This window comes from Phyllostomus discolor, chromosome 4 (assembly GCF_004126475.2).
Source record: "Phyllostomus discolor isolate MPI-MPIP mPhyDis1 chromosome 4, mPhyDis1.pri.v3, whole genome shotgun sequence".
Lineage (NCBI taxonomy): Eukaryota > Metazoa > Chordata > Mammalia > Chiroptera > Phyllostomidae > Phyllostomus > Phyllostomus discolor.
The window spans coordinates 109,262,040-109,512,419 of record NC_040906.2 but is presented as its reverse complement, the minus strand read 5'-3'; the positions used below and the strand labels follow the sequence as shown (position 1 = coordinate 109,512,419).

General features: G+C 39.7%; 3 protein-coding genes and 3 pseudogenes across 5 annotated transcripts; 2 read left to right on the top strand and 4 right to left on the bottom strand.

Moving 5' to 3' along the window:
• Positions 1-10,335: 10,335 nt before the first annotated feature.
• Positions 10,336-74,403, bottom strand: MAPK14 (mitogen-activated protein kinase 14). 3 transcript variants are annotated; one of them, XM_028508632.2, is made up of 12 exons: positions 74,265-74,403; positions 49,507-49,636; positions 43,041-43,099; positions 35,514-35,625; positions 34,763-34,792; positions 34,369-34,416; positions 33,266-33,380; positions 32,613-32,684; positions 23,557-23,636; positions 17,050-17,128; positions 13,446-13,619; positions 10,336-12,704 (listed from the first exon to the last, which is right to left on the bottom strand). In XM_028508632.2, exons 1-12 carry the CDS (start codon positions 74,378-74,380, stop codon positions 12,637-12,639), a joined length of 1,083 nt encoding a protein of 360 aa, XP_028364433.1. In that variant the 5' UTR covers positions 74,381-74,403; the 3' UTR covers positions 10,336-12,636. The 3 variants fall into 3 exon arrangements, with proteins under 3 accessions (XP_028364433.1, XP_028364434.1, XP_035879912.1); XM_028508633.2 differs by lacking the exon at positions 23,557-23,636 and adding an exon at positions 19,439-19,518; XM_036024019.1 differs by lacking the exons at positions 10,336-12,704; positions 17,050-17,128 and having other exon boundaries at positions 13,458-13,619.
• Positions 74,404-82,302: 7,899 nt separating this feature from the next.
• Positions 82,303-153,206, top strand: SLC26A8 (solute carrier family 26 member 8). Its single transcript, XM_028510335.2, has 19 exons — positions 82,303-82,487; positions 94,207-94,346; positions 102,509-102,625; positions 104,080-104,261; positions 112,463-112,627; positions 113,271-113,420; positions 117,779-117,861; positions 129,718-129,865; positions 130,777-130,890; positions 135,376-135,453; positions 139,603-139,698; positions 140,790-140,896; positions 140,977-141,046; positions 141,478-141,570; positions 141,685-141,816; positions 145,386-145,757; positions 148,298-148,352; positions 148,451-148,635; positions 151,278-153,206. The coding sequence occupies exons 1-19, from the start codon at positions 82,303-82,305 to the stop codon at positions 151,689-151,691; spliced, it is 2,886 nt and encodes a 961-aa protein (XP_028366136.1). The 3' UTR covers positions 151,692-153,206.
• On the bottom strand, positions 104,322-104,988 carry LOC114494041 (annotated as a pseudogene).
• Positions 153,207-161,928: 8,722 nt separating the features above from the next.
• LOC114495229 lies at positions 161,929-162,805 on the bottom strand (annotated as a pseudogene).
• A 3,860-nt stretch (positions 162,806-166,665) lies between these two features.
• On the bottom strand, positions 166,666-168,935 carry LOC114495606 (annotated as a pseudogene).
• An 8,802-nt stretch (positions 168,936-177,737) lies between these two features.
• Positions 177,738-249,960, top strand: SRPK1 (SRSF protein kinase 1). The gene is given in 15 exon segments (XM_028508724.2): positions 177,738-178,425; positions 209,795-209,913; positions 211,047-211,155; positions 212,398-212,485; positions 213,616-213,703; positions 223,204-223,310; positions 224,178-224,343; positions 226,722-226,747; positions 227,176-227,389; positions 227,769-228,188; positions 228,554-228,654; positions 237,712-237,819; positions 242,964-243,033; positions 246,691-246,783; positions 248,108-249,960. Coding segments are annotated over 15 exon segments (2,496 nt in total). The 5' UTR covers positions 177,738-177,823; the 3' UTR covers positions 248,293-249,960.
• Positions 249,961-250,380: the final 420 nt, after the last annotated feature.

Below are 250,380 nucleotides of genomic sequence, written 5' to 3'. Positions count from 1 at the left end.
AGGGATTGTGTTGAATCTACAGATTGCTTTGGATATAATGGACATGTTAATGATGTTAATTCTTGCAATCCATGAATGCAGTATATGTTTCCATTTATTTATAGCTTCCTAAATTTCTTTCTTCAGTGTTCTGGAGTTTTCCGAGTATAGGTCTTTCACCTCCTTGGTTATGTTTACTCCTAGGCACTTTGTTTTTCTTGTTGCTATAGTAAATGGGATTTTTTTTTCCTAGTTTCTCTTTCTGTTATTTCATGGTCGGTGTACAGAAATGCCTTTGATTTCTGAACATTGACTTTGTATCCTGCTATTTTGCCAAATTCACTTATTAGGTTGAGTAGTTTTTTGGTGGAGCTTATAGAGCTTTCTAGGTACACTGTCTGCAAATAATGACAGTTTTACTTCCCCCTTTACAATTTAGATGCCTTTTATTTCTTTTTCTTGTCTGATCACTGTGGCTAGGACTTCCAATAAAATGTTGAACAGAAGTGGTGAAAGTGGACACCCTTGTCGTGTTCCTGATCTAGGAGGAAAGCTTTTAGTTTTTGCCCATTGAGTATGATGTTGCTGTAGGTCTTTCATATGTGGCCTTTATTACATTGAGGTATGCTCCCTCTATTCCCACTTCGCTGAGGGTTATCATAAATGGGTGCTGTACCTTATCAAATGCTTTTTCTGCACCTACTCATATGATCATGTGATTTTTGTCCTTCAATTTGTTTATGGGGTATATTACATTTATTGATTTGCAAATACTATACCACCCTTGCATTCCTGGGATGAATCCCACTTGATCCTGGTGTATGATCTTTTTAATGTATTGCTGGATCCAGTTTGCCAATATTTTGATGAGGATTTTAGCATCAATGTTCATCAGTGATATTGGTCTGTAGTTTTCTTTCTCTGTTGTGTCTTTACCTGGCTTTGGAATTAGGGTAATACCGGCTTTGTAGAACAAGTTTGGGAGTCTTCCCTGTTCTTGAATTTTTTGGAATAGTTTGAAAAGGATAGGAATTAGCTCTTTCCTAAATGTTTGGTGTAATTTACCTGTGAAGCCATCCAGTCCAGGGCTTTTGTGCACCAGGAGTTTTTTTTTTATTACTGTTTCAATTTCACTAGTTGTTATCGATCTATTAAGGCTTTCTATTTCTTCTTGGTCCAGTTCTGGAAGACTATAGGTTTCCAGAAGTTTGTCTAGTTTGCCCAGGTTGTCAAATTTCTTGGCCTATAGTTGTTTGTAGTAATTTCTTACAATCCTTTGTATTTCTCTCATATCGGTTGTAATTTTTCCTCTTTTGTTTCTGATTTTATTTATTTGGGTCCCTCTCTTTTTTTCTTGATGAGTCTGGTTAAGGCTTGTTGATTTTGTTTATCTTTTCAAAGTACCAGCTCCTAGATTCATTGACTCTTTGAATTGTTCTTTTAGTCTCTATGTCATTTAACTCTGCGCTGATCTTGATTATTTCCTTCCTTCTACTTGCTCTGGGCTTTGTTTGTTGTTGTTCCTCTAGTTCTTGTAGATGTAGGTTTAGATCGTTTATTTGAAATGTTTCTGTCTTTTTTGGGGTAGGCCTGTATCACTATAAACATCCCTCTCAGGACTGCCTTTGCTGTGTCCCATAAGTTTTGGATTGTAGTGTGTTCATTTTCATTTGTTTCCAGAAAATTTTTGAGTTCTTCCTTGACTTTATTGTTAACCCATTCATTATTTAATAGCATGTTATTCAGTCTCCATGAATTTTTTAATGTTTTTGAGGTTTTTTTCCTTGAGGTTGGTTTCTAGTTATAAGCCATTATGATCTGAGAGATGCATGATATGATTTCAATTTTTTTAAAGATTTCATTTATCTATTTTTAGAAAGGGGAGGAGAAGGAGAAAGAGAGAGAAAAACATCAGTGTCTGGTTGCCTCTTACGTGCCCACTACTGAAGACCTGGCCTACAACCCAGGCATGTGCCCTGACTGGGAACCAAACCAGTGACCCTTTGGTTCGCAGGCCCATGCTCATCAGTGGTGTAGTTCCACTGAACTACACCAGTCATGACTGATTTCAATTTTCTTGAATTGTTAAGACTTGCTTTTGTCCTACCATATGGTCTATCTTTGATAATGCTCCAAGTGCATTTGAAAAGAAGGTATATTTTGTTTCTTTGGGGTGAAAGTTTCTCTATGTATCAATTAAGTACATTTGATGTAGAGAATCATTCAATGCCACAATATCCTTGTTGATTCTTTGCTTGGAAGGTCCATCCACTGTTGACCATGAGGTGTTAAAATCCCTTCCTAAGAGTGTATCCCTTGCTGTAAGTATCTTTCTTGAAGTCCTCCAAGATTTTCCTTGTATACTTGGGTGCTCCTATATTGGATGCATATATATTTACAAGGGTTATGTCTTCTTCATGGATTATTCCCTTAAGTATTATGAAGTGTCCTCTTTTTTTTTTTTGGTCTCTTTTTATGGTCTTTGTTCTGAAATCTATTTTGTCTGATATAAGTATTTCTACCTCAGCTTTTTTTTTTTCATGTCCATTTGCTTGGAATATTTTTTTTCATTTTTCCATCCCTTTTTTCAGTCTATGTAGACCTTTGGTTCTGAGGTGGGTGTTTTATAGACAGCATATGTTCAGGTCCTGTTTTGTTTGTTTGTTTGTTTGTTTTTTCCCATTCAGCTACCCTATGTCTTTTGATTGGAGCATTTAATCCATTTACATTAACGTTGTTGTTTTTAAGTACTTATTCATTGCCATTTTTGTCCTTTGTACCTGTGTCCCTCTCTCTTTCTCTTCACTCTTAAAGCAGTCACTTTAGCATCTCTTACAGTGCTGGTCTGGTGGAGATGTATTCTTTTATCCCCCTGTCCCCCTTTTTTTTTTGGTCTGGGAAACTCCTTATTTCACCTTCCATTTTAAATGAGAGCCTTGCTGGGTAGAGTAGTCTTGGCTGCAGACCTTTGCTTTTCATTACTTGGAATATTTCTTGCCATTCCCTTTTGGCTTCTAGTGTTTCCACTGAGAGGTCTGCTGATAACCTTACCGGAGATATCTTTTATGTTACTAGTTGTTTCTCCTTCACTGACTTTAAGACTCTCTCTTTGTCTTTTAATTTTGTCATTTTAATTATCATGTGCCTTGGAGTAGGCCTCTTTGGGGTCATCTCGATTGAGACCCTCTGTGCTTCCTGAAGTTGTGTGACTTTTTCTCTCATCAAGTTAGGGAATTTTTCTGTCACAACTTTTTCAAATAGGTTTTCTATCCCTTGCTCCTTTTCTTCTCCTTCTGGTAACCCTGTGATGCAGATATTATTACATTTCATGTTGTTCCGCAGTTTCCTTAACCCTTCTTTGTTCTTTCTTGAGTCTTTTTTATTTTGTTGCTCTGTCTGGGATTTTTTCCTATTTTTGTCCTCAAGCTCACTGATTTGATCCTCTGCTTCATCTAGCCTGCTTTTAAATTCCTTCTACTGTGTTCTTCATTTCAGAAATTGTATTCTTAATTTTTTCCTGGCTTTCATTGATAATTTCTATGCCCTTTTACATGCTAGTGTAGTTTGCAACAAGGTCTTTATAGCTTGTCTGGAGTTCTTTGTAGTTCTCACTGAGCTCTTTGAGCAGCCTTATAACCATTATTTTGAACTCAGTATCTGATAGTTTACTTGCCTATATTTCACTTAGCAGTCTTTCTGGGGATTTCTCCTTTCCTTTCAATTGGTTTTTTTTCCCCCCTTATCTCTCCATTGTAGGTGACTCTTCTTGTTTGTTTCTGCTTCTTAGATTGATCTGCTTTCACTCCCTGTCTTCGTGGTGTGATTTCTGTGGTAGGAGACCTGTGGGATCTATTGGTACAGTCTCCTTGATCTCCTGAACTTTATGCTCTTGGGATGCCCTTTATGCCGTTTATGTGGTCTGTCTTGTTGTAATTGGGTTTTGGTTCTTGTTGGGTCATTCTTTGGTGGGTCCTTCCCTCTGGCTGGCTGAGAGTCGATCGCCTTCCACATCTTGTATACTGTTGTACAGGTGCTACCAGAACAAAATCATACAGCCCAGGAAACAAACCCACATATGCAAAATTAACTCCCACCCACAATCACACTATCAACAGCAAATGAGCCAATATTAATAAAGGCGTAAAGAAATTAAGACTATTATAAGAAAGGAAAAATGAATATATGAGTAACTGAAAGAAAAATGATTTTGAGAGGGTAGAGGGAAAAGCAATAGTAAGAGCAGTGAATAGGAACAAGGCAAAGAAAGAAAGAACTTACATTGTAAATAAAAAAGGGAGGGGAGAGGGCACAATGGAGTAAGAGAAGGGAATTGTATAGTATTAGATTTAAACAGAACAACTTTTTTAAAAAGTAGTGAGTAGAAAAAAATAGGAACCAAATTGGGGAAAAGGTCCAGCACAGTGCTATCAACAAAAATGAGCAAAGATGAACATAGCTGGGAGGGGAATAATAGGGGGGAAAAAAAAGAAAGCTTAAGAGATGTCTAGAGGAAAGAGAAGTGATTTTGAGATGACAGAGGGAGAAGGAATACTAAGAGGGAGGAATGAAAGCCAAGCAAAAACAGGGAAAAAATAAAATTTAAAATGAAAAAAGGAAGGGCAGGAGGAAGGCAAAATGGAGCAGGAGAGGGCAGCAGTAAAACTTGAGATTTGAAATACAAAAACAGTGAAGATCTAGAAATAAAGTTGGAGAAATGCAACCACAGCCACCATATCCACAACTGACGAGTGAAGGTAGAGGGAGAATAAGGGTATTAAGAAGAGAAAAAAGAATGTGAGATGACTAATGACAAGAAAAGTGGTTTTGAGAGGCTGGAATGGGGAAAAATAGTAGGAGTGTGGAATGGAAACAAGTCATAACAAGAGAGAAAATAAAATTTAAAATGAAAATAAGGAGAGGAAAAAAGAAGGTAAAATGGAGGAAGAGAAGAGAGGAACAAAACATGAGACTTGAAATAAACTGTAATATAAAAACTAGTGACTTAAAATGCATAAACTTGAAGGACAAGAGATGAATGTTAAAAAGTTATGCAGGAAAGAAAATAATGCAAATCATGAAGAAGACCATGGTGGAATTCATCTCATTGTGTTCTCCTTCTGGATCCACCCCTAGTGATGTGAGATGGGGTCTCAGTCTGGCCCTAGACAGCCTGTTCTAGGCTACCAGTGATCCCATATCTGTGGCTATCTCCTTCCGTTGTTAATCTAATCCATCTGTAATCAGCAGTCAGGATTAAGCACCACTGGGTGGGGCAGAATAATTCCTGTGGGCGGAGCTGTTGCTTCCCCTCAGACTGATGCCACTTGTGTTCTCAGGAGTGTTCTGCCTGAGAAAGGTGGCCTCCACAGTATGGGGAACGACTCTGCACAGGGATCCTGTTGGATGCTCCCTCATTTCTCTCCCTAAAACCTCCATCCTGACTCTCCTCCAGCATCCGTAGCCCACTCAGTCCCCCTTTGCCAGAGCCCAGGATAATTGGCTGCAAATAAAATTATGTGTTGGTTCTTTAAAAGGTTCTCTGTGACTCCAGCCATCTCTTCCTGGCAGGCAGGAACCCTGCTGCTTTTCACAGCTGGATATTATCTGGGTTCCTTTCCCAGCGCTGGTGCTGTAGGCTGGGGAGCCCAGCTTGGGGTTTAGGTCTCACACTTCTCAGGGGGACCCCTCTGGCCACTGAATTACCCTCTGGCACTTCAGCTGCTGCCTGTGGGGGCCCAGCCAGCCCTCTCATGTCTCCACCACATTCTGTATGGTCGCATTATGGTGAAGCTATTTCTTTTATCTGTCTGTGGTTATAAGGCTTCTTTCCAGCTATTGTTCCATTGTTTACTCTGGATGATTTATCTACAACTTAGTTGTAATTACAAATTGGTCCCAGGAGGGTAGCGTAGCTTCCACTTACTTCTCTGCCATCTTGAATCTCTGCATATGTATTCCCCCCCTCAAATGACACTCAAAAGGTGGTGGTGGTGTGTGTGTAGGTAGATATATCTCTCTATATAGATATAGACATATAACAAAATTGGACTTAAGGTTACTTCCTCACTTAACTGCTTAGTGACTTCTAAACAAAGCACATTCTTTAAGCTGAATTAATCAAATTGCTTGCAGTCTCACACTATCACACGGGCTGTGGGTACTCACTCAGACTGCAGCCTCTGGCTTCAATAATGGCAGTTTTCTGGAAATTGCACTGGAGCTAGCCCCTGGCCCATCTCATCTCCAGGAGCTCTCCTCCAAATTGGTTTTAGGAACTCACACAGTTCCAGAGGCAGAACACTCCCGTACTCTAACAGGACAGCCTCGATGCCCAAGGTCATCTGAAGTGAGATGCAAACCAGCATCTTGTATCCGTATCAGACACATTGAGGCTTGTTATTTCCTTTTATTTTACAATCACTTGAATAGAAACTGTTACCCCAGGGTCACATAGCTGACAGTATCTTGAGCCAGAACTTGAACCCAGGCCTTTGTGACTTCAAAACCCAGTATTCTTCCCACTGTAACCTATCACCTGCCTACCTAAGAAAATCTTGCAGTCATCCTCAGTTTAATCACTAGATATTCTGCTTGTGGATAATGGCCAAAGAGCTTCTGAAAGAAAGAATAACTTTATTCGCTCAACACTCTTTTTTTTTTTTGAGAAATGGAATAGCCTTAATCCACTATTGAATATACTTCTTTCTGAACTTCCTAATATTCCCCCCCCCAAACAGAAATACTCGTCTTTAAAAAGGCTTTTAATATTTGTACTTCCCAATGAGGTATCAGACCACTTCTTTGGGTGCTAACAGGTTAATAGGTGTTAACCTTCAATTATTTCCAGAAAAGAGGCTTTGGTGTTCTGCAGGACTGAGCTGTCACAAGCTTTAGACCGGTGGATCTCAGCCAGGAATGCCTTTGCTCCCCGGAGGACCCGGGCACTGTTTGCAGAAGTGTTTGGCTGTCGTAACTGGGAGAGGGGGTGCTGCTGTCATGTTGAGTAGAGGACAGGGCTGCCACCAAACCCCCTACAATGCACAGGACAGCCCCCGCAACAAAGGACCACCTGGCCCAAGATGTCAGTAGTTCCAAAGTTGAAATATCCTGTTTCAGATCCTTAAAATATACTCTTTCCTACTGGGAAACAACTACCAAGCCCTCCCAGCAGGAGAATCCTGCTTCAAAGTTGGGGGGGGGGGGCGTTGCCCAAAAGCAGGGGCAATGCTTGCAGCCAGTGTTTCGCCTTGCAGAGCTGGGCTCTGGCCCTGGCAGAACTGAACTGGGGAATGGTTCCCAGGTCAGGTCACACAGACTTTAAAAGTCTTTCTCATCAAAACAAATTTTTGATGAAAAAATTACTTTTGCCACCTATAATCGCACTACCCAGAGGTGATTGCTGAGTTTGGTTTGTGTTCCCCTGGGGTTTTTCCTAGCTGAACATTTTCACTGTCAATACAAAAAGGCTGACGGTATGCTCCAGTGCGCCACTTCATTTTTCTCACTCGTAATCCCTCTTGCACCTGCCCACACCTGGCAGTGTGGAGTCCCACCGTGCAGACGGGCATCGTATTCCGTCGAGGCCTTATTGACAGATATGTGGGTTGCTCCCAATGTTTTGCTATCACAAAGAACATAACGCTGAATAACCTTTTACTTTTTCCTGTGTACATGTATGAGGTCTCTAAGTTCTGAGAAGTGTAAATGCTAAGTTTTAAAGGGTATGTGTATTAAAACACCTGTATTATAAAAAAAAGGGGGGGGGGGGTCTTCGCTATTTACATATTCATCAGCCAAGTCCTGGTAAAAGCATCACACAAAAACACTCACTACTGAAGCGACCCCTTATATAATCAGTCCCTCCTGGCTTCCTAAGTATCTGAACCAGCGTCTATCCACTGACTCTGGTCTGGTCTTGTTAGCATCCAACCACATTGCAAGTGTGTGGCAAATGACACAAAGAGGGAGGGGCTAGTCAAAAGGCTCATTTGTTTGTTTTTGTTTTTTTTCCTGTAAGATGGCTCTAGTAGCACTTAGTTTGTCTTTAACTTCATTCAAAACAATTGTTACATTGTATTATGACTACTGTCATATCAGCTTGCATTTAAAAAAATCAAAATTGGTGAATTTTTGTGCAGGTGTTTTAATTTTGAAGGTAAACACACAACCGAAATGCAAAAGATTTGCGCAGTATATGGAGGTGACTGATTGAATGTGCCAGAAGTGGTCTGTGGTTTCATGCTGGAGATGTCTTGCCAGATGATGCTCCATGGTCGGGTTGACCAGCTGAAGTTGATAGCATCAAACCAAGACATTAACTGAGAACAAGCACCGTTCACCATGTGGGAGACAGCTGACACGCTCAAAACATCCAAATCAATCAAGCTATTGGTGAAAATGAAAAATGTGTCTTTATATTTTATGAAAAAAACTAAATGAACTTTTTGGCCAACCCAATATAATGAAAATTAATTGCAATAACTGCAAATCTTGTAAAAGACAGTGGATTTGATGAACTTTATAAACAATACTAGAAAACTGCTCAAATCTTAAGCAAAGCCATTGAAAATGTGGACTGGCAGACTCAGTCCAGTTAACAAATAAAAGGTAAGATGATGAAATTATCAACAACTAATACTCACAAAAAAGAAAGATGTTACATCAAAAGATTGGGGTCCTTAGAAAACAGGAAGCCCCTCAAATATTTTTGCAAAAATTACCCAAGATTATGCTATAAAAACCAAATGGGAAGGATATTGTAGGAAACTAACTATGGTTTCACTTTAAAACCAAACACTTGATTCATTCTTTGTACATTGTAAGAATCTATTTGAAATTGAGTATACCTTTGTAATTCTATTGTTTCCATGATAAAAGTCCCAATCAGCTTCCTCTCTCCCTCAGTCTCCACCACATACTATGAAACTCTGGTCCCTAAGTTATGTGGGGTCACTCTAGGTGAGCATTTTCTGGTGCCAACTCTCTCCTGGAGCTGAACAGCTCTCCATTCTCAGAAGCCTAGGCAGGTTGTGTGCTCATGCCTAGTGTGTGAAGGCAAAATATTTCCTGCAGTGGTACGGTCCTTATAGGGACTGACACATCACATGTGACAACTGGGTGTCTTCTAGCCCTTTCAGTCACTGAGAGCAGCATAAAGAGGAGAGCCTGTGCTCAGCTTGCCTCCCACCACCACCACCGTTCCCACTGCCGGCCAGGGACCAGACGGCACAGGACAAAAGCCTGCCACACCAGCCACCCTGTGTCAGCTGTCCACATCCCCGGGTCACTGAGAAAGGAAGCACACCAGCACAGACCCTAAAAACAGCTGTGGCCTCTCGTGACACACACACACACACACACACACACACACACACACATACACAGTTACTGACTCGAGAGAGACAAACAGATTTGTTGTCCCACTAATTTACTCATCTGGTGGATGACTCTTGTATGCGCCCTGACCGGGGACTGACCCTGCAACCTTGGCTATCAGGATGGTCTACCAACAGAGTCACCCAGACAGGGCTCTCGTGGCCCTTTAACTCCTGTGATACAATCCAGCAGTTGTGAAGAATACCGTCAACGGCCACAGACAAGAGTCATAAACGACATTTGCTTAAAAGTCTATAAACAATGGACACACCCAACCTTCTCTCTGGAAACTTAAAAATAAAAATATGCTTTCTGCAGATCATCTTGGAATGTCAAAGCTGAACAGAACCCAAACATCTACTTTAAAAAACTTGGTTTTACAAACGAGGATTTGGAAATCTAAGCCAGGGGTCAGCAAATGTCTTCTGTGAAAAAGTAAGTAGTTTAGGCTCTGTGGGCCACATGGTCTCGGCTGCAGGCACGCAGTTCTGTCCCTGGAGCCCAGAGGCAGCCACAGACAACACATCAACATGGGTGTGACTGTGTTCTTTACTTGTGGGCACTAATATTTGAATTTTACAGTTATTTTTCACATGCTGTAGAAATATTGTTCTTATTCCAACCACTTAAAAACGTAAAAACCATCTTTAGTGGCTGTAAAAACAGGTGGCAGACTGGCTGTTGCCCATGGGCGGAGGTCTGCTGACCCCCGTCCCAGGCCACTCTGACGCCCAGGGTCACAGCGCAGGGCCTGCCGCGCTCTGTCGTGCCCGTTTGCCCGTTAGCTGCAAAGACTCAGGCCTGTTTCACCATAAAGTGCACAACCGAGGAGTTCTGTAAGTGTTTTCTAAATTTAGGAGTAATACTATGATCTGTTAGAAACATATGCCAGGCCACAGTTGAAAGAACACTGATATAAAGCCATATTGAATATTAAATTAAAATGACCAAAAGAAAAATATAATAAAATTGAGAAACTCATTAAATTTGAAAAATAGCCTTTATTTTGACCAGTGGTATTGTATGACATCCTATATGGCATAACTGATTACAGCCAAGTTCATGAATACAAATAAAATAGCAGTTTCCTTCATTCTCTCTTATGCTTTCTGTTCAGAGAAATCAGGAGACGGGAGCATGATTCTCAGAAACCAAGGAGCACTTCCTCAGGTGCCAGCTGAGTCCAGGCTCCCAGGAGCATTCAGCCTCCTAACACATGGATGGTCACAACTGCAAAGACCTTTGGGAAAACATACTCAGAGCAGCTCCGCAGGAAATCACACTAGAACCCACAACCCAGCATGGCTCACGAAATTCATCTTGCAGCGGACTGTGAGGATGTGAACTGTGCATCAAGGAGATGAGGCCTCTGCACCCATTTTCCTCTAAAGAGAGGAGAACCCCAGGTGAGGCGCGATCACCACTAGCCTGCCTCCTTTCTTCTTGCTCCAGGTGACCTGGTCCTATCCTGTCCCTCTGGAGTGCACGGAGCACTGCACTGTGCCAGAGAAATGGAAACACCTTGGCCGAAATACTGGACACTGTCACATGGCCAACACTGGAAGTGGCTTTCCACTTTCTTATTTCACAAAAGGTTTAAATATATGGGTCCTTATGTAGCACAAGATGCCTGAAATTCAGAAAATTATGAAAACAACTCTTCTCCACCCCTGAGGATATTTCATCTTTATAAAGTTGAAAATACAAAATATTAAAATAATTTGCCCTTTCTCCCCATCAAAAGGAATCACATTCTCAAAGGATTCCTGCAATATACAAAATTCATTTCTCCCTAAACCAAGACCAAGAAGTCAATGTTAAGCTGCCAAGAAGACCCTTTTCCAAAGAAGGGTGGAAAAGACACCTCATTACTTTAAAAAAAATATAACCATCTTTAGATAAAAACAGCAAAAGGAGTTTCTGGCCTCATGAGCTTTTGAATTTTTCACTTTGACTTTCGACATTTCTTAGCATTGGTTGTCGGGAGTGAAGAGAACAACTTGTCACCCAAAGTCTGAGATATTCCTGGGAAAAGCCCTGACTTTCCCACGATGGCTCCCAAAAAGTTTGTTAAAAACCAGATGGCAAGAAAGAAAATGCTATACATCCATCTGTTCCATTTCTTCATAATTTTCACATCAAAAGCACCTGGATTATCAATTGTGTTCAACACAAAACAGCACTGGGGGCTGAGAGAAGACGATGTCACCCGCCCACAGCAGCAGCCAAGGTGACGTGGGTTCTGAACTACCCAAGAAGTCTTCACTAGCAAACCTGCCTGGCACCAGGGCTTCCCTAAAAAAAAAAAAAAAAAAAAACAGGACAAGCAGCTGTGCATGCTCAAACAGCAAGACGTGCAAAACACATCGTCACTCTGCTAGCAAGGAGGAGCACACAGGAAGTTCATGGACAGCAAGAACCGGCTTCTGGCTACTGGGGTCCAACACTCAAGAAACCTCTGCACCGAAGGTGGGGTAATACTGCAGAGAAATGGCAACGACACCTGGGGGAGTGGGGGGAGAGAGAGAAGCAGTACACGCATGCTCACACATGCACACATGGTGCCTCTGAAGGCTCCCTGCTTCACACGTGGCCATCCAACAGGCTGACTACGTGCGTGGCTCAAAACTTCATCTGCTGCGCTTTCTTACTATCTACACTCTCTTCTCTTCTTTTAAGGCACAAACATATTAAGTTTCAGATATACCTGCTGAGTTCTGAGACTCGTACAAAGCAAATTCATCTTAGACTAGTGCACAGAAGCCAGTTGGTCCTTTTTCGCTGTAGGCATCGTTGAGGAACGACTTCGGGTCTGAAGCAGCGAGAGGTGTGAGCCTTCTCTGTGCTACCAAGGTCAAGGCGACCCTCCACCAAGGTGGGGCTATAGGAGAGGCCAAAACGGTAACTGCATGACTGGGACCGAGGATGTTTACTGTTTTTTTTTACTTTGCATTTAACAAACCCTAACACGACGGCAGCTCTTGCCGGCCTGGGCTGACTCTCACAAAGAAGCGCAAGCAGAGGCTGTCACAGAACATCTGTAACCCACATAAAGTCACTGTGATCATAGTTTTATCTCGTATTATCTTTCCCTCCCACAAAGACAGACAGACAGACACACACGCCCTAACACACATGCGTGCACACGCGCACACACACCCCCCTCTTCCACCACGGGGGAGATCTTTGCAACAAGAGGCACTTGAATGAGATTTGGAGAGTTCCCGAGAAAAGGCCTTCCCCTCACAGTGAAGTGGGAGCAACAGAACAGAAGCCAGGGGGTCAGGACTCCATCTCTTCTTGGTCAAGGGGTGGAGGCACAAAGCTGATGACTTCATCGTAGGTCAGGCCTAGAAATTGGGAAGGGAAAGCAGGAAGTGAGAGTTTGGATTATCCTCTTTGCTGACAAGCACTGTACCTTCTAAGCTCGAGATCCTTCCTCCCGGTCCATGCTACTGCTTTAATGAGCTACTTCAGGTACCTATTGTGTGTGATATCCTAATGGACCATGTGTTACATAGAAGGTCAAGGATACATATAGAAAAACCATTTTTTTCTTGTTTCTTTCATCACTCAGAGCCTCCTCTTTAAAGCTCAGAAATAACAGAACACTCCCTCAAGCTATAGCAACAGATAATCCTGGTTTTGGGGATTTATCTGGAGTTCTGAATTTGTTTTTTATGGAAAGATAAGAAACTGAACATAGGCAACATAGGTTCCATTTTTGGCTGTGTCCCTAAGATACCAGGTAAGATATAAATTCTTGGCCCCACTGTATCAACTGTAAAACTGTAAAAATGCCTTTTCTCCTACTCATCTTAGAGCTGTGAAGAAGGTTCTAAGAACCTCGAGGAGCCAGGCAGATGTGAGGGGCCATGTGCAAAACCGGATGAGACAGGAGCATCACCAGCTACAAGTTTCCATCTGAGCAGCACGTTCACTCGGCACGAGAGACCCTGACTACAAGTTTTACCAAGTTGGCTATAGCTAGAAATTTTACCTTTCCCACAGTGTTTGTTGGCGGCTCACCTGGGAAAGACTTTCAAACCTAAGTTCTCAAGCTGGACGGTAACGCTGCCTTTATGACTTACTTTTCCATTCATCTATAAGGAGATCCCTGCTCTCAAAGGACTGATCGTAAGGATCGGCCACGGGCTCATCGTCGGGGTCGTGGTACTGAGCGAAGTAGGCGTGCGCGAGGGCTTGGGCTGCTGTGATTCTCTTGTCCGAGTCCAACACCAGCATCTTCTCCAGCAAGTCGACAGCTATTAGTACCGCAGATTGGAAGGAAAGGATAAGAGTTTTCATTTTTAACACGTTACCAGAAAATATGCCATATTAAACAGACACACAGGTTTGACCCTTCAAACCTAAACAAAGAATCCTCCAAAGCATCAGCTCTAGGACATACTATCCTTCTCCCCCGTGTGTGTGAGTGTGGATGTATTTTGTATTATTTTTAAAGAATACATTACTGAAGAATTTTTTTAAATAACTGGGATTCTGTTTGAACAATCTTTTGTGGAACGTCCATGTCAGGTTGTTACCCCTGTAGTCAAACTGTGTACACATGAGAGCCTAGAACCACAGTGTTCCAGAAGAGGTAAGCAGGGCTCGTCTTTAATTTTTCAGTTTGTCCTCTTTCATGTGTTTCCTTACTAACATAAGGTAAATGAATATTCATCAAATGGGTCTTCAAACAGACAAACTGAGGTTTTCACATGGTATTTGCATGAAATTTTCACTATGAAAAATGTCAATATAAAAAACAATCCAGTGGATACTCATATACTGACCACCCATATCCAACAATTAAAATTCAGTGTTTCTCTATTTTTTGTTAAACCATTTTAAAATGATAGATGTGATACATTATCCTTAAATATTTCAGCATAAAGACACCTTCCTGTACAATTACAAAACTGTTATCACATCTGACAATAATTCCCAAATATCACCTAAAATCCAGTTCAAGTTAAAATTTCTCCATTTATCACAAGGTTGTCATTTACACCTTTTTTTGTTTAAACCAAGATCCAATGAAGGGTCACACATTGCATTTGATTGGGTTTCTTCAGTTTCTCTGAATCTGGAATAATCCTCCCCCCCTTTCCTATTCTGGCCTCAAAAGACATTCAGTCTGGTTGTCTTAGACTACCCATCATGCATCTTTCCCGTTTTCCTCTATCCCTTGTATTTCCTGAAAACCACATTAGATCCAAAAATTTGTTAAAATGGGTTCAAACATTTTTGGCACGAACATTTCACAGGACTCTGTGTATCTGGTGGGGCACCTGTGCCATTATGAATGATGCTGCATTTGATCACAGAGTTGTATCTTTGTTGCCCTAAGCAAAGAAACCACATGATACTTTGAAACCACACGAATATCCTTTCACTTAAGAGAAATCTACTGATTTTTCTTCACAGCAATTATTTCATTAGGGGTCACAAAATGGTGATTTTTTTACTTCTTTAAAATGAAGAGTGTTTTGAGTTTCAGATCAGTGCAGGACAAACAAGGCCATGACCACAGGAAGCACTTGATGAAACAAGGCTTTTTTGGGGTTAAGATTTTATTTATTTATTTATTTATTTGGGAAGGGGGAGAGAGAGGGAGGGAAAGAAATACCAGTCTGTGGTTGCCTCTCACACACTCCCTACTGGGGATCTGGCCCACAACCCAGGCATGTGCCCTGACTGGGAATCAAACCGGCAACCCTTTGGTTCGCAGGCCAGCACTCAATGTATTGAGCCACTCCAGCCAGGGCTGAAACAAGCCTTTTGAGGCTTTGCAAATCACTGATGCTTCCTTAACTGCAAAGGGGACGGGCAGGGAACTGAAGAAGAGGACATGTTCCCTTGCAGACCTACTGCAGTACACACAGGAGGGCCTACAAGACCTCTGCCTGCAGCCTGCATTCCAGAGTGATCCAAAGAAACGTGGTTCTCAAAGGGACACAGAAACAAGGTGCAGTGTTGCATGTCAATTCAAGTTTGCAAGTTTACACTTTACAGCCCTGGGAGAAATGCCCATATATGTATTCTTCTCTTCTTGAATAAGGTCAGGGGTAAGAAAAAGATCCCTCTAAGATCTTGACTGATACAAATACACATACTTCATGAAGGGGTGATCTGAGTTTCGATTCCTGTTTTGAGAGTAATGTGAAACACAGCCAGTGACTGACAGATGCCAATATTCACACTGGTGTGGTCCTCTCCAGTTAACACACTGGGCATGACGCCTGCAGTCAGAAGTCTGCAGGTCTACACGGCTCCGCCGGCAGGGTGCTGGGCCTGTTTCAACTCTGAGAGCTGTGGTGCTGAGCCAGAAGGTCTAAAGCCTCCACTCAACTCCCCTGCAGCCTGTGTTGCTGAGTGGTATCCAGTTCTTTTGAATGTTTCAATGTCATAATTCCAGAGAAGGGGACACCTATCAGGATGGACGTGACCTAAATGAGCTGCTGGGATGCACACATCCCCCAGACTAAGAAAAAGGGATGAGCAAATCCGGCGAGCTAACAGGAAGTCCAACAGGGAGGACCGCCACGTCTAAGTCACGAGCTGATCTGATGAAAAGAATTCAGACCAGAGTGGCAGACAAGAAAACTACCAGCACACATCATCACCTCCCAAATTCTTGGAGTACTTATGACTCAGAGAGCTTCACGCAGATCCTTGGGTTAGGTAATACTGCTCCAATAAATCACACGTGGCCAGTGAGAACACAGCAGGGCAGATGCAAAGCTAAACAAACCCAGAAGAATTCTGTGCGCCCGTGACGAGCTCATGCGTTCATTCTTGGAAGTGAGATGTGACAAATCCTCCGTCTCCAGGGCTGACAGGAACTCACCCGTGGCTGCCGACACTTCACAGAGCGCGAGCATCTGCGCTATTACAAGAATTATCACAGTGACACTGACACCCCTGTCAACAATCACGATGGATGAAATGCTCAGAGGTGACACCACTTAGCCTTCACTCCACTTCTGAAGAGGTCCTCGCGGCTGTCAGCTCCGAAAGGTTACACTGAGCCTGAAGCACAGCTGCCGGGACCCCTGAACAGATGGGTGGCCCACTTATACAATTCCAGGCAAGTGAGGAGGCCCAGTGCACTGTCATCATAGCCTCCCACTGCGCCCCTCCTGGCAGACGGAGGCCTTGGCCTTGATTTTTCTGTGTCTGCCACTAGTCACTGTGCCCTCCAGAGTCAGGGCGTTAGAGCCTCAGACAGTGACACTTTCGGGGGACAGCTGAAACACACATCAGCCCCCAGCGTTAAGGAAGAAAGCAGCTCCTTCTCTAGCCAAGGCAGTACACAGGCTGCAGGTGCTGTGCCACGTCCCTTTGCCAAGAATCCTGGAGGTGATGGCAGCAGGGATGTGCCTGAGGTGGCAAACTGGCTCCACCAGCTGGACGGGTCCCGTCTCAGAGGGACAGAGGGAGGACAGGGGCAGGGAAAGTACACACACAGCACACAGGATGACGGGTCCTGTGGCCCCCGGAAACGACAGGCAGAGCAGGGCCCACTGCAGGAGCTCCCGGCAGTCCGCTAACACCAGCTGTGCTTCCCCTGCTCCTATCCTCGGCCTGGGTAGGAAACGACAGCCGCTGTGAGCAAGTCACAGGCTTTAAACCCCTAACTTACATCATAGCCAATTTAATATCCATGACACGAGGTCACAGGCAACTTACCCAAGGGATTGGCACCAATAAAAACATTTGCAAAGTTCATCTTCGGCATCTGGGTCAAAGACTGAATGTAGTTTCTAGCCTGTGAAAACAAAGGGTTTTCAAAGTGGTTTTTTGTTCAGTAATGTTACTGCCCTCAAAGCATCCCGGTCCTGTCAAGGAACAAGTGTGAACTGACAGTCCGCTGGCCTCAGTGTTTACGACCGCCTTTGATATTCATTACAGACTTTTCTCTCACTGCCATCCTAGCTTCCTTATTTACAGTCATTATCTTTATTTATATTCCTGCTATAGTTCAGTTATATTTCAAGGGGATGAGAATGCTAACCAGTTAAGCTCCCTTCCATTAGCTTTCTGATCTCAGGATCCGAAGTTTAAAAATTGAGGCCAAGGTATCTAGGAAATAGCCCTCTCTGAGACAGGACTTCCTAAAAGCTAGAATTGGCGTAGGAATTGGTATTCCTAAGGAAGGCTAGGACTGGCGGTCTTTCAGTGGTGCTAATCTCAGCGGGTGCTCTCAGTACCTCTAAAGGATCAATATTAAACCTGCTAACAAAGTAATCTTGGTGAGAAGAAAGTAAACATAAGCTTAGTATTTTATCCTGAGAGGTTCAAACATATGTTAAAAATACTAAACCAATAAGTGAATTTTAAGTTACATGGCCCAGGCAGAAATCCTTCTCCACCACTTAAAAACTATACCTCTACACCTCAGGCAAGTCTCAAGTAACTTATCAATAACCTCATCCACAAAACATTAGCATTAGTATTTGGCTTGCCTATACCTCACGGTGGTTGTGCTATTCACACAAGATGAAAGTCATTAAAGAGCTTCAAACTAAAATTCTGACACAAACAACAGTTATATTCTATATTACCAATAGAGCTGTTCTAAGTTTGGTCCCTGGGGTGGGACAGGCTTGAATTTGAATCTTGACTTTAATACTTTGGGCCAGTTACTTATCATCTTTCAGTCTCGAGTTTCTCCTCTGTGGAGGGCACTAGGGCCAGCGCCCACGTGGCAGCGCTGAGCGAGGATTCGCGGTAACAGACCAGCCTGCCCTTGGTCCTGGTGGGAGCTCACCGAACCTTAGCTGCTACCACTGACTGCGGCCATTGGAAGGAAATCTGTTCTCAATTCCTCAGGATATTCCAACTTCCCAATTTCTGAGCTTCTTTCAAGGACTGACAGCTCTAATCAAGGCAAAACCAAAAAATTGGTCTTGAGAATAATCGCATAAACACAAATGTAACTCATAAGTGTGTTTCTCAGATATTAGGTATTAAACTATATGGATGACCTCCCTTGTTTCAATGAAGAAGTCCCACTGTCAGTCCATCTGAGGAGTTGAGATACAACTACTCTGAATCTACCTTAACCACCCCCTTACGATTCCTCAGCAGGAAAGGCAATCATGTACATGTACACACACTCACACACCCACATACGAGGTGAGAAAAAGTTCTGGTTGCTAGGGCAACTTCACCTTCTTCTCATTATGCTTGCAGCGAGCAGGCAAGACCCGCTTTCAAAAGCAGCTGAGAATCTTTCCTTGGAAAACAAAGTTCTAGGAATTGAACATCTACATGGCTGTACTCCCTTCCTGCCTGAGCAGACAGATAAAAGGCTGAAGGTGGAGATAAAAACAGAGGTGGAGAGAGACCTGGCGTGCAGAGAACAGCCACCCCTCTCACAAGGCAAACAAAGACAGGCAGGAAGACGGAGCATGGCTGCAGGGGGGGTGGAGCTGCAGGGCAGGGCAGGCTGCAGCAACCACAGCCTGGTACCCAGACCGAAGGCCCCTCAGAAAAACTGCCCAGTCATCTCTGACGATAAAACCAGAGTTTGATTACACAGTTAAGAACTGGTTTAAAAAAAAGAATGGTAAAAAACCCTACGCAGGTATTCACAGTTATTCTTTATTATTTATATATTCTTTTAAATATAGCACTTATTTGCAGTTGGATAGTTGAGGTTCTTTCCATTGAATAATCCTCTTTTGCTCATTAACAAAAAGCGACAAGCAGAAAGTGTGCTAATTAATGCCTTCAGTTGGCGGCACCTCCGGCTGGAAGCCATCAGATGGGAGCGCAGCCTGACCGCGGGCATGGGGCCTGGGAAAACACAGCCAGCCTCCTGAACACTAAATTCATAAAACCCAAATATAAAAGTAACATCATTTCTATGGACCAGTCTGTAACCTGTACTCTCAGTCCACAGGACCGGACGGTATTTTATCCCAAATATCGACATTTTGCAACAGCGACAGGCAGCCGTCAAGGCACATGCAGGCACTCAGTGACACTAAACACTGGGCGGTCACACGGTGGCAATCAAATGCGAACGTGGCCTTCTGGGTTACATGTCCCTGTGCAGTCTACTCGTGCTCACCTCATGGCTTGGCATCCTGTTAATGAGATAAGCAGGGGGTGTCCCCGTCAGACGCATAATCTGCTGAAGCTGGTTAATATCTTAGATGCCTAGTCAAGGGCATTGTTAAACATACAGTGCAAAAAAATAACTTTTAACTCAAGTTTTAAAAGGCCAAAAGCCACCCCAAACAAATAACAAACCTACTCCCCACCCGTCCCGCCCACTCCAGGCAGAGCCCAAGGCTGCACAGTAAAGCATGCTTCTGTGAATGCCAGAAGAATTATTAGGCATGTAGCCAGTGCCTAGCCGTGCAGATAAGTTTTCTGTGGTTTCAGCATTATCTTTAACATAAATGTTTCAGGCTTCTTGGAAAAAGACTGCCCCTCGATCCAGGATGCCAGCCGGAGAACTGTTTTCAAGTACTGATGGCCAGAACCTGCTTGCTTGTAGGTAAATGGAGTTCATTCAGAAAATACTGACTCAACTCAGGAAAAAAGAATATATGCAATATATCCATTTAAGGAAGAGGTTAATTTCTGTGGCATAGGTTCTGGTGATTCTCCAAGGCATCACCGCCCCTCCAGATATCGGTGGGTGTGTGGGCTGATAAGCAATGTCAAGTTTCAAAGACATTAGTAGCGGTACATCTCAAATACATGCCACAAACATACAAGTAAGTGAAGAAAGGGAACATGGGGGGAAAGTTAGAAGCTAATGGCAAACACAAAATAGAAGTCATGGGCTGCATGCCACAATGTTTCTTCCAGTCTCTCTCACAGGCGACCACACTGACTTCACCTATCAAACAGCTGGGACAAAGTCTGCAAAACAGTGCAATTTCTTGACAGAGGCAGAACCATGAGGTCTTCCATACAGACAAGCACGTATCTAAGCTGTACTCCAAACTTCTAGCTGTGCCATCGGTTTTAACACAATTCCCCTTCCTTCAAAATATTATGAGAAATGTTAGTTTATCATGTGTTTCTATTAAAGCAGAAGTGATGGGATTTTAAAATTCTTCAATACAAGTCAATAAAAACCTTGTTATATTCCCTTTCCTGTTAGCTATTGACGCCCTCCTCTGGTTGCAGCATGGTCTTCAACAAGCACCCTGGTCAAGTGATCTCACTGCTTTGCGGCTTCCCTGAGTAATTTTCCCACTTGAGCTCACTGCCTGAACTCAGAGTCCCCGCGGCCAGATTCCTGCAGGCACACGTGTGAGGCCAGCCACCGGGGCAGAGCTGGTCGGCCCTGCCTCTTGTGCTCCCCATGCGCAAGGCCAGCATATTCAAAAGGTGACATGAAGTTCTTTTCGCATTCTCACAACAACGTTTAGATTTACCTATAAACAAATGACATAACAAACAGTCCTTTGCATGCCAAGAGAAATAACAAAGGGCGTCAGTAAAGTGAACCAGCACAGAACACCAGCTGGGTTCTATAAAGTCAGAACCCTGCCACCTCTGTCTCCTCTCCCGTGAATAACACAGGGTGGGGCAGAAGTAAGTTTACGGTTGCTCATCTGAAAAATAGTAGTCATTAATAAGTAATAATAATAAATAGTGTCTCACATACTCATAGCTGTATCCCTCCATTAGCCCCGCCCTGCACTTGGCCTGTCCATTTTCTGTGTTTGTCTGCTTCAGTGGGACAGGTTATGACATCACCTTCTTGTTGGGGGTTACAAAAAATAAATTTCTAGAGAAAGATGTCAGAGTGATTTGGTAAAAGGGCTCCCCCCCCCCCTTAATATGATTTTTTAATTCTTTCACTAATTACTATAGGCACAGGGTCACCAACCAAAACACTCCTATTCCCTTATCCACTGATCACAACCCCCGCACCCCCTTCTCACGGCAAGTCTTAGCGTGCTCTCCATCGGCCCCCGCACTGCAGTCTCTTCACCAGATCATGCCGCTCTGTGCTCGCTGAGTTTCCTCACTATTTCACTTCTCTTCAGGAGTAACAAAAATAGCTATTGTTGTTCCATTCACTACATTCCTTCCATAATAAATTTTTCTTTTAGTTTTTAAAATATTTAAACAATTTTACTCACCTGGTTGTGTTATTTACATATCATGTGTTCTGAGTACCATGTGCTTTTAAAATAAACTGCTACTTGGGCAGCATTACTGACATCAACTTAATATTGCCTACCTTCCTGAATGTTTACATTACTTATATGCACTTGCCGTAACTATGTAGGAAAAAACCAAGCAAACCTCTCTTATTCCTATACTCAGTACAATACTGTCTGAGCGAGTTCTAAATTCCGGTACTCAATTTTATCAGGCCCAGCTTTACACCAGAGCTTTGTAATACATAATGTGCCCTATTTCACACAAAAAATTAAGACATCTCAATCTTAGGTCAGGCACTTGGTGTTGTTTCTTTCTGAAAAACAAATGGTGGATTAATGACAGGTAAATACTATTTTACCCTTATCTTTCCTTTTAGGAATTCTTGCAACTAACAGCACACGTGTCCAGGGCAGACGGCTGGGAGTGGGGGAGGGAGCTGAGGAGACGCTGGTAGCCGTCCCCAGAGAGGGGACGAATCTGCTTTCTTAGTCTCGTTAGCACTGTTCATTAACGAACCCACTTCTCAACCCTACTCTCCTGCCCTCATGTCCTATTAGCCAATCTTTCCAAGCAAAGGCATTTAAAACAAAAAGCACTATCTTCTCTAAGCATCTTCTCATGGCTTCTTTTGATTCACCCCAATGCAGTTTCTACTGCATTTCATAAAGCAAAAGCCAACCCTCCTTCAGGCTGCTGTTGTGGCCTGACAATGATTTTCAAAACAGTGCACAATCACTTGAGATTAAGGCTTAGCTAAGTTATCAGGACATCTGGGATGACACTCAGCTCTGCCAAGTGACTCAGGGCATGACTCAGGCAAGCCACAGCCTTTCTGTGTCTTTGCTTCCTCATCCTAAATAAGTAAATAAAACAAAATAAAATAGGGCCAGTACGTTCCCTTATATCCTCAGAGTGGAAATTCATAAATTCCCTGGGCTTTGTGGTCCTTTTAAGGAATGTACCAGACACGTACCAGATGCAATTCTTCTTCTTCTTTTTTTTTTTTTTACAGGGAGATGAGGAACCATTCAAACTCACCTGCTCAAGCCTGCCTCAAGCTACCCAGCAGTCTTCCCAACTGGGTGGGTAAAGGGACCCGTCAGTCAGAAATGCTGGGAGGAGAATCCGGGAAGACACCACTGATGCTTGGCTCCACAGCTCTTTTTCCCTTTCATCCAACTGCCTGGCAGCAGACAGAGGGGAAAAGGGAGAAAGGCTGGGCTTTCATGATTTCTCTTACATCTCCTGCCCAAGAAAATGACCACCAGCAGGAAATCATAGCCAAAGGAAGTCCAAGTCGCATTCCCACGGCTTCTCTATAAATGCCTGCGTAGAGGCAGGAAAGCATTAGCCCAAGCTTTTTCTTGGGTTATTAAAACTTGTAGTTGTCGGCTGACTGTGGGAGGAAGGATTTAGAACCCTCCTCCTGTGGCTCTCAGGAGTGGGATGTAACCTCCGCTGGTCTGGGGACGGGGCAGAGAGGAGCCCTGTTTGAACACTCTACACGAGCTGTGCAGGCGGTCTATTCTACAACAACAGAAAGCAAGGCGCTTCTGGCAAGGGGCAACAGTGTGCAGACAATGCACATTTCATTCTTTTAGTGATGAACTAGACTACTGCATGGTGAGCCTCATGCTCTGAGAACAAACACTGACCAAACAGTGAAAAGAGCCCTTGAGTACATGTGAAACTTTTGAAAAAGATGAAGTCAGGGCTGGAGAACACAGGACTAAATTTTCCATTAACCTCTTGGAATGAATGAGACTCTCAAATCTCATTTACTACTAGGATACTACAGCCCAATACAGGCTCCCATGATCTAAGTACATACCCAGGCAGGGAGGGGACACACTCACGCAGGTGACTGGGCAAGTGTGTGTGCACATGTGCAAGTGTACAACATGCACGCACACACACACACACACATATTCATCCTGGAAGTCAGCACACCAAGGGCACGTGTGCTTAAAAACACGCTGGTCACACTGCAGCAGGTGGAAGGCAAGTGTCAGGCTCCCAACAGGGCAGAAAATTACAATCAAAGCATCAACTCACAGACTCTGAGGAGATTTTCTTCAAAAGATCAGCCCCTGGGGTTCCAACGAGTCTTAAAATGAGCTTCAACTGATCAATATCTAATGGTGGACTATAAAGGAAAATGTTGGGACAAAATAAAAATGAAAAACAACAAATAAAACAAAACAAAAACAAACAAACAAAATACCCCAATAACAAAAATTAAAAACCCAAACTAAACCAAAATGGTGACTTCCCCTAGGCAAGGCTTCTGTAGGTCATGACGGGCCGACATGCTCCTCCTGTATGAAGGTTCAAAATGCTGCTGCACACACACCAATCTCACATTCGTTTCGTGCACCTGTCAAAATCCCCTATTAGTAAAGTGAAGCAACTTTAGCTGGATACTCAGCTGTCAAAGATAGCAGGGAAAACCCAAGAGCTTACTCAGTCCACACCTACTTCCTCACCTTCCACCAAAGCATCAGCCGCCAGGTAAACCAAGAGGAGTGGGAAGCAGAGTGTACAGGTAAGAAAGCAGCAGCAGAGCACAGAGGCCAGGGACATACAAACCTACCTGTAAATATTCCGGTGAGGAAGCCTGACCTACGGAGCTTGGAATATGGTAGGGGCCCATGTGGGTCCCTGAGCCTAACCACTGAGCTTCCTCTAGAATACCTCTCCTCTGCACTGGCCACAGTAGGCAGAGAACTGTGAGTGACAAGCCAGCAGAGGGCCCCACACCCCACTGCATCTGATCTTCAGGAGTGCCATAATGAAGCCAGACACAGGAGGTTCCCCCCTTATAAATGCATTAACAAACCTCGAACATCCCAAAGGCTCTAAAGAACAGACCACAACGCCCAAACCTTCATTCTGGTACCCAAGTCTTCCAAGCACACCCAGAAAATATGTGCATGTATTAACAAGAAGACAAAAACTTCCATTTGTCCTTACTGCTTTTGGCCTTGCCTAAAAAGAAAGTTAAAAAAAAGGAGGGAAAAACCTTATAAAATAGCTTTTAATAATCTCTGTGAAAATTTGAATAGTTTACCCACATCAACACTGACATTCGAGGGAAAAGGAGGGGAGGATGACTGCCTCCTGACCCCCGTTGGGTTTGCTGCATGATTAGGTTCTCCACTTCCGGTCTCAGCTTAAACTTCACCTCCCCAGGCAGGCTTCCCCCAACTCTCTCTGTATAAAGAAGCCCCCGCTTCTGCCATTCTGCCTCAGCACAAGACCTGAAAATACCACAGTGCTCATCACAATCTACGACTAATTTTTTGCTTACTGTCTGCCACCTCTAGCGCTCTGGAGCTCTCTGAGGGAAGGGGCCACTCTGCCAGTTCACCCCTTACCTATCTCCAGTGCTCAGCGCGGCACCTGCCTCATGGTGGGTACTCAGAATGTTTGGGGAGAAGACAGAGCAGGATGGAGAGGAAGGTAGAAGAAATTATCCCTTCTCATGGTTATACATACAAAGGCATTACAGTGGAACTTAAAAATAATGGCCTCTGTAAGTCACAGCTGCCTAAGTCACAGGAATTACTTATGCAGTATCATCACCGGCATCTTGCCCCGTTCTTCTGTTTCTTCCCCAGATATGAAATTGGCTTAAGTGGAAGAGAATTCTAGACAGGAGTCAGCAAATCCCAACCTGTTTTGAAAATAATGTTTTGTTGGAATACAGCCATGTCTATTCATCTACGTACTGTCTACAACTGCCTTCACCCGACACAGTGGAGCTGAGCCATCACAACAGACACTACAGGGTCCCCGGAGCCTCAACTATTTGCTACCTGGCCCTTTAAGAAAAGGTTTGTAGAACCCCATCCTAGACCAAAACAACTTGAGTTCTAGAAATTATGAACAAGTCCACCCACACAAGTTATTTCTGAATTAAGAATAGAGAATGTGGTCATCTGCAAACAGCAAACAAAACTCAAGATGTGCTGGAGGTTCACATTTCAATATTTATTTCTTATCTTACTTGATGGTGTTGATGAGAAAAAAATTTAAAGCATACAATAATGGGAACATAGCAGAGAGGAGGATAGAGGCCACATTGCTTTAAAATAATCTAATTATATTACAATGAAATTTAATACAGAATCCTTTTTGTTCATTTAAAATAACTCAGTTTATAAACATTTAGTTCACTCACATTCTTCGGAAATAAATTTAACTAGGCAACTATACCACAAGCTAAACTATATTGTATATAAAATATGCATACGAAAATCTAGTCTACCTCAGCTCTCCAACAGGTAGTTTTATAAACTCATCTCTAGAAATGACGTTGAGACTGGTAGTCTTGTTTAAGAGATGTCTGACTACTAAAAATGTGAGTCAGGTTTCATGCTCCGGGATGAGGACAGAAGACTGGATTGTGAGTTTCTCAACTGCCCTCACTTCACCCAACAACATACCTGAAGAGCAGGCCATGCCCACCAGTCCTAGTAGCTCACAGCCACAATGAGGTGGGGACCCTACGACTTTTCCCCACCTCTGCCAGGATGGACAATCTCAGGCCTGAAGAATAAAGCCCCCGTTCCTGGCCCTTCGGGACTTGGCAGCAGGGTTCTCTTCTGACTCTGCCTCAACCTATTATTCCTCAATGCACACAAGGCTTAAATTCACAACAAACATTCCAGGCACTTCTAAGCTTCCAACTTTTTATTTATCCAAGTCAGAAACAGGCATACTCTCCGTTTTCCCCTCCTAGCAAGGCCTTTCTTTTCTTATTTACTCTTCAAAGCCCTGCTCAAATCACAACTCTGCCATAAAGTATTCCTGGTTGTCCTGAGTTTGAATTAGTCACTGTTTCTCCTCAGTAACTCATTTAAACCTCCATTATAGTATTTTTTGTCACTCTGTCTTGTTTTATAATCAGAGTGGAAATTTGTTCAAGGAACTCCTGTAACTCACCTTCCCCTGAGAATGATCATTCTGGTTCGGGGGACAGGCACTACCTTATCCCCAGCATCTTCCACAGAGTAGCTCACTAAATACTGATTCACTTGCAAAAACTTTCCATAATATGCTTTCAAACTCAGCTCCACCCCTCTGCCTTGCCCTCAAAATCTAGAAAAACCAGACTTGCTGAAAAGCCTATATATAAAAGAGTAGTCAAGAAAAATTGTACCATTTAATGTTGCAAGTTCTCCAACACTTCATCTGAGGTGTTTACACCATGCAGAGTATACAAATATTATGCCATCAGTGTGTGAGGGCTGGGGATAAAGGGAGCTGGTAGAGTGTGACAGCCAATATGAGGAGCTTAGTCAACACACAATGCCAAATAAAAATCGACTCAGTAGCTAAAAGCACTTGCACAAAGGAAGTGAAAGCATGCAAACCTCAGAAGACATCACCACAGGTTCTCCAAAAGCTGGCAAATCCACTGAAACACAGGTCAGTCTTCCCACAGTGCCAGCTACTGTAGGGCCACTACAATTTGTTCAGGCAGTTAAGGCCAGAAGGAGCTTCAAGTAGCTATATAAGCAAAGCAAAGCAAAATTTACCACATATAACAATTAGTTATTTTCACAGCAAGCCATCCTTCATAATAGGTTTAACCCCTTTTCCCCCTAGATTGGTGTTATTTTTATTGTTAAAAGTGTTTTAATTATAATGATCACAATGTCAAAATTCAAATCATAAATCTGGCGACACTTCCTAAAACAATGACTTCAGCCTACAATTCCTCTTTAGATTAGGTCCTCAGAACGTAACCCAAGTAAAAGGAGGCCAGAAGGAGTAGGTGAGGGAAAAACCTTGGGGTAGTAGGGAAACAGGAGGGAAGTAAGAGGGATATTCTAGTCATCTCCAAGTGTTCTAGGCATCTTCTAGAAAGCTCCACAGTTGGAAAATTGAAGATGACTAAAAGGACTAGTTGCAGGGCCTACCTGCAACTACTACTGCTTGTGGGCAGCAGTTTTCAATTTAAAAAATATATATACATATATCCGTATGGGGCAAAGCCAGAACACCACTCTTTGGAGGGCAGGAAATCCTCCTGGGGTCAAAAAGCCTGGACCAGAATGAGACTTAGCCTACTTGCTTATCTTCTTGGTCATCAGAATAGTCATTTTCACTGTCATGCAAAGAAAATTTCTTAAAGTCCTCTAGGTTTGTGAACAAACCTGAGAATTCTGGCTTTTTCTGGAAAAATACATTTTTAAATTAGAGAAGGGAGGGCAAATACCACGTAACAAATACAGTGAAATCTTGGTTCTCAAAGATCTCCCATCTTAAACAATTTGGTTATCAACCAAGGTGTTCATGGAAAAAAAAAGTCTTACTCATTGAACAAAACTTTGGTTCTCAACTGACAATCCTGTCGTGCTGATGCCTGTCTGATCAGCCACGCGTCTCTCAGGTAACAAAGGAGATTCGGTTTTTGAACAAATCTCTTTTCCAACAGGCTTCCAGAACAAATTAAGTTAAAGAACCACAGTTCCACTGTATTATTCTTCTTCAACATTCATTAAGACACTTGGCTTTTAGTGTCTGAAGTACAACTGCTTTTTAAAAAATGAGAGCAAAGCCCTGACTGGTGTGGCTCCGTGGGTTGCGCACTGTCCCGCAAACAGAAAGGTTGCCGGTTTGATTCTTGGTCAGGGCACACGGCACATGCCTGGGTTGTGGGCCAGGGGCCCAGTTGTGGGCAGGTGAAAAGCAACCGATCCATGTTTCTCTCCCTCTCTTCCCTTCTCTCTAAAAATAAATAAAATCTTAAAAATGAGAGCAAGTATTTGAAATCGATGTCTGGAAGCGAGGGGCAGATGTGACAGGAGGAGACACACCAGCAGTTTCAGCTCCATGGAAAATGTTTTATCTCACAATCTGTGTCACATGAACATAGGTGTTCATTTATTATTCTTTGTCTTTTCTATGTCCTAAGTATTTCATGAAATATCTGAAAAAATCAAAGGAGGTAACAATTAAGCAGAATTAAGAAGTAAATTTAATATACTATGAAAATTCATGGAGCAGGACAGCAAGCTGATGGCAGATGGGTTTTAACTCGACAGCCCCATTATCCTCCAGTTAATGTCTTAGGAGTACCATTTCTATTAAAATACAAGGAGAAAAGATTTTACACATGAAGGACAGTCATTTGATTACCTAGGAAAGGAAAGTAAGCAAAGGCTGTGACCTCTGGGAGAGAAAGCAGTATTTGATGTTTAACAGGCTACAACACTTGTTTTCTCTCTTCCTTAGGCTGCAGACTATTAAATGTCAGTAATAACACTTTCTAACTGGCCCACTCTTTTCACAGCCAGGGCTATTTACAGTAAGTCAGCACTGTACTTGAGGAGACGACCTGGATCCTCACTCTCTTCTAAAGTTCTGTCTGCTGTGTGCACTTGCCACGCCCAGTCAACCAGGCTTACAGGGAAGGGCTTCATTCTTTAAGAAATTTACAACTCTATTTTGAGTTCATTGGAAGGGTTCTGCCCAATCACAAATGAGAAAACTTTCTAGCCTAACTATATATATAATTAACCTCAAGACAAAAATTAGTATTACTTATATCTTCAGGGGAACTCCAGGAATTATTAACAACCAGTACCAAAGGAATCTCTACAGAAAAAAACTAATCACACACAAAAAATGAAAAGGTAAAATAGAAAGACTTGTAGAGAACTAAAACTGCATAGTAATATCAATGTGATTAAATGTAAATGCAATCTAAATCATGTCTAAGGAACTTGAAGATTCAGATCAAAGTATATAAAACTATGACCAGAAGGGAGCTTTCTTGACACCATAAAAAGTATTTAAGAAAAATGCACAGATAAAATCAGTGGTGAAAGACTAAAAGTTTTCCCTCTAAGATAAAAGCAGGACAAGGATGCCCACTTTCACCACTGTGAGTCAGCACTGTACTTGGGAGTTCTAGCCAGAGCAATTAGATGAGAGGCAGAAAAGCATATAAATTGGAACTGAAGAAGTAAAACTATCTCTTCACAGATGACATGATCCTATATGTAGAAAATATCAACATGCACAGCAAAGCTACTGGAGCTAGTAAACAAACTGAATGAAGCTGCAGGGTACAAGAGCAACAAACAAAAATCAGTTGTGTTTTTACACATCAACAATGAACAAAGCACAAAGTAAATAGAGAAAACATTCCATGTACAATAGCATCTCAAATAATAAAATACCTATGAATAAATTTAACCAAGGAGGTAAAAGACTTGTCAACTGAAAATTATAAAACATCACTGAAAGAAATTAAAGAAGACCTAAATAAATGGTAAGACAGCTCCTGTTCCTGGATAAGAACACTTAATGTTGCTAAGATGTCAATATTACCCGAGGTGGTCTAAAAATGCAATGCAATCTCTATCAAAATTCCAATAGTTTTTTTGCAGAAATGGAAAAGCACATCCTCAAACTCATATGGAATTACAAGGGAGCCTAAAGAACCAACCAACCAACCAAACAAACAAAAAATTTAAAAAAACAAAAACAAAAAAAGAAAGAAAGAAATCTTGAAAATGAGAACAAGATAGGGCTCACACTTCTTGATTTTAAAACTTACCATAGAACTATAGCACTGAAAGCGGCGTGGTTCTACTATAAGGACAGATACATAGACCAACGGACTGGAACAGATCACTGACAGGAGGGCCAAACCCATTCAATGGGACAAGTGAATTTCCATGCGCAAAAGATAAAATTGGACCCCCAACCTCACGTCACAAAAAAAATTAACACAAAATGCCCTGGCTGATGTGGCTCAGTGGACTGAGTGCTGGCCTGTGGACCAGGGGGTCACTGGCTCAATTCCCAATCAGGGCACATGCCTGGGTTGCAGGCTGGGTTCCCAGTTAGGGACGTGTGGGAGGCAACCACACATTGATGTTTCTCTCCCTCTCTTTCTCCCTCTCTTCCCCTAGCTCTAAAAATAAATACATGAAATCTTTAAAAGAAAATTAACTCAAAATGGATCAGATCTACGTATAACAGATAAACCCATAAAACTCTACTAAGGAAACAGTAAATCTTCATGACCTTAAATTTGGTAATACATCCTGTGAGAATTTGATTTTTATGATCCTGGAGAATATCTGCCTCAGAAAGAGCCAAGTAGGAAATAGCATATTACTAAAATAAGAACTTTGAAATGAATTCCCATGTATTAAAAAAGAATTGCCTACTAAAAATTGTAGATGCAGGGTTTCTATCTAAAGCTACAGAAGGAAAAGAAGTATGCACAGGAGGGAAGGTGTCTCACAGGTTGCAATTTAGCATCTAAAAGGCCGAGCCACCAGGGAGGGAGCGGGCAGCTGTCTCTGAGGCGGGCCCACGGGGCACAACTGTTTCGAAACCTACCAGCAGCCTCCCAAGCAGATCCATCCTTTACTGCCTGTCACAAAATTTAAATAAAACAGAAAGTTATGCTTTAATGAATCATAGTAGACAACAGAGTGTGAAGATGAAGGGAGAAAATGCTTCCCAAATAAGATGGCTAACATTTCCTGGCAGGCTCTGTTCTAGCCACTTTCCAGATGTCATCTCACTGAATTCTCACACCACCTTGTGAGTTATGTAATATTATCAGCATTCTACAGTTCAGGAAATCCAGACACAGAGCTGAGAACACTCGCTCAAAGCCACACAGCTGGGAGTAAAAGAGCTCACAGTCTAAACCTGGAGTCTGACCCACAGCCTGTGCTCCGTGTGTCTGCAGGGGAGAGTGCCTCAGACTAACTGAAGGGCGACGGGGAGACAGACATAAAGAGGAGGGAGAGAGGCAAACAGAGGACAGCATTAGTGTGCTCAGGAGGACAGACCCTGAGACATGCACCCAAGGAAAAGGAGGAATACAAATTTCCCCCACTTCTCTTAGCTTTGACCATAATGTTTATACAAAATTTCTAAGGAACAGATATAAGGTGAACGAAGCAAAAGGCAAAGGAGGAATGCAAATGATTAAACTAACTCCAAATCTGGAGATGAGGAGCAATAAGGAGAGCTAAATATAAGGAGACGGAACCCTATCAACCCAGTAACATTCAGAGGAAAATAAACAGCTTTACCCAGAAGAAGGGGCCTTCTCGGTTGACTAGGAAAGTACATTTTCTCTGGAAGTCTTAAGAGAATAAGAATATGTGGATAGAGACCCCGAACACCACAGTCACCACAGAAGCATGTCCCAGACTGTGGCTAGCGAACTGACGTTCAGCTCACACCTGCAAAGCTTGCTCTGCTGAGGGACCGAGGCTGCCTCCAGGTCTCTAAGCACGATGGGACCTGGCGCCTGTGGCTCCTCTGAAGGCCCAGCCTACCCCACAGAAGGCTAGTCGAATGAATTTTACAAAAATCCTCAAACCTAATTCTAGAAATATTATTTCAACATTCTTTCTCATGTAAACATCTTCACCAAGTAGAACCCAGGGGAGTTTCATCAAAGCCTATTTTGATATTCTTACTAAGACGTACAATAGGCATGCAGCAGATAGGAAAAGTGTTAATACAAAGAGGCCAAGATAAACCATAAACTAGACAACAAATCTGGAAGTAAATTAAAGTTTGGCTACTATCTGGGGTAAAAACTAAGTTGTACTTGAAAAAAAAAGAAAAAAAAAGGAGCACAGCAGGACGGCCTTGTCCCTTCTTGCTTAAATAAACATAATGAGGGTCAGCAGGTGTGTCATTACATTACAGAGACCAAACATAGCTTTTAATATGTAAACCAAACATAAAAAAGATACTCCTGACTTACAAATTGGGTATTTCTGCTCATTAAGTGTTTGTACAAGCAGGTTTAACCAGTCATTGAAACCTAGAGCTTCTCCTGAATACACTCAGGTTGCAGAATATAAACAAGAAACTCACTGCAAAAAAGGATTTCCCAGCTTATGAGGAACTTATTCTAACTCATAGAAGTAAAACGAAGCCTCCTTCTTGTCAAGGCAAGATACTACTCAGCAAGAGGGCAGGTCTCATATGTATATGGACTCTAAAGGCAAGTAATTGAGAACCTTCCTGAGAGACAGGCAAAAGGTAATATATTTCCATAGACACTGAAACACAGTAAAAAAAAATAAACATCCAAAACTTTTAAAGGATACGGTCTGTACCAGGAAACAACGTTCTTCCAGTCAACAGCTCGGCCATTATGCATCCCACCGACCAAATGTCAACTGGCAAAATTAAACAGAAATAAAGTGTATACAATGTCACTATTATCATATTTGGCCACAAATGAAACTGTAACTAGGGGCAAAACACTCAACTGAATATCTAAGACATCTGAGGTTAAACAATCATACTAATTTTTATAGAAATAAGTAAGCTTATTAAGACCCTTACTGCACTAATGGGCTTCATAGGTAGGATAAGTCAAAACATAATTAAGGCGAGAGAAATAAACTGTTTACAAAGGGACAAAAGTTCCTTCTTGGTAGAAATGGTGGATTCTCCCAACGAATATTGAGAGGTTAAGATTATGAATCCACTGCCTTCAGGCAGAAATAGTCAAGAGAATATGTTAAAAATCTAAATAAATAGAAACCCAATTGCTAAATCAGAAAATGTTTGAAAGCTGTGTATTAAAACTTCACCTTCTCTATCTGAGCAACTGATATATTTTCTATCTGTGAACTTTAACAGGATCACTGAAGGAAGAAAAGATGTTTCCTTCTATTCCCACCACCTCTACTGAGAATCCCTAATACACCCAAGCTGGCATTAATAGGCCCTAAATAACCAACATAAGCAATACCTGTCTGGTTGTAATGCATCCAGTTCAGCATGATTTCAGGGGCTCTGTACCACCTGGTGGCCACATAGCCTGTCATTTCATCATCTGTATGTCGAGCCAGTCCAAAATCCAAGATCTGAGGGAAAGGAAAGAAATCAGACACTGAGAGTCAAACTCCTAAAACTTGTAAAGCAGGAGGGAAAAAATCCTAGTGTATTTAAAAAAGGGAGAACCATAAAGCATTTTCACAGATATACTTCCTGGTCTATGCTCAGAATGCACGGTAAACACAGCAAGTACTGTGAAAGATGAAATTACAAAAAGCAAAGCAAGAATACCCCTCCTAGGTATTTACCCAAAAGCAATGGAAACAAAGATCCACACAAAGACTTGCACATGAATACTCATAGCAGCCTCACACGACCCCAAACTCGAACTGAAGCAAATGTCTATCAGTAGATGGACACATACACAAATTGTGGTATATTCATGAAATGGACACTACTCAGCAATAAAAAAAGGAATGAACTATTGAAACACACAATACAGATGAATCTCGAAAATGTTATACCAAGCAAAAGTCTCTCTCACACACACATAAGCACTGTATGACTCATTTGCATGAAACTCCAGAAAAAATAAATCTGTCCCCTAGTGCCAAAAAGCAGATCACTGGCTGCAGCAAGGACTAGGGGTAGAGGGGTGGGGACTGGCTAGGACGGGACCCAGGGGAAGTTTCCGAGGTGATGGAAATGTTCTTTATCATAATTGAGTTGGTGGTTACATGGATATATAAACTTGTCAAATGTACACTTAAAATCTCTTCAGGATTGCTTACTTGATATTCAGACTATAATTTTCCTTTATTTAAAATGTTAAATTTCAAATTTAACTTTTGGAATGAAAACAAGATACCTGATACCACCTTTAATGCCACTTAAAACTAAAGCTTACTAAATCTATGAGTCAAATTTCAAAGTTTGATATTCTTAAGGACAATGTGAATTTACGAATTTTCAGATAAAAAGTTACAACTTATAAACCATTCCCGACATACATCTGCCTGGTTAATCAAACCTGACCACAAGGTGAAATGCGTACTTCCCGAGGTCTCTTCCCCTTACCTTCAGCTCACAGTCTTCGTTCACAGCCAGGTTGCTGGGTTTCAGGTCCTGGGACACAAGCACAGAGAGGAGAGGGTCAACACCGTGACGCGTGGAGAATTCTCTCCTTCGCAGCAATGATGAAGATCCAAACATAAACTTAAGACTTCACCCAGCTACGAACAGACCATCTTCATTTTGCATCACTCTCTAGTCCTAATTAGTGTTAAATAGGTAAAAACTACACATCTTCTGTCTCTAATCAGTTTAAACCTAGAGTGAAGCTGCAGTGCATCAATACTCCAACGGCTGAAGTAAGCCTGGGTTAGGATCTCGGCTAAATGACAGTCTCTCCGAGCCACCGCACCCTCCCACCTAGTCCCCCAAAGTAATTCAATAAAAACACAAGACATACCCTGTGGATTATGTCGGCTGAGTGTATATACTGTGAAACAGAAAAAAGTCAGTTAAATGAAATGTCATTATCTCCAACCTCCTACTGCCACATTATATGATTATTAGAAGTATATTCTCATAAATCAATAAGAATTGCTAGTATTAACAATGGGATTAGAAACCAGAACAAGTAATTATTAGTGGTCTACATTTATCATAACTATGATTTCCAGACCATCAACTTTACTCAGGGCTAAAGCATGTGTAAAATAAAGTTTTCAATCTCATTTTCTAGTTGGTTCTCTGGAGCTCAATAAGGACTCAAAACTGCTAAATATCAAAAATGGTTTAATTTTAAAACAGTTTATCTACCCCTCCCACAAACAAATTAGCCTCCTTGAGGATGTTTTTAAAGTTCCAACAAAATATCAGATTGTACCAAGAACTGATCAGCACTGTGCAGCTGTAACAACGAAGAGTGCTCCATGCCCGCACATGCACACTGCAGTGCCGACAGGCGGGCTGAGCTGCTGTCTAGACTCGCTTCACAGTAATCCAGGGCTCGGGGACACAAAAGAAACAGAAGTGGCCATCTGCTGGTGACTGTGGCCACTGAGTAAACACAAGAGTTCATTAAACTAGGATTGTTACTAGTGATTTTGTAAGGGCTCGAAATTTTCCCTAAGTTTTTTTTTCTTCTTAAGCCCTAAGTAGAGGAGAGAAAAGGAAAGAATTTCATGTCTCAAAATCATTACTAATACTGCCTGTACCTTGAGACCTCGAAGAATCTGGTAGATGAGGAACTGAACGTGGTCGTCCGTGAGCTTCTGACACTTCACGATGTTGTTCAGATCTGCCCCCATGAGATGGGTCACCAGGTACCTAGAAATTAAGGGAGAGTTACACAGTCATCCAGAAATCCTAAGAAAGTTCTTATCTTTTAAAGAAAAGGCCGCCCAGTAAGTACCAGAGTGCCAGCTAAAAGCTTAGTAACCTCTCACAGGGGTTCATCTTCAACACCACTATTCTAACTTTATCACCTGTCATCTATTTTTCTAAAAATTTTATACTCGCTCCTACATATCTTTTCCTAGGTTCTCTAAAGAAAAAGTAAACAGCAAAAATGGATAATAGAATGACATGTGTTAACATTTTCTTTAAAATAGTTAGTGCTTGAGAAATAAACAGGATAACTAAATGATAAAGCATCTTGTATTTTCAATCCATCGTTCTGTTTTCACCACATTATAACCCCTCCACGTTGTAGGTTCTAAAATAGGAGTATCTTTAAAATTTCAAATTATAATTCTTTTTCTGGAATGACTAGTAAAAGGACATTATTCACTGACAACATTCCTGCACTTACTTTAAAAAAAAAGGAGGAACACATTTTACCTGCAAGCAGGATGAGGCAGTCTAGAACTTCTCACAGGTGTGGTGCTGGCAATTAATCCTATTTTTACATGGTAAGATTAGGGAATGATTACATTCAAGCCCAACAGGTTCACCAGAGATATTCTAGATGTAATGCCTTACCAACTCATTACTGTATTATGCAGGGAAGGGACCATAAAAACCACATCAGTACCAAAGAGGCTGATTTTTTTAAAATTAGGCTAGGTTTTATCTAGCGTATAAGAATCATTACGCATTCCTGAGGCTGAATAATAATGTATATTAGTTCAGCTTAAATGAACGCTGATTTCACTTCATTTCTGTTTCTTTTTTATAATAAATTTAGAGGAAAAGAAACCAGGCCAGTAAATTTAAATCTACTACAATGTGTTATATGAATAAATAAGTGTATGACCTCTCTTTACATATACACACAACCATTACAGTTACTCATTTCTTTCCTCAAAGAAGAACTGAATTTTTTTCCTGTTTTCGATTTTCCATGTTGGGCTACTATGATCAGTTTCCAGTTCCACTAAGATCAAAAGGATTTAGCCTAGATATGACCTTAAGGTAAGATTTTTAGCATTTCATATTTTTAAAATGTGCATGTTTTTATTGCCTCGAGGAGAGGATGGACTCTAAATGTTATCTGAAGTATACACTGGACTTTTTGAAATGTTTTCATAAAGGTAGTTCTTATTTAAGAGATGTTCTAAGCTCAACATAGCATAACCAAAGCCAGTGAGTGCTTACTCTGGGCCAAGCACTGTTTACTAGGCCCGTGTCTCAGGCACTGTCTCAACAGCTCTGTGAGGGGAGTCCCGTTAGCACTCCTGCTTCACTGATGAGGAAGGAGGGGCAGAACAAGAATATAAACTTGCTCAAGGTTAAAAGGTTGGTAACGTCAGGGGTTGCATCCAAAACTGATCTCAAGAGTCTGTGATCTTCACCTCAGCACATATTGCCTCCAAATTCTCCCAGCTGACATAAAATTTGAGTCAAGAGAATGATTTTCTAAAAATATGTTTTATAAATGTCACAAAAACTAGGGAAGTAATTTTCTTATCAATTCCCAATATTTACTGTCAAAGTTAAACTTTAATGAAAAAGAAAGCTGGCAGAAAAACAGCAATGAGTACTCCATTCTAATCAGTCACTGTATTTTTTAACCCTAAATTGACACATAATCTGACAAGTGAGAAAACTGTGAATAACTGATTCATATTTTGAAATCAGAACTGCCCTCAGAAAACCAGCTAATGGCTGCCACATCCGTGACACCAACTACGACAAGGCTCAGGTTGGGGAAGAGAGAATCCAGTTTCTTTCTTACAAGATCATTCTCTCAAACTTGAAAAACAATTTGAAGGAGGAAAGGTAAGCAATGGAAGCATTGCTTTGGATGATTCTACCTAGAATCTGTCTTAATTTATCTTGAAATAAAATCTAAAAAATCTTAACCCTCTATCACAGCGATTTTCAACAGGTGTGCTGCAAGAATCTTTAAAACACACAGTACCTGACTCTGTAGTCAGGGGCACTGACCTCTTTTCCCTTAGCTGTCAAATAAAAAATGACAACAGCCAACACAACATTAGCCATCTGGTGTGAATGGATCAAAATTACCTGTTTTTGTCAGATCGGCAAAAAATATATTTTTTGGTGTGCCACAGAATTTTAGTAATTAAAATGAGATGAAAAGGTTGCAAACTGCTGCTGTGCCATGTCTGTGCGAGTTCACAAAGGTGCTGAGCAGCATTACCAAGGCAGCCACAGTAATTTCAAGTGTAACTACTGAATTTCCATGGTTACCAGTGACAAGAAATCCCGTACAGTCAGGAGGCCACTGACCACACAGCTTGAGAGTGAGAGAGAACATACTTTTAGTTAGAATATTCTACCACTGTGTAATTCCCCTCAAGACCCCTCCCCATAAGAGGCCACATCCATTTTATCACTAAAACTTCCAGATGGAAGGTGAGACTGTCTAAACATTATGTAAGTATGTAAGATTTACCAGTCTATCCAGTAATAACCCTCAAGCACTGCTGCTAGGCTACAATCAAATCAACTGAAAAGCATTATTCTCTTGGCAGAAGTATCTTGCAGAAACTACCAAAATCACTGTATGCTGTTTCCATGAAGCTCCGAGACCAATCCATGACAACTCATCACATATAGAAAGGTTTCCAAAATAAACCTTGCAACCGTGGACAAAAGCAAGCATCATGCAAAGTTTCTCAATGCTTATGAAAGACATCCCAATAGGGAAAGACATGCCTGCTGCTGTCAGCGTTTGTAACACCTCAAGTAAATTAATGAAGGTTTGACTTGAGACAGCTGGACAGCTATTGGTAATTGTGTTTTGCACTTTTCTTGTGAAGATGGTCTCCTTTAAATTTAATCAAACTATAAAGAGCATAAACCACCATTTCTCAAAGTGACTCATAACTAAAGTGTACCGTACCGGCAAAAAGGCGGAAGTCTAAGTAAGTGGTTTTCAGTTCTGTACACAGTGCCCTCTCCTAGATCTTTATTTAGTAAGCACTTTTTGGATAACACCCAATTGTCAAGACTCCTACCGTACCATATTGATTGATTGATTGATTGATTGACTGATTATTTTATTTTTACAGAGGGTAAGGAAGGGAGGTACAGAAACATCGGTGTGAGAGGAAAACATGAATCAGCTGCCTCTTGCATGCTTCCCGACCAGGGATCAAACCTGCAACCCAGGTATGTGCCCTGACGGAGAACAGAACCTGCAAGCTTTCACTTTGCAGGATGATATCCAACCAACTGAGCCACACCGGTCAGGGCCCATCTTTATTTTTAAAGCATAATGTAGTCAGAAAGAACCTATGTAGGAAAAAAAAACCTCTTTTATATCTATAGATTGACATCTCTACTACTGTCAGCCCTATTTGATAAAGCAATTATAAAAAGGCAAAAAAGACGTTCATATTTAAAGAAACTACTTAAACTAATCACAGAGACTGACAACTTGTAACAACAGGCCTCTGAAATATATACATTCAAGGATCCTTGGAACGAATTACAGTCTATTCTCAACAGAGCAGACAGTGATTTTTTTAAACTAAAAATTACATCATGTCACTGCTCTTATCAAAAGGCAAAAATCCCTTCAACTGCAGATAAAACCCTACAGGATGCAGTGCCCTGCCCCAGTTATCACTCTCAGGTCGTCGTTTACTTCTCTTGCCTGCTCTCGCTCACTCCACACTGGCCTTGCCACACAGGCCCCGCTGCTGCAATCCCAAACATCACACAGCCCTCTGCCGCAGGACCTTCGCACTGGCTGTTCCTTCTGCCTGAAATGCTCTCCCACAGGCATCCATGAGTCTAATTCTTCCGCTCCTTCAAATTTCTACTTCAAAATTTACCTTCTCAATGAGTCATGGCTTTACTGCCTCATTTAAAATTGCATCTCTCCCCCTGCCCTTGCACTCCTAATTTCCCTTCCTTTCCTTTTTGTCCGTAGCATTACTGCCTGCTACCGTCTTGTCTAATTTCTTCTTTTATTTGCACATTGTTATCATTATTTCTCTGTACAATGTTCAACAAGGACGGTTCTTTTTCTGTTTCTGGTGGTATCTAACGTACCTAGAACAGTGTCTGGCAGATCGTATGTGCTCAATTGCTACCAAATTGGATTGAATGACCCACAACAACTTACACAGCATTACTGTAAGAGCAGACAAGAACACATGTTATAGAAATACTCATGCCAAAGATCTTTCTGGTAAGCACACCAGACTGTTGTAAGGTAAGGGGTAAAAACGCCATTCAGCCAGGCAGGCGGCTTAGCCCACTTATTTCACAACAAACTATTTTCATTTGAAGCGGAGACCACTGAAACGTGTCCCCTGCCGTACATGCATCAGCCAAACCAGACCCAGGCAGTATTCTACCAGACAGCCTACATCACAGGATAAAAACAAAAAAGCTAGTCAAAAGAATGCTCTGGGCATGCTATCAGCGCCAGTTATAAACAAGATAGCACAAGGTTCACTCAACCTTGTTGGTGTGGTTCACTCAATCACCCCATCAACAATCGAGCACAGGGGACGCAACAGTGGAAAAAGACACTGTTGAGACGAGAGGAAGGCATATGTAAAAATACAACCATAACAGAACACGATTAGAGCTAAAAAAGGGAACATCCAGGTGCTAGAGAACACCCAGGAGAGGTCCTCACCCAGACGCAGGAAGGAGTTAACTAGGAAAAGATTCCTTGAAGGACTCAAACTATATAAGCTAGGCCTTGATGTTTCTTAACCTTTTCATTGCCAGCTGATTGAGAAAACGAGGCATCTTATTGATGATCTGAGACAAAAACTAAATGGCATTTTCTTAAAGGATGTGTAATTCATTTACATTTGAAATGTGAATCAATGAAGACGTTTACAAAGAGTTTCACCAACTCTCCACCTCTATCTCAGTGGACCTCTCTGATAAGGAAGTCAATTGCAAATTTAACTTAATACAGTTAACTCATTCATTTTTCTCCCAGACCATTTCTATTCCTGTATTACCTATCTTGAGCACTCTGCCAATTTTCAAGGAATAAAGGTACTGTATCCAATAAGAAGGGTTAATAGACTTCAAATAATAATCATAGTTCTAGATCAAGAAAACTGTGATTAGAAAAAGATTTAGAGCCAAAAGAATTGGGATGCCTGCAATTTTGTATGTGGTATTATACAATCCAGACCCTCTCTCAGTTTAGGTATATTAAATTTGCAAACCTTGCAGTTGTAGGTGGTGATACTTGTTCTCTTATGCAAATTCTAATGACTTTGGAAAACACTGAAATAACCACAATCCTGGACAAGACTAATTTTTTTTAGTGATATAAGCACATCATAAAGAGTAAACAACAAAACATTTTTCTAAATGCAACCTGAGATTCATCACTCTATTTTCAGATTCTCTGGGACTGAAAACACTTCAGAAGTCAACCACCTCAATTTTCATCATCTTATGGGGAAGTCAACTGGGGCTCAGAGAGGCAAAGTGACTTGTCCAAGGTCACACAGCCAATTGGTAACTTACAAAAGTATTCTGAATTTATTTCTCCTACCAAGATTTTGATTTCATTAGGGCAAAGGCTAGCGTTTTGATTATCTGGAGCAAGTTCCAACACTCCACTCAGCATGCATTCAACAAGTAGTACTGAGGTTTGCTTCTAAGAGACAAACAGTTCTTGTTTATAAATAGGAACCCAACTTGCACAAGGTTGTGTGTCAACTACATCTCAGTAAAGCTGGAAGGAAGGAAGGAAGGAAGGAAGGAAGGAAGGAAGGAAGGAAGGAAGGAAGGAAGGAAGGAAGGAAGTAAGTTACAGTTAGGAAGAAAGAACAGATTCCTGCTCAGCAGCCATAGTATTTGTTGAATGAATGGAGAAATTAATGCAACATTAGTTCAGTGAGTGTGCTTGAAGTAGGCAGGTGTTAAAATGGATAAAGGAGCCAAAGGCACTACAATGGATAAAACTTAGCCTTTCAACTAGACACTAGCCTTACATAAGGTCTTTTCACATAGGAAAAACAGGTTCATAATCCAGTTCCATAATGCCTGATTAAGACAAACTACAGCATTTGCCTAGGTCAGGAAATCACTAATCTTGTTAAATAAATCCATCCTCACTGTACCTAAAACTTTGGGCTGTAGCTCAGACCTGATTCAAATGTTTTTCAAAGGAGTTCACAAACATATTACTTCAGCATTTCTTTCACTTTTAGGCAGCATATCAAAACCATCATTCCAAGGACAGTGAAAACACACTGCATGATATCATAATGATACATTGTTATTTGCACAAATCCATAGACTGTACAATAGCAAGAGTGACTCCTGAGGTAAACTATGGACCTCGAGTGATTTTGATGTGTCGATGTAGGTTCAACCTTGGTAAAAAAAAAAATGTGTCACTCTGAGAGGAAGATCTGCTCGTTCCATACTGTGAAAGCTACAGTGCAGCACTCATACACACACAGAAACGCCTGCTGGGATCTATCTTGCACTCAAATGAATGCACTCATGTGTCCTACACTCACACATGTGTAGCCTGGGCATGCAAGGGCCCATGGAGTAACCCTTGCCAAAAGGGGTCAGAAGCCAGTGGGTAAATGCTCGTCATCTGAGGTATACTCTATGGCTTCCTAGAGGATCCTGGCAGTTTTTACCTCAGCTGCCCACAATGGTGACCAACTTAATAACACATGCTGGTAGCAGCTTTCTCTCCTTCCCTGCTTCATTTTCCCTACCGCTCCCCCCACCCCTTGACCCCCGCCACTACTGGTTCCTAAGGCTCCCAACTCTGCTTTCCAGGGGACTCCCAGGCTAACATAACAGGGATGGCCACAAAACTGGGAAGTGTGGCACTACTCATCAGCTTTTCAACACGTGAGGCCCACCCCTTGTTCCAGCACAGAAATACAACACTTCAAGGATCAGCATGCAGTTTTAGCACCATTTCCCACATACAAGTCAAAAAAAAAGGGGAAGGAAGAACCTATACGGGACCAGGGCTCCATTATATTTCTTGATTTAACGTAATAATGTAAAGGTCTCCCTTTAAAAGCTGGGGCAGGCAATTTGAAAACAAAAATCATAGTCCAAACTCCCTATACTTTCCTCCACTGAACTCTTGCAAGGACTCATTGCAGACTCTCTGAACACAGTACAATACACCTGAAATGATGTAAATACACTCACCACCCCTATTATGTATCCATCCCATCCCCCAAAAGAACTGGATGATAGAAATAAAAAAAAAATTGAAGTCTGTATACTGTTAAATGGTTCAGGAAGAGAAATGGGCTGCTGATCTTCATCTCCCCACTGAGGAGGATGAGTGCAAAAGATTTACTTACACATCATTGAATTCCTCCAGAGACCTTGCAGGTGTAAAAACATCCAACAGACCAATCACCTGTAAGAAAACATAAAAATCAAACAGTAAATAAATACTGAAATTACTATATAGGACCCATCGGGTCTTTGATTATGAACTAATTCCAAATCCCACTGAGTTCAGTAATGTCACAAAATCATACACATACTTCATAATTTATTTTCTAACCAAATTATACTTTTGTTTTTTACTCATTAACATTACCTCTCATAAAAATCTAGCTTACTATTAAAAATATTTAACTCCTTAGGATTTGGTAACATATAGCTGTTAGTTTATAAGGAAGCAAAAAGGTTTAAGGCTTTTGACTTAACATATGCACTAATAATAGTCTGATTAAGAAACAGAAAAAAGTCACATTTCTACAGCTGTTATTATAGATATCATTTTCTTTTTTAAATGTACTATTATTAGATGTATAGTTATTATTCCATAAAAAATTTTCTTGTTACTATACAATCTTCAAAACTAACATTTAAAAAAACCCCAAATACTCTTTGAGTATATTCTTGATATAATATCCTTAATATTATAATATCCTTATAATATCCTTAATATTAAGATAATTTTCTTAATCATTACCAAGTACTTAGATAAGACTATTTAAAAAAGAAAAAAGCTATCTTTATACATGGATAAAGCAAAGAGCTACTTAATACTCAGTAATCCAAGGTGTTTGAGCAATTTTTCTGGTCTAGGAATTATACTGATTAGTTCACATATACTCCCCTCCTTTCCTGCTAAAACCCAGACCACTTGTTTCCACAAACACTGAGGAGGCAAACAAGAACTAGAATACATTTCTGATATCCCAGCCAGATTTGAGGGTATTTGGAAATGAAACAAATGAAAGCCAAATGGCCCTTATTAAAAATGACCCCTGACTGTGGCCGAGTCAGCACGCTGTGCCAACCAAGCAACACTAAACAAAGGGCTCTGAGGGTGAAATATGCCAGCACTCAAAACACTGTCATGAAAAAGCATTTCTGGTGAGAGTGTCACTCCACTCACCCAAATACCAGGCTTTGAAAGCAATTTCAGGTAGCCTGAACTCAAAAGGAAAACAATATGAAGGGGGGGAAAAAAACCCTTGGAATTCAAGGAGAAGAGTTTTTCAACTGTTTGCATCTTACACAAAGGAAAGGTGCAGGTACTGTCAGATCCTTGCTACATAACTGTATACATGAAAACCAAAATCACTTATAATTGTACTACCCACAATAATCATGAACACTTTGACATATTTCCTTTGATTTTCCTGATGTACATAAATTAAACTGGGGTTATACTATGCATATACTTTTATACACTGCCTTGTCACTTAATACATGACTAGTCTCACATCCTCAAATAATTTTCAATAATATATTCTATCATTCATATATATGTATCATAATTTACCCAATTTCCTATCTTTAGACATTTAAGGAACACTGCCAGTGCGTGCATGCGTGCGTGTCTGCTGCACATCTTATATTTTCTTCCAGAGAACAAATGTTAAGAAATAGGTTTGCATTATCAAAGGACACCAGTATATTGAAGGATCTGAATCTCATCAAACTGTCCTCTGTGAGGATGAGGCTAACTTACCTTCCCACCAACAGTGCATCCACCCATGACCTTATTAATGGCTCTAAATGATGCTTTAAATTTAAGTGAAATAATTTCTTTTTCCTTCTCCACAACTGTTTTCCTTGAGTTTGATACACTGCTGCTTTAAAATCTCTGGTCTTTTGATTACTTTCTCCCCTATACTCACTTGTACTTTAAGGTAGCTGAGCTCTAAAAGCCAATTTTATCCACCTGTTCTGACATTTTCTAACCACTGATTCTTTTTATGAGTTGCCCATCTCCTCAATACAAGAGAAATTTAAAACAATTTATATTGTTTCACACTGTATCCGTTGTGATTGGTGAAAAATTACTCTCAGGTCAACGTAAAATTAAAGCACCAGAGGTCAGCTTTACCCTGGATTACTCATGCAATAGTTACCTCAAGAACGGTAAAACAAAACAAGTCTGAAAGATTTTCAAAGAAAAGTTCCAACTCCCCATTGACAGCACAACAGTCATCCGGAACCAAACAGCTGTGAGTCTGCATCCCACAGCCAGTCTGTGGTCTCTCCAAGCCACCAGCTTGTGTCTTTCATTCTGAGAACCCCAGCACCCAGAACAGCGCCTGGTGCACAGGGCAGCACCTGACGCACAGTAGTCCAGTGAACGTTTGTTAAGGAAACGAAAGCACAGCAATCCAGTGAACGTTTGTTAAGGAAACGAAAGAAAGGTATCTCCAGCTGAGACAGTGGTAACCACACCCTTAGAGTTTTGTAAAGAATTACAAAATACAAATCACAGAAACAAACTTTTTGAAGCAGCTACTTCCAGTAACAAAATCTGAGATATAAAGATGAAGTAAATTATTCAAATAACTTAAAAACATGGCTGCAAGAAGTATAATTAATTTATTTGGAAAAATAGAGCAGAGCATATTAGTGAATGCCCTATCAAATTTTAATTTTCTTAAATGGCACACACTCCATGAGATTAAAACCACCTGTGTTACATCAAAATATTTTAAATTTTTTGTGGGTTTTTATAAAATATCCCTTCTCTACTAATCATATTTATGAAGTGTTAATCATAAGACAAATTCTGTAGAAAGGTGTTTCCCAGAATTAAAATAGATCTAGCAACATTTTAGGAATATTCCATAATCTACTCATTTCTTAAATGAAATTTTCCTTTTAATTCAAGTCACATGTTAGCTTATTTTCTTACTCATTCTGACATATGTGACACCTCAAAGTAGCCCAGGAATCACATTTTTAGAGAAGACATTTCAAAACATGCAGACCTCTGACTCCTTGACTGGGCAGTGCTTGTACTGGAGCACCTGCCCAGACAGCCGAGGATGCGGCTTTTATCTTTTTCCCTTTTATCTTCCCTTAGAGCAGGTATGAAGGAGATCGAGATTGCAAGTTCAATCAAGAATGAGGCAGCTAACTTTGCTCAGAGTAACTCTTACAGTCACAGAAAACCTCACCTAGCTCTTGTTACCCATCTGACAAATGCATACCCGTCACTCATTACCATGAAAGAAGTAACATGAACAATGAATTGTGGGTCAGAGACATTTTGTGTGAAAGAGCACATGTGCATTCTGGCATCTAAACAATCTCTGTCACCAATATTTACTTAAAAATTTGAAAAGTTTTAAGCTGTTGCTACTGCTGTTGCTTTTGGAGGCCAGATGGCTACCTAAAAATTAGATGGTGGCCCAAAAAGAGTCACTTTTAAAAAAAAGAAAAGAAAGAGGAAGAAGAGGGTAAAAGAGAAGAATTCCTTTTAAAATCCTCAGATAAGCTGACTTAGCAGTTTTGGTTCTTTACCAGGTAAAACTGTTGTACACAGTAAGCACCTACCAATTGTTTGCAGACTAGATTGAAATGCAGGAATTTTTCTATATTGTACCAAAGTCTTTTGGTCCCTTCCTATTCGCCCTTCAAACATCTACCAAGACAACAGATAACTATGAAACATTCAGCCATGCACCTCCTTCTTCTGTTCACACAACAAATCGCCAATGTCCAAATACAGGTGACCCTCTGCATTGATACTGCTAAAAATCCAAACATCTTAATATAATATAAAGATGATGGACTGCTATTAAGTTGCTTATGAAACAATTTATGTAAAATTAAAACCATTTTTCTAATACTGTCAGCCCTCTTTTTAAAAGTCTTGTAACCTTTCCTAAATTAGAAAAATTATATCCATCACTATGGCCTCCTCATTTCTACAAATACAAAACAGCCCAAATGTAACCAGCCCAAGATCACACAAGTTACACTTGAAATTATCCCATTATGGAAAAGTAAAGCATACAAACCAAGTAAGGTTGTTACTTACGATCATTGGAAAGCCAATGCATGGACTCCAATAACCCAAAATAATGTGTGCCCTAAACAGTGGCTTAATTTGTCTATAAAGAAAAGCAAAACATGCCCTGGCTGGCGTAGCTCAGTGGATTGAGCCCGGGCTGCGAACCAAAGTGTCGCAGGTTCGATTCCCAGTCAGGGCACATGCCTGGGTTGCAGGCCACGGCCCCCAGCAACCGCACATTGATGTCTCTCTCTCTCTCTCTCTCTCTCTCTCTCTCTCTCTCTCTCTCTCTCTCTGTCTCTCTCCCCCCACCCCTTTCTCTCTCCCTTCCCGCTCTAAAAATAATTAAATAAAATCTTAAAAAAAAAAGAAAAGCAAAACAATAAAGTATAGCGCTGGTAAACCAGATGTTCTTAAATTAGCATAGGCAACATCAGTGGGATCCCAGGGCCTCCTGGAGGTCTCTTGGGGTTCTGTGTTTAGCTTGCAATCCATTTTCAAAGTATGCTTTTTTTAAATAAAGATTTCATTTATTTATTTTTAGAGAGAGGGGAAGGAAGGGAAAAAGAGAGGGAGAGAAATCGATGTGTGGTTGTGTCTCATGCACCCCCTACTGGGGACCTGGCCTGCAACCCATGCATGTGCCTTGACTGGGAATCGAACCAGCGACCCTTTGATTAGCGGGGTGGCACTCAATGTACTAAGCCACACCAGCCAGGGTCAAAGTATTCTTTATATTTAAAAAGCTATGACAATGTTTCTGTCACAGTTATTAATGTGTGATGACAATCAGCATACACATTCAACTGTGATGAAAACCAAATGTAAATTTATCATTTAAGCTACCAGGCCACCTTGATTTTATGCAGACATTGGAAGAAAGCTTCTCTTGGCAGCTTTTCCCACAATCTCAATTTCTGGTAAACATGTCACTGATTAGAAAGCCTGCAGCTCTGCAATGACATTTAAAAAACTCAGTTTGCATGTGGATGCTCATATAAAATTATACCTAGGAATAGGATTACCTGAAGAAAACAGGATTTTCTCAATAGTTTGCATTTAAAATAAAACATGAAAATAAATAGGAAGCTGCAGCTGTGATTATAACAGAATTGGATTATAATCCAATTCCAAATTTAAGTCTGAATGCTCTCAATTTAGAATTTATACTTTATGAAACAAATGTATATTAATAAAATATCCCTTAACTGCTATTTTTCTGTTACTATGGACAAAAAAATTTCAATTAATAAAACAGAAAAAGTCTGAATAGACAAGTAATAAATTTAGATTTTGAATTTTTTTCTACACACTAACAATCAATAGGGTCAAATGACTCTAAAATTCCTGATTGGCCCTAGCCAGGTAGCTCAGTTGGTTAGAGCATCATCCTGATATGCCAAGTTTGCAGGTTTGATCCCCAATCAGGGCACATACAAACTACAACCAATGAATGCATAAATAAATGAAATAACCGATCCCTCTCTCAAATCAAATAAAAAAAACTTTTGAAAGATTTTATTCATTTATTTTTAGAGAGAGTGGAAGGGAGGGAGAAAGAGGAGGAGAGAAACATTGTTCAGCTGCCTTTTGCAAGCTCCCAACCTGGGACCTGGCCTGCAACCCAGGCATGCGCCCTGACCAGAACTGAACCAGCGACCTTTTGGTTTGCAAACTGATGCTCGATCCACTGGGCCACACCAGCCAGGGCTCCAATAAATTTTTTTTTAAAAATCTCTATGATCATTGTTTCTACAATGCTACAAAACTTACAGTTTCTTTCATATAGTAATCACATAAATTCTTTTTAACTTGATTTTGAAATTCAGGAAAATAATCAGTCAACTGTTTTTTTCAATGTCAGTTAATATTCCAATTGGATCCATTTATTTACTGTGTTTGAACTGTTCAGCACCCCTTTGAAGGGTGGCATTGTTCTCAAAGTTCTCAAATTTCCAAATTAATAGAAAAGAAAAAGTTATTTAGCTTAAACAATATCTTTGCCACATTTATTAAAATATCCAAATTTGGTAAAGGTGTTTTTTTCAGATTAAAAAGGAAAATTATAATATTAAATTGTACATAAAGTAATAGCCATCTCTGATAAAACTATCAGTAAGCCCAAGGCACTCTTCCTCAAACTTCTCCACTGAAATAACCGTAACACAGAAGAGCCACAGACTCTCATATGCTGGGAAGACAGTCTTAGGTAAATCAGGTAAAGAATACGAAATTTCTTTGTAATATTTTCTCTTAAAATCCTTATACCTCATAATATATCCTTTCTTATTAACATTTTAAATTCTTTCCCTCTAAAAATCTTTGAGTAAAACTCAAAGTCCAGGAAGATGCACCAATTTCATCCCAAGGCTTTTTGAGTAGCTACCTTACATACTGCAGCGGCCACTAACACCCCAGCATAAGAAGCACGGCCCAAAGTCTGATACGCTCTAATGTATTTCCACTGCAGTAGTTGAAACAATTTTTCTATTGTTTAGTCTATTCAAGAGCAGGATTTATTCTTCCTTGAATGAGGAACTTACATTTTCGTGTTTCATATGTTTAAGTAAGCGCAGTTCTCTGTAGGTCCTTTTGGCATGGATAATGGACTGAAAGGGTCTGGAGAGCTTCTTCACGGCCACACGTAACCCAGTTTTTGTGTCAAAAGCAGCACTAAGGGGAAAAAACACCCATCATTAAACGTGCTCTAAATACTTCAAAATTGGCATTTACGAGGCTACTTCATTTCCACATTAAATGGGTCTGTAACAAAATACAAAAAAGATAAAAACTAAAATGACCTATAATCCCATTACCCAAACAAATCTTCTGTTATTATTTTTGGTGTTTCCTTCTAGTCTTTTTTTTCTATGCATCTAAATCAGAAGTCAGTGAACTCTTCTGTGAAGGGCCAGACGGCAAATATTTTAGACTCTGTGAGGCTTAGGGCCTCTGTCACAACTACTCACCTCTGTGGCTGTAGCTGAAAAGCAGCCACATTTAAAAAGGAATGTGGCCGTGTCCCTACAGCACAAGAGGAGGCCACCCGCTCTAGATGAGCCAACACACTGACAGACAAGGAGCTAGATTCCATCTGCCTAAGTCTCACGGTCACTTTGCCACCATATGTTGCCTGATCAAAGTAGAGGCCTTGGAAATCACCCTGTTTTCAGGCCAGTTTGGTACAAAAACTTCTTGGGCACTTATAAAGTATCTGACATGTTTTAGAAGCCAAGATACAGTAGGGACCAGTTCAGGGGAAGGGGGGAGAGGGGAAGAGCAGGATAATAAAATAATTCCAAATAGTGATGAATGATACAACTAAATAATACAGTATAATGGGCTAAGGAAAACAAAACAAAACCCAACAGTGTCATGCTCCCTTTGCTAGGATGTCTGAGGAAGTACATTTGAGCTGAGGTAACTCAATGATGAGAAAGCAGCAGGCATGTAAAGAAATAGGGAAAAAGAGCTTCAAGTATTAGTAAAATACATTAACACTTGATTCTATGCACAGGAGGAACTATTCTAAACTTTTTACATTGATTTAAAAAATTAACTATTTTAATTCCCAACATCCCTATGAAGTAAGTACTGTTACCATTCCCCTATTACAAATGAGGAAACTGAAGCACAGAGAGGTTAATGAACTTGCCCACCATCACAAAGCTACAAGGTAGCAGAGCAGCAGTCTGGATCCAGAGCTCATGACGCTACCTCTCAGAAGAGCGCATGCAAAGGGGAAAAGAAACAGGTAAAACACTTTGGCATGCTGGAGTAGCAGAGAGAGAGAGAGAGAGAGAGAGAGAGAGAGAGAGAGTTGGTGTGTGCGTGGAACGGGACAGTAGAGCTCGGAGAATGAGGCCAGAGATGCAGGCAGAGGTTGACCGTGTAGGACACCTTCCTCAGCAAACTTAATGTGCATGTTACTGTATCATTTTTAGAGACTCAGCTAATCCCATCATGCCTCCTTTTCATAGAAATGACATCCGTAGAAATGCCCCTAATGGGCACCCAAGACTTTCAGATCATCTGTTATCACCAAACTCTCCCATATGACTCTGACTCCAGAAGTTACCTACCTTCACTCCCAAATCCTTATGCATGTCCTTACTCTTGAACTCCGGATTTGTGATAACTCCTGTACACGTTCAACGCCTTGTCCGAACCTCCCCTCCATCTCTTCGCTTTAACTGAAACTAAGCAGTACCTTGAAAACACTAGCTCTCTTACAGCCTGGCATCCAGAAGGCATTCTTTCCGTCTTATCCCAGCTCCCTCAATGCTTGTCTGCCTTTCCAAGCATTACCACTTCCAGACTATAACTCTCTGTTTTATAAAAGTCCCTGTCCCAACCTTCTCTCCCTCTTTGCTGATGTTGTCCACTAGATGGGAATTTTCCATCATTCATTTAGAAGTTAGTTCCTACCTCAAAGTCTCTCTCCACTCCCAACTCTGCTATCATTCTTGGCAAGGTCAACATCCAGGTGGCGGGTACCTCCACATCCTGGCCTCTCAGTTCCCTCACCTCTCCAGGAAACTCCACCTCATTCAGCCACCTTTCTGGTCAGACTCTGGACCTCTATCACCAGCAAGAACTGCCCTGCCTACAAAATTGTGAATGCGAGCACTTTTCCCCATCACAAACCTGTGCCTTTTAGTTTTAGTTTATTTGTACCCTGACTATGATAACGCACTAACCTCCTCATCATGCTTATTTCTAGCCTGCAGCCCTCTCCTGTCTTCATTTCCCTTTTTGTCTGGCTTAGAGTGGAGGCCTAATTTCCCTTGTGCCTCTCTCTTGCACCTGTCTCTCTCTGACATACTCACCTAGATAAAGTCTAACTCGGGGAGAGCTCAACTATTTAATTCTCCATGTCTAAATCCAAGAACTAATTGTGGTTGGGGCGGGAGGAGAGCATAATCATACAGATTGGTTGCATTTTTTAAGACTTTATTTATTTTTAGAGAGAGGGGAAAGGAGGGAGACAGAGGGAGAGAAACACTGATGGGTTGTCTCTTGTATTCACCCTGACTGGGGACCGAATCTGCAACCCAGGCATGTGCCCTGACTGGGAATAGAACTGGTGACCTTTTGCTTCACAGCACAATGCCCAACCAACTGAGCCACAGTGGTTAGGGCTGGTTCCACTCTTAATTTCTGACCTTAATTTCAAATAAGGCTTTCAATACTGCCATTTTTCCCCCTTAGAGTTGATTTTCCTACACAAAGTCATCATTTGACAGACTGTCCTCAAACTTCCAGCTCACCCTCCTTTCTCAGGAGTAGCCAGCTCATGCCTTCACTGAGAAAACAGAAACCACTGAAGGGGAGCCCCACCTGCCTACCGCTGCATCTACAAACCCGTCTGCACTGGATGCACGTTTCCTGCCTTCTCTCCTGCTGTAACTAAGGACACAAGCCCTTTCTCATAAAAACCCAAGACATCAATACATGCTTCAGAGCCATCCTCCCTCACCTTTTCAAGAATTTACTCCCTTGTTCCCTTTCTCTCTTACATCATCAATTTCTCTGTATCTAAGAGATCATTTTCATCAGCATAAGTATGCTGCAGTTATTTCCTATCCTCAACAAACAAATGAAAAATCTCCCCGACACATTCCCATCATGGTTGAAATTTTCCAGTGGTTCTCCAAGTGCGATTGGGGACCAGCAGGTTTGGAATCCCCCAGACCAGCAGATTTGGTATCACCTAGGAACCTGTAAGAAATGCAAATTCTGAGGTGCCACCCCATACCTACTGAATCAGAAAATCTGAAATGGGTCCAGTAATCAGTATGTTATCAAGCCCTCCATATAGTTTTAACACACACTAGAATTTGAGAACCACTATTGCCTGGACCAGCAGCACTGGTATCATCTGGGTGCTCTTAGAAATGAGGGCTTCTCAGACCCTGGAAGTTTGAGAAGCACAGATCTACACGTTTCCTCAGCTCTCACTCTTTCCTCAACCTCCTGCACTGCTCTTCCAGTGTCCTCAATGACCTCTGTTACCAAATCCAATGGCCACTTTTCTGGATTAGCAATGGACATGGTTACCACTTTCCCTTTCTCTAAACACTAAATCCTGGAGCTCACAGCAGTACATTCTGCTGGCTGTGACCTCTACACCAGCTCCTTCTGTCCCACTGCATGCGGTCCCTCCACTGAAGCTCTGCATGCTGGAGCTCCCCAGGGCGTGGTACTGGGCCCTCTTCTCTTCCCTCTCCCACTTTCTCCTTCTAGATGATCTCTTCTCCACCCATGATGTGAAATCAAATGCCATCCCTATGCTAAAAACTGTCAAATCTATGTCTCTCACTGAAATCTCCTCTGAGCCTAGCTGCCTACCTGACATCTCCATATAAAAATGCACAAGCACCTTAACCTCAGCCATGTTCCAAACACCCAAAAGTATTTCTCTATCTCCTTTACCTCAACAAATGCACTTTTCATCCAGTTGCTGAAACCAGACATTCGAATGCCACCCTTGATTTCTCTCTTTCCTCTAGTCTCCTGCCCACTCCATGCAAATCTCTCAGCAAGTCTTTTGGTTCCCATCTCCAAAATGCATCTCCAATTCAACTTCTCTTCATTTCACTGCTTCCACACCAGTCCACGTCATCCTCACCGCCAGCCTGCCTCCTTACACTGCTCCCTGCCTCCTGTTTTGCTCCCTCCTAATACACTCTCCACAAGCATCCAATACAATCATTTGAAAATATAACTTAGATGACACCACTCCCCTGCTCCAAATCCTTCAAAGAACTCCTTGGCAGATAAAATAAAATGGAATTTTCCTATCAGCCTACAAGGCTCAGGTGATGTGACCCGTGATGACCGTCCCACCCTGCTCCTGTGCTAGCCCTTCCTTCGCCTCAGGCACTCTGTGTGCTGAACATGCTGGCCACTGTCAGCTCCTTCCACTCCGCAAGCCAGCGGGTCCTGGTTCCTGAGATGCTCTTCTCTCCACACCTCCACTCCACCCCATAGCTGATCCTTCTCCCTGAAGCACAGGGTCGCACACTCATCCCTTCAGAGATGTATCCAAGAGGTCTCATGCAGTTACCCTCTGTCACAACACCCTCACTGCTTCCCACCTTGTCCCACACATAGGGAGAGGTGTTCTCTTCTACTCCCCAAGCTCCTATAAACCCATGAAACAGTAACTTCTCCCTTCTTGGAAATACCAGGTAAATTTACACTCTTCCCTAAACTCCTCACTGGCTCTGGCGAAAGCTAAAGATGGCCATTGCTCCCATGTGACCCATTCCCTTCGACCCCCTACCTCAGAGGCTGCCTGGCTAAGCACCTTCTCCTCTCCTCCATGGGTGGGCCTGCCAGGGCTTCCTAGAGCAAGGCATGTCATCAGGTTTCTAGCTGAGCTGCCCGTGACTTGGTGTGCAAATCCAACTCAGTGGGGGAACAATAAGAAGCCCACCTGTGCTGCACGTCCAAGCCATCAGAAAGCATTCCCCACACCAGCTTTACAGTAATAAAGACACATTTTGATCTCTATTTGACTTCTGTATCTATTAATCAAAGCGCAGGCTAGGATTAATCAGCACCCTACAGACCCCAATTACAATTTATTACTATATATTTACTTACAATCCAGCACAGTGGTTAAATAAGGGCTGGATTTTTAGCATTAGACCATCTGGATTTTAATTCACTCTGTCATTTAGTAGTTATATAATCTTGAGAAAGTTAATTAAATTCTCTCAGCCTCATATATAAAATGAAGATAATGTTTATATCTAATCTGTAGGGTGTTTGTTAGGATCAAATGTAATAACTTTTGTAATACATTTAGTGAAGGGCCTAACCCACTGCAAAGCCCAGTACGAGACACCACCAACGTCCGTCTTCCCCGCTCACCCTAGGATCCCGAGCGCGGAGGAGTCACTACTGTATTACCCAAAACTTGGCATAATGCTTGGCACCAGGTACATTCTCAATGAATGCTTAATGAAAGTATAAAAGAGTATTTCATAACCATATTTATCTAAAATATGAAAGGTAAAACTTTAACTTTTCATTTGGTTCTCAATTTATATAAATTCAATAGCATCTAACAAGAAACTCATACTAATGTTAAGATGTACATTTATTGACTGCTTATTACTGTTAATCACTGTTTTTAGATCTTTATGTGAATAGACATCTTTAATTATCACAGCTTTATGAGAAGGCATTATTATTATATCCACATGAGAGAACTGAGACACCAAGAGGTTAAGTAAGGCACTCAGGGGACAGACAGAAAACGGGAGGGCTGAGGCACAAACCCAAGTGGTATGTTTGAAGCGTGAACTCAACCGTTATACCATGATGGAAAACCAAGCTCAACTTTGCTAAGCAGAGTTCAGTCCATTCAAAATATATTCTAACTGTATGGGCTTGGGTTTTTTTTTTCTTTTTGAAAAATGCTTCCTACTACAATTGCATTTCATAAGGAAAAAGTTTTTCCTGTAATCTTACACGGAACTCAGGAGAGGAGAGTATTAATGAAAAGTATTTCATAAGAAATAAATTTCACTCTAGATACTTTATTAAGGAGAAGTTTTCAATCTCTGAAGTTCTACTACTCCCCGTGAAAGTGGAATACTTTGAAGGAATCAATGAGGTGTTACCTCACAAACACAAAACCTCACATCCTAATAAGCATTTACTGAAATACCTCCTCCATGACATCCCTTGTAGATAGAAAAGGAACATTAAACTTAGCACCTAATGTTTAGAACCCACTGTCTAACTGAGATGATGCAACATACATGAAAGCAAAGATGCCCCATAATATAGTGCAACTCTGTACAGACAGTCGACCACTTTCAAAAAAGACGGGTTCAAAAACCTGTATCTTGGGTCCTGGCTAGTGTGGCTCCATTGGTTGGAGCGTCAGCCGGTAAACAGAAAGGCTGCGGGTGCCACCCCGAGTCGGGGCACATGCCTAGCCTGCAGGTTTGGTCCCCAGTCCGGGTGCATGCAGGAGGCAACCAATGTTTCTCTCCCTCTCTTTCTCCCTCCTTTCCCCTCTCTAAAGTCAATAAGCATGTCCTCAGGTGAGGATTATATATGTAAATTGGGCTTAAAATTTTATGTATAAAATATATAAATTAGGTTAAAAATATATAAATTTCCCTTGCAACCTGTTCACAAGAACAAAACCAGAAACTATCTTGATGTCCAACAGGGGAGAGTTTAAAGTAGGGTACATTCTTATGCACCATTCATTACAACCACTAACAAGAACCTCCACTCACTAATATGTACATGTTATGTTATTGATGGGAAAGAAAACAAGATTCAGAAGAATGATCCTATCTATCTGGGGGGGGGGGGGGATGTATACTCATATGTGTGTATACACATATGCAGAGAAAAAATGCCTGATATACTCAGACTTTTAACATTTTTGCTTTTTATATTTTTCCATCTTCTGATTTTTAGAAAAACATGAGCTTGTATCTTTTAATAAGAGCATTAGTAAAGTTAGAAGCAAAAGTCATCTGTGTTGTTCTTTTACCCTAAAACAAAAGACACCCAAACTTTAATATTCCCTTCAGATGATAATACTTACATGGCTATACTCATAATACGGGGTTGGACAAAAGTAGGTTTACAGTTGTAATACAAGAAAATAATACAAGAATAAACTGTTTCATGTACTCACAACTATAAACCTTCTTTTGCCCATCCCTGTATAAATAAATTTGTATCCTTCAATCATAAGCATTTTCCATTTTACTAAACAATCATTAACAATCATTTCATTATATATCTGTGCCATAATCTACTCATTGATTCTTATCAGTGGGCATTATAACCATTCCATTCACAAACACACATAGAATATAAATACTAACACTATGGATATCTTAATTCACACTGCTTCTTCCATAACTGCATGATTTCCTCAGAACATGAATAATTTTCACTTCAAAGGACACACTCTCCCACTTTTTAAAACATATTTTACTTATAAAAGAGAACTGCTCTGTACTTATTAATTAGTAATTACTATATGAAAAGTTGCCAAAGGAATATACAATCCATTCCTGCCCCCACATCTTTAAGCAATCAATTGCTCTGAACTAGCCTTCTGTTTATCACTGATCAAAGTAGTATTTGGAGAGGGGAGAAATCACGTATCTTATCTAAAATGAACATTGTAGGTCCTGGCTGGTGTGGCTCAGTGCTCAAGTGCCGGCCTGGGAACCAAAGGGTGGCCAGCTCAATTCCCAGTCAGGGAACATGCCTGGGTTGCGGGGTCAGGGGCACAAGGCAACCACACACTGATGTTTCTCTCCTGTACTTTCTCCTTTCCTTCCCCTCTGTAAAAATAAATAAATAAAATATTTCATAAAATAAAATGAACATTATAATTTCCCAAAGCAGAAATTCCCAATAAATAAAAAATCACCTGATAAAATCAATTAATGCAGCAGAAACCATTTGAGAAGAAATTCAAATGTGCTGAACACCTGATTTATGCCAAATGTTATCCAGGCAATGTTTAATTTAAAACTTAAACTAATAACTTTATGAGATATAGCTATATTTACTTTCCAAAATAAGACACTAGTGGTCAGAAACATGAACAGCTCACCCAAGGTCATATAACTCATATGCTGTGAGATTCAAACACAAGTCTGTCTAATTTCAATGCTCATTCTTTTTCCAGGATGAGGACAAGCCTAGGACCAGCTTTTGGTTTTCCCCTTATTATAATAATTCACTTACTAGTGTTACCAGTTGGGAAGATTCCTCTTAAATCACATTTTAAAAGCTACAACTACAAATAAAACCTTGTTTTCATAAACAGCATCATAAAATGAACTTATCTTTACAATGATCAGATTCTCCAAACTAAAATTCAGGATAGGATACATTGCTTAATAAGTTTGTCTGCCCAATGTAAAGTCACATGAGGTCTTCCAAAGTTACAGTTAATTCACATTTTATAAAATTATAAATGTGGCTTCACAAAATAAAGGAACAAATATAAAATTGATTAAAAGTAGTTATTATAATATTGGGACATCACTGTCACACATCTACTGCCGATCATGATACAGTGCCTAAGACATAATAATATTCATTAAGGAAATTAAATGTTTTGTTACACATTCAGGCTTGCCTCCCCCGCAAGTGGAAAAAAAAAAAAAAAAAAAAAAAAAAAAAAAAGCTTACTAGATTCTCAATACATCCAAATATAATTTTGTTTAATTTCTAAATTTATTTACACATACCACCCTGCTTTACTCTACAACGGATTTAAAGCAGCCAGGAAATATATTCTACAACTCGACACAATAATAAGTAATTGAGGGAAAATAAATAAGAAATTCAATATGGGTAAGGTTAGCATGAGTTTATCAGGAGGACCTTTCTAAAAGTAGGGTTGAGATGGGCCTCAAATTTGGTTCCTAGTCCACTAAAGTCATCACACAAAACACAACCAGTTAAGACATGCGTCACAGGAACCATATAATAAAAACAAACCAGGTACTCAGGAGAACTGAAGAGAGGCATAATTACTCCTGTAATAAAACCAGAGAAAAGTCCCTCCTGTGTATGTTTACGAAGGAGACACATAATGTGGCAAAAATGTCCTATCGACATCCTTACACAAATACCGTATGTGTTTCAGGTGGTTCCTTTCTTAGAGCATCCACCAGCGGAGATGTTCACAAAGCCAAAATACAGTCCATTGTTAGCAAAGGAGGGAGGAGAGTATAAAACAGCATGCCATGCTGCTTCGACAGACGTAATCCGGGGGGAAATCTTACATGTGTTTGGAAAGACAGATTCTAAACTCCATATTCCTTAAACAATCCTCCAAGGTGATTTCCATCAACCAAGCTTTGGATAGGTACAGACAGGACTTTGTGCTCACATTCCATGACTGGCACCATGACTGGCTTGCACATTTGCTGTTACAAGATAAAGGCAGATCAATATTCTTTGACAGTCAGCTGAGTTGGCAGGTGGAGGGAGACACCCTCTTAAAAAGGTGAGGTGCTGCCTAACCTGGACAAGTGCCCACGTCCACAAAGCATGAAGCACAAACGACGGCACCAGGACTCTCCTCGAAAAACAATTTGGATTTTCCCCAACAGGATGAAGAATAAGCAATCACCTGGCAAGTCTCTGAGTAACTTGTGGAGATCATAGTAACTTTATAATTTCTTTGAATGGTTATAGGTGGCTTTTCTAATCTCTAAATGATGTTAATAAGGAAAAGGGAGCCCTGATAATGGTTAACAGGAAAAACACATCAATGGAAATACTCTTCTACCAATCACACAATTTCAGGCTTTTTCCCAACTTAAATTCAAGTTAGTAACAGCCTTCAAAATGTGCCTTCTGACTACTAACTGGTACTTTCTCTTTACCTGCAATACTTGATACACATTTGGATAGATACCATACTGGAAATATCTGTCAGTACATATATCCCTCTACTCCAGAAACCTACTTTTTCTCTCTGTAACACTGTAGTTTTGATGCTACGCTCTGCCCCTCCATTTGGAAATAACACAGAAATAAAGGCAACTTTATGTAAAAACTAGAGCTCAAGTTTTGATTTAGGAATTGCAAGAAAAAAATTCTTCAGAGTAGAAAGGGACTTAAAATTGACTTTAAAAACTTATAACATTTGAAACATTGTGAGCTTTCTTTTAATGTCATCACTAATTCTCAAATACCTTGTTTTAATATCTATAAAATACTTTTTTAAATCACAAAATTATTTGACTATTTGCACTATACATGGTATTTTAAAATGGAATTTAGTTTCTTACCACATCACTTTCAGACGGAAGAACATCAAATGGAATCAATACAATTGTTACAAGTATGTGCAATATGACCAATCTCCAGCTTTTCAGTTTCTGAAATTTCTTCTCAAAGAGGCTTAAAACATAGCCCAAATTCTTAAAAAATCATTTAACTGATCATTTACCTTGCCTTGCAGAACTTACAGTTCAAGAACTTTTAGGCACATTCACTATTTTAATGAAAACCTTATTCAGACAGGAAAACACATCTGTGATCGGATCCCTTAGGGACTCCAGCCGTAGGACAGAGACGCAGAGAATGGCAACACGCATGCCAGATGCTCGCCACTCCTGACCTGGTCCTATTCCTGCTGCAAAAGCTTCTGAACTACTGGAGTGAAAACGGTTTTCACAACCGCTTCAATTTTTACTGACCTGATGAAAACTAACATTCCAATAATGCAGAAATTCTCAGACACAATCTAAAAATCCAAAACCATTTACATTAAAATGTAAAATGCAATTCATCTTCATTCGCTGCAAGCTCTGAAAATACAATGATTTTTTACTTCTTCATTAAAGCTGGTCAATTAGCCCTGGCTGGCGTAGCTCAGTGGATTGAGCGCGGGCTGCGAACCAAAGTGTCGCAGGTTCGATTCCCAGTCAGGGTACATGCCCGGTTGCAGGCCATGACCCCCAGCAACCACACATTGATGTTTCTCTCTCTCTCTCTTTCTCCCTCCCTTCCCTCTCTAAAAATAAATAAATAAAATCTTTAAAAATATTAAAACAAAATGCTGGTCAGTTAACATATTTCTTTGATTGCAAATGTGAAGTGATATATATGCATCAAGAGCAATGGTTATCCCATACTGACTGCAAAAATATTACATGTGGATTGTTTCTTTTAAAACAATTATTTTCCAAATCCTCATTAGAATGTTGTCATCATCAGTACACCTTGCTTACTTTTGTGTGTTTGAAAATTTCAGTAACAAATGTTTTTGCAATTATCATAAATTTTAATTCCTTTCAAGCAAATCTGAAATATGAAATAAACTAACCATATATTACACTGTAACTATTACCATCAATCCACTTTCCCCTGCTGCTACAATGAAAAGGCTTTTACAGTAATGCTGTTTGTAAGCTTCACATCCAGGGAAGTATCCTCCAAATATATGCTGTAAACATAGCTACAGAGTATATAACAGACATTAATGTGACTTAACAACTTTGGGGGTTTGCTCAGTCTGTGATTCTCCATCTTATGACATGTACATATTTTTTACAGCAGTACTCAGTGTATTAGTTATCTAATGCAGGACAAAAAATTACTGCCCAATTTCACATCTTACACAAGATTTATCATCTCACAGTTTTTTTGCAAGTCAGGAATTCGGGAGCAGCTTAGCTGGGAGTTTCTGGCTCACAGTCTCTCATGAGGTTGCAGTCAAGATGCTGGCCAAACCTACAGCCATTTGAAGGCTTGACTGAGACTGGAGGATCCACTTCTAAGGTGGCTCGAGCACCTGGAGAGGACAGTCTCAGCTCTCCACATCATGGGCCTCTCTATAGGGCTGCCTCAGTGTCTTCTCAACATAGCAGCCTGCTTCCCCTAAACTAGTGGTTCTCAGCAGAGGGCAACTGGACCCCCCGCCTCAGGGGACCTTTACATGTCAAACATTTTTAGCTGTCCAACTGGTGTGTGTGTGTTGCGGGGGAGGGGGAGGATGGGGGCCGATTACTGACATCTAGTGGGTAGAGGCCAGAGATATTGCTAAACATCCTTCACAACAAAGAATTATCTGGCCCCAAACATCAATAATACTGAGGTTGAGAAACTGCCCTAGAGCAACTGATCTCAGAGGGAGAACAAGACAAAGGCCACAATGTCGCCTATGACCAACCTATGCCAAGCTGTCACGCTCCATCGTTCCTGCCACATTCCATACACTAGAGAACTGAGTTACTAAGTACGGTCTTCACACAATGGGAGGAGAATTAAGTTCCATCTCTTTAAGGGAGGTATATGAAATAATTTATGGCCCTATTTTTAATCATTACACATCAATTTGGTATTTTTCTTTTTTAAATAAAACTTCTTGTGGTGACATTGGTTAATAAAATTACATAGGTTTCAGGTATACAATTCTATAACACATCATCTGCATATAATATTCTGTGTTCCCCAGCCCAAAGCAATTTGTTTTAATCAAAATACTGGAATTTTTAAGATAGCTCATTTACTTTTGGGAATACTAGATAAAATCTTATCAGTGCTCTAGAAAAATCACTGAAATTCCATTTAACAAAGCTATTTTTGCATCCTAGTGAATGGTCTCTGTTTGCAGTACTTTAATAAGCTGATCTAGAAAAATTCTATTAAGCATAAATGCATGCAGTCTGGTAAAGAGAAAAGTGAACTAGTAGTGAAAAGACATGTTCTAGTTCAGGCTCCAGCACTTCCTAGCAGGCGATCTTGGCCAAGGCTTCTATGAGCCCGTTTCCAAATCGATAAAATGGTGGTGTGACCAGCCCTGCTCATCTCCCACTGACATTCTGAGGCTCAAGATAATTACATGAAAGTATTATGAACTATAAAAAGCAGGTAATTTTAAATGTTTTAAGGTGAAAAGAATAAGCAGGGGGCTTATCACATACTCAGGTCTCAATATCTGTTTTTAGATCTCTTGATTTCAAATTTGAGGGTGAGTATTTCTCTGAAATTACAGTAACATAGGGCAGATCATTAAAACCTAACTGAGAGCCTATATCCTTGATCATCCGTTGTCATGCTAAGGATAACTAAAATATAGCTTCTATAAGTTAATATGCATACTTATTCAGCAATTATTAGATAAGAACTACTAAAATCAACAATATAATGTAGCCAATACTTAATGGCACTGAACTACAAAAAACTATTCCTTTATATATTTGTTTCCCAATTTAGACAGACTGTGAGGGAGAGCAGAAGCTACAGTTTATCCTTAGAATCCAGCCCAGTGCCTGGGACATTCTGCCAGATTAATAAATACACACCCAAGCAGATAGTTCCTGACCTCAAGGAACTGAGAAATCTAGCTGGGGAGTCAGAATGAACAAAGACACATTAAAAATTACTGAAGGCTTTTTACAAAGCGACACACTTGCTTCCTGCAATCCACTGTTCTTCAGTCAGACCAGTTTAGGACACTTCCTTGCTACTTCAAACTCAGCTCTCTACTGCCTACAAACGTGCAGTTGTCTTAGCCCTATTCCAGACTTAATTCTTTTTAAGCTTCTATTTATTTATTTTTAGAGAGAGGGGAAGAGGAGAGGGGAAGGAGAAAGAGAGGGAGAAAAACATCCGTGTGAAGGAAAAACATCAGCTGTCTCCCGTACGTGCCCTGTCTGGGGACCAAACCACAACCCAGGCATGTGCCCTGACCAGGGATTGAATTTGCAACATTTTGCTTTGCAGGACGACACCCAACCAACTAAGCCACACCAGCCAGGGCCCAGACCTATTCTTAATTTCTGGGGGTAGGAACCAAGCACCTGTGTGTTTAAAAGCTCCACAAGCGATCCTGAAGAACCACTAGCATTAAGAACAACTGGGTTCATCCAACTGAGATATTCCTCTGTCAGGCAAGCCCATTCAAATCTAATTCTCTTAGTTATGGTTTTTCCTGTAACCTAAAAATGTTCCTTTTCCTCCTCTCCAAACACTGCCCATTCTTCAAAATAATTTTCAAATTCTTCTCCCTCCATGAAACCATGAAACCACCTACTATTAACACTGCAGCTCATAATGCCCCATCTCTCTATACGTATCAATCCTTTTATATATAGTACATTAAAATTTTATGTTTATTTCTTTTATACACTGGTAAACATTTAACACTGATATATATCAAAAGATTTCCTTTCCTACTGTAAGTCTAAAACACAAACATAAATATATGAGGTCTGTCCAGAAGGTATCCAGCCATGTAATATGAAAAAGACATTTATTGAAGAAGATACAAGATACAAGAAACATTGTACAGAGGACAATGATGCCTCAGTCCCCTACAGAGTAGGCACCTTGGGACCTCACACAATTCTCTCAATCACCATCAGCTGCCCCGTCGTATTTTCCTGAATCTCATCAATGGTCTGAAATCTGTTCCCTTTCAAAGGTGATTTTAGTTTGGGGAAAAGCCAGAAGTTGCAGGGCACCAGATCTGGGCTGTAATGGGGCTTAGTCACCTGGGTGATTTGATGTTTTGCCAAAATCCTCTGTACAAGACGTGATGCACGAAGGGGCGCATTGCTGTGATGAAGCTGCCCATCCCCGGTTGCCCACAGCTGCAGCCTTCTGAATCATCCAATTAGCTTTTGCAGTAGAATGTTCAAGCTTAATGCAAAATTTGATGCAGATTTATTATACCCCCTCAGTCATTTTGAGTGTGATGGCCACACAGTACACATGCTCACTCAATGGCATCTACTGCCCCCACTGACTAGTACAGTGAAGTTGTCACTGTTCACACATGCGCATTCCAGTCCACTCTCCTTGGCTGCCACATGACATCCATGTTGCGAAAACTGTTCTTATTATATTAACAATGGTTGGACTTTTTCCAGACAGACCTTGTACACATATTCCAAACTTTCAAAATTATGGTGCCTTAAATACCTGGAGTAATAGAAATCTTCAGGTAATTTGCTCATTTCCTGATTGTTATTTTCATGACGACTATCATTCACCTAATGATAAGCTTTCTTCAAAAACCAGCTCTGCATACCTTAAGGCTGAACCACACAACTTTACAACATGAAGCTATTCCTAGGATAGTTAGGGTCATGTCTCTGAGTGCTTTGTCTTCAATAATATGTAGAAAAATAATAGAGGGAAACCATGAAACATTACGTTTCAACAGACTTAAAATCCAAAGGGTGAGATGTTCTCGAGATTAAGTTTGGAAGTACAAACCTGGACACACACTATGTGAACAAGGCCACTGTGGAGATTGTTTCAGGTAATGAGTTCATAAGGCATATGCACAGAAAGCACATTGTTTCTACCTTTGTGCAGGTAGAAGGTTCAAATTATCTGATCTCTTTTTTAGTCATGGACAATCAATTCAAATATACACAATACACAAGTAGTTCTCAACCACTTACCCTCAGGGGGCATGAGTTAATGTCCAGATATATTTTGGGCTGTACCAACACAGGGTTGCTACTGGCATCTAGTGGGCAGGGTAGGGGGACACTGTGAAACATCCTGCAGTGCACAAGACAGCCTCTACCACAAAGAAATGTATCCCACCCAAATGTCAATAGATTGAGTAACCCTAGGTGAGACTATGTACCCTAGAGAATGTACACACAGCTTGAGAGATGCTCGTAACACTTTGTTCTCTTAGTTAGCTATTTTTGCCCTTTTGCTCCCTTTGCCATCAGTATCATTTACTGAGATTATTAATTTCAAAGCATAAAAGCACTTAGAATCTCCAACTAGGAACTGGAAAATGAAGCAAGCTGAATTTATAATGTCAGATGAGGACATTATTAGAAATATATCAATATAAGATACCAACATCAATGTTTCACTTAAATTTAATACTAATAATATCAGGGAGTCATATTTTATTATACCAAGTTAGGAAGACAAGTAAGATTTTCACCAGCATTTGGCAGTCTGGAGAAAAAAACATAAATCGAAACTATTATTCAAAAATCTAAGTACAAGAAGGTTCAAGTTAGCTAAAGCCCTAGAAGCAGGATTTGACAGAAAAGAAAATAAAGAAATAGCTATTGGGGATATTAAGAATAAAGTGATCATTTCTAGGAATAAAGTTATATCTACTGCAGGGACGAGGAAATGTTTAAGAGTTCAATATCCATCTGCATAAACCAGACACCTCAACCTGAGTGTCACAAGACAGTCGAAGGACATGATTGGGGCAAATTAATTTGTGAGGGAGAAACTGTCACAGCAGACACTACCTTAACTGGAAGTACAGGGCTGGGGTGAGGATTAAGAGGACCTTTACCCTCACAGTCCCTTCCTTCCCCTAAAACAGAGCCTTCCTGAGCCCTCGGCAGATCAAAAGAAGAAGTTCTGACCTCTTATAGGCCCACGCTGATGTCATCACTTTCTAGATCTGAATCATCAGATGGAAAGGCTTCTCTGACACAGAGTTCCAACATGTATCCTTGCATCAAGTTGCCGTAGATGTAAAAACTGACCATTATGTCACCAGATTCAAGAGAGACACAGAAGAACCTAAAAGATTTCAAGGGAAGCACTAGAAATATAAAGGTAAATGAAATGGCAACTGAAGTTTTTTAGAAATTGCAGGAAAAAAGAGCTACTTCCAAAAGAGGACTTCCATGGCAATCTGAGGAAACACAAATACGTCCCTTGTAGAATGATACTTTCAAGAACGGAAACCCTTCCTGCTTTTGTGTTCTTTTAATCTTTGTAAACACATCACCTAGTACAGTGGCTGGCACTGGAAATACTACATTAATTAATTTAAAAAAACCAAGGGGACTACTGGTATGCTTTTTTTTGTTGTTATGGTCATGTGCTCCGTGATGCCTGCACTCTGGGTCGTAGGACTGGACAAGCAACCAAAGCATACTTGTGGGCACACTGACAGTAAGCGATGCACACGCCACATACCTTCCTTTGTGTCACAGGCTCGGTGACTGCGCCTCCAAGGCATAAGGGAGGAGGTTTTCAGGAAAATAAGGAAATCTGTAACAACATCATTCAAAGTAACAGGAGCTAACATGTTCAAGGTCTAAAGTTACTCAGACAGCAGATCTAAACCAAATAAACATTTGTCCTATAACCTTTCTGTTATGTTGCCAAGGGAATCTGTGTTTAGGAACATTCATTTTCTGCAGCTAGAGCAGTAAAAGGCAGGATAGCTTTCATGAAAGAGGAGAGAGACTTGTATCTGTGAAGGCAGAGAAGACAATAAATTCTACAGATTTTTATAGAGTCATATATGTGTAGAACCTTTCAATCCATAAAATTTCTTCAGCCCTGGCTGTTATGGCTCAGTGGATTGAGTGCCAGCCTGAGAATAAATAGTCACTGGTTTGATTCCCAGTCAGGGCACATGCCTGGTTTGTGGGCCAGGTCCCAGGTTGGGGGTGCACGAGAGGCAGTCACAAGCCACACATTGATGTTTCTCTTCCTTTCTTTCTTCCACCCTTTCCCTCTCTCTAAAAATAAATAAATAAAATCTTTAAAAAATAAAATAAAATTTCTTCAAGTTATCGAAGAAGTTCTGGGGGCCTCATACCAGAATATCAGTAGTAGGTAACAACAATCCCACCTCTGCTAAAATTACTATAGTGGAAGAATGGTGGGGGAATGTAAAGTAGATACAGGGCCAAATAAATGAGACCTTAAATGTAGAAGGAAGGTAAAAATGACTTTTAAACATTCAATCTGCAAGGAGGCTAATCTTTTGTCAGAAGTCTAGAGATAATTTCTTTGTTCCCTTCCTTTTGGCAACACAAACCTGAAAAAGTGAAGTGAGCCCATGCTTTTTAAAGAACTTGAGTGCCCTCAATTTCCAGGGCCCACCAAAAGAACAGGCTCTGGCACTCTGAGTCTTCTGGAATAAGAGTTGGGAGCACTGGCAGGACTGCACCAATTTGCCTGACTCTCCATTCAACCCTACACTACTGGGGTGGCCAAAAAGACCATTTAATTTTTCCATAAAATTCAAGACACATTTTTTGCCCTGGCTGGTGTGACTCACTGGATTAAGGGCCAGCCTGTGAACCAAAGGGTCACCAGTTCGATCCCCAGTCAGGGCACATGCCTGGGTTGCAGGCCAGGTCCCCAGTAGGGGGGCATGTAAGAGGCAACCACACATTGATGTTTCTCTCCCTCTCCTTCTCCCCCCTTCCCCACTTCCCCCCTCTCTAAAAATAAATAAACGAAATCTCTGAAATAAATAAAATGATTGCTAAAAAAAGACAAATTTTTTATTTTCACCAATAACTTTATTGACTCGGATGTTTTGATTATGTCGGCTATCTCCCACATGGTATAATGCTGATTGTTCTCAATAATGTCTCAATTTGGTCACTATCAACTTCAACTGGTCTAGTCAACTGTGGGGCTTTGTCCAGCAACAAATCTCCAGCACGAAATTTCACAAACCACTTTTGACACATTCGATCAGTCGCAGCACCTTCTCCATACGCTGCACAAATATTTTTTTGTGTTCCAGTTGTGTTTTTACCTTTCTTGAAATAACAAAATGTAATACACTGAAAATGTATTACACCTTCAATATTAAAATGGCTACACAAAAATTCACCAATTTTAAGTTTTTTTTTAAATGCATGCTGATATAACAGCTGTCATAAAACAATCTAGCAAAATTGTTTTCAATGAAGTTGAAAACAAGTAAGAGCTACTAGAGCCATCTTACAGAAAAAAACAAACTTTTTGGCCAACCCAATACAATTAGCATCTGTAATTGATAAAAACAGAAATTAAAAAAACCCCAGAGCAGAGTGATCTGTTAAAACTTAGATCATGTCTCTTCTCTGGGCATAACCCTCCATGGCTTCCCCTCTCATCCAAGAGTCAAAGACACAGTTCTTACAAAGGCAAGTAAGACCCTACATGATCCCTGAACGTCTGTAGCCCCTCTACCTCCTCCTACCGTGACTATTTGGCCCCTGGTTCATTCAGCTCTAGCCAAACGGGTTTACTAGCTATTCCTAGAGAACAAAGGGCCTTTGCCTCAGGGCCTCTGCACCAGCTGATTGATCCCTCAGCCTGAAATGTTCTTCCCTCCACGCCCACATCCAACAGGTGTTCTAATTCACCTCCCTTGGGTTTTTGCTCAATTGTCATTTTATTCTGAGGCCTACCCTGTCTACCCCACATAAAAGTACAACACAGCCATCCCCAGAATTCCCTCTCCTTTCCTCGCTTCCTTTTCCCCATAGCACTTATCACCTAACGTACTATCAATTTTACTTATTTTCTCCTTCTATTTCCACCCCCCCCCCTTAGAATATAGTTTCTTACGGGCAGAAGTTTTTGTCTGTTTTTCCCAATAGGTGCTCAAAGTATCGATATATACAGAGTCCTACTCTCAAAGAGATTCTCATGAACACATCTTCTATTCCTTTGCCTCCTAACCCTACACCCTGTAATACTCCAAAGTTCAGATAGTGGCACTAAACCTACTCACTGTCCTACTCCAAAACTCAGGAGTCATCCTAGACTCCTCTCCTTGCTGTACCTTTCTCCCCCATGCTCAGCCTGCAAACCAAGCATGTCAGAACCCAGGACCCATTTTTCAAATGTGCAGAATTTACAGGCCACCATTTTCTTCTTCCCTAACATAAAACTTTAAAAAGAATAAAATGCTCAAAAGCCAGTTAATGTTATAAATCTTTAACACATGTACTTAATTTATGGAAGCACTATACAAAGAAAAACTACTTCTAACAGTGAAAACTTCATTTACAAAAAAATAATAAATAAATAAAATAAGGTTTAAAGAGATCTTTTTGTTGTCCTGAAGAAACATGCGCATGACTTCCAAGTACATGGCAACTCTGAGATGGAATCTCTAGATTTCAAGTCAGAGAACCCAGTTTATAATGGGGTTTCGGGTTTTTTTAAGCTAACACTACCATACTTATGACTCTTGGATAGGAACAAATCAGTACCAAATTTCACAGTAAAGAGCAAAAATCCAATGTATTTTCACAGGTCTGGAGAGGCAACTGTTTCTATTTATACCCTATATTTACATAACACAAACATACACGGAAGTTCCAAATTTACAAAACATACAATGAAGAATTTCAAACCAACAAGATTCATATATTCAGGAATTAACTATGTGCACAGCGCCTAATAATTCTGTGGGGAAAAATTCAATCTGGACAACAAATTCATTTTTCAGCTCATTAATTCTGCAGAAGAGAGGTACCTTTAGTAAGCCAAGGCATTACCCCGCAGACTAGCTGTGCACTGGCACTGGTGGGACTGGTCTCACGTAACCACAGCTCTATTCCAAGTGACCCAGCAACCCGTTTCTTCACCAAAGGAAGGAGCGGGGAGGCAACGAGCACAACCTCAAGAGCAGGTATAGGAAAGGAGACTTTTAAAGTGTTGAAACCCCGGAATCAGTCCAAAGCAGCACTGTCAAGTATGCCATTCCTTCAATGAATGAGTCCAGCTCCTCAGCTACATAACTCAGCTAATACTACCAGCCTTCATAAAGCCAGGGAAAATTGAATGATGATACTTTGGATGAAAATATTTTATAAAATATAAAATCCCATTAAAATTCCAGTTAATTCTAAAGTGGGAGTGATTAAACTCAGCGAATTCTTCCACCTTTGAATCCTAAGCCTCAGGGGCCCAGCACCATCTGTGCAGCTGCCCAGGAAAAGCAAAGTCAACGCACAGATCACCTCTGAGGACACATCAGAGTGAAATCAAAAGCAGAGTACTCCTTAGCATCAAAAAATTAAACTGGCAGTCCTGGCCAAATGGCACAGTTAGTCGGAGCGACATCCCGTACACTAAAAGGTTGCAGGTTCTATCCAGGTCAGGGTCCATACCTAGGTTGCAGGTTCCCTGGTCCGGTGCACACCCAGCTGATCAATGTTTCTCTCTCTCCTCTCCACTCCTTTTCCTCTCTCTCTTAAATCAATAAACATACCCTCAGGTGAGAATTTAAAAACAGAGAGAAATTAAAACTGGCAAAATTGAGAAGTTAGAGGCCCAGGATACCCGTATTTTAGAATGGGAACCAGTGGAAAAGTATCAGTGAGAAAATGAGATTTGGTAAAGAAAATGACTTTATAGCCAACTTGACTGAACTCCTTCTTAGAAGTCTTTATGTAGCAATATGAATATTTAAATATTTACTGGTTAGCACTGATAACATGCAGCCAATGACATCATCTTTGTTACAAAGAAAAGCAAATGGGAAGAAAAGATCAGCCTGGGCCTATTATCACAAGAAAAGTAAAGGGCAAACCCTTCTCACTGATCAGAAGTCAAGAAGTCAGTCACCTTTGCATACTCAATAATGACATATTTCTATCTACTTGTGCCCTGGCTCATCCTAAAAAAATTTTTTTAAATAAAAGATTTAAAATGGTGATGGCCATTAATACTAAAAAAAATTAGCTTCATTTATTTTTATTATATTCATTAATATACCGTCTTGTTCCACAAGCATTTGGGGAGCTGGATTTGATTTCTTAGTAAAATCTGTCAACCTCTTACTACAAGTCTTACTATATACTTTATAAAATGATGATAAATATAATAAACTGCATGGCACAATGCCAGGAACAGAGTAAGCAATCCATAAAATGGATTACTATTCACAGGCTGTAAGCTCTCTGAGGGGAAGGTATTACCTTGCTCTGTCTTGTCTGCTCTCAGGCCTATCGTTGGTGCTTAATAAATACCGCTGAATAAACAATTGAATATGATTCAAGAAAAATTCTCAACTCTCACCTATTTTACATCACCAGTGCCTCCCACCTCCTCTAATCAACAGCAAGGGTCTAGAAAACCATACCCCAGAGAAAAGGCATTTAAGTTCCTGTTTATATTTCCTTAAAATAACCACAAAGATTCCTGTCCCAAAACCACAAAATCAATGCTTTGCAACAATGTATTCTTAAACAATTTTACTTCATTTCCCCTCAAACAATGCACAAAGTTCCTTAAAACTGCAAGACTTAGTTTAGTTCCCTTTCCTCCTTAAAAAGGAAAGGCATATTTATAAAACCCTATGATTCTCAAATTTCTAGTATGATTTCTTGATCTTTAATTCATGGATGGTTATCACACTGGCTCTATTTGCTTTTTTACTATATACTTAGTGCAAGTTAAAATAATAAAAATTGCCTTACTATAAAAAACAAAATTTTAAATTATACATCAAAGTATACCACACTTCAGAACAATCAAATTCAGAAACTAACACATTTCAATGATGTTGCATCTCTTAAAATACTTTCAGCAATACTTTTGGGAAGAGACTTCAGGTCTAGCTCTACAAGTCACACACGAAATTCTGTGTCATTACTTTTTAGTTAAGACTCCTATTAGGTATAAAACAGTATCACCAACCTGATTGCTAAATCTTTTTCACCAGATTTTAGTACAAATTCTCTAAATTGTGTGGATTCAATTTCATTTTGTTATTCTTTAAAATCAAATCTGCACTCAAAGGATGAATGAAGATGGTGAAAAAAAACACAGGCAGTAAAATGAATTCTAAAAAAAGTTACAAAAAGAAGTATTTTCTGCCTCATGTGAAAAGTTGCTAATTGAAAGAACAACTTCAAATAACTACTCTGAATAACATAACACTTACTTGTAAATCTAAATTCTGATATTTTTGATCCAAAATAGGTTATATTTGTTTACAGTCAATTGTGACGTGTATCAGTTGTATCTTCCTCCACCAATGTGCTATAGGTTACACCATTTAAGTGCCCTTCACAGAAATACTACCAAAGAACAACCAACTCTGCCTCCCTGGAAAGGCACACAAGAAACTTAAGGGTGGTTGTCTCTGAGGAAAGGAATAGCATCTTTGTAGAACAGAAGAAAAGATTTTTTACTGAACATACTTTTATACCTTTTGATTTTTATATAATGTGAATGTATTACCTATTTTTAAAAATCTGTTTAACTTAATCACTTCCAAGTGTCAGATATCTCTGGCTTCTAAGCCAGAAAAATATACTAACACTAAAGAAACATGGAGTTCTTCTAATGGCACGTCACTGTAAATCTGGATCTCCAGATGCAGAGCAGAGCTATTCAGACCAACAGCAGGGAAACCCTGCAAGCAGGTCTTTTCAAGTTCACATAGTTGAACTATTCTGCTGTATCATTCCATTAAAGTTTAAATATCATTGGTAACAAAAACCTGATACTATAAAAACTAATGTGTCAATTCAAGAATGAAAAACAAAGTCAACTAATGAGCTATTAAAGGAGATATATCCAAATTTATTTTTGAAAATTAGCAAGTCGATAACACATATATAGTAAAATGTTGCAAAGTCCCTTAAAACATATGCTGTCTACTATAAAAATGTGGAAAAGATGTCAGGCATGGTGCCTCAGCAACATGGTTCAAGCAACGTGAACTAGATAATGCAATATGATCTGTTGCTGGACACAATTGCACAATCTCGATTACCCAGAAGATTCTACCAAACAGGAAATTCATGATGTGACTTTAAGAAACACGGGAATTATATTTAAAGATTAATACGTTCAAAGGCTGGAATTTGTTTCAAAACAAGAAGTAATTTTATAGATCCCTTTTCAAATGTTGCATGGGCATGAATTACATGGATCTTTCAGATCGGGTGCTCTCAAATTACAGTAAATCTAAAATAGAGTGTATAAAACTTTGTAAGTTAGAGAAGTTAGTGAATGTTTCAGGTCCGGAAATGTTATGGTATTAATTTAATTAAAACACACTCACAGTGTGAATTAAAACTGATATATTCCACATCCTTATGAAAACCATCGTGTACCTCAGGTATAAACGTAGATAAGTCCCCTGCAAACTCTCTCAGGGGGCTTTAAAAACACTGTTCTATTCACAAGAATTATCGTAATTAAAAAAAATATTTACAGTATCTCCCAGCATTGTTCAGAACTTTTGATCTCGAGGGCGTCCAACGGATCTCACTTGCTCCAAATGAGAAAATTGTTTGTCAAACAATGCTTAAATGAGCAGTGGAATGTGACTAATCAGTGAGGCCGCCAGTTTCTCAAGCTGCACTGTTCTTGCAGGCACTATCACCCACTCCCCAGTCTGCGAAAAGGAAATACGCCTTCAACCGAATCGGAAACACAGCACTCAAGCTGGCACAGTGCTCACCGAGATAAAGTCGGTATTTTAAGCTCTATGGGTTGCTCCTAATTGAACTGAGGATTCAAAAAGAACGCTTCTCAAAATGGGATTTCGACAGAGTCTTGCAAAAAACCCGGAAAGGACGCCCTGCGCCGTCAGTTCTGCCCAGAAGACAGCAACCTCCGGGTCTGGCTTTGCCCTTCTAATTCTCCGCAGCTCCCCGGGCTTGTCTGCTCAGAGGGCAGACTCCGGCGCCCAGGGTGGGCGCACCTCAAGAGAGGGTCCTTCTGCTCGACGCCATTAAGGAGACACCCCCCACCCCTCCGCGAAAGAGCTTCCCCGGGTGCCTGCTCCCGGGAACGCGCAGGGTGCAAGCCAGGTTCGAGCGCCAGCACCACCATCCACTGCCCACCGTGGACCTGCGTCCTGCACACGGACGACCACCTACCTACGTGTGCAGGGTGAGAGATGCAAGGGGTACAGGAGTTGCCGGACAAGGGTCGAAGGGGCAGCCATGCCCTCCCCCAGGGAAAATTCCTGCCGCTTGGTGCATCGCTGAGCCGTGGGGGCAGGCCTGGCTCCGGGACATAAAGGCCAGCTAACCACCACGGCCCCAGACCCAGTGACACTCACCACACTGAGCCATAGGCGCCGGAACCCACCGGGGACAGGTTCTGGTAACGCTCGGGCACCTCCCAGATTGTCTTGTTCAGCTCCTGCCGGTAGAACGTGGGCCTTTCCTGAGACATCTTCCAGCGGCGGCCGCGGGGGGGAGGAGGTGGCCCTCCGGGGCCGCGCCTGCACCCGCACCCGCTCCCTGGCCCTCGTTCCCCACGCTGCAGGGCGGGGATCCCGCACCGGCTGCCTGCACAGGTGCCGCAGCCGCGACCCAGCCGACTCCCGCGCGCGCGGCCCCTACCAGCCGCAGCGGCTGGACGCGCCTCAGCGATGGGGACAAGCTCTGCTAATGGGAAGGACACACTCCGGAGCTCAGGGCTGCGCCCGCCAGGATCTCCCTGCACCCTCTCCCGGATCAGGCCAACTCCGGGCTGCGCCACGGGCTACCGCTCCAGCTGCTGCGGTTCCAGTAGTCGCCGTTCCAGAAGCAGCGAACAGGAGCCTCCCGCTGTACTCTCGCGAGAAGAGCTCGCGGGACTCTCCGCGAATCGAGATTTTACCCAATATGGAACCTGCCCCTGGGAGGGGGCTGAGGAGGGAGGAGGACGGGAGACGCAGTTCTCGCGAGAAGAGATCAACAGCTGGAAACCAGAAGAAGGATTTCACTGTCCGTTCTTTTTAAAGGCGCGAAGGCGGACCAGGGGAGAGGATGAGCTGGCAACACATGCCGCGTGCGCCCCACCGTGGTCGGCGGGGCAAATGCCTGGTAGAAAGTGACTGACAAACACGGTGTCGGGAAAAGAGCCAAAAGATCTTTGAACTGCCATTAGTCACCACCAGCAGCAGAGCACCTGCTCAGCGGAACCCGCAATTGCCAAGAAATAATTGCATTTAAAAAAGAGAGAGAAGCGTTCTGGCCAGAAAGCTGTTGCATCCCCATCTGCTGAAGGACATATGGCCAGCTCTTCGGAATTCTAATAAAATCTGTCCCAAAAGCAAATAGTAGCCCTGCACTAAAGTCGACGTATTACATCCAAACTCTCCTAGTAGTTTTCAAACTTTTAGGTGCATAAGAATCATCTTGGGAGTGCAAAATGCAGATTTCCAGGACCCGCAGAGAGTCTAATTGGATAGGTCCGAGATGGGCACCAAGAATATGCATTTTTACAATAAACCCCAAGCAGTTCTGATTCAGGAAACACTCTGGTATCTCCCTTTGAGAAGCATTTTTTAAACTAACTGACTCTTGCCCTGAAGGGCTTCCACTGAAGAGGATGTTAAGCATTTAATTCACGCTTCTCAGAGTAAGAACAGGGTAGAGTGGTATTATTAGGCAAGTCAGTTGATTTTTCTTAGACCTTAGTTCCAGTTCATGCAAAAGAGAATTCCTTTCTTGTATTTCCACCTAATAGGGTCTTTTATAAAGCTGAACAAGATAAATTTGTATGAGCAAGTTACTTTAACCCCATACCTACTCCCACTGTTACCAACCTATTCCTATGCAAAAGCTTGTTGCAGTAAGCTTGTTAGGGTCTTTGGACCCTAAAAGAAATAAGTATGTCCAAGTCAGGAAAATTCTCATCACTTCCCATGATTATTCTCTTTTGTGTTACGCACCCCTTGCTGTGCTCAGATTTGCCTGGCCTGTCTCAGCATCTAGCATAGTGCCTAGAACATAAAAGATACCCCATAAATATTTGTTGAACAAATTATGAACAATGACCATGATCTCCATTTAGGAGGTGGTGGAGGATCCTCAGTGCTTGTCAAAGAAAAAAATAAAGAAAACATAAGACCTGATTCATGGGTGATTCGTATAAAGCTTTTCTTTTTCTTTCTTTCTTTTTTTTTTTTTTCCAAACAATGTGGCTTAGCCTGGATTCTCAATCCTACAAAGACATGGTGCTTGAAAATGTTCCAAGTCAACCTGCAGGTTAGGGGGCTTTGAAAGAAGTAATGACAGCTGAAGAAGGAATGGGAACAAAAATGTGACTGAAAAAAACAAGGACAGGGAGTGAGGAATCAAGGGGATGAGTAAATAGACAACAGAGGAGAGGAAACTTGGTAGTAGGAATTCTAAGAAATTCACAAATGTATCCAACAAACTGGGATGATGAGGTGAAAGTGACCACAAGGGTAACGATGAAGTGAGTAGGACATTTACTCACTCATTCAACAAATATGTACTGAATGCCTACTAGGTGTCAGGCACTTCTGATGGAAGGGTGACTAAAAAACAGACACGGTTGCTGCCCACAAAAGCTTACAGTTAACTTCAGGGCAATGATTCAATGATGCAACACAAATTTATTGAGCACTTACTATATCTACCACACTATTTTAGGTCCTGCTGATTCAGCAATTAAGGATAAAAATCCCTGACTTTTTAGGGGTGAGGCAATTTACAAAAAGGAATAGATAAAGTGAATAACGTTTAACATGGCAGTCCAGCCAGTGTAAAACTGCAACAGACGATCAGGGATATAAGGCTGCAGTGGAAAGTGACGGGCCCCGAGCTTCGGCAGGCGGCGTTAAAGCCGGGAGACCGAGAGAGAGCAGAGAGGAGGTCCGGGCCGCAGCGTCTTGCAGCATCTTGCAACGGGAGGACCCCGGCTGGAGCAGACCAGAGCGAGGCTGGAGGCCTGGGTGACCCTCTAGCCCCCAATTTGCTCGCGCCCCACCTGACCTGATGAGGTTGTGGGGAGACTTCGGGTGACACACTTGCTGAGTGTGAGGTGCGGGGCACGAGGCCTGGCGTCAGGAAGGCCCTCGATCAAGGGCAGTCGGACCTGGAAGCGAGTGGAGGCCCGGGTGGCACAGGTCAGGGGGCGGCACAGGTCAGGGGCTTCCGCGGGAGGGCGGCCCGGCTACCCGCTCCCACCCCGCCGCCTGGGCTGCCTGCCCTTCTCGCCCCCGCTCCCGCCGCCCGCCCGCCGGAACGCCCGCGGGTTCGGCCGCAACGGCTCGGGAACCGCCTGCGCGGGTGCCGGCAGCGCCGCCAGCCCGGCCGCAGCCGCCCGGGCCTCCGGCGCCCGCACTGCCGCCCCGGCCGAGGAACCCGGTGAGCCGCCGCCGGGAGACGCCCGGGTCCCGGGGCTGCGGGTCGGGGTGGCGAGGCTGCGGCGGCCCCGGGCGCCGCGTCCCGGTGCGAGGGGTCCCCGGTTACATTTCGAAATCCCCGGGCGGGGGCAGCGTCGTCCCGGCCGGGGCTGCGCACGTCGCGGGTGCTCAGTCAAAATGTGCGGAATGAATGAAGGAAGGACCGTCGTCCCTGGGAGCTTATCTCTCAGAGGCATTTTCTCTGATTTTGAAAGGCCGCGTGGAATGGCAGTGACAGTTGTGCGCGTTTTGCAAAGTGAATCCTTTCAAACTCGTCGGCCTGAACTGTCAGAAGCCCCAGAACTGGTGCGCGGCCGGCCTCTCCCCGCCTCCCGTCCGTCTCCTGAGGCCCAGGCGTGCCCCCCGCTTTCAGACCCCACTGCTTCTGTTCTTGTCGGGCCCGTGACTGAGTGCACGCTTCTACCACCCCCGCTTAGCCCCTTTCTCTTCTTATCAAATCCTGTGTGTCGGTGGCCCCCTGTGGAGCCTTCTCCAACATCCCCACCCCAGTAGTGAGTTCTCTCCCACACACCGTACCCTAATTGTTATCTTCTCACCACGTCACAGTAAGATAGCTGTTTCTGTGTCCAGCGGTCAGCTCAGCTCCACGGGGCTGTCCTCTTATTACTCCTCCCAGCCACTAGACAGAATGACCGAAGGACACTAAAAGCGATGCTCTGTTTGTGCCTGTTCTAATATTTTGCTTGTTTGTGTGCCTGTTCCAATATTCCAGATACATTCCCCGTGAAAATGTAGGTGATAAAGGGGAAAGAGGTGTTTCTGATGGAAGTCCAAATGCTTATTTTGAAGTTTTGGAAGTGTATTTCACCTTCCCATGATTACAGAGAACATGAAAGATGTTTAAGACTATTGGCAGAAAAATTCTTGCAACTAAATTAGGCTCAGGATTTCATGTATGTTGGGTTGCATTTAAATTTTTTATTCTCGACTTTTAAAATACTTTCACATTATGTAAATGAATCAATGGGTGGCTAGATAGATAGGGGTCTTTTAGGGGTTGAAGGAGCTAGGTCAAAAGTGCCTGTATTTTAACAGTGCCCCCCAGTTTAGCATTGAAAGGCTAAATAAAATAATTGGCTACATTTACAGTGGTTCACATACTTTATTGTGTGCTGGAATCACCTGGAGGCCTTCCTAAACCATACTGCTGGCCCATACTCAGGGTTTCTGATTAATTTAGGTCTTGCTTGGTAGAGCCTGAGAATTTGCATTTCTAACCTAGTTCCCAGGTGGTGGTGATGCTGTTTATGTAAGAACAGAGTGTGACTTACAGAGATCAAATTAATTTCTATTAGTTCATAGTGAATCCAGGTACCCCAAATTATGTCACATTTATAGAATTCCAAAATGAAACCATAACGAGCTCATACCCATGGTTCACCCACCTAAATATTTTGTCTGATGGCAGGAGCGTCAGAGAATTGTTTTCTATGTGCACATTTATCTTCCAGATTATGGGTAGAGCTTTACGTGTTGCTGATCTCACTGTGTGCAGAGGCCCCATCGCGCTAATGCTTAGGAGACAGTAACAGAGACTCTCTCTTGTCTTGTGTCTTGGCTGAAAGGTCATTATCCCGTCAATGTAGTTTGGATGATGATTTTCGGAAATGCATCACCTTTCCACACCCAAGTGCATCTGCCACTTGTCAGCAGGAGCTTCTGGTCACTGCACCTTGTGGGGAAAGGGTCCTGCTAGTGCATAAAAATGAACCACTAGGGTTTCTAGGAAATCAAGAAAGACATAATGGAGCTAGAGAAATTCCAGAGAAGACCACGAAAAAAACACCCAATAAGGAAATCATGTGTTTTCTCTTACTGCCGTAGCCAGTCATGGGATGAGCCCTTTAACAACAGCCTTCCACATGTCCCTCCTAGTCATCCTCACCAGGGCCCTGCAGGTTACGATTTGATTACCCCTCCCCTAGGCTACTGTAACAGTAATAGTAATCCTCTCCAGTTGGCCTTTTTAGCTCTGGCTCTAACTCCAAGCAAGTACTGTTTGGTAAATTTAACGTGATAGGGGAAATATTTCATGTCTGTGCTGTCCAGTTATGGTAGCCCCTGACACGTGTGGCTGTTGAACACTTGAAATGTGGCTAGTGTGATGGAGGAACTGAATTTTTTATTTTATTTTAACTAAGTTGAATTTAAATAGCTTCAGGTAGCTGAGGCTGCTGCCCCAGACAGCACAGCTCTAGACCACTGCATCGACACAACTCATCTTCTGAGGCAGGGGTCTCCTGCATAGCACTACATTTGCTCAAGCACTTCAAATAGCTAAAGAGTCCAGGTGGGACCCAACAGCCAAGACCTTCTAATAGGCCTCAACCTAATTTTGGAAGGCTTAACATTGATTTTACTAAGATTTATTATTGAATTACTTGCCTTATTATCTTATTGTATCTGAAATTTATCCTGTCCTATTCCTAAATCATCTTATTCTCCTCCCTGCCCCCAGTGTGGACAGAGCAAAGCTGAAATCGTACCTCATCCAGGAGGTCTTCCTCATCTTTCTAGGCTGGGAATATTAATTCCACTCTGTAGGAGATTACATTGTATTAGGATGTGGTATCTATTTTGGAATCAGAAAGGCTGAGGTCAGACTGGCTCTGCTATTATTGTAGGACCCTGAGGAACTCACTAAATTCGACAGTAAGTTGAAGGCTAGTAGATGAAGGGCACCTCTTGAATATAAACGATGTAGACTGAAGTCAAGAAAAATGCAACACTACTTTCCGTAAGTGAACTAATAGGATATGCTGCCTCCAAAGGGTTCAACAACAGAAAATATAAATACTTAGCTTCGAAAGAAAGGGAAATTCTCAGGGGATAAACTACAATTTGTGATGGGAGGAGAGGATTTTTTTGTGACTTCAGTAACAATACTCTTGATACACAAGTCACATGTGGCAGCCCACAGGCTGAATCCAGCCTGCAGAGGTGTTCAGTTAGATGTGTACTATGTTTTTGAAAATATGTAAAGTAATTGACAACATTTAAAAATCAGAACTTCAGATAAAATCTGGAATTATGGCTTCTCTTGGAAAAGATCAGATCCGGCCATGCTGGGCCCAACAGGACCCACATTGCTGGTGCTGAGTACTGCTGCTGCTCCTCCCCCTCCCCAGTCCTACTGTCGCCGCTGTTCTTGACATTCAGGCACTGCCTGCTTCTCACCAGCCCGTCCTCATTGCCACTTTCACAGACAAAATGCTGGGTTCTAGGCCCTGAATCTAGTCCAAGGTGGCAGTTACTGTAATTTCAATATAATTAACAAGTTAAGTAGGCTCTTTTAGTTGCCAGGAACACGTAAATTCTAGTAATGGAACTTTATTGTAAGATTACATATAAAAAAAGGAAAACTGGGTCAAATATTCCTATGGGTGAGAGAAAAGGGAAATATTACTTAGGTATTAATGTACAATTCTACCTGTTTTTCTTTTCTGTAGAAGACACGAAGTACTAATTCTCTTAAGTGACACATGGTAAAATACTTCTTCCATCCTCCTCTGTATTCCCCAACCACATTCTCACTTCTTTATTGAATTTGTGATTTTAGTTTAAGGTGTTATATAGCACACTACTGCTACCCAATGCTTTGAGGGTAAAACTACAATATGTAACTATGGACCGGTTACTTAACTTTTCTAAAACCTCAGTATTATCACTTACAAAATAGGGATAACAGTAGTACTAGAATTGTTGTGGGGATTAAATGAAAAAACTCATTAAAAAAATCTACTGCAATGCTTGCCGTATAGTAAGTGCTCTGCAAAGGTTGGCGATGATGTGGATGCGTGATCACCAGGAGGGACAATGACACTGATGGCCCATTAAATGTGTTTCCAGCCTCAGCTATTAATGAACTATTTGTATGACCTACATACTTTATGTTTGCCAATGTATTTTAGAGCTATGATACATATATACTTTTTTACATTTATGTGGAAGAATTTTAGAGTTTATGCCTTTTTTATTTTTCAAAAACACAGATGATCAAGAATGATTACACTTTCTTGCATAGAGGGAACTCTATCCATCCTCATGAACTCCTCTTTCCCATTCTCTTAAAAGAGTAAGACCATACAGAGCTTTAAAGCTTAACGTGACCCTTAGAGATCATATGGCCCAACCATGTCATTTTATGGACAAGGAAACTGACACTGAAACTTATTTTCTAAGAAACTTGCCCCCAATCAGGCAGCTAGCTAGAAAAACAGCCAGGGTTACATCCCCAGTCCCCTGAGACCCTGTGCAATGCTTCTTCTGCTACACCATGAGGCCACTAATTGAATACTACATAGTCATTAAGAAATATTTGTTGAGGGGCTGCTAAGTGTCAGGCACTATTCTGAGCCCTGAGAATACAGCCATGAACAGTCAAAGTCCTGCCTCTTAGACTCCCGTTTTAGTACAGGAAACAGACGATGGCCAAAGAAACAGTGCTAGATCAGGTGTTGGCAATTGCTGTGAAGAACAGGGAAGGGTAAAGAGATAACGATAGGTACGCTATTTCAATAGAGTAGGAGTTAGGAAGACACTGTGTTGACTGACCACTTAACCTGTGCATTTTCTTTTGTGAAAGTTAGTGGTTATACTGACTTGTACCTCTTAATCATTTTCCTACAGCATAATTGAATATAAATAAAACTAGGCTTCCTAGCAGGACACCTGGGTTCTAGTCCCGACTCTAATTGGTAACAGCCAAGTCTGTTTACACTTGGGAGCCCCAGTTTCTCCAAGATGAGAATAATTCTCACCTTGCATTCTTTATAGGGTGGTTTTGAGTATAAAACTGAAAAACACATGAGAAAGTTTTATAATACTGCAATGTGTTAGGCAAATATAAGGTATCATTATATGGAAATTTTACTAAAAAAGGTCTAGATTTTTTAAATTGCTTTTTGTTTGATCTGTTTTCATCCATCCAGGAATGATGCAAATAGAGAGTAGCAGTCAAGAGTTTGACTCTAAATACAGGGAGAATTCTTTCACGTATGATGTTAAGCGAGATGTGTACAATGAGGAGACCTTTCAACAGGAACACAGAAGGAAGTCCGCTTCCTCTGGGAACATGGACATCGACATCACCACCGTTAGACACCACGTCCAGTGCCGGTGCGTGTGTGCGGCCATTCCCCTGCTGCCCAGCTGGCAGCACCTCAGCCCTATTTCGCTCCTTTCCGTGCCTCCCTCTGTCTTCCTCCTCTGAGTTCCTGTCATTGGAGCCTTAGTTTACAGCAATTTCTCCTCAATTGTGTGTGTGTGCTGTGCCCTGTAGCACCTGCTTGATTGTAAACTTCTTGAGCACAGAGACCTTGGATGCCCCCCACAGCATCTAAGGGTGATATTTAATAAATACGTTGTTTGATTAACCACCATTACTAGTCTCCTAACAACGACAACAAAAAGCAGCCATGGTGGATGAATTAATGGTAGCAGAATGGCATCCTTTTAATCTCACAGCCAGCTGTGTCCACGCGGCACTCATGATCATCAACGGGGACCCCCCCTCCTCTCACACCCACTGCGACTATGTGGCCTTACAGTCCGGGGGCTCCCAACCTGTTTCTGTGCTGTGAGACTTTTAGCAGTCTGCGAAAGCTTATGAACCTCTCTGCAGAATATTCTTTTTATTTTTTTACTGTGGTAAATATGTATGTTCCCACATTATAAGTATATATAACATTATAAATATAATTATATATAAATATATAATGCTAAATATATATTATAAATATATAACACTAAATTAGCAGTTTTATCTATTTTTAAGCGTACAAATCAGCACTGATGACATTCACAATATTGTGTAACCATCACCATTATCTGTTTCCAAAACTTGTCACTACCTTAAACAGAAACTCTGTACCCATTAAGTAATAACTCCCAACTTTTCCCTCCCCTCTGGTTCTTGGTCACCTCTCTTCTACTTTCTGTCTCTATGAATTGCCTATTCTCGATATTTCACTTAAGTGCAACCACACAATATTTGTCTTTCATGAGTAGCTTATTTCACTTAGTCATGTGGTCCAGGTTCATCCATGTTGGAGCACGAATCAGTACTTCATTTTATGGCTGATGACATTCCATTCTATGTATACAGCACATTTTATTCATCCATTCATCTGCTGGTGGACACTTGGGCTGTTTCTACTATTTGGCTATTATGAATAATGCTGCCATGAGTATTGGCAAAGGAGTATCTGTTGAGTCCTTGTTTTCAATCCTTTTAGGTATATCCCTAGGAGTAGAATTGTTGGATCATGTGGAAATTCTATGTTTAACTGTTTGAGGAACTGCCAAATGTTTTTACGGCGGCTACACCACGATACATTCATACCAGCAATGTTCAAGTGTTCCGGTTTCTCCATATCCTGTGCATTTATTATTTACCATTTTTTAAATTATAGACATCCTAGCAGGTGTGAAGTGGTATCTGTCTGTGGGTTTTGCTTATTTGTTTTCCATTTCCCAATGACCAAATATAAGAGCCATCTTTTCATGTACTTATTGGTCATTTGTATGTGTTCTTTGGAGAAATGTCTGTTTTCCTTTGCCCCTTTAAAAATTAGGTTGTTCGTCTTTTGTTGAGTTGTAGGAGTTCTTTATATGTTCTAGATATTAAATCCTTATCAATATATAATTTGCAAATATTTTCTCCCTTTATGTAGACTGTCTTTTCACTCTGTTGTTAGTGTCCTTTGGTGCACTACAGTTTTTTTTTTAATTTTAATGAAATCCAACTTATCTATTTATTCTTTTGTTGCCTGTGACTTTGATGTCATAGTTAAGAAACTGTTGTGAAATCCAAGATGATGAAGATTTTTCCCTATATTTTCTTCTAAGAGTTTTATAGTTGTAGGTCTTGAATTTAGATCCTTGGTTCATTTTGAATTAATTTTGTATGGTGTAAAGTAAGGATCCCACTTCATTCTTTGCTAAGTGGATATCCCATTTTCCAGCACCATTTGTTGAAGACACTGTTCTTTTCCCATTGAATGATCTTGGCCTGAAATTTTTTCAATGCACAAAACACATAAAATTATAAAGGAAACCAGTTTTATTGAAATATGGTTTATCAAAATATGAAAAATCCAAATATATGTAATTTCATAATGTGGGTCTAATAACTACCATAATTTCAAAGTAGCAATGAATATAAATGATATTTTAAGATATCTGTAGCAATTTTAATGTAATATAAAAGTATTTGTGATTTCTATTGGTGACAAAGTCAAATTCTCCTGATACTACTCTGGTTTGTTGTTAACATTCATAATTGAAAGAAATGCTAAATTTCAGTTCAGAGGTTAGTGAAAATAAAGACATAATTTTTCATCTACAGACTTTCATCTACAGACTTGGGGAGCCTAGAGACCTATGGCTAAAAACCCTCTGTGACCTACGCCATGATGTGAGCCCCAATTCTCAAGCTGCCCTCATGCAGGCTCTGGGTTCATGTGTTGGGTAACAAGAGGAAGCCTCCGCACCACTTCGCGGCACTTTCTTCTTTGAGGCATCCTCCTTTGTCCATATCCTGCCTTTTGCAAGTTGTGGTCTTGGGTGTCCCTCCCAGTCTTACAACACTACTCTAATTTTTTCTGCACCAGGGTGGGTCAGACATCATTCATTAAAGAGGGAATTTGGAGGCCACTTTGGCTTTGTCTCTGTAAAAGGATAGTCTTTTCCGGACTTATCCTTCATCATAAACAGGTACTTACTCCCCCCTACCCTGCCCTAGCCTTAGACATTTAAATCTCACATGTTCTGCCCATCATGGGCTCTCATAGCAGTTTTTATTCCCTACTTCTAACATATACAGTTATATCCACTTCTGAATTTTAACCTGAAAGTCACTGTGGTTAAGGGCAAGACTTAGAAGCTGGATTGCCTGGTTTTGAATCCCAGTTCTCCTGCTTCCCAACTGTGCGGCCTTAAGTACGCTATCTACCCTACTGTGCTTCAGTTTCCTCACCTGTAAAATGGGGATGGTAATAGCACCTATTTCATAAGGTGATTGTGAGGATTTGTTTATTCTTTTTATTAAAGTATAATTGGCATATAATATTATGTTAGTTTCAGGTGTACAACATAGTGATTTGACATTTATATACCTTACAATGTGATCACCACACTAAGTCTAGTGCCCATCTGTCACCAGGCAAAGTTACCACAGTACTGTGGACTAATTCTCCTTCCCTTTTTTAACTCACCCCTCCAACCACCTCCCCTCTGGCAACCGTCCATTTGTCTCTCTTTCTATGAGTCTGTTTTTGCTTTGTTTTATTTGTTCCTTTTTTCTTTTAGATTCCACACATAAGAGAAATCATGTAGTATTTGCCTTTCTCTGTCTGACTTATTTTACTTAGCATAATGCCATGTTGTCACAGATGGCAGGATTTCACTTTTTTATAGATGAGTAATATTCCATTGTATCACATCTTCTTTATCCATTCCATTATCAGTGGACACCTGGATTGTGCCCATATCTTGGCTAATGTAAATAATGTTACATATGAATATATGAGTGTGTGTATATATATATATGTGTGTGTGTGTGTGTGTGTGTGTGTGTGTATATATCTTTTTGAATTAGTATCTTTGTTTTCTTCAGATAAACACTGAGAAATGGAATTGCTGGGTGATATGGTAGTTTTTTAATTTAGTTTTTAAAAGAATTTTCATCTGTTTTTCATAGTGGCCATACCAATTTATAGTCCCACTAAGGGTGCACAAGGTTCCCTTTTTTCCACATCCTCACCCACACTTGTTATTTGTTGACTTTGTTATATAGCCTTTTTGATTGCTATGAGGTGTTACCTCATTGTGGTCTTGATTTGCATTTCTCTAATTAGTGATATTAAGCATCTTTTCATATGTCTGTTGGCCATCTATATGTCTTCTTTGGAGAATTTTTTTTCATGTGCTCTGTCCATTCTAAAAAATATTTATTTATTTATTATTCTCATTTGAAGGCATGTTCACTGATTTTCAGAAAGAGGGGGAAGGGGAAGGAGAGAGAAAGAGAAAGAGAAACACTGACATGAGAAAGAAACCAATTGGTTGCCTATTGTCAGTGCCCCAACTGGGGATATAACCCACGACCTGACCAGGAATCGAACTAGTGACCTTTTGGTGTACAGGACAATGCTCCAACCAACTGAGCCACAATGGCCAGGGCCTCTGTTCATTTTTTTAAAATATATTTTATTGGTTGTGCTATTATAGTTGTCCCATTTTCCCCCTTCACTCCCCTCCACCCTGCATACCCCCTCCCACCCACATTCCCCCTTTAGTTCATGTCCATGTGTCATACTTATAAGTTCATTAACTTCTACATTTCCCATACTATTCATACCCTCCCCCTGTCTATTTTCTACCTACCATCTATGCTACTTATTCTCTGTGCCTTTTCCTCTTCTCTCCTCCTCCCACTCCCCTCTTGCTAACCCTCCATGTGATCTCCATTTCTATGGTTTTGTTCCTGTTCTAGTTGTTTGCTTAGTTTGTTTTTGTTTTTTCTTTTAGGTGTGTTTGTTAATAATTGTGAGTTTGCTGTCATTTTACTATACATGTTTTAAATCTTCTTTTTCTTAGATAAGTCCCTTTAACATTTCACATAATAAGGGCTTGGTGTTGATGAACTCCTTTAGCTTTACCTTATCTGAGAAGCACTTTATCTGCCCTTCCATTCTAAATGAAAGCTTTGCTGGATATAGCAATCTTGGATGTAGGTCCTTGCCTTTCACGACTTGGAAGACTTCTTTCCAGCCCCTTCTTGCCTGTAAGGTCTCTTTTGAGAAATCAGCTGACAGTCTGATGGGAACTCCTTTGTAGGTTACTGTCTCCTTATCTCTCACTGCTTCTAGGATTCTCTCCTTAATTTTAATCTTAGGTAATGTAATGATGATGTGCCTTGGTGTGTTCCTCCTTGGGTCCAACTTTTTTGGGACTCTCTGAGCTTCCTGGACTTCCTGGAGGTCTATTTTCTTTACCAGATTGGGGAAATTCTTCTTTATTATTTGTTCAAATAACTTTTGCACTTGTTGCTCTTCCTCTTCTCCTTCTGGTACCTCTATAATTCAGATATTGGAATGTTTAAAGATGTCCTGGAAGTTCCTAAGCCTCTCCTCATTTTTTTGAATTGTTGTTTCTTCATTCTTTTCTGATTGAATGTGTCTTTCTTCCTTCTGGTCCACTTCATTGATTTGAGTCTCAGTTTCCTTCCCATCACTATTGGTTCCCTGTACATTTTCCTTCATTTCACTTAGTGTAGCCTTCATTTTTTCATCTAATTTGTGACCAAATTCAACCAATTCTGTGAGCATCCTGATTACCAGTGTTTTGAACTGTGCATCTGATAGGTTGGCAACCTCTTCGTCGCTTAGTTGTATTATTTCTGGAGCTTTGATCTGTTCTTCTGTTTGGGCCATTTTTTTTTTGTCTTGATGCACCTGTTACGTAGTGAGGGGTGGAGCCTTAGGTGTTCACCAGGGCCAGTCAACCCAGTCACTGGGTTGTGACACTGTACATGGGGAAGGGGTCTGAGAGGGAACAATGGCACTTGCTCCACTCTCTGCCAGATTTCAGTCACTTCTGCCACTTCCCACAAGCAAATTGGGCCCTTCTGGTGCTGACATCTGGGTGGGTGGTTTGTGTACGTTCTAGGACCCTGTGGATCTCTCCAACGAACTCTCCTGTGTAGCTGGGAGTCTCTTCAGGCACCTCAGCCACCACTTGTGTTTTCAATCAGTGGTTTGGGCTTTATTTCCCCACACTGGGACCCTGGGTTGTGTGGTCTGTCTTGCTCCCCAGTTTCGCCTGGTTTATCTGCATGTGAATGTGGGACCACCCAATCCGCCAGCCACCTTGTGCACTGCACCCTTCCACAATCCACTACCTCACCGGGTCCACCCACTGCTGCTTTGCATGCCTAGGGTCCACCAGCCAATGCTTTGCTGAGAGCCCTCTCTGCCTGGCCACCTGACTCCGCCCCTCCTACCGGTCTGGATGAATGTGTCTTCTTTAACACATTGGTTGTTGGACTTCCATACAGTTTGATTTTCTGTCAGTTTTGGTTGTTTTTGTTTTAAATTGTTGTGGTCCTTCTTTTGGTTGTGTGAGGAGGCACAGTGTATCTACCTATGCCTCCATCTTGGCCAGAAGTCTAATTTTAGCCTCTGTCCATTTTTTGATCATTTGTTTAGTTTTTCCTTATTGAGTTGTGTGAGTATCTTATATATTTTGGTTATCAACCCCTTATTGGATATATGAGTATCATTTGTGAATATCTTCTTCAATTCAGTAGGTTGTCTTCATTTCATTGTTAATTTTCTTCACTGTGAAGTAGTTTGATTTGGTTCCATTTGTTTATTTTTTTCCTTTGTTGCCCTTGCCTGAGGGGACATACCCAAAAAGATATTACTAAGAGTGATATTAAAGTTTATTATGTGTGTTTTCTTCTAGGAGTTTTATGTTTTGGGTTGTTTATCATTAATCAATTTTTAATTCATCTTTGTATATGGTGTAAGAAAGTGGTCCAGTTTCATTTTTTTTTGCATGTATCCATTCAGTTTTCCCAACACTACTTGTTAAACAGACTCTCATTTCTTCATTGTATATTTTTCCACCTTTGTCATAGATTAATTGACTATATATGTAAGGATTTATTTCTGGGTTCCCTCTTCTGTTCCATGGATCTGTGTGTCTGTTTTTGTACCAGTACCATGCTGTTTGATTATTATGGGCTTGTCATATAGTTTGAAATCAGGGAGTGTGACACTGCCAACTTTCTTCTTCTTTCTCAAGATTGCTTTGGCTATACATGGTATTAGGTGGTTCCATATAAATTTTAGGATTATTCTAGTTCTGAGAAGAATGACATTGGTATGTTGATAGGGATTGCATTGAGTCTGTAGTTTGTTTTAGGTAGCATGAACATTTTAAAAATATTAATCTTTTTAATCAATGAGTATGATATAGCCTTTCATTTTCTGGTGTCCTCTTCAATTTCTTTCTTCAGTGTTTTATAGTTTTTAGAGCATTGGTCTTCACCTCTTTGGTTAAATTTACTCCTAGGTATTTTATTCTTTCTGATGCAGTTATAAACGGGATTGTTTTCTTAATTTCTCCTTTCAGTCACTTGTTATTACTACATAGAAATGCCACAGATTTTCATATATTAATTTTGTATTCTTCTACTCTACTGAATTCATTTATTACTTTTATTAATTTTTTGGTAGAGTCTTTAAAGTTTTTCTATATATGGTATTATGCCACCTGTAAATAGTGATAGTTTTACTTCTTACTTTACAATTGAGGTGCCTTTTATATCTTTTTCTTGTCTGATTGCTGTGACTAGGACTTCTAATACTTTATTGAATAACAGTGGTGGGAGTGGGCATCTTTGTCTTGTTCCTGATCTTAGAGGAAAATTTTTCAATTTTTCATCATTAGTATGATGTTAGATATGGTTTTATCATATATGGCCTTTATTATGTGGAGGTAAGTTCCCTCTATATCCACTTTGTTGAGAGTTTTTATCATGTATGAATGTTGAATCTTGTCAAGTGCTTTTCATTCATCCATTGAGATGACCATATAATTTTTATTCTTGCTTTTGTTGATGTGATGTTATCACATCATTAACAGATATTGAACCATCCTTGCATCCTGAGATAAATCTCACTTGATCGTGGTATATAATCTTTTTAATGTATTATTAAATTCAGTTTGCTAGAACTATTTCATTGAGAATTTTCACATCTATGTTTGTCAGGGATATGGCCTATAATTTTCTTTCTTTCTTCCTTTCTTTCTTTCTTTCTTTCTTTCTTTCTTTCTTTCTTTCTCTTTCTCTTTTCTTTTCTCCTTCCTTCCTTCCTTCCTTCCTTCCTTCCTTCCTTCCTTCCTTCTTTCTTTCTTTCTTTCTTTCTTTCTTTCTTTATTTATTTATTTCTTTCCATCATTGTCTGGTTTTGGTGCTAGGGTAATACTGGCCTTATAGAATGAATTTGGAAATGTTCTTCCTCTTCAATTTTTTTGTAATAGTCTGAGAAGAATAGATATTAATTCTTCTTTAAATGTTAGGTAGAATTCACTGGTGAAGGCATCTGGTCCCAGACTTTTGTTTTTGGGAGCTTTTTTTTTTTTATTAATACTGCTTCAGTTTATTGCTGGTAATTGGTCTGTTCAGATTTTCTGTTTCTTCCTGGTTCGCTCTTGGGAGGTTCTGTGTTTCTAGGAATTTATCCACTTCTTTTAGTTTGTCCAAGTTGTCCAATAAGTAGCATATAATTGTTCACAGTATTCTTTTATTATCCTTTGTATTTCTGTGGTTTTGGTTGTAGTCTCTTTTTTTCATTTCTGTTTTTATTTATTTGAGTTCTCTTGTTTTCTTGATGAGTCTGGCTAACGGTTTGTCAATTTTGAGAATTTAAAGAGTATTTGTATAGCACTGAGCACATAAAAATCACTAAGTGGACTTTTTTTTAGTAAAAAAATCCACAGTTTTTAAACTCCATCTCTTTCCTTCTTCAGAAAACCTAATCTCTTTTCATTTTCTCCCTCTTAGTTAGCAACTGCAAATGCATCCTTTCTAGTCAAAATACCCCATCGGCTGTGACACTGACTTACATTACTCACTTTTAAGATGCCTTAACTAAAATTCAGATTCATGTCGAATCCTTATACTTTTCCCCACCAACTTCAATTTCTGTTCCTCTAACAACCTCCTTTATTCTTTTCAGTCTTAGATACTCATTATTCCATGTTCATTTTATTTTTTGCCATGTTAAAGGGCTTTGATGACTCTGCTTAGGGTGGCTGGTCTTTTACCAAGTGCACTTAGAATGGAGGAGAGGAAGGAAGACTGAACCAGGTGAAGAACAAATTATCTCAATGCCGTGCTCTGCTCACTTCCATAGAAGGCTGTAATTGGAGAGGGAACACTCTATGCACCTGTCTAACACTCAGGGACTCTCATATAAATAGCAATATGATGTTCTTTCAAATCAATGGTCTTGCCCCTGACTCCTGAGCAGAATTTAACAGCTGTCAATAGAACCGGTGGCAGTAATAGAGTGGATAGAACACTAAACTAGGAATCAGAAGATCTAATTTCTAGCCCTGGCTCTGCCCACGCTTACTACCATGACCCTCGCAAAGTCACTTACACTTATTTGGCCCTAATTACCTTAGGGATAGTAATGATCACAGTTATGAGAGTCAAACATATGTGAACATACTCTCTTCTGAGCACATATTTTAGCCTTGTATACATCAAAGTTATATTTGTTGCTATAATCAAATCCCAACTATCCAGATTCATCTCATACATGAAAAATCTCCATGCACTTTGCTTTCAGCCCATACTGAACTGTGCAGATGAGGCAGGGCTGGCTGAATGGAAAACTAAAGACTCAAAACCTCTAGCTATAAAATACTGCAGAGAATGTGATGGCAGGAGAAACTCCCAGTCTTGCAGGAGAGTTCATTGGAAAGTGGGACTAGAGAGCAGAGTGAGTGAGTGGCATTGTTTCCTCTCTAACCCCTCCCCCACAGGCAGTGCCACAACACAGCAAAGAGGGTTGCCTCACCTGGGTGAATACCTAAGGCTCTGCCTCCTTACATAACAATGCACCAAGACAAATAAGGCCCAAATGAAAGAACAGATCAAAACTCCAGAAAGATAGCTAAGCAATGAGGAGATAGACAACCTATCTGATGCAGAGTTCAAAACACTGGTAATCAGGATGCTCACAGAATTGATTCAGCTGTGTCACAAAATGAAGAAAGAAATGAAGGCTACCCAAAGTGAAAAAAAGCAAAATATACAGGGAACCAAGAGTGAAGGGAAGGAAATTGGGACTCATATCAATGGTTTGGAACAAAAGGAAGAACAAAAATTCAACCAGAACAGAATGAAGAAACAAGAATTCAAAAAAAAAAAAAAAAAAACCAAGAGGCTTAAGAACCTCCAGGACAACTTCAAATGTTCCAACATCCAAATCATTAGGGTACCAGAAGGAGAAGAGGAAGAACAAGAAATTGAAAATTTATTTGAAAAAGTAATGAAGGAAAACTTACCCAGTCTGGTGAAGGAAATAGACTTCCAGGAAGCCCAGGAAGTCCAGAGAGTCCCAAAAAATTAAACTCAAGGAGGAACACACAAAGGCACATCATCATTAAGTTATCCAAGGTTAAAGGTAAGGAGAGAATCCTAAAAGCAGCAAGAGGAAAGGAGACAGTTACCTACAAAAGAGTTTCCATAAGACTATCAGCGGATTTCTCAAAAGAAACCTTATAGGCCAGAAGGGGCTGGAAAGAAGTATTTCAAGTCATGAAAGACAAGGACCTACATCCAAGATTGCTATATCCAGCAAAGCTTTCATTTAGAATGGAAGTGCAGAGATGGTAAAGCCAAAGGAGTTCATCATCACCAAGTCCTTATTATATGAAATGTTAAAGGGACTTATCTAAGAAATAGAAGATCAAAAACTATGAGCAGTAAAATGACAACAAACTCATGACTGTCAACAACTGAACCTAAAAAAACAACAGCTAAGCAAACAACTAGAACAGGAACAGAATCACAGAAATGGAGATCACATGGAGGGTTATTAGTGGGGAGAGCGAGGGGAAGAATGCGGGTAGGGGGAAGGTACAGGGAAGAAGAAGCATAATTGGTAGGTATAAAATAGACAAGAGGAGGTTAAGAATAGTATAGGAAACAGAGAGGCCAAGGAACTTATATACACAATCCATGGACATGAACTAAGGGAGGGGGGATGCTGGACAGTGGGGGTGTGCAGGGCAGAGGGGAAAGAAAGGGGAGAAAAAAATGGGAAAACTAATAGCATAATATCAATAAAATATACTTTTTAAAAAAGCAATTTAAAACCAAACTGGTTTTACTGACTAATTAACTGATTGATGGATTAGTTGATTGATGGTCATTCTTCTGTTTTTGATGATCCAACAGTTAAAATAGCTTTTCTCAATTTTATCATCATTGACATTTTGGACAAGAAAACTATTTCTTATAGAGAGCTGTCCTGTGTATTTCAGGATGTTTAGTAGCGTCCCTGGCCTCTACCCACTTGATGCCCATCATGATCATCAAAAACGTCTCCAGATATTTCAGGCATTCCCCCTGGGAAACAGGATTGCTTCTGGTCGGTATCTACCGAGTTAAAGAATCACGAGGTCTTATTTTACTGCTTTTTATTTACACATCTAACTCCTTAAGTATGGTAACTCCATATTCTATATTTTCTCTACATTTCTACATATTACAGGTCAAAACTACATAGAGTTAATGTTCAATAAAAATTTTGGTATATGGGAATGCTATGACTGTGTTAATTGCACCGCCACTCACCAGTATCACATATCAAAAAACTGTCCTTATCAAGAGAAAGCACTAAGTCAGTTTTCTACTGGAAAGTTGGTAAGTTTGAATCTTCCTAAACATCCCATAAAAACAAAAACTTGATTTGTACACTGGACTTACAAGGCTTAGAGTTTTGTTATATAGGACAATGGCTCTCAACCGGAGGTGATTTTTGTCTCCCAGGGAACATTTGCCAAAGTCTGGAGACATTTTTGGGTGTCACAACTGGGGGAAAGGGCATCTAATGGGATGCTGGTAAACCTCCTACAATGCACAGGACAGCTCCACAACAAATAATTATCCAGTCCAGTGTATCAACATTTTGACAGTGCTAACAAGGAGCTCTGCTATATTGGAAGAATTATGCACTGTGCCTTTTCTTGGCTATGTGGACTTTTTCTTTGGAGAACATAATCAAGTCTCTGTTCTTCTTTCTCACAGCTGCTCATGGCACAAGTTCCTAAGATGCATGCTTACGATCTTTCCCTTCCTAGAATGGATGTGTTTGTATCGATTCAAGGACTGGCTTCTTGGAGACTTACTTGCTGGTATGAGTGTTGGCCTTGTGCAAGTTCCCCAAGGTAAGGAAGATACAAAGCCTTTCAGCCGCAGACAACGTGTCAGACCTTGTCCACTCACCCAGAGTAAACAGTTACTTCTATTACATGAATAGAAAAAAAATATGAATTCCATTCACATCATTACCATTTGTTTGTTCCCTTACCTGCCAGATTTCTAACTCAGAATGGTTCCAAAATACTTGGTTTAGTTTGCACACCTGAATTCTTGCATCTGCAATGTCTATTCATGGTCTTTTTATTTATTTATTTATTTATTTTTTGCTTAACTAGATATTTCAGAGTCACATGACGACAAAAGACCTTATTGGCACTGGTTTCGCTTAGGAAGGTGAAGGATAGGAAACATAGCATGCTAGCATCTCTTCCACCAGTCACACACACAGCAGTCCAGGGGCTACTCTTTGGTCTTCCAAGCAGCAGTTCAGACTTAAGGCAACAAGATCATTCAGATAGGTAGAGAGCTAGCTGGGCTTTAGAAGCCTCATTTCTCAAATAGAAACCAACCTCTCTGGGAATTTTCATTAACACCTGCTTTCTGGGTCCCACAAGTGACATGCCCAGTTACAAGATCATTGTGCTCAGAGAAGCCAAAGTGAGGACCTCCCACTGGATACTTATCCTGCATTTACATCCTCTCAGTCCAGACAGAGTACACTAATCATGCTCATTTTCATGATAACCAATGTTGGCTGGTAACACAGCTGACATTCCACTGTTACCAGGTTTTGAAAAAAAAAAAAAAACAGCTAGAAAGTTAACTCAAGATAAATTTACCCACAGAGAAAGAGGAAGGATTTTGTTAATTCTTTACTTACAGTGGTTCACAGTTCCGTGCATAGTCTTTAAACGCCTCTATTTCTCTACTTTTCTGGGGCCAAGCAGGCAGGATTGAAACTTGTGATTGTACAGGTTGTGCCCAGCACAAAAGAACCAGCCAAAGGGGCAAGTGGTAGCTTTCTGACACAGGACTGTTAGTTAGGGGAAAGGAATCCCTTTTTAAAAAAACTGTCACACAGTAAAACTGACTTCCTTTTGGTGCACAGTTCTGTGGAGTTAAACACATACATAGATTTGTGTAACCACCACCACAGTCAAGGTACCTAACATTCCCATCAGCCTCAAACCTCTCTCCTGCCAACTCTTTCAGTCATGTCCTCCTCTAACCTCAAAGCCCCGGCAAGCACTAATTTGCTGTCCTTCAACACAGTGCTGTCTTTTTTAGAATATCATGTAAGTGGACTCTTACAGTATGTAACTTTTGAAGGCTGGCTTCTTTAATTCAGCATTAGGTATTTGAAATTAACACAAATGGTTATATACATTGATAGTTTGTTCCTTTTTATTGCTGAGTAATATTCCATTGTGTGGCTGTACCACAATTTATTTATCCATTCACCTGTTTTTGATGGGCATTTTGTTTCCAGTTTTTGGCTGTCACAAATAAAGTTGCTATGAAGATTTATGTAAAGATTTTTGTGTGACCATGTTTTCATTTCTCTAAGGTAAATAAATACCCAGGAGTAGTACTGTTCATCCTGTAAAGTGTACGTTTAACTTTATAAGAAACTGCCAAACTGTTTTCCAGAGTTGCCGTACCTACTATTTTACATGTCTGTCAGCAACGTAGATGCCCTTTGCAAGGTGAAGCAACTGTCCATCTATTCTAGTTTGCTGAGAATTTTTATAATGAGTGGATGTTACATATTGCCAACTATTTTTCCTTCATGTATTGATATGATCATGTGGTTTTTATCTTTAGACTGCTAGCATGGTGGATTATATTAACTGAGTTGTAAATATTGAACTGGCAGGTGTAAACCAAAGTGATCCATGTATATGAGCACACCCATGTCCAGGAAGGCATCAGAAAGTCTCCCGAGCATTCCTGTGGTGCTGTAATGAGCAACCTCAACTCTGGCACTGAGGCTTTACCTGGCATCCCCCACACACTTCTGCTTATCAAAGGCCCTTCACTTATGGCCAAAGTTTGAGGACATCCTATTGCTAAATTATCAACTCATCAGTGTGATTCGATACTAAAATAAGAATAATATTAGGATGTATAAGAATACCTGGCATCCAGCACATCACTATATGAATGAATAAATCCATGTAACTCTTGATAAGAGACTGTATGTTATTTTAAGTAGTATGAATAATGAAATAATTTGTGGTGTGAATAACTCAAAAGTTTTACTTAAATAGGTAGTCCCTAATGCCTTAAAAATTTTCTTCGAATGAAACAAAAATACTGTATGGTAAAGACCTTATTTAAAATGTTCTGGATCTTTTGTACAGTGGAATTCCAATTCATAAATGTAAAAGAAAATAGAAAATCACCATTGGAGAAACACCACAGTGGTAATTGTTGTAGATAAAATTCCCTAAAAGTTGTTAAAATTGGTAGGTAAAAGTTTGTAAACCATGAAATAGGATTTGCATAGTTTCAAAGTATCTTCCTGAAAATATTTATTAACTACCCCACTACTTGACAGTAGAGATTTGGGGGGACCACTTTAACCATGTGGTCAGTGCTGTCACCACCAGCAGTAAGACACACAGAGATCACAAATCCTGGGTCATGATGGGCCAAGAAGACACAGCATCATTTCTATAGAATTCTCACCAAAAATGGATAGTTAGTGCAATCATGAGGAAACTGAAGACAACCTCCAATTACAGGACATTTGACAAAATAACTGATCTATTAATATTCTTCCAAAGTGTTAATGTTAAGAAAGACAAATAAGGTCTGAGGAACCATTACAGATTGCAGGACTAAGGAAAAATAACAACTAATTGGAATGTAGGGCTCTGCGTAAAATCCTGGAACAGAAAAAGGAAATTAGTGGTAAAACTGATGAGATTCAAATAAAGCCTTTAGTTAATTTCTGATGTTAATTTTCTGGCTCTGATCATTATGATTATGTAAAATGTTAACATTAGGAGAACCTACATGAGGGATATGTGAAAACCGTCTATTTTTGTAACTTCTATAAGTCTGAAACTAGTCATTCAAAATATAAAAGTTTCTAAGGGTATTAGAAAGTTTGGAAACTTGGTTGCCTTCTATTTCTCCACAGCCTAAGCTTAACTGAGACCGGACAACTTAGCATAGGCGTTACCAACTAATTCTCTTACCTTCCCTGTATTGGTAAGTTGTTTGAAACCCTACATTTCAAAGACTCCCTCTTCATGCTAATGTTGCTCATCAAGGGCAAATAGGGGCTGTTCAACATTATACTGAAATTCATAGGCAGTGTATTGTAGCAAAAAAAAGGAAATATAAAGTATATGGCTTGTAAAGAAAGAAATAAAACTTTATTATTTATATCTTTTTAAATATAGAGAATTGAAGAGAGTCTACAGAAAAATTAATAGAATTCATAAGATTTTATCAAGGTTGCTGGATACAAGATCAGCATATAAAAATCAATTACATTCCTATCTATCTGCAGAAACCACAGTGAAAAACATTTAAAATATGCTATTTACAAAAGCATAATAAATGTGAATTAAGTTATAATGAAACTAAGATGTATAAGACCTCTAAAGGAAAATACACTTTAATTAGTAATATTAATAAGGACCTACATTAATAAAAAATACATACTTGTGGCTTAGAAGACTCGATATTTGAAAATCTCAGTTCTCTCAAAATTGATTTATAATTTGTTAGAATCTCAATGTAAATTCTAAGAAGACTTTTTAATAAAAAATTAGCAGATTCTACAATGTATGTAAGCCAAGAACAGACAATTTTTAAAAAGAAAAACATGGGCAGACTTGCTTCTGTAGCTATCAAGACAACACAAAGTTATAATATTTTTTAAGATAATGTACAGCAAAGGTAGAAAGAATAAATAAACATTCATATATGCATACACTGAAATACACAGAAGGAAAATGAGCAATCTCAAGCAACTCACCACAACATGGGAAAAAAAAGCAGAAATAAACATTAATCCACAATTCAAAAGCAGGCAGAACTAAACTATATTGTTAGGAGATATGTTTTACTAGTAGTAAACCTACAAAGAAAGCTAAGATATTACTAACACAGAAGTCAAACTCTACCTGAGCAGGAGAAATGGAGTTGTAATCAAAGACCTGGGTGGTGGTGACGTGGATGTTTGTTTTATAAATATTTAGTAAGCTCAACACCTATTTTAATGTACTTTCTATGTATATATTATATTTCACAATGAAAATAGGTATTACTAAATTATCAAAACTATTACTAAATTAGTTACTAAAACAGTGATTAAGATAGTATGGTATTACAGAGATTGACAATTAAGTCAATGGAACAAAAAATGTTATACATATATAAATCAAATGGTTTATGTCAGATGTGTTACTATAGAAACAGAGTTTTAAATAAATTATGTGAAATAATTGGATTCTTATGTGCAAAAACAATTTTTAGACCTCTACATCACATCATACACAAAAATCTATTCTTGGTAGATTGAAAACCTAAATATTAAAGGTAAAGCAATAAACATTTGGGGGAATAATATGGAAGAGTATCTTCATGATCTTGAGGTACAAAATGATTTCTTAAGAAAGACACAAAAGCACTAGCCTAAAAAAGAAATGACAAATTGAATTAAGTAAAAGTTAAGGACTGTTTATTCAAAGAAAACATGAAGACTGAAAAGCAAACCACAGAATAGGAGAGATTTGTAACAATATACCCAACAAGAGACTTAATCTGTAATATATATATGCCTACAGATCTGTAAGGAAACATAAGATTGATCAACACTATTGGTAACCAATGAAATGAAAACTGAAATTAAAATGCGTTACACTCTAACTCAGGGGTGTCAAACTCATTTTCACCGGGGGCCACATCAGCCTCGCAGTTGCCTTCAAAGGGCCGAATATAATTTCAACTCCTTAACAGTTAAGGAGTAGTTACATTTACGCAATCCTGAAATTATTTCAGCCCTTTGAAGGCAATCACAAGGCTGATGTGGTCCCTGGTGAAAATGAGTTTGACACCCCTGCACTAACTCATACACACAAAATTAAAAATCTGACAGTATCATGTGCTAACAAAGAGGTAGATGCTGGGAACTGTCATACAGTGCTGGTGGGAGTGTAATGTACAACCATTTGGAAACAGTTTGGCATTTTCTGGTAAATGTCCCAGCAATTATGCTTCAAGGGATATCATCTCAAAGAACTTACACAGCTGTGCACCAGGAGGCCTGTGTATAAGAACATGCATAGTAGTATTGCTCATAATGGCCCCAAACTGGAAACAAAGTCAGGGGACCACAAAAGCCCAGAGACAAAGAGAATGGGCAGTACTGCCTTGGCTCCTGATGGCTTTTTAGTTCTGGTTCTGGTCCCTGGCCCAACTGCCTTTTGTACTCTTTTAATAAATTTCCTATTTTGCTTAAGCTAATCTGAACAGGTTTGCTGTGTTTTTGCAATCAACAGAGCCTTGCTTAGGGAAAATAATATGGAAGGGGAACCTATAAATTACAAGAGACTTCAGAAATTTAGCGATCAATGTGAAAATCATATTTGAGCCCTGATGTAAACAACAAAGATTGTAAAAGAAATCACAACATATAATAGCAAATGATTTTTTAAAGGTCACCCTGAAACCCACTACATTTCTGGCTCAAGGTCTCTCATGAGGTTCCAGTTAAGGTGTCAGTCATCTCAAGACACTACTGAGGTGGGAGGATCAGTTTCCAGGCTCACCCATGTGTTTGATGGATGGCCTGGTTTTCTTTCTTTTCCTTCCTTTCTCTCTCTCTCTCTCTCTCTCTCTCCCTCCCTCCCTCCCTCCCTCCCTCCCTCTTTCTTTCTTCTCTCTCTTTCTTTCTTTCCTCACCCAAGGACATGCTTATTGATTTTAGAGAGAGGGGAAGGAAGGGAGAGAAAGGGAGAGAGAGAGAAAGATGTATTGGTTCCATCACACACTCCCTGACTGGGGACCAAACCTGCAATCCAGGCATGTGCCCTGACTGGGAATCAAACCTGTAAACTCTTGGTTTAGGGGATGATACTCCAACCAACTGAGCCACACCAGCCAAGGCTGGCTTGGTTTTCTCGCCATGTGGGACTCTCCCTGGGTTCCTTAAATGTCCTTGCAGCATAGCAGCTGGCAGGAGCAACTGCATGTGCAGGGCCCAGGGAAAAATGAAAATGCAGAGTCTGTAATTCAAAAATTATTCAGAATTTCAGGATGGTCAGAGTAGAGCATGAAGCCTAGGGCTCTATGTGATTGCTTTAGTCACACAGCCATGAACTCAACACGGGTGGCTGCTGACCTGCATGAAAGAGAATAACCAAGACAGAAGCCACAGTCTTCTTGCAACCTAGTCTTGAAACTAATATCCTATCATTTTTGCTGTAGTTTATTCATTAGAAGCAGCTTACAAGCTCCACCCCACACTTACAGGGCAGGGATCACACAGGGCATGAACACCAGTTGGCTACTGCAGGCCCTCGACCACAGCAACCACGTGTGAGATAAGCAGGGAAATGTGAACACAGACTGGATATTTGATAGTGTTAAAGGGCCATTATTTTTTAGGTATGATAATATAGTTGAGTTAAAAGAGGGTCTTCTTTTAAAGATACATACTGAAATATTTACAGAGGAAATGATTTCATATCTTCAGGTTTGCTTCAAAGTAATGTGGAGTGGGAGAGAGTAGGGGCACCGGTGAAACAGGACTGGCCATGCCTTGACAGTGGTTGAAGCAGGTGGTGGATACACAGGAGTTCGCTGTACTCTATTTTTATATATGATTGAACGTTTGCATTAAAAACAAGCCTTACCTGGCTGGCATAGCTCAGTGGGTTGAGCTCGGGCTGCGAAGCAAAGTGTCTCAGGTTCGATTCCCAGTCAGGGCACATGCCTGGGTTGCAGGCCACGGCCCCCAGCAACTTCACATTGATGTTTCTCTCTCTCTCTCTTTTTCCCTCCCTTCCATAAAATAAAAATAAATAAATAAATAAATAAATAAATAAATAAAATCTTAAAAAAAAAAAAGAAAAGGATACTTAAAAAAAAAAGCCTTGCTTGTCCAAGGCAGTAAATTGGCTCAGTGGGCTCCCTGGTGTGATCTGAGTTGAGGCCCTCAAGGGCGGGAGCTATGGGGCTTGAGACATCAAAAAGGTGACACCATGCATGTTAACCTGTTTGCTTCAAAATTTCCTGATTCAACAGGGGAGTGGGAGGAGGAAAGAGGGGGAAAAGGTACAGAGAATAAGTAGCATAGATGGTAGGTAGAAATAGTATAGGAAATGTAGAAGCTAAAGAACTTATGACACATGGACATGAACTAAAGAAGGGAAATGTGGGTGGGAGAGGGTGTGCAGGGTGGAGGGGAGTGAAGGGGGAAAATGGGACAACTGTAATAGCATAATCAATAAAATATATATATATATTTTTTAAAGATTTTATTTATTTATTTTTAGAGAGGGAAGGGAGAGAGAGAGAGAGAGAGAGAGAGAAACATCAATGTGCGGTTGCTGGGGGTTCTGGCCTGCAACCCAGGAATGTACCCTGGCTGGGAATCGAACCTGGGACACTTTAGTTCCCAGCCCGCGCTCAATCCACTGAGCTACGCCAGCCAAGGCTAATAAAATATATATTTTTAAAAAATTCCCGATTCTCGTGGTGCTTTTTAGAAAAGAATGTAAGTATTGAAGAAGGAGCTGGAGGAAGAGATGAGACTGATTAGCATATGGAAGAGACACAACACGTATCGAGTTGGAGTCAAGCCAGTTAAGTGTGATTCTTGCCTTGCTCTCCAGCTCTGTCGTCAGTCCTGGAGAATCCTCAGGGCCTCCTTGTGCTAGGCTGGGGGTGGCAGAGGGGCTGCTTCTGAGTCATCGGAAGTTGAGGTCTCATTGCTGTGATGTTCTCTTTCCATGGAGCATGAAGACCTCGCAGTGAAAGGTGTTGAAGCATATGACGTATAATTGAGGTGTAAAACCATTTGGCACAATACAAAAAAGGAGATAAAAAAAGGTATTAATTAAAGGCTGTATGCCAAGGGATACTAATACCATAGTCAGCTATATATGTAGATCGTGTTTATTTTAAATATTCTTTACAGTTTTTATTTAAGGTGACTTTTAAAAGCCAAGCTACATTTTCTTACTTAAATTGTCTTGCTTTTCAGTCCTGACGTTCAGTTTGCTGGCGAGGCAACTCATTCCACCTCTCAATGTCTCATATGCAGCTTTCTGTTCTTCAATACTTTATGTGATTTTTGGATCATGTCATCAAATGTCCATTGGTGAGTTCAGCACTGGAACCACACAAGGTGGATGAGGTCCCCACTTTAATTGTTGACTTATTGCTAAGGAAACCAAGTTAAAGCTATGTTTAAGGTAGAAAAGCGGTAGGGTAGACATTCTATTCACAGGATTAGTGTTTAGATTTTAGAAATGGAACACTTCTAGTGTGTCATTATTAATGCCACCGCCAGATAAGCAGGCCAGAAAGCTGTTTCCCAAAGGAATTAAAGGACATTGGGGTCTGGCCACCCTCAACCAGGAAGATCTAGAAACAATTTTGCCAATTACTTTTAGAGTAGATCCATCTCTCAGCTGGACCCATGATAAGCAAACTTCGTGGGCCTGATTTATAATTACCATGTCAGCTTATTAATTTACAGTGAGAAAATGCTGTCACAGTAATCAAAACACTCAAATCCGCAGGATGAGTACTTTCTTTCTCAGAGTCAAAAGTCCATCTACTATTTAATAATTAGAATAATTTAATAATTAGAATTAGAATTTAATAATTAGAATTCTGTTACAGAAACCAAACTAGTTAAAGGTCATGTAATCAGCACATGTACTAGGTGAACCTGCATAGAAATCAAATCACGAACTGCCCAGCAGTCTTGGAAGGGCGTGGCCAGCATTCACTCAGTGAAGTGCCTTTTCCTGGCTTCCCCACGCAGCCAACAGCGATATCTTTGCCTGACCTTCCTCTTCTCCAGATGTGTTTGTTCCGTCTGGAGCCATCCCATTCTTCTAGGTGTGGGGTGCTACTGTGCCTTTTGAAAGGGCAATATCACATATTTTTACTAAAATCCATTATGTGTTGATTTTACATTTGAACATGTAGAAAAAATTATATTCCCATATTCCCAAGGCACATCACAATTATTTCTAAATGCTGATAATGAGGCCTAGTAGAGGTTTGTTTCTGTTAGGCAGCTTAAAAGTCAGGTTTGCCTTTGCTCACATACCCTTATGTATGTGCATATGAAGACTAAACGAAATTATCTTTGAAACGGGTTGAGCTCAGCCACATTTTGCACCTCGTAAATTTTTCATAAGTGTTAAGTATTCTTCTCCTTATAATATTGTGGTTTAGTTTTTGTTTTCTGATACTTTCACCACCGCCTCACCTTTCACCACCTCTAAGAGCAGGCACAGGGGCTGAACCTGATACACATTTCCAGCCAACACCCTTTGATTCCCACTCTAACTGCCCACAGTGAAAGAGGTTATTACCTGGACCACCAAGATCTAAGTACTATGACTTGGTCACAGTTTGTGGAGCCAGAGGTTTTACTTTGCTTTTTTCTCTCTCTTATTTCTCCATGGCCACTTTAAAATAAGAAAAGCTCTTCAGATCAAGGACAAAGCAACATAAGATCATGCCTTGAGTTTGTCAATATCTTCAGTTTACCTGGACTTAAAACCTTACTTTCTGCCTGAACATCTTCTTTCACAGGTCCCTTCTTCCTTTTGAGCACGCTGGTGGTCAATATCCTGAAGTTGCACCCATTCAACAGTGGCCACCTGATACTGGGCTCTTTCATCAAACAGGACTTTACCAACCCCTCTTTCTACACGGCTTATAACAGATCCTTGAGTGTGGTAGCATCCACAACATTTCTGACTGGGATTATTCAGGTAGGACCTGTGTCTCCAAACCTTGGAAGGAGAAATAAGTAAAGGGGCTACCAATAGACTCCTGCCCCTAGTTGCTCCTGCTACCCATTATGATACACCTGGAACTTCAGTGATTTGTTTCTGGAAAACTTGTGGGATGTGTGAATAGCCTGTGACAAGAGAGAGTCTTCTCCCTTGCCAGAAATCACCCACCATTGGTTTTATTTTTGTTTTTATTACTCAAAACAGCTTCATTTTTTAATTTCGTTTTCAGACTCTGTGCTTGCGCCTTCAATACTGTCACATGAGTTTCTGCTCCTCACTAAGAAAGCATGCTTGGTCCTGCCACAGACGCATTTAGCACACATGGACCCACCACAGGCCCTGCTGACGAGTTTTTCCTTTCAGACCACCTCACTAGAACTTTAGGTCTCATAGCACGAACTCCACAAAGTCAGCCTGGGTGCACGCCACATGCAGATTCTGGTGCTTTCCCAGCCTTCTTGGTGTAAAAGTACATAATTCTGTTCCCAGGGGTTCAGGACAGCCTAGTTTTATGAGAGGGGGTATTGTAGGACAGCTGCCACCAGTATGTCAAACCCTGGGCCACTGTGAATGCCTGAAGACACCATCCCCAGGGGAGAAAAAACCATCCACCATTAATTTTGGATGACATACTGTACACACTCACCCATCCCTTCTCTAAAATTAAAGAGGGGCCTTAGTAGATTTCATGTTTTTAAAAATTCCTCTATATTCTTTCAATAAGAATAGCACTGACAGGCTCGAATACAATGTCTTGGGTTAGTAAACACTGGAGTCAGACCTGGAACCTTTTCCTGCAATGATAGGACCACAGCTCAAGGACAATAATATCAAAGATGTGTTAAGATATCAATGTTTATTTTTTGGCAATGTCTTTCATTTTTGTCTGAGAATCTACCATCTGAAGCTTAATCCACCTATCTAAAACCACATATTATAGATTTATTTTCCTTTCTTTTTAACTAGCCCAATCTCTAGCTAATTTTCACTGATCTATCCTGGGACCATCTTTCATTAGGTGAGGATTTGTTGAGAGCCTAAAAAGGCAAGTTATTAGGGTGGGCTGACCCCAGCCCTGACATTTACCAGGTGTATGAACATAAATTATCTTACCTTTGTGGGCCTTAGCTGTCTCAAGCATAAAGTGAGAATAATGTTTGTTTTCTGGGGTTCTTGTCAGGATTAAGTGAGAAAATACGTGTAACACTCAGCTGAGAACCTGTCACTTAGTAAGCCTCATAAGTTACAATTACTGACAACGGAGAAATAAATTTGGTACTTTAACAGAGAGCAAAATATTTTTAAAAAGATATAATTCCTGTACTTAAAAAAATCCAGTATTTTAGGAAAAGATGAAATAGCAGGCAGTGAGTCAGTAACCTGTCAATCATCTGAAGGCCTTGAGCATGTTCTGCCCCCTCAGTTTTTTCATTAAATGAAGGAGACATTCCATACTCAGGAAGATGGAATAGATGTACTTTCCTCTATTCCTCCTGCTAAATACAGCTAAAATCCTTGGAACATTATATGTAAAACAAATGTAAGAAGATTCTGAAAAGTGGAGAGAAGAAGGCAAATGGGCTGGGAACCTCAGGACACTGGGAGAGACACAGCGGTGAGTTTCTTTTTTGCCTCATATATCTTAATCTTCATGCTGAAGAGGCCAGAAACCCAAAGTACCAATAGGCACAGACCAGAAAAAAAAAAGGCCCCAACAAAAGTCTGCCACAGAACCAGGGTAGGCTAGCAAGATTGAAAAACATTAATACACTGACTGGTCTACTGCAAACACCAACAAAGAATGGAATTATGGTATCACCGCCACTCATGTCAGCAGAGGCCAAGTGGGGAGCCTAGACTTCCACCCTCACTTACCTGTAATGAGGTGCTCCCATGCTCCCAACCGGGATAGTGTCAGAGAAGGCTAAATAGAGAGTCAGAACTTATATCCCCTGGACAGTAATGAGACACCCATCCGACTCCATGCTGGGGTGATGTCAGAAGGCAGAGTGAACAGTCAGGTCTTTCACCCCCACATGGCAGTGACGAGGACAACCTTCCTCTGCTGTGATGTTCACGTGGGAAGAAGTAAAGGCATTCCTTTCTATCCCGGCCAGGATAGGCTCAGTGTAGAGCCAGAACTCTCACTCCTGCCCAGCAGCATTGGACAGTCCCTAGTGCCTCAGGTGTCAGTGGAGGCTGAGAGGAGGACCTGGACTTCTACCAGGCAATAACAAGGTGGTACCCTCTCCTTCCCCTGCCAGCACTCTGTCAAAATAAGCTAGCTAAAACAGAAGGCTCAAATAAGATCCAGAGTCTCATAACACAGTACCCAAAATGTATGACTGATTGAATTGAAAATCACTTGTCAAGCCCTGGCTGGCGTAGCTCAGTGGATTGAGCGCGGGCTGCGAACCAAAGTGTCGCAGTTTTGATTCCCAGTCAGGGTACATGCCTGGGTTGCAGGCCATGACCCCCAGCAACCGCACATTGATGTTTCTCTCTCTCTCTCTATCTCCCTCCCTTCCCTCTCTAAAAATCAATAAATAAAATCTTAAAAAAAATAAAGAAAGAATTAGAACTAGGAGTCCGGGCCAGATTTTTTTTTTTTAAATCACTTGTCATATTAAGAACAATGAAAATCTCAACTTGAATGAAAAAAAGACAATAAAAATATTCTGACACTGAGATGACAGAGATATTAGAATTGTCTGGAAAGATTTTAAAGCAGCCATCCTAAAAATGGTTCAGCAACTATAAACATATTTTATAAAACTGAAAAAATAATCAATTCTCAGCAAATAAATAGAAAATATAAAGAAAACCAAAATGGATATTTTAGAACCAAAAAATACAATAAACAAAATTAAAAATTTAAAGGCCAGGCTGAACAGCAGAATGGAGGATACGGAGAAAAAAAAGCAATGAACTTGAAGAAAGAATGATAGAAATTACCCAACCTGAACAACAGAGAGAAAATAGACTGAAAAAAATTAACAGAGCCTCAGAAACAGTGGGATTATAACAAAAGATCTAGCATTTGTGACAAAGGAGTCCAGAATGAGGGGGAAAATATGAGGTTGAGTTACTTAAAGAAATAATAGCTGGAAAAAAATAAAATAAAACTATTTTTATTTAAAAAAAGATAGTATCTGGAAACTCCCTAAATTTAGCAAAATAGCTAATCCTATAGATTCAAGAAGCTGAGAAAATCCAAAAAATAAATCCATAGAAATGCACAACAAGACAAACCATAGCCAAAGTTCTGAAAACTAAAAACAGTGAAAAAATCTTGAAAGCAGTGAGAGAAACACTTTACCTATAGGGGAAAACAATTCAAATGATAGCAGATTTCTTATCAGAAATTATGGAGGCCAGAAGGAGGTGGCACAGTGTTTTTTTTATTATCTTCTTTTTTTACTTTAATCATTGTTCAAATACAGTTTTTTCCCTTTTACTCCCATTCCAGCCCACCCACCCAACCCTCCCTCTTCCCTCCCATTACCACCCTCCCCCTAATTTTTGTACATGTGTCCTTTAAATTTGTTCCTGTAAACCCTTCCCATTCTCCCCTGAAATTCCCTCTTCTCCCCCCTCTGGTCACTGTCAGCCTATCCTCTATTTCAGTGTCTTTGGTTATATTTTGCTTGTTTCTTTGTTTTGTTGATTACGTTCCTGTTAAAGGTGAGATCATATGGTATTTGTCTTTCACTGCCTGGCTTATTTTGCTTAGCATAATGTTTTCCAGCTCCATCCACGCTGTTGCAAAGGGTAGGAGCTCCTTCTTTCTTTCTGCTGCATAGAATTCCGTTGTGTAAATGGACCATAGTTTTTTGATCCATTCATTTACTGATGGGCATCTTGGTTGCTTCCAGCACTTAGCTATTGTAAATTGTGCTGCTATGAACATTGGTGTGCATAGGTTATTTTGTATTGGTGTTTTAGTGTTCTTAGGATATAGTCCCAGCAGTCAAAAGGCAGATCCATTTTGAGTTTTCTGAGGAAGTTCCATAGTGGTCGTACCAGTCCACAGTCCCACCAACAGTGCACTAGGGTCCCCTTTTCTTCACAACCTCCCCAACACTTGTTGTTTGTTGCTTTGTTTATGATGGCCATTCTGACCTGTGTGAAGTGGTATCTCATTGTGGTTTTAATTTGCATCTCTCTGATAGCTAGCGATATTGAGCATCGTTTCATGTGTCTTTGGATTTTCTGTATGTCCTCCTTGGAGAAGTGTCTGTTGAAGTCCTTTGCCCATTTTTTAATTGGGTTGCTTGTCTTCTTAGAGTGGACTCATGTAAGTTCTTTATGTATTTTGGAAATTAAACCCTTGTCTGAGGTATCATTGGCAAATACATTTTCCCATACAGTAGGTTCTCTTTTTATTTTGATACTGTTTTCTTTAGCTGTGCAGAAGCTTTTTATTTTGATGAGGTCTCATTTGTTTATTCTTTCCTTTATGTCCCTTGCTCTAGGGGACATGTCAGTAAAAAAGTTTCTGCATGAAATATCTGAGATTTTCCTACCTACATTCTCCTCTAGGACTTTAATGGTGTCAGGCACAGTGTTTTTTGTCCAGTGGAAGAAAAGAACTGTTAATCCAAAATCATATACTCACTGAAAATATCATTTGAGAATGAAGGGGAGGTCAAGATATTCTCAGATGAAGGAAAACTAAGAGAATTTGTCATACACAGACCTACCCTAAGAGAACAGCTAGAGGAAGTTCCTTAAAAAGAAATGAAATTATAAAAGAAGGATTCTTGAAATATCAGGAAGAATGGAAGAGTGAAAATGTGAATAAATATAATAGATTTTTCTTATCCTCTTGGGTTTTCTAAATTATATTTGCTGGTTGAAGCAAAATTATAACTCAATTCTTTTATAAACATAAAGGGAGGTAAGGTTTCTATACTTTGCTTGAACTGGTAAAATATTGACACCAGTAGACTGTAATAAGTTATGTACATATAATGTAATACCTAAGGCAAGCACTAAAGAAGCTATACAAAGAGATGCACTCAAAACAATATAGATAGATAAAAATGGAATTCTAGAAATGTTCAAGTAGCCCACCAAAGTCAGGAAAAACAAAAAGAGAAATGAAAACAGAACAAACAGAAAAATAGCAGACGTAAGCCCTAATATAGCAACATTTACACGAAAGATAGAGGTTGACATATTTTAAAATATGCTGTCTATAAAAACCATCAAATATAATGACATAGACAGGTTGCATGTAAAAGAATAGAAAGATTGAATGCAAATGTGAATCAAAGGAAAGCAGAATCGGCTCTATTAATATCAGATAAGTTAGACTGCAGAGCTAAGAAAATTACCAGAGGTAGAGGAGGACATTATGTAATGATCAAAGGGTCACTCTACCAAGAAAACACAGCAATTCTAAGTATATATGCACCCAAGAGAGCTACAAAATATGTGAAGCAAAACTAATAGAACTGAAAAGAGAAACAGACAATTTCACAGTTATAGTTGGAGACTTCAATACTTCTCTCAATAATTGATGAAACAACTAGTCAGAAAAGCAGTAAGGAAATAATAAAACTCAACAACACTATTGACTAACAGGATTTAAGAGATATTTACAGAACAGCCCATCTACTAAATAGCAGAACACACATTCTTTTTAATGACTCATGAAACATATATCAAGATAAACCATATCCTGAACCATACAACTAACCTCAATAAATTCAAATGAATTAATATCACAGTGTGTTCTCTGACCACAGTGGAATCAAACTAGAACTCAGTAACAGGAAGTTATCAGGAAAATCTCCAAATATTTTGATATTAAACAACATACTTCTAAATAACCCATAGGTTAAAAAGTAAGTCTCAAGGAAAAATTTTTAAACATCCATTAGGGTAAATGAAAAATAAAAACACCAAAATTTGCAGAACACAGCTAAAGCAGTATTGAAAGGGAAAAAGGGAAATTTATAGCATTAAAATGCATACAGTTGAAGAAAAAATGGGCTCAAATTAATAGTCTAAGCTCCCACCTCAAGAACCTAGAAAAACTAGAGCAAATTAGACCCAAAATAAGCAGAAGTATGGAAATAATGAAAAGCAGAAATAAATGAGATTGAAAATAGGAAAGCTTACATACTCATGATTCCTATGTAAAATTGCTGAAGTGACAAAATTATGGAACTGGAAAACTGATTGTTGCCAGGGACTAAGGATGAGGGTGGATGTAGGAGAATGAGGTTCGGAGGAGGGACGGGAGGTGAGAGGCAGGTGGGGTTTGGCTACAGAGGATCAACAGGAGGGATCCTTGCAGTGATGGAATTATTGAGCATCCTAATTGAGGCATAGCACTCTAGCTTTTCACGTTACTATTAGGGAAAATCAGGTAAAGAGTGCATGAGGTCTCTCTTTTGTTTCTGACAACTGCCTATCAACCCACAATTGTTGAACATAAAAAGTATTGATTTAAAGATATCTAAACTAGATGATAATGTCTAACATTTATTTCTATGTACTAGTCATTGTTGAAAGCACTTTTTATGTATTATTGTCTTTGGATCCTCACAACCCTCCCTTTTTGAGGGCGGATACTACTATGGTCCTTATTTTAAGGAAACAAATGTACAATGAGGTTAAGTGAATTGCCCAAGGTAAGTTAGCTGGCTAGTAAGATCCCAAACTTGGATTCTGGCTCAGGATGATCTGCCTTCAGAATCTGTGCTCTAGATAAAGTGCAAACTTCAATAGTGAATATTAATAAAATTAATATTAATAAAAGTTTAGTGTCATAAGAATATAAAATAAAGGAATAATCTTTAGTTGGCTTGGGGTTGTATGGGAAGGAAACAACCATTTGTTGAGCCTTTCTTTCATTCATTGAACATTTAGTGCTTGCTTTCTATAAGAATGGCAGATGGGTTTCATGTCACAAGACAACTCTGAGTGATTGACAATGGCTCCCTAGAAAACTATGTTAACACAGATTCTGATACCACATAACAGTTGTGCAAGAAAGAGTTCTATGGTTATAGATAAGAGAAGGGACCCCCCAAAACCAGAATTGTCTTCTGGATGGCAGACCCCTTGTGTACAGGCTTTCCCCACTAAATGAGTGTTCTAGGAACCCATGTGTATCAGTTGACCCACATGGCACCCAGTTGATGGGAAGCTTTGAAACAAAAAGCTTTTAAAGTTAAAAGATTTATTCTTCCAGCTTTGTTTTCTGAGAGCTTCTAGTCCAGTGGAAGATAAAGTGGTGACAATAGGAAGCTTCAAGATTTGGGGGTGTTTTCCCTGTCTTCTTCATGCACTGTGCCAGTTTTCTGAACCTACCCTCTTAAGGGGGTTGGGGTCCACCTTTTATCCATCAGTTTTCCAACTGTGTTTTTATTGTAAAAGATGGACATGTATATTGCAAAAATCTCAAATAATATAAGGTATAAATTATAAAGTATTTCCACTAACTTTTAATCCCATTCCCCAAAGATAACTTCTATTAATAGTTTGATGTTTGTACTTAAGATCTTTTGTATATTTAGAAACACACATAATTTATTTTATTATATATAACATTTAAAATATATACTTATGTTTTATATGCATACGTGCATGTGGAATACTAATATATATATATACACACACACACACACACACACACATATATAGCATATATAATCCTGAAGACATAAATTCCATTTAATTACTCTTAGTAAAGATAAGAGTCAAAGGTCCAGAAGTTTGAGTTGAAACTCAAGTTTTTTAAATTGTCTTTTCCTTTCTGAAAAGCTTCATTCCTCACAGGAATATTAATATCTCCTGGAAAGGGTTCTCAGAGCTTCTGATGAAAAGGCTCTTTAAGAAGGCAAAGCATGTTCTGATTACTCTGTTACCATTAACCTTAAGTCAACAAGGTCATGGATTCTAGGGCAAAAAATTAGGCTTAGGTGCTTGCGAGGGAAGAAAGAAGTGTGGTCTGGTGCCCGTAGGGGGTCTCCAAATGAACGCCAAGGGCCTGCGGTGTCTCATTAATCACAGCTGATTAGGGAAGGAGAAACGGAAGCATCATCAAAGGGGCCTGGCCTAACTTTCTTGTTGGAAAGCCACTGAAGAGAAGTCAGCTGGTGCCATTGCTGGTTTGATGACATTCTGCCTCTGTTTTTCTCTTTCATCCGAACTTTCTGCAGCTGTCAATGGGCATGTTAGGTTTTGGCTTTGTGACCACGTATCTTCCGGAGGCTGCGATCAGTGCTTACCTGGCTGCCACAGCAATACACATCATACAGTCCCAGCTGACTTGCATCTTCGGGATTATGATTCATTTCCACGCTGGGCCCATCTCCTTCTTCTACGTGAGTAGTTTCTACTCTCACCCAAATTACAAATGCCCCTCCTTTTGCACCCCAAAAGAAGTGGATTGGAGTGGAGAGTCTCTTGCATAGGCAGCTGGGTCAACAGGATCTGGAAATAATTTTCTCTTTTCTCGGTTTACAATCTTGATTCGTTGGAGACACCAGATGAAGCCTGATCTCAGAGTTTTAAACTAAAGTGATTTACATTAAATTGCGATCTTTAGTATGATATATCTATTATAATTCTTCCCATTACATACCTCATAACAGACATGTATCCTAAAATATCGAAAGAACATAAATTGCCACATAATCCCTGAATGCAAGAATGGCGTAGGAGCCAAGCTCAAGTACCTATATGGTCTGGGAAAGTTAATACAGATTAGGCTAACAAACGGAACTCCTGGGTCCTTTGTGTTACACTGAAATATATAAAGTATATTCTTTCCTTTTTGGACATTACAATATTTTAATATCACTTTTTCAACTAAAAAAAAATACATACCTGCTCACTTGGTCAAGTCTCTTCTGCCCAGCAACACCGCCTAGGGACTTCTTATTGAACTAATTTAGAGAGTGTCATTTTCTAGATTTAGGCAATTACATATCCTTTCTAAGACTTTGTAATTTTGTTTTCTTTCAGAACATAGTTAACTACTGTATGTCTCTCCCAAAAGCTAATTCCACCAGCATCCTACTGTTTCTAACTGCTGTTGTCACTCTGAGAATCAACAAATGCATCAGAATTTCCTTCAATCAGTACCCCATTGAGTTTCCCATGGAAGCTTTTCTGGTAGGTGTTTTCATGCCCCAAATTCATGATTCACATCATTTAAAATACCTGGCTTTTAAAAAATTAAGTAAAAAGCAACCCAGGAAGGGAAAGACTATAAAAATAATAATTAAAAAACATGTTGAATTGTGACAAAGCGGAATACATTTAGTTTTAAATGCTAGCTTATATTTGTAAAACATACTTATTTTCAGCCCTGGCTGGCGTAGCTCAGTGGATTGAGCGTGGGCTGGGAACCAAAGTGTCCCAGGTTCGATTCCCAGCCAGGGTACATTCCTGGGTTGCAGGCCATAACCCCCAGCAACCCCACATTGATGTTTCTCTCTTTCTTTCTCTCTCTCTCTCTCTCTCTCTCTCTCTCTCTCCCCCTCCCTTCCTTCCCTCTCTAAAAATAAATAAATAAAATCTTTAAAAAAAACATACTTATTTTCAAAGGACTTTCATCTATTGCCTCTTTTTCATACTATTTAAATATTAAGATTTCTCCTCCTCTTGAAAGCAATACAGGCTCATCCTAACAATTTTGCAAAACATAAAGGAGGAAAAAAAGGAAAGAGAAATAATTCCTATAACTGCACCACCCAAAGTCAACTACAGTTGATACTTCTAGATATTCAGTTACTCACCTTTTCATCCTCCAAACAAATACGTGATGGGTCTATGCTGAGTATTGGTGAACTTCCATCCTCTTCTCTGTAGAAGTTTGGTTTCTCTTTTAGTCTAGCTGCAGTCCTGCAGTCACTTGGCCTCCTCCCGTTCCCACCACACCACGGTACAGACACTGAGGTAGATGAGGTGTGAAAGGCATCACCTAACCCACGTCACTAGTAAGTGGCAGAGCTGGGGCTCACTACTGTCTAATGATAACATTTATTGTTTCTTATTAAAAAATCCACTGATAACATTTATCTTTTGCAGTTATAATTAAAAATTTAAAATGATACAGACACTTTCATAAATAAAGCTTAAGAATTTTTAAGTCATTATTTCTCATATTAGGATAGGTGAATTATTTTCCCTTTAAGAAGTGTTCTCTTGTAGAGATACTTAAAGTTTGCCAAATATCCTCAGGCTCCCCCACATTTCCCAGGCACCCTTGCAGTTAGGCAAGACCATGTGACTTTGGAGCCAAAGCATGGGAAACGAGGTGTGAGCCCCCATGTACTTCCTTCCCCTGCTGTGATAGTCAGAGGGCCTGTTTGCTGAGATGATAGCACCTGTGGGTGGAATTAGCTTGGATCCCTGAGGCACCCTCTGCAAAGGAGCTGCCCTGGAGAGACACAGACCCACAGTGGACTTCGTTCAGGCAAATAACAACTTTTATGTGTTAAGATTGCATGGTTTGTATGTTGCCACAGCGTACCTATCCTACACTAACTAATCCAGGTCTCTACCGTTCATGACTGAAAGAGCATGGGAACTGCTTGGAAACTGAGACTAAGCTTTGTCTCATCACTGTTTGGCTCTCTAGAGGTGCATATTCTTTCTTCCCTGGAATAGTTGAAAAGCTATTCATTCATAAAGGACAAAGGCTGAAGGTCTTTTTACAAAAGGTTTCTAAAACACTGTGCGCAAATAGTGGTGCCCTGGCGCCCAGGAGGCAATGTGCAAATGGAGTTCAGGGAGTGGAGTCAGAAGCAACCTCTCTTTTCCCCGGAACCCCACCCAGTTCTGGGACCTTAGGGACCCAAGGCTTTGGAGCCACCAGCAGATGGCATCACATACATCAGCTGTCTCATTTAATTCAGCTTTACCAAGGTATAACTGACATGTAAAATTGTAAGATATCTAAATTGTGCATCATGTTGACATATATGTACATTGTGAGAGGATTCCCCCCTCTGGTTAATTAACACATTCATCACTTCACATATTCATCTTTTGGGGAGTGGGGGGTGAGAACATTTTAAGCTCTATTCTTTTATCAAATTTCAAATATACAGTACAGAGTTATCAGCTATCGTCCTCATGTTACATTAGTTCCTCACACTGTGTTCGTTTCATAGGTGAAAGTATGTACCTCTTTATCAACTTTTTCCTATTTCCTCCACCACAACCACTTCTCTATTCTCTGTTTCTCTGTGTGTGACTGGCTTTGTTTTCAGGTTCCACATATAAGTGACATCAGGCAGTATTTGTTTCTCTCTGTCTGGCTTATTTCACTTATGATGCCCTCAACACCTACCCATGTTGTCACAAACCAACCCTCTCTTGAGAGACATCAGCAATAGGAATGGGAGTACTAACCTTCAAGCAACCTGGAAAGCAATGAATCAGGGAAGGAGGGAGGTGAGAGCACAGAGGGTGCGGTGGGCTTCCTGTGGCTGGCAGATGAGTTGTGATAAGACGTCCGCTCGGGGAATGCTGTAAGTAATTAGGATATGCCATGAAGTGAAGTGAGGGAGGAATCTGAGGCCCAGCAATACAAGTCCTTGAAGACTTTGAATCATTGCAACTTAGGTATTAAACTCTTTTGTGACTTCACTTATACTCAGAGGTTACTGAAGCCTCCGATATGCTACTTATACACTTATCCAGTGATTGGGAACACTTTCTGCCCCAAGGCAGGAATTAGAGGTGCAGTTTAGAACTGGAAAAAGACTTCATATTTTCCCTCCTGGTGAGGAAAACGGGAGATGGAAGAGAATAGTGGCTACGACCTGGGGTGTAAAGAGTTTCTCACAGCGCCATCCAGAAGCTACTGTTCAGATGTGCAGCGCAGCCTTCACACACCCTCCAATCTGGCCTGTCCTTAAGGTGGTGGTCTCAGATCTGAGGAACATTTTCAAGGCTGTACTGAGATCCAGCTAGAATCTACTGACAAATAATTCAAGAGTCCCATAGCTATAAGAAATGATACATACTATATGTTTATCATTTATTTGTGTGTTCGTAGTTAAACTGTGTAGCAAATATCAAGAAAAAAGTGTCGGTAGTAGTTGCCTTTGGGTGATTTAGTTTTGCTTGTTAATTTTTCATATTTTTCTATTTTCCTTTGTGAGCAAGTATTATCTTTACACTGGAAATAAAAGAGTTCCTTGGCTACTTGCCATACTTCTTGCCTCTTAACTACACAAAAAAACAAAGCTTGTCTTCTCTGACTCAAGCGATGATCCAGGTTCTTCCCTCCATTCTGAGCTTTAGGCTTCCAAGGGGTCTTCATCTGGTCACAGCACCACAGCTAGACCAGCTGCTACCTGCTCAGTGTCTGGTTGAACTCTCAGAGTAGATGCTGGGAAAAGATTTATATGTTAGGAAAATGGGGTAAAGCAACTATATAGTTACTATTTTAAAACCTAGGCATTCAGGGCCCTGGCCAGGTAGCTCTGTGGTTAGAACATTGCCCCAATACACCAAGGTTGTGAGTTCTATCCCTGGTCAGGGCAGATGTAGGAGTCGACCAGTGAATGCATAAATAAGTAGAACAACAAATCTCAATCTCTCTCTCTCTTCCTGTCTCTCTCTAAAATCAATAATTTAAAAAATTTAAGCCCTAGGCATTGAGTTCTATTGTCCATGGTTTAATTTACTTTGGTGCGAGGTCTTTGTGAGGTATAACAGCAGCTAGATTATCTATTTTCCTTCTAGTTGAAACGAAAGGGAGACTTGCCATTTTAGAAATTAATGAATGGGGAGGAAAAAAGGCAAGTAATTGCTTTGCTAAAGACCTTTCTCCTTGTGCTATAAAACGCTGTTCCATATTATTAACAGTTAGTTAGTAATACAATTCTCAACAGAACTCAACAATCCCCAAAAGACTTATTTATATAAATGCAACATACCTACATCTTATTTAAAACTGAGGTCTTGATACAGCTCTTACCTGAAAACATGCTTATATTTGTTCTATCAGGGGTGTCCAACCTGCAGCCCACGGGCCCCATGCAGCCCAGGATGTCTGTGAATTCAGCCCAACACAAAAATAGTAAATTTTATGATTAAAATATTATGAGATATTTTTGTGACTACATGTCGCAATGTATTTAATGTGTGGCCCAAGACAACTCCTCTTCTTCCAGTGTGGCCCAGAGATGCCAAAAGGGTGGACACCCTGCTAGATGTTCATAGTTGGTGAGGAAAGAGAAGTCCAGGGCATTCATTTGTCCTCACTGTATGGCTGAAGCTGCTTTTCATTCAGGCTACCGTGCTCAAAACAGCTTCGGGAACTAAGAGTCAGGGAGGACTTCTGCCTTCCTGGCTGCAGGGAACCGGCCCTGCCTCTCTTTGCAGCCTTCATGCATAGGGACTGACACACATTTCGTTCCCTATCCTGCCAGAAGCTAAGGGCGCCTCCACTCCTGGAAGCAATACATAAAATAATACTTACATGATTGTACGCCTTTTTTTAACCCCTACAGGTTCTTGGCTTCAGTGCATTCGCAAACAAGATAAACATGGCCACAGAAAACAGCAAGATGCTCATTGATATGATTCCTTATAGGTTGGTAATTTCATTTTTCAAAACTACTTTTCTCTTTCTCTTACCTTCTCTTAGCCTCTGATCACATAGTTTGATTGATATTCTCCACTAGGGGTCTCTAAGCCACAGCCCTATTCAGGACACAAGTTTACATTCATTTTAGAACATAGAGGTTCATGAAAGGGGCTAGGACAACCCCCTTGTTTCTTCTCTGGTCAGCCTCTGACTCTTCCCACAGTTGAACCAGTCCCCTTTCCCAAGTAAATTGTTGGAGGCATGGAGTACCGAAGACACTTGTGCGTTTTCTCCCTAAGACATTATGGGCCTTCTCAACCTCCACGCCTATCTGGTTAACTCTCCAGTACTCTCTCCTGGGGCTCCTTCTGTCTTCAGCCACTTAGACTGAATCGGTGTTCTTGAGTAACATTGTACTATTACTCTGAGTAGAAAGCTATCCTCAACTAGTCTGGCATACAGAGTTCTTAGGGATTCACAATTAATTTACATTATAATTCCTATCAGTGACTATGGGGCATCACTCTTGCTTCTGTTGGGAAGTTATGATTTCTTTAACCTTGATGAGATGATCACTTTAGCTAAGAAAGGCAATATACTGCAGTTTGTTGACTCACAGGTAGGCTTTTGAAGAACGTTGTTCATTTCCTCATGCTGTTCAGTGGGGAGTACCGTCAAGAGTTAGAGATAGTGGCTCGCCCCCAGGGTCACCAAGGAGGCTACTTCGACAAACCACACTGAATATCCTACAGTTCTCAGTGACACCCGATGATGGCTAAATCTATTTGAAATTCTGTTTCATTAGGGTGGGCGGGGGAAGTGGGTGGACCCCAGGGAATGTGACAGTAAATAAGGTTTGATCTGTACCCTCAGAAAAAAATTATATAAACAATGGAATTGATACATCATATAAGTATTTTATTTCATTTACTCCTCACATTAATTATGAGGTAGATATTATCTTCTTTTTATGGCTGAGGAAACTAAGACTTGTCAAGTTTAAATTACTCATCCATGATCACACAGCTGGTTAGTGGTGAAGCTACTCTTTGAACCCATTTCTATTTAATTCCAAAATCTGACTATAACCACTCTATCACTCTATTATATTTGATATGCTTCTGTTATTAATGATAGAAACCATGAAGTCAGCTTTTGTTTATATTTTATCATAAAATTCAAGGTTATAGGTAGACAAGATGAAGTGACTGGAAATGGGGCGAGTGCCAGGCAAACCTCCAGAAGCCAGGTAATGGCACTGTCCCCTCCCTAAGCCCTCCCCACACAGAACCACAGCAGTGAAGCTTGTTGCCCCACCTGGGCCCCTGGCAATTTCCTACGGCTCTGCCCCACACAATTCACAGGTGCCTTTTCTAAATAGGCCACACCACACTACAATGACAGGGAGTAAAAGAAGCTCTACTTAATACACAGAAACAAACACAGAAGCTGCCAAATTGAGGAGACAAAGAAATGTGGCCCAAATAAAAGAACAGAACAACCCCCCCCCCAAAAGAACTAAATTAAATGGAGATAACCAGCCTATCAGATGCAAAGTTCAAAACACTGGAGATGAGGATGCTCAGAGAACTCATTGAGTAGGGCAAAAACATAAGGGAATAAATGAAGGTTACACTAAGTGAAATAAAGAAAAGTCCACAGTGAACCAATAGTAAAGGGAAGAAAGTCAAGATTCAAAGCAATGATTTGGAACATAAGGAAGAGATAAACATTCAGTGAGAAGGGAAAGAAGAAACAAGAATTTAAAAAAACAAGGATAGTATATGAAGGCTCTGGGACATCTCCAAACATGCCATCTTCTGAATCATAGTGATGCCAGAAGAAGAGGAAGAGCAGAAATTGAGAACTTATTTGAAAAAATAATGAAAGAAAGCTTCCCTAATTTGGTGAAGGAAATAGACATGCAAGTCCAGGAAGCACAAAGAGTCCCAAACAAGTTGGACCCAAAGAGGAACACGCCAAGACACATCATAATTAAAATGTCAAAGGTTAAAGATAAACAGAACATCTTAAAAGCAGCAAGAGAAAAGGAGACAGTTACCCACAAAGGAGTGCCCAGAAGACTGTCAGCTGATTTCTCAAAAGAAACTTTGTAGGCAAGAAGAAACTGGCAAGAAGTATTCAAAGTGATGAAAAGCAAGGACCTACAACCAAGATTACTCTGTCCAGCAGCTATCATTTGGAATGGAAGGGAAGATAAAGTGCTTCCCAGACAAGGTGAAACTAAAGGAATCCATCATCACCAAGCCATTATTACATGAAATGTTAAAAGGACTTATTTAAGAAAAAGGAGAAAATCAAAACTATAAACATTAAAAATTTAACAAACTCACAACTATCAACAACTGAATCTTTAAACAAAAAACAACAACAAAACAGACTAAGCAACAACCAGAACAGGAACAGAATTGTAATTATGGAGATCATTTGGAGGGTTATATTAGCTGGGAGGGGGAAGGTGAGAATGGGGGAAATGGCACAGGGATTAAGAAGCATAGATGGTAGGTACAAAATAGGGGGTTAAGAATAACATGGGAAATGGAGAAGTCAAAGAACTTACATGCAGGACCCATGGACATGAACTAAGGCAGGGAGAGGGATTGCTGGAGTAAAGGAGGGTACCAGGCAGAAGGGGACAAATGTGGAAAAATTGGGACAATGGTACTAGCATAATCAATAACATACTTAAAAAGAATAAAAACACACATATAGGTCAAAGCAATAGAATAAAGAGCCCAGAAATACACCCATGTATATATGATCAATTAATTTATAACAGAGTTACAAGAATATACAAAGGGGAAGACAGTCTCTTGAATACATGATGTTGGGAACACTAGACAGCCACAAACAAAAGAATGAAACCGGGCCACAAAAATTAACTCAAAATTGAGTAAGAATTAAATTTAAGACCTAAAATCATAAAATTTCTGGAAGAAAGCATAAACAGTAAGCTCCTTGATATTGATCTTTGTGATGATTTTTTTCAGATCTGACTCTAAAAGAAAAGGCAAAAAAAAAAAGCAAAAATAAACAGGTGGGGCTACATCAGACTAAAACCTTCTGCACAGCAAATGACACCAGCAAAAAAAAAATGAAAAACCAAAAACATGGGACAACTATAATAGCACAACAATTAAAAAAATAAAATATATGAAAAGGGAGCCTGTCAACTGTGAGCAAATATGTGCATAGTATATACCTGGTAAGGAGTTAATGTCTTAAATATATAAAAACTCATATAACTCAATAGCAAAAAATTAATTTCATTCAAAAGTGGGCAGAAGATATGAATAGACATTTTTCCAGTGAAGACATACAGATGGCAAATAGATACATGAAAATGTGCTCAGTATCATTAATCATCAGGAAATGCTAATCAAAAGCACAATGAGATATCACCCATACCTGTTGGAATGGCTATTATTTTAAAACAACACACAAGAAATAACAAGTATTGGGAAGCATGTGGAGAAATTGTATGTATCTCTCTTAGCACCATGACACCAGGGCCACAGCAAAAAGTTTGTGATCTTGAGAGAAAAGACTAGACCCAACTACAGTGTTTCATTTACTGCTAGCTCTGGGTGTCTTAAGTGATTCAATATTCCTTACATAATGTGAAAGTGAGTGGTAAGTTCTATGAGTGCTGATATGAAGGAAACTCTAAGTAAGCTGATTGTGGAGGAAAATTACTTTCCAGAACAAATATTATAGTCATTATGGATGAAAAACCTCCCTATTCTGGAAATGGATGCCTGAAAGAACTTCCATCCATAAGGAGGCCAAGCAATTCCAGGTTTCAAAGCCTTTAAGACAGGATAATAGCCTTGCTTGGGGGTGATATTGCAGGCTAAAAAGTTGAAATCCTTTGTGACCTGGCACCCTGAGAACCCCAGGACCTTCCAGCATGTCAGTACGCACACACTGCCAGTGCACCGCAGGAGCCACACATACCGGATGACACAGGTCCTCTTCTAAGATGTTGTCCTGAATCACTACACCAGCACGATGGAGGAGTACCGTTCGGAGAATAACATACCTCTTAAGATTTTGCTTATTGTTGATAATGCTCCCAAATATCCTCCTTTTATTGGTGATCCTCATCCCAATATCAAAGTGGTATTTCACCCTCCAAACTTTGCCTCTTTCACTCAACCAAAGGATTAAGGAGTTACAACAGCTTTTAAGGCCTACTACTTGAGAAAGACCTTTGCTCAGGCTATTGCTGCAGCTCACAAAGACACTGAGAAGACAATGATGCAATTCTGGAAGGATCACAATGTATATGACTACATCAAGAACCTGGCTTGGACATGAGGTCATGTCACCAAGGAGTGTATGAACAGCATCTGGAAGAAGACACTCAGAATTTTTTCCATGACTTCAAAGTATTTTCCGAGGATAAGGAGATCACAAAAATCAAGAAGGTTGTGGTTGAGCTGGAAAACAACTTCAACCTGGGTGTGGGTGAGGATGCCATTGAGGAGCTTGCAGAGGCAGTTCCTGGGGGATTGACTAGTGAGGAATTGTTGGAACTAGAACAAGATCACATAGTAGAAGAATAGGCAAGACAAAAGGAAACTGCAGAAAAATAAGAACCCTCATCAAAACTAACGGTGAAGAGTTTAACAAAAGTTTTGCAGACCTTAATGAGCTTCTTGAAAACATAGACCCAACACCAAAAGGTTTTTATTAATAGAAATGTTCATAGTGCATTATCTGCTTATGATCAAATTATGATGAAAAAAATAAACAAACCAAGCAAACCACAATGGACAAAATTTCTGAAAACAGTGACACCTCCTGAAGAAGAGCCTCAGGCTGGGCCTGCAGGAGGTGTTCCAGAGGAAGGCATTGCTACCGTAGGAGAGGACAGCTCCACGCGTGTCGTTGCCCCTGAAGACCTTCCAGTGGGACAAGAGGTGGAGGTGGTAGACAGTAACATTAATGATCTTGACCCAATATAAGCCTAGGCTAATGTGTGTGTTTGTGTCTTAATTTTTAACCAAAAAGTTTAAAAAGAAAAAAAACTTTAAAAATAGAAAAGTTATAGAATAAGGATATAAAGTAAGAAAATATTTTGTACAGTTGTATGATGTGATTGTATGTTTTTAAGGTAAGGTTTATTACAAAAGAGTCAAAATTAAACATTTTAGGTTTATAAAGTAAAAAGTTTATAGTAAATTAAGGTTAATTTATTACTGAAGAAAGAAAATTACTTTTTTCAAAATTTAGTGTAGCTAAAATTACTGTACACTGCTGTATACTTTACAAACTTGTATGTACTGGGTTTGTAAAGCATACAGCCGTATACAGTCATGTCCTGGGCCTTTGTATTCACTCACTACTCACTCACTGACTCACCCAGAGCAACTTAGTCCTGCAAGCTCCATTCACGGTAAATGCCCTATACAAATGTACCATATTTTGTCTTTTATCACATTCTTACTGTATCTTTTCGATGTTTAGATATATTTAGACACACAATACTTACTATTGTGTTACAATGCCTATAGTATTCAGTTCAGTAACATGCTATACAGGTTTGTAGCCTAGCAGCAATAGGCTGTACCATTTAGCCTAGGTTTGTGGTTAGCCATACCATCTAGATTTATGTAAATGGACTCTGTGATGTTTGTACAATGATGGAATCACCTAATGACACACTTCTCAGAATGTATCACCATCATTAAGCAACACATGGCTGTAGAGGTACCCATAGGCAGATTTGAGTAATCAAAAGAATCAGTGCACTGGAAGATAGGACTATGAAAATTATTTAGTCTAGGGAACAGAAAAAAAAATAGATTGGAGAAAAGTGAACAGAGCCTATGGGGCCTCTAGGACATCATACAAGAAGACCAATAGACACATCATGGGAGTCTCAGAAACAGAAGAGAAAGGGGTGTAGAGAATATTTGAAGAAATAATGGCTGAAAACACCCCAAATTTGATGGAAGACATGAATATAAACATCTAAGAAGCTCAACAAATTCCCAGTTAGATGAACTCAAAGAGACCCACACCTAGAAACATTATAATCAAACTTTCCAAAGACAAAGAGAGAATCTTGAAAGCAGCAGGAGAGAAGTGACTCATAACACACAAGGGCTTCTCAATAAAATAAATGAGCAGATTTCTTGTCAGAAACTTTAGAGGCTGCAATGTAATAGGTCAACATATTGAAAATACTAAAAGAAAAAAAGGACCAATCAAGAATCCTGGGACTTCCAGTCAAGATGGAGATATAGGTAGACATGCTTTGTCTCCTTGCACAACCACAAGAAGAATCACAACTAATCTCAAAACAAAAAACACCCAGAACTGCCAGAAAATCAAAGGGTATGGAAGTCTGACAACCAATGATTTAAAGAAGGTATATTCATCCAGACCAGTAGGAGGGGTAGAGATGGGAGCCAGGGCAGAGAGGGCATGGTGCAGCATGGAAATGTGTCAGTGGCAACAGTGGTGGAACAGGCTATCCCACATTCATCTGTGGTGGATAAAAACTGGGAGGGAGACCTCGGGAGCGAGCAATTTCAGCCACAGGCCAGACCACACAGCCCAGGGTTCCTGTGCCAGGAAAATAAAGCCTCACAACATCTGGCTGTAAAAACCAGTGGGTGTTGGGGCAGCAGAAGACACTGCCAGTTTCTCAGGAGAGTCCGTTTAAAGGGTGCTTGTGGATCTAGAATGTACACAAACCCACCTACTCTGGGAACCACCACCAGGACACAGCTAGAAGGGCACCAGTTGCATACAGGAAGTGGGTGAAGTGACTGGAATGGGTGAGTAAAGCCAGGCAGTGGCACGGTCCCCTCTCCAATCCCTCCCCTCAACACATAGCACAACAAAGTAGTGAAGCATGCTGCACCACCCTGGAGAATACCTAAGGCTCTGTCCCTTACAGCTTAACAGTTTCCCTAAGTCAGGGAGTCAAAGCAGCTCTACTTAATATACAGAAACAAACACCGGGAGGGTGCCAAGTTGGGGAGACAAATAAATATGGACCAAATGAAAGAACAGAATAAAACCTCAGGGGGAAAAAAAACTAAACGAAACAGAGATAGCCAACTTAGCAGATACAGAGTTCAAAACACCAGTCATAAAGATACTCAGAGAATTCACTGAGTATGGCAAAAACATAAGGGAAGAAATGGAGGTTACACTAAATGAAATAAAGAAAAATCCACGGGGAACTAGCAGAGAAGGTAAAGAAGCCAGGATTCAAATCAATGCTTTGGAACTTAAGAAAGACAAACACATTCAATCAAAACAAAATGAAGAAACAAGAATTTAAAAAAGAACAAGGAGAGTATAGGAAGACTCTGGGACACCTCCAAAAGTGCCAACATCTGAATCATGGGGGTGCCACAAGGAGAAGAGGAAGAGCAAGAAATTGAAAACTTATTTGAAAAAATGATGAATGAAAACTCCCCTAATTTGGTGAAGGAAATAGACATGCAAGTCCAGGAAGCACAGAGAATCCCAAACAAGTTGAACCGAAAAAGGAACACACCAAGACACATCATAATTAAAATACCAAAGGTTAAAGATAAACAGAGACTCTTAAAAGCAGCAAGAAAAAAGCAGAGAGTTACCTACAAGAGTTCCCATGGGACTGTCAGCTGATTTCTCAAAAACAACTTTTCAGGCAAGAAGAGACTTGCAAGAAGTATCCAAAATGATGAAAAGCAATGACCTATAACCAAGATTATTCTATCCAGGAAAGCTATCATTTAAAATGGAAGGGCAGATTAAGTACTCTCCAGAGAAGGTTACGCTAAAGGAATTTATTGTCACCAAGCCATTATTATATAAAATGTTAAAGGGGCTTGTTTAACAAAATGAAGATCAAAACTATGAACATTAAAAAGGCAACAAACTCACAACTACAAATAGCTGAATTTAAAAAACAAAAACAAACTAAGTAAACAACTAGAACAGGAACAGAATCATAGACATGGAAATTATTTGGAGGGTTATCAGCTAGGAGCTGGAAAGGGGAGAATGGAGGGGAAAGTACAGAGATTAAGAAGCATAACTGGTAGGTACAAAATAGACAGGGGGAGGTTAAGAATAGTACAGGAAATGGAGAAGCCAAAGAACTTACATGCCTGATCCATGGACATGAACTAAGGGTGGGGGGCATTGCTGGAGGGAAGGGGATACTGGGCATAGGGGGACAAAGAGGGGAAAATCGGGAAAACTGTAATAGTATCATTGATGAAAAAATACTTAAAAATAAATTTAAAAATTTAAAAATTTTAAAAAGGGATCCTATATCTCACAAAATTGTCCTTCTCAAGTGAAGGAGAAATTAAGATATTCCCTGATGAACAAAAACTGAGGGACTTCATTACCACTAGACCTACCCTACAAAAATGCTCAAGGAAGGCTTCAAAGTGAAATGAAAGGACATTAGACAGTAACTTGAAGCTGTATGAAAAAATAAATATCTCAATAAAAGTAAATGTCGGGCATTTACAAAAGTTACTATTATTGTTACAATATTTTTTTAACTCCGCATTTTGACTTCTACATAATTTAAGAGACTAATGCATTTATAAGAATTATGTTTCAGAGTATACAACATATGTGATGTAATTTTGTGACCAAAACCAATAACCAAAAGGGGTGAGAATAGAGCTGTAAAGGCACAGAGTTTTTATGTGTTACTGAAGTTAAACTGGTATAAATTCAGATTAGAGTGTTATAACTTTAGGACATTAAGTGTAATCCCCATGACAACCATAAAGAAAATAGCTATAGAATATACAAAAGGAAATTAGAAATGTAAACACTTGACTATAAAAAATCAACTAAATATCAAATTATCTCATTGTACACTTTAAAGATTTTACCATTTTATTGTCTATTGTATCTCAATAAAGAGAACATAAATAACAGACACATTTTAAGAAATAAAAAAGCAACTAAACACAAAAGAAGACAGTAATACAGGAAATGAACAAATAAAGCTATAAGGCATGAAAAGAAATAAATAACAAAATTACAAAAGTTCACAAAAATTACAAAAATTCCTCTTTATAAGTAATTACTTTAAATGTAAATGGGTTAAACTCTCCAACCAAAAGACAGATTGACAGAATGGATAAAAACACATAATTCAACAATATGCTGTCTGCGAGAGGCACACTTTAGATCCAAAGACAGACTGAAAGTAAAAGGGATAAAATATTCTGAGTAAGTAGTAAACTAAAGAGAGCAGGAGTGGGTATACTGATATCTGACAAAATAGACTTTAAATTTAAAGAGCTATATATGAAAAATCTACAGCAAACATCACACTCAATGTTGAAAAACTGAAAGCTTTTCTTCTGAGATCAGGAACAAGGCAAGGACGCCCACTTTCACCACTTCTATTCAACATAGTGCAGGAAGTGCTAGCCAGAGCAATGAGGCATTAAAAAGGGGCATCCACATTGGAAAGGAAGAAGTAAAATTACCCTTGTTGTGATGATTTGAGTTTATATGTGGAAACCCTAAAGATTCCACGTGCAAAAAATTATTAGAACAAATTTAGCAAGTAGCAGGATAAAAGCCAACACACAAAAAGAGACAACTTTTCTATAGACTGACAGTGAGCAATCTGAACAGAAAGTTATGAAAACAATTCCATTTACAATAGTATCAAAAGAATAAAATACTTAGGAATTAACCAAGGAGGTGAAAGTCTTACACAATGAAAGCTACAAAACATTAGTGAGAGAAATTAAAGAAAACATTAATAAATGAAGGCACATCCCAAAGCAGTCCGCAGATTCAAATCAATCCCTATCAAAGTCCAAATGAAGATTTTTGCAGAAATAAAAACCTCATATGCAATAAAATTCTTATGGAATTTCAAAAAGCCCCAAATAGTCAAAACAATTCTGAAAAAGATTAACAAAGTTGGAGGACTCGCACTTCCTAATTTTAAAACTCACTACAAAGCAACAATAATAAAAAACATTGTGGTACCAGCATAAAGACAGACATACAGACCAAGGGAATGGGGAGCTCAGAAATAAACCCTCACATACATGGTCAAATCACAAGAATGTAAAGACTACATGGGAGAGGACTATCTTTTCAACAATGGTACTGGGAAAACTGGATATCCATATGCAAAAGAATAAAGTTGGACTCTTACCTAAAACCATATATGAAAATTATCTCAAAATTGGTCAAAGACCTGAATGTAAGACCTAAAACTATAAAACTCTTAGAAGTGAACATTGAGCAAAAGCTTCATACGTCGTATTTGGCAATGATTTCTTGGATATGCCACCAAAGGCACAGACAACAAAAGAAAATAGACAAATTAAACTTCATGAAAATTAAAAACTTTCGTGCATTGAAAGACACAATTAACAGAGTAAAAAAGTAACCCACAGAATGGGAGAAAATATTTGAAAATCAAATATCTGATAAGGATTAATATTCAAAATATATAGAGAACTCCTGATAAGCAACAACAGAAAACTCCACCTGATTCAAAAAATGGGGAAAGGACTTGACATTTTTCCAAAGAAGATATGCAGATGGGCAATAAGTACAAGGTGAGACATTCAGCACCATTAATCACTTGGGAAATGCAAATCAAAACTACGATGAGATACTACCTCACACACCCACTAGGATGGCTGCAAAAAAAAAAAAAGACAAAATAACAAGTGTTGGTATAGATGTGAGAAAATGGAATCCTTGTGCACTGTTAGTAAAAAAGGTAAAATAGTACAGCTACTGTGGAAAGCAGTATGGCACATCCTCAAAAAATTAAAAATAGAATTTTCATATGAGACAGCATTTCCACTCCTGAATGTATAGCAGGGTCTCAAGTTGAAAGCAAGGTCTCAACTTTCTATTTGTGTACCCATGTTCATGGCATTATTGTTCGTAGCGAAAATGTGGAAGAAACCATGTCCATCGGCAGATGAATGGATAAGCAATGGATACATTCATACAGTAAACTGTTATTCAGCCTTAAAAAGGAAGGACATTTTCATGTATACTGCAACCAGGATGAACACTGAGGACATTATGTTAGGTGAAATAAGCCAGTCACAAAAAGACAAATACAGTATTTTTCACTTATATGAAGTACTTAGAGTAGAGAAAATCATCAAGACCGAGAATAGAATAGTGGTTGCCAAGTCTGGGGGGAGGGTGAAATGGAGAGTTACTGAGTAATGAGTATAGAGTTGCCATTTCACACGATGAAAAGAGTTATGGAGTTGATGATGGTGATGGTTGCACATTATGAGTGCACTTAATACTACTGAACTGTAGTTAGAAATGCAAAAGATGGTAAATCTGAAGTTATACGTTTTTTACCACAACAGCAAAAACTTGAAGGAAAATAAAACCTCAGGAGGGAAGGTGTAGATAGAATTGGAAGTAATTTGTATAAAGGAAAATGACTAAAATTACACCCTAAAAAGTGAGTGTGAATAGAAGGAAATATACTGAGCTTTTTAGCTCTAAACCATCTTAGGTGTGACATCTGCCTATTGTTTGGCCACTGGTATGATCTCAAGTACTGTAAATAAACCATTTCTCATCCATCTTTGTGGGTTTTGCCTGTTCTATTTGTTCCCATTGCTACATGGCAGAAACCTTGAACTAGAAGACAGCCAAGTACAGCCTCTTAATGGCTTTTGTAATTTGGCTTAGTTTGCTAGCAGCATTGGCAGGCTGCTGCCTCCATTGTTCTTATTTCTGTTATTGTTATTATTTTTAAGCATCAGGATCTGCCCTGTATAATACAGGTGGAGTTGGGGAGGGACCAATAAATGATTCCTGCCCTCCAGGAATAATTCCATTTTATTTCAGCTTCCTGTATCCTGTTACTCCAGACTTCAACATTCTTCAGGAAATTATTTTAGAAGCCTTCTTCTTAGCTTTAGTGAGCTCCTCACTGCTCGTATTCCTGGGCAAGAAGATTGCCAGTTTCCATAACTATAATGTCAATTCCAACCAGGTGAGAAGGCAGGCCTTTCTCTTACTTCCTCTGACCCTTAAGTCTTTGTTCTCTAAACTGAGGTTCCTGCTAACATGAAGACTGGATTTTTCTGCAACCAGAGAATCACATGGACCAAAATTTAAACTGTAATTACCAAAGGCTTTTTGAGAAGTGTGGCACACTTAGCTATGAAGCTACCTGAATCGATGTGTTATTTCCCCTAGAACAGATACGGTGTAGGGATACAAGAAGATAGCACGTGGCATCATGTTGTTGAGCTAGCAGAGGTCTCTCCTCTTAATTTTATCTCCCTGTCCACCAAGTCCTCAGAAGTCAGCTACACTCTGAGGTGCAGTGAGAAATGATATGGAACAGCAAAACCAGGCTGCTAATTTATATAATTAAGTCAATTTCCCAGAAAGACTTGTCTTTTTTTATTTTCGGAAAATCTCCTCAGTTTGGCCCTTTCCCTAGGATTCAAAAAGGAAATCTGGAAGCATGAGGTGTCCCACTTTGACTTTTAGGATAGTTTAGAAGGAAGAGAGAAAAACAGTACTAAGACCTCTCTGTCATTCTAAGTCCTAGTGATCATGAGAAGGAGAATAAAAAGGCAAAAGTCTCATTTTCTCACTTTGAAAAGAGCTTTTCTTGTGATCACTACCTAAAACGAAGTTTCATCTTAATGTAGAAACCAGATGTGCCATCCTTTTGTCCTTTCTAAGAATATTTCAGTGTTATTTGAAATCAGCATTCTTCAACAAGTAGTGGGCCTAAATTGTTTGCCATTTCTTTTTTTTTTTTTAGTAAAGCTTACTATTTATTTATTTATTTATTTATTCATTCATTCATTTATTTATTTATTTTATTGAGGTGACATTGGGCAACAAGATCACACAGGCTTCAAGTATATGTTTGCCATTTCTTTATAGGATCTAATAGTCATTGGGCTTTGCAATGTCGTCAGCTCATTTTTCAGATCTTGTGTGGTTACTGGTGCTGTTGTCAGCACCATAATCCAGGATAAATCTGGAGGAAGACAACAGGTATGTTGAAACAGAATTTGATCTCTAACCTATAAAGATATTTATGTTTCCTTATATATATATTCATAGAAAGGAATTGCATTAGTTTAATCATGCTGCTATTTTATTTTTTAATTGAATTTATTGGGGTGACATTGGCTAATAAAATTGTAAAGGTTCAGATGTACAATTCTATACTGCATCACCTGTATGTTGACTTGACTTGAGTCTCCTTCTGTCACCATTTATCTGCTCTTTGCTCTCTTCTACCTCCCTCCACTCCCCTTCCCTCGGGTAATCACCATGCTGTTGCCTGTGTCTATGAGGTTTTCTGTTTGATTGTTTTGTTTTTTGTCTTCTTTGTTTGGTCCCCTCACTTCTTTCACCCACCCCACAATCCTCCACCCCTCTGACAGCTGTCAGTCTGTTCTCTATCTATGAGTCTGTTTCTATTTTCCTTGTTAGTTCATTAGATTCCACATATGAGTGAAACCACATGGTACTTGTATTTCGCTTAGTGTAATGGTCTCCATTTTGTTACTTTTCAATGTTACACTTGTTGGGGAAGATCTCTTGGAAGAATTTGGATTTCATGCTTGCCTTAATTTTTGCTTAGATTTTTGTCTTAAAAGTTATTTGTCATTGTGGAACTTGAAAGTCATTTTCTATAGAAGTATTATTCTATGTGAGAAGCTTCTCTATTTTAGCCTACAAAAAATGTATTTTCCATGTAACATACCTAAAGAACAATATTGCAGATAAACTAACCATCACCCATTAATATTTTTTCTATGAGAGATATATTCTCAGCCCTAGTCTGGGAAAACAATAACACAGCTCTCTTCATCCTGGCAGTCAAACTAGAAACTGTCTTGGCTTCCTCCAAGAGCCTGGCATGGGGGTCTCATGGTAGAAAGAAAGGTCTTTGTCTAGACGAGCCTAGGGAATTTATGACCATTGTACCTTTGTGTAAGAGAAAATTGTCAAAGTCAGACTCTCTTCAGGTATTCTGAATGAGTAAACTAGGTGTATAGGCGGGTGGCCAGGGGCTGGAGGAGGAAAGGAAGACTGATGGTAAGGAAGGCTCTAAAGGCCAACCCCCTCGCCTAACTTCAGGCATGAGTGCAACACTCATGAATGTTGAACTTACTAGATCAAAGTCACAACTTTACAGCATGAGAGGTGTTCTGTCTCAGCCTGATGAAATGTCAAAGTGTCAAAGAACCATCAGAATTGAAATCAGGGAATAGGTCAAGGATCAGAAGGTAGAGAAACAGTGACAGAGGTCAAAGACAAGCTAAGGCTGTACAAGCATGGTAGGCAGATATAGCCATGCTCAAAAACTGAAGTGTCAGAAGAATGGACACTAACTTTTTTAAAAATACATTTTATTGATTATGCTATCACAGTTGCCCCATTTTCCCCTTTCACTCCCCTCCACCCTGCACACCCCCTCCCACGCACATTCCCCCCTTTAGTTCATGTCCAAGGGTCATACATATAAGTTCTTTGGTTTCTATATTTTCTATACTATTCCTACCCTCCCCCCTTTCTATTTTCTACCTACCATCTATACTACTTATTCACTGTACTTTTCCCCCTTCTCCTCCTCCCACTCCCCTGTTGATAACCATCCATGTGATCTCCATTTCTGTGGTTCTGTTCCTATTCTAGTTGTTTGCTTAGTTTGCTTTTGTTTTTGTTTTAGGTGTGGTTGTTAATAGTTGTGACTTTGCTGTCATTTTACTATACATGTTTTTTATCTTCTTTTTCTTAGATAAGTCCCTTTAACATTTCATAAAATAATGGCTTGATGATGATAAACTCCTTTAACTTGACCTTATCTGAGAAACACTTTCTCTGCCCTTCCATTCTAAATGATAGCTTTGCTGGATAGAGCAATCTTGGATGTAGGTCCTTGTCTTTCATGACTTGGAATACTTCTTTCCAGCCCCTTCTTGCCTGTAAGATCTCTTTTGAGAAATCAGCTGACAGTCTGATGGGAACTCCTTTGCAGGTAACTGTCTCCTTTTCTCTCACTGCTTCTAGGATTCTCTTCTTAATTTTAATCTTGGGTAATATAATTATGATGTGTCTTGGTGTGTTCCTCCTTGGGTCCAACTTCTTTGGGACTCTCTGAGCTTCCTGGCCTTCCTGGAAGTCTATTTCCTTTGCCAGATTGGGGAAGTTCTCCTTTATTATTTGTTCAAGTCACTTTTGTACTTGTTGCTCTTCCTCTTCTTCTGGTACCCCTATAATTCAGATGTTTGAATGTTTAAAGATGTCTTGGAGGTTCCTAAGCCTCTCATCATTTTTTTGAATTCTTATTTCTTCATTCTTTTCTGATTGGATGTTTCTTTCTTCCTTCTGGTCCACACTGTTGATTTGAGTCCCAGTTTCCTTCCCATCGCTATTGGTTCCCTGTACATTTTCCTTTATTACATTTTTATTACACTCCTCATTTTTTTCATCTAATTTGTGACCAAATTCAACCAGTTCTGTGAGTATCCTGATTACCAGTGCATCTGATAGGTTGGGAATCTTTTCATCGATTAGTTGTACTTTTTCTGGAGCTTTGATGTATTCTTTTGTTTGGCCCTTTTTTTTGTCTTGATGTGCCTGTTACATAGTGAAGGGTGGAGCCTTAGGTGTTCACCAGGGTGGCGCAACCCACGTTGCTTGGACACTAACTTTTAATGAGGAAAGATAAAGTGTCCCAGTTCAGGCTAAATTTGGTGAAATGTCAGGTGAAAGCTAATAAAAGTCAGAATATTGAGCAAGGGCAAGAGCATGGGTCTAAAGTAAGACCATGTCACATCAGTCTATTCATGTGGACTGAACTTTGTCATCATAGAGCTTCCACCAGATACATTGGCTTTACGGAGCAACCCTTTTCCACTGCTCATTAACAGGAAGAAGGAAGGTGGGTAATGTTAGAAAGAAGGATGTTCTATTGAAGAACAAAAAAACCTTTGAAGTCAGAATGAGAGGGTTTTATGATAAGAAGACATGGAAATGGCAATTCCAGGCTTTAGTTCCCAGTATCTTTTGACAGCACACGTTGTTGATTCAGTCTATAAGCCTTAAATAAATACACAGCTGGAGAAAACCAAATTGCTGTGCAAGTAAAATTAAATGCAGAGTAAGTACAATGAATTGAAGATGCCATAAATATTGCAAGAAGAAGGATGGAGGAAGTGGGACTTCTGTGGATTACTGAGGGACAGTTAGATGGGTACAGATGGTAGGCAGGGAGAAGGGCTTCAGTTCAGCCTGGGGTGGCTTGTGTCTGCTGGACAAAGTGCCTACCTCCAAGGCAGCCCACGGCTCTCATCCTGTTTTCCGTCACTGCATTATTCTCATGTGCAGCGCACTTTCCTACCAATGACATCTCTCCCTACAGTGACCCTTCATGGGAGGCACATCTCTAGGGAGGCTGGTGAACCCTTCCCTTAGACCCTGACTTGCCCACTGCAAGTCACTAGCTCAAACAGAGAATGCTGCTGGCCTCTGGCCCTACATGTGGGAGTTGCCCAACCTGCACTCTGAGTTTCTGATCTGTACGCAAAAAGGCCTTTCAGATAGGCTCAGCCTTCTTTGTCAGTGGGTGTTCTCTCCATCCCTTCTCTCTAGGGACTTTTGATTCCCTCTGCCTAAGAACATCTCTATCACTTCAACCTTCCTTAGTATTACAGAGAAGCTAGGGGTCTGGCTCTGAACCTCTCAGACATGACCTGCCACCAAGAGCAGCTCTATTTCTTTTTGTCTGGCATAAATACAAGCTGTGTATATGTGTGTGTCTGGATTTCTCCTTAGTTTTTCCAGATCTAGAATCCACTTGTCTTCACTGGTTATAGCCCTTTCCACCATGGCCCGGGCCTGAGGGGTTGGCAGGCCCAGATCAAAAGGGACAAGAAAAGCCCCAGGACCATGTCCAATTGGACTGTCCCCAAGTCCACCTTCCTGCTTATTCAGTTCTGACTGCTGTGGTTCCCTGTTCTCCCTGAGTATGTCCCTTTCCTTCTTCTCTGCTTTCCAAGAACTGGCCTCCTGCCTTCTCCCCATCCTCTAAGTGAGGGGTGAGATATTTATTGATAAGGGAAGTAAAATGATGGGGATTTCAGGGCTGACAGTGATGACTCTACTAGGATTTTTCTAAACTGTTCAAGGAGGGGTTAAAGTTAGGAGGGAATGCACTCAGGGTTTTAGGAGATTTCAGATTCATAGTGAACAGCTATGGCAATAGATTCAAATAACCAAGACAGTTAGCAACTTTTCAGAAAGCATCTATGTGTTCACTCAACAACTCTGTATTTAGCATGTGTTTAGCACTTAGACAAGACCTGACAATATCATCAGTTGAACAAAAATGCACTTATGCTGATGGTTACACTCAGCTCCTTTTAATAAAAAATGGCATGCTTTTTACCCAGCTGAAGGCCTCAGTTGCAGGCAGGGACCAACACGCTCCTGATGGTCTCTCTCCAACCCACTCTGTCTCCTCAGTTTGCATCTCTGGTAGGAGCAGGTGTGATGTTGCTCCTGATGGTGAAGGTGGAACACTTTTTCTACGAACTGCCAAATGTAAGTGGAACTGATCAAATAACTAAGCCAAGAAAGCCTGATCTCCAGATTGCATCTTGGTGGGTATCTCTGAGGAGAATTGCATTCAGCTTGTCTCCAGCGTCTGCCCTGGCCTGTTGCTTATCCTTTTCCTTTAAAATAATAGCATCTACCTCACAGGATTGAGAGTTAAATAAGATATTATATGTAATATAGAGAGAACAGTGTTGCACTAATAATAAGCACCCAAGAAACATTAGTCATTATTGTTACTATTCTCATTCTCATTAATCATCTTTTAACGGTTAAAGCTCTAAGTAAGCTTTACAAGTAAGGATTCAGTTAAAGATGATCAAAATAGACTTCAGATGCCAGAACGCCCATTCCAACACAGGCTTAGAAACTCACTGTGCATCCGTGCCATCTGGTTTCCTAAACCGTTTCCAGCAGGCCTTGATTTGCATTCATGTGAACTCAATCTCTCTTGCTTCCACACTGTCTCTTGGTTAGTTTACAATGCAAGGTCTGAAAGCTGAGCTATAAATGTGATCACCTAGGATGCTCCTGTATACTTATGTGTCATTCCTTCCCTTTGAAACGGACCACCTTGCATTGAGAGATTCCAGGTGCATTAATTAATTAATAATTGATTAATCAATTTGTTCCAAGTTATAATAGAAATCAATGCTTAGAGAACATAATTTCCTTTTACATTTCTTTAATGTTCCCTTTAGCCATTTTTTAGATAGTACTAAGGGAGGTGGGAGGAGGTTTCATTCTGGCGTTGGCAGCTTAGTTACACACTGAGGTGGCAGTCCCTGAAGCTGGAGTGGTTGTAAATGCCACCTGCATCCTTTGGAACATGTTGATTCCACGTGGTGAATATCAGGTTGCAGCAGAGCAGGACCACCTCAAGGCTGTGGCTGCCTTCCACTCCTGTCATTCAGGGACCTTGAAACCCAGCCACAGAGGGTACGCCTGGTGGGTGGGAGTAAGCTTGTGTTTATCACACAAGCTGTCCTCTGATCCCAGCAGAAGTCATCTCCAGAATTTACTTGGTATAGCACCTTTGGTGCGATCACTCTTGGAGTCTATTTTAGCAAATCCAGTCACTGATTTACTTTGAACAGTGATATTTTTTTCTTTGTTGCTAGAAGAATCAGATTTTTAAAAAAATTCCAAACAAATAAATATCTGTCAGTATTCACTGAAAGTTAGTGATAAAAGTAGGGAGCACTCCTTTATTGTACATATGCTAGAGACAGAACAACCCCTGCTTTTGGTCACCATGCTATGTCACATGATTTTTACAGCATCTCATTAGGATGTCCTGGGTGAGAAATGTGGACACAATCCTATCAGTGGAACATCTGAATCAGTGTACCAATGGGCCCTATGGGGACTAAAGATTCCTCTCTTCTTTGAAAGACTGTGAATTGCTTGTTGCAAAATCCTTATTGGAAGAATTTTGGTGGCATCCTGCCTAAGATATCAATTAGTTAGCAAGAGACCAACACTAAATTTTAAAAACATGATGCAAAATAGTATATTAAATATTGTTTTAATTTGTGTGAAAAAAAGTGTAGAACACACTAAAATGTTAACAATGGTAATCTCTTGGATGCCACCAAAATTCTTCCTTAATTTTACACATGAGCATGTGTAACACATGAGCATGTCTAACCTTAATATTCAGAAAGTTAAAATTTTTATTGTATATTGTTTTATGAAAATGTTTCCTCTTTCCACTCCTTCTCTCAAGCCAAAAGTCTTGCAAAAACCCTATGAAGTTGAAATTCTTTTTCTTCCCACCATGTCTCCCTGCAAATTGTAGAAAGTTTAGAGATTCTTAACTGAAAAGAAGATGAAAATGGGAAAGAAGTCATTTCTGCTGACTTCTTTTTTTTTAAACTAAACAGTCTTTAATTCCAACAAATACAGATCTTTGCAGCTTAGACATTCAGTTGGTGCAAACTTCAAAAAAGGAAATCCTGAACAAGAGCAGATGGAAAAAGCCCATGCAATTAGTAATCAAGATTAGGACTGACATATATATATATATATATATATATTTTTTAATGTCAAAAGGAAATTTAATAAATGTTTTCAAATTATATACTGATCAACTTTATCTGATCAAAGTTCAGTAAATGTAAAATCAATAATAAAAGATGATTTCTGCTAACTTCATCTTTGCTCTTCCCCCCTCTACTGTTGAATCCAACTGTTCACTGAGTAGCCTCAGAAAACCAGAGTAAGCTTGCATGCAGCCAGTCCTGGCAGGCAGGACTGGGTGGGATCAGTTCCGATTCCCAGGGAAGAGTGTATGGAGGAGAGGGGGACTAGGAAAAGGCTGAGAAATGTTAAGCCAGTGCTAGAACTTCATGAACACATGAAAATATTTCTTAAAGAAAGTTAGTTCTACTTTAAGGACCTGATGATTTTTACATCTTACCAGTACAGATTCTGTTTAAAGGCTTATTTATTTATTTAATAATTTTTTGAGAGAGGGGAAAGGAGGGAGAAAGAAAGGGAGAGAATCATCGATGTGAGAGAGAAACATCGATCGGTTGCCTCTTTGCACACCCCCAACCAGGACGGAACTGGCAACCCAGGTGTGTGCCCTGACCAGAAATCATCAAACTGGTGACCCTTTGCCGTTCAGGATGACACCCAACCAACTGAGCCACACCAGTCAGGGCACAAGTATAGATTTTCATTTTCTCATATTTAAGAAACTTTCTTTCTATTAGAAAAGTAATCATGCTTATTTTTTAAAAACTTTAAAAATTCATAATAGATAAAAATATTATCCATAACTACAAATAAGCCACTATTAACATTTTGGCATATATCTGATCAATATTATTTTCTATGAATGGATGTTGCTTTGCACAGTTGTGACCTAACTGGACATACAACTTTGTATTCTTGTTTGTATTTAATATATAGCATGATACTTCATATTATAATTTATTTATAATAAATTATACTTTTAAGATTTTATTTATTTATTTTTAAAGAGGAAAAGAGAGGGAGAGAAATATCAATGTGTGGTTGTCTCTTGTGAACCCCCTACTGGGGACCTAGCCTGCAACCCAGGTGTGTGTTCTGACTGGGATCAAACTGGCGACACTTTGGTTTGTAGTCCGGGACTCATCCACTGAGCCACACCAGCTAGGGCAATTATTATTTTTTTAAAGTTGGTTGCATCTTACACATTCACTTTTTTTTAAGATTTTATTTATTTATTTTTACAGAGGAAAGGGAGGGAGATAGAGAGAGAGAAACATCAATGTGCAGTTGCTGGGGGTTATGGCCTGCAACCCAGGCATGTACACTGGGGCAATTATTTTCTTATTATTGGAAAATTAGGTTGTCTGAATTTTTGTTATTATAAATAACACAACAATGAATAATTTGTACATCTGCCCTTTTCTATATTTAGCATAGATTTCTAAAGTAAAACAAAATTTCTGTGTGAAAGCCTATCGGCATATATTGATATATTGCCAGATTATTTTCCAGTAGGGTTGTACTGTTTCATATGCAACAACCATGCATATGGGGTGTTTTCAACTTGCTATTTGATAGACAAAAAATAAATGGAATCTCTTTGTTGAAACAATTATAGTGTATCTTGATTAGACTGGAATAAAAGCCCAATTGACACTATTTCAGAGTTTCTCTGAATGGAAGTTCGCTTAATTTGTCATCCAATCTGACGATGGTTCTATACAACGCAGTAACATAGATGTGACAAACAAACTAGACAAAGCAAGGCCAAAAGGTCAAAGGTGCCCTTCCCTGAGGGTCCTCCCCCATGCGCCAAAAGTGACAGCATGGACACAGAGGGGCAAGAGGGCTGCAGTCTGGCTACGCTTCCCCCCACTGTCAGAATCTAAAAGGGGCTTGGTGAGGCTTCCTGGCTGAATCAGGCCCTGGCCTTGCCTTGTCCTGGGCTGGACAAATCACAGAGGAGAGCAAAGAACAATGTGGTAAATACTTATTCGATTAGACAATGAGTTAAAGCACGAGCATGATATTTTTATGAAATATCAATGCCTAATGTCTGCAAGTGGCAATGCTAACTTTTGGTGGTTCCTTTGTTAAGGTTTGGGAGTTTACCCCTGAAGGGAAAATAAAGCAGAGTTTATCTTTTCTCCACAGGCTGTGCTGGCCGGTATTATTGTGAGCAACATCCTACCCTACCTTGAAACCATTTACTACCTCCCCAACCTGTGGAGGCAGAGCCAATATGACTGTGTGAGTGTAGATGCACTGGCTGACTTAGGGGTGGGTGGAGGGGAAGGTTGGACAGAGGGAAAGGGGACAAAAAAAGACATCAACATGAAGGACACTAGCAACTCTGAGGCCTAGAACTCTACGTTTGCTTTAAATAGGGAGTTGAGTTGTTGGTGCATGGAAATACTGAGACCTCACTCCAACTATGCAGAATTAAATAAAAAGGAATTAATTAAGTGGCTATAGTTACAAAGACATTTAGTACAAAGGGTTTGTCATGCACTGCATATTTGAATTACTTTTAACCCAGAGACACAAAACCTACTATGAGAAGGAGATGTCTTGCTAGAGTAACTGATGGAGCTTCCCCCTTCTTGCTGGAGCACAGAGCTGGGGGACAGAAAGGAGAAACAGCAAGAAATAAAAGATGGGGGAGGGTAGAAGGAGAGAGATACAAAAGGGGATAATTTCTGGATTCAGGCCCCTGAGGAGCTAAGAGTATATGGTACGGGCACAGGCAGGGCTTCTGGCTCTAGGGGAGAGAGAGCACTTCTGACAAGACTGGAGGAGGTGGAGGAACATTGAGTACAGGCGCTAAGTAACAAGTGGCAGGTGGAGGGGGACGTGAGCATTTCAGGGAGCTTCAGCCTATCTTCTCTGTGAAGGGGAAAGTCAAGTGACCTGCTGGGAGTGATGGAGAAGGGCTTGCAAAGGATGCTGAAACTCCCAATAACTATTATAGATCTTAAAAAAATAACTGCCATTTGGTGAGTGCTCTGGGTTGCTTTACAAATGGCATTTCTAATCTCAAGAAAGCCTATAAAGTAGATATTCTTACCCCTATTTTGCATGTGAGGAAACTAAAGTTTCAAGAGAGAATTGAAGAGAGAAATGACCCAAGGAAGCATAAAAGAGTTGCTTGGCAATTCTCTTGAGTCCCTTGCAACCCAGCCATTTACAATGGCGTCAGCTCATGGGGCTGTTGGAATTTGTTCTCTAAATCCCAGGTGTCAGGAGGGAGAGGGAGAAGGTGAGCCGGGAGGTAGGACTGGTGATTTTTTTCATTCTGCTTGTTATCACGTTTTTCTTTTTCCCTTCTCCTTTTCTATAAGGTTATTTGGATGGTGACATTCACATCTGCAATTTTCCTGGGACTGGACATCGGACTACTTGTTTCCATAGCTTTTGCCTTCTTCTTGATCACTGTTCAGTCACACAGGTACTTAGGCTCAGGCAATAGGACATTAGCCATGGCCGGTGAGGCAACTATAACCTAAAGGCAAATGCATTTCCTTTCAGAACTAAAATTCTCCTCTTGGGTCAGATCCCTAACACCAACATTTATAGAAGCATCAATGACTATCGGGAGGTAAGACTCCAAACCAGCCCCACTCCTTTGCCCAAAGGGTGGGGTAGACTGGGTCTGCTGCTTAGTTTTTCTACAAAATCTCTTGGCCGTTGTTCGCTGCACTCTAGACACGCTTGACAAAGGTGGGGAGAGGGGCACACAATGGTTGAGGTGGGGAACTTGACGAGGTAGGTAAATTCTAGAGTCCTGCAGCCAGTTGAGGATAATTTTAAAATGTACTTTAGGGGGTGGAAGGTCCAAGTGAAAGAGAGGACTGAGGAAATGGAGGGGAAAAAAGAAAGCAGGAAAAGCAGGGGGTGAACATGGGAGGAAGAAACTTGCCGGCTCTTGCCTCTTAAAAAGAATACAGAGTCTCCAGGAGGTTCTAAAGATTTTTCCTTACTCCATAAGAGACCTGAGCAATTTCTCCAAACTTTACATTTGTCTTGCAGATCATGGCCATTCCCGGGGTGAAAATCTTCCAGTGCTGCAACTCCATCACGTTTGTAAACGTGCACCACCTGAAGCGCAAGCTGTTGGAAGAGGTGAGGGCTCCCCTCTCGTTCTTCTCCTCTTGCTCCCCTTGCCCTCCCTTGGGCCTGCTCCTGGCCACCTGCCGCCACTTGCCATCTAGGTGAGAGCCCTCTTCTGTCTGTCAGATGGAGATGGTAAGGGTGCCGCTTAAAGAAGAAGAAGTGTTCGGCCTGTTTCATGAAAACGAAGACGGCTCACAGGAAGGCAAGATTTGTCGGTGTTTCTGCAACTGTGACGAACTGGAGCCACCACCCAGGGTTAGGAACCTCTTCTTTTCTGCATTTTTCCCCATGTTTCTAAAGACGTGTATAGGCAGTTAATTGTTGTTTTAAGAAAAGAAAATCAAAGCCCCTCAGGGATTTTGACTGTTAGATGGACCATGGGTAATTGGAAATTAAAGATTTCTACTCAGAAATGAAGATGCGAGTTCCCTTCTGAGGGTCAGATCTTGACTGTAAGTAGGTAGGAGGACATGGTGGTGACTCTTGACTCCCTACTCAATGGTTAGAGGCTTACTAAGTGCAGAGTAGTTCCCTAGTTGTGCCTATTTTCCAGACCTTTAGCTGCCTGCCTGTGACCAAGGAAGTGATGACAGGCTATGAACGGCCATAAGCACAGATGGGAATTTTACAGCACCCGAAGGTTATCTCAGCTGATGAACAGTGTTCATTATTTCCGACTCAGACTTGGTCTAAATATTCCCTTTCCCCAGGGCAGGGCTGCTCATTTCTAGCTGTGGAGCTTTTTTTAAAATATAATTTATTGATTATGCTATTACAGTTGTCCCATTTTTCCCCTTCACTCCTCTTCACCCTGCACACCCTCTCCCACCCACATTCCCCCCTTTAGTTCATGCCCATGTGTCATAATTTCTTTAGCTTCTACATTTCCCATACTATTCATACCCTCCCCCTATTTTCTCCCTACAATCTATGCTACTTATTCTCTGTACCTTTTCCCCTTCTCTCCCCCTCCCGCTCCCCTGTTGCTAACCCTCCATCTGATCTCCATTTCTGTGGTTCTATTCCTGTTCTAGTTGTTTGCTTAGTTTCTTTTTGTTTTAGGTATGGTTGTTAATGATTGTGACTTTGCTGTCATTTTACTGGACATGTTTTTTATCTTCTTAGATAAGTCCCTTTAACATTTCATAAAATAAAGGCTTGATGATGATAAACTCCTTATCTGAGAAGCACTTTATCTGCCCTTCCATTCTAAATGAAAGCTTTGCTGGATAGAGCAATCTTGGATGTAGGTCCTTGACTTTCATGACTTGGAATACTTCTTTCCAGCCCCTTTGTGCCTGCAAGGTCTCTTTTGAGAAATCAGCTTACAGTCTGATGGGAACTCCTTTGCAGGTTACTATCCCCTTATCTCTTGCTGCTTCTAGGATTCTCTCCTTCATTTTTACCTTGGCTGATGTAATTATGATGTGTCTTGGTGTGTTCCTCCTTGGGTCCAACTTCTTTGGGACTCTCTGAGCTTCCTGGCCTTCCTGGAAGTCTATTTCCTTTGCCAGATTGGGGAAGTTCTCCTTTATTATTTGTTCAAATACCTTTTCCACTTGTTGCTCTTCCTCTTCTCCTTCTGGTACCCCTATAATTCAGATGTTGGAACATTTAAAGATGTCCTGGAGGTTCCTAAACTTCTCCTCATTTTTTAAAATTCTTATTTCTCCATTCTTTTCTGTCTGGTTGTTTCTTTCTTCCTTCTGGTCCCCTCTATTGTTTTGAGTCCCGGTTTCCTTCCCATTACTATTGGTTCCCTGTGCATTTCCCTTCATTTCTCTTATTGTAGCCTTCATTTTTTCATCTAGTTTGTGACCAAATTCAACCAGCTCTGTGAGCATCCTGATCACCAGTGCTTTGAACTGTGTATCTGATAGGTTGGCTATCCCTCAGTCACTTAAAAGTATTGGCTCTGGAGCTTTGATTTGTATTTTGGTTTGAGCCTTTTTTTGGGGGGGGGGTCTGGTCATGCCTGTTATGTATGAGGGATGGAGGCTTAGGTGTTCTCCAGGGTGGGGCAACCCAGTCGCTGGGGTGTGACATTGTATGTGGGGGATGGGTCTGAGAGGGAACAATGGCACTTGCTCCTCTCTCCATCGGATTTTAGTCCCTTCTGCCCCTTCCCTTCCCTTCCCTTTCCTTCCCAGGAACTGGGCCTTTTTGGTGCTGATTCCTGGGTGGGTGGGCTTGTGTACATTCTAGGACCCCGTGGGTATCTCCAACACACTCTCCTGTGAGGCTGGGAGTCTCTCCTGGCACCTCAACCCCCACAGGTGTTCTATTTCCTGGCACTGGGACCCTGGGTTGCTTGGTCTGTCTCACTGCCCAATTTTGCCTGCTTTATCTGTGAATGAATGTGGCCCAGACAGCCAGGAGCCTTGCTTGCAGTGCCTCACTTCACAGTCACCACCTCACTGGGTCTGCTAGCTGCCTGTGTGCTCAGTATGTCTTATGTGCCCAGAGTGCCTTATGTGCCCAGTCCCACTGCTCTTTGTGCTAACCCCTCACCCACTGGCTGCCAGACTCTGCCCCTGCTACTGGTCTGGATGAATGTGTATATTTTAACTCCTTGGTTGTCTGACTTCCATACAGTTCAATTTTCTGTCACATCTGGTTGTTATCTTGTTTCTAAATTGTTGCTATTCTTATTTTGGTTGTGTGAGGAGGCACAGTGTGTCTACCTATGCCTCCATCTTGGCCAGAAGTCTCTAGCTGTGGAGCTTCTAACAACCCAGTCTACACGCATACTTGGGAAGAGCAGCTCTATCTACAGACACGCTCCCCCCACACACACACACACAGGTTTACATCCACACACAAACACCGCCTGTCCCAGGCAAAGGGGCCTCCTCACACAGGCCCCTGCAAACATGGAACAGCCACGCTGGTTGCCATATGCCCTAACAAAGTGTAGGTTCTACTAAGCTCCCTGAAAATACTGCCTTTCTTGCCAAAAGGACGGAATCAATCCTATATCTAATTTTTATGGTTTATCCACTCTGCACTGAGTATTATAGAGGGCATTCACAAGACATCAGCAAATACACCTGAGAGTAGAATAAAATCATCCGATATTTATTGACCTCCTTCTATATGTCCAGAACTATGAGACTATGAAAGAGGAAAAAGGATGTTTCCCAAATTGTACCACTCTAGCAAATGAATTCCTTCCATTCTTTCATGTGCCTTATAGCGCTTGTCTACATATATTGTTAGTTATCCTTTGAATGGACACACGGGTAGAACTGGGTCCCTGGACTGCAGAGCTGGTGCTCACATCTTGCAGGCTATTGTATTCCTGGTGCTTGATAGTGAACTTCAGCCATGGCAGGCATCCAGACCTGTTGGAAGGATGAAAAGAGTGAAAGGTAAAGACATCCCTGCTCAGGTAGTTTTTTTACTTCTTAAGGAAGTCAGAAGACCATCTCACTGATAAAAGAAGGTGGTGTTGAGAAAAGGAACTGATGGGAGAAATACTTCAAAGCATTAGAAGGCAATGGAGGCTAATTAGAACCCAGGGATGAGGGAAATGAATCAAAGGTAACTTCAAGTCCAGCTTACTAGGACCATAGTGATGTCATTGATGCACATAGGGAAGTTGAGAGGGGAAGCTCCTGAGTGGTGAGGATAAAGCAAGATGAATGTGTTTTCTTAGTCATGAGCTTGAAGTGAGAGTGAGGTACCCAAGTAAAAGATGCATATATTGTGGACAAGTTTCCTGTGGGAGAGGCCAAGGAGTTAGTAGACAGAAATGGCACAGTTGCAAGCACTTCCAGCCCTTGTCTGAGTCTTATGGCAGCCCTCCCCTAACTCCTGTCCAGGTTGTTTACACAGAACGGTTTGAAAGTAAACGGGACTATGACAGATCCTCCATTAACCTGATCCACTGCACACGTCTGGACAGCAGAAACACGAGCCAAACTTCATCCGATGAACAAGTACCGTACGTACCATCATCCACGTTTCAGAGAAATCAAGAGCAAAATTATGATGATGTGGAGGGAATGTGGCTTTCTAAAAACCTCTCTAGAGACAGAGCATTACCATTTCCTGCTGCTGCTGAAAGCCAGGTCAGGGGCAGATCAGTCATCCCTTATTCAGAATCATCTCTTCTACCCATCACCCACACCATCATCCTGGATTTCTCCATGGTGCATTTTGTGGATTCATGGGCTTCCGTCATATTAAGACAGGTAAGCACTGAGGTGGCTTTAACAAAAGCTATGATCCCCATCTACCAGCACTGCCCCAACCCTGACTAAATTGCATCAGTCACTGATCAGCTACTACGTGATTCCTAGGCCACTAGAAACTTGGATACTGAGATAGTTTAAGGTTAACTGGAATAAATAGAAAATGAACCAACTCTTATTTACTGAACTGGGCTTGGCTCCCTAGGTATGGCATAGTTTTATTGCTCAAGGAATGAAAACTGGGAAACTGTTAACACCTTTGGAACAGCAATCTGTGCCTCACCCAGCAATTTCCCATGTATCCTGGGAGTTAGCTGCAAGTCTTTTCAAGGATGCTTGCTATCCTTGAATGCTACAGAAAAAAAGCTCACCAAGAATTCTCCATTATTCAGCTGCTCCAAGCTACGCATTGTAAAAGACACTCAGATTTGCAGTTGTCCTGAAATGACACCGCAAGCCTGGAGCTGTGGTACCCGTAGGGTACCCCCTTCACTGTTGCATCTTTGGGTGAAAAGGGCAGGGAAGACCTACCTTTCCTTCAAAAGTTGTGTCCCTATGTTCTGGTTTCTCTCCACTCCCTGGTTTCTCCAACAGTTTTCATGTCTCTCTTTCTTATACAGGCCAGTCAGTAGAGATACACAACTAACCATATTGGTTTTATTGTTTGATATCCAATAAGCACAGTATCTTTTTTTCAGCCAGCTTACCCCATTTTAAAGCCTGCTGACTCACTCTTGCCTCTGTTGGTGATGGCTCAGGTTTGAACATTCTGAGTACCCACTTCCCGGCTCTGACTACATGCACCTGTTCTTGACATACTCTTCTCTGGCTGATTTTCCATCTCTTATCCTGGTATCCTATATTATCAAACCTTCTTATTCCTAAAGGAATACTATTTTCAAAGCAGCAAGAACTCTGGTGGGTGGTCTGCAGATGTATGCTCTGCCCTAGCTTCTGCTCACTGTCCATCTGACCAGAGGTAACTTATGAAATTGCATGGGGCCTTGGTTTCCTCATCTATAAAGTCAGAGGCATGGAAGAGATTAGTGTTCAGGGGCTCAGCCAAGAGATGCTTTTTCCCATCCTGTTTTCAGAATCAAGGATACATGATAATGCCTGGTCTTCTGGGTTTTTCCATCTTAAGTCATCCTAGTAAGCTGTGTTCTCTTCTCCCAGGCTCGTGCTCTAGTTGTTATTTCAGAGTTCATCCATCCTACCTTATTAAATGCCTACATGCTGAGTTGGGCACATTTATATACATGATCCCATTTAAATCTTACACAGCCTGAGAGACAAGCCATATTTCTCCCTAAGAGTCCTGGGCTCACAATTAGTAAATGGCATGTGCATCATCAGAACTTAAAGCAGTTGTGCCATCCCCTCCTCCTCCCTTTACTCTCTCGCCTTCTGGTCCTTGGCAGGACCCATCCACAGCTGCCCGTGCTGATGACTTCCTACTCCAGCTCCAACATGGAGGCGCTACCAGATACCGACCTTCACAGCCTTCAGATGCATGGTGCACTTTTACACTTAAATACAGATTTTTTCATTCTTTTTGTAATTGTTCTTTGCCACCATATTAGAGGAAATAATTTCAAATATTATAACTGAAAACTTGAACTTAATAAGAAAAATTCCAGCACTCGTTCTTACTAGAGATAACCACTAAATTTAAACTTGTTCCTAATTCATGGGATTTCAGTCTCCTATTGCGTGTCATTTAGAGTATGTCCATTGTGGCTCTTTACCAAACAACTTTATGATTTACCATGCGATCAAGGATGACTTTGTTTCCTCTTGCAAGTGAAAGAAGTAATCTGTTTTAGTTGTTTTGTGTTTTGGTGGGGTTTTTTTCCACATTTTTAACTTAGTGCTCAAGGTTGGTCTATTCAGCCTTAGAGTATTAAGTTTAACATTGACTTGCTTTGAATTGAACTTTATTTATTGTCCCAGAGCACACATATTGGCTGAAGTAAACTTGAGCTCAATATCAGATGCTTATTAATCTAATACTTCTAAATATCTGATGTTTTACTGAAGTCAAGTACAACTTTGCAGAGCTTTTCTGAATATGATCCTCAGGGTTCCCGAGCTCCACTTCCTACCGTGTCTCATCTGACCATCTCTGGGAGGAGGGGATCACATGCAAACACTAAGGACTAATATCAAAAGATAGTTGTTCTTGAGGACCGTACAGTGTGTTCCCATCATACCTGTGCCTGTCTCTATCCTCGCACTGTCCTCACATGACATTCTCTCTTTACATGAACTGTTTCCCCCCTTAGACCGTGGGCAACCCTCCGTCTCACTCCCCACCCCGTGTGAGATGGCCTGATTCTCTTTTGTAGCCCCAGCACCATAGACACTGCCCAGCATATAGAAGCCCACCCATCAAAGATTTGCAGAGTTCGAACTGTATGCAAAGGTACATATACCCCAGACAAGTGAATGACCAAAGGAGTTTTACAGCTCAGCTAATTAGAAGGTTCTTTCCCAGTGAGTGCAAGAATACCTAATGCTGACTTGCTCCCTCCCTGCAGATGTGCAACGCCTTCCAGAACGCCAACATTCTGGTGCTCATTGCAGGGAGTCACTGTGAGTAGCCTCCACCCAACTCAAGGGCTGTGTTTTGCACCTGGGTGCTCTCCTCCCCAGGTGCCTGACCCTGTGTGTGTTCTGGATTTGGTTTGTAGCCTCTGTGGTCAAGGCCTTTGAGAGAAATGACTTCTTTGATGCTGGCATCACCAAGGCCCAACTGTTCCTCACCCTCCATGATGCTGTGCTATTTGCCTTGTCACGGAAGCTTCCAGAGTCCTCCGAGTTAAGCGTGGATGAATCTGAGACAGTGATACAAGAAACCTACTCAGAGACAGAAAAGGTTGGATGATGTGAAGCATCAGGGTGAGGTGGGGGGTGGAATGGGGGATAAGATTGGGAGAGACACCTGATCAGATAGAGATGAGTGCTGTCCAGGAAAGGCTTTTGAGTTGGGCTGTGCCAGACTTTGAGATGATGAAATGTTCCTTATCAGGTGGCAAACAGCAGTGGACCTCTGTCCCAGGTTCCCCCATTGCCAAGGCATCTGGGTGCCATTCAGGGCCCTGTCCCAACTGAAGACAGGGTTAGCCAACCCCACAGAAACACAGGGGCCCTTTTGCAGAGAGCTTAGTTAGTGCCAGTGCCATATCAGTGACTAAATATTTCAAACATCTTCTCTAGCTGTGCCTTTGCAATCTACCCCACCCCGCACATGGGACAAATAATAAAATTAATGAACTCACAGAGGAAAAAATCTGCCAGTCTAACACTTGGGCTACTATTTCCATTCTGAGTAATATATTTACTCAGGCTGACCAAATGCAAAGGAGAACGATATACAAGCCAGAGTTTTTAATCATTTGTTAATAATAAATAAAGACCCAGGCCCACCTCAGTGTTTTCAAATCAGTATCTTTAAAGGTTGACAGTGACCTCCCCCGCAAAAAAAGAAAAATAAAACACAGATGGGCACCAACATATCACCTAATGATTAGAGATTATTTTTAATTAAACCCCAGATTTGTTGACTTACTACATTTTGATAACATTTGAATTTGTGACAGAAAAAGAATTACCAGAGCAGTAAGTGTTTATAGAAATTTTAATAAGTAAAAGGTAGCCCTTTTATTTCTCTAAGTAATGTATTACCAGGTATTTCCTTACCTTTGCTGAGAATCCACACAGGTTGTGTGCCTCTGCTTATCCAGAATAACTGTCTCCCCAACAGCTAGATTTGAACATGTTTTTTCTACATGGGCAGCCTCTACATTTACTCAGTCTTTTTAAATGTTGTATTCATTGTAAGATTCTGTGGCTTTCTTCATATAGAGAAATCCTAGGTACTTTACACTTTATCTTTTTACAATTTTATTGCTTTTTAAAATAAATCTTCTTTTTCATTATATTTTCTAACTGGCAACTGATGACATATAGGAAAGCTATTGATTTTTTTTTTTAATTATTTGGCCATTTTGTGAATTCTCTTCTAATCAAGGAAGGTTCCATTGTTAATTCTCTTGAGTTTTCTAGATAAAAAAGATTTTCTATAAATAATATAAATGTTATTTTCTAATTGTTAGAATTCTTATTTTAGTATCATATCATGGCATTAGCTAGTCCTCCCAGAACAATTTAAGTAATAATGGTGAGTCTTATCTCACTCCTGAATTTAATGAGAAAAGCTTCTTATGTCTCTCTATTAAAGATAGTGGTAACAGTTGACTTAAGATGGACACTATATTTACTATGTTTTTAAAAAGTTTTTTTTTAGTTTACTAACATTTTCATCAGAACTTAAGGCTTGGTATTGAATATATCATGTTTGCTAGCATTTAAACTGGAGAAGACTAGGAAAGGAAAATTTCCATTACAAAGTATTAAAACTGAGATACCTATTAAACATTCAAGTGGAGATGTCAAGAATGGAAGTGGATATATGAACCAACCAATCATGGAAAGGGTTATGACCAAAAGTCATCAGCACATATAGACAGCAATGGAAATTATGGGACTCAATAAAATTGCCTATGGGGGTAGTATAGATGGAAAAGGGATGGGTCCCAGGGTCAAGCCTCAGGGCGTGCCAACATTCAGAAGAAGTAGACAACGGAAAGAAGCAACCAGGAAGAAAGGAGGAAAAGCAAAAGAGTGTCATATGGTGGAAGAGAAAAAAATGTTTCAGAAAGCGTGAAAGGTGTTAATTCTGTGGAATGCTGCTGCAAGGCTGGTTCTGGAGCCTGTGGGGCATCTGCTCTGTTGCTCGCTCAGTGCCTAGTACCGGGGATACCAGAAACCAGACCCTGCTCTACCTCAAGGAGCTTAGGGTCTAATAGGGGAGGTAGATTTGTAAATGAATAAGGCAATACATTTCTGGTGCTATGATAGAGCTGTGAGTGAGGTACAGGTGGAACACAAAGGAAGCTAAGATCCTGGTTAGTGATCTTTGATGTGACTCTGGAACAATGAGTAAGTGTAAGTGGCTGAGAGGGACATGGGCAAGGCAGGCACAGGGAGCAGCATGAACAAAGGTAAGCAGTAGTCAGGCATCTTTGGTTAACTTTATGGCTAGAGCAGAGTGTGGAGATAAAGCTAAAGAAGATGGCCAGAGGCCAGGTCATAAAGGGCCATACACACCCCGCTGAGGATTACATCAGAGGGTTGGAGAGACAGGATCAAGAAGACAAGATGTTTCAGAATGCTGCCAAGACCATTGCTATTCACATGGTTGATCATGAAAGCCAGACTAGTTAGAAAATCCAGGGAAATCAGGAGTTATGGATTGAGCCTAAAGAATAGTGAGTAACTGAGGAACCAGTGGGTACAAAAAAGATGAAAAGCAGATTTAGGCCAGAAATATTTTCTATTTTGCCAGAAACTCATGATTTCTGGTACCTTAAGTCCTGTTGCATTCTGAAATTCCTTGACTATTCAAAAGTTCAATTTAATTGGAAATTTTAACCCATCGAATTGTATGTATTTCAGGATATGACTTCAAAACATAAAACAAGCAGCAGTATCCTAGAAATCCCCCCAAATATAAGACCTGGCTTCACCAAGATCCAAGAGCCAATAACAGAGGAGGAGTCAGAGCTAGACATGGAACTGGAGCCCACGCTGGAGTCGGAACTACAGACCGGGCTGGACCTGGATCATGGGATGGAGCCTGAGTCAGAGCTAGAACCTGAATCTGAGCTGGAACTCGAGCCTGACCCTGACCCTGAGCCTGAGCCTGAGCCCAAGCCCAGACCCAGGTCAAGGTCTCAGATGTACCCTCAGCAGCAGTACTGGACTCCGAGCTCCCCGAGTCACACTCAGCCTAGGTCATGGTCAGTGGACAAGAGGCGTCCACACATGAATTCATATTCATTTAAGGGCAATGATTCTGCGGACCTCTAGGAGATAAAGTGGGAATACGGGTCAGATTCCCTTGACAAATCCTGCCACCCAAATGGAGTCATTTGGTCAGAAGCCCCAGACTAGTTATAAACTCGCAGTACTTGCTTTGGAGTTCCTCCACCTGCTGTTCTTCCTTGCTCAGAATTGTGATCTCACTCCCAGATCACAATGCTAAATACCAAGAATTACCTCTGAATTGCGACTCCAGGCTCACCTCATTTCACCTTCAGCAGATATTCTAATGAAGGATTTCCTTCTTTGCACCTCTGGTGTTTTTTATCAGATCATCTCTAACTTACTCCTTTCAGCTGCTTCCCTTTCTCCAAAAAGATGAGGCTCAAATAAAATATATAAGTGTAGTTACATTTGGACCCTCCCTGCATTTTCTTCCTTCTCTCTATTCTTTACACCTAAGGCACAGGTGGCAAATACAAGGCCCTTGAGCTAAATCTGGACCTCCACCTTGTTTTATCTGGCCGGGCACCTTGTTTCTACCAGGCAGCAGCACCGAGTTCCTTGCTGCTAATTAAGGAGTAGTTACATTCATACAGTCCTAAAATTACATTTGGCCCTTTGAAGGCAACCTCGAGGCTGGTGTGGCCCCTAGTGAAAATGAGTTTGACACCCCTGGACTAAGGAAATGGGAGGGAGAAATACCAGAAGTGCGTGAACAAGGTGGAGAGGAGATGAGCAAGAAAAAGAAATTTATATTTTATATGCAAGGTGTATTGACTGCACTGATAGTGGAAATAGGCAGGTTAAGCTAGGCCAGCCTCTGAGGCATGTAGGACAAGGAATTGTTAGGCTGAAAGCATTTTTGCCATCTCTCCAAAGTCAGTATCTTATTCTGCCACTGTTTCAGAAGGCCAAGCAGCTGTACCAATTGATGGGAAGATTAACTCTGTAGAACTCTCTCTGGTCTTCAGATGAACATTCATCACTGCTTCTTTTTTAGGTTTTTAAGGTACATGCAATCCAGAATCTGTGCTCTTGCTGGATCAAACTTAGTTAAAATCTGTGACAGGCACGAACCCCTTAAGAACTGGAAAAGTCAATCACTACAAGCTTGGTCCAAATCCCTTAAAAAAAATTCCCCTTCCCCCATTTAAAAAAATCCAGTATGAAGTTAAAACCAGAGGAGAAATAAAGATCCCTGGGCAAAGGTATATGGAATCCTGAATTTTATTTCCCACTCAATAAACAAAATTCCTCTTGCTCGGGTACTCAATTTTTCTCATCTGTTAGATGAAAGAAATCCTTGTTAAAATTCAGGTGTCTCATCACAGAGATAGCATATGCATTCACTCATTCTACAAACATTTACTAAGCACCTACTACATACACAGCACCCCAACAGTAGGGTAGGTAAAACAGTATTATCCCTACTTTATACATGCATAAACTTAGGCTCAGATAAGTTTTACAATTGGCCCAAAGTTATATACAATCGTATGATAAAAGAGGCAAGGGTGCAAGTCACAAGCTTCACTTGTTCATGCTTACTCAACACATTTATTGAACTACTATGTGGCATTTACTGTCCCAGGTGCTGAAGATGTAAGATGAACAGATGACAAAAATAATTATAAGTTGTGGTAAGTACCTTGCAGGTAAAACATAGGAGACTCCAAGGGCATACATCAGGAGGACCTGAAACTATCTTGGGTGTCAGGAAGTTCTTCCTGTGCTAATGACATGTGAACTGGCCTCTGAAGGGTAAGTAGCAGTTAGCCTTAAAGCAGGTTCCAATGACTGCCAGGAGGACAGAGCTTGGTCCACCAAATGGTGGACCAAGAGTGGTGACCATGGGTGAGTACAGAAGCTGGGCACCCAGCAACACAGCCAGATGGAGCCTAAGAGTAATCACCATGGCACCAAAGCCTCCACCAGAAACTGGGTCAAACCAGTAATGAACTGTCAGAGGGGGAGGCCAGGCACAGAACTGTGTCAAAACCAAGAAAACACATTTAAAATGGGAGATGGGAAAGTGCACGAAAAGCCCAGTTTTGGTGGGAAGCCACCCTCTCACTTCCACTCCCTTCTATTCCCACATTTCTGTCGGAAGAAGGTCTTTAGACACAAAATCGATGGCTCCTGGCACCTGGGCCGCAAGTGGTAGAGTTTAGAATTTGGTTCTTCCTGCTACAACTGCAACATAGTTAAATCTTGGCTTTGATGCTTGACCTCAGGAAAACCAACCAGATGTTTGGATAACAGTCTGTCTTTATAGAATATTCTGCTATAAATCCATAGCATCCAGCCTCATCCAAAGTAGTAAGATAAAGAAAAATGGCTGATTGTTAATAGTAACTAGTAACGTAAGTAATAATTAAAAGGCTGAGACTTCTTCCAAATACAGATCACCCAAAATTCTACATCATTTCAGACTTTACAAAATGCTATGGTTCGATTGGTTAGCTACTTTTTTCTTTTTAAATCATTTTTATTGTTACTTACAGTTGTCTCAATTTTTCCCCCTTTGCCCTTTACTTCCCATCCTACCCCCCATTCCCACAGATAATTCCCACACTATTGTTTGTTTCCATGGGCCATTCATACATGTTCTCTGTCTAGTCCCTTCCCCTTCTTTCCACCATTATCCCTGTCTCCCCTACTCTGGTCACTTTAAGTCTGATCTATGTTTCCTTGCCTGTGGTTCTATTTTGCTCATTAGTTTGTTTTGTCCATTAGATTCCTGTTATAGGTGAGTTTATATGGTATTTGTCTTTCACCACCTGGCTTATTTCACTTAGCACAGTGCTCTCCAGTTCCATTCATGCTGCCGCAAAAGGTAGGAGTTCCTTCTTTCTTTCTGCTGTGTAGTATTCCATTGTGTAAATGTATCACAGTTTTTTGATCCACTCATTTATTGATGGCACTTAAGCTGTTTCCAGCACTTGGCTATTGTAAATAGTGCCACTATGAACATAGAGGTGTATAAGTTCTTTTGAATTGGTGACTCAGGATTCTTAGGGTATATTCCTAGCAGTGGAATTGCTGGGTCAAAAGACAGTACCATTTTTAATTTTTTAGGGAAATTCCATATTGTTCTCCACAGAGGCTATACCAGTCTGCATTCCCACCAACAGTGGTCCAGCGTTTCCTTTTTTCCACAGCCTTGCCAGCACTTGTTGTTTGTTAATTTGTTAAGGATGGCCATTCTGACAGGTATGAGGTGAAACCTCAATGTGGTTTTAATTTGCATCTCTCTGATGGCTAGTGATGCTGAGCATCTTTTCAGGTGGCTATGAGCTATCTGTATATCCTCCTTGGAGAAGTGTCTATTCATGTCCTGTGCCAGAGAAGTGTCTGTTCAGATTCTTTGCCCATTTTTTAATTGGGTTCTTTGTCTTCCTGGAGTGGAGTCATGTGAGTTCTTTATATATTTTGGAGATCAAACCCTTGCCCGAGTTATAATTGGCAAATATATTTTCCCATGTGGTTGGTTTACTTTTCATTTTGATGATGGTTTCTTCAGTCATGTAGAAGCTTTTTAGTTTGATGTAGTCCCAGTTGTTTATTTTTTCTATTATTTCCCTTGCTCTAGGAGATTTATTGCCAAAAATATTGCTATGTGGGATATCTGAAATTGGCCTGCCTATATTTTCCTCTAGGACTTTTATGGTATCACAACTTATATTTAAGTCTTTTATGCATTTCGAGTTTATTCTGGTGTATGGTGTAAGTTGGTGGTCTAGTTCATTTTTTTTGCATGTACCAGTCCAGTTTTCCCAACACCATTTATTGAAGAGGCTATCTTTACTCTGTTATGTGTTCATGCCCCCTTTGTCAAATATTAATTGACCATAGAGACTTAGGTTTATTTCTGGATTTACTACACCACATATACAAAAGGAAGGGCATAAACCACATGATCATATCAATAGATGCTAGGAAAGTATTTGATAAAGTACAGCACCCATTTATGATAAAAACATTCATCAAAGTGGACATGGAGCATACTTCAATATAATAAAAGCATATACGAGAAACTTACAGCCAACATCATACCCAATGGTCCAAAACTAAAACTTTTCCCACTAAGATGAGGAACAAGACAAGGGTGTCCACTCTTTTCACTCTTATTCAACACAGTACTGGAAGTTCTAGCCACAATGATCACACAAGAAAAAGAAAAGTCATCCAAATCGGAAAGGAGGAAGTAAAACTGTCATTATTCACAAATGGCATGATAGTGTACATAGAAAACCCTGTAGTCTCCACCAAAAAACTACTTGACCTATTAATGAACTTGGCAAAATAGCAGGATACAAAGTCATTATTCAGCAGTTGATGGCAATTTTGTATACTAACAATGAAATATCAGAAAGAGAAACTAGGGGGAAAAATCCCACTTACTATAGCAACAAGAAAAATAAAGTACCTAGGAATAAACTGAACCAAGGAGGTAAAAGATCTGTATATGGAAAACTATAGAACACTGAAGAAAGAAATTAAGGAAGATATGAATAAATGGAAGCACATATCATGTTCATGGATTGGAAGAATTAACATCATTAAAATGTTCATACTACCCAAAGCAATCTATAGATTCAATGAAACTCCTATTAAAATACCAAGGGCATATTTCACAGATCGAGAAAAAATATTTCAAAAATTTCTATGGAACAAAAAACGACCCTGAATACCCTCAGCAATCTTACAAAAGAAGAACAAAGTGGAAGGGATCACAATACCTTATATCAAACCATACTACAAGGCCACTGTAATCAAAACAGTCTGGTAATGGCATAAGAACAGACACACAGATCAATGGCTAGCTACTTTTCATAGCATTGTCATCATTAAAGCTTTTATCTCTCTAATAAGAAATTAGAGGCAAGTTCTAAAGACTGAGAAACTAGTATAGTCTGGGTCTGAAAGTATAAATGTTTTAGCACAAATTTTTCTCTGTTAAAAAAACTCAGGGAAGCTTGTGTTCTATAGTAATGGTTTTTGTAGCATGCCTTTTATATGGGAAGAATTAAATAGAATCAACAGAACTGCAGAAAAGTAGGTTTGGAAAAGGAACAGATCAAAATAGGTGACTCTAGGTTGCCGTCTCTAAATATGTTACATATCAGAAAGTTCAATGATCATACCCTGAGTATCACCCATATCTGATTTAAATGATATTTAGGTGAGACCTTGGACTTAGACCTTTGAGTTGATGATGTACAAGAAGGACATGGGGCCAGTGGGAGAATTATCAGGGGTGGAATGCTATGGTCTGAATGTACGTTTGCTCCCAAAATTCATATCTTGAAATCCTAACCTGCAAGGTGATGGTATTAGAAAGTGAGGCTTTTGGAAGGTGATGAGGTCACCCTTATAATCATTAATGGGATTATTGCCCTTGTAAAAGAGGCCTCAGAGAGATCCTTCCTCCCTTCTGCCTTGTGAAGACACAGCAAGAAAATGGCCATCCACAAACAAAGAAATGGCTGTTCACCAAATAATAAATCTGCTAGCACTTTGATCTTGGACTTCCCAGAGTCTGGAATTGTGAGAAATTTCTGTTATTTATAAGCTACCCAGTGTGTAGTAATTTGTTACAGTAGCCCAAATGGACTAAGACACCCAAGGACTTAACTATGTTGCATCTAGATTCAACTCTTATTTATCAGTAGAAATAGAGGAAGTAATGTCATGATACAAAATCATTAATGATCTTGGGATAATAGGATCTCAGTGCTAGGGTGGACTGTAAGAATCATCTAGTCTAATTACCCATCTAATCTCTTACAATTTATTTTAACAAACACTTACTGGGAGATTCATTGTATCTCAAATACTCTGTGTTTCAATAACCTGTTGCTGTATAACAACCTACCCCCAAACTTAGTAGCTTAGAACAATAGTTGTGCATTTATTTGTTCATAGTTCTGCCATCAGGCTGGGTTTAGCTGGGCCTATTCATAAGGCTGCAGTCATTTACAGATTCAACTGGGGCTAGAAATCGAAGATGGCTTTACACATGTCTGACACCTCAGCAGGGATGGTAGGAAGAGCTGGAGGCTGCCAGGCCTCTCTCTCTCTCCATATGGTCTCTCCAGGAGGGTACCTGGACCTTACATGGCTGCTCTAGGCAGTGAGTCACAAACCACATTCTGTTGATCAAAGTAAGTGACAAGGCCAGCCTTGATTCAATGTGAGGGCAAATACTCTCTACTTCTTGAAGGGAAAAGATCCCTTCAAATGACCTTGAAACATTTGAAACCAGAGGTGGACTAAATTTAACTAAAGCCACAACACAGTTCAATTTCTAATAGAATTGAGATGATTAGTCCCTCACCTTATTTGCCTAACAAGTACATATCCTATGTGAGGAGAAATTATATTGACTTCAGTCTTTATTGTTTGTACAACATCCAGCACACAATTAAGAAAAAAAAATATAAGACATTTGAAGAGGCATGAAAAATATCTAATAATTAAGAAAAAGTATACAATAGAAGCAGTCCCCCAGATAATCCAGGTGTTGGAGTTAGCAGTCAAAAACTTCAAAATAACTATTATAAATATGTTCAAGAAAGTAGAGTAAAAGATGTACAAAATGAATAAGAAGATGAGTAATTTCAAAAGAGAATTATAATCTACGGAAAAAAGAATCAAATGGACATTCTAAAAGTGAAATACCAAATATTGGAAATAAAAACTCATTGGGAAGATAACAGACTCATTGGACAGGTTTAACAACAGACTAGATAAACCAAAATACAGATTGTATAACTCAAAAAGAGTAAGTAGAAAATATTCAAAATGAAGCACATAGAGGAAAAATGGGGGTGGGGGGACAGCAGAGAGCATTCAAGACACATAGAACATAGTCAGGTGGCCTAAGATATGTGTTTTAGGAGCCCCGGGAAAAAGAGAATGTATAAAGTAACATTTGAGGATACAGTGACTGAGAATTTGCCAAAACATGAAAGATTGCAACTCAGAGATTGAAGAAGGTTAACAAACTCTTAGCAAGATAAATAGAAAGAAGGCCAAGCATAGGCCTATCATAGTCAAATTGCAAAAAACCAAAGGTGAACAACAAGTCTTAATATCAGCTGGAGTGAATACACATGCTTACAGAGAAACAACACTATTGCTAACTTTTAAGAGAACCTATGGAGAACCAGAAGAACATAGAATGACATTATTTAGGTTCTGAAAGAAAAAATGGTCTGTACCCAGTGAAAATATCCTCTAAAAAATAAGGTGAAATAAAGATGTTATTAGACCAACAGAAATTGAGAGAATTCATCACCTACAGATTCTCTCTGCAAGAAATGTTAAAGAAAGATCTCTAGGCTGAAGGAAAATGACTCCAGGGGGAAGGAAGCTCAAAAGTGCACAAAGGAATGAAGAACGTTGGGAAGGTTAAATATATGGATCCATATGGAAGAATATTGACTGTGATTGCTTAAAGCAACAATAATAACTGTTTTGGGCAGTTTATAAAATGTAAAAGTATGCTATGTGACTAAAAAATTACAAAAGACAGTGGTAAATGGAGCTAAATTATTCATGAATTGTAAAGAACAAATTTAAGGTACATCATAAGTGAAAGATAAATATTACATCTGGGGAAACTACTAAAATAATATTTTTAAAGGTATAATTAAAAATTAATAGAGGAGATAAATGGAATAATAAAAACCCTTGACTAACCCAAAGTAAGCAGAAACTTGAATAAAAGAACAAAGAATATGTGGGACAAATAGGAAAGAAATACCAAGATGGCAGTCTTAAACTCAGCTATATCGATGACTAAATAGACTAAGCATTTCAATGAAAAGACACAGATTTTTCTGAATGAATGTTTTTTAAATCCAATTATACATGCTGCTTATGAGAGGGACACTTTAAATACACCAAGCAAAGGGTATCCAAGAGAAAGGTGAAATGGCAATATTAGTATCAGACAAAGAAGATGGGAGATAAGAAGTATTCCTAAGGGATAAAGGCCACATTGCACAGTGATGAAAGGGGTCAATTAAACAGATCATAACCCTAACTTCATGTGCATTTAATAACATAGTTTCAAAATATTTAGAGCAAAATGATGGAAATAAGAGGAGAAATAAACAAATCTATGAGTACAGTTGAAGATTTTTTTAACACAATTGTTTCAGTGCAGAAACAACATATTCTAGATTCCTTGTATTTTCCAGGAGGAAGATAGAGATGGTGATTAGCTCCATTTTTCAAATTAAATATGTATAGCAATATTTTAAGGGTAGCCATTAAAATAAATGAAACATGTAATTTCCAAACCAGTAAAGAGAACAATAGTGGGGAGTGAACTCAATTAATCAAACAAGGAGAAGGGACAAGCAAGGAGAAAAACTTCATACTGTTGTGAAGATCAAACACATGTTGTTCACTTCTGAGGTCTCTGTTTCAGACTGACTCCAAAAAGTTGTTTGTTTGTGTCATCAAACAAAAAAAAAGGTTTGAAAATCATTTTAGCCCACATTCTTTTCCCCACCTAAATGTGGCATGAGGAGCAGCTTTCTATATATCTGAATCTTTTCACCCATTCATTCACCTACCCAGTTGTTTATTCTGTTATTCCTCCATGCATGCACAGATCAAATATTCAATATAGTCCTTGCCGTGAAGGTATTCATAATCTGGATGAGAAGACAGATGGATAGAAGAATAAACTACAGTGTGATGTGTGCAACCCAAAAATTGATACATATACAGAGGGGAGAAGGAGGAGAGATGAAGTTTTCCGGGACAGTGCCATCCACTCTTTTTTGACTGTAGTCCATGTTTTATAGCACAACACATACACACCCCTCCCTGAGACAAAAGTTCCAAGAAATTATACTTTCCCTCATGTTAACTGATATGTCAATATTTTGTTCTTTTCTATTTCTCAGACAGAACTGAGTTCTGTTTTATTGTTTAATTATCTTTTAAAATAGTAAAAACTATTTCAAAAGTTGATCAGTGAGCCCTGAAAAGTATGGCTCAGTTGGTTGGACATCGTCCCACAAAGTGAAAGATCACCCATTTGACTCCCCGTCAGGGCACATGCTTAGGTTGTGGGTTTCTCTCCCTTTCGTCCTCCCTTTCCTTCTCTCTCTAAAAAATAAATTAACTTAATTATTTAAAAAGTTAATCAGCGAAATACCTCACTCCTAGCGCCATTCCACACTCTCATTCCCAAATTCTCTTCTCTTCTAGGAACTATAATTGTAGGTTTGTCTATTTCTCTTTTCATTCTGTCACATTTGCATACGTATTCTGATGATCTGCTCTTCATTTAGCTTTGTTATAGCTTCTTGATGAAGGGGCCCATTTATTCCTAATGAAATGATACTTTTTTGTGACTGGTGATATTTTTGCTCTGAAATTTATTTTATCTAATATTAACATTGCCATTCCTACTTTTAAAAAATATAGTGTTATCATGGTAAACCTTTTTTCTATTCTTTTATTTTTAACATATTTGTGTCTTTATATTTAAAGTGGTTTTCTTGTAGGCAGCATGTAGTTGGGTCTTGTTTTTTTTCTTTGTCTGAAAATCTCTTGCTTTTATTTAGGATATTTAGACCATTTGCATTTAATGTGATTATTGATATGGTTAGGTTTGAGTCTATCACCTTGTTATTTGTATCATCTGTTTTTTGTTTCATTCTTTTTCTGCATTGAATTTTTTAGTGATTCAATTTTATAATTTTAATAGTTGGAATTTTTAGCTATAACTCTTTATTGGGTTGTTTTAGTGGTTGAGTCGGCATTTGTAATATACATATTTAACATCACTGTCTACCTTCAAGTGATATGATTACATGTATTATATTAGAACATTACGATATACCCTTGCACATCTTCCCTCCTAGGCTTTGTGCTATTGTCATTTTACTTCTACATGCTATTATTTTTATTTTAAACAGCCAATTATCTTTAAGAAGATTTAAATAAGAAGAAAAAATTCTAATATTTACCCACATTACATTTTTGTTGCTCTTCATTCCCATGTGTAAATCCCTATTTCCATCTGGTATCATTTGCCTTCTGCTTGAAACACTTCCTTGCACAATTCTTGTAGTGCAAGTCTTTCAGATTTTTTTATGTCAGAAAAAGTCTTTATTCCATCTTTGTTTTTTAAAGATATTTTCACTAAGTAGAATCTAGGTAGACAGTTGAAGTATTTTAAAGAGGTTGTTTCACTCTTCTGGCTTACATAGTTTCTTTCTTTCTTCCCTTTTTTTCCCCTTTTCTTCAACTTTATTTCATATTCCCACCACAATGATGACTCCTTTAATTTAAACTAAGAACCACAGAGGGTTCCTGAAAGGGTGGCAGCAAAGGAATGGAGGTGTCAGAGACTGAGGGGCATGCGGTGGGTAATCAGCAAATTGTCTTGACTGGGCTCTTGAAGTTGCTGGCGGCTTGGAGCTGCTGCTGGTAGGCCATCGGATGGATCTTGAAACCATACAGCCTGGGCACAAACTGGTTGCTGGGCCACTTGGGTTGGTACTCAGGGTGTACCATGAACAGCATGTGAGGGAAACCAGTGCCGAAGTAGGCGCCGCCCGTGTGGTGGTGCCTTGATGACTTGGGTGTGTACACGCCCATGCACTTGGGGCAGTAGAGCTTCACTATGGCCTCACCTGGGATGTCCAAAAGGCTGATGGGAAGCATTGGCTGATTCTCACAGTACACACATGGACAGTAGCCAAAGTCTCCATGCTGGTATTTTTCCAACATCTGGGCGATGCCACGGTTGGTGAGGTTATAGCGGGTGTGGATCAATCCATAAAGCATCTCAACTGTCTGCTCAATCAGGTCACTCAGGTTTGGGTTGTATTCCAGTTCATCAGGCTCCAGGTCCAAGATCATGTCTAGGGCTTGTCAATAATGAGGCACCTGCTCATTGAGTACAGTGAGGTTGAATTTTTCCTGGATGTAATCTTCATCCACCTCACAGAAGAATTCATTGCCACGAAGCCCACAGAACCAAGAAATCCAGGGCACCTCCTCTGAGCTGCTCATCTTCATGTCAGCATCTGGACTGGTGGCTGGGACTGGGGGCCAGGACTGGGGTGGGGGAGGGGAGTTACTACTTCCAAGGAACAGCAGCTACTGCTAAAGGGCTAAAGCGCAGGCCAAGGACTGGATCACAGGATGCAAAGTTGGGGGAAGGGGAGGGAGTGGGGGAAGGGATGAGTAGAAAAGTGAGCTGGCTTGCATAGTTTCTAAAGAGAAATCGGCTGTCGTCTTTTTCTTGTTTCTCTGCATGCAATGTGTCTTTTATCTCTGGCTGCTTTCACGATTTCTTTCTTTTTTTTTTTTCTTACAGAATTACCAGAACTTTTCTTTTGGCTTAGTCTTATTAAGGATTGCTCTTTATTACTGGTTTTAAGTAAATTGATTATAATGTACTTTGGTGTAGTTTTCATGTCTCTTCTGCTTGGAGTTCACTGAGGTTTTTGGGTCTTGTGGTTTATAGTTTTTATCAAAGCTGCAAAATTTTTGCCCATTCTTCTTCAAATATTTATCTTTCCCTCTCCCTTCTCTTCCAGGAACTCTACTTACATGTATGTTAGCCCACTTGAACTTGTCCTATAGCAAACTGATACTCTCAGTTTTCTTTTCCCTTTTTCTTTTTATTTTCTTTAGTCTTTTTTTTTTTTTTTAATTTGGGGTAACTTCTGCAGCTATATCTTCAGGTTTACTGATTCTTTTTCTTCTACAGTGTCTAAATCAGCTGTTGATTCCATCCAGGAATTTTTTCCATCTCAGACATTATTGTTTTCTTTTCTAGAAGTTGAATTTTTGTCTTTTTGACATCTCCCCTACATAACATGTTCATCATTTTCTATAGTTTCTTAAACATATGGAATACAGTTAAAGTTGTTTTAATGCTCTTTTTCAGTGATTCTATCATCAGTCCCAGCTGGTGTGGTTCAGTGGATTGAGCGCTGGCCTGTGAACCAAAGGGTCATCAGTTCGATTCCCAGTCAGAGCACATGTCTGGGTTGTGGGTCAGGTCCCCAGTATAGGGGCGCATGAGAGGCAACCACACATTGATGTTTTTCTCCCTCTCTTTTTCCCTCACTTCTGCTCCCTAAAAATAAATAAAATCTTTTAAAAAAAGAATAAGTAATTTCTATTGTCAATGTACTTTCTGGGTCAATTTTAATTGGCTGATTTTTCTTCTCATTAAGGGTCATATTTTTCTGCTTCTTGCATACTTGTTAACTTTAACTGGACACTAGACCAATCATGCTAGGTATTGTAAATTTGGTCTTGTTGGGGATGGGAAACAATTGTATTCCTATAAATATTCTTGAGCTTTGTTACGGGATATGGCTAAGTTATCAGGAAATAGTTTGTTCACTTCAGGTATTACTTTTATGCTTTGTTAGGTGAGGGCAGAGCAGCATTTAATCCAGAGTTAATTCTTCCCCAAAACTGAAACAAAAATTTTCTACATATTCTACTCAGTGCTCTGAAAATTGGACTTAACATAGTCAAAGAAGCCTCATGCTCTAATAAAGTTTGCATTATTTTATAAATCTGCAAATGAAGACATTTCTGATCTGATAACATAGATTTGTTAAAACAAAGCTTTTCATTATGAGAATACTTGTTCTTTAATAAAAATCTATAAAACACAAAAATCAGCAGGAAAAAGATTCTCCTGTTTTTCACTCCCTAGAAATAAATTCTGTTAACATTCTGGATGCTTCCTTCGCTCTCCTGGAAGCCATGAGCTTTGTCTTCGTAAAGGAGGGATTCTCCCCTCCCAGAGTTATAGAAACTTTCAACATTTCAGCAAATTAGGGGTGCTCTGATTAAATCTAAGAAAAAAATAACCCATCCTAACATGAATTTCTTGTTCTCAGGAAGATTAAAATAACCTGGGAAGCCCTCCAGCAGCCCACATCCAGCCCCAGCCCTCTAGGCAGCTCCCAGGCATACAAGTTTATTTCTATCATCGTTTCTTCAGATTTAATAAAGTTAAGGAACTGCCAGAGATTCCCCCACCCTCTCCAGTTTTTTTAGGGAGCCTTGGTCCATGGCTACACTTCCAGCCTCAGGGCAGGCTGTCCTCGGCCAAGCTGTGAAGTCAGCATTTTACCTTCAGATTTTTTCACTTGAGGGACATTCGAGTGCTTGCCATGTGCTGAGCCCTATGCTCATCTGAGATTTTACAGAATGACTCCCTGCTCTGAAGGAAATCATAGGCTGCTGGGGGAGAAAGCATATAACCCAGGGACTATAATGCTGAATACACTGATCCCCTGTGTTGTTTCAAGACCTTGCAGGCTTGGAGGGAGAAGGGGGAGGCAGAACTCTACCATGCCCTCTGCTGGGGGCATTAAGAAAGGTTTTTAGGGGTTTTTTTTTGGGGGGGGGGAGTGTATGTGTATTTTACAAGAACACCAAACATACTTCATTAGCACAAACAAGCAGCCATAGCAAGACGCAGCAAGCAGAAACATACATCAGCAGTAAAAGAGTTACTGTTGCATACAAATACAGCTTTTCTTTTTTGTAGTCTTGGTAATTTTGTAGTCTTTTTTGTAGACTTGGTAGTCTTTTGTAGTCATAGAGATGTGAAACAACATTCTCTAGCAGCAGTAACTAAGGAGCACTGACCAGTGGTTCAGAGCACATTAACACAAAAACACAAGAATGAATTTAACTGCTTTACTGCAAAATGCCTACGGCAGAAGTGTAAATTCAGTTTAATACTAAGAAGCAAACACTAGAAGTTGTTATTACTTCCAAAATAGCTCACCCAAGTAGTATTGTATACTACTGTAACAAAAAGTTGCTAAATAAAGTTTTTTTACAGATACAATCATTGTACAGTAGCTTTTAAACCTGCAATTTTTCAGATTTTCTAAAAAAAATAAAATGCACTGAAATTCTGTAGTTGTGCTTAAGTAATTCAGCTATGAGTTTACAACAAAGAGATAAATACTTCCATCCAAATTACTAATTACAATCTAACAATAATCTCAACACCAGCAACCACTGTAGTTACTATTGTCTGATTTATTTGGGCATCTTCTAGTCTCATTTTCTTCATGGTTCACAAATTCATCATGGGCAGACAAAAAGATCCAACTTCAATGAATTGACAATTAGACTGTATCTGTCAACTTTAATAAAAGCCCTGGAGTGTATAGCTCAGTGGGTTGAGCGCTGGCCTGCAAACCAAGAAGTCACTGGTTCGATTCTCAGTCAGGACACATGCCTGGGTTGCAAACCAGGTCCCCAGTAAAGGCTGTGCAAGAGGCAACCACACATTGATGTTTCTCTCCCTCTCTTTCTCCCTCCCTTCCTACTCTCTAAAAATAAATAAATAAAATCCTCTTAAAAAATCATGCACAGGACTACATTATAGCAGCTATTCTAAATGTTTAAGTAAAAGGACTCATTAAAGAAATAATACCCAAGGCCTTTAAATAAAATTCTATTACCAATTGTATAAATCTGAAATTTTAAGAACTATTATTTAGAAAACGGTTTACTCAAGAATAAACTATATCAGTACTTATGTGCACTGCTCTAAGTGGCCAGAAAACTGAATTTTTTTTTCCTAAGAGGAAGGAAGTATTTAATTTTTGGACTTCCAAAGCTTGATTTATAATAACTACAAACAGTGCTACTTTTGGAAATTTACAGGAAATTTCTGAAAAATAATTTCAAACATTAGTCACACTGTTGAAATACTCATTCAATACTGATATTTTATTCTTCAGTAAGAAATAAAGTTCTTCATAGCAAATGCCCCAGAGTTGCCTCACTCAGTAACTACAGCCATTAAAAACTAAACAGCTGGCCCTAGATGGGTAGCTCAGTTGGTTAGAGCATCGTCCTGATATGCCAAGGTTGTAGATTTGATCTCTGGTCAAGGAACATACAAGAAGCAACCAGTGAGTGCATAAATAAGTGGGAGAACAAATTGATCTCTCTCTCTCTCTTTTTCTTTAAAAAACCCCAATAAATTTTAAAAAATTAAAATAACAAATAACCAAACAGCTAAATTGGCAAAATGTTGTCTCTATCTGTTGTCTCAATGGGCACCACCTTTATCTAACAGCACATCACATCTGGTGGGTACTAACATTAAGTCTACATACTGCACTGAATAGCAACACAGGTATGCACATGACAGCAGATCTAGTTAATGCCCTTTGAAGACAGGATGGTTTACCTTGCCTTGACTGGTTCTCATTTTAATGTGAGAATGCTAACTTATTGTTTATAATGATACTCTGATATAATGATTTTTTAAAAATTCAGTAACACTGATGGTAAAGGAATCTCATTCATTCCATCACATGCAATGTATCTGCAGATTACGGCACCACAGACAAACTGCGGGCTAAGAGGGAAAGTCCTGTTTAGTGACATGGCAAGTTGGTTCAAAAACATTCAAGAACTGGGATCTTTATAATGTTGCAGAAGTCCTGTTACAGTGGAGGAGTGAAATTCACAAGAGTGATGAACACTAAAACTAAAGTTGTGATTCTACTGTTCAATTCAGGCAGGCAGGGATCTGTCGTAGTGTGGGGAGTTCACAGAGAGGAGGACTTTTGCGCATTCCGGGAGCAAAAATGTACCTTCAGGTTTGCCTCTGAGAAGAGCTTCTCCTTGGCCCTGGTTGGGTAGCTAAGTTGGTTAGAGGGTTGTCCCGATACACCAAGGTTGCAATTTGATCCCTGGTCAATGCACATATAAGAATCAAACAAAGAATGAATGCATAAATAAATGGAACAACAAATCTCTCTCTCTTTCTCTCTCTCTCATACAAACACACACACATATCAATAATAAAAAATAAAATAAAATAAAATAAAGAAGGCCTCTGCTTTGTAACCATCCATCACTCTCCAGCAACAGAAATTACTGTAATCTGAAGCACACTGGCATGAAGCAGTGAATGTAATCAATCTGTGTCCAGACTTTTCAAGCTCTGTGTCTGCTGGCATGGACATGGCTCTCTCCAGACACCTGGAGGTACTTCTCCCTACGTGACTGCAGACACAATGTGCTTGTGCCCTCTTCTGAGTCACAATTAGCTTGTGAAATTGCATAATTGTCCCCACCTATCTCAGTCATTCCAGGAGCCAAACTTTGGTCCTAGTTTGTATAACAAATGACCCTGTGCAGTGGATTCAAATGTATGCATTTGTCATTGGGAGGAGGTCAACCCCTTCTTCAATACTAAGCCATCTTCTCTCTCTAAGCTTATCTTCTTCATCTTCTGTAGAAGCCAAGGATGGAACAAATGTACCAAAAAATGTTGAATGTGGGCTCACAGGGACTGAATGCTGTTTAATCAAATGCCATTCTGGGCCTAAACCTGAGCCAACAGGAAAAGGACATTTCTCAAGCATTTTTCAGAAAGGTGTATTTTTCTTTTATTAGAAAAGAAGAGCTTTGATGGCTTGTAACTTTTCATGGGACAACACAAGCCCATACTCCCCTGCACCTCTGTCTCAGACAGCAACTTCCCATGGATGTGCTGGAAACGCAGTCCCCATCGCACACGCAGCTTATACCGCATCACCTCTCTCTCCTTTGACATCGCTCTGAGTTCTACCAAACTTTTTATAAGAATCTTGTGAACTTTGTGTCTTTGTAGAACAGGTATGTTTTTTCTTCCCACTCCATGGAGCATGTGAAGAATAGCAATCTCTTCTTGTAAGTCTCGCTCCCAGCTTGAACACATGAATCATTACCTGTTTCAAAGCTTATTTCAACAATCTCAGGAATTTCAATGGCATGATTTTGGTTTCTCCTTGACGAAGTCTTTGAAGGATTTAATCCCATTGGAAAGCAACATTTTCTATAATGGGACTGCTTTGCTGCTGAGGTGCTGAGTCTCCCATACCGATGTTTTTGTCTTTGACAAACACAGGTTGGAGTTCACCATGGCTTCCTCCCTTATGACTGAAGACATTCTGACACCTGTATTTGAAGTTATTCTACATTTCCCCCACCTTATCCATTGATTAGATCATGACCAACAGCAGGAGGGGCTTTGGAAGGACAGGAGCCTTGAAGGAAACGTGTGATTCCTCTGAGGTCCTTGACCTGCTACACCCACTGAAACTTGTCCACTGGTTTTCATTCCTCTGGTAGAACCTGTCTGACATCTCAATACATCCTAGAGATAGTGCATGGGAGACAGAACGAGACCCCCACTCTCCCTTCTCACTACTACCCTGGGCTGCCCCTTTTCTTCCAGGAAACACATGTACTTTTATCAGTGGCCTACAGGCAGGCCAAGATAGTGGCACTCATTTGTTAACCCTTTATTGTGTGCCAGGCTCTCTTCCACACACTTCACAAAAGTTAAACACATCTTTCTGCACAACAACCTGAGAGGCAGAGCTGTCACTATTCCTGTTTTCTAGGTGAGGAAACTGTAGGACAGGAAATCGCTCTCCCCTGGATTCCACCTGAGGTCCCTAACTACCATCTGTCTACTGCTTAGCATCTGCAATGGTGGGGTTTGAGGGTAAGTCCAATTTCCAGCCTCGTAAGAGAGAAGGGTGGTGCCCCACAAAGGAAAAGAAGCAGGGTTCAGCCCTGGCTGGCGTAGCTCAGAGGATTGAGCGCAGGCTGCGAACCAAAGTGTTGCAGTTTCGATTCCCAGTCAGGGCGCATGCCTGGGTTGCAGGCCATGACCCCCAGCAACCGCACATTGATGTCTCTCTCTCTCTTTCTCCCTCCCTTCCCTCTCTAAAAATAAATAAATAAAATACAAAAAAAAAGAAGCAGGGTTTAGATGGAGGGCGATCCTATTTCCTGAGTGTATGAGATGGTGCAGATACCTTACAGGCATTACCATATTTCATCATCACTTCCCTCTATGCCTCTTTTTATCCTCAATTTATCTTTTTTCATCCAGGGTAAGGCGAAGAGTTTGTTCAAAGTCACAGCTATTCAATATCAGTGTCAGGATTTAAATCTAGGTTGGATGCTAAAAAGTAGACCTTTCCTCTCCTCAGTGCAACTTTGATTTGGGGAACGGTGGACTTTCGATTGGTGTCTTTGAACTGAAAAACCCGAATCAGTGCCCTGGGTGTCTCTGTGTCTCTGCCTCCTCTCCTGCCCACCTATCCACACACCCTGACACCCCTGGTTTTTGCATTCTTTCATTACATCCCACAGATATTCACTGAACACCTACTATGTGCCTGATACTTCCCTAGGCCCCAAGGATAGAGTAGTGAACAAAAGTCACTATCATTCCAAGGAAGAGAGGGGCATGCAAGACAAACAAACACACACAAAAAGGCCCCTCTCCCTCCCCAAAGAATCATTCTCTGATGCACTGCCAAGGGGCACATGAACCTCACAGGGGTCCAAACAAAGGGACATATTGAAATACGGGTCTGTGTGCACTGATAAAGTAAACAACTTGAGTGATTGGGCAACACATCTTTCCGAAAGTCAGACAGTTTCCAATCATTTGCTTTCAATAAAATTAAATAAGAACCTCCTGATGGGTCATTACAATAAGTTTTGATGATGATTACTATGTATTTTTTGGCATATTATTTGGAAGGAGTTTCAGAAACACTGAATGCTATTAGTACAGCAAAACACTTTACATTCCCATTTATTTATTTTATGTGAATAAGTTTTCTCAGCCACTGCAAAAAAAAAAAAAGAAGAAGAAGAATAGAAAAACACAAGATGTATTGAGAAAAATCACCTACCACTGCACTGAGATACATCTGCAATAAAATTTCCTTTATCAAAAAGTGATGCTATACATTATTTTTATTAACAATACAATAATAATACTTGCAATGATAGGTAAAAAAGGTTTTAGAGGATTATGATCTCAGGAAATTCTTACATATTAAATTTCAATGTGGAGAAATATAACAAACTTTCAAGAAAAAATTATATTACCTGAGGATAAACTTCTGTGGGAGGAAAGTAGAAAAAAATATATGTTCAAGGAGAAAAGGGGTAATATGAAATTTCTTGTAGTTAACAAAGTAATATTACATTTTTTACACATATAAGTGGATGATGGCAGGTATCAAACTGCTATTGTATTTAAATTCCACTGGATGGCATTCAAAATTGTAATGTAACACTTTTATTTTAAAATGTCAATTTCCTTTGCAATTCGTATGCATTTTCTATAATCGTCATGCCTACTGACCCTGGCTGGAACCTCCAGTACCACCCTGCATGGAAGTGGTGAGAATGGACGCCCTGTCTTCTTCCTGATCCTGGGAGTGAAGACGTCCAGTCTTTCACCACTGACTATGATGTTGGCTGTGCTTTTTCACAAATGCCCTTTATGAGGTTGAGGAAGTTCCCTTCTATTCCTAGTTTGTTGAGTATTTTGAATGGGGGTAGTTCCAAAAAGTTACTTTAGTGAGTAAGGGAGCACAATGCTTGATAGCTCAAGTTCAAGTTCCTTAGATGCCCTGTCCCTGCAATACTCCCAACACCAATCACCATGCCTGCACACAAAAGGGACCCAATAGGCATTTTTGGAGCAAACTCTCTTCCTCCTCCCCCTTGATTTTTGTACTCCAGTGATACTGAGCTGTTTATGGCTCCCCCCCACACACCATGCGGTCTTCTCTGGCTGGAGTTGTCTTTCTTCCCTTCTGTTCCCAGCTGATTCCTTTTCATGCTGTCAAACTCTGCCCATGTGTCATCTCATTCAGAGGACGCCTCTCTCCTCACCCCTCCTCAAGTCCCCAGCTGAGCGGGCCTCTTTTTTTGAACTCCTGTGGTACTCGGTGCATCTACCACTGTGCATTGCATTTAATTACTCATGTGGCCACCCCCAACCCCCACCAAACTAGACAGGTGATACAGTGTTTGGGTGAGTATGAATTTGAGAGCCTGGCTATCGAGATGCAAAACCCTGCCTCTTAATAGTTTGTGTGACTTTGGTTGTGCCTCAGTTTCCTCATCCGTCAACCAGATGATAATAATAGTACCTACCTCATAGGGCTGTTTGAGAGTTGAGACAACAGTGTCCAGTAACCAGTAATTATCACGTAAGAGTTAGTTATTAAGTCCTACAGAGGAAGGCCTGTGATTTTTTTCTTCTCTGCTTTTCACAGCCCTCAGTCTAATGTCTGGCCTGCCGTGGGCACTCAATAAATGTTTGTCCTGAGGGTGAGCATGGTGCAAAGTATCTGGGGAAAAAAGGATATTGCCCATGTCGGTATATTTCCTAAATTGCCTTCACTCTGATCCTAAGATTGCCGAGCTGGAGAAATTAAATCCCAGTCAGTGTGGTGCTCTTCTTCCTAGGGCAATGTTAGAGACTGGGAGGTTTATGCACCGCTCAAAATAGGGAAAGGACTGCTGATTTTCAGTCCGTTATTTTTATCATCCAAGCCTGTATAATCCTTGAACAAGTTAAATAAAGCAGAGGGTCTTTCCTGGCCTGGCGGCCACCTAGAGCACCACCTCTCATAACATTCGCAATTTACCTTAAAATACTTTGGCCTTTATCCTTGGAATCAAAGCAAGAGAAGCATAGCCTGGGTGAAGATGTTTAAAAAAGCTCCTCTGCGACTTCCAGACCTCAGATGTGCTTCCAAATGTCCCTGTTTTGGCATCTCACATAGACACACTGTGAAACTTTCTTAACCGTTCCCCTAGTGTCACACTCCCACATCGCTTCTTTTTTAACTGGCATTTTCAAAAGATCAACTTTTTCAAAACAAAATGCTTGGGCATATTCAAACTTCTGGCAAAGGCAGGATGACATTTGTAGCTGTCAGTTACCTGAAGTTCCACCCAGGCGCAGCTTGTGTTCTAATCAGCAATTCCCTTGCCAGGAGAGGTTGGCGACCATTCTGATCAGGTAGCTTTGAAAAAGTGGGTCAGAGTAAATGAACACCAACATTTTTGCCAATGATAGCTCTTTTTATAACAGCCATGACACGAATTAACAAGCAGCTCATTTCAGCAGCGAAATCCTGTTTTCAATAACACCTCTGGCATTGGTCGAGATTGAAAAAGGGTAACAAGGTACAAGGGAGCCTCCCTCTCTGGTTGCCCGATGACAACTATGTGGGTGACAGCATCCTGCCCCTGGGATACCACTGTCCCTGCCTTGAGTAAACCTTTCATTCAAGCTGTGGCCAGAGCATCCAAAAAAAGAAACCCAGAAGAACTCAGAGGTCATAAGAGCTCTTTTGTGTCTGCCTACTAGTGAATGTTTAACAAAGGTTACCTTGTTTTCTTTATATTCCCAAGAATGACGATGGGGGGCAGGCAAATCCTCATCACTTCAAATTTCCCTGGCAGGTATTGTTACCCATGAAAAGGAACTAAGCGTTAGACATAACCAGCCTAGGTAAGTTTGCAAAACCTTGCTGCCTTACCCGAGCCCTTCCAGGCAGCAGAGCAAGGCCCTACCTGCCTCTGGAAACACTGATCTTTGTAACCTCCTCATTGCTAGAGAATGCCCTCCTCCCCTCTTCCAACCTTCATGTATGGCCAGAGTGTCCAAAAGGACAGAGTTGAGACTTCAAAGAACTTACATGGTTTCCTACCCAACCAAGCCAAAGTTTTTACTTTTTTATCTCCTCCACCTACTCCCCGCAACCTTTCACTCCAGCAGTTTCCTTGTAAAGCTTAAGCTTTTATAGAACAAAGCCAGAAAGGGAGGTATCTCTAAGTAGCTTCTGTTTTCAAGCCTCTCCAGGGACCATGGAGCCCAACCAGCTGGCTTACTTGCTTGTAAAGTGCTAGCTGATTTGGGTGTACACTATAGACTGGCCAGACAGGCTTGTGCTGGATATTGTTTGTTTGCCCTTCTCCACCCTGCTCTGTACCCTAGGAGGCTGGCTTGCATGGCCCATATCACCCAGGTACCCTTCTGACTTCCAGCTGGGTTTTGTCAATGGGAGGCATTAGGCTGAGAGGATGAGAAGAGAAAGAAGTTGGGTACTTACTTCCTGCTGGGCCATGGTTATACCCCTTTATCAAAGGGCACAGCTGCTGTCAGGCAGTCCTTTCTTACCGCTATAGCTCTCATGGGTCGAATTGTGTCCCCATAAAAAAGACACATTGGAGTCCAATACCCAGTACCTCAGAAAGTGGCCTTATTTGGAGACGCAGTCTTTACAGAGGTAATCAAGTTAAAATGAGGTCACTGGGGTGAGCCCTTTTCCAATATGACTGATGTCAATTATGACAAGGAGAAAATAGGACACGGATTGAGACACACATAGAGGGAAGACAATATGAAGAGACACAGAGAAGATGGTCATCTACAAGCCAAGGAAAGAGGAGAGACCCTTCCCTCATAGTCCTCAGAAGGAACCAGCCCTGCTGACACCTTGATTTCAGACTACTGGCCTCCAGAACTGTGAGACAATGCATTTCTGTCATTTAAGCCACCCAGTTTGTGGCACTTTGTGATGGCAACCCTAGCAGTCTCATACAAGCTGTTGCTATGTTCTGGCAACACCTCCACCCTTTACCCCTTCAAGCTTAGAGGTGGTAAAGACTCCTGCTGTTCATCCCTGGATGCCCCATCATCCCTGTGGCTTTCCCTTAACCCTACCCATACCTCAACCCCCTCACTCAATTCTGTTTCGTTATTCTGTTGAATGTGCATTGCGTTTCCTGATCCTCAAGTCTAGAATATAATTATTTCCCAATATACTTCACAAAACTATATCACAAAGGCAAGATAAGTTCTGTTGGTGTTCTCCAATTACGCAGACATCTACTGGGAATCTTCTATCATTCAAAATAAAGTATGTGATATATTTGCATTTTCCTCCGTTATCCATTTCACCTCGCAGAGCACTGGGGAAGCCATAAGGGGAAGTGATGTTTGGGATTTAATTCAAATCAAAACTTTGGACCAGGTGTAAGAGTTTGTGGTAACCAAGACAGGGAATGTTGGGTGTAATGAAACATATCCTATTCTTTAAGTGCTCACATTTCAAAAATTGCAAAGAAGCATTAGTGAAGATCCCAGGGCAGTCTTTTTTTTTTTTTTAATCGATTTTTAGAGAGAGAGGAAGGGAGAGAGAGAGAAACATTGATTGATTCTTGTATGTGCCCTGACAAGGGATTGAACCTGCAACCTTGGCATATTAAGATGACATTCTAACCAACTAAACTACTCAGCCAGGGTCCCAGAGCAATCTTAAAAAGTAAGTAGTTCAAGGGGAATGGGATATTTTCAGGAATTAAATTCTGACACTGCCCACAAGCTGCAAAAAGTATGACGGTTCATGTTCTCTGAATAATTCTACTTTTAAAAGGACTTGCAGGAAAGTTGTGGGAGAGGGGTATTCATGTAACTGATAATGAATACCAAAAATGGCCACTACTTTTTAGAATGACTTTTGGAAGGGTAAAGTCCAGAACAGGACAAGCCCTGTCAAATTGGGGGTGGGAGGAGGAAGTAATATTTAAAGTCACCTTTAAAGCACAAAGCACAAAACAAGGTATAGGCTTTAGAATAGGGGAAAAATAAATACCAACTAGCTCATATAAACAATTGCAGAGATTTTAGAACAGGTGTGGAGAATGAAGCATGATGGAAGGATGAGGGGAAAAAACAGGTAAAAAAAAAAAAGGAGAAACGGTCAATTTTGAGAACTTAGTCCAGTGAATTTGACATCGACTCTGGAAAAAATTTCAAGTGAGTTCTTAAACAAAAGACTAGTAAATTCTTAGAGAGAAGCAATGGTCACTCAGAGTAAGAATAGGTATGACGGATTAATGCCAAGCTAAACTTACTTCCTTTTTGATGGATCTGCACTGACCCATTTGGGTTTTCCCACAGCTTTCATGTTGTCCCTCTTGGTGTTGTCTCTGATGTCCAGGCATTTCTCACAAGCTACGCATCATTTATTGTTAGTATTGGACACTGTGCTAGACACTGAGATTACATAAAGAAAAACCCAAACAGGGTTCCTACCCTCATAGAATTTGCTTCCTGGTGGGGAATAATTTCCCAATTCTGGGATTTTTTCTCAGCCTCCAGCTCTCTCCTGTTTTTCCCAAACCACATGTGGTTTTCCTGAGTTGGCAGAATCCTCAGACTCCAGGGCTTCAGTGTCTGCTCCAACTCTCCTCTGTGCTCACATGCAGAGTGGGGAGGAAACTGGGTTGCAGTTTTCCTTGGCCAACAGGTGTTGCCCTCTTTTGCAATATGCCCAGAAATGCTACAATTCAGGTTCCATGCAACAGATATTAATTAGCTAATTTTCAAATTTGGCAAACCTACATTTCCAGCCTCACATTCCACTTCATCCCTTTAGTCATTACCAGCCCCAGCTCCTGCCTATAAGTTTCCAAGTCTGTGCCTTTTTGCTCAATTGATCTTCTCATTCAGGAACGCCAGACATCTCTTTCTCCACCTTTGGAAGTCCTACACATGTCCCAAGATCCAGCTCAAAAGCTGTCTCCTCCCAGACTGGATTGACTTACTTTGTTCAATAAAATCCCACTCAAGCCCCCACGCTTGACTTGTGCAACACTATTGTACTGTCATCTTCCTTTCTCAGTCAATCAGTTACTTGTCTGTCTTGCCCACTGGAGTCCTTGACTTCTTTGAAGGCAAGGGTCTTCAGAACTCCCATCCTGTCCAGCTACAGCACTTACAACTGGAACTAGCAAACTAAGGCCTGAGCCAAAAATGGTTAAAATAATTGAAAAAAAATCAACAGAATAATGTTTTGTTAAAATTACATGAAATTCAAATTTCAGGAACCAAAAATAAAGCTTTGTTGTAACACACAGCCTCTCCTTTCTATGACTGCTTTTGAGTTCCCGTGGCAGCGCTCAGTAGTTGAAAAAGAGATCTTATGGCCCACATACCCTAAGAAATACTATATGGCCCTTCACAGAAAATCTTTACTTTACAATAAATAAAGACTTTACAATAAGGGTTTTATGATTGAATCACTGGGTCCAGACACCAAGATTCTAAGTACATATCCTCTCCAAGTTTTCCTTTCTTTGTGTAGTGGAGGCAATAACTATCTTGCCTTGAAGTTGCCATGAACATCAAGTGAAATAATGCACTTAGGAAAGTATACAAGCATCCTATAAAGACAACTGTGTTTATCATGTACTAAAAAGATGATACAGTGATAAAATGGAAAAAAACCCACTATTTTTATTCTCCCCTTCTTTCACAGCCTTCATTTAAACTTGATATTATAAGAAAAAATCAATTTTTACCATTTTCTTAAAGTTTATTTATTTATTTTTAGAGAGAGGGAAAGGGAAGGAGAAAGAGGGAAAGAAATATTGATGTGTTGGTTACCTATCGCAGGCCCCCAGCTGGGGACTGGCCTGCAACCCAGGCATGTGCCCCAAGTGGGAATTGAACCTGGACACTTTCGTTCACAGGCCAGCACTCAATCCACTGAGCCACACCAGCCAGGGCTAATTTTTTTTTACATTCAATATTCTATTAGTTTCAAGTTGTGTATTAGTTACAGAATAGTGGTTAGACAATCATATAGTTTACAGTGTACCCCCTGTATTTCCAGGACCCACCCGGCACAACGTGGTCATTACAACATTACTGACTATATTCCCTATTTAAGTGACAGCAGGGTTGGTTACAGGTTCCTTCCTTCCGATCTTTCTTTCGTATTGCTCCCACTTCCTTTACTTTCTCAGTTGTAACTTCTCCCCTCATTTTCTTTATATAGTATCTCAATTGGTCCTCATAATCTGCGAAAGCAGTAGGACACGCCTGATTAATCCATTTTACAGACCAGAAAACTGAGGCCAATTCCAGTTGGCTGCGGAACTCTGACTCAGCACGCAGGGAGCCCTCAAAGGCGCGCTTTTCGCTTTTCCTAAGGAGCAACCGCTCAGCAAAGAGAACAAACCTCACCCTGTTGGGCTTCCAAGCTTCGTTCTCAAGTTCCTCTTCAGTATTCACGTTCCACATTCTTTTCTCCTGGCTCCCCGACCCCATTCTTTAACTGCGCCCCCCCTTCTCGAGAGCAGGTGGTAGGCTCCGCGCTCAACGCGCAGGCGCGCGCCGTGTAGGCGGGGGCGGGGCGGGAACTTGGGGGGTGGGGTGTGCGCGGGCTCGCTTTTGGGTCGCGGCGGGAGCAGGAGGCACCGCCACTCCAGTGCGCAGGCGCCTGGCGGTTACCGGTCTCGCCATGGAGCGGAAAGGTGAGCGGTGAAGCGGCCTTCGCCACGAGGGGCAACGGCCGCCGGGGCGAGGCCCGGGTCAACGCCGGGAGCTTGGCCTAACCGCCGCAGTCGGGTACCAGGGCGTGCGGCGCCCCTCCACTGAGGTGGCGCCGCCCCTCAATCCCCGCCTCTGGGCTGCTGGTCCGCGCCCCTCTGCCCAGGCGTCCTTCCACGCCGACAGCCCTCGCCCCTTGTTCCCCACCAGGCCGGCCCGCTTCTTGAGGCCACTGCAGAGCCCCGCTCTCCGCGGGCGAGGCAGATACCCGGCCGCCGGCCCCCTGACCTGGACCGAGCACCCTCCGGTGCACCCCGCCTGGGTGCTGCTTTGCGCCCCGTGGACCGCCAGCCCCCTGGCAGGCTGTCTCACCGAAGCCGCGGCGCTCGCCCCGGAGCCGCCCCTTAGGCAGGCCCAGCACCCGGGCCTCGCGCCCCTGCTAGGTCTCCACCCTCACCTTGGTCACCTCCTTTCCTCCACATTCGCCCTTCATCCATCCCTCTCTCCTGCAGTGCTTGCGCTCCAGGCCCGAAAGAAAAGGACCAAGGCCAAGAAGGACAAAGCCCAAAGGAAGTGAGTCTTGAACCCCAACATCCCGTTCATTGGATTTCCTCCCACACCTCCTGTTTCACGGGCACCGGGTTTGGGCACCCTGCGGCCCAGCCACATGGCCTCGGGCCGCCTTGGAGAGTCGCTCTCCATGAACCTAGTGGAAGGGAGCGTCTGTTGCCGAAGGCCAGGCCTGGGTCTCACACCTCCATCCCTGCTGAAAGGGCTGTTGGAGGAGGACCACCAGAGCTACCGTCCGGTCATTACCCTCCCCAAACTCCGGAGAGGCACCGCAGACCTCCTCTAGTTTGGGCCTCCCAACGGAGCTGGTGGATCAGTACCAGTCTGTCCGTGAACTCTGGTCTCTTTTCCATACCTGCCTGCCCAGCGTCTTAACTTGCCTCCTACGTCTGCACTGTAGGCCATCAGGGAATTCTTGAATGAATTTGCCGTTTGGTCTGCCAGGCATATGTCCCCTTTTACAGAGGAGGGCAAGGACCTTTCCCTGGGTTAGTCAACTTCCTGAGCCTGCGAGGCGCGTTGCCCTTGCCTGCCTTGCCTGCATGAAGTGTGCAGGCAGACCACTGTCTACACGGTTCTCTACTGCTTCGCTTTTTTGCTAAACCTCAAAGTCCTCACTCAGAATGCGACTGTTTAAGCAACACTGTTAATGATTCTAGTTTGGTGTATGCCACATGTCCGGTTTTATCAGCAGGATGCATAACCTTAGCGCTATTGTGGGAAACACAAAAGTTGAACACAGCCTAGAGAAACGCCCAGTAGAGGGCTTCTGCAAGTGAGGCTCAGTCTAAAGAAGTTTTCCTCTTGTACCAACGTTCAATTGCATAGAGTCTTCGAAATTGGAATTTAGATAGTTCGTATTCAGAAGAAAAGTTATTTTCATGACACCTTCCATTTCTTGATGTTATGTGAAATACATAATCTACATAATCTAATTCTGAGCTGGTATAAATGTATTTCAGAGGCTTTCCTAGGTTGCTCTTCTGAATGACAATACCAGATAGGGGTGTATGTGTTTTTGGTGGCTATCTAATGTTTGAGAAGAGCACACAATGACTTCTATCAATAGAGTTAAGTGGTAGGTGATCTCACCTCTTGCTCCATTTCTGTCATCTGTCTTATGAATTTTTTATATTGTAAAGTGGTAACCAACACATTTAATGTGAGCTCATATGTGTCTGTGTTTTCCTCCTGATGTCCATGTATGGATTAGTCAAACCTGGTTTTTAATCCAGATTCGGCTTTAATGGAAACAGCAAGGAGCTAACCTGGTTCTAGCATACAGTGGGAACTTAAACATTACTCATTTTCTTTTTGTGCCTCATTTTTGATATTCTCTGTGGAGCTGATAATGTGTTTTATTTATGTTATTTTAATAATCTTTTTTGCTGATGTAGGGAGATGGTGATTTTATTATTTACTGTATTATTTAGCAGTCTCTTGTCCTGGTATCTCCACATGGAAATTAACTTTGATATTTACCTGATCGACCTATATATATTTGGGAGGTTATGTATAGGTGATCATGCACTTAACATACATATTTATTACATTTGGAGTACGTATTAGACTATATACCTATTTCTAAAGCCAAATTGTATGTACTTTGGACGATCTGTTATTCATTTACTACTGTGAATAGCCTACTTATTTCTGTTCTTAATTATTTCCCGGACTTGTACAAAAGCAAGCAAAATAGTACAAATAATCTAGCAGTTATTTTACTGAGTATTTAATCCTTTGTACTTTGACTCCTGAAATATATGTTGAATTGAACTGACCCCATTTACTTGTAGTGGTCAGAGGTGCTTTATTTTTTTTGTCTTCAGTTAATACCTTTTCTGGATGACTTTTTTTTTTCCTTCCTTTTAAGTAGCTGAAATGTCTTAATTAAACTAATTTGGTTAGCCTACTGTGTCAGAAGTTTCAGCCCCATGTGATTCAGGTAACTTGACTCTGTTCCATGACTCCTGACTTGCAGTCATCTGCAAAGGCTAGATGTTAGTTACCAGGGGATTGATCAGGGAGAAGGTCTGAAGAGGAAGCATGCCATCTAGTTTGGGTTACAGTTAGTCAGATCTGGTTTGAATTTTGATTTTGGCTTCTTTTTAGCAATCTGACCTTGGATAACTTAGTTAAGGAAATAGGTCTTACATGTTCTTAAGTTGTCTGGTAGCTCAGTCATAATAAAAACTGATCAGGATCTGAAGTTATTAAACAACCAAGTACTTAAGTGAAAAGTTTTAGAAACTTGAAAGTACAACAGTACTTTCAACATCCCTGGTAATTTGTTCCAGACACTGTACTCTTACTAACATTAACTTGGTGGTAATCTGCTATTTTACTATACAGATAAAAGACTGAGATTTGTAAGATCACTCTCCTATAAATTGTAAAGATAGGGTTCCAACCCAGTCTGACATACCCCAGAGGCCCTAGGTACTAACCACTGCTATCAACCAGTGCAATTTCTTTTGGTGTTTCTGAGGACAAATAAGATAGAGGCTGAATGAACAGAGACTTCTGAATAAGGGACCTCTGGGCGCCCTATGTAGCCTTTCATGGCCCCTGCTGACGGCTCTAAAGGAGCAGAATCTCTGATCTCCTTTAGAGCCTTCAGTTTTGCAGTATGTAATACCAATAGCTGGACCTTTATCTGTTTGTCATAAGGTTTTGTAACTTATTTGCAGTTGCATTGCTTTTAAAATTGTTTTATGAACATAATTCCAGAATGAATTTCAATATTAATCAATTTTATTACTTAGGAAGTTAATTTGGACAGTACTTTTCACTGTAGTTGCAGTTGAAGAACTTTGTGGATTTAGTGTAGATTTGGTAGTAAAGTTATTTGAACTGGAGAAGAGCTTTTTGCTTTATTCTAGTACTTAATTGCTGTATGGAGGCAGAGGGGAGATGGTTTTTACTACTTCATTTTCCAAGTGATTGTTACATTTAAAGTTTAGAGGAAAAATACTTACAGATTTCCAACATCTTAAACTGGTAGTGAGCAGAATATATAACCTTGACCAATTTTTTAAAATTAAAATGTTTGTAAAACTACTAAATACTTTTAACACTGAAGAGTGTACCTTGGAAATTGGTTCTACATCAGTTCCATATAGTGCAAGCATTACTTTTTTTTGTATATTTTTTAAAAATACATTTTTATTGCTTTATGCTGTTACAGTTGTCCAATTTGTCTCCCAGTCTGCCTCCCACTCACCAAGTGCTCCCCATTCCTGCAGCAATACCATTCCTACCTTATTTCATGTCCATGGGTCATGCATACTACTCTTCTTTGGCTTCTCTATTTCCTGTACAGTTCTAACATCCTTTTGCCTTTCTGTAACTACCTATTTGTACTTCTGTTATCCCTGTACCTTTTCCCCCACTTTCCCCTTCCCCTCCCAACTGGTAACATCCAGATGATCTCCATATCTATGATTCTGTTTCTCTGTTCTGCTTGTTTGCTTAGTCTGTTTTGTTGTTTTAGATTCAGTTGTTGATAGTTGTGAATTTGTTGCCATTTTAATGTTCATAGTTTTTGATTTTATGTTTCTTAGACAAAAGTCCCTTTAACATTTCAGGTAATAATGGCTTGGTGATGATGAATTCCTTCAGATTTACCTTGTCTAGGAAGCACTTTATCTGCCCTTGATTCTAAACGATAGCTTTGCTAGGTAGAATAATCTAGGTTGTAGGTCTTTGCTTTTCATCACTTTGAATATTTCTTGCCAGTCCTTTCTAGCCTGCAAAGTTTCTTTTGAGAAATCAGCTGGTAGTATCTTATGGGAGTTCCTTTGTAGGTAACGGTCTTTTTTTCTTATGCGCTTTAAGATTCTCTTTATCTTTAACCTTGACATTTAATTACGATGTGTCTTGGTGTGGTCCACTTTGAGTCTAACTTATTTGGGACTCTCTTGTGCTTCTTGGACTTGTATGTCTATTTCTTTCTCCAGATTGGGGAGGGTTTCCTTGCAACCATTTTTTAAAATAAGTTTCCATTTCTTGTTCTTTCTTTTCTTCTTCCAGCACTCCTGTGATTTGAATGTTGGTAACTTTGAAGTTGTCCCAGAGGCTCCTTACCCTACCCTTGGTTTTTTTATTGTTCTTTTGTTTGTTTGTTTTTTTATTCTTTTTCTTCTTGCTGTTCTGAATATTTTTTTCTTCCTTGTGTTCCAAATCATTGATTTGATTCTTCGCTTCATCCCCTCCAGTGTTGCTTCCCTGTAAAATTTTCTTTATTTCACTTAGTGTAACCTTTATTTCTGCTAGGGTCTTTTTTTTTTTTTTTTTTAAGATTTTATTTATTTATTTTTAGAGAGGGAAGGGAGGGAGGAGGGGGCGTGGAGAGAGAAACATCAATGTGCGGTTGCTGGGGGTTATGGCCTGCAACCCATGAATGTACCCTGGCTGGGAATCGAACCTGGGACACTTTGGTTCCCAGCCGGCGCTGAATCCACTGAGCTGCGCCAGCCAGGGCTTCTGCTAGGGTCTTTTTTTACGCTTTTGAAGACTAGAATGAGTTTGATTCCCTCATAACCAGTGGTTTGAACACTACATCTAATAGATTGCTTATCTTCATTGCATTTAGCTCTTTTCTAAGCGTTTTCTTCTGGTCTTTCATTTGGGCCATGTTTCTTCATCTGTTTGTTTTAGCAGCCTCAACGTGTTTGTTTCTGTGTGTTAGGTAGAGTTGTTTCGACTCCATGTCTTGGTAGTGTGCCCTAATGTAGTAGGTGTCTCATAGGGTCCAGTGGCGCAGCCTCCCATCACCCAAGCTGTATTTCAGGTACACCCTTTGTGTGGGCTGAGTACACCCTCCTCTTGTAGTTGAGCCTTGTTAGCTGTTGGCAGATGACTGGGAGGGATTTACCCAGGCCAGTCAGCTGCAAGGACTGGCTGTGACTGACCACTGACCACCAGCCTCTGCCCTCTGTGGACCATCCGCTATTTAGGGTGTGGTGGTGCTCTGAAGTGGTCTGTAGCTCTCCATTGGGGGTGCTGGCCCTGGGGTTTCCCAGGTGGTACAGGCCAAGGTCAGCCCCCACCTGTGTTTTGCCTGAGGCACACCCAGCCTGAGCTGTAAAGCAATCTGAAATGTCTGCTAATTGTGCTGGGCTTGGACTCTCCAAGCAAGGCCAAGCTGTGACTCTAACCTGGTTGCTGCTCCTCCCCCGGCCTGGGCCTTCCTGAAGCCAGCTGTTGCTTGTTTGTTAGGATTTAGGAAGTTGTAAAGCATGAACCAAGATCAGCCATTCATATGGAAAAGCAGCTTGGGTGGACCCCTGAGTTCAGTGGGGCAAAGTCTCCAGGGATCTCCAAGGTGGGTCAAACAGTGTTAGCCAGGTTGGTGGAGTCTCAGATATGGCACTGGCTTGCCGGCTTTTTGATGGGAGGTTTTAGAAAATGGATAATGGCTTCTGCTCACCTTGATGGCAGACCCTTCAGTTTCTGCCTGTATACCACTGGTGGCTTTCAAACTGCTACCTGGTGCTGGACCTCAGAGGGAGTGAGTCTGAGTAAGTCTGTGTGTGGGTTCTTTAAGAGGAGCTGCCTGGGGCTGTAGCAGTTTCTTCTACGGACTCAGTCCCTACTGGTTTTTGCAGCAGTTTTGGGGACATAAACATTTTGCCATGTATAATGTATTCCCATGCACAATGTGCACCCATGTTTTTGCTTCAGACTTTCAGGAAAAGAAATCTTTTGTTTTAATTTTTTTAATTCAATTTTTTATTTATTTATATTTAGAAACAAAGTGAATTATCATATCCCAGGCTATTATTTTGTATGTGGATATTGTTATTGCTTTCTAGAGTTACACGTTTAATACATAAGCATAAATAAAAGAATTAAAAACATTTATATATTTATGGAATTAGTACTACCCATGCATAATGCACATCCTTATTTTCCCCCTCAAAAATTTGGGCAAAAAAGTACACATCATACATGGCAAAATGTGGTCTCTTCCTGGCACTGGAACCCTGGGCTGGGGGTCTTGGTGTGGGGCTAGGACTCCACTCCCAAGATATCCCTCCCGAATTTTTAGCCACCACACATGGGTGTGGTACCAGCCTGTTCCACGTCTGTGCCCCTTCTACCAGTCTGCATGGATGTGGTTTCTTTAATTCTGTAGTTGTCAGACTACCATTCAACTTGATTTCTGATGGTTTTTCTGTATTTTAGTTGTAATTTTGGTTCGCATCCCACACTCAATCCACTGAACATTTAGTTGTAATTTTGATGTGGTCGTGCGAAGAGGTGAGCCGTGGCTGCCTCTGCTACCATCTTGACCAGAAGTCCCTGAAATTCTCAATGTCAACTGTCACATCTTTTAAAAACTTGGCATTTTCAATTTTGTAATTACATTAGAAGAAGGTCCTTGGCAAAATTGCATTTCCGGGTTTTCCCTTTTCAAAACTACTTTCTTGTCCTCTTTTGTTCCTCAATAGGTTTATATGTGTTAGTAAATTTTGTTATAGAGACATAGCTGTGTTTGATTTTTTGAAATTTAGTAATTCCAATGATCCATAGAATTAGAATTATTTTTCTTTTAAGCTTTATTGTGGAATTTTTCAAATATATACAAAATGAGAGAAAATGGCAAAATAAACTTTGTGTGCTTATTTCAACTTCAGCAATGACCAATGCGGCTAATGTTTCATCTACAAGATCTCTCTGCTCCCCTCCATCTTATTTTAAAGCAAACCTCAGACATCATATCATTTTGTAAGATATGGACCCTTAATTTGTAAAAACATAACTACAATATTATTATCACACCTAAAAAAATTTTAGATAAGTCCTTAATAGCAAATATCCAAACAGGCATCAAATTTTCCTGCTAATTTTATGTTTGCTTGAATCAGGATTCATAAGGTCCTTACATTGCCATTGTTGGAAAAGTCTTTAGTCTATACATTCTCCGTGGGTTTTACTTTTGCCAGGCGACTTCATAGGTGGTGTTGTATACCTCTATTAGATGGCACCTACTGTCGAGTTGACTTTTTGTATGTGTGATGTTAGTGTCCGTTGATAGTGTGATTGATCTAGAAAATTTTCTAGATCCATTATTTAGGGTTGCAGAATGGTGATCTGTTATTTTTGGATTTATTAACTGTCATTCTTCTGTACAGAGAAACTTTACCTCATCTTTTTGGTTACCTAAAGAGATGCTTTGTATGTCTGAGAGACAGGAGAAGTACTTGGTACTTTGCAGTTTTCAAAATAATAAGTTGGATTCCTAGTATCCTCCAAAATGACCAGTAAAACTTTGAGTGTAAGTTCACATTTGTGGTCCAATTCAGTTGCATTTGTTTTTTTGTATTCAGCTTTATGGAGCTATAATTTACATAAAATTCACCTGTTTAAAGTGTGTACAATTCAGTAATTTTTAGTATGTTCACAGAGTTGTGAAACTACCATCAAGATCTAATGAGTTTTAACCACTTCCATCACCTCAAACAGAAACCCTTTACCCACAATGATACCCCACTAACCCTAAGCAACCACTAATCTACTTTCTGTCTCAATGGATTTTCCTAGTCTGGGCATTTCATATAAGTGGAATCATACCATATGAAGTCTTTTGTGATCAACTTAATTTACTTTGCAAGATGTTTTCATGGATTTTGTAGCATGTGTAGTTATTTTTATTGATTCTCTTGTCCTGTCTTTGGCCAGTGGATTCCCTTCATAATGGCCCCCTGAGTCCATTTGACTAAATTTGAGGCATTTTTGATAGCTTTGTGCATCTGATTTTACTTTCCGAATTTACTTTCGTGAGTTTTGTCCTTTTGTACCTCCCCCCGCCCCCCCCCCCCCCCCCCCCCCCGCCCCACAGGAAATAGTGCTTTGTCTAAGAACCATTCTGGGAACTTAAGATGCTTATTCCTACTGAGTTAGTCATTGTTTATAAGACTTTTCTGTGATTAGAGCTAGGAAATAAATTGTGTTCTCTCTCTAAAAAAAAATCATGCATTTATGTTATACTTGAACATCAAGTGACCCAGGGACTTTTCTTACCCTTAATTTTATGTCTCTATTTCCTTTTGCTTAGACCGAAAACCCCAGTTCTCAACAACAGCATCAGCGTGGTTACTCGTTTTCTTTTTCCCATGGTATAAATACCAAATAGTCTCAGAATGATGTTCCCAGTACTACCACCAACAATATGATTACTGAAGAAAGTTTATGACTTTTGTTATTGTTCTCATCCTTATGGTATATACTTTCTGGTTGTAGAGTCAAATTACTGAATTTTAAAGTTACATGGGCTAGTTCTTTGCTGAGTACTTATGTTACCACCTAGTTACACACATTTATTTGTTTCATTTTGCATAATCTTTGGCCTCCTGAAAGATACCTAACCTTGCAGAATTTGGATCATTTGTATTATTATTTTAAAATGAATAATGTATGTTAATTTGTGATTGTGTCGATATATTCTTAAAATGTGGCTTATGAAGCATACTGTGGTAAGCGAAAGGGAATGGTGATCTTTAGAATGTGCTGAGTGGGCCTTCTCTTTTATATCTAAAGAAGAAAAGACTTCTTAGCTCTTACTGCTTGTCTAGTGGGAAGATGAGCCCAGTCTTACCAGGTCATCAGATTTTTTTGAGAGATTCTCCAGATTGTTAGCGTTGGCAACTACTTAAAATTTTTTTCATCCATTGTAAACAAAAGTTTAGGTGCAAGATTTGGCTTAGAGCCTGCACTCTGTAATTTCTGCTGTAGAGTCTTCAGGGTGAGGGTCAGGCATTAATAGGCTTAGTACTGTCTCAAGCACCCTCTCCTAGAATGAAAGAAAGCGCAGTTGTAGAAGAGCCCTGTGCTTCCCATGAAAGGATTAACTTTGGGAATTTGAAAAAGATGACAAGAGATCAACTATGAAGATCAGAGTATCCAGTTTTCAACTACTTTAGCAACAAATGATTTCAGAAAGTTACCAGAAACCACAAAATAAGTTAAATATACTTGGTTCATTTTCAGAGAAGTATGGTAGCTCTGGACACCAAAGTCAGTTGGCAGGAGCTAGATAAATAAAAATCATGTTGATTTGCCATGACGTGCCTCTAGTTGTGCTGATGAAGATTAATGCCAGATGTCATTGGTAACTATTGGGTATTCACACTTTTGGTGGCATAAGTGCCTTGGTCAATATTGATATGTATTTTTAGGATAGCTTACCGAGGAATTTGAGAACATTTAATATATATTTTAATTACTTTATAAGAATTGTCACCAATAGTGGTGAACAAACATTAGTGTCATAAAGTTTGATGCTGGTGCCATGAAACATGTTGGTGATTTTTTTAAAAAGATTTTATTTATTTTTAGAGAGAGGGGAAGGGAAAAAAACCAAGAGGGAGAGAAACATCAGTGTGTGGTTGCCTGTCACGTGCCCTCTACTGGGGACCTGGCCTGCAACCCAGGCATGTCCTGACTCAGAATCGAACTGACAACCCTTTGGTTCACACACCAGCACTCAATCCACAGAGCCACACCAGCCAGGGCATGTTGGTGATCTTTACATATTATTTAATTTACTCAAATTTTAAATTCCTTTTTCTGAGTTAGTAGCCATTTTAAACAAGGCTCCCAGTCCTTGTAAACTTTTGTTTCCTAAAATACTGGTGTAGGCTCATTTTGTAACTGATTTTAAATGTAATTTATGGGCAGCAATATTGTATTTTCTCATTCACTTTGCTTTTAATTCTATTGCTGCTCTTCAGCCTGTGAATGTTCTTGAGTGTCCTTCCTTTCAACAGAGCAGTTTGATCAAAGATGTCAGGCTCTGTCTACACATGAGCTTGCTCCCTTGATTCTCTTATACTCCTTTTCTCTCTCTCTCTCTCAATGCCTTTGAGAATAGATTTAACAGGAATTGCATTTTGCATTTGTCTTTGCCATATTAAAAATGTGATGAAGTGTCGCAGGTTCAATTCCCAGTCAGGGCACATGCCTGGGTTGCAGGCCATGACCCCCAGCAACCGCACATTGATGTTTCTCTCTCTCTCTCCCTCCCTTCCCTCTCTAAAAATAAATAAATAAAATCTTTAAAAAATGTGATGGGATAAATTAGGTAACTTATGCTCAAGCTTCTGGGTGGAAGGATAATATACTGTATGTAGGTGTGCCCTCATGTGCTCTTTACCAAGAGTTTTTTCTTTGAATCACAGGGTCCTAGGTTCTGTTTTGCTTCCAGTGCTATTGTTGGTTGAACTTGGACACTGTCATTTGACTTTCTTGAGTCTGAGTTTCCTTATCTGTAGATGGTGAGGTTCTGAGGATGAATTGGGTGTGCTGAGCTGGAGTAAAGTGCTCTGGTGACTGCATCCTTCTGCATGCTTTTTTCCTTACCTTTGATAGGTTTGCCTTTAAATTTTATGTGGCATTTGTTACTATTAGTGATGTATCAAACTAATGGTTTTAATTTATCTGTTGGTATTATCTATTTATGTATCTGTATCAGGTGTAGTTTGGAGTATAGTCATCTAATGATCAGGGATAGTTTATATTTAATTATTTGTATATAACATCTGGTAAACTTAGGCATTCAGATTTTTATTTTGATGTTGCCAAATCCTGGCTGCAGTTTAGGATTACTAAATTGAGATTTTTACTTGAATATGTCTCAGAAGTTAAGTTCAGCCCTGGCTGGTGTGGCTCAGTGGATTGAGTGCCAGCCTGCAAATCAAAAGGCTGCCAGTTCGATTCCCAGTTGCAGCACATTGCCTGGGTTGCAGGCCCAGATCCCCATTAGGGGGCATGTGAGAGGCAACCACAAAAGAAACATTGATGTTTCTTTTTCTCTTTCTCCTTCCCTTCCCCTCTCTCTCAAAGTAAATAAATAAAATCTTTTTAAAAATTACTTTAAAAAAGAGGTTAAGTTAGTTTGTCAGTTTGCAGAAGAAAGAAATTATCCATCGGGAAAAAGTATATATGGGAAAGGTAGTAGGGAGAAGTTTAGCGTTTATGGAGCTCCACTGTCTGTAGGTACTGGAACTTAAAATAATATCTTACTAGATTTTTGCATGAGATCAGGTGTTCCGGAAGGGGTACAAAGATAACTTAAAACAGTCCTTCCCTTCAAGGGGTATATGATTTGTTTAAGGAAGGTAAGTATACAGATCTGCTTTTCTTCCAGTCTTAATTTCATTTGCTACGGTTACTGTAGCAAAGTCCCACAAATGGCTTAAACAACAGAAATGCATTGTCTCACAGTTCTGGAGTCCAATAGTCTGAAATCAAGGTGTCAGCAAGGTTGGTTCCTTCTGAGGACTGGGAGGGAAGGATCTGTTTCTCTCCTTGACTTAAAATGGCTGTCTTTTTACATCCCTCTGTGTGTTTCAATCTGCTTCCAGATTTCCGCCCTTTTTGTTAGGACACTAGTCATAATTGGGTTAGGGCTCATCCTAATGAATTTATCTTAATTTGAAGATCCTGTCTTCAAATAAAGTCACCTTCTGGGTTCCTGGACGTTAGAACTCCAGTATATCTTTTGGAGGAGGGAGGACACGATTCAACACATCACACAACTCCTAGAAGACAGTTCTCTACATTAGGAGACCCTACAATTCTTCATTCCTCAAGGTAGAAGGAAACAGAAGACTGAGTTTACATGAAAATTAACTAGTTTATAAAAGTAAGTTGCATAAAATGAACAAATGCTTGTTCCTTTTCCCTTATTTACTACGTGCAGTGCTAAAATTTATGTGTCAGGCAAGCATAACCTTTATAGTCCCTATGAGGTAGATATTTTTCCTACCCTTATTTTACACACTAGGCAAAGAGCTTCTTGAATTAACAGTTTACTTCAAGTCGTGGAGCTCTGATGAGCTGTGGAGCCACAATCAAATCTGAATCTCCTGACCCCAGAGACCTTGGCTGGAACTACCTCTGCAGTGTCTTTTGTATCTAAAATGTCCTGCTACATTTCACCACCTCTTGCCAAAGGAATTTTTCTAAAGTACTGCATTTGGAGGGTCACTTGACTGCTTAAATCTCTTGATGACTTCCTTTCACATAAAATACTTCAATTGTTGAAAACTCTTTACAGTCTAGTTCCAGTAGGGTACTAGTGAGGGTTGGGGGTGTAATGGATTTCAATTGAAGAATGATGAGTAATAGTGAAAGATGAAAGAGAAGGTGGCATGCCTTGTATGTATCCCTTTTCTAGGCATTTGGGTTACCCCAGTGAGCAAAATAAAGTCTGTCCTTGTGAAACTTACATTCCAGGAGTGTGGGGAGGAAGACGATACCATGTCTAGTGCTGAAGAAAAGTAAAGCAGGGTGAAGGAGGTAGGGGATCCATGCATCCAGCTTCACTTTTAAGATGTCAGGGTCAGGGAAGTTCTCTGAAAAGTTAACACTAACCTACACCTGAAGAGAGAAGGTCATAGATGGGTTTGGGTGGCAATGAAAAGTCAGATCATGTAAGGCCTTGTGGGCTATGGTGAAAACACCTGTTTTTAATGTAGTGATTGCCTAATTTTGCTGCTTTATTACAGATCACCAGTTTTTGTTTGAAGTGAGTTTAAAATGTTGCCTGTGGAAACATAGGCTGCTGGGATTAGATCACAGAGTGCCATCTAGTGGCCATATACTATAAATGTGGATGAGCCTTCCAGAAAATAAGCAGGCTCTACAGTTTGTGTTGCCAGCTCAGTCACATACAATAAATGGATAATATGGATGCCTGACAAAAATCTTCATTTATAGATGAAGGTTTCAAATATGAAAGCAAGTTGCAGACATTGTGCCTCTTGACCCCTAAATATCTTGTGTATTCCCTTAGAACAAGGACATTCACTTATATAATCACAACATAGTTATCAAAATAGAAGATAGATTTTTCCAGATCTGCTGCTTCTGTTGCTACCTCATCCCAGGACCTTTTGTTATGAAGAGCTGTTAGTTTGCTGTAGGCCAGATGTCAAGAAGTCAAAGTAAGCAAGGAGATTTCTAATTCCTTGTCTTTGGATTAATCCAGAGATAGTTTTAATTCTTAAAAATGGAAGGGAATATATCAGTCCCCCTTACTTGCAGTTTTGCTTTCTGCAATTTCAGTTACCTGCAACCAACCATGGACTAAAAATACTAAATTGGAAATCCCAGAAATAAACAATTCTTACGTTTTAAATTGGGTGCTATTCTAAGTAGCAGGATGAAATCTCACACTGCGCTGCTGCATCCAGTCTTCTCTGCCCATCGTATCCAGGCCGTACACCTACCTGCCCCAGGAGTCGCATAGTAGCCATCTTGGTATCAGATCACTGTTGTGCTTGTGTTAAAGCCACCCTTATTTAATGTAATAATGGCCCCAAAGCCATTCACATGACTTCTGTTACAGTATATTGTTACAATTGTTCTATTTTATTATTAGTTATTGTTGTTAATCTCACTGTGCCTAATTTGTAAACTTTATCATAGGTAGGTATGTGTAGGGAAAAACATAGTGTATATAGTGCTCAGTATTATCCACCGTTTCAGGCATACATGGGAGCTCTTGAACATACCCCGGTGGATAAAGGTGAACAACTGTACCTTATATTTGAAACAACTCTATTGAGGTATAATTTACAAACAATATAATGAACTCATTTTAAGAGTGCAGTTTAGTGTGTTTTGACAAAAGTATGCATTCATATAACCAGCACCCCAGTCAAAGCTGTAACATTTTTATCACTGCAGGAACTTCACTGTGTGTGTTGTCTTTGTATCCTGTCTCACTCTCCCCATCCTGGCCCTAGGCAACCACTGCTTCTGCCAGTGATTAGTTTGGCTGGTCAGCAATTTCATATAAGTAGAATTATGTGTACTCTTTAGTGTGTAGTTTCTGTTCAGCAGGATGATTTTGAGATTCCTTTGTGCTGGTCACATGGGTTAGTAGTTTATTCCTTTTTATCACTGAATGCTGATCAATTGTGAGAATATACCGGAGTTTGTTAATGTCTTTTCTATTGATTGGTTGACATCAATGGTTTTTGGGGTTTTTTTTTTTCCTTTCTCTTTGGGGCCATTATGAATGAAGTTTGTATTCTTGTGTCAATCTATGAATGGACATATCTTTTCTTTCTCTAGGATTTGAAGTGCTGGAATGTGGTTGAGGTCTGTTTTATTTTACATAAAACTGCCAAAGTTTTCCAAAATTACTGCTATTTAACATTACTACTAACAGTGTATGAGAATTTCAGTTACTCCACTTTTGATTTTAATTTTTATTTATTTTTCCTTGATGACTAAATGCTGGCCGTGACAAGTCCTTTTATCAGATATTTTGACAAAGTCCAGTTTATTTTTTTTCTTAATTTTTTTCTTCCATCAGTGTATTTTTTGGGGTTTTAGGAAATACTTGCCTACTCTAAGGTTGTGAGGATATTTTCTTAAGTTTTGGTCTCGAAGTTTTAGCTTTTACATTTATTTCTGGGGCAAGAGAGGTGAATATATCTTTTTTGTTTTGTTTTCCCATAAAATACAGAGAAGTATATTAAGATTAAAATTTTCAACCCCCATGCACATGCCCTTGAGAAATCAAAGGCATTATATAAACTCTGTTTCAACATATTTATTATAGATGTCTCCTGAGTCTACATGTAAATCTTTCCCAGTTGACTTAATTTTATTTTGGTATACTTTAATAAAATATTGACATTTAAGTTATCTTCAATTTTATAGTATTATAAGTAGAGTTGAAATAAATATTTTTGAATATATTTTTACTTACATTTTGCTTTTATGCAAATATTTTTATAGCTTTCTAGTAATAAAATTTCTAGTCAAATGTTTTACCCATTTAATATCTTGCCTTTTGATCTAAACTGCGAAATGCCTTCAAAATATTAAACTTGTTTACTCATATACTGTGGGTATTAGTATTTGCTAAAACTTAATATTGTTAGCATTTTTAATGCTATCTTTAATTTTGTCAAATGTCAGAAGGGAAAATTGTCTCAGTTTCTCATTTCCTATGGAGCTTTTCCCCCCCTCTTAGTAGCCATCTTAATACTGTTAAAACAACTACTTCTAAAGTGAGGTAGTTAAGTACCTCTAAAGTTTTAATTTTGAAGAAAAATTTAAAAGTTAACTTTTAGATCTGAATTCTGAGTACTAAATCAGACTGAGAAATTTTTAAAGGCTTCTGATGCCCTGCCTCATGCTGTTAATATGTTAGTTGCTATTCCTCTGGCCAGGAAAACTGGGCCCAGATGATGGGAAGTAGTTGCAGGTATGACCATCTTGCAATAGTGATGGCCAGCATTGGGAAGCAGCCTCTGAGGCTGAAGCACCCATTCATTTAGTGGAACTGGAGAAATTAGGTAGAGAGATGAGGGGCCCTAGGAGAACATAAAAATGAAGTCAATAAGAAAGCATTTGCTTTTCATCAAATCAGTAGATAAAATAATTTTGATGTAAAATTGAAAGATGACTATAAATTTATTAATGGTGCCACAGAATTAAGTCTGTCTAAGTCGGAAAACTTCTGAATGCCTAGGAGTTGTAAGTCAGTGTGTAAAACAAAATGAATAAGACGCAGTTTGTGTTCTCATGAAAATTATAGTGTAGTTTCAGGTGATGGCAAAGAAAAATTAATGTTGTTACACAAATATTCTGCCTAATAACTGAATCTGACTGACCAGATGTCAAAAAAACAAACAAACAAAAAAAAAAACACACAAAAAACTCCATTCTTGAGCAAATGTCTACTTTATGAAAGGAAATCTCTGCTTTGGTGGTTTACAAGTGGAATTAGTAACTATACCTTTACTAGATTTTCATAAGCCACAAGAAAATCATTAATCATTTATTTCCATGTCAAGAAAGTGTGTTTAATGCCTTTTTGTGTATCTCATTTTTTTAATGCTTAAAGTTATTAATCACAGGAGCATCCTGAACTTCCAACAAATTAGAAATAACAATACAACTGTGTAGAATATTAATGTTTTTAAACATGACTATAAAATATTTAATAAAATAGATATATAATAGAAAGCACAAGAAGAGTTTCTTTCTAATCCTTTTTCCTAATTTTTTTTTTATCATGAGAAATTTAAAAAATACAGATGTGAAAGACTAGCGCAGTAAACACTTCTATACTCAGTCATTTGGTTGTGTTAGATATGGGCATACACTTTTTTCTTTTTACAAAACTATCTGAAAGTAAGTTACAGATCCCATGACACCCTGTACCTGAAAACTTAGGCCTCCCCTTGCTAACAGCAAGGATGTTCTTTGCATATTTGTCTTAGCTGTGATAATAGTATTATTAACAATAATTGTTCACTATCATTTTATAGCCAGTTTATATTCATATGTTCCCAGTTGCCTTATAAATGTCTTGGTGGTTTAAAGATCGTTTCAATTAAGGTTTTTTTAAAAGTATATTTTATTGATTATGTTATTATAGTTGTCCCATTTTTTTTCCTCATCTTTATTCCCCTCTACCCTGTACTCCCCTCCCATCAGCATTTCCCCCCTCTTAGTTCATGTCCATGGGTCGTACATATAAGTTCTTGGCTTTTCCATTTCCTATACTATTCTTAATCTCCCCCTGTCTATTTTGTACCTACCATTTACGTATGCTTCTTATTCCCTGTACCTTTTCCCCCATTCTGTAACCCTCCATGTGATCTCCATTTCTGTGATTCTGTTCCTCTTCTACTTGTTTGCTTTTGCTTTTGTTTTTTAGGTTCAGTTGTTGATAGTTGTGAATTTATTGTCATTTTGTCATTGATATTTTTTATCATTATCTTTGTCTTAGATAAGTCCCTTTAACATTTCATATAATAAGGGCTTGGTAATGATGAATTCCTTTAACTTGACCTTGTCTGGAAACCACTTTATTTGCCCTTCCATTCTAAATAATAGCTTTGCTGGATAGAATAATCTTGCATGGAGGTCCTTGCTTTTCATAACTTTGAATACTTCTTGCCAGCCCCTTCTTGCCTGCAAGGTTTCTTTTGAGACATCAGTTGACAGTCTTAGGAGAACTCTGTTGCAGATAACTGTCTCCTTTTCTCTTGCTGCTTTTAAGATTCTCTCTAGCCCTGGCTGGCGTAGCTCAGTGGATTGAGCGCGGCTGTGAACCAAAGCGTTGCAGGTTCGATTCTCAGTCAGGGCACATGCCTGGGTTGCAGGCCACGGCCCCCAGCAACCACACATTGATGTTTCTCTCTCTCTCTCTCTCTCTCTCTCTCTCTCTCTCTCTCTCTCTCTTTCCCTCCCTTCCCTCTCTAAAAATAAATAAATAAAATATTTTTTAAAATGTTGTGGGGGGAAAGGGTAGCAATTATTAAAGAAGAAATGGACTATTTAAAAAAAATTCTCTCTTTATCATTAACCTTTGGCATTTTAATTATAATGTGTGTTGGTGTGTTTCTCTTTGGGTCCAACTTCTTTGGGACTCTCTGAGCTTCCTGGACTTCCTGGAAGTCTGTTTCCTTCTCCAGATTGGGGAAATTTTCTTTCATTATGTTTTCAAATAAGTTTTCAATTTATTGCTCTTCCTCTTCTCCTTCTGGCATTCCTGTGATTCTGATGTTGGCACTTTTGGAGATGTCTTCTTATACTCTGTTCATTTTTTTTTGGAGTTATTATTTCTTCATTCAGTGCCAGTTGAATGTTTATTTCTTCCTTATGTTCCGGATCATTGATTTGAACCCCAGCTCCCTTCTCTTCAGTGTTCATTCCCTGTGGATTTTTTTTTTTAATTTCATTTAGTGTAGCCTTCATTTCTTCCCTTATGGTTTTGCTGTACTCAATGAGTCTCTGAGCATCCCGATCACCATTGTTTTGAACTCTCCATCTGAGATATTGGCTATCTCTGTTTCATTTAGTTCTTTTTCTGGGATTTTATTCTGTTCTTTCATTTGAGTCATATTTCTTTGTCTACTCAATTTGGCAGCCTCGCTGTTTTTATTTCTGTGTATTAGGTAGAGCTACTTTGATTTCCTGTCTTAATGTACCTGTTAAGTTGTAAGGGGCAGAGCCTTAGGTATTTGTCAGTATGGGGCAACCTGCTTCCCTACTTTGTGGCTCTGTGTGGGGGTAGGGGTCAAAGAGGGGACAGTGCCACTGCCTGGCTGCCCCATTTCCAGTCTCTTTATCCACTCCCCTTATATGACTGTTACCCTGCTAACTGATGCCTGGTGGTGGTTCCCAAGTGGGTGGGTTTGCTTATGTTCTAAGTCTGTGCGGGGGCCCTTTAAACAGAATCTCCTGAGAAACCAGAACTTTTTGCCGCTACCCTAACCCCCACTGGATTTTACATTCAGCAGTTATTAGGCTTTATCTTCCGGGTGCTGGAACTCTGGGCTACAGGTCTGGCCTAGGGCTGGAATCACTTGCTCCCAAGGCCTCCCTGCCTGTTTTTATCCACCGTGTGTGAACGTGGGACCACCCCCTCGGCTGCTGCTGCCTCTCCAGCACCACACTGCGGCCTCTCCACCTTGGCTCCTGGCTCCACCCTCCTACCTGTCTGGATGAATATGACTTCTTTAAATTCTTGGTTGTTGGACTTCCATACAGTTGGTTCTCTGGCAGTTTTCGGTGTTTTTTATTTTGAGATTAGTTGTGATTCTTCTTGTTGTTGCTCAAGGAGGCAAAATCTGTCTACCTAAGCCTGCATCTTGACCAGAAGTCCCACATTTTGGTTTTGATGTCACATTTCACTTGTGTATCCCTTAACTAATTCATAGATAGTTTTACTTTTTGTCTTTTAACCCTCACACTAGCTTTATAAGTGACTAATCCACTACCTTTATATGTTTACCTTTCTAGTGAGATTTACTCTTTTATATGTTTTCTTGCAATCAGGTAATACCCTTTCTTTTTAGCTTAAAGAAGTCTGTTTAACACTTTTTGTAAGGCTGGTTGAGTATTTGCTTGTCTGGAAACAGTTCTGTCTCTTCTTTAATTCTGAACGATAACTTTGGGTAGAATATTTTTGGTTGGAACTTTTTTCTTTCAGCACTTTTTCAAATTGTGATTAAGTACACATAAAATTTAGCATCTTAAGCATATTTACATGTAGATCCAGTTTATTGGTAGTATATACGTTCCCATCGCTGTGCAGTCATCTCCACCATCCATCCTGTGACTCTGTTTATCTTGTAGGGCTGAAACCCTGTACCCATTAAACGTCTTTGTGTCCCTGCTTTCATTTCTTTTAGGTATATATATATATCCAAAAGTAAAATTGTTGAATTATATGGTAATTCTGTTTTTAATTTATAAAAACACCATACTGTTTTTCATAGTGCCTGTGCCATCCTTACTGTTCTCACCAACAATGAACAAAGGTTGCAGTTTCTCCACATCTTCACCCACCTAGTTATTTTAATCATATGTATTACTTTAGAATGCATTGTTAACAGCTAATATTTGTTAAGCACTACCTATGTAGAATTATGCTAACTACATTAAATGTCATTCTTACAGCAACTGTTACACCCATTTTGTAGATAAGTCATTTGTGAAGCTAGGGATCTTAAGTGACTCACGGTCACATGCCCTATAGATGATAAGAACAGGGGTTCATATTCAGGTGGTCACCCTCCATAACCTTTGTGCTCTTAACCAGTCCATAATAGTTGCTTTCCGGAAGCAGACTTACTGAATCAAAGGATGTGAATATTTTAAACTTTAAACTGCCAAATTTCCTCTCAAAAAGGCTTCACCAATTTTAATGCCATCCATAGCATAAAAGAATGTCTACCCAGTCCCTCCAAATCCTTGTCAACATGTGAAATTAATCCTTTTTAATTTCTACCTCTTCACTAGGCATTAAAAAGACCCTTGTTTTAATGTTTCCCTGTTTTTATTGATTTTGAGGTCTTTTCATGTGTGTACAGATCACTTGACTCTTTTCTTGAATTGACATGTTAGTTTGAGTAAGGTAAACTGCTGTGTGTGAGTTTTGTATTGCTACAAGAAATTACTACAATTTTAGTAGCTTAAACGGACACAAAGTTATGTGTCTTCTAAAGACTAGGGGAGAATCTGTTTCCTTGTCTTTTCCAACTTCTAGACGTCATCTGCATTCCTTGGCTTATGGCCCCTTCCTCACATTGTTACCACATCTCACTCTGACCTCCTGGACTCCCTTTCAGAAGGGCCCACTTCTCAAAAAGCTAGTTTTCCTCCTGATTATTATAAAGAGTTCATATTTTTTCTTATTGTTTTGAAATGTAGTGTTTATCCATTACTTAAATTCTCATATTAATTTGAGTCTATGGCTAGATTTCATTCTAAGCCAGTTACCAGTGCTACAGCATTTTAATTACTATTAACTGTTTATTCTATCCTGCTATCTGGACTCCAAGTTCCCAGTCATTCCTCTTTTTTAAAAAATCCTTGGCTATTTTTGCTAATTTCCTTTTCCAAGGGAAGTTTTACAAAATATCCTGTTGATTTCCATTGAGATTACTTTGAATTTATAGATTACTTTCTGGAAAATTGACATACTTCTTTTGATTCTTCCCAACTAGGAATATTCCATAGCTTTCCTGTTTATTTGTTTGTTTGTTTGTTTGTATTTAACATACCCTTCAGGTGGCGGGTCTTATTACATTCTTACAGTTTTATTGTGATTGGTATTATAAATTTATTGCCTTTTATCCATTATATTTTTTCTCTTGGTTATTGCTGATATGTAGAAACACTGTTGCTTTTTAAATTTGCATGATAATTTGTGATCTCCTTATTACCTAAAACCTTGTATTGGTTGTACTGATTTTTCAGTTATTTTTATCAAATTTTCTAGGTAAATAGCCATTTTGCAATGGTTGCAGTTCTGGTTCTTGCCTTAAAACTATCAAAGACTGCAAGTATAACTTTGAAAAGTAGCTATGAAACTGTGTTATTATAATGAAGATCTGTCTTTTGTGAGAATGTTTCTATGGGTTTCTAGCAGATATGTTTAGTTGAGTGAGTCTCTCAACTTAATTAGTAAGTTTCTTCCTATTTACCAAGGGTTTCAATCTTGAATTTTATCATATGTCTTTATAATTTTTGTATGGTCTTCTGTATGTATGAGGGGGGACCCTTCAAAAACCAGAATTTATATATTAAAAAACTATGTACTTATTCTTATATGTTTAACTTCAGTCTCCTTCAAAGTGCTCTCCATCTGATGGAATATACCTATCAAGATGTTTTTATTTTCCACTGCTCAAAAAAATTTTTGAATTCGTTGATTTTAGTGCTTCTGCCATTTTTTGTTTCACCTCTTCCACATCGGCAACACATTTCCCTCTGAGGACTTTTTCATCTGGAAAAACAAAAAAAGTTACTGGGGGCAAGATCAGGTGAATAGGGAGGGTGGGACAGGGGGTTATGCGGTTTTTGGTCAAAAACTGCTGAACACTCAGTGCTATGTGGGCAGGTGTGCTCATAAATCACCTATCATGAAATTGGCAAAGTCACTGAAAGAGTCTTCAAAAAAAAAAAAAATTTCACAGAAGCCAAAGGCAGCCTCTCACAGTGCCAGCTGATAGACTGAAACAGATGGGTTCCTAGAACACTCGCCTAGTGGGGGAAGCCTCTGCAAGGGGCTTCCTCCAGAAGATAATTCTGGTTTTTGCGGGGTCCCCCCTTGTATATTAAATAGTAGATAACTTTACTAGGTAATTCTGAGTTTGAATTATTCTTTTATGTTTGCTTGTGACTTAAATACTCAGTAATTGTACCTGAAGTTCATTGGTGAGACTGACGAATAGCTGTTTGTTTCATGTGTGCATGTGTGTACGTGCGCATTCTTCTGTGCTTTGGATGTCAGCGTTGTAGTAGTGATCACAGATTAACTGGAAAGCTCGTTCCACTCTCAGGGTGTACTGGAACAGTTCATAAAAGGAGAACTACCAAATTAATCCTTTTGAAAAATAGTAGTGTTTAACTTAATACCTGTCTGGACTTAATTTTCTTTGTTAGGGGTAGATTTTAATCTTCATGACTTATATCCTTCTGGGATTTTAAAAAAGTTGTTTTTGGTAGAGACTTGTCTGTTATTAATCTTTCTCATATACTGAACTTTTGATTTGGAGTTTTAAAATTTGTATTCCTTCTATTATTTCTAGCTCATTACTTGTTCATTTAATAGCTTTTCTTGTTTTCTAACTGGCATATGCATGGTTATAAATTTTTCTCTTGAGTAAAACTTGAGTATATCACAGATTGTGATACACACATCACAACATGTAATACACTCACTTTGAAATTTAAAAATCTCATTTCTGCCCTGGTGGATTGAGTGCTGGCCTGCAAACCTAAGGGTTATCGGTTCTATTTCCAGTCTAGGGCACTTGCCTGGGTTGTAGGCCAGGTCCCCAGTAGGAGGCACATGAAAGGCAACCACACATTGATGTTTCCCTCCCTCTCTTTCTCCCTTCCCCTCTCTCTAAAAATAAATAAATAAATAATTTTTTAAAAAATCTCATTTCCTCTTTAAAACAAATCTGCTGGGATATTTTTATTTTATTCTACAGTATGCCCAATTTAGGAAATTTTTGGGGGGGTGTGTTTGAAAAGAATGGATATAAAGTTATACGCACAAATATACTGATTTAGAACAAGCTTGTTTGTTATTTAAATTATCGACACTTTTCATTTATTTGAATTGTTGATTCTTCATAAAACAAACAGATAAGTAGCTTACAGAAAATTTTTGTGCAGGTACAGATTTTTTTTAATGAATTAAAGCATGCAGTTGAATCTTTTCTGCCCCCTCTCACTCATATTTTATGGTAATGCGCAATTAACCTCAGGCAGTACAAAGTCTCTTTTTGTGATCATTTGATGGATAAGGTCAGTAAGATTCCTAACTGTAGGATATGCTTCAGCAAAATCTCGACAAAATTTCATTACAAGCCATGTGTTGAATTCATGCTTGAACCTGAAAGTAATCAGTCAATATTTTTAAATAAAATATTTGACATATAATGATAAAACAATAGCTCCTACCCAGCTTAAGAAATAAAATCTCATTACTATACACCAGATATCATGTGTTTCCTCCTTGATCATATCCCTACGTTCAGTTCCCCTGTAGAATATTGAATTTCTTGTGGTTTTTTCCTCAGGTGTTTTTTTGTTTGTTTGGTTGGTTGGTTGGTTGGTTTTTTGAGGTATAATGAACATAAAATAATTGTAAGTTTAAAGTGTGCAACATACTGATTTGATACATTCATATTACAATACAATTACCCTTGTGGCCAATAGTAAACATCTCTGTTGGGACACATAATTTCTTTAGTGGTGGGAACAATTAAGATCTAGTCCCTTAGAAAGTTTAATGCTTGTAGTACAGTTTTGTTGTTTGTAACCACTGTACTGTGTATTAGATCTCCAGGAATTACTCATCTACTTACAGTTCTGTATTTCTTTATATTTTAACTTTATTTGCCATTTTGTATGTTTTTTAACTGGTTGAAATGATAAATTGTATATATTCTGCAACTTGCTGTTTTTACTTCATCTTATGTTTGTGCAGTTCATTATGGTTCATGTTGCTAGTTCATTTTCACTGTTGGGTATAATGTTTCATTGTGTCAGAATACTGCAACTTATACATTCTCCTCTTAATGGATATTTGGTTGCTTCCCGTTTTTTGATTATTACAGATAAGATTGCACACTTTTCTTCTAAGGCATTCGTACCAGGATGATAGTAACAGCCAAAAAGTATACACAGCCCAAAAGCCCATCAGAATTGATGAATGGATAAATAAAATGTAGTATAATCCTATAATGGAATGTAATTCAGCCACAAGAAAGGAATGAAGTGCTGATATACCCTACAAAATGGATGAACCTGAAAAGTGTGCTGAGTTAAAGAACTCAGTCTTAAAAGACTACATATTGTCTGATTCCATTTACATGACTTGTCCAGAATAGTCGAAGTCATATAAGCAAGAAGTAGATTGTTTCCAGAGTGTGAGGGGAAGGGTGTGAGGATGACTGACTGCTAGTGGGTTTGGGCCTTTTATAGGGGTGATGGAAATGTTTGAAATTTAGACTGTGGTGTGATTACACAACTCTGGAATATACTAAAGCCACTGAATTATATACTTTAGATTGGTGAATTTATGACATGAATTACATCTTACTAAATTAAGTTAAAAATAGTTTCTAGGGCAGTGTTTTTCAGACCCAATCCACTAGTAGGTTATGAAGCAATTTAGTGGGTCAGTAAAAGAGTTTTTTTAATGAGGTTGCTAATGTAACTAATTTGAATACATAGATTTATGAAATATGTAAGTGAAACCTCATAAGTAGCATATTCTTCATGGTAGTTATGAATATACAATATTTATTAAAAAATGAGTACATTTTTGTTTGAGACTTTGGTTTTACTACTTATTTGGGTAATGAGTGATTGGGGTGAAGGATGGTTAGAGAAAGGGTTATACCAGAAATGGAATCTAAGTTGAAAGGATCTTTAGAAATAAGAGGAAATGCTCCAGTTTGGCTTTATCATCTCTCTGTTCACACTCTAGAGTTTCTATGTCAAGTCTAGCTTGGAAATATAAGAACAACACTGTCAAACTTTTATGCTGCTTTCTGCCTTTCCAGACTTTAGCTTTGGTTCTATTCTGTACCCTAGCCAAGTATATTCCTGTTCCTAACATTACTGGTATTTTGGTCAGGTTATTTGATTACTTTGAAAGCATTCTGCTATTAAAATTTGATATCCATTTTAGTTTATATTAGATTTTGTAGATAGTACTAGGTCAAATTTTATATGCTTTAAGAGCTTTAAACTACTGGCAATTTTTTCTTCCGAACATGGATAGAAAATGAAGTTTTCTTATTTCATGTTGGAGACATAAAATAAGTGTGAAGGAGACATGAAATAGGTATGAAGAGTTTAAAAGCACAGACTGAAATATTATTTTTTTAAAGATTTTTAAATTTATTTTTAGAAAGGAAAGGAGGGAGAAAGAGAGGGAGAGAAACAATCGATTGGTTGCCTCACAAATGCACCTTAACCAGGAACTGAACCTGCAACCCAGGCGTGTGCCCTGGCTAGGGATCAAACCAGTGGCCTTTTTCTTTGTGGGATGACACCCAACCAACGGAGCCACACCAGTCAGGGCCAGACTGAAATCACTTTTGATCTCTCCTTTTGTTGTTCAAAGAATAGTTTTTAGTAAATAAGTTGAAATTTCTGTAGCATCGATTTTTTTATACTACTTTTAACATATCAAGGTTGTGGTGATTTTGAATTTTTTAATTATATCATCTTAATCAGCCTCATTATTTAATATTAACTGTTTCTCTTTTCTAAAAATTTATCTTTTTGTTTTTGTTTTTTGTCCTTTTTAAAAAGATTTTATGTATTTTTTGTTTTTAGAGAGAGGGGAAGGGAGGGAGAAAGAGAGGGAGAGAAACATCAATGTGTTGTTGCCTCTTGCACGCCTCCTACTGGGGACCTGGCCCACAGTCCAGGAATGTGCCCTGACTGGGAATTGAACCAGCGACCCTTTGGTTCACAGGCCAGCACTCAATCCACTGAGCCATACCAGCCAGGGCGTGTTTTTTGTCTTTTTAGACAAAGGTGTTTTGTTTTGTTTTGTTTTTCTCCCATTTGTTTGATGTTCTTTAATGGACATCATATTTAAAATAAAATATAGCATTAGTAAAACATGGGCAGTTTGAGAAAGCCAAGGCAAAGCAGCGATAAGAAGGAAACTTAATAAATTGTATCCTAAGATAAAAGAAGACAAAGCACATCATTGAAACATTGTAGGAGTCTGTAAGAAAAAGAATATTCAAGAGCAAAAAGAGTTGTGGGAAATTAAAAAATATAGTAGAAATTTAAAAGACAACACAAGTTAGGAAGGTCACTCTAGAAAGCAGAAGAGAAGAAAACAAGAAAATCAGTGAAGTTGGCCAGAGAGAGGTTCCAGGTTCAGTATCTGAAAGAATAGTTCCAGAGAGAGTAGACAAAATGAAGGGGATTAAGTTTTTGGTGAAATACAAGAAATTCTATCAGAATTGAATGAGTCTTTAGTTTGAAAATACACAGAAAGTACTTAGGAAGATGGATTTTTTTTTAAAAAGCCAGTCAGGAGATTTCAGAAAATGGAGGGTTAAAGAGGTGATTCTTTAAAAAGAAAAAAATGCCTTATTTTGAAGGTCAGAAATCAGAAGGCATTGATACTGGATTTGTCAACAGTACCACAGAAAGCTAGAAGACAAAAAAACCATTTATTTTATAAGGATGAGGATAAAATAAAGGCATGAGACATCTTAATAAATTTACCTCCCCTGAACTCATTCTCCAGAAGTTACTGGTAAATATGGGCTATGAAAAAAATGAAGGATTGCCCTGGCTGGTGTAGCTCAGTGGATTGAGCGCGGGCTGCGAACCAAAGTGTCGCAGGTTCGATTCCCAGTCAGGGCATATGCCTGAGTTGCAGGCCATGACCCTCAGCAACCGCACATTGATGTGTGTCTCTCTCTCTCTCTTTCTCTGTCCCTTCCCTCTCTAAAAATAAATAAATAAAATCTTTTAAAAAATGAAGGATTAAAAAGTAATATTCAGTCAAGTCAAGATGGCAGCAAAGGTAAATGTGGTACTTTCCTCCTCCTACAGCCACATCAAAATTACAACTAACCTGCAAAACAACTATCATGCAGGACCACCTGAAATGTACAATTAGAGAATTAAAGAAGAAGCCACATCAAGTTTGATAGGAGGGGCAGAGATGCTGAAAGAGCTGATCCTAAACCCATGTGTGACAGATTAAAAACTGGGAGAGCTGTCTTGGCTGTGGAGATCAGGTTCTATACCAGGCTCCCAAACCCAGGGTTCCAGTGCCAGGAAGAGAAGCCCCCATAATTTCTGGATGTAAAAACCAGTGGAGATTGAGGCTAAGGTAGATGGAAGGCTACTATAGTGCCAGGCAGTTCCTCTTAAAGGTCCCATGCATGGACGTACTTGGACTTACTCCCTCTGAGCTCCTGTGCTGGGGCAGTAGCTCAAAAAACACCAGAGACATATGGGGAGTCTGATACCAGGGTGAGAGCTTGGGGAGACTGCTTCCTCCCAGACAGAAGTGCTAGCAAAGGCCATTGTTCTTTTGATGATCCCTCCCTGCACAGCCATCAGGTGGATGCCAGATCTGAGACTCCATCAACCTGGCTCACATTGTTTGCCCTGCCCTTGTGATTCCCCGAGCCCCGCCCATCCCAACTTTTAGGCCCACCCAAGCTGTTTCCAGTGGCTTTTCCATATAAATGGCATGTCTTGGCTTGTGCTTCAGATTTTCTTAAAGTCTCTCAAACAAGTAGCATCTGGCCTCAGTATATCCTGTACCTCTTGCTTGGTAGTTGCAGGCCTGACACTAGTAGCAGCCAGCCTTGATTCACAGGTTGGCCTCATCTGGGCACCTCCAAGCCCAGCAAAAGTAGCAGACATCTGCAGATTGATTTGTAACTCATGCCAGGTGTCCCCAAGCAGAACACCAGCAGTGACTGTCCTTGACCTGCACCTGCCTGGAGGCTCCAGAGACAGTCTATCCAGTGGACAGCTTCAGACCATGTTGAAGCATCACCACCCAACCACTTCCAAAAGTGACACATTCAAGGGGCAGACTCAGCAGGCACCAGAACCCCACTGAAGTACATCATGGTATCTGGGGTGGGCCCCTGCACAGCTGATCCTCCATGGTGATCAGAGGTTGGTGATCAATAGTTGCTGCCACTCCTTGTAGCTGATTGGTCTTGCAATAAATTCCTCCTATTGACCAACAGCAATCAAGGCTCAACTACCAGAGGAGGGTATACACAGCCAACATGGTGGGTGAACCTTGAATTCACAGCTAGAATGATTGGGAGACTGCCACTGGATCGTACAGAACACCTACTACCTAAGGCTACTCTTCCAAGCCTTCAAGACGTAGCTACCCTACCTAATACATAGAAGCAAACACAGGGAGGCTACCAAAATGAGACGAAGAACATAGCCCAAATGAAAAATTAGAACAAAGTGCCAGAAAAAGAAGTAAACAAAATGGAGACAAGCATTCTACTAGATGCAGAGTTCAAAACACTGGTTATGAGGGTGCTGCATGAACTTAGGGGAAGAGTAGATGAACTTAGTGAGAACTTCAACAAAGAGAAAGGAAACATAAAGGCAGAACTAAAAAACATAGAAAGGAACCAGTCATCAGAAAGAATATAGTACAGGAAGTCAACAGTAGAGTGGATGAAGCAGACGGTCAAATCAGAGATTGGGAAGAAAAGGAAACAGAAAACACCCAATCATATAACAGCAAAAACAAAACAATCCCCCCCCCCTTTTTTTTTTTTGGAGAATAGTGTAAGGAGCCTTTGGGACAACTTCAAGTATACTGACACTCACAACATGGGGGTGCCAGAAGGAGAAGAGAGAGCAAGAAATTGAAAGCCTATTTGAAAAAATAATGACAAAAAACTCCCAATAAACAAAAGCCCTGGACCAGATGGCTCCATATGTGAATTCATTTTTCATTAAATCAGTTGTTAATGATTGAGAGTAGATATGTCTGTTTTTATCTTGCCATTTCCTTTCTATTAAACATTTAGTTATTCCCCTCCACCACCCTCCACAATGACAGAAAACTTCCTAACTTGGTGAAGGAAATAGACATACAAGTCCAGGAAGTGCATAGAGGCCCCAACAAAATGAACCCAACAAAGCCCACACCAAGACACATCATAATTAAAATACCAGTGTTAAAGACAAAAAAGGAATCTTAAAAGCAGCAAGAGAAAAGCAGTTAGTTACCTACAAGGGAGCTTCCATTAGACTGTCAGCTGATTTCTTAACAGAAACTTTGCAGGCTAAAGGGGTTGGCAAGAAATATTTCCAAGTGATGAAATACAAGGATTTACAATCAAGAACACTACCCAGCAATGCTATAATTTAGAATTGAAGGACAGATAAAGAACTTCCCAGAAAAGAAAATCTAAAAAGTTCATCACCACTGAACCAGTATTATATGAAATGTTAATGGGACTTATTTATGAACAACAAAATGGCACTAAATACATATCTATCACCAATTGAATCTAAAAAGCAAAATGAGCAAGCAGAACAGAAACACTCATAGATACAGAGAACATTTTGATGGTTGCCAGATGCGCAGGGGGTGGGGGATCAGTGGAAAGACAGAAGTACAAACTGGTTGATACAGAATAGTCAGGGCGTGTAAAGTACAGCATAGAGAAAGTAGCCAATAATATTCTTTATTTAAAAAGGCATGATGTAAATTTCTTTAAAAATATTAATACTTAAATATAAATTAAGTATATTTTAAAGAAATTTAAACGTTAAAATAAGTTTTTTGTCCTTAGGTATTGTTTTTCTGTTCATTTTGAATATAAAGATTTTCTTGTATACCAACATGTGTCAGGGTAGAGATTTGCAGTATTTCACATTGTGACTTAAAATTTATAATTCAGTTTTGAACCATTTAACTGAGACAAATACTTAATGTCCAGTTTTATAACTAAAAGCGAAGATAAAGGATCAATAATAAATAAAATAAAGGAATCAATAAAATTCTTTATAAATATACAGGGTGTGGTACAAAAAATGCCCCCTTTTTATTTCAAAACCATTTATTACAAAATTATAAGCATGTAATTCTGTAACATAACTATCACACTCAAGCACACATTATGACATTTTAGATGAAATGTTCAAATTAAAACTATAAATTATTACACCCATATTACCCTACCAGTCATATCCGGTTAGGCCTTATTTCTGCCAGATCCTGTATTTGCTTCAAAAAAACATTTCAGATATTAAAAACAATAATTTTTAAACATTACTACTCTCATGATACTTCTGAAATTCTAATATTCCAACATTTTCATGTCTGATTGTCATTACTTATATTTCACTGCTTTTCAAAATTTTCACAGTTGTATTTCTTACAATCATATTTTAATTCTAAACGGCAAGAAGCCTGAAATCAGACAGTCTATTTTAGAAATTCATCTTAATCTTAAATTTGGGAGTGTTCACTTAAACTTAACTAATTTTACTTAGGGAAGTGGGCCTGGTAGTTCCTTACTAAATAAGTTTCCCAAAGTCATGTTTTTTGCTAGGAAGGAACTATGCAGTTTTAGAGCTACTTTTGTATTCCCTGGTAGACCAGAACAGTACCAAGAATTGAGACAGGTTGGAATGGCCACCAGAAATTGGAATCTGATTCACTAGTCATGTTTGCCAGCGTATTTCTTATGTTCTAATAGCCCTTATAACTGGTTTTGCTGTTATTGTTGCTATTATTTTTTTTGTTTCAGTGAATCTTTTGGAAAGAAAAATAGTGATCAAACAAATTGATGAGAAGATAAATAGAATATTGAAAAATGGGAACTACAACTACTGAAAGAAATGCTATGTACCCTGTTTCTTTTGCTTGAAGCTTATCAAGCAGGCAGCTAGCAATGTTAAAACCTGAATGTAAATCCAACCCTTTCTGTCTCCTGAACTTTTCAGCACGCAAGCATTTTGATGTAACTAAAGATGGCATGTGGAAAAAGGAATCAATAGAAATTTTTTTAATGCATAATAAAATGAGATAATCATTTTTGCTAAGCAAAAAAGCTGTTCTTTAAACTTTGTAATACCAGAAGCCCATATGTGGCTGGAGATGCAACTCAGTATAATAAAACCCTTGGCCACAGACTGGAAGGAAGTTGTCCAAAATGTTCATTAGTTCAGAGTGGATTTGTTTTAAAACAAAAATTCTTTCCAAGTTTGCTATATTGAACATGCTATTTTTATAAATAAGGAGAATATTTGTCTTTATCTTGTAGTTTGACTATAGGAAAATAATTCTAAGTACAGAATAAAGGTTATTCAAAAATGAATCAACAGCTTTATTTTTAGTAATGAAAAATTAACAAGTTATGTATCCAGCTGAACAGAAGGTGCCCAAGTGGTGATACTTCTAAGGGAAATATGTAAGATTTAAGAGATTGCATAGAAATGAAGAGAAGGTTACAATATAGAAGGAAGAGCAGGATACAAAAATTTTTTATGTAGTATGTAATTACAAATAATATTTTTAAATGAAAATACAGCAAAATAATGAAGAAAACCTAATAGTGTTATCAGCAATTATGTTTGGATGTTGTGATTCAAGTACTTTTTTCCCTTTTACTTTTATATACAGTGAGTGGCAAAAGTAGGGTTATGGCCGTTTGTGTGGAAAAAAACACTAATTAGTAAATACAAATATAAGAATAAACTGTTTTGCATACTCACAACTGTAAACTTACTTTGCCCCACCCTGTATATTTTCCAAATTTATTTAAAGTCCTGTTTTCTTCTGTCAATTTAGATCGAACATGTTTGTATTATTTCTTAGATCTGAAACTCAGCATCGAGGCTCTGCTCCCCACTCTGAGAGTGATCCACCAGAACAGGAAGAGGAGATTCTGGGATCTGATGATGATGAGCAGGAAGATCCCAATGATTATTGTAAAGGTAAGGCTTTCTGTAAGGAGAGGCTAGGTAAGGCATGATCCATATATATATGCAGTTTCTCATTTGAATATTTGCTCTATCAGTATAAAGTACCCCCCATTTTTAATTAAATTATTGGGGTGCCCTTGGTTAATAGGATCATATAGATTTCAAATGTACATTTCTATGATACATGATCTGTATGAGTATTGCACTGTGTGCCTACCATCTGCTTTCTGCTTACTGCATTTTTTTCTCTAAGTATAGGAAACAGTATTTCCTTAGTTTGACTTAATTTATTTAAACTTTGTTTTATATTAAATCTGTTTTTACCTTTTATTCTCCTTAAAAATAATAGTTCATATTTCCTTGGAAAATTTCAGAAATACATTAAAAAGAAAATGCTATCACTCAGAAGTAACCAGTGATAAGATTTCCTTTGTAGTCTTTTGCAAAACACCTTTTTATTACTTGTTTCTCATAGTGATGTTGCTAAGATGAGTTAAATTGGAGTTATAGATATTGAAACTATGTCATAAGGTTGCCTGTTATCTTCTCTGTTTCTGTGCGAGACTTGCTAGTATTCTTTGGTAGGAACTTAGAATGTATCTTACCATCTAGGAGAGCCTGGTTCTTATTCTCAGCAGACAAAGATAGATGTTAAAATTTCTTTGATTCCTGCCACCTTAGGAAGCCTCTTCAGGCCTGGGTTTTGTTGTGTTTTAGATAAGCAAATGCTGTTTGTTTAATTTAAATAAATGGAATTCCTTGATGTCCTTAAAATCCTAAAACTTCAACTGTAAATAGATTTATATGTTTAGATAAATCTGTTGGATTACTGAGGGGCAAGAATATTGTGATACATAACCTTGTTTTTGTTTGAGGATGACTTATTTTTGTAAGTAGCTATTGGTTGTCTGCAAAGCATCACTTGCTCCCTCTAAATCATTACTCTTATTCACTAAGATTTTTTTGTAACATGAGCTCAATGATGCTATATGGCAATTTGAGTTAAATTTTTCTTCTGTTAAACCGATAGTATAGAAGAAGTTATTTTTTATTTTATAAAAGGTATATAGTTGTTGAAAAATAGGATATGAGATAACCTTTTCATACTACTTAAGTAACTGTTTTCCTCCTGTTATTTCTTCCAGGAGGTTATCATCTTGTGAAAATCGGAGATCTATTCAATGGGAGATACCATGTGATCCGAAAGTTGGGCTGGGGACACTTTTCAACAGTGTGGCTATCATGGGATATTCAGTAAGTGTCAGGGGTCCTGCAAAAGAGTTAGTTAGGTCATGGCTAAATGTTTTTATCTGATTTTCCAGAGCCAATCTACCCTCAGCCTAACTAGACTGATTTCTTGATCAGAATTTTGTTGTGGGTAATCTTTGTGTTCTTGATCAAATGACTTTTCTCTGGAGAAGATGACCTTAGAGACAAGACATTGATTAAATTAGTATCAGTACAACACTTAGAACTCCCATATTCAAAGCATTCAAATATTCAAGTGAAAGTATGGTATGTAAATTCATAATTTTTCTTACTGGAGTACAGTTGAATTGATTTTTTGATTTACAAAAAAAAAAGATAATAGTAGTTACCTACCCTTTTTGCTCCAGAGTGACTTTTTAAAAAAATCAGTTGCCTATGCTTTTATATAAGGATTTCTGGTACCAAGAATTAATCAGTCAGGCTCAACCTTATTATGCAACGTGGCCAATAAGATGCAACTCTATTATATGACCCATATATTTATGGGTCAGGACAGGACATTCACACTCGATGGCTATTGTTGTGTTGATTGTCATTTTTTAATTTGACAAACGTAAGGGAAAAGAGATCAGCGCCCCTGACTAAATTCTTGCTGCACACCAGTTGAAAATGGCTGTTCCAGACCAACCTGTGTGAACTTTTCTTGTGTTTTCTTGTGTTTTGGTAGCAGATTTGCTCAGCTATCCAGTCCAAAACTATCATCTACATAGAAAATCACAGGCAGTTAGTTAATACTGAATGTTTACCTAAAAGTGTACCATCTATTTTTGATGAGACAATTATTGCTATATATGCACTTTATTTTTTTATCTTTTTTTTTACCTAAGTATTTCTTCTGGCTTCTTATATCAGTAAAGTATTATGGCTTTTAGCCTTTTAGCTTTTGCTGGATATACAGGATACTTCAGATTTGGTGGGGTTTCTCCCCTTATTTATTCCCTTTTAATGCTTTTATTCAGATTCATAGAGGCATTAAGAAGGTAGATTTTAACTTAGAGAAAATGTTTGGTTACTGGCATTACCCAAGAACAGATTTTCCTTCTGTCAATTAAGTCTGGCCAGTTAATTGATAGGTACAAGTGATCCCATAGAAGTAGCCTGTGTTTCAGTACAGGGAAATAAGAAGTCAGTATTACTACTTTTATCACTGTCTCCCAGTTATAGTGAAATCTTAGCTTCCTAGAGTAAGGGAGGACATATATTTAACCACCTATATTTGTTTCTTAGGGGGAAGAAGTTTGTAGCCATGAAAGTGGTTAAAAGTGCTGAACATTATACTGAAACAGCGCTAGATGAAATCCGATTGCTGAAATCAGTAAGTATTATTAGATCATATGTATGAACCGCAAAGCATTCAGTAAAGTATTAATTGAAAAGATAAATGTAATGCAAATTGTTTAACTTGGCTAAAATTTACTACAAAGTTCCAGTATCTTGTACTGGCCAGTGTGGCTTGGTTGGTTGGCCAGTCATGTAGCCAAAAGTTTGCAGGTTTGATTCCCAGTCTGGGTACAGACTGGAGGCAACCAATCAATGCTTCTTTCTCTTCCTTCCTCTCCAAGCAATTAAAAAATGTCCTCAGTTGAGAATTTTTAAAAAAAAGTTCCAAAATCTTTAAAGATGTAAAGGGAAGCAACAATATTTATACATTCTGTGCATGTTGTAGGGAACTGATGGAATATACTGTCACAGAAATTCTGCCTACATACATATCAAAAAAACTTCCAAATAAAACTGTTTATTGAGCATGTTTTATATCCTAAATAGCACAAAGAATGTTTTTCTTTCCTACTGTGGTTAGAAGGAAAGTTGTGCTAAGAAATATATGTATTTTATGTTTTAAGATGTTATAAAAATAAACATTGTAGTTATTAATTCTTTTACACGTGGAAACTTAGGTACATTTATCAAGAACTTACTATTTTATATCCTTCAACTTATCATTTTATTTCTTTTGAGACTTAGATTTTTCATTTGGAAGGTGGTGGTTTAGACCAGGAGAACTCTAACGAAGTACTTTTCAAAATGCCAGTCTGTGATGGAATAAGGAGCTTGTGCCCAAAAAGTAAATTAATATACTGCTTCCTTCATTGAGAAAGTCTTTCAATGAAAAAAAAAATCAGCTGAATAAACAGTGTGGGTGGTGCTGTGGTTGGTTTGCAGCCTGCAAAAGCTTCTTAATTCCTCATGGCCTGGTTACCCTCAGTTAACTTTGGAGTCAGACCTTGAGTGGTAAAATGGTCGATTTAGAACAGTAGTCTGTTGGATGCATTTCTTTGTGAATTAAGTTCTTTGCCTATTTGAGTTATTAAAATTTTATTGTTTTTCCTAACAGATTTTTATGAACTCTTTCTTGGAGTAATCTTTTGTTACATTTGCTTCAGGTAGACATTTGGTTTATTTCATTGCTTTCCTTTTTACTAAATACTGTCTTCCCCACTCTAGGTTCGCAATTCAGACCCTAATGATCCAAATAGAGAAATGGTTGTTCAACTACTAGATGACTTTAAAATATCAGGAGTTAATGGAACACGTATCCTTTTAAGGACCTATTTGAAAATAAATAAATCATGAATTAACTATCCGGAAAAAAAGAGCCAGATTTGTATAAACAGGATTTTTCTCCCTTCTCAAGGCAAACTGTAATTAAATTCCTTTCCTTTGTTATAAATTTGTGACCAGAGATGTGAATCATGTCTGTCTTTATATGTTGTGATTATTCCAGATATTGCTTTTGGCTTTTTTCCCTTTTCAGCCCAATTAAACCAAACTAAAGTCAAAAGAAAAGAACTTTTTCAGAAAATAGCCTTATATTACTAAGTAAAGATTCTATTATTTTTATCAATTAGCACAGAAATTTTAATGAAACTAATTTTTCTTGGTAAATACTGGGTAAACAAGAATTTAACATATATTATTATCTATCTAACAGGCCCCAACATGGAAGAGGTTGTACATGTAAGTTAATGTTTAAAAACTAAATCGTTGTGATTGATCACATACTATTATAATGAAAAAACTGACTTGTTTTATGTTTTTATTTGGATTCTTAGGAAGCTGAGCTGGTTTTCTATATATTTTCAGAGCAATATGCAGTGAACAATTGAAAGGTTGTTGTGACAACTAGACTGATAAAGGCCTATCAGATTTTTCAGAATGAAAGAGTTCTCACTCATATTGGAGAGGCTAAAACTGCCTATTCATAAACTTCTAAAACTGTAAGGGAAAGACATTTTATATCTCATTCTATTTTCCTGCATGTTTGGCTTCTCTTAACATTCTCAGTTACAAGTGATGCTCTTTTTTTTTTTTTTTTTTTTTTTTTAAGAAGGCCAGCTACACATGGCTCTAGCATTAAGTGGACTATATGGTAAGAGATTGAACAGAGAAGCAAGAAGAGAAGATGAGAAAGCAGAACAGTTAACAATGTGAAAAGATTTTATCATTCTGAAGTTAGTTTTGAGTTATTTCCCTGAAAAAGTGAAGATCATATCCCCATTCTCTAAGGAAAACTTGTAAGAATCAGCCCATTTTAAAACCGTATGTTTGTCTATGATGGTCACTTTTTAGATGGATGACTTACTGTGTGATTGGCAGGGGTGGAGGGTGAGGGGCGTCAAATAAGGCTAACAAAGAAATAAAAACACACATAGGATCTCATGATGGCCGTTAGTTCTGTTTTCCTATTATTTGATCTTGCACCACATTTCTCTAATTTGGGGAAGTTACAGATAAAATGGTAGAAACATTCTAAATAGTCTCGTTTGTAATACTGAGTGGCTTTATTTGACCCAATGCAAGGTGGCTTTTTAAAATTTTTTTAAATATCTAGTAGATGTGAATTTCAGCCTTCGAGATATTTTCAAAACATTACCAGATGGTTTCTCTACAGTTTCTGTCCACTGAATTCCTATTTTACTCATTTCTCCCTTTGTCCTTAGCCATTTCTCTCTGCCCTTCCTCCTAATTGTCTCTCTGATATCTTGGCTACTGTATAATCTGCTGCTAGAGATTGCAAAGGGTAAAACTCAGAGCACTGAGTTAAGAATTAAGGGGTTCTCTTCTCATCTCTTTTCTCAACAGGCATATTTGCATGAAATTATATACTTAGGTTTTTTTGTTGTTTGTGGGTTTTTTGTATACTGCTTTTTCCCTGGACTAGAAAGTTATGTAGACTTCAATATAAACAGGTTTGTTCTATTTCCAGTGGGTGGTGAGGGGAGAGAAGAGACAAAGAAGGAACAGCTAGCTGGTCTATATGTAATATGAGGTGTCAGCCGGTGTGTGTCTTTATTGGCCACCTGTGTGCCCTACTGTGTCTTTAGGATATTTTTTTGCCTCTTTTGCTAGCTCCTCTTGTTCAAAATGCATTCTAAATGTGGATCTTACTTATTTACTATTCAGCCTTTTGTTTTTTCTTGACACCATCCCCCCAAGAAATCTTTTTTCATCCATCCTTTTGTCTTTAAGTATATATTATTATTCTGTTACAGTTGTCCCAATTTTTTTCCCTTTGCCCCTCTCTGCCCAGTACCCTCCTTCCCTCCAGCATGTCTCCCCCTGCCCCCTTTTTAGTTCATGTCCATGGGTCATACATATAAAAGTTCTTTGGCTTCTCCTTTTCTTATACTGTTCTTAACATTACCCTGTCTGTTTAGTACCTACTATTTATACTTCTTGATTCCTGTCCCCCTTCCTCCCCCTTCCACCTCCCAGCTGATACCCTCCAAATGATCCCCATACCCATGATCCTGTTCCTGTTCTAGTAGTTTGCTTAGTTTGTTTTTGTTTTTTAGATTCAGTTGTATACAGTTATATAGTTTGTTGTCATTTTAACGTTAATTGTTTTTTATCTTTTTCTTAAATAGGTCCCTTTAACATTTCATGTAATAATGGCTTGGTGATGATGAATTCCTTTAGTTTTACCTTATCGGGGACGCACTTTATGTGCCCTTCCATTCTAAATGATAGCCTTCTTGGATAGAATAATCTTGGTTGTAGGTCCTTGCTGCTTATCACTTTGAATACTTCTTACCAGCCCCTTCTTTTCTGCAAAGTTTCTTTTGAGAAGTCACCTGACAGTCTTACGGGAACTCCTTGGAAGGTAACTATCTTTAACCCTTAGCATTTTAATTATGATGTGTCTTGGTTGGGTCCTCTTTGGGTCCAACTTGATTGGAACCCTCTACACTTCCTGGACTTGTATGTTTATTTCCTTACCAAATTATGAAACTTTTCTTTCATTATTTTTTCAAATAGATTTCAATTTTTTAAAAGATTTTATTTATTTATTTATTTATTTATTTTAGAGAGGGGGAGGGAGGGAGAAAGAGAAACATCAGTGTGTGGTTGCCTCTCATGTGACCCCACTAGGGACATGGCCTGCAACCCAGGCATGTGCCCTGACTGGGAATCGAACCTGCGATGCTTTGGTTCGCAGCCCGAGCTCAATCCACTGAGCTACGCCAGCCAGGGCAGATTTCAAATTTCTTGCCCTTTCTCTTCTTCTGGCACCCGTATAATGTGAATGTTGGACCTCTTGAAGTTGTCCCAGAGGCTGCTATACTATCCTTACTTTTTTGGATTCTTTTGTCTTGTTGTTCCACTTGGTTGTTTTTTTTTGCTTCCTTATGTTCCAAATCATTGACTTGATTCTTGGCATCATTTACTCTATTGTTTCCTTGTAAATTGTTCTTTATTTTTAATTAGTGTATCTTTCATTTCTGACTGGATCTTTTTATGCTGTTGAGGTCTTCATTGAGTTCAGGTTTTGAACTCTGCATCTAACAGATTGCTTATCTCCATTTTGTTGAGCTTTTTTTCTGTAGTTTTGATCTGTTCTTTCATTTGGGCCATGTTTCTTTGTCTTCTCATTTTGGCAGCCTTCCTGTGTTTTTTCCTACGTGCTAGGTAGAGCTGCTATGACTCACTGTCTTGGTAGTGTGACCTAATGTAGTAGATGTCCCGTAGGGTCCAGTGCCACAGCCTCCCCTGTCACCCAAGCTGTGAGTATTTCAGGTACACCCTTTGTGTGGGCTGAGTACACCCTCCTCTTGGAGTTGAGCCTTGTTAGCTGTTGGCAGATGATTGGGAGGGATTTACCCAGGCCAGTCAGCTGCAAGGACTGGCTGTGACTGACCACTGACCACTGACCACCAACCTCTGCCCTCTGTGGACGATCCGCTATTTAGGGCCAGGGTAGTGGTGCTCTGAAGTGGTCTGTAGTTGTCTACTGGGGGTCTGAGCGTCCTGGCCCTGGGGTTTCCCAGGTGGTACAGGCCAAAATCAGCCCCCACCTTTGTTTTGCCTGGGGTTACCCTTCCTGAGCAATCTTAGAAGGTTGCTACTTGTGCTGGGCTTGGAGATTCCCAGGCTAAGCCAGGCTGTGAAACTAATCTGGCTGCTGCTAGTGCCCAGCCTGGGCCTCAACTTAGGCCAGTTGTTGCTTATTTGTAAGATTTAGGAAGTTGTGAAGCATGAGCCAAGACCAGCCATTCATATGGGAAAGCAGCTTGGGTGGGCCTGTATAAGTTGGGTGGGGCAGAGTCTCTGGGAATCTCCAAGGCCATTTAAACTGTTAGCAGGTTGATGAAGCCTCAAATATAACACTAGCCTGCCAGCACCATGGCTATGTGGAGGGAAGGTTCAGAAAAGGTACAGTGTCCTCTGTTTACCTTGATATCAGATACTTCAGCCTCTCCCAGTATGCCACTCTGTCTTACAAGTTGCCATCTTGGTGCTGGAGCTCAGAGGGAGTAAGTCTGAGTAGCTGACTGTGTGTGGGTTCTTTAAGAGGAATTGCTTAAGCTCCAGAAGTTTCTTCCACAACCTCAATCCCCACTGGTTTTTGCAGCCAGAAGTGGGGACTTAGCTTTCTGGCACTGGAATCCTAGGGTGGGAGGCTGGGCCTGCTTACTCCTCAGATATCCCTCCCAAATTTTTATCTATCACACATGGGTGAGAGACCAGCCCATTTTGCATCTGCACCTCTCCTACCAGTCTAGATGGATATGGTTTCTTTAATTCCACAGTGTCAGACTTCCATTCAACTCAATTTCTGATGGTTTTGAGTGATGTTTGTTTTATATTTTAGTTTTAATTTTGATATGGTTGTGCAAAGAGGTGAGCCATGTCTGCCTACGCTGCCATCTTGACTGGAAGTCTCATCTTTTTACACAATTATTTTTGTAAGGAATCTGCATTTTTATAAATCCTGTTGGTATATTTCACATGTACAAAAGTAGAATAATGAAAAAAAAGAAGTAGAATAATGAATCCCCACAGATCCATTACCCATTTCAGGCATTGTCAACTCAAAACCAATATTGTTTTGTCTATGCCCCCTAATAATTTTGTGACCAATATTAGATATATTATTTCACCCATAATTATTTTAGAATGTATGTCCAAAAGACAGGGACTCTCTTAAAATACAACCTCAACACAATCATCATGCCTAAAAAAAAAATTGAGACCAATCTTTTAGTCATTTGGTATCTACTACATGCTTCAGTATCTCCAAATGTCTCATTTTTTCTTTCAGTTTTTTTTATTCTTACTTGAGTCAGGGTCCATGTCAGGTCTTTGACAGTTTATTATTTGGCACATCAAGATGTTTCAGGGTCATTTTGTACATTTCCTCTCCAAACCTAGAATGATCCATTTCTCTAAGAAGCCCTAATTCCATTTAGCAGGAAATGGTGAACAGAATCTAAACATTAGGAGGAGTACACTTTGCTACTAGTTTGATCACTGCCATTAATTACTTTTGTGATTTCTTGATCTATTATGAAGAGCAATGCTGTAATTTCTTTTCTCTCCTCCCTTTTCTAGAGTCACTTAAAATTGACCACTGCAGCTTACTCCTGTGGGTTGTGTGAGCTGGTTGGTTGGTTTTTATTTTTATTTTTTTTCTGTTTCTTACTTTGGATAGTTTCTACTGCTATACCTTCAAGTTCACCAATCTTATTCTGCAGTTCCTTATGTGCCATTTATCCCATCCAGTATTTTTTTCATCTCTCACATTGTGCTTTTTATCTCAGAAGTTCAATTTGGGTCTCTTATTTTATACTTTCTGTGTCTCTACTTTTCAACAGAATACAGAAACCCTGGCTAGGTAGTTCACAGTTCATTAGAGCATCGTCCCAGTACACCAAGGTTGCAGGTTTGATCTCTGGTCAGGGCACATACAAGAATTAACCAATAACTGCATAAACATGTGGAACAACAAATGAATGTTTCTCTCTCTCTCAAATCAATAAATTTTTTAAAATTATATAATACAGCTATAAATTAAATTTTCTTGTCTGCAAATTCTAATTTCTGTTGATAGTCCTGGGTCATTTTCAAATGGTTGAATGTACTAATTTTCAGATAACATTTTCCTGCATCTTTGCTACCTGGTAATCTTTGAGACGTTGTGACTTTTTACTTCTTGGCTGCCAGATATTTTTTATTCCTATATGTCTTGAGCTTTGTTCTAGGAAGCAGTTATGTTACTTGGAAAATGTTTGATCCTTTTCAGTTTTACTTTTATGATTTGGTAGATGGATCTGGGCCAGGTAGATGAATCTTTTGTAGATTGGGTAAGTCTAATCACTACCCAGTGCTCCATGACTACAAATTTTCTAGTCTTTTTTTTTTTTAATAGAAATATATTTGACATATAATACTGTTAGTATTACTCTATTGCTATATTAGGTGTACAACATAGTAATAATACACAGTACAGCATCATGTTAAAACTGGAAGTTTGTACCTTTTTTTTAAGATTTTATTTATTTATTTTTAGAGAGGGAAGGGAGAGAGAAAGAGAAACATCAATGTGCAGTTGCTGGGGGCCATGGCCTGCAACCCAGGCATGTGCCCTGACTGGGAATTGAACCTGCGATGCTTTGGTTCGCAGCCCGCGCTCAATCCACTGAGCTACACCAGCCAGGGCAAGTTTGTACCTTTTGACCACCTTCACCCATTTCCTCTAACCCCACCTCTGGCAACCACTGATCTGTTCTGCTGTCTATAAATTTGGGGGGGTTTGTTTTGTTTAGATTCCACATATGGAGTGATCTTTCTCTGTCTGACTTTCACTCAACATAATGCCTTCAAGACCTATACATGTTGTCACAAATGGCGCGATTTCCTTTTTATGGCTGAATAATGTTCCATGCTGTGTATATACCACCTCTTCTTTATCCATTCATCCTATTCATTCCTTGATGAACCTTTAGATTGTTTTCCTTTCTTGGCTGTTGTGAATAATGCTATAATGACACGGGTGTGCAGATATTTCTTTGACATATGTTTTCATTTCCCTCAGATAAATACCTAGAAGTGGAATTGTTCATTCATATGGTAATTTTTTTCTTTTTTAAGGAAATGCCATACTATTTTCCACAGTGGCTGTACCAATTTACATTCCCACCAACAGTGCACAAAAGTTCCCTTTATTCCACATCCTCACCAACTCTTGTCATCTCCTGTCTTTTTGATAATAGCCTTTCTATCAAGTGGGAGGTGATATCTCACTGGTTTTGATTTGCATTTCCCTGATGATTAGTGATGGTGAGCACCTTTCCATGTACCTGTTGGCCAGTTGTGTATCTTTGGGAAAATGTCTGTTCGGGACCCTCTGTTCATTTTTTAATCATATTGGGGTTTTTTTCTGTTGAGATATATAACTTTTTAAATATGTTTTGGACATTCGGCCTCTTATCAGATGTTTTCTCCCATTCTGTACATTGCCTTTTCTTTCAATTGACGCATACAGAAGATCTTTAGTTTGGTGTAGTCCCACTTGTTTATTTTTGGGTTTTTTACCTTTGATTTTGGTGTCAAGTCCAGAAAAATCATTGTCAGACCTATATCAAGGAGCTATTGCCTGTGTTTTCTTCTAGGAGTTTTATGGTTTTAGCTCTTACTGGTTAGGTCTTCAATTTATTTTGAGTTAATTTTGGGATATGATGTGAGATAGATAGTCCAGTGGTTCTTTGCATGTGGCTATCCAGTTTTTTCAACACCATGTATTGAAGAGACTGTCCTTTCCACGTTGTATAATCGTCTTCAATTATTTGACCAAGTATGTGTAGGTTGATGACAGTTTTTCTAGTCTGTGTGATGAGAACACATACTGCTGGTGCCCTGTGAGAATGCTGGTCGCTGTTTCTTCTGATCCTTCCAGGTAGGTGATTTCAGTCTGCGTCTGGTAGTTTCCTCCTGTACCTGTTCTGATGAATGCACTGCTAACTATGCGAGGGGGTCCATCTCCAGATCTCCAGGGTTCTCTTTTTCTGCGGCTCTCTCATCTCTGGTACTGATACCTTGTTTTATGAACTATAGCTGCCTTAGCCTCTCAACTCTGTATGTTTAACTTAAGGGGTCTGCATGGAAAATCTCAAGGCAGTAAGATGGGACAATTATAGGCTTCAGCTCATTTTTTACCTTCTCCCAGAGATCACGGATTTCATTCCCTGATGTCCAGGATCTTAAAATCTGTTGTTCTATGTATTTTGTCTGATTTTTGTTGTTTCAAGCAAGAGGGTAAATCCAGTTTCTGCTACCCTGTGTTGACTGAAGCAGACGTTCCTAGTTGTTTGTATGTTTAATTCCGACCAGTGTTCCAAAGTGGTAGCACCGTTTTACACTTCTGCTAACATTACACTTCTGCTAACATAGTATGAGAGTTTAATTACTCCACATTCTCACCTACATTTGGTCATGTTGGTCTTTTTATTTTAGGCATTCTAGTGAGTTTGAAAGTATTTTACTGTAATGTTGATTTATGTTTCCCTGAGATAGTCATGTCTCTTTAATCTTTAATTTAGAACAGTTCTTTCTTTTCAAGGCATTAACTTTTTAGGAATCCAGGCCAGTTGTTTTGTCTCTTGATTTGGATTTGTCTAATTGTTGCCTCATAGTTAAATTCAGGTTAATAATTTTTGCCAGGTGCACTATATGGAGGTGTTTTTGTTCTTCTCAAAGGGCACATGATGTGAATTTGTGCTTATCATTGGTGGTAAATTTGATCAGCAGGTGTTAAAGCAGCTGTTTCCAGATTTCCCTGTGTAAGTGTACCTTTTTCCTTAAGCAGTCCATGGGGTGATACTGTGACAATTTTTTCCAACAGTCTTCCATTTAGTAGTCTTAGTGCTCACTGATTCTTAACTCGAATCAGTTATTACTGTAGTTATTATAAAATGGCAATTTTTTATTTCTGTCATACTTTGTATATTTATTATATGACCTTTTCTCTAAAGAAGATATTTCTCTCCTTCCCACTTATATTCACACTTATTTTAGTATCTATTTGGACTCATTCTGTTTTTAGTTTTAAGTTAATTTATAACCTCACTCTTTAAAATGTTCCCAACTTCAGCTAGTGGTATCCTGTTTCTTCTTGAGATTTTTCCTCTTGGTACATCAAGGGTCACCCTGGATTTGGCCATTTCCTCAAGAATCTGGGTTTTTCTTTAGTCGAGAATCTTATGTAAAACAAAAGTCTGGGCACTAGATCATTATTACATTTTCATGTTTTGATTTTCCAATTTATGTAGAAGCTTCTAGAGACGGACGATACCGACTTCTTGCTACTAAAATCCCTGCAATGTTCTGCATACTACTAGACTTCAGGCATTCCTGCTGTGTGCCGATGCTCACACGTAAAGACCCGTGGCGGCACCAGACTCAGACAGTTTTGTGAACTACAGAGCATAAAGCAAGTCAGTTTCCTCTGTTGTTTAAGATGTGGACATTTCCGTTTTGAGGGTTAAGTTTTGGTACATTAACTTTTGTAGTTAAAGCAGAATTTCTTTTTCCTTCCATAGTTGTATTGATAAACCAACCTACAAGAATTTTTCATTTCTTGGATGTTTTCAGTTATTGAAGCATTAATTAACCTTGGGATTTCAGAATACTGGCAGCTAGATTTTTTTTTTTTAGTCAAACACTAAGTTTTTATACCTGAAGAATAATATAATAACAACTTATTTGGTGTGGGACACATTTTGCTTCCCTTTTTCCTCCTTAACAAACATCCAGATATCTGCATGGTGTTTGAAGTTTTGGGCCATCATCTACTAAAGTGGATCATCAAGTCCAATTATCAAGGGCTTCCACTGCCTTGTGTCAAAAAAATCATTCAGCAAGTATGTATCTTAGTATTGTCTGTGTGCTGATTGTTTTATTTTCTTCAGTGTCAGGAGTTTCCTATTTCCAATAGATGATTTGTTTGAAAAACTAGGGTTTTTTGTTTTAATTGCTAAAATCATTTTATTTAGCCCCTAGGGTTAACTGTATTGTTTTTGAATATTATAACCATTTTCCCTCCCATTCATCTTCTGTAATAATTATCAGAGGGGAAGCTCTGTACAGTTCCTGGTTTGGGGGAACTTGGAGCCCTTATTCAGAAGTTCTGGTTGCAAATATTGATTCTGTGTTAATAAAGAATTGCTATGTCAAATTGTTATATCTTTTTATGTAACATTATTCATGTGCATTTTCTAATATTACAAATACCTTTCAGTGTTCAATAAAGACGTTCACTATCAGGAAAAAATCAATACGTCAGAGGGTAAATAATTTGGATAATGTGTTTTGGTGGAAAGAGCTCCAGACTGGGAAGCAAGAGACCTCAGTTCTTTATCAGCAAGGAAATTTGAATTAAAAGATATCTAAATCTCTTTCATAACCTACATTTCAATACTTAAAGGGCATGTTGACCGTTTATTCTTAGTCTTTGTAATGTACTTAGTTAACGATATCTCTGAATAGAATTAATTAGCTTTGTAAAACTTGGAAGAGCTTTTTATTATAAGTAAACTCTTGCCTTCATTCATAGTTCTAGTAATCTTTCTGAGAAAGTTCCTTTGTGCTTTAAAAAATACTTTATCCTCTGTGGAAAACTACCACATCATTTTTATTTTTTATTTTTTAAATGTTACATTGTGATTTCTTCCTTCTCCAGAAGGACTTATATTTTGTGTTCGCGAGTCTCCTATTCTATTCCCATTCAGGTGTTACAGGGTCTGGATTATTTACACAGCAAGTGCCGGATCATCCACACTGACATTAAACCAGAAAACATCTTGTTGTCAGTGAATGAACAGTACATCCGGAGGCTGGCTGCAGAAGCAACAGAATGGCAGCGGTCTGGAGCTCCTCCACCTTCCGGGTCTGCAGGTAATAGCTGTGGGGCTTTGCTCCATTAGAAGTTAAGTTTCTATTTATACTCTATTATCAGGCAGTTAAGTAAAGTACCACTCATTCATTTAACAGTAAGATACAGTAAGTGCTTATGTGTAAGAAGTAGTCCCAGCCCTCCAAAGACTTTTTTCATTCTCAGGATTGCTCCCATATTAGGACAAGATTGTACATATTTTTACAGTTGACCCTTGATCAACTAGGGAGTTACACATGCAGACCCCCATACATTCACAAACTCACTATGTTAAATCACGGCCAAAAGCTTTTCTAAATTATTGAGCCATATGCTAGCCCGAAAAAGGACTGCATACTGGGCCATGTGTGGAAACCCCCAGCAGCAGGTCTAGATGAAGAAGACATGTCCACCATCCTGGGATTGACAGAGCTCTTTTATGCAAATGGATTAGGGGAAAAAGATGTAAATTGTTTTGAAAAAATTTAGCTGTAGACCCAGGCTCAGTTAAAGCATCATCCCAGAAATTGAAAGATCACAGGTTTGATTCCTGGTCAGGGAACATGCCTAGATTGCAGGTTCAATCCCCAGTCAGGGCACATGTGAAAGGCAGTCAATAGATACTTCTCTCTTACATTGATGTTTCTCTCCTTTTCTTTCTCCTCCCTTCCTCTCACTCTCAATAAGCATGTCCTCGGGTGAAAATTTAAAAGAAAAATGATTTTAGCTGTAAAGGTTTAGTTCTGGGATAGGTGCATAGCCCAGAAAGAAGAATTGTTTGCTCTTTAAGATCTGTTGTGTGCGACTATCCAGAAAGAGCATGCTTTAGTAAGGTGCAGGATGCATGGCGCCTGGTGGTCAGCTATCAGGCTATTCTCTCAGAAATAGCCACCTGGAGGTTAATTGCAAGTTAAAGCATACATTCAAGAATGGCACCAGTCTGTTGGTTTGGGCTTGCAGTCATTGATTAACCTCTCGTCTCTTCCTTTAACCCTCCTGCCTGCTGTAATTTAATCTGGCACATCTTGGATTTTTTTTTTCTTGCAGTTTACCACTTTTGACTCCCCCAAAACTTAACTGCTAATAGTCTACTGTTGACCAGAAGCGTTATTAATAACATACAGTTGATTAACACGTGTGTTACATACTATACTATATCCTTACAGTAAAGTAAGCTAGAGATAAGAAAATTATTAGTAAGAGAAAATACATTTACAGTATTTATTTTAAAAATCCTCAAGTATGTGGACCCATACAGTTCAAATCTGAGTCAGCTATGTATATATAAGCTTATTCATATTGTTTCAAAATGTTTTCTCTTATTATTTGGTGGCCATTTTTGATGTGTTTACCTCTTACCATGATGGTACATGTTCATTTATGGATCAGGAGCAAGATAATGTTGCTAGTAAGGACTTGAGTTTAAGCACTGACATAAACAGACCTGGTTTGAATCTTGGCTTCATCATTGGCTGGGTCACTTGACTTCATTTTTCCCCCATGCAGCAGTTACTGGGTTTAAATTTCATGTTAAAGCAGTTGACAGTGTGCCTCACAGTGTTGTGTGGTAAATATATATTGGCTACTATGGTTATGGTAATTTTTTTCCATTCAAGGTACAGATTTCGATTTTAGTAGTTTAATTATGTTGAGATTTCTTGGTCCTTAAGTTGAAGTATCAGTTATCACAGGCTTCCTTTAAAAAGGAAAACTCAGGAAGGGGGGAAATGGGGAGTTTTTGAACATAGAGCTTTTGCGGGGGCTTTGTTTTTGTTTTGTGTGTGTGTGTTTTTTATTTTTTATTTTTTTCAAAATGAAAAGATTCTAGAAATTTTACACAGCAGTAATGCATACAGTTACCTCTACTGAACTATACACTTAAGAATGGTTAAGAGGGAATTTTACGTGTTTTTATCACAATTTAAAAAAATTTTAAAGAGAGATGTAGATTCTACCACCTACCCAGGCTAAACTAATATCCATGATATGCTGTGTAACAAACTACTACAGCTCTTGCTGCCACTCTGCTTTTCAAACTGACAAGGGTTAAGTGGAAACATAGAGATGAGAGTCCTGGATGAGGGGTTGTTGCCTGTCCTACTCCATTTTAAGCATGATGAAAGAATGGGATTTTAGCAGCTTTAATAGTAGAAACCAAAAATAGGGACTTGACTCTCCATATATTTATGCTATCTGAGGAATTTAGTTTACTTAAACTTATTTTGTCAACTTTTTATGCATTATTTTTTCTTTTAAAAAGGCAATGTTGTTTCTACCAAAGTTGCTTAAGTAATTGTTGCTACAATATAAACTGTAAGTTTGGGTATGGTATCTATATGAGCATTGGTTTATATTGCCTGCTGAATGCGAGGAGTCTTACTTGGTTTTCTTTTCTTTTCAGTCAGTACTGCGCCCCAGCCTAAACCAGTAAGTATAAGGTGTTTCCATATTTAATTCTGATCTATGGGCAATAGGCAGGGGTTCTTCTTTTATGGATAATCACAGTTTTAGAATTTGAAAACCAAAGAAAAAATATTCCTGCGCTTCTATAATTTTCTTCAGTAAATTCTCATGCATCTTCCACAAATTGGTAGTGGTGCAGTGTCCATAAATTTGAATGTGTCTTCGAGTACACCAGCCCCACAGACTGCTCAGAGGACCACTTTTGTTGTTGATTTTGTTTTTATTTACTTTAATAAGAGTGTACACATATTTTAAGTTAATGAAAATGTTAAGTACTATGTTAGGGAAAGAGTGGCATTTGACTAGGAAGTAATTAAAGTTAACAGTTATCTCCAACTAGGGGTAATGGATTAGCCACCTGAAGGCTTTATCTGTTTGTAATCTCCGCCCAGGCTGACAAAATGTCAAAGAATAAGAAGAAGAAATTGAAGAAGAAGCAGAAGCGCCAGGCAGAATTACTAGAGAAGCGAATGCAGGAAATTGAGGAAATGGAGAAAGAGTCGGGCCCTGGGCAAAAAAGACCAAACAAGCAAGAAGAATCAGAGAGTCCTGTTGAAAGACCCTTGAAAGAGAACCCACCTAATAAAATGACCCAAGAAAAACTTGGTATAAATAGAGCATCACAAAAATTACTTTATAGCAAACTTTACTATTATTATTGTTATATATAGTGGTTTCATGCATACAACACATCTCTGGGGGTGTCCTTATACAGTAAGAATACAGAATTTGTCATAAATGTTAGGCAGGGGATATTCTAATGTAATTTCTAATTTTTCTCAGGAAATGCAGCATAGACTTCATTTAGCAATTGGGTAAGGATAAGAGGATCTTTGTCCTTCCATAAATAGGTTTTAGATGTTCAGTCATGTTTTTATGTAACCATGTGTAAGTTCTAGAAAGTGTTTTGATCTCATGGTGAAATTTTTCTGTTCTTTCACTCCTACACATACACATACACCCTTTTTGTCTGTTTGTTCCTTAGAAGAGTCAAGTACCGTTGACCAGGATCAAACACTTACGGAACGTGGTGTAGAGGGTGGTGCAGCAGAAATTAATTGCAATGGAGTGATTGAAATCGTTAATTATACTGAGAACAGTAATAAAGAAACATTGAGGCTTAAAGAGGATCTACATAATGCTAATGACTGTGATGTCCAAAATTTGAAGCAGGAAACTAGTTTCCTAACCTCCCAAAATGGAGACGACAGCACATCTCAAGAAACAGACTCTTGTACACCTGTAACCTCTGAGGTGTCAGACACCATGGTGTGCCAGTCTTCATCGAACATAGACCAGTCATTCAGTGAACAAGACATCAGTCAACTTCAGGAAAGCATTCGGGCAGAGATCCCCTGTGAAGAGGAGCAAGACCAAGAACATAATGGACCACTGGACAACAAAGGTACCTATGCAGACATACTTCCCCAGAACTCCTTCCCTGCATAACATACTCATGAGTTTCTAGACTAAAAGTACCATGGTGTTTGTCAATAGCTTTGCAGCAGGTGTCCAGGTTACCTTCAGTGTGTAAATCTGTAGATGCCTTCAAATATTATCAGTGATGTAAATAAATGCACAGCATTTCAATTTGTTGGCTATGAAGGTTTTAATTCTGGAAACTCAAGGTGTTACTATACTCCTCTTATCTTAGAAAGGTTGTTGTAGGTTCCCATTGGGATCCTGTGTGTGTTACCTCAGAGTTTTATTAACCTTTAGGTAGTTCTGTGTTTGTTGAACAGTCTTGCTGATGATGCCTGTTGTCTATAGGAAAATCCACTGCTGGAAATTTTCTTGTCAATCCCCTCGATCCAAAAAATGCAGAGAAGCTCCAAGTGAAGATTGCTGATCTTGGAAATGCATGTTGGGTGGTAAGTTAAACTTGTCTCAGTGCTTTGTGTTGAAGTGACTAGTAATGGCTGAGAATTTGGACTTAGTTATGCTAACAGAAGAAAACATCTTCAGTTCTATCCCAGATTTCCAACTAATATTTTAATGAATTTTTTCACTTCTTTCTTTTAATGTTTTTTTATGGAAAAGTTTAAATATATTTACTGAGGTAAATATAGAGAACAGTATAATGAAACAATCCTGCGCAGGTTGCATTTGTGATCAGATCACCCTGTGAGGTTATTTTCGGTCACTGGACTTGTCAGGTTTGTTATGTTAGAGGATCCCTTTTTTATCCACATGTGATTTTCAAATAGCTTGATTTTTTTAAATACTTTTGCTTATCAGTCATGCATGTGTATAGTTTAGAGACAGTTATATAGGTTTTGGTTCAAAAATCTGCTCTGCCTTTTCCAATTTTTCTCTCTCCACATACCAGTATTTACCTTCATGTCCCTAATAAATGACTTGGTTGTATTGCTCCCAGTTCTCTTTTTCGGCCTTAGGTATTATTTCTTCCTCCTGAAAAGTAGGACTAAACTACCACCACCTCACCCATTTCCAACTTCAGTATTACTTTTGGCTAGGTAATCACTCCATGTTTACATTATTAGGACTCTAATGCTATGCTCAGCTTAGCGGAGTATATATTGTGTTACAATTCCTTTTGCCTTTCTGCCTAACACTATATTTCATTGCTTAATTGTCTTTGTACACTTAATCGCTTCGATTTTCCCCATTTTTACACCATGTTGTAAATATTTACACTTTAATACATACAAATACCATGATATTCTTTCAACTTCTTTTTTCCTAAAGAGCTCTATCCTGGAATTTAGGAGCCTTCTAATCTGTGTTCATCATTTGGGTTGCCCTATAGGCCTGCTGCATTTCTGCCATTCGGGATTTTCTTCACTGTCATCTTGGAGATTATTGTTTACTCTTTCTTCATATCCTGTTTCCTGTCTTTCTGATCTCTCTTGGTTTGGTTTGGTTTTGGAGTACATACAATTTTAATAGCTTTCTAAGAAAGGGTGTGTGAGATTGGGCGGGCAGAGTGGGGAGCCTTGAATCAAATCTGATAACGTTTTTATTCTGCTTTTACAGTCAGTCAGCTGGGTGTAAATTTCTAGGTTGAGAATCATTTTCCCTCAGAATGGTTGTCATTTCTCCATTCATTGTTTTAGTTTCCATCTTGTTGCTACTAAAGACCAGTGCCATTCTGGTTCTTGACTTTTTTGTATGAAACCTTTCCCCCATGGAAGTCTGTAGGACCACCCTTTCACAGCAGTGTGCCTTACAAGGCCCGTTTTCATCCATTATGCTAAGTACTCAGTAGTGAAACTGTGGTTCTTTGGTTTTTCCTCATTCTTGATTTTTTTTTTAATTCTCTACTTGGTCTCTGTTTTCTGGCTCTGAAATCTCATTAGTCATATGTTAGGTGTCTGTGCAGTTGCTCTCACTTCTTACCTTTCTGTCCTATTTTCTGTAATATTGTTTTATTTGCTGGGAGATTTCTCAAATATGTTTTCAGCCTTTTTTCTCTCATTTCCCTGTTATATTTTTACTAAGAGTCTTTTGTTTTCTCTGGTTGTCTCTCAGAGGATATTAATTATTTTTCCAATTTTGACATTTTCTTCCTGTAAGGTTTCTTGTTGCAAGAAGTTACTGGAAAGCCATTTGGAGGCTCTGCCTATGTCCATCTTGTTGACTGTTACTCTTTGTTTGTTTGTTTTAGTTTTCAATTACAGTTAACGTGCAAGATTATATTAGTTTCAGGTGTACAACATAGTGGTTGGACATTTGTATAACTTATAAAGTGATCACCCTGATAAGTCTAGTCCTACTTGGCACCATACATAGTTATTAAATATTATTGACTGTGTTTCCTCTACAGAACCTTGTATCCTGTGACTGTTTTTGGAACTGGCAGTTTGTACATCTGCAGGGTGTTTCATTTCATCCAGTTAGTATCTCTATCTTTCCTCACTTAGAGTCTTCCTCGAATCTCCTACCCAGAGAGTAAATGCCTGACTACTGCCATTCTGGAAGCTGAGTTAAGCAAGAAAATTCAGGATTCAACATAAAATACATGCAGTTACTTAATTTCCCTGTTTTCAGAATGCTGCTGTCCCCCAACTGTGCTGCTTTGTGTCCTCCAGAGACCCTCTTGTACCCGTTCTAGAGAAAACCTCCAGGTGGTCTGTAGGCCAGGGAAGGGGCTGTTAGAATACATCAAGCCCTGTGTTCTGGAACTCCATTTCTTTAACAGATATTTTAAAATAGTATCCCTGTATTGAACCCACCCTTATTTCTACTTCCAGAGATGCTCGATACCACCAGATCCTTAGCCTTGGAAGAGGTGTACTATGGTATATATCACAGGCTTTTCAGCTTTTTTCGTGGCTTATTACTCAGCTTTCTTGGATCCACTAAGACATTCACCAAAAATCCCTCTGCTTTCCAACTTTTAAATTTTATTGCTCTTCTTTGTCACTTTCGGTCTTTGTCAGTTAATGCCTTAAAAATTAGCACTGGAGAGTTTTGGAATGGGTGGAAATGTGTGTATATACCCAATTCACCTTCTTTATTTTTGCTAATACTTGATCTCAGTGGTTACTTCCAGGTTCTTTAAGGCATTAGCGAGGCACGTGAAAAAAGACAACCGCTTTAAGCAGCATGTCCTTCTTTTGTAAATGTGTCACTTACAGTTCATTTCCACTTCAAACTCAGTATTGGAACCCTTCATTTTCCTTTCAAACCATTTCCCTCTCTTAAGTCTCTTCATCTCTGTTTTTGTCAACAGACAGCCAACTGTATAGGCCTCTGCCACAGAGTTGCTTTTGGCTTTTCCTACTCTCTCCCACATGTAGCCATTGAATATTTTTAAAATATATTTGATTGATTGCGCTATTACAGTAGTCCCATTTTTTCTCCCCTTATTCCCCTTCTCCCTGCAGCCCCCATCCCACCAGCATTCCTCACCCTTACTTCATGTCCATGGGTCGTACATATAAGATCTTTGGCTTCCCTATTTCTTATATGATTCTTAACCTCCTTCCGTCTGTTTTCTTCCTACGATTTATGCTTCTTATTCCCTGTACCTTTTCCCTCATTCTCCCCATCGCCCTCCCTGCTGATAACCTTCCATGTGATCTCCATTTCTGTGATTCTGTTCTTACTTTAGTTATTTGCTAAGTTTGTTTTTGTTTCTTTTTTGAGTTCGTTTTTTAGGTTCAGTTATTGATAGTTGTGAGTTTGTTGTCCTTTTACTGTTCATAATTTTTTATCACCTTTTTCTTAAGTCCCTTTAACATTTCATATAAGAAGGGTTTGGTGACGATGAACTCCTTTAACTTGACTTTGTCTGGGAACCACTTCATCTGCCCTTCTATTCTAAATGAATGCTTTGCTGGATAGAGTAATCTTGGATGTAGGTCCTTGCCTTTCATGACTTTGAATACTTCTTTCCTGCCCCTTCTTGCCTTCAGGATTTCTTATGAGAAATCAGCTGATAGTCTAATGGGAACTCCTTTGTAGGTAACTGTCTCCTTTTCTCTTGCTGCTTTTAAGATTCTCTCCTTCTCTTTAATCTTGGGTAATGTAATTATGATGTGTCTTGGTGTGTTCCTCCTTGGAACTCCCAACTTCTTTGGGTCTCTCTGAGCTTCCTGGACTTCCTGGAAGTCTATTTCCTTTGCCAGATTGGGGAAGTTCTTCTTCATTATTTGTTCAAATAAGTTTTCAGTTTCTTGCTCTTCTCTTTTGGCACCCCTATGATTTGGATGTTGGAACATTTAAAGTTGTCCCGGAGGTTCCCTAAGCCTCTCCTCAATTTTTTTTTAATTCTTGTTTTCTTCATTCTGTTCCTGTTGAATATTTATTTCTTCCTTCTGCAAATTGATTTGAGTCCCGGTTTCCTTCCCTTCACTGCTGGTTTCCTGTACATTTCCTTTATTTCACTTTGCATAGCCTTCACTTCTTTCTCTATTTTGCAGCCATACTCAGTCATTTCTGTGAGCATCCTGATTATCATTGTTTTGAAATCTGCATCTGATAGGTTGGCTGTCTCCTCATTGCTTAGTTCTTTTTCTGGAGTTTTAATCTGTTCTCTCATTTGGACCATATTTCTTTGTCTTAGCACATCTGTTATGTTGCAAGGGGCGGAGCCTTAGGTATTCACCAGGGCAGGGCAACCCTGGTCACTGCTACATTGTGGTGCTGTGTGTGGGGGAGGAGTCAGAGAGGGGACAGTGCCTCTTGCTTGGTTCTCGTTGGGCTTTCAATCCTTCCCTCTCTTCCCACAAGCAAATTGGGCCCTTCTGGTGGTGATTCCTGGGTGGGTGGGTTTGTGTACATTCTAGGACCCTATGGGTCTCTCCAGTGAACTCTCCTGTGAGGCTGGGATTTCTCCCACTGCCACAGCCTCCACACATTTTTACAGTCAGAGGAGACTTTTTTGAGGCTTTTTTTTTTCCTGCGCTGGAACCCTGGGTTGCACAGTCTGTTTCATTTCCCAGTTGTTCCTCCCAGTTTATCTGCATTTGAATGTGGGACTGCCTGGACCGCCAGCTGCCATCCTGCCACAAATCCTCTCTGCCTCTGCTGCCCATGTCTGCCTTTCCTTCCAGTCTGAGTGAATGTTTCTTCTCGGAAGGAAGTCTAACTCCTTGGTGGTTAGACTTCCAAACAGTTGATTTTCTGGCAGTTCTGGTTATTTTTTGTTTTTAAATATGTTGTCCTTCTTTTGGTTTGGCAAGGAAGCAAAGTGTATCGACCTATACCTCATCATGCTGGAAGTCCCTGAATTTTTAAATTGTGCTTTTGGGGGGGGGGGGGGGGGTGAACATCCTTGGATTTAATTCTTCCCACTCCAATTTCTACGGCCTTGTTCAGATTTGCATTACTAAGCCTATATCTCGCTCTCCACCAATAACAAGATTACTAGAATGATGTTCTCAGAAGGGTAGATATTAAGTCTTTGACTGTGTGGTGGATTCACCAGTGGTGCATGTTATCCTGGACTTGTTTTTTGAGAGATTTTTGATTACTGTTTTAATTTCTATACTAGTGATTAGTCTATTCAGATTTTGTATTCATGATTCAGTCTAGGAAGGTTGTATGATAAGAATTTATCCATTTCTTCTAGGTTATGCAGTTTAGTGACATATAGCTTTTCACGAGCTTCTGTATTTTTGTGGTATTCATTGTAACTGCTTTCATTTTTTATTGTATGTATTTGAATCTCCTCTCTCTCTCTCTCTCTCTCTCTCTCTTTTTCTCTTTAAGTGAGCATTTCTAAAGTTTTATCTTTTCAGAGAAATAGCTCTTAATTTCATTGATCTCTTCAATTGTCATTTTAGTCTCTGTTTGATTTATTTCTGTTCTGATTCTTATTATTTTTTTCCTTTAGGTTTAAGGTTAGAATATGTATTTGAGATTTTAGTTTCTTGGGATAAACATACCTCATTTTTCTTAGCTTCATAAATGTCACATTTTTACAAATTGAAGGCAAGACCCAGCACCAGCAAAAAAAGGTTAGAATTTGTTTTATTGTGGTCTGGAACCAAACTCACAGTATCTCCAAGGGATTCCTGTGTTGCCATAAACTTCCCTTTTATTGCTGCTTTTGCTGCATATTCCATAGATTTTGGTATGTCATATTTTCAGCTGTCTCGGTGTTTTTTGTGATTTTTCCTTTGATTCTTTTGTTGCCCAAACAAAAGACCAAAGTTGCTGAATAGCATGTCATTTAATCTCCACATATTTGTGATTTTCCAGCTTTCTTCTTGTAGTTTATTTCTGTTTTCATACCATTGTGTTCAGAAAAGATACTGGATATGACATCACTCTTAAATTTATTGCGACTTGTTTTCTGTCCTAACATACATTCTATCTCTGGACTGTTCCATGTGCACTTGAGAAGAATGTGTACTTTGTTGCTTTCAGATGGAATGTTCTGTCTATATCTATTAAGTCCATCTGATTTATGTGTCATTTAAAACCAGTGTTTCCTCGTTGACTTGCTATCCGAATGCTTTACTCATTGGTGTAAATGGGGTGTTCAAGTCTCCTACCACTATTATGTTTCTGTCCATTTTTCCTTTTAGTTTGTTACTTGCTTTATATATTTTAGTGCTTCTAAGTTTGGTGCATATATTTATTGTTAATATATTTATTTGGTGCATATTGTCTTTTTGATGGATTATTCCCCTTATTGTTACATAATGTCCATTTTTGTCTCTTGTGACTTTTTGTAGCTTGAATCTGTTTTGTCTAATGTAAGTGTCACTACATTGTCCGTTGGATCCCATTTGCTTAGAGTGTCATTTTTCACCCCTTTGCCTTGAGTCTTTGTTTCTCTTTTTCACTGAGGTGAGTCTCCTGAAAAGGCAGGATATAGTTGGGTCTTGTTATTTAATCCATTAGGCTACTCTGTGCTTTTCGATTGGTGAGTTCAGTTCATTTACATTTAAGGTGATTGTTGATATATGAGAAGTTAGTACTGACAAATTGTTCCTTGTTCAGTTGTGTGTTGATTGCCGTATTGAAGTAGCTATTGTTTTTAATGATTTTTCCCCCTGTAACCTTTATGCTGTAATGAAGGTCTTCATACCATGTTCTGTATGAGAGTTGCAGTTTTTCTGATTCTGTCACCTTACTTGATATGTTATGTACGTTTGCCATTTTGTTTCTAGTAGAAGAGGTCCTTTCAACATTTCTTGTCAGGAAAGTGTGTGGTGATGAACTCCCTCAGCTTTTGTTTTGTCTGGGCAAGCCTTTTTCATGTCTACAGGGTAACTGCTCCATGTATTATTCTTGGCTGGCAGTTTTTGTCTTCCACTGGTTTTGATATGTCATTCCACTCCTGGCCTATAGAGTTTCTGCTGTGAACTCTGATGACAGACTGATGAGAGTTCCTTTGTAAGTTACTTCCTCTTTCCCCCTGGCTGCCTGTACAGTTCTTTCTTTACCATAGACTTTTGACAGTTTAATAGAACGTGTCCTAGAGAATGTTTCTTTGCATTGAGGTAATTAGGTTTTCTATGACCTTTATGTATGTTCAGCTCCTCCAGATTTGGGAAGTTCTCATCTGTTACTTCTTTAAATAGGCTCTCTGTCTCCTTCTTCTCTCCTTTTGACATACCCATCATCCTTACGCTGCCCTTCATGATGAAGCTGGATAGTTCTCATAGAGTTTCATTTAAAAAAAAAAATCTTAGTTCTTTTTGCTCTTCCACCTGAATTATTTCTAGATTTTTAATCTTTGAGCTCGCCAGTTCTCTCTTCTACCAGGTCTACTCCATTTCCAATGTATTCTTTATCTTATTTTGAGTTTTGGAGGTCCAAAGCTCCTTTTTTGTTTGGTTCTTTTTTAGAGTTTCACTGTCTTTTGTAAAGCGCTTCTTTTGCTCATTAATTTTATTCTTGAGCTCATTGAACTGCCTTTCTGAGTTTTCTTATATCTCATGTAGTTTCTTCATGACAGCTGTTTTAAATTCCCTATCATTTAGATCACAGTGTTAACACGGCACTGCATTTGGTTTCTGGACAAATGTCATTTTATTTTTGTAATACTGCATTACCATGATTATTCATGGTGCTTGGTCCCTCTGCTGATGCATTGGAAGTAGTGAACACTTTTCTTACTCAGTACAACTTTAATTTTAGCAATTCAACATGTTGGCAATTAGAGGCCTTTTTTTGTTTTCCAGTAGGTGGTACTGTAGCACAAATTTTTGGTTTCTCTTACGTGAGCAGACTCTGGCTCTATATACTAGCAACTTCCACCCTCCACAGCTTCTGCCAGAGCTGTCACAGTGTGTCTTGGGAGGTATTTCTTTATAGCTGCTTCAGCCTCCCAGGTCACTGGTGCCTTCCAGAGTTGTCTCAGTCTCAGACACTGCCACTGTGCGGGCGGAGACAAGGTCGCAGTCACTGCTGCAGCCAGGGGAGGGAGCCAGAGTTGCGTGTGCTGATGTTGCTGCTGCCTTTCCCTTTACTGTAGGCGGTGGGCATAGTCATGAGTCCCTTCCCCACCGCTCACTGGGGTTGTGGACTCACCTGCCACTGCGGAACAGGGTATCAGGCACCATCCCTCCTGTTACCCCAGTTTTGCCTTTCCTTGCATTCCGGTCCACAAAGATGTACAGATGTGTGGATCTCATGCATCCTAGTGCGCTGATCAGAGGAATCTTTGTTGAGTTATAAATATTCCACTCATTGTAGGTTAAAGGGGGAAGACCCAGGGTATGCCTTACTCTGTCATGATGCTAGTGTTGCTCAGGAATTCTGCATAGGTGCTGTTTTTTAAGCTTCTTGAAATTTGAAACCTAAATCTTAAAAAAAATTGTTATTCTCTAATCCATGTATATTAAGTTTAGTTTCATATATTTGCAAAAATAATTTGGAGTAGACTGTTAAGCAAAGTGCTATTTGGAGCTATTAGCTTCAAAATGATACTTTAAAAAACTACCTAAGCCCTGGCTGGTGTGGCTCAGTGGATTGAGCGCAGGCTGTAAACCAAAGGGTCACTGGTTTGGTTCCCAGCAGGGCACATGCCTGCATTGAGGGCCAGGTCCCCAGTTGGGGGTGTAAGAGAGGCAACTACACATTGATATCTCTCTCCCTTTCTTCTTCCCTTCCCCTCTCACTAAAAATAAATAAGTAAAATCTTTAAAAAGAAAAAGGAAAGAAACTAGCTAAATAAAAACTTTGAAAGCCCTGGCTGGCGTAGCTCAGTGGATTGAGCGCGGGCTGGGAACCAAAGTGTCCCAGGTTCGATTCCCAGCCAGGGTACATGCCTGGGTTGCAGGCCATAACCCCCAGCAACCGCACATTGATGTTTCTCTCTCTCTCTCTATCTCCTTCCCTTCCCTCTCTAAAAATAAATAAATAAAATCTTTAAAAAAAAAAAACTTTGGGTCAGGGAAAACTTCAGAGAATTTACTTTAATCTCCATTATTAAGCAATAATGACTTGTTACTTTTTAGAATAAATAAATTTTTAAAATAGTGTTTCTCTCTCCATTTACTCAGCATAAACACTTCACTGAAGATATTCAAACACGTCAGTACCGCTCTTTGGAAGTTCTGATAGGATCTGGCTATAGTACTCCCGCAGACATCTGGAGCACAGCGTGCATGGTAATGTTTTCCACCTTGACCTTCACTTGCTATTTCGGAATGACATATCTTGTGCTGTTTGTTCATTTCAGTAGACCAGCATATTAACAAAGCGAAGAAGTTTTTGTGTGTGTGGCATATCACTGGTACTCTTAAGTCCTGTGTCTGGAGAGGTCTGAATTCAAAAGCTAGTTGTAAACATTTAGCTTTCCATTTGGTTCCTGCCAATTCCTGTTAGGTGAAGAAACCAAATGTTTTTTACCGCAGTTTGGAGATTGGGGGTGGTGTGGAGGGGGATTGAAAACAACTGCTGTGAGGTGGTGGTGCTTTTGATTGGGTTACAGATGCCCTTGCCCTTCCACCTCTGCTCTTATTTTCAGATTAGGGAAGCCCCTGGAAACCATTTCCGTCTGTATAGTTCAGCAGTTATTCAGAGATCTTTGTACCTCATTACAAGTGAAGCTCAGTCATCAGTGGATTCATAAATTACTGCTTTGTCCTTGGCAAGCAACTACTCAAGCAGAGTAAATTTAGTTGATACCAAATGATTTCCAACAAATAGCTTCATGGTGGAACGTGTTGTATTGTTCACTGAGATGGAGTGTACTCTTCCCTTGTTACTGTGTGTTTACTTGTCTCCGTTCTGCTGGGCTGTAAGTGCCGTGCCGGCAGGAATCATGTGTGTCGTATGTAGCAAAGTGTCTGGTCAAGGCCCTGGCACGTTCTGAGTGGATGTTTACAGTGCAGTTCTGGTGCAGACTTCACAAGTTAAGGGCATCGTTCCCCACAAGGCTGTGTCAATTCAGATACAGCCAAAAGCTCTGAGTTTCACAAGCCACCTGCACTTCCGATCGACTGGCTACAAATTTGGGGATTCCAGTATCATTTCAGATTCAGTGATTTGCTAGAATGACTGACAGAACTCGAGCTCATCATGAGTCACGTCATTAGCATAAATTTAAGTGTGGCCCAGGGTTCCACAATGAATAACAGAAGGTACTCTTGTCACTTGGAAATTCTAAGAGTTTAGAGGCTCTGTCCAGGACAGAAGAAAAATAGACTAGTTCTTTATTATACAACAGTATTTAATGAATATTCGCAGACCATCAAATGAGTGAACTGAGCAAAAAGTAAACTGTCATTTTAATAAATATGTAGTATTTATGTATTCATAGTTAACTCCCTGGAAAACTTGAAAGAGAAAGGACAGGTTACAAGCCTCTACCTCTTCGAATCATAGATTTCTTGACACCTGCATTCCTGAAATTCCAAAGGTAATGTTGTCGATGGTTGTGGATGGCGAGAAAGGCATTTCACAGGCCCACGCACAGGAGACTAGTGTGGCAAGATTTATCCAGATGGAAATAGAAGACTGCCTTTGGGTTCCCATTGCCCCTTTCCCGTCCCTTCTGCCATGGAAAAGTCCAGCTGTGTCTGTAGCAAGACCAAAACGAGGCCAATGTGCAAGAGTTTCTGTTTTAGGTGGCTGCCAAGCAGTCTCAGTCCCTGTGTGGGTAGCTGAGTGCTGTTCCCAGCTGCGCTGCTGCACCCAACTCTTACCCTGAGCCTGTGTTTACACAGCAGCTAGACCCACGTGGTTACTATGGAGAATGTGCAAACAGAGCGAGTGTATGTTCCTGAGGAGGGGGGCTTCCTGGTTAAGGTGGGTTATATTATCTCGGGATTGGGATGGACCAGGTGCTTTTTCAGAATAACCAATCAACTTATTTACCAAGCTTCTGTGGGCTTTTGACGGGTCTACCCCCCTAGCCAACTAATCCTTGTCCCAGGTTAGACCGACAGGCCTCTGTGGTCAGGCACCTGCCCTGGCACCATTTTGACTTCTACTGGGCATGTGCTGTGCATGTGCTTACCTTCACTTGCCCCCCCAACAAACTGGTACTGGAGTGGGGAAGGCCAGGGTATCAGTCCTCAGTGGGGCAGTGCTGGGATCACCCAGAGTGTATGAAGCTGTAACTTCCTGGTGAAGCACACAGGCTCATGCTCCCCAGCCCATTAGACTCAAGAATGTCCGATTCCCATTGCTGCCTTCCTTAGTAATAACTAGCTACTCATCTACACTAACAGTAATAGAGTTAAAACCATGTTGTTGATACGATGTGAATTTATAAATCATTTTGTTATGGCATATCATTGACTTTTAAAGTGGGCTGCTGTTTGAAATAAAGTGAGGTTTGGTATTGCACACACAAGATGAAGGAACATTGGAATAAAATCTGATTTATTTTGTGCCATATTTTAAAGCTTTGAATTTGAGGGATTTGATTTGAATTGATTCATTAGAGTAAATAAGTGAGAGATACCACCAGCTCCAAAATGCAGCTAGTTTATAGATGGTATCTGATCTATTTTGATAATAAGTGGTTCTCAATAGTAGGTTGTTTGAAGGCAGTAGGTCCTGCTTGCTAGTTAACATAGTTTTTACTATGTCAGGCTTCAGGAGTGAGGCAAAAAACCGATAAAAGAGGTATTAGCCTTGCTCCCTGTTTGGACCAGCTCACATGCAAGAATTTTCTTGACCAGGGAAGGAAAGCATTTACTTGACATGAGACAATTTCATGAGAACTGGAGCGTCATTTCCCACTCTGCCCCACCCCACCCCAGGCTTCTCTCATTCTGGTGATGTAGAAATGTTGCCTTAAATTTGGCCACAGCCAGAGAATAAAAATAAATTGTGGAATATCAGAAGTGCCTGGAGAGATGGATCCTTCATCCATTGTAATGAATTGATAGGTTGGGACCCTTTCTGAGAGGTAAAAGGACCAGTTGTGAGATCACCTCCACCATTGGAGACTACAGAGTTTAGAAGGGCAATTCTGTGAAGAAAATCAAGAATCAATAAAGAGTAGGTGTTTTTAAATTTTCCAAACATTCTGTGAATCTTTAAGATAGAATATTTCACTGCCCTAAAAATCCTCTGTGCCCTGCCTATTCATTCCTTTCCCTCCCGCCCCTTCTCCTCAATCTCTGGTCTCCACTAATTTTTTTCCGTCTCTATAGTTTTGCCTCTTCCAAAGTGTCATATATGTGAAATTATATAGTATGTAGTCTTTGAGGTTGGTTTATTTCACTTTGTAATGTTCATTTAAGCTTCTTCCGTGTCCTTTCGTGACTTGATAGCTCATCTCTTCTTAGCACAGTATAATTCCATTATTTGGATGTGCCAGCACACTGGATTTTATAACTGATTTCGCCTGTGTCTTTCACTGTCACTGTCACTGTCACCCTGAGTGATGTAGAATGTGGAACAGGCTCTTCTTTGATCAGTGTGAGATGGGCACGGGAGTAGGGGTCGGGAGCCCTGGGTTGTGGGATGGGCTTTGCCTTTACACTTGGTCCCAGTTTTCTCATCTGTAAAGGAGGGGGGTTCAACTAGGTGTTTTATTATCCAGAGGTTCTGCTAACTTTTTGATTCTAAGGTGATCGTTTGGTTTTGTGTGGGTTTTGCTGTTATCTTGTTTGTAAAATTGTAACTACTAGCAACTACCTTATGTTTTGAAAATGAAGTTCTCTTGGAGAACTTTTGATGTAAGTACCTAGGTGGAGAAGATGAACAATTCTAAGGTTTTAGAAATGTTTCTGTATTTTTTTATGAATTTTAATTTCAGTATCTTTACTTGAACTCTTACTACGAGATTTTTAAAAATTAAAGTACTAGTTTCCAAAGAGATTAACAGATTTCGAGGAATAAGAATCACAATTTGTGCCCTGGCTGGTGTGGCTCAGTGGATTGAGTGCCAGTCTGCAAACCAAAGGGTCGCTGGTTTGATTCCCAGGGACATGCCTGGGTTGCAGGCCAGGTCTCCAGTAGGGGGGCACATGAGAGGCAACCACACATTAATGTTTCTCTCCTACTCTTTCTCCCTTCTTTCCCCTCTCTCTAAAAATAAACAAAATTTTAAAAAATCACAGTTTGTTTCTGTTTGCTGAGGGACTGTAAACCTCAGGATGATTGGAGGGTAGCACAACTCTCTGCTCTATCAGTGTAGTTCAGTTTCACAGTGACCTACTGGAATGTAAAACAGGCTAAGCCTTGCAAGAAGCCATAGAATCTCTGACATTTTAGAGGTAACCCTAAAACTTCTGGTTTTATGGCTCTGCTCTGGGTGGTAGTACAGCCCAAGTAATACCATTTTGAGAAGGGCTGTCTTGTTGTGAAGCTGCAGAATCTGACACTGGCAAGCCACTGGGCCCTAAACATGGGTCTAGACTGAGACTGTGCCCTGACTAAATCCCCCCACTGCTCTTGAGATTGTCTGGACTACTTAGTGCCATTTACTCAGTCAGAATTAACCCACAACTAGCACTTCACTGATAACTACACTTGTATATTAATAAGGTTCTTTTAAAACTATTCTGCTGATTTTTTTAACCCATTATAATGAATGAAAAGTTAATATAGTCCCATCACTCAGATGCTCTTTTCATACTGCTTGGCATTTATTCCACAGGAAACCACTTTTTCAGAGACTCTTGAACACTGTTTATATGAGGTTGTCTAGTGATGGGAGACATGTGCCTTTCTTTCCTGGTTGGTGAATGCTAACCTGCTGGTCACATCGATGATGAGTGGCTCCTGATTCCATTTACACTTGATTTTTTTCTGATATTCTGTAGGAATCTGTAGGACTAGGAATTGGGAGCTCTCTATCTGGGATAGTTTGAGGAGTGCTTTCCAAAGCGAAACTTTAAAATGTACTTTTTGCCAAACACTAATGAGTCATAGCTAGAAAAGCATCCAAATTTTTTGGTTTCGATATTGGATATAGAATCTTAATTTCTAAGCTATGTAAAATTATAATGTAAGAAAATTAAACCTGCTTTTCTCATGAAAATTTAATAACTTAAAATCTCCTTATCCAGATGTGTCCCCTCCAAGCAGAAGGAAAATTCAAGATATGAATTACTGATTTGGCACAGGGGTGACGCTAGAGGGTATGGAATAATAAACAGATTGGTATTAACTGAGTTTTTGCTATTTTCCTGCTCTATTTTATTAAGATACAGTGTAGAAGGGAAGCTCTTTAGGAATAATTTCCTAGATACTTTGATTATCTGCAGGTTACTTAATATTGCCAAGTAAAAATAAGCTTCCCAAAGGACTTTATTTTAAATGCATTCATACACTGTCCTCTTTTTCTTAGGCCTTTGAACTGGCCACAGGTGACTATCTGTTCGAACCTCATTCGGGAGAAGAGTACACTCGAGATGAAGGTGAGTCCCCTTAACCAGGGATGTTTGTGTGTGGTAGTTACACTTCCCACATGTGGCTAGTAACATCAGTAGTTGGTACTGAAGGACCTAGTCCTTTTGGTGGGCTAAGTATATATAAATCCCAGAAAACATAGAAATATAAGATGTTTGATATTAGATATTAGATATACTAGAGATTGTATAGTAGATATTAGAGTACCTTATAATAGGATAAGAGGAGGCCACAATTAGTTAAACTAAAATTCATATTCTTCTAAAACATCTAGTTATCAGTAGTGATTCACAATTTACTCAGTTTGAATCTACCTCTTTATCAACTTGTTGCTTAGTTATACCTCTAACTTTATTTAGAAATCAATAATTTTAATATATAAACCTACTACTATTGAATGCAGGGACTATATCTTAATTTGTATATATAAATTCTGCAACATTTAGCACTCTTTTGTCCCCTTTCTGAAAATACAAGCCATATATTTTTCTTTGTAAATGCTACTAACATTTAGAATTCCATTTTAAAACAAAATGTTATATCCCTGGCTGGTGTGGCTCAGTGGATTGAGTGCTAGATGGGTTGCAGGCCAGGTCCCTGATTTGGGGACATGTGAGAAGTAACCAACCGATCAATATTTCTCTCCCTTTCTCCCTACCTTCCCCTCTCTCTGAAATTAAATAAATAAATAAAGTCTTTTAAAATGATCATTATTTCCATTTTGTGGTAGCCAGGGGGAAGAGCCAAAGCAGTCAGTTGCTTTGTCTGGGAGGCTGTGAAAGCCTACAGCTGAGTGTGTGGGTTTGTTTTTATTTTTTGTTTGTTTCTTTGTTTGTTTTTTCCTATCGTGGTGGCATCCCAGTAACTAGAAGAGATCATGTGAATGAAAAACTATTAAACATTTTATCTTTCATATAATTTAGGCAGCTTTTGTTTTCAGGATTAATGGGATTACTTGAAGAGAGTAGTAGCAATGTACCCTCCCATTGTAGAAAATAAGTCCTTTGCTTTCTGTGCTTTCCTTGTTGCTTTGGGAAATCAGGATTTATGCTCTGTAGGACAGGTGACAAATACAAGGCCCGTGGGCTGAACGGCTCTCCACTTTGTTTTATCCAGCCCAGCACCTTGTTTCTACCCGGTGGCAGCCAAGCTCTTGCTTAACTGTTAAGGAATAGTTACATTTATACAGTTGTAAAATTACACTCAGCCCTTTGAAGTCAATTATGAGGCTCATGTGGCCCCTGGTGAAAATGAGTTTGTCACCCCTGCCCTGTAGGAACAAGAATGCTTTCTATTTCTCAGACTGGGTCCTCTGAGATATTAATAGGCCACATTGGTAGGGCCTGCTGATATTCCCAGCAAGTACTCTTCAGAAAATGCTGCGCTAATTCCCATAGCCAAATGCCTGTTACAGTGGGTGCGGTTTGGACATGTTTTCTGTACATGCGCTCTGTGTAAGAAAATACTGTGATTATGGCCTCTGTATGCATTTTACTGTCCCTGTTCTCTGCTTGCTTTTTTCCTGGGTTGTAAGTTTAGGGCTGTAGATTTATATTGTTTTAGAAATACCCTACTATACCTGTTTGGAAGGAAAATTAATTTTTTTCTCTTTACTTCTCTAGACTGTAAATAGGGTGTGTGGTCCAGAAACACATATAGTGGCTAGAATTATATTGTGTAGGACCTTGTGCTACCAAACCTGAAATTTGAAATCTGTAAGAAAAGTCTCAAGTAAGGTACAAGGGGGAACCCCATCTACCCATGATATTTAGATCCTAATTTTTCCTTCCTATATCAGTCAATACTAACAGTCTTTAGATGAAACCTCAAACTACTACAATTTGGTCCGTAAGAGCAAAAAACGAAAGTGAACCCTTATTACTCCTGACTAGTATATGCGGTTTGTTGCAAATTGCAATATGACTGGGGCCTAAGTAACATGTGCTCTGTTATCAGTGACGTTTCACAGCCCTGGCTCTTCGAAGAATACTGGATAATCATTTTGCCTATAAAATATATCAATCCAGTGTTTAATTGATAAGCCAATTAATCCAGTAATTGACAGAATGTTGGAATTAAGTGTAAATAACAATTTCAAGGGAAAAATAATTCCTTGGTATAGGGAAAATATTAAAAGAACAAAGTTTTCACTTGGAAGTTTATAGTAAGATAAACCATAGTCTCACAATGGATTTATACAAAGATGCTTACTTGTAAGTCCTGTCTAAAATTGGCAGAAATTTCTTGGTAGCCAAGTGCTTGTTACCAAGCCATAAATTCAGTTAAAACTGCCCAAAGGTTATAGGGAATTCATATAATAAAGCCCTTTTAAAAAGACACCAGTAAGTTATTTACATGAGAAACATATGACCTGAAACCTTCACAAATTCCCAGCTGTGTAGCTGTCCAGCATATTATTCCCCTAGAAGATACATTGTTAGAACTTTGTAAGTGATTTTTGACAGTGATGAACCTATAACTACAGGATTAAATTCATTTATAAAGCTCTTGTGGCTAGGAGCCGGCACTTTTAAACCCTCTTCATATCCTTGTTTCTGTCACCTGCCTGTAAGTGTGGCTGCTGGCTGGTCGCAGGCTCTCTTCCCGATGCAGACTGCACGTGTCCCCGTCGGTGTTCACAGCCTGCAGGTATGCTGTGACCGTTACCGGGCACCGCATGGCTTGGACATTTCAGTGGCCTACAAATAGTCAGGCGGCTGTGCTTTAAAATATTGGTGCTTGGCTTACTTAAAAAGCATGATTTATTTTTAAAAACACGGACACACAACTCTGTACTAGACTGAGATGTGGGTTTTTATTTGCATTTGAGCTCTCCTTAGCCCTGTAGCTTCAAGGAGGCCATTTATTCTCTGAAGTTCCATTTTCTCATCTTTAAAATGGTGTATAAATCTTTTGCCTGTTGTACAGGGTGATTGTGAAAATTCATATAATCGTATGTTAGTGCTTTAATCATCATGAACATTTTATAAATAATAGTTCTAGAATGTCTAAAAGCACATCGGTACATTTTTTACTTTTCCTAAAAATCCCACCTGAACTTAGGAATATAGACAAAATAGAAATAAAAGTGTAGATAATAGATAAGCCTCTAAACTCCAGAAGGGACATGCCAGCAGCTGTCAGGTGATCGGCCACCTGAAATAATTCTTGGCTTTCCCAGTCTCCCCTTGAGCCACCTTAGTTTTATTTGCAGTTACTTTTAAACAGCTAGTCCTTGAAAAGCTATTCATAGAAAAACCTCTTTTGCAGCCTGTCCTTGATCCTGTTCTTCTTACCCTTCTATTTTAGACCACATAGCACACACTAGAGAGCTGATAGGCAGAATTCCAAGTCACTTTGCCCTCAGTGTGAAATACTCACAGGACTCATACAGCTGCAGGAAGCAGAGCCTCACACCAAAACTGTTTCCACTTACTGTTCAAATGCCACTGGAACGGGCACCTGTTTTTTTGTGTTTTTTTTACGGTTTTTGGGATTCTGCGTTAGATGAATAAAGTCGTCTTTGTCCCACTTGGACAGAAAGCAAGCCTGAAATGCTTTACAAAGAGGTGTGAGTGCTGCACTTGCCGCCAGTGTCTAGAACTGTATTTGTTACTCCTCTTATGTATGTCTTTTTCCCCCCTCTTGAAATGTTTAAAACACAGATCACATTGCATTGATCATAGAACTTCTGGGGAAGGTGCCTCGCAAGCTCATTGTGGCAGGAAAATATTCCAAGGAGTTTTTCACAAAAAAAGGTAAAATAAATGTGTACGTGTGTTCCCAGACATTAAGGAGGCAAAAGTGTTTAAAATTCAGAGGTAAGTACAGCTGGGTACATGTTCCCGGGACCTACAGAAGGATGGTCTGCTCAGCAGAGAGATGAAGTAGTGTGTCCAAGAGCGGAAACTGGAGCCAGACCGTGTGTCTCAGCTCCCGGCTGCTCCAATGGTTATGTGGCCATTGACACACCTCAGCTCTCTGATTTCTAAATGGGGACACTAGTAGGGTTTATGTCATATTAAATTAGTTATTCTGTGGATGGTACCTGCACAGAGTTGGTTGATGATGCCTACACAGCACTTCTGGAAATGGGCACATTTTTGCTAGCCTCTGGCCTAAGCACTGCCTCTGTCAAAGGGCAGGCAAGGGTTTTGGTTTAAGCTTAAGGGCAGGACTGCATCTCACTCACCTTGTAGCCCCTGACGCCCCACAGCCACTTAAGTGTCAGTTGTGTGAATTAATTTGGTGCCTTGTGGTTTCCTAAGTTTGTTATTGCTTAATTAGTGAAGGAAACAGATAAAACTCTCATTTCAGATTTTTTACTCGATAATATGTGTTGGCATATTTAAATATGTATTTCTTCTGCATTTCAAATAATAAGTTTAAAAGCTGAAATGTGGAAAACCTGACTTAGAAGGGACTAGAAAACTGGCCTTCTTTTTCTCTTTTTGCCGTGGTTCTCTTTTCTTCATAACTTGTGCAGTGTTGCTGAGAAAATTATTTTTCTCAACACTGACAACAGGCATACTCAGAAATATTTCTTAATGTTCCTCTTTGGGGAGGGAAAACAGTGAAGTGCTTATAAGAGTTCCTGCTTGTGTGCAAAGTCAGAGTAATGCCGTGCCTGTCCCTGGTAGGGAATTAAATAGGCACGCACTGCCCACAGAAGAGGCTTGGGTAAGTGTTGTGTAAGATGAAATATTAAAGCAGCATTTACCTTAATAAGCCATTGATAATTGACTTAATTTTCTTAAAAAATTGTTAACATCAAAGAAGTGAAAAATAATTGATGTTCTGGGATATTCACTTTAGTAAATACCTAGTTCCTGACAGCCCTACCCAATTTGACTGGGGCTAAGATCCTGGAATAGTGAAGTGAACAAATTTTCTTACATTTTTAGGCCGTCGTGAAAAATGGAGGCACTTATGTCCAGGACATGCAGTAGGAGGAGAGGTGCTTTGTAAATGGAGGGTTAGATTCTGATGGCAAAATTTGGTTCTTTATAGAGTACCTGGATTTCCATAGTCTTGTCACTTATCAGTGTTGGTCAGTTTCTTTTGTGCTGTTTTTAACCATAGGTGACCTGAAACACATCACGAAGCTGAAACCCTGGGGCCTTTTTGAGGTTCTAGTGGAGAAGTATGAGTGGTCTCAGGAAGAGGCAGCTGGCTTCACGGATTTCTTACTGCCCATGTTGGAGCTGATCCCCGAGAAGAGAGCCACTGCCGCTGACTGTCTCCGCCACCCTTGGCTCAGCTCCTAAGCCCCAGCCCAGCACTGCAGCAGAGATCACGGGCTGACCCTCAGGCCCACCGCCCCACCCCTCCAAGCATTTCCCCCTTCCCTGTTCAGGGTGAAGCTCTTCCTTCAAGGGTTTCTAGGGGTTTTTTTGTTTCTGTTTTTTAATCTGACATGTTCATTTGGGTTTGCTTCCTTGACCCTGTGGAGATTCCCCCACGGTCATTGGGCATCCTAGATGAATTTGGCCTTGATTGGGCTTTGCCAAAGACTAATGGACTAAAATACGGAACAGCCTCTCGCCCTGTACCCTTGTCTTTCCATTAGGACATCCTTTAAATTATAAGCAGCCTTTTTAAAAAGAGCTATGAAGATGTATGAGCTCATCCTTTTATTCACTGACTCTAAGAGTCTAATTTTCTAGTGCATATCCTGCTGCCAGCATAAGGATGAGAAGGGGGAAGGGGTTATACCTCTCTGTACATCAGAGACATTAAACGCGCTGTGTCTGGGCTGCATCATCTTCCTGGATTGTTTCTGTTCTCTATGTTCACGTTTTTTCCTGCGACTTTTAAGCTACTGTCTTTTTTAAATGAGCTGTCTAAACACCAAATTTGGGTACCATTTTGTCACTGTTTGAAACACTTGTCATGTTCTTTTCACTCTTTAATAACTCCAAGAGCCTTGAAACTTTGTCTGCTTTTCGATGGAAACCAAAACAGAACCATTGACTAGTAATTTCTTCAGAACCTCAGATGTTCTGCAAACAGTCCTTTCCTATGTGTCTCCTGTTACCCTAACAGAGTTATTTTGTTGGGCTGTTTGGGTGTTTTTGTTTTGTTTTTGTTTTTGTTTTAATCCCTGGCTGGCACTTGACTCAGTTCACTTGTGTTTCTCGCCCCATAACAGAGGAGTGCAGGCTGACTCCAGAAAGGAGATCTGGACCTCAGAGATTTCCCATCTGAGAAGAAAACGTCTAGAGTTCTTTTTTTTTTTTTTTTTCAAGCAATCCCCAGACTTTTATTTACAGCTTTCACTTTGTCTTGTCTAAACTTTAGCTTTGAAGCAATCTCCCTCTGTGGCTTCGCCATTTTGGTTTTCTCAGAGGCCTCAGGTCCTAAGTGAAATCCCAGGATAAAAGAACTGAGGGGAGGGGTGGGATGGCACTTCCTATTTTTCATTATTTTGGGCGGGGGGCCCTGTTTGTTTTTAGGTTTTTGTTGATTGGTTTAACATTAGCCATTCTCTGCTGCTATTTCCTTATATAATGTAAGTTTTTAACTGCAATTTTGAAATGATTGAGATGTACTTGAGGCTTTTTCTTCTTTTTTTTTCTAATGAGAAAAGGCTTTATGAATCTTAGGATGAGTCTCTCTCAGACTTGCCCTAGACTACATATTCCTTGGGTCATACTGAAAATCAAAAGGGGCATGACAGAGGTCACAGCCACCTGTTCAGCTCGGACCACGTGGGCCTTGGGGGTACAGCATTCCCCAGAAGCGGCCACAGGACTCTAATTCACAGAAGGCCAAGGAGGTGCACCTTGAAGCTCTACTAGCAAAGCTACCAATGAGACTTTTGTGTAGCCAACTTTCCATACAGGAATTAGAATGTAGATTCTGTCAGTCATCCACCAACGGTGGCAAAGGAAAAAGTGGTACAATTATGCAATCCATTTAACTCAAACACGTTACCCTGAGTGACTGGCCAGCCATTCATCGGATCCTTGATTGGGTAGTCCCGAAATCAGACATGTTCCTATAGAAAGAATTTTAAGTGAGGCTGTCTATGCACCTATCAAGAATAAAGAGAATAAAAAGATTGCATCAAACAACGGCAGGGAAAATCCTTCAGCAATTCTAATCCACTTAGGGTTTTCAGTGATATATATATCTGAATATATATATATATATATATATATATATATATATATATATTCAGTACACACACACACACACACACACACACACACACAAAGCAATAGCAGACCAGAACTGAATTTTCTACGCCATAAAATCACAATTGTGGAATTACAGGAATTATGGGGATGATATTAAGGTGAAATAACCAAAACACAAATAGAAGGCCCCATTTTAACAATTGACATGGAGAG

What these genes read in the sequence shown, in the direction of transcription:
- MAPK14 (XM_028508632.2), bottom strand. Translation starts at nt 74,380, where the DNA reads ATGTCTCAGGAAAGGCCCACGTTCTACCGGCAGGAGCTGAACAAGACA. An exon ending in CAGCCGACATAATCCACAGG is followed by an intron (nt 34,417 to 34,762) that starts GTATGTCTTGTG and finishes CTTGTGTCCCAG; the next exon opens with GACCTGAAACCCAGCAACCT. An exon ending in ACGAAGACTGTGAGCTGAAG is followed by an intron (nt 33,381 to 34,368) that starts GTAAGGGGAAGA and finishes CCTTTCCCTCAG; the next exon opens with ATCTTGGATTTTGGACTGGC.
- SLC26A8 (XM_028510335.2), top strand. Translation starts at nt 82,303, where the DNA reads ATGATGCAAATAGAGAGTAGCAGTCAAGAGTTTGACTCTAAATACAGG. An exon ending in ATTGATATGATTCCTTATAG is followed by an intron (nt 117,862 to 129,717) that starts GTTGGTAATTTC and finishes ATTTTATTTCAG; the next exon opens with CTTCCTGTATCCTGTTACTC. An exon ending in TTTTCTACGAACTGCCAAAT is followed by an intron (nt 135,454 to 139,602) that starts GTAAGTGGAACT and finishes TTTTCTCCACAG; the next exon opens with GCTGTGCTGGCCGGTATTAT.